The sequence below is a fragment of the Leptodactylus fuscus genome, chromosome 7, assembly GCF_031893055.1.
Source record: "Leptodactylus fuscus isolate aLepFus1 chromosome 7, aLepFus1.hap2, whole genome shotgun sequence".
In the NCBI taxonomy this organism is placed as follows: domain Eukaryota; kingdom Metazoa; phylum Chordata; class Amphibia; order Anura; family Leptodactylidae; genus Leptodactylus; species Leptodactylus fuscus.
In genome coordinates, this window is record NC_134271.1 from 91,734,523 (window position 1) to 91,979,785 (window position 245,263).

General features: G+C 42.2%; 1 protein-coding gene across 5 annotated transcripts; it reads left to right on the plus strand.

The window, feature by feature from the left end:
• Positions 1-97,337: 97,337 nt before the first annotated feature.
• Positions 97,338-238,383, plus strand: BEGAIN (brain enriched guanylate kinase associated). Of its 5 annotated transcripts, none has more exons than XM_075282497.1 (8): positions 97,338-97,835; positions 105,880-105,908; positions 154,584-154,673; positions 177,122-177,283; positions 183,440-183,506; positions 231,901-232,008; positions 233,185-233,268; positions 236,006-238,383. In XM_075282497.1, exons 1-8 carry the CDS (start codon positions 97,338-97,340, stop codon positions 237,383-237,385), a joined length of 2,418 nt encoding a protein of 805 aa, XP_075138598.1. In that variant the 3' UTR covers positions 237,386-238,383. The 5 variants fall into 5 exon arrangements, with proteins under 5 accessions (XP_075138598.1, XP_075138599.1, XP_075138600.1 ...); XM_075282498.1 differs by having other exon boundaries at positions 97,510-97,835; positions 177,125-177,283; XM_075282499.1 differs by lacking the exon at positions 154,584-154,673 and having other exon boundaries at positions 97,510-97,835.
• The last annotated feature ends 6,880 nt before the right edge of the window (positions 238,384-245,263 follow it).

Consider the following 245,263-nt stretch of genomic DNA (forward strand, 5'->3'; position numbering starts at 1 on the left):
CAATCTGCACTTACACTTATTTTAATAGAAACACTTATTGTAGACCCACAGTGGTCTCTGGGCCGCAGCACCTGCACAGATTGGCTGTATGCTGACGCCAACCCTTATCAATACAGTAATGATGCATCATTTCCATTTTCTATCTCATTATTGCTGCAAAAAAATTACAATTACAGCAGCAAAAATACCATAAAATAATAGAGATGAGCAAACAGTGAAATATTCGATATTCGTCGAATAGCCCCTCAATATTCGACTATTCGAACGACTATCGAACCCCATTACAGTCTATGGGGAAAAAAGCTTAGTTTCAGGGGAAGCCACTCTTCAACTCAGGAGAGTCACCAAGTCCACTAAGACACCTCAGTAAATGAGGACAACACCTCTGGAATGCAACTGGGACAGCAGGGGAAGCATGTCTGGGGGCATCTAACATGCCCAAGTCCCTGTATTACGCCAATAATAATGCGGGAGCTGACTTTTTCCCATAGGAATGCATTGACCAGCATTGATTGGCCGAATGCCATACAAAGTACAGCATTCGGCCAATCAACGCTGGTTCTGCCGGAGGCTCGTCTGTGAGGAGACAGAGTCTAAGATCGGTTCACGGCAGTCTCCATTGTGGTCCAATCTCAGGTATAGCAGAGTTGACACAGCTCTGCTACATCTCAGGTGTAGCAATGCTGTGCGCTCAATTCTGCTATACTTGAGATGCAGCAGAGCTGGCCGTGCACTGAACTCTGTTACACCTGAGATGCAGCAGAGCTGGCCATGCGCTGAGCTCTGCTACACCTGAGATGCAGCAGAGTTGGATGTGCGCTGAACTCTGCTACACCTGAGATGCAGCAGAGCTGGCCGTGCGCTGAACTCTGCTACAACTGAGATGCAGTAGAGCTGGCCGTGCGCTGAACTCTGCTACATCTGGGATGCAGCAGAGCTGTCTGTGCGCTGAACTCTGCTACACCTGAGATGTAGCAGTGCTGTGTCAACTCTGCTATACTTGAGATATAGCGGTGTAGCAGTCTCATGTGAACCGAATCTGAAAGCCACTCTTCGTATAAAGTGGCGGTCACCTGATTTAGCCAGCCAATTACTTTTTCCGATTTTTTTTTCGATGCCTACATTGTTGTAGTTCCTGTCTCACCTCCCCTGCACAGTTATTGGTGCAAAAAAAAGCGCCAGGGAATGTGGGAGGGGATACAAATTTTTAGTGCGTTTTCCGCGTAGTATTCGTTTGGAATCGAATATCTCAAGCAGCCTGATATCTGATCGAATACAATTCAATCGAACTCCGTTCACTCATTTAAATAACAATGCCTTACCCAAATAACAAAGACTCTGCTTGCAGAGTTGGAATTCTGCACTTCACTTACAGTGATGACCTTTTTTATGGAACCATCTTTGTTTAAACATTGTCACCCGCACTGTCTTGGAATTACAATCTTCTTAGACAAATCTTCTATTACTATTCTTAGAAATACTCTACAGCATTTATACATAGTAATCGGGTCATTCCTGAGAGTATGTGGCCTGTTTTACAGTTAACACTGTATCTAGATATGTGATTTAGCCGTTTCCTTTATTACATCACTCTATCAGCTTCCTTATATTCCTAGTTTCTCACAGATATAGAGATACATAGATAGTAGATAGATAGATAGATAGATAGATAGATAGATAGATAGATAGACAATGTTGAACTGTGGTTCCTTGGGGATGATCTAAATATATCTCTTTCTAAATATACCCCTGTCATCTTTTTAGAATGCAGCACAGTATGTAAACTACCGGAGAATGGTGGGCACTCCTGGTCTCATGAGGAGTCATACAGTGCTAGCCTATTTGACATCTCACAGGACGTATTACATCATTACAAGCCAATGTGCTGATAAAGTCAGGGTTAATACATCTTATTTTACTTTGCATGTGCTATATGCTCCCACAGCCGGCTTGTAATAATGCATCAGTTATTGTCTGTACTGGAAACATCTCTGTAAGTATTCTCATATACCTAAGATTGAAGAACAATCATCTAGTGAACCGTCTTTTCATAGACACAGACATACACATTTAGTCCAACAAAAAGATCTTGTGCATGACAAATGAAAATTTCAATCATGGCCAACTTCTTTTCTCACTGAGAACAAGTGTAACTAGTCAGTTAAAATTATAAATTTCACCCAACAAACATTTATTATCATTAAAAATCATTGATTTTTCATTTTAGTTGAAGTCACAAGGATGTTGCTGCTGGTTATCTCTATGCCCTACAATAAACACTATTCTTATGTAATATAAGACATCATACAAAACATGGTTTTGTCCCCACTACGTCCTCAGTTCCTATCAGGAGAGATCATGTTTCACATTCTGGGAAGCAGTCAGTGCAGTATACAATTAAGAAGGGAACAGCAGAGCAACATGTCAGCAACAGATGTGTGTTCTTGTAGTGTTGGTGATTGCAGATATCTGTATACAGAAACAATGTCTGGGCAAGATAATGAAAATGAAAAATAATTACTTCTCAGGTAGGGTGTCATATCTGGCAAGCATTAAGACGAGTAGTAACTTTTCTGTATTTTTTATGGTATAAACAGATTTCTGTTCTCTAACAGCAAGCAAAGATCTTGGGAAACACTCTTTAAATATGTGAAGATACTTTAGCTCATAAACTAAGGACTGTGAGATTTTAACCTCAAACTAAAATCCGGAAAATAACTCCCCCCTACTTTCCTACATCTTAAATTCCATGTAACTGTATGTTCACCATTGTAGCAACCATGTGTGTTCTTAGTATGTTCTTGAAGCCACACTACTCCACAACCTGCTGTTGTTTTTCCCACACTTGTACTTCATACATAGAAGCCTGGCCTTTATACTATCTTCTTGTTTTCTTGATATAATCGCCAATTTTATATGACACCTCTGTAATAAAAATGAGTCACGAGAAGTCACACTTTCCTGACACAATTAGCCATGAAGATTTGGTATTATTAAATCACTAAGCTGTCTACACACTCATTCAGCTTAATATTCATGCCTTAGAATGAAACTGGAGAGGAAATGAGAAGATAATTGTGTCCATTTTTTGTGAAGCAATTCAAAGGCAAAATAACTAAACAGCATTTCTATATATGTGATGTGTGTACCTGGGAAATTCAGGAGAGAAAGACATTTCAATTCTTTTCAATGTAGATAGACATAAATGATAGAGAGAGAGAGAGAGAGAGAGAGAGAGAGAGAGAGAGAGAGAGAGATAGATAGATAGATAGATAGATAGATAGATAGGATAGATAGATAATGTAGAAAAATAAATGGAAGACAAATAGATAAGACACAGATATATGTGAGACACATAGTCACAGATGGCGTATTGCACCAGATGCTCTTTGATACTGATCAGCCTGTCTGTGATGTATATTTAATCAATACTGTGACTCTCAACTACTGTAATTGATACTTCCAGGTCTTTCTATAATATAATATTGCAGAGAGCTCATATTTTCAGCACCGCTAAGTTAATATACTGGAGCTTGTTCTAATTTTCAGCACCATGGAGAGCAACATTTTCAAAGCGACTTCATTATGGGGTATAGAAACTAGAGATGAGCGAACACTAAAATGTTCGAGGTTCGAAATTCGATTCGAACAGCCGCTCAATGTTCGTGTGTTCGAACGGGTTTCGAACCCCATTATAGTCTATGGGGAACAGATACTCGTTAAGGGGGAAACCCAAATCCGTGTCTGGAGGGTCACCAAGTCCACTATGACACCCCAGGAAATGATGCCAACACCTCTGGAATGACACTGGGACAGCAGGGGAAGCATGTCTGGGGGCATCTAACACACCAAAGACCCTCTATTACCCCAACATCACAGCCTAACAACTACACACTTTACACACTCAATACCACCTCTCTGACAGTAGGAAAACACCTTGAAACATGTGTATTTGGCACTTGCAGTGAGGAGAGCTTGTCACCAGCAGTGAATTTGGCCCTTGTAGTAAGTTGAGGTTGGCACCAACATTTGTTTTGAAAATCAGGGTGGATTGAGCCTCTAACCAGCAGAGTTTGGGCAAATTCATGGTGGAGGGAGCCTCTAAAAACCCCAGTTTGGACCAATTCATGGTGGAGGGAGACTCTAAAAACCCCAGTTTGGACCAATTCATGGTGGAGGGAGACTCTAAAAACCCCAGTTTGGACCAATTCATGGTGGAGGGAGCCTCTAAAAACCCCAGTTTGGACCAATTCATGGTGGAGGGAGCCTCTAACCAGCCCAGTTTGGACCAATTAATGGTGGAGGGAGCCTCTAAACAGCCAAGTTTTGGGAAATTCATGGTGGAGGGAGCCTCTAACCAGCCCAGTTTGGACCAATTCATGGTGGAGGGAGCCTCTAAACAGCCCAGTTTGGGCAAATTCATGGTGGAGGGAGCCTCTAACCAGCCCAGTTTGGACCAATTAATGGTGGAGGGAGCCTCTAACCAGCCCAGTTTGGACCAATTAATGGTGGAGGGAGCCTCTAACCACCCCAGTTTGGGCAAATTCATGGTGGAGGGAGCCTCTAACCAGCCCAGTTTGGACCAATTAATGGTGGAGGGAGCCTCTAAACAGCCCAGTTTGGGCAAATTCATGGTGGAGGGAGCCTCTAAACAGCCAAGTTTGGACCAATTAATGGTGGAGGGAGCCTCTAAACAGCCCAGTTTGGGCAAATTCATGGTGGAGGGAGCCTCTAAAAAACCCAGTTTGGACCAATTCATGGTGGAGGGAGCCTCTAATTAGCCCAGTTTGGACCAATTAATTGTGGAGGGAGCCTCTAACCAGCCCAGTTTGGACCAATTAATGGTGGAGGGAGCCTCTAAAAAACCCAGTTTGGACCAATTCATGGTGGAGGGAGCCTCTAATTAGCCCAGTTTGGACCAATTAATTGTGGAGGGAGCCTCTAACCAGCCCAGTTTGGACCAATTAATGGTGGAGGGAGCCTCTAACCACCCCAGTTTGGACCAATTCATGGTGGAGGGAGCCTCTAACCACCCCAGTTTGGACCAATTCATGGTGGAGGGAGCCTCTAAACAGCCCAGTTTGGGCAAATTCATGGTGGAGGGAGCCTCTAACCAGCCCAGTTTGGACCAATTAATGGTGGAGGGAGCCTCTAAACAGCCCAGTTTGGGCAAATTCATGGTGGAGGGAGCCTCTAACCAGCCCAGTTTGGACCAATTAATGGTGGAGGGAGCCTCTAAACAGCCAAGTTTTGGGAAATTCATGGTGGAGGGAGCCTCTAACCAGCCCAGTTTGGACCAATTAATGGTGGAGGGAGCCTCTAACCACCCCAGTTTGGGCAAATTCATGGTGGAGGGAGCCTCTAACCAGCCCAGTTTGGACCAATTAATGGTGGAGGGAGCCTCTAAACAGCCCAGTTTGGGCAAATTCATGGTGGAGGGAGCCTCTAAACAGCCAAGTTTTGGGAAATTCATGGTGGAGGGAGCCTCTAACCAGCCCAGTTTGGACCAATTCATGGTGGAGGGAGCCTCTAAACAGCCCAGTTTGGGCAAATTCATGGTGGAGGGAGCCTCTAAAAAACCCAGTTTGGACCAATTCATGGTGGAGGGAGCCTCTAAACAGCCCAGTTTGGGCAAATTCATGGTGGAGGGAGCCTCTAACCAGCAGAGTTGGGGGAAATCAGGGTGGAGGGAGCCTAGTATTAGCAGAATTGTGCAACGCTTATGGTGGATGAGTATGAGGATGCGGAGGAATTGGAGAGGTTGAGTACAGACATGGAGTTTCATGTTGGGGTGCTTTACACAGGTGGGCACAAAAATGACGGCTCTACCCAGTGGTGGTTCATTTTTATCAAAGTGAGCCGGTCGGCACTCTCAGCTGACAGACGGGTGCGCTTGTCAGTGATGATGCCACCGGCTGCACTGAACACCCTCTCAGATAGGACGCTGGCGGCAGGACAGGACAGCACCTCCAAGGCATATAGGGCAAGTTCAAGCCACAGGTCCAACTTCGACACCCAATACGTGTAGGGCGCAGAGGGGTCGGAGAGGACAGGGCTGTGGTCGGAAAGGTATTCCCGCAACATGCGCCTATACTTCTCACGCCTGGTGACACTAGGACCCTCCGTGGCGGCACTTTGGCGAGGGGGTGCCATCAAGGTGTCCCAGACCTTAGACAGTGTGCCCCTCGTTTGTGTGGACCGGTGAGAACTTGGTTGCCTACTGGAGGAACTGCCCTCCCTGCCGCCAACGTCACATGCTGGAAACATCTCCATCATATTCTGCACCAATTGCCTGTGGCAAGCATTGATGCGATTGGCCCTCCCCTCTACCGGAATAAAAGACGAGATGTTGTTTTTATACCGGGGGTCAAGGATAGCAAAGATCCAGTACTGGTTGTCCTCCATGATTTTGACAATACGCTTGTCGGTTGTAAAGCACCCCAACATGAACTCAGCCATGTCTGCCACAGTGTTAGTTGGCATGACTCCTCTGGCCCCACCGGAAAGTTCAATCTCCATTTCCTCCTCATCCTCCATGTCTACCCATCCGCGCTGCAACAATGGGACGATTCGAAGTTGCCCGGAAGCCTCCTGTATCACCATCACATCATCGGACAACTCTTCTTCCTCCTCCTCCTCCTCCTCCTCCTCCATTAAACGCAGTGAAGCGGACAGATGTGTGGACCTACTCTCCAGCTGTGACGGATCGGATGCTATCCCTAACTCCTCTGTGTGATCTGAGTTATCCCTGATGTCAATCAGGGATTCTCTCAGAACACACAAGAGCGGGATTGTAAGGCTCACCATCGCATCCTCAGAGCTCACCCTCCTTGTGGACTCCTCAAAGACCCGTAGGATGTCACAAAGGTCTCTCATCCATGGCCACTCATGGATGTGAAACTGAGGCAGCTGACTTTGTGGCACCCTAGGGTTTTGTAGCTGGTATTCCATCAAAGGTCTCTGCTGCTCAACCACTCTATTCAACATCTGAAACGTTGAGTTCCAGCGTGTGGGGACGTCGCACAAAAGCCGGTGTTGTGGCACATGCAGGCGTTGCTGGAGAGATTTTAAGCTAGCAGCGGCTACTGTCGACTTGCGAAAGTGGGCGCACATGCGCCGCACTTTCACCAGTAGCTCTGGAACATTGGGGTAGCTCTTTAGGAAACGTTGCACCACTAGGTTGAAGACGTGGGCCAGGCATGGAACATGTTGGAGTCCGGCAAGCTCCAGAGCTGCTACCAGGTTCCGGCCGTTATCACAAACGACCATGCCTGGGCCCAGGTGCAGCGGCTCAAACCATATTGCCGTCTCATCGAGGAGGGCATCCCTCACCTCGGAGGCAGTGTGCTGTCTGTCCCCCAAGCTGATCAGCTTCAGCACAGCCTGCTGACGTCTACCAACGCCAGTGCTGCAACGTTTCCAACTCGTAGCTGGGGTCAATCTAACAGCGGAGGAGGAGGCGGTGGCGGAGGAGGAGGCGGTGGCGGAGGAGGAGGCGGTAGAGGAGGAGGAGGAGGAGGGGGGTGTTCTTCTCGTGTCCCTGCCAGGAATGTTAGGCGGGGAGACGAGGTACACCGGGCCAGTTTGGGAAGCAGTCCCAGCCTCAACTACATTCACCCAGTGTGCCGTCAGTGAAATGTAGCGTCCCTGTCCGCATGCACTTGTCCACGCGTCGGTGGTCAAGTGGACCTTTGTGCAAAGCGCGGAACTAAGGGCCCGCCTGATGTTGAGTGACACGTGCTGGTGCAAGGCGGGGACGGCACACCGGGAGAAGTAGTGACGGCTAGGGACGGCATAGCGAGGTGCCGCAGTTGCCATCAGGTCCAGGAAGGCGGGAGTTTCAACAAGCCGGAACGCCAACATCTCCTGGGCCAGCAGTTTAGCGATGTTGGCGTTCAAGGCTTGCGCGTGTGGGTGGTTAGCAGTGTATTTCTGCCGCCGCTCCAATGTCTGAGAGATGGTGGGTTGTTGTAAAGAAACGCCTGATGGTGCCTTTGATGGTGCAGGAGAAGGAGATAAGACAGGACCAGGGGAGGATGAGGTAGAAGTCAACAAAGTGGCGGAGGCAGATGAAGTGGTGTCCTGGCTCGTCCTCTGGAGTGCATCGCCAGCACAGTCAGCAGTGGCAGTGGCAGAGGCAGAGGCAGAGGCAGTGGCAGTGGCGTGAACGGCAGTCGGCCTTTGTCCTGCCGTTGCTGCCTGCCACTGATTCCAGTGCTTGGATTCCAAATGACGGCGCATTGAAGTGGTGGACAGGTTGCTCTTCTCAGAGCCCCTAATCAATTTCGAGAGGCAAATTGTGCAGACAACACTATATCTGTCCTCGGCGCATTCCTTGAAAAAACTCCACACCTTCGAGAAACGTGCCCTCGAGGTGGGAGTTTTTCGGGGCTGGGTACGAACTGGAACATCTTGGGAGATTCCGGGTGTGGCCTGGCTTCGCCTAAGCTGCTGACCTCTGCCTCTGCCTCTAGCTACCCTTTTTGGTGCTGCACCTGCCTCAACATCCACACTACTTTCCCCGCTTGACATCCCCCCTGTCCAGGTCGGGTCAGTGTCCTCATCATCCACCACTTCCTCTTCCAACTCCTGTCTCATCTCCTCCTCCCGCACAATGCGCCGGTCAACTGGATGCCCTGACGGCAACTGCGTCACATCATCGTCGATGAGGGTGGGTTGCTGGTCATCCACCACCAAATCGAACGGAGATGGAGGAGACTCTAGTGTTTGAGCATCTGGATACAGATGCTCCTCTGTTAGGTTCGTGGAATCGTGACGTGGAGAGGCAGGTTGAGGGACAATGAAAGGAGCGGAGAACAGCTCTGGGGAGCAGGGACAGTTTGGGTTATTGTTCTGTAAAGCTTCGGAATTTTGGGAGGAAGGAAGACAAGACTGTTGGGTAATAGGAGGAGAGGAGGCAGAGTCTGACTGGCTGCTGGACAATGTGCTGTAAGCGTTCTCTGACAGCCATTGCAAGACCTGTTCCTGGTTCTCGGGCCTACTAAGGTTTGTACCCTGCAGTTTAGTTAATGTGGCAAGCAACCCTGGCACTGTGGAGTGGCGCAATGCTTGCTGCCCCACAGGAGTAGGCACGGGACGCCCTGTGGCTTCACTGCTACCTTGCTCCCCAGAACCATTCCCCCGACCTCGCCCACGGCCTCGTCCACGTCCCTTTCCGGGAGCCTTGCGCATTTTGAATTCCTAGTTAGAAATTGGCACTGTATACCAGTAGTAAAAATTGTGGGTGCACGTAACCCCAATATATTCTTTGAATTCCCAGTCAGACACTGGCACTATATGGCAGTAGCAAGAAATGAGGGTATTTGTATTCCCAATATACTCTTTGAATTCCCAGTCAGACAATGGCACTGTATACCAGTAGTAAAAATTGTGGGTGCACGTAACCCCAATATATTCTTTGAATTCCCAGTCAGAAACTGGCACTATATGGCAGTAGCAAGAAATGAGGGTATTTGTATTCCCAATATACTCTTTGAATTCCCAGTCAGACAATGGCACTGTATACCAGTAGTAAAAATTGTGGGTGCACGTAACCCCAATATATTCTTTGAATTCCCAGTCAGACACTGGCACTATATGGCAGTAGCAAGAAATGAGGGTATTTGTATTCCCAATATACTCTTTGAATTCCCAGTCAGACAATGGCACTGTATACCAGTAGTAAAAATTGTGGGTGCACGTAACCCCAATATATTCTTTGAATTACCAGTCAGAAACTGGCACTATATGGCAGTAGCAAGAAATGAGGGTATTTATAACCCCAATATATTCTTTGAATTCCCAGTCAGACAATGGCACTGTATACCAGTAGTAAAAATTGTGGGTGCACGTAACCCCAATATATTCTTTGAATTCCCAGTCAGAAACTGGCACTATATGGCAGTAGCAAGAAATGAGGGTATTTATAACCCCAATATATTCTTTGAATTCCCAGTCAGACAATGGCACTGTATACCAGTAGTAAAAATTGTGGGTGCACGTAACCCCAATATATTCTTTGAATTCCCAGTCAGAAACTGGCACTATATGGCAGTAGCAAGAAATGAGGGTATTTGTATTCCCAATATACTCTTTGAATTCCCAGTCAGACAATGGCACTGTATACCAGTAGTAAAAATTGTGGGTGCACGTAACCCCAATATATTCTTTGAATTCCCAGTCAGAAACTGGCACTATATGGCAGTAGCAAGAAATGAGGGTATTTGTATTCCCAATATACTCTTTGAATTCCCAGTCAGACAATGGCACTGTATACCAGTAGTAAAAATTGTGGGTGCACGTAACCCCAATATATTCTTTGAATTCCCAGTCAGACACTGGCACTATATGGCAGTAGCAAGAAATGAGGGTATTTGTATTCCCAATATACTCTTTGAATTCCCAGTCAGACAATGGCACTGTATACCAGTAGTAAAAATTGTGGGTGCACGTAACCCCAATATATTCTTTGAATTACCAGTCAGAAACTGGCACTATATGGCAGTAGCAAGAAATGAGGGTATTTATAACCCCAATATATTCTTTGAATTCCCAGTCAGACAATGGCACTGTATACCAGTAGTAAAAATTGTGGGTGCACGTAACCCCAATATATTCTTTGAATTCCCAGTCAGAAACTGGCACTATATGGCAGTAGCAAGAAATGAGGGTATTTATAACCCCAATATATTCTTTGAATTCCCAGTCAGACAATGGCACTGTATACCAGTAGTAAAAATTGTGGGTGCACGTAACCCCAATATATTCTTTGAATTCCCAGTCAGAAACTGGCACTATATGGCAGTAGCAAGAAATGAGGGTATTTGTATTCCCAATATACTCTTTGAATTCCCAGTCAGACAATGGCACTGTATACCAGTAGTAAAAATTGTGGGTGCACGTAACCCCAATATATTCTTTGAATTCCCAGTCAGAAACTGGCACTATATGGCAGTAGCAAGAAATGAGGGTATTTGTATTCCCAATATACTCTTTGAATTCCCAGTCAGACAATGGCACTGTATACCAGTAGTAAAAATTGTGGGTGCACGTAACCCCAATATATTCTTTGAATTCCCAGTCAGAAACTGGCACTATATGGCAGTAGCAAGAAATGAGGGTATTTATAACCCCAATATATTCTTTGAATTCCCAGTCAGACAATGGCACTGTATACCAGTAGTAAAAATTGTGGGTGCACGTAACCCCAATATATTCTTTGAATTCCCAGTCAGAAACTGGCACTATATGGCAGTAGCAAGAAATGAGGGTATTTGTATTCCCAATATACTCTTTGAATTCCCAGTCAGACAATGGCACTGTATACCAGTAGTAAAAATTGTGGGTGCACGTAACCCCAATATATTCTTTGAATTCCCAGTCAGAAACTGGCACTATATGGCAGTAGCAAGAAATGAGGGTATTTGTATTCCCAATATACTCTTTGAATTCCCAGTCAGACAATGGCACTGTATACCAGTAGTAAAAATTGTGGGTGCACGTAACCCCAATATATTCTTTGAATTCCCAGTCAGACACTGGCACTATATGGCAGTAGCAAGAAATGAGGGTATTTGTATTCCCAATATACTCTTTGAATTCCCAGTCAGACAATGGCACTGTATACCAGTAGTAAAAATTGTGGGTGCACGTAACCCCAATATATTCTTTGAATTACCAGTCAGAAACTGGCACTATATGGCAGTAGCAAGAAATGAGGGTATTTATAACCCCAATATATTCTTTGAATTCCCAGTCAGACAATGGCACTGTATACCAGTAGTAAAAATTGTGGGTGCACGTAACCCCAATATATTCTTTGAATTCCCAGTCAGAAACTGGCACTATATGGCAGTAGCAAGAAATGAGGGTATTTATAACCCCAATATATTCTTTGAATTCCCAGTCAGACAATGGCACTGTATACCAGTAGTAAAAATTGTGGGTGCACGTAACCCCAATATATTCTTTGAATTCCCAGTCAGAAACTGGCACTATATGGCAGTAGCAAGAAATGAGGGTATTTGTATTCCCAATATACTCTTTGAATTCCCAGTCAGACAATGGCACTGTATACCAGTAGTAAAAATTGTGGGTGCACGTAACCCCAATATATTCTTTGAATTCCCAGTCAGAAACTGGCACTATATGGCAGTAGCAAGAAATGAGGGTATTTGTATTCCCAATATACTCTTTGAATTCCCAGTCAGACAATGGCACTGTATACCAGTAGTAAAAATTGTGGGTGCACGTAACCCCAATATATTCTTTGAATTCCCAGTCAGAAACTGGCACTATATGGCAGTAGCAAGAAATGAGGGTATTTATAACCCCAATATATTCTTTGAATTCCCAGTCAGACAATGGCACTGTATACCAGTAGTAAAAATTGTGGGTGCACGTAACCCCAATATATTCTTTGAATTCCCAGTCAGAAACTGGCACTATATGGCAGTAGCAAGAAATGAGGGTATTTGTATTCCCAATATACTCTTTGAATTCCCAGTCAGACAATGGCACTGTATACCAGTAGTAAAAATTGTGGGTGCACGTAACCCCAATATATTCTTTGAATTCCCAGTCAGACACTGGCACTATATGGCAGTAGCAAGAAATGAGGGTATTTGTATTCCCAATATATTCTTTGAATTCCCAGTCAGACAATGGCACTGTATACCAGTAGTAAAAATTGTGGGTGCACGTAACCCCAATATATTCTTTGAATTACCAGTCAGAAACTGGCACTATATGGCAGTAGCAAGAAATGAGGGTATTTGTATTCCCAATATATTCTTTGAATTCCCAGTCAGACAATGGCACTGTATACCAGTAGTAAAAATTGTGGGTGTATATAGCCCCAATTCTATTGCTAGGGGACTTGCAGGGTATTTCTGGGGTGAAGGTGGGGGGGCACACCGTTGGAACGGGTATCGGGGTATATATCGGGTATACGGGAATACACTGACAGTGTATTCCATTCAGGATCCTGGGAAAGCTGGGTTGCGGCGATTGAGCCCGTCAGTGCCACGTTACACTGACAAGCTTCTCCCTGGAATTTAGCTCTTACAAGAGCTGTTGGTTGTCTTCTCCTTCCTATCCTAGCCTGTCCCTGCCTACCCAGAATCTAAGCCCTAGCTAGCTGGACGGAAACCTCCGTCCTCGGTGAATTGCAAGCTCAGAATGACGCGAAGCTGGGCGTCGCTGTTCTTTTAAATTAGAGGTCACATGTTTTCGGCAGCCAATGGGTTTTGCCTACTTTTTTCAACGTCACCGGTGTCGTAGTTCCTGTCCCACCTACCCAGCGCTGTTATTGGAGCAAAAAAGGCGCCAGGGAAGGTGGGAGGGGAATCGAGTAATGGCGCACTTTACCACGCGGTGTTCGATTCGATTCGAACATGCCGAACAGCCTAATATCCGATCGAACATGAGTTCGATAGAACACTGTTCGCTCATCTCTAATAGAAACCTCATAGAACATTGAACTTCGTGTATAATATCTCTTATAGATAAAATGAGAAATTTTTATTGTTAACAACTTGCCATTAGTATTTTTAAGGTGATATTACATAGTTTACCACTCATATGAATGAGTATCCTGTAACCGCTGCAGAGCATTGAGGGTCTCACTTGTTACAGTTTCCTCACCTATTAGACATGTCAGAAATAGGAAGGGCTTCTATTAATTTTAGACTGATCTTGGCCCAATGAACTTTCTATTAACATACCTGTTCCTCATAGCCTTTCCTCAGCCCTAATACTTTTATCTTGTAATACAAGGTTGAATGTTAAAATTTGTTAATCCCAATGGATAAGGGTTACGATACTGTGCAAGCGGCCATTTTCTTGTGGCCTGTGGGCATGCACAGTCTGCTCTGCCCAAGGCCTGAGGCCTTAGAAGTTACATGCCACCGCCAGAAGAAGAGGCTGAAGATGATGCTGCTGAAGAAGAGGAGGCAGTGCTGGAGAGAGTTCTCTCGCAGCATAGGGGATGCCCCCAGTGCTGTCTGAGCGCTGAGGCCCGCCCCCAGTGCTGCGAGAGAGCTAATTTACACACTGAGAAAAAACGGGATTGTAGGTGAACGGCGGCGCAGAGAAGATGACGAAAGGTAGGAGAAGAATAGCTTTTCTTAAGGCTATTCCGACGTGGTAACTACAAAAAATTGTGTCTGACTAATAGGATCCCTTTAAACTGCAGCACAAATGCATAAAAATCCCAGAAGAAAGGGGGTGTAAGGAACTGCTCCCCCGACGCGCATTTTGCCACGCACTGGCTTTGTTGGTTCTAGTAGTATTGGTCGTGTTGTTGTGACCTTTTCACTGTATGTTTACCCTATAAGTACCATAAAATATGTTATGACTGATATTTGGTAAGAATAAAGTTTAATATTTTTATACTACTTTTGGTTACTACGTGTTTGTTTGGGTATTTAGTACATATATCTATGTGGTTTCTTGGTTCTAGCTTTCTTTAGGGGGAGCTTTTTTGGTTCTTCTTTTAACTATGGACAGAATAAAAAAAATCATTTGGAGCTTTTCATATCTGGCCTTCCTTTATTATAATATCTAATGAGTACTAAAATTATTTGCGCTCCGATCATTATTGTTGCAGGGATGAATTAATCCCGAGGATTCTGAGTGGAGTTGCCAGAGGAACGAGGAGAGAGAACATGTAGCCTCCATGGTGAATAAGTAATATGCTGCATATTTATTAATATACACATAGACAATACGAGAGAGACCGGCTGTTGCTGACCTCGGGAAAAAAAACAAAAGTAGTCATCTACAGTTATATAATGCTACCGTGTATCCAGATTTATGTAACTACGATCCTTGTGCACCCAGTAAATGCCTCCTATAACCACTAAACTATGAGATGGGGTTGTAGTGAGGCATTTTGTTACTTCAAGTTCTGTTTTTCTTTCCACCATTGTTCTCCTCTCCTATCCAAATCTGATTACCATAGCAACCCACACAGTCTGATGACATCACCACAGTTGCCTTGTCTTGACCATTGTTGGATTTATGCATATGTTGACATCCCAATATTGACATTGAGCCATCTTTTCATCTTCCTTCATACTTATGCTTGACCCAAACCACCTTCCTGATGCTGACCTTTCACTTTCCTAATCTACATCAAGTCCTTGCCTGACAGTTTCAACAGTGCATGCTTAGTCAGTCTTTGACTAATCTGAAACTTTGACCATGAAAGTCTACATTTGAATGTAAATGGTGAGATTGAGAGGGTAACTTAGGATCTGGATCATGATTATTTAGTGGCAATCTGATATAGTGGTACTAAGGGTTTCATCTTGGTTACAACTGTAAAATGTGCCTTGTCCGCTGATTATGTAGTACCAGATTGTGACTAGTTCAAAGTCAAACTCCAAGCAATGAACATGGGCAAACCCAAGAAGATTTTTTTTTGTCCTGTGTTCAGACTAAGTGAGCTCCCTGTGAATGGGTCTCAGTTGTGACCCTGGAAGCATCACGTCACAGAAGAGTGCCAAACGCCACAAAAAGGAAGTCACCGTGTGCTGGATGCTGCAAAGAAGCACAGAAGAAATAACAGAAGGTAAATATACTTTATCTTATCACCTCCCACGGGTCTCCAGCTATTATACTCTAGGGTCTAAAAAAAAAAACAGAGTATAATAATTTACTAGCGAAAGCCATTTTAATTCATCTGAGAAACCTAACAATTTGGAATATTTGGGTTGAATTTAGTTTATTGCAAACCGATTCGACCATTTCTACCAAGCATTAGTTTTGGTCACAATAAACCTATTGAATCAAGTATAAACTGATAGTAATCATCTGGTAGTATTAAAAGAACTGTATGGGATTCGCCAGAAGTAGTAGCCCGCCTGGAGCCAAGGGTAGCCTTCTACCACTCTCTACAAATTTACAATGCATTAATGCCTCTAGTTGGGCCACCATGCATGTGCCTAAAGATACTTAGTATTAACAGTGGCCTATGTTTTGTGTGTATGTTATACATTTGCAAAATATAACACTTCTATGCTAAAACCATGTTTAGAAACAAAATACAGTATATGGAGAAAAGTAATGGAATTCAGGTGTTTCATTCAGTTTCAATGCCACAGGTGTATAAAATCCAGCACCTCGCCATAAAATCTTTTCAAACATTTGCGAACGAATGGGTTGTTCTAAAGAGTTCTAAAGAATAGCAGCATGGTAATAGATGTAATAGGATTTCACCATTGTAACAAGTCAATTTGTGCCAATACCAATCGACTATGAGTTGTATTATCGAAAAGTGAAAGCATTAAGGAACAAAACAATAGAAGCTCCGGAACAAAGTTGCAGAGCATGAATTTATGTGTATGGTCTAGGCCCCTTAGTCCCAGTAACGGGAAATAATAAGGTTTCATCATACCAAGACATTAGGAATTAGGAACCGTCCCACACTCTCAGTATGCCCATAAGTGTTATACTGGGCTATGTACACCTCCCCCTACACCAACCCGTACAAGGACAGGGCAGCAGGACCCCTGCTTCTAGTGTTGTGGCCAAGGTATAAACTCACACACAAATGATATATGGCACAACAAAGTTAATGCCAGTTGCTCAGTAGTAAGGAACAGCCAAGATCCAAGTCAGCAGTCCAACCTAACAGGAATAAACCAACATGAGAGCAGTGGTCCCACAGTGCATATAGAGATTCTCACAGGGCACACATCAGGATAGCCTCCAAATTCAAAGGCTTTGTTCCTGGATTGCACTGCATGGATGGAGAGCCGGATCGGTAGGAAGAGAGGTTAAAACAGAAGATCCAAAGCTGTGGATAAGCCTTCCTTTTGTATAAGAGGTTTCCTGTCCAGCGTGACTACTAGACATCTGGTCATAGCCTGCAAACACATCAATGGATACAACTAGGTTTTGACTACTGAGAATGATTGTACCTCCCTTTCTCCAGAAAGTATCAAACTGAGAAAGAGTCAGCAGTTAAGTAAATACACAAAACAGGTCAATCCTGGGTAGGGACCTAAGGCCTTTTTGTGGAAGCAGTTTGGTGAAGGCTCTTTTCTGTTCCAGCAGAGCAAAAAGCAAGGGTCATAAAGATATGGTTGGGTGAGGAGTTTGGTATGGAAAAACTTGACTGGCCTGAACAGAGCTATGACCCCCACCTGAGTGAACACCTTTGGGATGGACAGAGTTCCCAAGCCAGGCCCTCTAATACAACATCTGACCTCACAAATACTCTTCTGCATTAATGGGCAAAAATTCCCACAGACACATGCCAAAATCTGCAAAGGGCAGAGCAACACCATATTAATAATGCCTATGGATTTAGAATGGAACGTCGTAAAAGTTCCTGTAGGTGTAATGTGTAGGCGTCCTAATACGTTTGGCCATATAGTGTATGTTTAATGCACTAAACCTATTTCTGATTTTTACTATCAATCCTACAGGTTGCTGTGGGTACTGTAGCATTTTTAAGGGAACAGACTGAGGTTTTTTTTACTCAAGTAGACAGTGTCAATTGTTTAAAATCTGATTTCTGAATTGTTTCCATAATGTTCTTCATAAATTTCTTTCATGACCAGCCGGTTGGTTGAAGGGTCTTGCAGCCTTCAGACATTTCAGCTCATCTACCTAATGGAGCCCCTGCAATAGACAGACCAAGTGATACTGATGTGCACTGCATTTCTTAAATGTGCCTGCTACATTATGCCTTTTATTGCATAATTCATCTTACCAGTCGATTTTATAATAAAGTGACAGGGAACGGCATGCCAGCTGGTGTGTTATGCTTAGTGAGATCTGAATCATATTCAAGATTAGAAAGATTATTGGCCTAGGTGGGTACAATAATAAATTCTTAATAAATTCTTTTTATCTATTTTTACATTCGGAAGTAGTTAAAAAAAAACTTGGACTACATTATTGGAACTAAGGGTAAGACTATTTGGCTCTTTGTGGGATAGTTAAACCAGGTCACTGCACCTTAGTGAATAGGAACTGATCTGCAGGTTTCTGGTCTGGCCAATACACAAAAGAACAGAGCTGTCTGCTTTCAGCTCCATTCTCTATGTATCAGCAGCGGAAAACAATGCATCCACCCCCACTGATGCCATATTGATCATCAATATTCTTACCTTGGAAAAACACCTACAGAAAATCTCTAATAAACCAATCATCAGTCAGTAAGATGATCTGAATATCTGGATTTTGATAATGTTGGAATTAGGTTGATACAGCTCTTTTCAGGGGCACCTTTTTTGTCCAGGGAACTCAAAATCCAAACTGAACTCAAAATCCAAACTAAACTCAAAATCTTTGTTAAAAAAAAAAAAAATGTACAAAGAGCAGTTCCCACTGTGGAGGATTTAGGGTAAGTTCACACGGCAGAAAAGGTTTCCGCCGTGTGGCTTTTTCACGCAGCCAGCCGCGACGGGATGCCGATACAATGCATTGACATTCAGTCGTGGCATAACGTTCCTGATTAGGCCCGGATTAATGGACCCAATCAGGAGGGAGTCTCGAGCCGTAGCCGCCTTGGCTGACTCAGCCGCGGAACCCAAGTGAAGATAGGGCGTGTTGCTTTTTTTTTTCCCCACTAGCTGAAAAAAAAAAAATCGCTAGCAGGGCAAAAACTGCTAGAGACTCCCATTGAAATGAATAGGAGGTGGTTTTGCAGGCGGATTTTGAGGCGCATTCTGCGTAAAAAGCCGTTTGCAAAAAAATTCCTTGTGAACATACCCTTAAAGTTACCTTTCATTAGAATAGGCACCATAATACCATATTCCCCTGCAATCTGCAGGAGAAATATGTTTTCAACTCTCAACTGTCTTGTTGGACATGCTGCCATGTGCCAACTGTCTGTTGTATGTTTTGTAACCTGGTTGAGACTACCAGAACAGTTGTAAGCCACGTGCCAAGATTTAATACCACTGCGATATCCTCGGTGATACTCTTGTATGACAGTATCTGGGACCAGCTAGCAGGGAGAGATCCTAGAGGTCAATAAGAGCTCCAAATTTGGGTTGCTAATGGAAAAAGGAGTATTACTAGTATTAGTATTAGGAATATATGAGATTTTTTAAATTAATATTTTATTCAAAATTTATCAGTGCAAAAAAAATTCACATATTACATTAAATTCATAACAATAAGTTAATAAGTTAAACATGATTTCCCTCCAATACCGTAATACCAATTTAAACATGTAAACTGTATTTCTTTTACAAACCTTGTGGTCTTGTGATTTCAAGATCTTTCAGCCTTCTTAGGGGATAGTACTAGCTATACTATATGATGACTTGCATGACTGGGTCTCTAAGACTAATGCTTTGATTATTATCTGTCCTTCATGAAAGCTTTCTTACAGGGATATATCCACTATCCAAGAGTGACCCAAAATAATTCATTTTTTATTTTAAAAAATTCCAATTTATCCAGCCATAAGACAACTCAGGATTGTACTTTCCTAAAGCCATTTGCAGAATTGTGCTTCCAAGCATAAAGCAGATTATAAAGGCTGAGGGTGAAACCTTCCGGGATATTTTGGGATAACTTGTGAAAGCTATTCTAGAACAGACGACTCATGTAATGGTTGACAAGCAGGGACCCAAGTGTCTGTTACAAAGAGATTCAAGGCTGTCACGTCCATTGAAGTTGATTCTCATACGTCTCGGTGGCTCTGGTGCTGATGGCTGACATGAGACAATAGTGACAAGTCTTTTTGTGCCTCCTCACAACAGAGCTGAGGTTTAGAAGATCCGTTTAATTCCGGAGGCTGACTCTCCTCGGAGAGCGTGCAATGTGGAACAGCTGTCAACTGAAAAGGCGCAGTGTTTGAAATCCCCACAGAGAAATCTGTGACAAACACAGAAAAACTGCAAACTGTGGCATACAAGATATTGCTTTTCACTTAACAAATGAGAATAAATTGATACCTGTCAGCCGTGCGAAGCTGTAATTTGTATGTTCTTTTTATGCTAAGCACATCATCTGGTGAAACTTTGAAGCATTTTTGAGGAACAAATGAACCTTTTCAAGAGTGGTTGATAATTATGCAGATATAGACTGTATAAAGCTTCTATGTTATACCCCCTCCCCGTGGAGCAGGAATAATGGGCAAAGAGCTTCCAATATTACCCAGACCAAGCAGCTACTAAGGAGCACAGTGGGGGTCACCTTCATATAAGAAAATTACATCATATACCTGCAAATCAGCAAAGTATTAGCAAAGTTACTCAACATTTATGCAGATTTTAATGAAGGAATGATACTCTGTCCCGGTGGTACAGGAATAATAGGCGAAGAGGGTCCAATATTACGCAGACCAAACAGCTACTAAGGAGCACAGTGGGGGTCACCTTTATGTGAGAAAATGACTTCATATAACTGCAAATCAGCAAAGTATTAGCAAGGTTACGCAACATTTTATGTAGATTTTAATGAAGGAATTATGTAAATTAGTTGCAGAACTAGACCATAGAGGAGACCATGCTGCTGCAACTGGCTTGGAGTCTTAAAGGAGTCTTTGATTATTTTGTAATTAACTGCCAAGCCCTAGCGTGCACATAGACTACTATTTTGCAGTCTATAGCAAATTTGCCATGTAACTATTGAAGACTGCTGCAGGCAGAAGGATCCCTACTGCCATAGTAATGGGACAGCTTACCCATGTCGAGGGGGTGGGGCACCCTATTACCGAACGTGATAGGGAAAGTGAAATTAACCACTCAGATGCCGCAGTCGCAGTTGACCATAGCATCTAAGTGGTTAAATGCCCGTGATCACAGTCATCTCTGATCACAGACAATGCTGCTGAGTCCCTGCTGTATGAAACAGCAAAGACCCAGCAGCTAGTACGGCCGCCATACTTAGTCACGTGCACCAGGACATCCATGTACGTTATCACATAGTAATCACTAAACAGGCCTACTCAGTCTTCTTGTTCAAGTCCCTGGACAGTGAAAGATCTGTATCATCCAGCCTGATGTCAGTGAGCGCTGCTGAAATCTCGTGTATGCGCAGTACGCTTCTGTAATCGAGGACTTGTCCAAACGTACTGTGCATGTGCAGTGTTCAAGCTCCGCCATACACCCCAAAAGAGAACAAAGGAGGCTTCAATGTGAGGGTGGAATTTGTAGGCGGTGTATGCGCAGTGCATTCGGAAATGCTCTGGACTACAGAAGTGTACGGGATTTCACTGGTGCTCACATTAGGCTGAATTATGCAGATCTTCTACTGTCCAAGAGGGCTGAACAAGAAGACTGGATGTGCGTATCTAACGGTGCTCGGGGATTGAAGACAACTCCCCCTGAGCGCTGTAAACCTCATTTATATTTTAGTTTAAATGATTTTTTTTGTACACACATGCATCCCAGGGGCTCTTCAACATTTCAAAGGTACGAATGTTGGACAATGGAAAGTGGCTCAGATTCTAGCAAATCCCATCCACACAGTACAGAAAAATATGCGCAGCAGAAATGTTGTTGCAGTCTTGGAAATCACAGTATGTCAAATATACCTAGGAAAACACTGGAAGTTTCCCTATAGGTATAATGGAAGCAGAAAGTCTTTCTTTGAAAAGCACTGAAAGAAAAACTATGATGCGTTGCCACTGTGTTTTTTCCTGCAGCGCTTTTTTTCTGCGGGCCGCTACACGGGGCCTTAGCCTTTAAGTTATAAAATGTAAGCTCTCTTTATAATAGGCAGAAATCTTTATTGTGTAAGAAGGTTTTGATACAGGGATAATAGAAATTTGAGTTTTTTATTCAAGTTTAATCAAATAATCCAAAATGTTTTTGATAAATTTTCCGTTTAAAAAAATTGTGTTTTACTAACAGATTACAATTCAATCCTTCTTCTTTATCATCACAGTCTATTGATACTGTCTCTCAGTGTCCTCTGCCTCTGAGTAAATTGTTATCTGAATTCCAGCAGTAAGACAACTTTAAAGGAAAAACTTACAAAGCTGACACACAGTAGGAGATCTTCTCCACATGGAGTGTGAACAGTTATCAGTGCTGTGAAAGCTGAGGTTGACTCACTTGTTTAGATTCATCCTCAGGGTCTGCATTTACTTGTTTTCTTTGTTTGCTAAAATGCAATTTCCTAACACATGAAATTGGCTCCAGAACCTCAGTTACACTGTAAAGGGGGATAGTCACTTTTCAGAATCCCTTCATCATTGGTAATTCTGCTGCTGGGACCTTCAACAATTTATTGTAATGTGCCAGGGAGTATATAAATGGTGTTTTTCAGGTCCAAAATGCCTCCCCTAACAAAAATAGTGATGTGTAGTGGTCTTTAATAGGAATAGAAACGTGCTTTGTGGCCACAGATCAGTGTAGCAATGAACAGATAATCTTCTTATGGATATACAAATCAGCCTGTAGTGTTTTGGGGACTGGTCCAATTTCTCAGATTTGCCTACAGACAGATATGATGTAGGCAGAGGCTGAAAATATAATTCACTACTGGAGGAGTGATATAGGACAAATCTGGTGCCGTCCCGAAGTACAGCACTATTATTGATTTGAGAGGCATTTAGCCCTAACTCCTTCCCGCTGTGGGCATATTTCGATTTTTGTTTTTGACTCCCTCCTCCCACCTTCCAAACCTCACAACACTTCTATTTTTCTGCTCTCAAAGCCATATGAGGTCTTAATGTTTGGATTTGAAGAAAAAGTGCAATTGTGCAACTTTTTTATGGGCTTCGTTTTTACGGCCTTATCTGTGCAACCAAAATGACATGTTCTCTGTATTCTATATTTCAGTACGATCCCAAGGATACCAAATTTTTATGGTTTTACTACATTTTAACCCCTTAACAAAAATCCAAAACTGTGCCAATTTTTTTCCCTAAAACTTCTGTGTATGGGGATGTATAGGGTGTCAACTTTTGCAGGACCAGGTGTAATTTTTTTAGTTATACCATGTTGGGGAATTGCTATTGCTTTGATTGCTTTTTATTCAAATTTTTATCAGAAGCAAAACAGTGAAAAAACGGCGGTTTGGCACTTTAGATTTTTTTCCCCCGCTATGGTGTTTACCGTATGGGAAAAAATATTTGTATAGACTTGTAGACCGAGCATTTTAGGACACAGGATACCTAATATGCATGTGTTTCACAGTATTTCCCAAGTGGCTGCTATCTTTAAACACCTGGCATATATTGGGAAAGAGTTAATACTCCTTCAGTGCCTCAGGAGCAGTAAAGAAATAAACTGTGAATTCAATGGGCTGTCCACATGCTTGGAGAAGCTGAGTGCTCCAGACGCAGATTAGAGATGGGCCAACCAAGCTGGGTTCAACCCAAATATACCAAATTTTTCCGTTTTTATGAAACTGACCAAATGGAGATTTGTCTCAGCTGAACTAAAATGGACACCAAATTATTTTCTGGCATCTTTTCTGACCCAGAGTATAATAGGTTGAGATTCAAGGGGTTTTAAAAAAAAAAAGGAAAAACATTCTGTGGAGAAGGTAGCTCAGTAGAAGCAGTGGTGCTGACCCAACCAGTCAGAGACAGGGACACAAGTCTTGCAGCAAAAACTGGTTTATTTAAAAAAAACAGCAAAATAAATAAACCTTTAGTCAGGCACAGGATAAGCAAAATAACATACAGCCTTAACTTCGGGCAAAAGGCAAAACTAAACACTGCTCGTCTGAGCTCTAACTAAACAGTAACAAAACTAGCTATATGTGTAGGTTAATACCAACCACATGAATAAAACAAAATAGCACAGTGTCGTCTCACCAGACTCTCAGTGTTTTAAGACAGACCCAGGCATTTCCTCTCCTCTCAGGATCTGCCCTGAGGCGCAGGCTCTGTAGCCTTTTATGGCCCAGTAATGAGCCCAGGACCCACACCTGGGCTGCAGCTTATTCAAGACCCATCCTGGACCACACATATGTCAGGAATTTAGGGGAGATATAGCGTGACTCCAGCACTCTGCCCGTCACCTTCTCACAATTCATAGTCACATTTTCCTACCTCTTTTGGTTCTACCTTGTGGCATCTGGCACTTTCCTAGTGATGTAATGCATTGGGTGTCACCAATGAGGCGGTCACATGGGAACGCTGAGCGCCATGATGCTTGTGAGGTTTAGGGGACTCCTATATTATACTCCTAATATTTTTAATTATAATTGTAATATGTTATAATAAAAGCTAAGTTATTTATCTTTATGTACTTTTGCTGCTGTCCTTTCTCTTCTGTTTTGAGTATATAAGTTCCTAGGAGCACTGACAGTGCTGTACCCTATGTTTTAAGCCAATAATGTATGGTCCATACTGAACTTGTTTGACCTTAAAAAAATCTTGGACCCTATCCACCGTAAACTGAGAAAAACCATCCATTTCTAACAGAGATAATCTTTGTAGCTACTTACAGACGGCACTACTGTATGACTGTCACTGTACCTACTGAGCAAGGAATTCCCCTTTAACTGAGAACGCCATACTAGGGTGCACAAAAATGAGCTTTCAGACAACTAAACAACCTGTTTGTTATATTGACATTTACTAATATATATCTTCTTAACTTTACATAGTTTCTGGTAGGGATAGATATGGCATGCCAAGCATGTAGTATTAGCACCCATGTGTCTTTATAACATAGAATAGCTACAAAGTACACACATTATAACTACTTAGGGGCATTATTGGAAAGTTCATTCCCATTTTGAGTACAAAAACTAATGTAGCTAAATCTACCACTGTAATGCTATTCATATCGATTGACTTGACTGTCCATAAACAATGCTAGCAAGATCGTACTCCAATAAAGCAGAGAACTGGCAGCTTGGGACATCGCAGCAAAACCCATCACTTTTCTGCAACATGTGGCCTTAGCCAAAGCCATTGCTTTTGAATATAAAGCAGTGAATGTGATGTCACCTGTGTGTTTCTAAATCAATTCTTTAACAAATTGCAGTCAAGTTTAAAGGGATTGTGCAGGACTCGGAAAAAAAAAGTCTGCATTCTTCTTTTCAGGAAGTGACATAATGTCCGTTGGTGACCTGGCAATACCATATCTCCATTGCATGGAAATGCAAAAGACTGAACTGGAGTATGGCCATGTGACCAACGGACATGATGTCACTTCCTGAGAAGAAGAAATCAGACATGTTTTTGAAGTCCTGCACAAACCCTTAAAGAGCTGTCCTTAGTACTTACCCTTTGGGCATGCAGTCAGAAACTGCATGTGAACCACAACTATATGACTGCAAAAAAACCTGGATGGAGTTGATCATCATATGTAGTTTTTGAACACATAATCTGTGTTGGGGATGGCAGATCATGTGACGTTGCCTGATAGACATATTGTAGCTGTACACAGAACTAGGGAAGAGTTTAACCATTACATTTCTGCAAAAGTGAGGTGTGGTTCTTTGAAGTCACGCCAATATCACATAGTGAGAGGGCACATCTATGCGGCAACAGAAATGCAGAGGAGCGTGAAACAGGGCAATAAGTGCAAACTGTGATCAAGTATAGGTCATAAACAATCTCACATAGACTGCAGTAGCCATCTCTCTATAGCAAACAAAGACTATGGACATTAAATGTAGTGTGCTGCTACTGGATAGAGGCATCGAAGGGCCCAATCTAGTAGTAAGTGTGCTACCACTGCTCTAGACAATGGCAGCCAGTTGGTCGATTTTTAAAACCATGGGGTTTAAAGGTTCAGTGGCTTAGTTTTTATAGAATGTTTATGTAATTTCCTGTTATAGAACACTTCACCTAGTAACTAATTATACCCTCATACCATATAGAAATTTACATCACCAACAGAAAGCATGTTATTGTGATTTTACACAATGGCCGGACTTACTTTTTTGTTGGAGGCAGCTATTTGGAGGCCTGAAAAAGTGTAGCACTTATCATCTTGTTCAATTTCTATAGAAAAAAATTCAATCCGAGATTAAAGAGACGTCGATATAAATAACTCCTATACATCCACCTCCACACTGCTAATGAATGGAGGAATGTGGAAGAGAGCAGCACCAGTTCTGAGCCTCTGGCTTCCTAGCGCTCATAGTAATATATTCAAAAGAACATTTATCTCAGGATGCCAGGAAATCAATGCAAACAGCTCTCAATTAACCAATACACAGCAATACATTTTCTATAGACCGCTCTGCTTATTTGTAACTCTTTGGAGGCAATTTAGTTTGTAATGATATTCAGCTTGTTCTGTCAGGTATTATGTTTGCATGTAAATTTGATCTTTTATACTTCTATAAGGATAAAAATGGTATCTGTGAACTAGGCCAACAGGTAATGAACCTGTACGGGAATTGATAGTTGAGCAATTCTCCAGTGACTGCTGGTGAAATGAGGAAAGATGAGAATGACAGAGACCATGAGTTCTAAACTTGACCCAGCCCTTGTCCCTGCCTACTTGCCTCAACCACCCTAGGTGGTACCAGGGCAACTGGGCGACAGTCCCTTCTCTGAGTAAGACAAAACAACACAGATTAAGAGTCAGCAAGCCAAGGTCAAACCAGAGAGACAAAGCAGTACCAAATCGCAATCCAAAAGAGAAGTCTAAAGGGAAGCCAAAGGTTGAAAGTCAGTAATACAATACACTAACAAGAGAACAGCTTAGCAAGGACCAAGTCACAATAGCCAGCAAACCTGTGTTGGCTGATGACCTGGGTTAAAATACTGCTGACCTTTCCTAAACAATGGTCACTAATATCCTGTGGGAGTCTGACACCCAGCACCCCCACTGGTCAGTTTTTTCCAGCAGCTGTTATATAGCATGAAAACAGTGGGAAATGGACAACTCTATTCTCTGTATAGTGTTGGAAATGAAACTACAGCTTTGCCACTATTCAAGTGAAGGGACGCTAATCTATAGTACCTGGTCTGTCGACTACACAGGGAACAAAGCTGTCTGCTTCCTTTTCCATTCTCTGAGCATCAGCTGCTGTGAAGAACTGATAGGTGGGGTGCCAGGTGTTTGACCCCAATTGATCTGATATTGATGACCTATCTTTAGGATAGATAATCAATATTTTTAGCCTGGAAAACCCCTCTAATCCACAAGATAACAGGACCTAGAGAGATATGTCTCTAGACACTATTAAATGAGCACTGAGCCACTGGACACTAGGAAATAGAGAGATATGCCACAACCAGGGGTGTAACTTTAGGGTTGCAGAGGGTGCAGTTGTATCAGGGCCCAGAAGCCTTAGGGGGCCCATAAGCACTGGCATCAGTATTGAGATTGCAGCTTCCATCTGGCCCATAAACCAAGGAGGCCCACAGATTACCCTAACCACACTAAAGTGGATTAAACTCCTTATCACCCGTAACTATCACTATCAAGAATTCACTGTAGGGATGAGATAGGGAGCCCCAGGCAAAAGACTGCAGCGGAACCCAAAAGACTTTAGTTATGCCAATAGTCACAACACAAGTATATGGTGCACAGAGTCACATGACAACAGGGACTACGGAGATGTACCCTAGATACTAGTAAATGGGCACGGAGTTCCAGGACATCATGGAATAGGGAGATAAACTGCTAGACACCAATAAATGGGCGCTTACCCAAATAAACACTAAGGGCCAGAGTAATAAATCACTAAATACCAGTGAAAGCAAGACTAAGCTACAGGACACCAGAGAAAAACATAAGCCACTTGATACTGGAAGATGAGGGCTGATCAACAATAGTATAGAATAGTATAATAAATCAGTAGACACTAGCAGACGAAACGCTGAACTATAAAACAGCAGGGATTAGGACAATAAGTCACTAGATGCTAGTATATGAGCACTAAACCACAGGACAGCAGGGACTAGAGTAATAAGCCAATAAACAGGACACCAGTGACTAGAGAGCTAAACTAGTAGACACTATCAATGAGTCACTAAGCCACAGGATAGCAGAGACTAGGGCTAAAAGTTGCTATATTTCGCTTCTACTCATAATAGAAAGTATGATGCTTTGCCAAATCTATTGTCCAATAGGTCCAAACAGTGCACAATGAACCCCGTTTAATTAATAGAGTCTTTCAGTGTTCCACTGTAGTTTCCATTATATTTATGGCAACAAGAATAGTGCTGTATGAAAGAACAACCAAATGGCAGTTCCATCACATCCAGGCATGCCCTTGCCTTATAATGAAATAATTGATTTTATTTGCGTCTGTCCCTTTTATAATATTTTCCATAAATTCCTGTGCTATCAATTTTACTGTGTAAAGCTTTCAGAGCTGCATTATCTCACATTTGTCCCAATCACAGATATGAATTTAGCTACAGAATGTGGAATATAATAGGACACAACCGGTTTCTATATTTTTCTTGTATATCCCCAAATACATGGATTGCTGTTTTATCATATCAGCCAGAAGATAAAGTCAACAATAGCATCCGCGTATTTCATTATCATTTTATTTCAAAAAACAGAAATTGTAGAGTCGTGCATTATTTAATCCTCTGCATAAATGTTTGCATTGTCCCTAGTTAGAGATAAGCTGCAGGAAGTTTAGACCGTGGCAACAAGCTCAGCTTGGCTCTGATCATCATTTTGGTAACTGTAAGTAAAACTCTGTAAAACTCCTTTAATCCAGAATTTTTACAACATTCTTTGTTGTTGGAGCTTTCAAAGGGTTGTATCATGACAGACACTGATGGAGCATTGCTACAATATGCTAAGTAATGCTGTGGCTTTCACCAAGTGCTATCACCAGAAGCCATATGGCTAGCCATTGTCTGTAACATGCCAAACATTCTGCTTACATAGAAAGCCAAGCTGAGCTAATATGAGAGAAAGTAATATTTAGCATTCCTAGATCTTCTGACACTTCATTCTAGTGAACAGCATGGATAATGATTGTGAAATTCCATCAATGCCTGGTATGAGACAACCCCCTTAAAGGGGTTCTTGAAATGTTCACATTGACAGTCCCTTCTTAGTATAGGCCATCAATGTTTGGATGGTGTGGGCTGACACTCAGGACCTCGCTAATCAGTACAATTTTGGGAGATCGTTTCAGTATCTGGTGTATCTGCTCATAGAGAAGAGTCATTGTGCCTATGGTAACACTGAAGAGGTTGCATGCATCATAGCCCTTCATTGGGCTGATGGGTCAAACAATTGTATAAAGAAATACTTCTAGTACTGCCTATATGTTTTACGTTGTACTTTGATGTAGAACTTTCCTGACATAACATGTAAGTTACATAGGCACAGATATTCGTACCTAGCTGGCTCTCGGTAAATGTCATAGACATGGTGGGGAAGTTATCTTGGTAGAAGCAGTGGTGCAGACCCAAACAGTCAAGACAGGGACACAAAATGTACAGCAAGCTGGTTTATTTAGAAAAATACAGCAACATAGATAAACCTTGACTTCAGGCACAAAATGAGCAAAAGAAAATACAGGCTTAACTTGAGAAAAAACAAAATAAAAACCTGCTCGTCTGAGCAACTAACTAAACGGAACTGATAACCTAACTATACGTGTGGCTTACTTCCAGGCACAGAACAAAACAAGCGCAATATTAGCTCTCCAGACTCAAAGATACAGGACAGAACCATATACCTCCTTTCACCTCATGGAACTGCACTGGAATGCAGGATCTGCAGCATTTTTCTGGCCCAGTAATGAGCCCAGGATCTACACCAGGGCTGAGGCCTACTCCAGATCTGCCCTGAACAGTCAGAAATCTGGGGCTGATATATCTAGACTCCAGCACTCTGCTTGTCACCTTCTCACAGCTCATATAGCACGGCTTCTTTGTCTCCACCTGTAAATAACAGGAAGTGCAGTATATGTGTATCAGTGTCTTCTACAGTTCCATACACTTGGCCTATGAGTCTATGGGTCAGTCCTGTGAACACTTGATACTTCATGATCCAATGAGCCTCTTTGAAGCGACATAATCTATTCTCTATTTTTGTAAAATATTCTGTTTCTTTGCGTTGAGAAAATCATTACATTATACAGCTATAATTGACATATTTCACCGCACCGACGTCCCGCTGAGGACATTCTGCTTTCATTTACAACCTTCTGCTTCTTTCATACCATTATTTTGATGAAATCTTTTTTTGCAAATTAGATTGCACATTATCACAATTAATTAATTACATTTCTGAGGAATGAGAAGGCTGCAGAGGGCAGATTAGTGATTGTGAGCTGAAGTGGCATACAAATAAACTCCTATTGATTCATTGCTCTCAACATCTCTACCTCCGCTTTATATTTTCCAATTAAAACAGTCTTATCCAAGCAGCGATCTAGAAAGTGATGTTGAGACTGCGCACTATATGGAGTCGCAACGACAGAGACAGTAGCTAACAAGGTTCTCTGATTAAATTAATTAATCCTGCAGTTTCTTCTCATCCTATTATACATATGACAGGTGAACATTGTGTTTTCTGTACAGTATCATGGACAGAAAAATTCACTGGACTCATATAGCCATCATGACTGCGAAAGCCGTACACCACACTTTTACATCCAACTTTATTTAATTACTGCCTTTTTGTAAATATGGTAATAAGGGCTCGTTCACATCTGCACTTGGGGTCTCCGCTTTCAGGTTTCAGTTTCCTGCTCGAAACTGGGCAGGAAACGGAAACCTGCAGGCATTTTTCAAACCCATTCAAATGAATGGGTTTGAAAAGTGTCCGGCCGTGAGTGCTGTTGAGCATTTTGGGATTTCCACGGCGAAACCGTTTTTTTTAACCGGACATAAAGTTGGACATGCAGGACTTTTTGTCCAGTTAAAAAAAAAAAAACGTTTCGCTGTGAAGAGCACAAAACGTTCACTAGCACTCACAGCCAGACACAATCTGACAGGTTTCTGTCTTCTGTCTGCAGTAGACGGAAACCTGAGAACGGAGACCGAGGCGCAGGTGTGAACCCAGCATTACAGGTATTGCTGCCTCCCTGTTTTTCCATATAATGATATGTTCCTCACAGTGGAATTTGCCACGCATTAAGGGTGGATTTCCCCCAAAATCTGGGGCAGATTCCGCCCGGATTCCAAATGCCATTGTTTTCAATGAGAGGCGGAGATTACAGCAGGGAGCCGAAAAAAGACGCATCCTGCTTCATCTTGCAAGCAGATTCCGTGGCTGATTCAGCCATGGAGTCCGCAAATCTAGACTCCTTGCTCATTAGGCCCATTCATCTTCACAGACGATGGATGGTTAACCCTTTCATTGTCAATAATCTAATTTTGTTAAATATTTTGCAGATTGATCTGTGAGTGTCCACAGGGTGTCTTAGTTGTTTTTACACGATAAGTCAATCATGACAGTTCAAAATATTTTGTTAAGGTTTTTTTTCTTTGTTAAATACATACAAATCTGTTTGATTAGGCCCCATTCACATGGGGCGCAAATGGCGGATTTTGGTCCTGATTCTGACGCGGGAAGCCACGACAGAATATGGCCAAAATCCGCCTGACACGATTTCCGACAGTCTCAGCACTCAATGAATGGGCCTAGTCCGGAGCGTGCCGCCACGAGGCAGACGCCGCAGCTGAATCAGCCGCTGAATCCGTCTGAAGAAAGAGCAGAGCATTAGTGGTCTACATAGACTGCTATTGTGAAGGGCCGGTTTATGATGTGGATTCCACGCCAAAATCCACCCCCTCTTGCCCCATGTGAATGGGGCTTAAGGGTTTTTTTTCTGTTACCCAATATAATACAAATTGCTGTTGTAACGGCAAAACACTGAGGCAGCCCATGCTATTCTGAAAAATCTCTGTGTGATAAGGTTATTTTTGTTAACCAACACATAAACTGCCATTGTAGTGGTAAAAAAAAAAACAAACAAGCTGACTGCATAGTGTTTTCTAACCTCACTGCCCAGGTCACTCTAGTGCTTTGCTAGTTTCTTGAAGAAAAAAAAATACAAAACAAAACACATTGTCAGAATTATAGCCAATCACAATTACAATTAAGCATTGTGCAGTAAAATAGATGGAAACAAACAGGGCAGGGAGCAGGCTAAAGGAAGGAGAGGGAGAAACACTTGAGCAAGTGTTAACAATAAGGATGTGAGTGGCAACAGCCGACACTGGTCTTGACAGCCCCACCAGTAGCCACAGTGTTGTTCGGGTTCTTTGTGCCTTTCTGCAATGTCAACTCTTTGTCTTCACTGACACAGATCCCATATTCTAGCAGTCATGTGGTATCTCTTGAAAAAGATATTCCTCATAGCCTAAGACCTCATCTTATTCTTATTCTTGATGAGTTGGATGAGAACAATGTCTTTTGAATGTAGAAGAAGTAGAAGTGGAAGACATGACTGTTGGTGGAGGTAGTAGTGGCAGGGGGTGTGCTACTGGTAGTTGTGCTGGTAGAGGCACTAGGGGAAAATTGTTTGGGATTTGTGAGGGCATAGAGGAAAACCATTGCTGTTATGAGAAGATTATGAAATTACTGAATTAAGTTATAATTCTATTACAGATAAGGCCTGACAACTGGGCCAGGGTGAAAGAGTGACATCAGGCAAAGAGGATGGTGGCACTACAAATTTAAGAATTCCATATGATGTGCAGCCAAAACATCAAAAAACCTGCCTGGTGTATTTCTAAGGAAAGCTCGAATCGTAGTGTCACTGGCAAACACATTTCCGTTGCTGCTGGTTTTGGCGGCAGGAGCTACATGTGGTCATCTCCCGTATGAGAATTTTTCTGTACAATACCAACTGAAGCATCCATGGCCAGGTGCAAGATCTAGAAGCAGATAATCAACCATAGGTATTCAGGCACACATGTAGGAACTAGGTTTCACCGTGCCCACATGACTTGGCATCATCAGCTCATTTGGCAAAATAGAACTGGCAGTGGCTCTGACAGGCAAAAAGCAAGACTGTCCCATTCTTTCTCTCTGTGATCTTTTTTGTAGGCAGACTACATACACACATACCACCTGGTAATTGGCATTATCATTAACATTTCTGTCTACTTCTCTTCTTCCTCCTCCATGCCAATGTCAGTAATCATACATAATGGAATGTGTGCCTATCCATTAAGCAGCAATCTGTGCCCAGTCATCTGGCTGGAAGGCGACTTTAACTCACGCCTGGCCAAGTTACTGGTGGTGCAGTTGCTGCCATGACACTTCGTGGATTCCGCCAACTGACGGAATGCACACATTTTTGATGGAGATTACCTAGTTGCCATTATTTCTCTAGGAAACATGTATGCCACTGTCAACAAGTGGAGCAGCAATTATGGGCAAAGACAATACATAGCTTTCATGGATCACTGGGTTAATGTTTTGAGTATCAGAGACCACAGTCTAGAAATGCAGCAAAACAGGTGCTTTTTTAGTACTTGCATTACCTCGTGGGTGCAGGCCCAGTTTTAACACCAAGCAGAGCCCATTCACCGCTTCCATTTTTTTCCACACTGGACTGTTTCCTGCCCCCAACTTCACCAGGGTAAGCCATTGCATACATTCCCTCTCCCTCATTTCATGCCTGTAAAATGAAATGCACATTGAGTGGCACATGCTGGAACGTCAGTTCGAGCAGCAGTATATGGTGAATGATTACTTGATACAGGAAACCACAGAAACAACAGAGTAGACAACTGTAAGTGGAAGAAGAACAGCAACTTCTAGCTCATGATCACTTTTGGAAGATAAGGCTAGCTTTTTTAGATGGCAGGCAAGTCACACTTTCTGTAATTCTGACATTCTGTAAAATTATATTTTGTTCCACATGTGCAGCCATAAGGCTGGGGCCCCACTGGCAGGTAACGCTGCGATTTTCCCGTGGCGGAAACGCCGCAGAAAAATTGCGGCGGTTTACAGTGCTTCCAAAGTGGATGGGATTCATGTGAATCCCATGCCCACTTTGCGGTAAAAACTGCAGCATGGACATGCTGCGATATCCAAAGACGGCTTGGTTTTGGAAATCGCAGCATGTCAATTATATCTACGGAAACACCAGCGTCTTTCCCGTAGATATAATGGTAACAGAAAGTCCGCGGAGGAAAACTCTGTGAACTTTCTGTTCAAAACACTGTGGGAAGAACCACAATGTGATCCCGCCTCGATTTTTCGGCCCATGGGGCTTTACCCTTAAGGGTTAATTTTTGGTGCCTTTTTCTACATTCACTTCTTTATTACTTATCAACTGGCAGGCACACTGATGGTGTGCCACAATATTTCCTTCAAATTCTGTAATTGGCCACACCTTGATGCCACATGTGCTTCCATACTGTCTTAAAGAGGACCTATCATCAGATTGGGCACAGGCAGTTTTATATACTGCTGGAAAGCTAACAGTGCGCTGAATTCAGCGCAGTGTCGGCTTTCCCGATCTGTGCCCAGGGTAAAGCGCTATCGGTCCCGGTACCGTAGGGCTTTACAGTCAGAAGGGCGTTTTTGACACTTCGCCAGGGACGCCCATCTGCCCAGCAGCGCCTATCACGCTGTACAGTGTAGCGGGGAGGAACGCCCCTGCCCTCTGCTCACACAGCTCGTTCTTAGACGAGTATTATCAGGAGCGGGAGGGGGGAGTTCCTCCCCGCTGCACAGTACAGCGCGATAGGCGCTGCTGGGCAGAAGGGCGTCCCTGGCTAAGTGTCAGAAACGCCCTTCTGACTGTAAAGCGCTACGGTACCGGGACCGATAGCGCTTTACCCAGGGCACAGATCGGGAAAGCTAACAGTGCACTGAATTCAGTGCACTGTTGGCTTTCCAGCAGTATATAAAACTGTCTGTGCCCAATCTGATGAAAGGTCCTCTTTAAGCGCCAGGATAATGCAGGTACTTTTCTGGCTTCCAACTGCTGTTCTCATGAACATTAGAATCCTTTTAATTTCAGAAGACACTTTGATGGCTTTTGTTGAAAAGTCACTTCTTCATCATCACATTTCAATCAGGCACACAGCCACAAATATTTCTTCAAAACAGCAAGCCTGTAGCAGGTAAAAGTAATCAAAATTGGCTCATTTTTATATAATACCATTGTTTTTTGCAATATAACCACCATTAGTGTATTTAAAAAAACATGAACTTTCAACAAAAAGGGTAACTATTAAATTTTTAGATCCTTTTAAATGTTAAAATGAGTATAGGCAAGCATCAGTGCAGTGTATGGTTAAAGGGGTTCTACCATCTCAGCCTTTCAGCCAGGCTGCCTGCACTGTCTGCTTCTCACTTCCTGTATTTCTCTCCCTCCCCTCCCTGCTGCTGAAAGGGACAAACAAAACTTCTCCAGGTCAGATAATCTGCATATTCTTGTACAGATCGAACTCAGTGTTATCTGTGTGTTTACGTATAAGGCCAAGTCTGTTATCTTTCTAAGTAAAGTGCATTTAGCTGAACGTATTGCCCTGCTGGCGCTGAGTAAGTGACATCCAGTGGCGTAACTACCGCCGTAGCAGCAGAGGCAGCTGCCACAGGGCCCGGGACATTAGGGGCCCGGTGACAGCCGCTACCGCTGCTATCATTATACTCGGGGGGGTCTTTTTGGACCCCCGAATATAATGATTAGCGGCCCGGGAGAAGTAAGAAACATAAAAATCACAGTTACTTACCTCTCCACGATCCGGGCAGGCTTCGGCCTAGTCGTATGACGTCTCATGACCCCGGCCTGCGTCCCAGGTCATGTGACGTCTGACGTCATTGAAGATGGACTACTTCGGAGGCCAACAGCGTAGGAGACGGGAGATAGGTGAGTAACAGGTTCTTTTTATGTTTTTCTCCTCCGGGGTCTGAAAAGGTGTCGGTCAGGGAGGAGGGGGGGGACCCATGGCCCCATGTCAAAAGTTTGCCACGGGGCCCCACCATACCTAGTTATGCCACTGGTGACGTCACTTGTCCTATCTTCCAGGTCCTTGGTTATAGCAACACAGTGTAAACAATGGGAGGAATAAATTCGCATTCCAGGCAAACAAAGCAGAATTTCTAAAGCAATCTATTTAGAAAAAGTCTTCAATTTACATCAGCTACCAGTATAGATAGGAGCCTTGAGATGGGACAACCCCAGTTTATTTTGACTTATTACCATCATTTTTCTATGGACATAATAGTCACATTCACTTTGAGATAACTTTAGCTAGGTTTTCCTTAGAGAGCAATGTATCAGTTCATCAGAACTTTTCTCAAGCAGTCAGAACCTTTCTGCTTAAGAAAGGTTCTGATGAACTGAAACAGTGCATATTTGGGCTAATAAAGTCCTCTTTTTTCACTAAATTGCTTTGTGCTGCCCAGGATTGTGCTTTGATATTTCAATTTTAGTGGGAGTTGCACCATTTTTCCTGTTGGTCTTTGTGCTGCTCTTCTTCCAATTTTTTTTTTTACTTAGAGAGCTAGAAATTGGATAGATGGGGTCCTAGGATCCCTGACAGTGTCATACACCATGTTTTAAGCTAATTTATGCTATGGTTCATACCTAAACAAGTCTTTGGATGTAACCTGAAATAAAATGAATCTTCAAAGGAATCTCTAATTAAGACATGTCCAGACAAGAGGAAAGGTAAGAAGGACACATATATACTGCCTTCTAGTATATCCATAAAAGATGTAGGTGAAAATACAATAATACTGTTATCCCTCTCTTCCTGTAAATGATGTAGGCACAGATAGTACTGCCTCCCCATCTTTCCGAGTAAATGATGTAGGCACAGATAGTACTGCCTGCTTGTCTTTCCGAGTAAATGATGTAGGCACAGAGAGTACTGCCTCCCCATCTTTCCGAATAAATGATGTAGGCACAGATAGTACTGCCTCTCTGCATTTCTGAGTAAATGATGTAGACACAGATAGTAATGCCTCCTCGTCTTTCCAGTTAAATAATGTAGGTACAAATAGTACTGAGCCACAATAAAATAAAATAAAAGACTTCTACCAGGTTTAAGTTCAGGTGTTAAACTTTAATTTAGAGTGTGGATATAGGACAGAATAAAAAGCTGTAAGCATGCAGTCTACGGCTGTTTCACTTCATCGTGCTTTCTCAAGGCTGGCTGGGATCAGATGTAGATCCATCTTAAACACCCACATGCCTATAACTAACGGCTAAAAACAGATGGTACTGACAGTCAGCCTGTAAGTGATGTAGCTGCAGATACTACTGCCTCCCCCGCTTTCCCTGTAAATGAGGTACAGTAGGCCCCAATAGTATACCCTCCCTCTTTATCCCTGTCAATGATATAAGTACAAATAGCACTGACAACCTCATTTTCCTTGTAAATGGTGTAGGCAGATACAGTATTGCCTTCAAGTCTCTTCCTGCACGTGATGTAGGCACAGGACATATTGCCTCCTCTCTCTCCGAGTGTTGGGAGTCAAAACAGAACCTCTTGTGTACTTATACGTACAACACTAAGAAAAAGTTTAATCTGTCTCCTGAAATAATTAAAATAATAAATTTTCTAATTTGCAGCACATGGGCACAGCCACACAGTGCGGAGATTGTGTTGCAGTTTAGTTAAGGATATGGCCGATAGCAGGTATTAAGCCTCATTCACACGTGAGCTTTGACTGGATTTGTAATGTCCATTAGAGATGAGCGAGTACTGTTCGGATCAGCCGATCCGAACAGCACGCTCCATAGAAATTAATGGATGCACCTGGTACTTCCGCTTTGACGGCGGCCGGCCGCTTAACCCCCCACGTGCCGGCTACGTCCATTCATTTCTATGCGAGCGTGCTGTTTGGATCGGCTGATCCGAACAGTACTCGCTCATCTCTAATGTCCATCTTAATTACAGATAGCATATGATCCTTGTTCATGTGCTTTCTGTGAGTAATTCATTTTTCACATATGTGAAAAACAGATCAATTTACACTTTTTATATATTTTAATATATCATACAATGTCTCTGGCTGAAAAACAGACAGCACATGCAATGGCATAACTACCGCGATAGCGGCTGCCATAGGGCCTGGGATTTAGGGGGCCCGGCAACAGCCACTACCTCTGCATTTTTTTTTTAAATCTGCTGTTACTGGCTTGAGTAACTCCAGCCAGTAATGGGCCCCATTTACTTACCTCTCCTGGTTCTGGGCAGGCTTTGGGCCTACTGGTGTGATAACACTGATGTCACATGACTGGGTCCTGCGTCCTTATGTGTCGGAACGCAGGCCCGGGTCATGTGACATCCCATACGTCATTGAAGATGGCTGACATCTGCCAGGAGTGCAGCGGAGCCTGGAATAGGTAAGTAACAGTGTTTTTATGTTTGTATCCCCACCTTGGGTCTGCGATTAATACACTCTGGTCTGAAAAGACCCCAGAGTGTAATCATTGTTCATGGGTGTCCGCAATGGGACATAGTGTGTGCAGGGGATCACTATGGGGCATCATAGTGTGTGTACAGGGGCTATTATGGGGCATAATACTGTGTGCAGGGGCCACTATGAGGTATAATACAGTGTGCAGGGGCCACTATGGAGAATAATAATGTGTGCAGGGGCCAATATGGGGTATAATAGTGCATTCGGGGGGATGTCAGTCGGTCGGGGTCTTTGGCATCGGTCTGGGGGGGCCCCATGTCAAAAGTTCACCATGGAGCCCCACCACTCCTAATTACACCACTGAGCACATGGATAGAATATGTGCATTGTCTGTGATATTCAGGCACCTATAGACTAGAAAGGTACTCCACAAACTGGACCAAAACAGTGTATACCTCTTATTTTTCCCCAGACTATTGGTCCATGGAAAAAGGACAGATGTATGGGCCCATTAATATCAATGTGTGTGCGTGAAGGCCACAATTTAAACAGACATCATACACCCTAAGGCTAGCCATACATATTATATTTCAGACGGTAATCTTGCAATCATCTGATGATGGGATACTGGTGGAAGTCTTCCAATGCTATGACATCACCTATTTTACTTGGGTAGTAAGAGCATTGATTTTAGAACTGAAGGCCCACCCCCAGTGCACCAAATGCCTCATTTGCCTAAGACTTTAAAGTTGTTTTACTCCAGATCCACAAAAGGGACATATATAATAAAGATTGATGCTTATCATTGCAATGTGCTATGTAATGCAAGTTGTATGCAGTATGTAGCAGTTTAATATGCTTGTGAGATGTGGTAGACCATATCTCCTGTATCCTTCTCTTTTTCTAGACTTAATAACCCCAAGTTTTTCATCTCTATATTCCAATCCTCCCATTCTTGTAATTGTCTTTGTTGCTCTTCTCTGCACTCTCTCTACTTCAGTTATGTTGAGCTTGCACATTAAGGCCCAAAATTGCATGCAATAGTTTATGTGTGGCCGTACCAGTGATTTGTATAGAGGCATAACTATGTTCTTGTCATGAGAATCTATATCTCTTTTTATGCATTCCATAATTTTATTTGCCTTGGCAGCAGCTACTTAGCACTGGTCACCAAAGGAAAGCTTACCGTCTTCCAAAATCCTCAAGTCTTTTTTGGTGACAGTCTTTTTAAGTGATAGTACATAATCATATCGGTCTTCCCCTCACTAAACTCTCCCCTCTACAATCTATTCTGAATGCAGCCGCCAGGCTCATCTATCAGGCTAGACACTACAGCGATGCTTTGGGGCTGTGCCAGTCATTACATTGGCTGCCTATTCATTATAGAATAAAATATAAAGTTATCACCCTCATCCACAAGGCTCTCCATAATGCCACACCTCCCTACATTTCCTCCCTCATCTCTGTCTACCGCCCAACCTGTGTTCTCCGTTCACTCAATGACCTAACACTTACATCCTCTATTATCAGAACCTCTCACGCTCGTATACAAGACTTCTCCCGAGCTGCACCACTTCTCTGGAATGCTCTACCCGGACAATCAGATTAACTTCCAATTTCTACAGTTTCAAGCGCAAACTAAAGACACATCTTTTCAGACAAGCCTATCACAATTTCTAACGTAAACCCTTAACCTTCCTCTGTCCCCGCTCTCACATTTTCCCCACATGATATTATGTCATCTCATGCTAACTTTATAGGTCCAAGCTCCATCCACATGTTAAAGGACACGACTGTTGACGGCTCATAAAGTCTTATGTTTATGTAATGACAGTAACCTCTATTACAAAAGTGTCTGACCTCTGCATAAGCAATACCGCCCCTGCTACCTCTTGTGTCACCCCCTCTACCTCATAGATTGTAAGCTCTTGCGAGCAGGGCCCTCAGTCCCATTGTGTGAAACGACTTTCTTTGTAATGTATCTTTCTGTCTGTATTTGAACCCTACAAATTGTACAGCGCTGCGGAATATGTTGGCGCTATATAAATAAAATCTTATTATTATTATTATTATTATCATATATTTTATTTCTTCAACCTTACATTTGTCTACATGACACTTCATTTGCCAAGTCTCCACCCTTGCTTGCAGCTTCACTAACTCCCCATGTTATATTTTACTATAAGCCTCAGTTCTGAATACTTTACAGAGATTACTATCATCTGCAAATATGGAGATCCTGCTCTGTAAACCGTCTACTAGGTCATTAATAAACATGTAAAAAAGTACCTAATACTGACTTCTGTGTCACCCCACTTGTGACTGTGACCCAGTCTGAGAATTTCCCATTAACATTCACCCTCTGTTTCCCCATCGCTGAGTCGCCAGTTGTGCACCTAAATAACAAATGTTTTCTTCCAGTCCCAATATTCTCACTTTGTATACCACCTTTTTGTTTGGTGCATCAAAAGCCCTTGAAAAGTCCATATTCTCCACATCCAACACATTACCCATGTTCAGTCTAGAACTTCATAGAAGCTGATCAGATTAATCTGACAAGACCGATTCCTCATAAACTCATGCTGATTGGGTGTTATAAGGTTATTTTTGTTCAGATAGTCCAAGGTAGCATCTCGTTGAAATCCTTCAAATATTTTAGGCCCCATTGGAGTTTGGAGTTAACAGCCTATAGTTTCTGGAATTACTTTTTGACCCTTTTTAGATATTGGCATAACATTTAATATGCACCAGTCTCGTAGAGAGTCCTGAAATATTAGATAAAGTGGTCTGTATATTGCTGTATTTAATTCCTTCAGAACCTGGGGGTGAATACCATCAGGACCCAGTGATTTGTCAATTTAGTGCTTTGAAGACGCTTCTGCACTTCTTTCTGGGTTAAGCAGGTGACATTTAATGTAGAATTTACCTTATGTATTTAATGTAGAATTTCTAGTCATAGCCTCATTTATTGCACTTTCCTGTACAAAAACAGTTTATAAAAAGGTGTTCAATAGATTAGCCTTTTTTCCTCATCCTCCTCCACCATTACTCACAGATTATTTTTGAGAGAGTCTCAGATGTACATTTCTTAATATTTATGTAATTGAAGAATCATTTTGTGTTATTTTTACTTTTCAATAGTTATGAACTTCTCTGTCTCAATCTTTGCAGCATTTATCTGTTTTTTCACACATCTTATTGTTCTCCTTATAATGATTTAATTTTTCTCACCTCTCACATTCTTATTTAACCACAATGGTTTGCTTTTGATCCTAACATGTGTATTCACATACAGTATATATCTTTTACAGTATATATTTAATAATATTTTTAAAATGTATCATTTATCCAGTGTACTGTCCTTGTTTTGGGCCCTAAGGTCATCCCATATCTGATGAAATTGCCCATATTCTGAAGTTTAGTGGTTTTGTGCTCCCTCTATTAAACATATTATTAAAGTATACTTGAAAATGTATTATGTTGTGGTCACTTCTATCCAGTTGAGTCACAAACGCTACTTATATTCTGTCATGTCTGTTGGTTAAAATTAGGTCTAGAAGTGCCTCCTCTCATGTCCTGAACTAGCGGGGAAGTATAATTATCTTTAATTACTTCCAAAGTCCTATTACCTTTGGTGAACCTGCAGTTTTCTGTTGCCCAATTTATAATTGAGTAGTTGAGGTCCATTATATTAATTATCTCAATATTTTTAGCTCACTCCTCTATCTGTACCATTTGTACCTATTCCTCTTCCTCCATTATACTTGGAGACTTAGAGCAGACCCCTATTCGTATTTTATTTACCCTCCCCTTATTTCCACCTATAGGTACTCTAAATGTTCATGTTTGTCAGAGATGTTGTCTCACAGTATACACTTTAGGCAGGATTTTATATATAAGCAATCAGCTCCCTCTCGATTATCTGGCCTCTTCTGAATTGACTGCACCTCTGCATGTTTAGAGCCCAGTCATAGCCGTCTTCCAGCTTATTCCCACCATGTCATATCCTTCATCATTGCTTTCAATTCTTCAATCTTGTTGTTGAGGCTCCTGGCATTAATATACTTGGACTAGTTATTTTATATTATCCCTATTCTGCATTCCACCCCCACTTTCCTTGGTTATCCCCGTCACTATCTACATTATCTTTCCTTTCTATATGATTTATGCCCTCCCTCCAGTCCCTAGTTTGAACACTCCTCCAACTTTCTAGCCATCTTCTCCCCCAGCAGCACAGCTGCATCCTCCCCATTGAGGAGCAGGTCATCTCTATTGAAGAGCCTGTGACCAACACTGTAGTCATCCCAGTTCTCCAAGAAAACAAACCCCTACATCTTACACCAACTCTTGAACCACTTGTTTCCCTCCCTAATCTCACGTTTCCTCTCCTGTGTGGTCCATGGTAAAAGTTAAAAGTAGTATTTCAGAAAATATTACCTTTGAGGTCCTTGTCTTATGTTTTTTGCCCGAATCCCAAAAATTATTTTTTAGGACCTTTCATCTACTTTTAACTTTGTCATTAGTGTCAATGTTTACCATGACCACTAGGTCTTCACCAGACCCTCCCAGTAATCTGTTTTTCCTATCTGTAATATACCAATCCAAAACACCCAAAAGACAACAAACGGTTTGATATTCCCAGTCTTTGTGACAGACCCTAATAATTGAGTCTCCCACTACCAATTGCCTTCTTACTGGAGCACACATTACCCTGAATGCTAGAAGAAGCGCCCTGCTGTAGTTGTGTTACCCCTGTATGCAAGGAATAGGATGCTGCACACACCATTCAAACCACATTTTATAATATTGTATTTTACCAGTGAGCACAAGTTATGTGATAATATACAGTATTTTCCATGGACATAAAGAAACTGTATATTGTATATGTCATTGAGCACCAGTGACATCCCACTGTATGCATTTTGAAGCAATAGGGTCAGTCCTTGGAAGTAAGCAGAGATTTCGAACCTCCCAGGGTTCATACTGGCTTGGAATGTGTCGATTTGCCCATTTCTAGAAATAACATAATAACAACCAAGAATCAAACATTATGTATGCCACTGACCACTCCTAGGATCCAAGGAGTGGAATACAAAACTATATGGTGCTCTGGGCCTACAACAGACCTTCACTGTTACTTCTGTGACTGTGTTATTCCATTAACTAGACGGTCTAAAGATATGCAAGGATCAATGGTTGTCCAACTGTGCATACCCTTTCCTTGACGGTATGTGACATTTTTGGAAAGAAAGCATTCTCCTGAAGGGTATGTGTACTTTTGCAATCATGTTTTTATTGTTTCAATGTATCTAAGATTAAAAAAAAAAAAATTAAGGCAAATTGCAAATACTCTCAATTAAAAATACCCTAACATTCAGTTAATATGCAGGTCGATGTCTCTCCATGGTTACAGACTGAACCTGTGGGTATGTTACTGCACTGCCTCTACTGTCTATAGTCAATGGAAGAGAAGGCACGGAAAATAGAGTTACCCATGACTCCATACTGTTTATGTTCTGAAAATAAGTGCAAATTTTAGAAATCAGTATCTCAAATGACATTCCTTACATCAGTTGTAAAAGACCATCCGCTAAGATATTCTCTCTTTCAAGCAAGCTAAATAAAGTATATTTGCAGATGGAGAAAGTATCACAAGGTAAAAATAGATTAATTTAATAACACTTGAGAAAAAAACAAATCAGAAGACGCCACTTCATCCACTGACAGGAATAATTTATCACTTACTATATAAAGTGTCTCTGGCAATTCAGGCCCACAGAAGTACTAACAAGTCTACCTCCAAGGAAGCCATCAAGTGCCTGCCCTTTGCATGTAACCACAGGGTGATCGACACCCATCCCAAATATGTCTGAAGGTTCTTATTTCCTCCTTTGTAAGTCCCTTCTTGCTGCCTCAGATCTAAGATGGTCTCCTTACATGTTTTAATATATCTAGTTGTTGATCCTAGCTTTCATACTAAGACTTTATGAAGACTTTTCTGCACAGTTCCTAAGGTCATGGTTTGGTTTATAGCTGTTCCCTGACAGTATGTGGCACTTATAATACATAAGATGTAATAACATTTCTATTGTCCCAGCACATCTAGACTAAAAATAAGGCAAATTTCCATCTCAATAAAAGTATTCTACCATTTCAAGTCTACAGTTTATATGTAGGGCAATGTGCCTCCATGGTTACAGAATGTAAACCTGTAGGTATGTTACTCCATTGTCTTCACTGGCTACAGCCAATGGAAGAAGAGAGAGGAGGTATGGTGTCAACCATTACTGCAGGATGAGACGACTATGCAGGTTTTTGTTGTTGTTGGTAACCACGTCACATAAGCCTGCTACATAGCTCCCAACCGTCCCGCATTTAGCCGGAAAGTCCCAATTTTAAGCTCCAGTCCCGCGGCCCCGCATAGCTCTCTGCATGTCCCGCTATGTTCCTGAAGTGTTTTACTTAATCTTTCCCCTGATCACCCTCCACTCTTATAACAGATAAAAGGCTATGGTAATCGGGGGAAAGCTTCACTACTGTACAAGGACCCTGTGTAACATCACACAGTAACGTGACTAGGAGGGCGTGTCAGTGTCTCATGCAGTCAAGAGATGGAGAGATGTGTGATCTAAGGTACTGAGAGGGAAGGGGGATGTGAGATGCAGGGTGGTGTGTGTGTGTGTGTGTGTGTGTGTGTGTGTGTGTGTGTGTGTGTTGTACTGAGTGGAAGGGGAACATTATACTGTGAACAGAGTTGGAGGGGAACACAAAACTGGGGCAGATGGAGGGGGACATGAAACTGGGGACAGACGAAGGGGTCAATTAAACTGGGGGGACATTAAGGGGGACATTAAATTGGGAACAACTTGAGGGGGGCAATAACCATAGGAGTAGCTCAAGCGGGACCGGTCTGCCTCTAGTTGCCTCCAATTTAATGTCACCCTCCAGCTAACCCTACGGTTTAATGTCTGCTTCTAGCTGCCCAAGTGTAATGTCCCCCTCTAGTTGCCCCCAATTTAATGTCCCACTTTAGCTGCCATTAATTTATTGTCCCCCTCCAATTACCTCCACTGTTTAATGTCCTTTCTAGTTTCCCCTAGTTTAAACTGGGGCATGAGGAAAGTGATTAAAAGGGGCTCTATCTCTGGGAAAAGTCATTTTTAACTAATCACATCCTTGCATAGAAATGCTATTCCACACCTACCTTTAGTATGTAGATTGCCTCAGTGGTTTCTGAATAAGTCTATTTTTATTCATATGCTAATGAGCTTCCAGCCAGCGCAGCAAGTTCCCAGCAGCACTCATCCCTGCCATTATCTCCTATGTGTATGTGCAAACAGGAAGCTGAGTCATCAGCAGCAGCCTCCCATAGGAAACAATAGCAAAGAGGTGCACGATGTATCATGCGCCAGTCTAATTAGCATATGAATAAAAACTTACTTATTCAGAAACCACTGAGACAATCTACAGTGTTGGCTAAAAGTATTGGCACCCCTGCACTTCTGTCAGATAATACTCATTTTCTTCCAGAAAATGATTGCAATCACAAATTCTTTGGTATTATTATCTTCATTTAATTTGTCTTCAATGGAAAACCACAAAAAGAATTGTCAAAAAGCCAAATTGGATATAATTCCACTGCAAAAATAAAAAAGGGGGTGAAAAATCATGTGATGCTTCTCTAATGTGTGTAATTAACAGCACTTGTTACTTACCTGAGGCACCTAACAGGTGGTAGCAATAACTAAATCACACTTGCAGCCAGTTGAAATGGATTAACGTAGACTCAACTTCTGTCCTGTGTCCTTGTGTGTACCACATTGAGCATGGAGAAAAGAAAGAAGACCAAAGAACTGTCTGAGGATTTGAGAAGCAAAATTGTGAGGAAGCATGAGCAAGCTCAAGGCTACAAGTCCATCTCCAAAGACCTGAATGTTCCTGTGTCTACCATGCGTAGTGTCATCAAGAAGTTTAAAGCCCATGGCACTGTGGCTAACCTCCCTAGATTTGGACGGAAAAGAAAAATTGACGAGAGATTTCAATCGAAGATTGTGTGGATGGTGGATAAAGAACCTCAACTAACATCCAAACAAGTTCAAGTTGCCCTGCAGTCCGAGGGTACAACAGTGTCAGCCCGTACTATCCGTCGGCGTCTGAATGAAAAGGGACTGTATGGTAGGATACCCAGGAAGACCTCACTTCTTACCCAGAGACATAAAAAAGCCAGGCTGAAGTTTGCCAAAACTTACCTGAGAAAGCCAAAAACGTTTTGGAAGAATGTTCTCTGGTCAGATGAGACAAAAGTAGAGCTTTTTGGGAAAAGGCATCAACATAGAGTTTACAGGAAAAAAAAGAGGCCTTCAAAGAAAATAACACGGTCCCTACAGTCAAACGTGGCAGAGGTTCCCTGATGTTTTGGAGTTGCTTTGCTGCCTCTGGCACTGGACTGCTTGACCGTGTGCACGGCATTATGAAGTCTGAAGACTACCAACACATTTTGCAGCATAATGTAGGGCCCAGTGTGAGAAAGCTGATAGGTTTCGGACGGTAGGAGAAAACCTGAGACTGCGGGGTAAGTTATGTTCTATGAATATCCTTCTCTCCTCCTCCCCTTCCCCGTGGTTTTTTGTTACCTGTTTTCCAAGAATGTGGTCTCGTCCGTCTCCCCTGTGTTTTGTGTTGTTTGGTGTCTTCCCCTCCCTTCTTAGTCCTGTGTAGTCACGCCCCTCTTCCTCTTTGTCCAGCAACCACCAGCGTACCAGACCGGTTTTCCCTCCCTCCCTCCCCTTTTATTGGTCTTCTTTTATATGATATTATATATAAAAAAAAAATAAATAAAAAATGGCGGTTTTGTTGTTTTCACGGTTCTGTGTACATATATATATATATATATATGGATGTGATATGGACAGCCCCTAGCGGTTTTGTTGTTGTCACGGTTATGTATACATATATAAAAAAAAAAAAAAAAAAAAAGAGGAGTTATAAACGGTTTGATCCCTGAGCGAGAGTGGTGTTGTTTAAAAAAAAAAAAAATCAAAGAGGAAATGGTGTTCCTAGTGTGTTTGACAGACACCGCACCTTGTTTTGTCCGGAAGTTGCTGATAAGAAGTGGCGCGTCGCTGCCTCTTCCGTTTCGTGTTTTTTAATTTTGAGATGGAGGCCGTTTGCGTGATGGTAATGTTTTTTCTTTTCTTTCAGTTAACCCTCGTCTCTACTTTGCCAGTTACAGCTGGAGGGCGGTTATGCACAAGAAGTAGGGGAGGCGGGGAGATCCCGCCCCTCCGCGGAAGGGGGACGGGCTCCCCTCTCCTCAACTGCATATGTTTACAGTTGATGTTTACAGTTTGTGGTTGCCATGGCAACCCTTTGTTTTTACTATAAATGTTTTATAAATAAATAGCTGTGGCCGACCTACACCCACGCAAAAAGTTATAAGGTAGTCTGTGTCTTCATTTGCGGGTTATCAGGGGGAAGGAGAGGTAATCTATGTTCCCAGGTTTCCATATCCCTGCAGTCTGGGTCTCCCTCAGAGGTCATGGGTCTTCCAGCAGGACAATGACCAAAAACACACTTCAGGTCAGCACTAGAAAATGGTTTGAGAGAAAGCACTGGAGACTTGTAAAGTGGCCAGCAATGAGTCCAGACCTGAATCCCATGGAACACCTGTGGAGAGATCTCAAAATGGCAGTTTGGAGAAGGCCCCCTTCACATCTCAGGGACCTGGAGCAGTTTGCCAAAGAAGAATGGTCTAAAATTCCAGCAGAGCATTGTAAGAAACTCATTGATGGTTACCGGAAGCGGTTGTTCCCAGTTATGTTGTCTAAAGGTTGTGCTACCAAGTATTAGGCTGAGGGTGCCAATACTTTTGTCCGGCCCATTTTTGGAGTTTTGTGTAAAATAATCAATGATTTGACTTTTTTTCATTCTCTTTTGTGTTTTTTCATTGCAAGCAAAATAAATGAAGATATTAATACCAAAGAGTTTGTGCTTGCAATCATTTTCTGGAAGAAACTGAGTATTATCTGACAGAATTGCAGGGGTGCCAATACTTTTGTCCAACACTGTACATACTAAAGGTAGGTGTGGAATAGCATTTCTAAAGGCTATGCAAGGATGTGATTAGTTAAAAATGACTTTTCCCAATGATAGAGCCCCTTTAATTCTGTGAGGCAGTTGGTGGGGACATATAACGTACAGGTGACTGTAGGAGGATTATACTGTGTGGGGGCACATGAAAAAATAAATGAGAATGGTCGGAGTCAACATAAAAGTGGGCGGAGCTAAATTTGCAGCACATTCTGTCCCTCTTTCTGTTCTTCAAAAGTTGGGAGGTATGCTGCTAAGGGGCAACACGGTGGCTCAGTGCTTCGCACTGTAGCCTTTCAGCACTGTCCTGGCTTCGAATCCATCCAAGAACAACATCTGCAAGGAAGTTGAATGTTCTCTCTGTGTTTGCATGGATTTCCTCCCATATTCCATAAGACATACTGATAGACAAAAAAAACATAATCCTGCTAAGAAACTGTATGCATTAAACAGTATTTTAATAAGGATTATTTGCAAACGTACATGTTTTCATATAACTAATTTTTAATGATAGCTTTCCAAATACTGCAGACCTATGTAGTCCTTTCCATGTGTTCCTTTTTATTCTTATTATCGCCAATAGGAGTCATGGAATGTTGTAACATGTGACCGCAGGCTCAGACTACATTGTTTAGTTGTAATCTGTTTCCATGAAGACAGGTAGGTCTGCATAGGAGCAGTATACAACAAATAGCAGGGTAGTAATAATGAAAATATATGCTAAATCAATGATGTGATGTCTGTAACTATTAAAACATTTGTTGGATTTTACTCCAGTATAGTTTGGACTACAGTTTTGCCTCTATGTACACAAATCTATATCATTCAGGTATCTGAAAAAGCTAAAGCTAATATTTGATGCAGAGGATTTGACTGGAATTGACAAGGTCAGTTATCATTGTAAAATGGGCCATGGCAAATAAGTAAAAATAAGTCACCCATCTTTCCCAGATACTGTGCAGATATGCAATATGAATTATTACAGTACATTTTTGCAGTAGAGAATTTTTATACTTCAATATTGACTGCAGCTTAATCTAGAGAACTACTTGTGTCACGGTCCAGCAGCTCAGCATTTTGTATTGTAATAGGTCTCAGCATGGGGTCAAATGTTTCACAAGTTGTTTTTCGATCACATGAAAGACGAAATGGAAGGTGTCCATTCAAACAAGATGACAACACTGCTGTGAGTCCTATCTAGTGACAGTCCGCACAGTATGAGCAGGGTTGGGTGCATGCGTGATAGTTTTTATGAGTTGACCCTTGAGGTGCCCCTTCATTTCCAATGGGTAGCAAACCTTCTACACCATTGATATTATGTGCTGTCAAAATATAATTTCAGGTGTAATTAGGTGTAATTCTGTTTTAGTCAGACTCATACAGTGCATTTTAACCTATAGGCTAAGGCCCCACATAGCGAGACACAGCGGAAAGGCGCTGTGGCAAAAACCACAGCGGAAGTGCATCATGTATTTTCCTGCAGCAATTTTCACAGAAAGTCCTTTCTGCCTCATTTATACATGCTGTGATTTCCAAAATTGCAATGGTTTTGCAAATCCCATTCCCAATTTGCGGAAATATGCGCGCAATGTCTGGCGCTCTTTTGTGATGTCATCAGACCAGACTCAGAACTGAGGTCTGGGACTAGGCCTAAGCAGTGACCTGGACACGCCTAGCTTCATGACGTCATAACTAGAGATGAGCGAGTACTGTTCAGATCAGCCGATCCGAACAGCACGCTCCATAGAAATGAATGGATCCACCTGGTACTTCCGCTTTGACGACGGCCGGCCGCTTAACCCCCCGCGTGCCGGCTACGTCCATTCATTTCTATGCGAGCGTGCTGTTCGGATCGGCTGATCCGAACAGTACTCGCTCATCTCTAGTCATAACGTTCGGCATGCCGATATGACCGCTGGTGGCCTAATCTCAAGCCTCAATCTAAAGTGTATAGGGTAGATTTATCAAGCCCTATTCCAGAAAAGTGGCATATACAAGTCACAAACATAAACAAGTCATAAACAAGACCGTGTACGGCTAAGGCCAACGTTACAGAGACACAGCTTTTTTTGTTGCAGATTTTTCTGCAGTTTCTTGAGCCAATGCCAAGAATGGCTACAAAACAAATGGGAAATATATAGAAAGTTCTTATACGTCTCCTTTTTGCTCAATCCACTCCTGGCTTTGGCTCAAAAACCCACAGCAAAATCTGCAACAAAGAAAGCTGAGTTTCTGTAAGGCTGAATTCACACAGGGTTTTTTGGACCAGATTTTGATGCCAGAAGCCACCTCAGAATCCAGACCAAAAAACGCCTCCCGCAGCTAGCCGTGACTGTCGCGGCAGTCCGACAGTTGCGACATTCCACTCCAGATTAGCCCCAAATTAATAAGCCTAGTCGAGAGGGAGTGTTTGCACCGCGGACGCTGTGGTGGATTCCAACGCTGAATCCATGGCAAGTAGGGGCAGGTCGCTTCTTTTTTCCGCAAGCGCCACAAAATCACTAGCAGAAAAAAGAAGTGAATGGCTTCCATTGAAGTCAATGGGAGGCGTTTTTTTGAGCCGGATTCTGAGGCGGATTCTGTGTCAAGATCAGATGCAAAAACCCCATGTTTATTCAGCCTAACGTGGGGCTTCAGCCTATTTGAGATTGTTAAAATGCTTTTTGCACAATTTTTTGCAACACAGGGAATATTAAGGCAGTGGGGTAGAAACGATGGTCTTTATAACTCCTTATGTGTACATGCAATATCATGCACCAGCAAGTTTGCAATCAAAGAAAAACTTGATAAACAGTAAACACTTTGGAAACTTGCATTTATTTGTTTTTGCCACTAGCATATTAAACACAATACATCCAGTGAGATGCATATCGCCATGGAGTCTAATATGCATACATAATGTGCCATACAGAGATACCATGGTGGCATACAAAGTGTCTGCAGTTATGGGGGTGGCAACTCTAATAAGCCTAATGGGATGCATGTTGCATACATGTATGTGACCGAACTCTTTCCAATGCAAATTACAATTTATTTGTGCTCCTCAGAGGAGAGATAAATTCAATATCATTAGTTCAGGATGTTGCTGGAGACACGATGCAAGCAATTATGAGAAGTGATATGTGTAGTCAATGGATCAATATGATCACTGCAGTACTTAGCATTGACATCAAACAACTGCCCTCCAAAGTGAACTCAGGTAGTCTTTAACAAAGAGGCTGTGATCATCCTCCTGCTCTTCTGAAGACATAGTGAATGCACTTAACTCTTTATTGTCTGATATTTGATTTCTTTTATGCAAGGTACAAGCACAAATGCATATGTATCAAATTCTCAATGACAACCCCAACCCATAAAATAATTAGTACTATTACATTTGTTTTTCAGAATCAAGGGATAAAGGGCTAAAAACTGTCCATGTGTAACTGAAGTTTTAGCGGACCCAGATGACGGAGAGCTTAGTATGAAGTCTCTCTCCGAGTCCCCAAGTTTAAACTGGGGTAAACTAGAGGAGGGCATTAAATTGGTGCAGCTGGAGGGTGACATTAAATCATGGAGGTAGTTGGATGGGGATATTAAACTGTAGACTGCTAGAGGGGGCTATTAAACTGGAGGCAACTACAGAGGAATATTGAACTTTGGAGGCATCTGGAGGGTGACATTAAACTGGGGGGCAACTAAAGGCAGACATGTCTGCCTCCAGCTATCCCCATGGCTTAATGTCTTCCTCCAGTTGCCCCCAGTTTATTGTCTCCATCCAGCTGTCCCCAGTTTAATGTCATGCTCTATCTGCCCACCCCAGTTTAATGTTTCTCTTCATCTGTACCAGTTTAATGCCCCCTCCAGCTGCCCCAGTTTAATGTTCCACCTTCATCTGCCCCCAGTTTAATGCATCCTCCATCTTCCCCAGTTTAAGGTTCCATCTTCATCTATCCCAAGTTTAATGTCTCCCTCCATAATGTCACACTTTATCTGCCCCCTCAGTTGAATGCCCCCCTTCATCTGTCCCAGTTTAATTCCCCCTTTATTTACCCCCATTTTAATGTCCCCTTCATCTGCCCCAGTTTAATATCCCCCTTCATCTGCCCCAGTTTAAAGTCCCCTCTCATCTGCCCACAGTTTAACATCCCCTCCATTTGCTCCCAGTTTAATGTCCCCCTTTTCATCTTCCCCAAGTTTAATGTCCCCCTCCCTCTGTCCCTAGTTTAATGTCCCCTCTGCATCTGCCTCAAGTTTAATGCCCCCCTTCACCTGCCACCAGTTTTATATCACCACTTCATCTACCATCAGTTTAATGTTCCCTCTCCATTTGCCGCCAAAGTTTAAAATAATAAAAACACTGACACTCACCTCTCCTTGCTCCCCTGCTGTTCTGTAGAAGTCAAGTTGGAGAACACAGGGATGTGTTTCACACTGAGCGATGAAAGAGCAGCTGTCCTCAGATGGCTCCTACTTCATTATTGTATTTAACTCATCTGCTTCCTCTGGTTGTGGATGAATTGTTATCAGGACATTTCTTCTAAAGACCGGAAAAGCGGGACAGGACCTGGAATCCAGGACTGCCCAGCGGAATCCAGGATGGTTGAGAGGTATGCCTATATACAAACAAACACATGATATATATAAGTATACACCATATATACAGGATATGCTACAAACACAACATATATAAGATTAGGCTTATAGATCACTTGGACTCTCTGTACATTGGAACAGTCAAATGGAATGCAAACTGGGAGAAAATCTGGTACTTCACAGCTACCAAAGTAGACCAACAGATCACATAACCAAAAGGGGAATGATGGGCCTCCATTATATTGTTCATTACTTTGCTGGGAAAAAAGTGTGCAGCATGCAGCACCTTTTCATCCTGATTCTGTGATGTTCTATACTGCTGTCAATCATTGATATTGGTACTGAACACCTTTACATCCTACTTGACAACAGCACTATCTTCTAACAAGCAAAGGTGAAGGACAGATATAAGTCCCTTGTCAGATCCCTACATTAGTCTTACAGTATTGTATACACACATGTATACGCTATACACTATATATGCTACACACATACCATCTATATGCTGCATTAAGTACAGGTTAAACTATGGGTCTATTCCCATGGCCATTGTGACAATTGGGGGTAATTTAGCCTCAAAGGTAAGTGGTGTTCCTGGATTTACAGAGGTGTTGGTGGCGCTGGATGCCAAATAAACAGCAGATCAGGTGGTACAATCCAAAATAAGTGGCTTTATTCAGCTTACAACAGGAACAAAACAACAAACAGCCTAGCCCACATACAGGGCACTACCTCACTTCTTGAACCCTGTCTATTCTACCAAGGGCAAGATACTTTGCTGAGGTTTCATCTCACCAGTCTGGTTCAAAGTTCTTTCTGGAATCCAGTCCTCTTGGGACAGACCTCCTGTCTGTCTGTAACTGGTCCACCTTCCACCTGTTCCTACAGGTCACAATCAGTACCCCCTCTCTGGAGTTGGGCTGCTTCTGGAATCCAGTCCTCTTGGGACAGACCTCCTGTCCTTCTCCAACTGGTCCACAGTGCACCTGCTCCCTGCAGGCCACTAACAGCACTCTCTTGCTGTGTGCACTCCCACTGGAGTTGAGCCACTTTCTCAGCCATGGGTGTGGTCAGAGTCCTTTTTAACCCTGTTTTGGGCCGCTCTATAGTGTCCTCTAGGTTCACACCCTCACACCATTTAAAATATGTCCATATTTTAAAAAAATACACCTTGCATTTTATTTAATCCTTTTAAGTCTATGGAGAGTGAATAAAATACTATTGTATGAGTATTGCATCTGTATTTGATCATTTGTTCATTGCTTAAGGTGACATTCACACAACAGCACACAATTAAATGGTACAGACACCACATTGATGTCAGGAATAGGACTAGTCGTGTATATGGGGCCATAGAAGAACAGGGCTAGCACACTGGCAATGCACACGGTCCTGTGCCTAAGACCTTATAGAACATGATTCATATAAATACTAATACAAATACTGATGGAATACTGATGCATTATATGAACTAAGTTTTAATGTTTGCTTTTGGGAAACGACTTCTGCAGGGGGCGAGGGGAAGAAGAGATCACGGTCATGTTCCCACTTCTTATATAAGCCTCTCTGCCCTATGGTAGGGGTTAATTTAAGTCAGTGACACGATCCCTGTAAGCTTGAATCCTGGCGTGCCTCTAAAAACATATTCTTCTTCACGGATTACTGCATGAGATTCCCCGCTGATTATTCCTGTGCCGCTGCATCTGTCTTGTTTCCTTCTTGTTTCTGTCTAACAAACTGAATGTGCCCAGGAACCATTATTAAACAGTTGTTCTGCGCAGTTTATGGGCTTGCCGTTAAAATCGTTCTGTTATTTCACATACAACAAAAATAGCAGGAGTTTTATTTTTCATTGTTTCTTATCTCTGTAATGCTTAGGGCCATGAGGAGGGGGCTCCACCAAGATGAGGAGTAAGGGGTATAGTATAGTATAGTATAGTATAGTATAGTATAGTATAGTATAGTATAGTATAGTATAGTATAGTAGGCATGGCCCTGTCATGTTAGATGCCAGGGTTGGGTACCAGCAAACTACACTTCTTTTTACAGGGCTAAGGCAGTAAACTGAATCTATGCCCCAGAATGAAGGAAAGCTTAATTACCATCTAGCCATCAAATGTTGTAGAATTAATCTAAAAATGTCATATAATGAACAAATAATACCACTGTGCAAGGACAAAATAAAAGCTCATAGATAGTATAATACCTTTGGACCATAACCATATATTCCGTCCATAGTGATGTCATCAATGAAATCACAATGATCCTCCACAGTCACCTGGAGAGCACATCATTGTCATTGCTGTGCATGAAGGAACACACAAGCAGGGACACAGCCAATGGGTCTGACTTAAGTGCAGTACCAAGGAAGAGGAAGAGGATGCAAGTAGCATCTGTTGATTGATAAATGCTGGATCAAGAGATCACAGCAGGGGTAGTAATATATATTTGACCCATACTGTTTTTTGTGTGTGTGTAAAGAGTTAATACTAGTTCTGAAACACACTCTTCTACTGCGCAGACTGTGAAATTCAGAATATATTTCACATGTCGATCTCATATCATACAATACAAAACTGCTTTATTGTTTGTTAACAGAGGACAGCTCTACTACAGAACACATACAGTAAGTGGCAGAACCGTTAAGTATTATTATTTTTTTGAAAGCTACTGCCCCTTGTGGCAGCAATTGAATTAACACCCTTATTATAGCAGTTCAGTGTCTCCACCTATAGGCTAAATCAGCTTGTACATGGACTGTGCTTTATTAGCTCACTATTTTACTGTATATAGAATGACGCCTCATACTTAATGTGTTCCTCAACCCAAGGCAGCACAATGTCAGGAGGACGGAGAAAAGCTTACAGACATCAGTAATGATCAGGGACACTTTAAATACAGTAGGTAGTTCTATAAAGTGGCTGATGGTAGGGCAGATCTCATGCTCCACTAGCTCATCTGCAAATCCTATTAATATTATAAATGTGAAAGTTTGTGAGTTTGTGAGTTTGGATGTTTGCATGTTCGGATGTTTGTTCCTCAATCACGGAAAAACCTCTCGACCGATTTGGCTGAAAGTTTCCACAAACATAGTTAATACACCCGATTAAACAATAGGCTACTTTTCGTCACAATAGCGCACATACGTTTGTGCTAGGACCCCCACAAAACCCAAACTCACACCACCATCTCTGCAATCTCAAACACTTTGGACCATAGCAAGCCACAAAATTCATATTGCCCTCTGCAGCCTCGCCCCTAACCCCACACAATCACATATACATATACTTTACCACTTTGCCCCTCACCTTAGCGATACTCCAGGAGGTTCTCTTTAACGCTCCGGAGCAGCCATGGTTGCCGACCCCCACCGCTCTGCCAATCCGCGACACCGCCCACCCATGTCAATACCCCTAGGCGGTCTAATAAATGCAAAAAAAAAAGTTTAAAAAAAGTAAAAAAAATATAAAAAATAAATAAAAAGGATTAAAAATTCAAATTACCCCCCTTTCCCTAGAACACATATAAAAGTAGTTAAAAACTGTGAAACACATACATCTTAGGTATCCCCGCGTCCGAAATCATCCGCTCTACAAAGCTATACAAATATTTTTTTTCTGTTCGGTAAACGCCGTAGCGGGAAAAATGGTCAAAAGTGCCAAACCGCCATTTTTTCACTGTTTTAATTCTGATAAAAATTTGAATAAAAAGTGATCAAAGCAATAACATTTCCCAAAAATGGTAGAACTACAAAGTACACCCGGTCCCGCAAAAAAAGACGCCCTATACATCCCCGTACACGCACGTATAAAAAAGTTACGACTGTCGGAATATGGCAACTTTTCAAAAAATAATTTTTTAACACAGTTTTGGATTTTTTTTAAGGGGTCAAAATGGAAATAAAACCTTATAAATTTGGTATCCCCGGAATCATAACAAAACACAGAATACAGGGGACATGTCATTTTGGTTGCACAGTGAACGCCGTAAAACCAAAGCCCGTAAGAAAGTCGCAGAAATGCATTTTTTCTTGAAATCCACCCCATTCTGAATTTTTTCCCTGCTTCCCAGTACATTATATACAATAAATAATGGCGGCATCATGAAGAAAAATTTGTCCCGCAAAGATCAAGACCTCATATGGCTCTGGGAGCGGAAAAATAAAAAAGTTATGGGGTTTAGAAGGAGGGGAGTCAAAAAACGAAAATCAAAAAATACCATCGGCGGGAAAGGGTTAACTTCAAATACTTCTGTCCCAAAGTCACTATGTACAGTTTCTCACAACACCGTATAGCAGCTCAAATACAAATTAACTTCAACACAAACGTCTCACATTTCTCTGAATTACAGCAAAAACAAGATACAAAGTTACATTTCATATCCCATACCTTATACACACTATGAAAACCTTACCCATGCCTGTATATACCCACTGCTACAATCACCGCAGATGAAGTCGCGGGTACCAGCTAGTTTCTAATAAAGGGTACTTGTCACTTTAAAACATCTTTCTGGCTCTGCTGTAAACGAGACAGGAGCTAATGACATACTTTACCCAAATCTACTCGAATCTACCCAAATTTCAATTTGGTGAATATATTCTGCCATCGCTAACCACCTCTCAGTTGCAGATCCTCACTCTTGTTCTGTAATATTTAGTAATCCACCACATTTTTAACCCATGCATGGACAGAGTGGAAATGTTTTAGCAACGTTCAATTGGAAAGCTCAGTAGCAAATAAGATCCTCGTCTAATATTCAGTTAAACAAGAGTGATAAACATGGAAGCAACATTCATGCCATGGGAACGTGCCAAGCTTCTGTGTGCTCTGATCCTGTAACTCTGCCACAGAACAGTCGCTGTTATCTCTCCCATACTGCTGCTTCCAAGCTCCGGCTGACAAGTCGCTATGCCAACTGTTGTGTTATTATCCCCCATGTATAAAGGAATACATAACGCATCTCTGAATAAGAAGATTACAGCAAGACTTTAAACACCAGTTGCAGATTACTGGAGCATATCTGAACATACTGATACAGGGAATACGCCATATTCTCCACTTCAGATAACTTTAACCTATTGATTCTATGCACCGCCCTGCAACTTTTACTAAATATGATTTCTTTTTAAGCAGTTTTAGCTTGCAAATATATTTGGCATATAGGGAGTAGTCTTGCACTGTGCAGGTTCATGTTGCCCATAGGGAATGGAGTTGCAATGAACCTGTGCTGGTGAGCCTTTATGAACCCTTAAATACTTAAGACCCTAGCATTTGACAGGACCTCCTATCAGATTCAACTGTGTACTTAAAGAGAGCCTATTATAGGTGGGCAGGGGCAGGGATCAAGAAGTAAATAGCGGCCCTTATGTGCTAAAGTAATCCATCAGGTAGAGGCCAACAATCAATAAAGGGGCAGGGTGCTGTGTATGGGGCTATTAAAGGAGGCATTTACTGTATGGAGGTCAGAAAAAAGTTTGCTTTAGGGCCCAGTGTTTGCCAGTTATGGCCCTGGGTCTCATGGTATTCCTGAATGCAAGCAGCTTCAAAGTATGGGAGAAACACAAGGGACACATGTCTGTTCCCTCATATCTATGTATCGCAATCCAATTACCCTTTCAGGATCATTGACTTTGGATTCTACCCTCAGGATTCAAGGTATATACGGTAACATAATGTAATGGTCCTGGAAGTCATTGTTCTTATGAGTAGTGTATACACTGCTTGGCTATTAAATGGTTGCTAATCAGAAAAATGGGGATCCTAAATTGGGCATTCAGCATTTATATCTATTGCACCAGAAGTGAACACGTATGCAGCTATCTTTTATAGTTTAAAGCTGACTATACACATAACCTTTGTCTGCAGATAATCTGATGTCTGTGGAGCTTATGCACATAACAGCATATACTACTAAAATAAATTTAATTTGTCAATGACCTGCACACTTATCTTATGTGTAAGGCTATCTTAAACAGATGTTCCAAGTCATACTCACTTCTCTCGTGTACACACAAAAATGTATACTCACCCACCAGGGGTCCAGGGAAGATTTTCAATTTCAGTACCTGGTCTGCCTGACCTTTGGGCCACACATGAGCAATGTAACCAGTCAGCTGTTGACCAATGATGCTTAGTTGAAATGGAGCATCAACATTCATTCACTGTTTGGCTGAAGTGTTCAGGCATAAGGCAAAAGATCATCGAAAGACTGGGACTAAAAAGAGACTGCCCTTTGAATCTCTGGCCAAATGAAGAGTAGAGTAGAGTATGTGTATCTTGGAACACCCCTCTAAGTTAGTAACTGACTCAGCTCTCTCTAGAAGTGCAAATTGATGCCCTTGGGCCCCAATTCAAAATATATAATGGGGTCCCCTCTTACTATGTGCTATCTATAATACCGGTGACTTGTTATGTTGTAGAGAGACCTTGTGCTCCCTGAAGCTCCAGGCCCGATAGTGTTTGCCACCTCTTCATCCCCTATAGCTATGTTCTCTCTATAACTTCAAAGCAAAGACTTCAGTGGAGAGGGCCGTGTGCACGCATGATTCTATATGTATCTGGGAAAGTGGGTCAGACGGGATCTGGGCTCAAAAGATGTGATGCGACATTAACTAAATTCGTATTCTCAAGTGCTCAACCTAACAAATTTGGCTCTACATGCAGGTCTTTAAGGTCCAGTTTACCATAAAAATTCCACCTTGCAAAGCTAAGTGTCGACCTTAATAGCTTCAACCTTAGTTCAAAATCTACAGTATTTGACCTTTCCACCAAGTAGATCACATTTAGAAACCCAAACACATGGCTAAATTATAAGAGGTAATGGGTAGAGATGAGCGAACAGTAAAATGTCCGAGGTTCGTTTCGAGTAGCCCCTTAATATTCGACTACTCGAATCGAATATCGAACCCTATCGAATCCTATTATAGTCTATGGGGGGAAAATACTCGTTTCAGGGGTAGGCAATGTTCGATCAAATTATACTTACCAAGTCAACGAGTGAGGGTCGGGCTGGATCCTCTGAGAAGTCTTCTCCTTGCAGCGTCCCCGCGGCGTCTTCCGGCTCTTCATTCACTCTGCCAGGCATCGGGCCTGGGCAGAGCTGACTGCGCATGCCCGCACTACAAGCGGACATGCGCAGTCGGCTCTGCCCAGGCCCGATGCCTGGCAGAGTGAATGAAGAGCTGGAAGACGCCGCGGGGAAGCTGCACGGAGAAGACTTCTAAAGGTAGGAGAAGAACCAGTATTGATTGGCCGACTGTATAGTATTCGGCCAATCAATACTGGTTCTGCATTGAACTTTTCCATTCGAACAGCGAGTGGTACTCGATTGAGTACGAGTATTTCGAATACCATAGTATTCGATCGAATACCTACTCGATCGAGTACTACTTGCTCATCTCTAGTAATGGGTCATGTCACTCAAAAAGGAAATAAGAACATACATAGAAGTGTTCCTGAATGCAGAATGGATGATTTGAGAGAAACTATAGAGGAGCATAGAATTTGTTCTCCAAGTGGACTCAAACAAAGCCAAATACATAATTTAGGACAGAGCTTGTGTGAGTTGAGATACGGCATCTATGGACATGTTAATCATATCTCAAATGTCTCTGCAGAGAAAATGTTCTTCTCCGTCCCTGGAGAACATTTTTCTTCCTGTTCTGAGAGTGATAGACACAGGGAAAGGTCACTTTGTACGCCAGGGGCTTCTCTTAGCCGTATCGGACTGAATTAGACACACACATAGTGTTTACAGTGTGGGATACATGACATGCGTTTTAATGATGGATTACATCAGGAAGACTAGAGTCGCACAATAAAAGGACACACTGAAAATACAATTTACGCTATAGTAACCCCAAGACTTAAGACAATATTCTAGCGCTAAGAGTAAAACCTACATCTTATCTTCCAAATGCCATCATCTAGTATACCTTTATAATAAGCCGACACTATTTTATCGAGTTAAATGATATGTACAGTAAAAGAGAAAAATGAGTATATGGGATAGAAGGTAGGAAGATGGAAATTCACTACAGTAAAGGAATTCAGGTTGGTGGTGTCTTTATTGTCCTTAAAACGTTGACCTTAGACACCGCAGAAAGATCTGTTGACTTATGGATAACAATTCAATGAGATGATATTCTTATTAGAGATGAGCGAACACTAAAATGTTCGAGGTTCGAAATTTGATTCGAACAGCCGCTCAATGTTCGTGTGTTCGAATGGGTTTCGAACCCCATTATAGTCTATGGGGAACAGATACTCGTTAAGGGGGAAACCCAAATCCGTGTCTGGAGGGTCACCAAGTCCACTATGACACCCCAGGAAATGATGCCAACACCTCTGGAATGACACTGGGACAGCAGGGGAAGCATGTCTGGGGGCATCTAACACACCAAAGACCCTCTATTACCCCAACATCACAGCCTAACTACTACACACTTTACACACTCAATACCACCTCTCTGACAGTAGGAAAACACCTTGAAACATGTGTATTTGGCACTTGCAGTGAGGAGAGCTTGTCACCAGCAGTGAATTTGGCCCTTGTAGTAAGTTGAGGTTGGCACCAACATTTGTTTTGAAAATCAGGGTGGATTGAACCTCTAACCAGCAGAGTTTGGGCAAATTCATGGTGGAGGGAGCCTCTAAACACCCCAGTTTGGGCAAATTCATGGTGGAGGGAGCCTCTAAAAACCCCAGTTTGGACCAATTCATGGTGGAGGGAGCCTCTAACCAGCCCAGTTTGGGCAAATTCATGGTGGAAGGAGCCTCTAAAAAACCCAGTTTGGACCAATTCATGGTGGAGGGAGCCTCTAACCAGCCCAGTTTGGGCAAATTCATGGTCGAGGGAGCCTCTAACCAGCCCAGTTTGGACCAATTAATGGTGGAGGGAGCCTCTAAACAGCCCAGTTTGGACCAATTAATGGTGGAGGGAGCCTCTAACCAGCCCAGTTTGGACCAATTCATGGTGGAGGGAGCCTCTAACCAGCCCAGTTTGGGCAAATTCATGGTGGAGGGAGCCTCTAACCAGCCCAGTTTGGGCAAATTCATGGTGGAGGAAGCATCTAAAAAACCCAGTTTGGACCAATTCATGGTGGAGGGAGCCTCTAACCAGCCCAGTTTGGACCAATTAATGGTGGAGGGAGCCTCTAAACAGCCCAGTTTGGACCAATTAATGGTGGAGGGAGCCTCTAAACAGCCCAGTTTGGACCAATTCATGGTGGAGGGAGCCTCTAAACAGCCCAGTTTGGGCAAATTCATGGTGGAGGGAGCCTCTAAAAACCCCCAGTTTGGACCAATTCATGGTGGAGGGAGCCTCTAAAAACCCCAGTTTGGACCAATTCATGGTGGAGGGAGCCTCTAAACAGCCCAGTTTGGGCAAATTCATGGTGGAGGGAGCCTCTAACCAGCCCAGTTTGGACCAATTAATGGTGGAGGGAGCCTCTAACCAGCCCAGTTTGGACCAATTCATGGTGGAGGGAGCCTCTAACCAGCCCAGTTTGGGCAAATTCATGGTGGAGGGAGCCTCTAAACAGCCCAGTTTGGACCAATTCATGGTGGAGGGAGCCTCTAAAAAACCCAGTTTGGACCAATTCATGGTGGAGGGAGCCTCTAAACAGCCCAGTTTGGGCAAATTCATGGTGGAGGGAGCCTCTAACCAGCCCAGTTTGGACCAATTAATGGTGGAGGGAGCCTCTAAACAGCCAAGTTTTGGGAAATTCATGGTGGAGGGAGCCCCTAAAAACCCCAGTTTGGACCAATTCATGGTGGAGGGAGCCTCTAAACAGCCCAGTTTGGGCAAATTCATGGTGGAGGGAGCCTCTAAAAAACCCAGTTTGGACCAATTCATGGTGGAGGGAGCCTCTAAAAAACCCAGTTTGGACCAATTCATGGTGGAGGGAGCCTCTAAAAAACCCAGTTTGGACCAATTCATGGTGGAGGGAGCCTCTAAACAGCCCAGTTTGGGCAAATTCATGGTGGAGGGAGCCTCTAACCAGCCCAGTTTGGACCAATTAATGGTGGAGGGAGCCTCTAAACAGCCCAGTTTGGACCAATTAAAAGTGGAGGGAGCCTCTAACCAGCCCAGTTTGGACCAATTCATGGTGGAGGGAGCCTCTAACCAGCCCAGTTTGGGCAAATTCATGGTGGAGGGAGCCTCTAAAAAACCCAGTTTGGACCAATTCATGGTGGAGGGAGCCTCTAAACAGCCCAGTTTGGGCAAATTCATGGTGGAGGGAGCCTCTAACCAGCCCAGTTTGGACCAATTAATGGTGGAGGGAGCCTCTAAACAGCCCAGTTTGGACCAATTAATGGTGGAGGGAGCCTCTAACCAGCCCAGTTTGGACCAATTCATGGTGGAGGGAGCCTGTAACCAGCCCAGTTTGGGCAAATTCATGGTGGAGGGAGCCTCTAAACAGCCCAGTTTGGGCAAATTCATGGTGGAGGGAGCCTCTAAACAGCCCAGTTTGGGCAAATTCATGGTGGAGGGAGCCTCTAAACAGCCCAGTTTGGACCAATTCATGGTGGAGGGAGCCTCTAAAAAACCCAGTTTGGACCAATTCATGGTGGAGGGAGCCTCTAAACAGCCCAGTTTGGGCAAATTCATGGTGGAGGGAGCCTCTAAACAGCCCAGTTTGGGCAAATTCATGGTGGAGGGAGCCTCTAAAAAACCCAGTTTGGACCAATTCATGGTGGAGGGAGCCTCTAAAAAACCCAGTTTGGACCAATTCATGGTGGAGGGAGCCTCTAAACAGCCCAGTTTGGGCAAATTCATGGTGGAGGGAGCCTCTAACCAGCCCAGTTTGGACCAATTAATGGTGGAGGGAGCCTCTAAACAGCCAAGTTTTGGGAAATTCATGGTGGAGGGAGCCCCTAAAAACCCCAGTTTGGACCAATTCATGGTGGAGGGAGCCTCTAAACAGCCCAGTTTGGGCAAATTCATGGTGGAGGGAGCCTCTAAACAGCCCAGTTTGGGCAAATTCATGGTGGAGGGAGCCTCTAAAAAACCCAGTTTGGGCAAATTCATGGTGGAGGGAGCCTCTAAAAAACCCAGTTTGGACCAATTCATGGTGGAGGGAGCCTCTAAACAGCCCAGTTTGGGCAAATTCATGGTGGAGGGAGCCTCTAACCAGCCCAGTTTGGACCAATTAATGGTGGAGGGAGCCTCTAAACAGCCCAGTTTGGACCAATTAATGGTGGAGGGAGCCTCTAACCAGCCCAGTTTGGACCAATTCATGGTGGAGGGAGCCTGTAACCAGCCCAGTTTGGGCAAATTCATGGTGGAGGGAGCCTCTAAACAGCCCAGTTTGGGCAAATTCATGGTGGAGGGAGCCTCTAACCAGCCCAGTTTGGGCAAATTCATGGTGGAGGGAGCCTCTAAACAGCCCAGTTTGGACCAATTCATGGTGGAGGGAGCCTCTAAAAAACCCAGTTTGGACCAATTCATGGTGGAGGGAGCCTCTAAAAAACCCAGTTTGGACCAATTCATGGTGGAGGGAGCCTCTAAACAGCCCAGTTTGGGCAAATTCATGGTGGAGGGAGCCTCTAACCAGCCCAGTTTGGACCAATTAATGGTGGAGGGAGCCTCTAAACAGCCAAGTTTTGGGAAATTCATGGTGGAGGGAGCCCCTAAAAACCCCAGTTTGGACCAATTCATGGTGGAGGGAGCCTCTAAACAGCCAAGTTTGGACCAATTCATGGTGGAGGGAGCCTCTAAAAAACCCAGTTTGGACCAATTCATGGTGGAGGGAGCCTCTAAACAGCCCAGTTTGGGCAAATTCATGGTGGAGGGAGCCTCTAACCAGCCCAGTTTGGACCAATTAATGGTGGAGGGAGCCTCTAAACAGCCCAGTTTGGACCAATTAATGGTGGAGGGAGCCTCTAACCAGCCCAGTTTGGACCAATTCATGGTGGAGGGAGCCTCTAACCAGCCCAGTTTGGGCAAATTCATGGTGGAGGGAGCCTCTAAAAAACCCAGCTTGGACCAATTCATGGTGGAGGGAGCCTCTAACCAGCCCAGTTTGGGCAAATTCATGGTGGAGGGAGCCTCTAAACAGCCCAGTTTGGGCAAATTCATGGTGGAGGGAGCCTCTAAACAGCCCAGTTTGGACCAATTCATGGTGGAGGGAGCCTCTAAAAAACCCAGTTTGGACCAATTCATGGTGGAGGGAGCCTCTAAACAGCCCAGTTTGGACCAATTAATGGTGGAGGGAGCCTCTAACCAGCCCAGTTTGGACCAATTCATGGTGGAGGGAGCCTCTAACCAGCCCAGTTTGGGCAAATTCATGGTGGAGGGAGCCTCTAAAAAACCCAGCTTGGACCAATTCATGGTGGAGGGAGCCTCTAACCAGCCCAGTTTGGGCAAATTCATGGTGGAGGGAGCCTCTAAACAGCCCAGTTTGGGCAAATTCATGGTGGAGGGAGCCTCTAAACAGCCCAGTTTGGACCAATTCATGGTGGAGGGAGCCTCTAAAAAACCCAGTTTGGACCAATTCATGGTGGAGGGAGCCTCTAAACAGCCCAGTTTGGGCAAATTCATGGTGGAGGGAGCCTCTAACCAGCCCAGTTTGGACCAATTAATGGTGGAGGGAGCCTCTAAACAGCCCAGTTTGGACCAATTAATGGTGGAGGGAGCCTCTAAACAGCCAAGTTTGGACCAATTCATGGTGGAGGGAGCCTCTAAAAAACCCAGTTTGGACCAATTCATGGTGGAGGGAGCCTCTAAACAGCCCAGTTTGGGCAAATTCATGGTGGAGGGAGCCTCTAAACAGCCCAGTTTGGACCAATTCACGGTGGAGGGAGCCTCTAAACAGCCAAGTTTTGGGAAATTCATGGTGGAGGGAGCCCCTAAAAACCCCAGTTTGGACCAATTCATGGTGGAGGGAGCCTCTAAACAGCCCAGTTTGGGCAAATTCATGGTGGAGAGAGCCTCTAACCAGCCCAGTTTGGGCAAATTCATAGTGGAGGGAGCCTCTAACCAGCCCAGTTTGGACCAATTAATGGTGGAGGGAGCCTCTAAACAGCCCAGTTTGGACCAATTAATGGTGGAGGGAGCCTCTAACCAGCCCAGTTTGGACCAATTCATGGTGGAGGGAGACTCTAACCAGCCCAGTTTGGGCAAATTCATGGTGGAGGGAGCCTCTAAACAGCCCAGTTTGGGCAAATTCATGGTGGAGGGAGCCTCTAAACAGCCCAGTTTGGGCAAATTCATGGTGGAGGGAGCCTCTAAACAGCCCAGTTTGGACCAATTCATGGTGGAGGGAGCCTCTAAAAAACCCAGTTTGGACCAATTCATGGTGGAGGGAGCCTCTAAACAGCCCAGTTTGGGCAAATTCATGGTGGAGGGAGCCTCTAACCAGCCCAGTTTGGACCAATTAATGGTGGAGGGAGCCTCTAAACAGCCAAGTTTTGGGAAATTCATGGTGGAGGGAGCCCCTAAAAACCCCAGTTTGGACCAATTCATCGTGGAGGGAGCCTCTAAACAGCCCAGTTTGGGCAAATTCATGGTGGAGGGAGCCTCTAAAAAACCCAGTTTGGACCAATTCATGGTGGAGGGAGCCTCTAACCAGCCCAGTTTGGACCAATTCATGGTGGAGGGAGCCTCTAAACAGCCAAGTTTGGACCAATTCATGGTGGAGGGAGCCTCTAAAAAACCCAGTTTGGACCAATTCATGGTGGAGGGAGCCTCTAAACAGCCCAGTTTGGGTAAATTCATGGTGGAGGGAGCCTCTAACCAGCCCAGTTTGGACCAATTAATGGTGGAGGGAGCCTTTAACCAGCCCAGTTTGGACTAATTCATGGTGGAGGGAGCCTCTAACCAGCCCAGTTTGGGCAAATTCATGGTGGAGGGAGCCTCTAAAAAACCCAGCTTGGACCAATTCATGGTGGAGGGAGCCTCTAACCAGCCCAGTTTGGGCAAATTCATGGTGGAGGGAGCCTCTAAACAGCCCAGTTTGGGCAAATTCATGGTGGAGGGAGCCTCTAAACAGCCCAGTTTGGACCAATTCATGGTGGAGGGAGCCTCTAAAAAACCCAGTTTGGACCAATTCATGGTGGAGGAAGCCTCTAAACAGCCCAGTTTGGGCAAATTCATGGTGGAGGGAGCCTCTAACCAGCCCAGTTTGGACCAATTAATGGTGGAGGGAGCCTCTAAACAGCCCAGTTTGGACCAATTAATGGTGGAGGGAGCCTCTAACCAGCCCAGTTTGGACCAATTCATGGTGGAGGGAGCCTCTAACCAGCCCAGTTTGGGCAAATTCATGGTGGAGGGAGCCTCTAAAAAACCCAGCTTGGACCAATTCATGGTGGAGGGAGCCTCTAACCAGCCCAGTTTGGGCAAATTCATGGTGGAGGGAGCCTCTAACCAGCCCAGTTTGGACCAATTAATGGTGGAGGGAGCCTCTAAACAGCCCAGTTTGGACCAATTAATGGTGGAGGGAGCCTCTAACCAGCCCAGTTTGGACCAATTCATGGTGGAGGGAGCCTCTAACCAGCCCAGTTTGGGCAAATTCATGGTGGAGGGAGCCTCTAAACAGCCCAGTTTGGACCAATTCATGGTGGAGGGAGCCTCTAAAAAACCCAGTTTGGACCAATTCATGGTGGAGGGAGCCTCTAAACAGCCCAGTTTGGGCAAATTCATGGTGGAGGGAGCCTCTAACCAGCCCAGTTTGGACCAATTAATGGTGGAGGGAGCCTCTAAACAGCCCAGTTTGGACCAATTAATGGTGGAGGGAGCCTCTAACCAGCCCAGTTTGGACCAATTCATGGTGGAGGGAGCCTCTAACCAGCCCAGTTTGGGCAAATTCATGGTGGAGGGAGCCTCTAAAAAACCCAGCTTGGACCAATTCATGGTGGAGGGAGCCTCTAACCAGCCCAGTTTGGGCAAATTCATGGTGGAGGGAGCCTCTAAACAGCCCAGTTTGGGCAAATTCATGGTGGAGGGAGCCTCTAAACAGCCCAGTTTGGACCAATTCATGGTGGAGGGAGCCTCTAAAAAACCCAGTTTGGACCAATTCATGGTGGAGGGAGCCTCTAACCAGCCCAGTTTGGGCAAATTCATGGTGGAGGGAGCCTCTAAAAAACCCAGCTTGGACCAATTCATGGTGGAGGGAGCCTCTAACCAGCCCAGTTTGGGCAAATTCATGGTGGAGGGAGCCTCTAAACAGCCCAGTTTGGGCAAACTCATGGTGGAGGGAGCCTCTAACCAGCCCAGTTTGGACCAATTAATGGTGGAGGGAGCCGCTAAACAGCCCAGTTTGGACCAATTCATGGTGGAGGGAGCCTCTAACCAGCAGAGTTGGTGGAAATCAGGGTGGAGGGAGCCTCTAACCAGCAGAGTTGGGGGAAATCAGGGTGGAGGGAGCCTAGTATTAGCAGAATTGTGCAACGCTTATGGTGGATGAGTATGAGGATGCGGAGGAATTGGAGAGGTTGAGTACAGACATGGAGTTTCATGTTGGGGTGCTTTACACAGGTGGGCACAAAAATGACGGCTCTACCCAGTGGTGGTTCATTTTTATCAAAGTGAGCCGGTCGGCACTCTCAGCTGACAGACGGGTGCGCTTGTCAGTGATGATGCCACTGGCTGCACTGAACACCCTCTCAGATAGGACGCTGGCGGCAGGACAGGACAGCACCTCCAAGGCATATAGGGCAAGTTCAAGCCACAGGTCCAACTTCGACACCCAATACGTGTAGGGCGCAGAGGGGTCGGAGAGGACAGGGCTGTGGTCGGAAAGGTATTCCCGCAACATGCGCCTATACTTCTCACGCCTGGTGACACTAGGACCCTCCGTGGCGGCACTTTGGCGAGGGGGTGCCATCAAGGTGTCCCAGACCTTAGACAGTGTGCCCCTCGTTTGTGTGGACCGGTGAGAACTTGGTTGCCTACTGGAGGAACTGCCCTCCCTGCCGCCAACGTCACATGCTGGAAACATCTCCATCATATTCTGCACCAATTGCCTGTGGCAAGCATTGATGCGATTGGCCCTCCCCTCTACCGGAATAAAAGACGAGATGTTGTTTTTATACCGGGGGTCAAGGATAGCAAAGATCCAGTACTGGTTGTCCTCCATGATTTTGACAATACGCTTGTCGGTTGTAAAGCACCCCAACATGAACTCAGCCATGTCTGCCACAGTGTTAGTTGGCATGACTCCTCTGGCCCCACCGGAAAGTTCAATCTCCATTTCCTCCTCATCCTCCATGTCTACCCATCCGCGCTGCAACAATGGGACGATTCGAAGTTGCCCGGAAGCCTCCTGTATCACCATCACATCATCGGACAACTCTTCTTCCTCCTCCTCCTCCTCCTCCTCCTCCTCCTCCTCCTCCTCCATTAAACGCAGTGAAGCGGACAGATGTGTGGACCTACTCTCCAGCTGTGACGGATCGGATGCTATCCCTAACTCCTCTGTGTGATCTGAGTTATCCCTGATGTCAATCAGGGATTCTCTCAGAACACACAAGAGCGGGATTGTAAGGCTCACCATCGCATCCTCAGAGCTCACCCTCCTTGTGGACTCCTCAAAGACCCGTAGGATGTCACAAAGGTCTCTCATCCATGGCCACTCATGGATGTGAAACTGAGGCAGCTGACTTTGTGGCACCCTAGGGTTTTGTAGCTGGTATTCCATCAAAGGTCTCTGCTGCTCAACCACTCTATTCAACATCTGAAACGTTGAGTTCCAGCGTGTGGGGACGTCGCACAAAAGCCGGTGTTGTGGCACATGCAGGGGTTGCTGGAGAGATTTTAAGCTAGCAGCGGCTACTGTCGACTTGCGAAAGTGGGCGCACATGCGCCGCACTTTCACCAGTAGCTCTGGAACATTGGGGTAGCTCTTTAGGAAACGTTGCACCACTAGGTTGAAGACGTGGGCCAGGCATGGAACATGTTGGAGTCCGGCAAGCTCCAGAGCTGCTACCAGGTTCCGGCCGTTATCACAAACGACCATGCCTGGGCCCAGGTGCAGCGGCTCAAACCATATTGCCGTCTCATCGAGGAGGGCATCCCTCACCTCGGAGGCAGTGTGCTGTCTGTCCCCCAAGCTGATCAGCTTCAGCACAGCCTGCTGACGTCTACCAACGCCAGTGCTGCAACGTTTCCAACTCGTAGCTGGGGTCAATCTAACAGCGGAGGAGGAGGCGGTGGCGGAGGAGGAGGCAGTGGCGGAGGAGGAGGCGGTAGAGGAGGAGGAGGAGGGGGGTGTTCTTCTCGTGTCCCTGCCAGGAATGTTAGGCAGGGAGACGAGGTACACCGGGCCAGTTTGGGAAGCAGTCCCAGCCTCAACTACATTCACCCAGTGTGCCGTCAGTGAAATGTAGCGTCCCTGTCCGCATGCACTTGTCCACGCGTCGGTGGTCAAGTGGACCTTTGTGCAAAGCGCGGAACTAAGGGCCCGCCTGATGTTGAGTGACACGTGCTGGTGCAAGGCGGGGACGGCACACCGGGAGAAGTAGTGACGGCTAGGGACGGCATAGCGAGGTGCCGCAGTTGCCATCAGGTCCAGGAAGGCGGGAGTTTCAACAAGCCGGAACGCCAACATCTCCTGGGCCAGCAGTTTAGCGATGTTGGCGTTCAAGGCTTGCGCGTGTGGGTGGTTAGCAGTGTATTTCTGCCGCCGCTCCAATGTCTGAGAGATGGTGGGTTGTTGTAAAGAAGCGCCTGATGGTGCCTTTGATGGTGCAGGAGAAGGAGATAAGACAGGAACAGGGGAGGATGAGGGAGAAGTCAACAAAGTGGCGGAGGCAGATGAAGTGGTGTCCTGGCTCGTCCTCTGGAGTGCATCGCCAGCACAGTCAGCAGTGGCAGTGGCAGAGGCAGAGGCAGTGGCAGTGGCGTGAACGGCAGGCGGCCTTTGTCCTGCCGTTGCTGCCTGCCACTGATTCCAGTGCTTGGATTCCAAATGACGGCGCATTGAAGTGGTGGACAGGTTGCTCTTCTCAGAGCCCCTAATCAATTTCGAGAGGCAAATTGTGCAGACAACACTATATCTGTCCTCGGCGCATTCCTTGAAAAAACTCCACACCTTCGAGAAACGTGCCCTCAAGGTGGGAGTTTTTCGGGGCTGGGTACGAACTGGAACATCTTGGGAGATTCCGGGTGTGGCCTGGCTTCGCCTAAGCTGCTGACCTCTGCCTCTGCCTCTAGCTACCCTTTTTGGTGCTGCACCTGCCTCAACATCCACACTACTTTCCCCGCTTGACATCCCCCCTGTCCAGGTCGGGTCAGTGTCCTCAATATCCACCACTTCCTCTTCCAACTCCTGTCTCATCTCCTCCTCCCGCACAATGCGCCGGTCAACTGGATGCCCTGACTGCAACTGCGTCACATCATCGTCGATGAGGGTGGGTTGCTGGTCATCCACCACCAAATCGAACGGAGATGGAGGAGACTCTAGTGTTTGAGCATCTGGACACAGATGCTCCTCTGTTAGGTTCGTGGAATCGTGACGTGGAGAGGCAGGTTGACGGACAATGAAAGGAGCGGAGAACAGCTCTGGGGAGCAGGGACAGTTTGGGTTATTGTTCTGTAAAGCTTCGGAATTTTGGGAGGAAGGAAGACAAGACTGTTGGGTAATAGGAGGAGAGGAGGCAGAGTCTGACTGGCTGCTGGACAATGTGCTGTAAGCGTTCTCTGACAGCCATTGCAAGACCTGTTCCTGGTTCTCGGGCCTACTAAGGTTTGTACCCTGCAGTTTAGTTAATGTGGCAAGCAACCCTGGCACTGTGGAGTGGCGCAATGCTTGCTGCCCCACAGGAGTAGGCACGGGACGCCCTGTGGCTTCACTGCTACCTTGCTCCCCAGAACCATTCCCCCGACCTCGCCCACGGCCTCGTCCACGTCCCTTTCCAGGAGCCTTGCGCATTTTGAATTCCTAGTTAGAAATTGGCACTGTATACCAGTAGTAAAAATTGTGGGTGCACGTAACCCCAATATATTCTTTGAATTACCAGTCAGAAACTGGCACTATATGGCAGTAGCAAGAAATGAGGGTATTTGTATTCCCAATATATTCTTTGAATTCCCAGTCAGACAATGGCACTGTATACCAGTAGTAAAAATTGTGGGTGCACGTAACCCCAATATATTCTTTGAATTACCAGTCAGAAACTGGCACTATATGGCAGTAGCAAGAAATGAGGGTATTTGTATTCCCAATATATTCTTTGAATTCCCAGTCAGACAATGGCACTGTATACCAGTAGTAAAAATTGTGGGTGCACGTAACCCCAATATATTCTTTGAATTACCAGTCAGAAACTGGCACTATATGGCAGTAGCAAGAAATGAGGGTATTTGTATTCCCAATATATTCTTTGAATTCCCAGTCAGACAATGGCACTGTATACCAGTAGTAAAAATTGTGGGTGCACGTAACCCCAATATATTCTTTGAATTACCAGTCAGAAACTGGCACTATATGGCAGTAGCAAGAAATGAGGGTATTTGTATTCCCAATATATTCTTTGAATTCCCAGTCAGACAATGGCACTGTATACCAGTAGTAAAAATTGTGGGTGCACGTAACCCCAATATATTCTTTGAATTACCAGTCAGAAACTGGCACTATATGGCAGTAGCAAGAAATGAGGGTATTTGTATTCCCAATATATTCTTTGAATTCCCAGTCAGACAATGGCACTGTATACCAGTAGTAAAAATTGTGGGTGCACGTAACCCCAATATATTCTTTGAATTACCAGTCAGAAACTGGCACTATATGGCAGTAGCAAGAAATGAGAGTATTTGTATTCCCAATATATTCTTTGAATTCCCAGTCAGACAATGGCACTGTATACCAGTAGTAAAAATTGTGGGTGCACGTAACCCCAATATATTCTTTGAATTACCAGTCAGAAACTGGCACTATATGGCAGTAGCAAGAAATGAGGGTATTTGTATTCCCAATATATTCTTTGAATTCCCAGTCAGACAATGGCACTGTATACCAGTAGTAAAAATTGTGGGTGCACGTAACCCCAATATATTCTTTGAATTACCAGTCAGAAACTGGCACTATATGGCAGTAGCAAGAAATGAGGGTATTTGTATTCCCAATATATTCTTTGAATTCCCAGTCAGACAATGGCACTGTATACCAGTAGTAAAAATTGTGGGTGCACGTAACCCCAATATATTCTTTGAATTACCAGTCAGAAACTGGCACTATATGGCAGTAGCAAGAAATGAGGGTATTTGTATTCCCAATATATTCTTTGAATTCCCAGTCAGACAATGGCACTGTATACCAGTAGTAAAAATTGTGGGTGCACGTAACCCCAATATATTCTTTGAATTACCAGTCAGAAACTGGCACTATATGGCAGTAGCAAGAAATGAGGGTATTTGTATTCCCAATATATTCTTTGAATTCCCAGTCAGACAATGGCACTGTATACCAGTAGTAAAAATTGTGGGTGCACGTAACCCCAATATATTCTTTGAATTACCAGTCAGAAACTGGCACTATATGGCAGTAGCAAGAAATGAGGGTATTTGTATTCCCAATATATTCTTTGAATTCCCAGTCAGACAATGGCACTGTATACCAGTAGTAAAAACTGTGGGTGCACGTAACCCCAATATATTCTTTGAATTACCAGTCAGAAACTGGCACTATATGGCAGTAGCAAGAAATGAGGGTATTTGTATTCCCAATATATTCTTTGAATTCCCAGTCAGACAATGGCACTGTATACCAGTAATAAAAACTGTGGGTGCACGTAACCCCAATATATTCTTTGAATTACCAGTCAGAAACTGGCACTATATGGCAGTAGCAAGAAATGAGGGTATTTGTATTCCCAATATATTCTTTGAATTCCCAGTCAGACAATGGCACTGTATACCAGTAGTAAAAATTGTGGGTGCACGTAACCCCAATATATTCTTTGAATTACCAGTCAGAAACTGGCACTATATGGCAGTAGCAAGAAATGAGGGTATTTGTATTCCCAATATATTCTTTGAATTCCCAGTCAGACAATGGCACTGTATACCAGTAGTAAAAATTGTGGGTGCACGTAACCCCAATATATTCTTTGAATTACCAGTCAGAAACTGGCACTATATGGCAGTAGCAAGAAATGAGGGTATTTGTATTCCCAATATATTCTTTGAATTCCCAGTCAGACAATGGCACTGTATACCAGTAGTAAAAATTGTGGGTGCACGTAACCCCAATATATTCTTTGAATTACCAGTCAGAAACTGGCACTATATGGCAGTAGCAAGAAATGAGGGTATTTGTATTCCCAATATATTCTTTGAATTCCCAGTCAGACAATGGCACTGTATACCAGTAGTAAAAATTGTGGGTGCACGTAACCCCAATATATTCTTTGAATTACCAGTCAGAAACTGGCACTATATGGCAGTAGCAAGAAATGAGGGTATTTGTATTCCCAATATATTCTTTGAATTCCCAGTCAGACAATGGCACTGTATACCAGTAGTAAAAATTGTGGGTGCACGTAACCCCAATATATTCTTTGAATTACCAGTCAGAAACTGGCACTATATGGCAGTAGCAAGAAATGAGGGTATTTGTATTCCCAATATATTCTTTGAATTCCCAGTCAGACAATGGCACTGTATACCAGTAGTAAAAATTGTGGGTGCACGTAACCCCAATATATTCTTTGAATTACCAGTCAGAAACTGGCACTATATGGCAGTAGCAAGAAATGAGGGTATTTGTATTCCCAATATATTCTTTGAATTCCCAGTCAGACAATGGCACTGTATACCAGTAGTAAAAATTGTGGGTGCACGTAACCCCAATATATTCTTTGAATTACCAGTCAGAAACTGGCACTATATGGCAGTAGCAAGAAATGAGGGTATTTGTATTCCCAATATATTCTTTGAATTCCCAGTCAGACAATGGCACTGTATACCAGTAGTAAAAATTGTGGGTGCACGTAACCCCAATATATTCTTTGAATTACCAGTCAGAAACTGGCACTATATGGCAGTAGCAAGAAATGAGGGTATTTGTATTCCCAATATATTCTTTGAATTCCCAGTCAGACAATGGCACTGTATACCAGTAGTAAAAATTGTGGGTGCACGTAACCCCAATATATTCTTTGAATTACCAGTCAGAAACTGGCACTATATGGCAGTAGCAAGAAATGAGGGTATTTGTATTCCCAATATATTCTTTGAATTCCCAGTCAGACAATGGCACTGTATACCAGTAGTAAAAATTGTGGGTGCACGTAACCCCAATATATTCTTTGAATTACCAGTCAGAAACTGGCACTATATGGCAGTAGCAAGAAATGAGGGTATTTGTATTCCCAATATATTCTTTGAATTCCCAGTCAGACAATGGCACTGTATACCAGTAGTAAAAATTGTGGGTGCACGTAACCCCAATATATTCTTTGAATTACCAGTCAGAAACTGGCACTATATGGCAGTAGCAAGAAATGAGGGTATTTGTATTCCCAATATATTCTTTGAATTCCCAGTCAGACAATGGCACTGTATACCAGTAGTAAAAATTGTGGGTGCACGTAACCCCAATATATTCTTTGAATTACCAGTCAGAAACTGGCACTATATGGCAGTAGCAAGAAATGAGGGTATTTGTATTCCCAATATATTCTTTGAATTCCCAGTCAGACAATGGCACTGTATACCAGTAGTAAAAATTGTGGGTGCACGTAACCCCAATATTTTCTTTGAATTACCAGTCAGAAACTGGCACTATATGGCAGTAGCAAGAAATGAGGGTATTTGTATTCCCAATATATTCTTTGAATTCCCAGTCAGACAATGGCACTGTATACCAGTAGTAAAAATTGTGGGTGCACGTAACCCCAATATATTCTTTGAATTACCAGTCAGAAACTGGCACTATATGGCAGTAGCAAGAAATGAGGGTATTTGTATTCCCAATATATTCTTTGAATTCCCAGTCAGACAATGGCACTGTATACCAGTAGTAAAAATTGTGGGTGCACGTAACCCCAATATATTCTTTGAATTACCAGTCAGAAACTGGCACTATATGGCAGTAGCAAGAAATGAGGGTATTTGTATTCCCAATATATTCTTTGAATTCCCAGTCAGACAATGGCACTGTATATCAGTAGTAAAAATTGTGGGTGCACGTAACCCCAATATATTCTTTGAATTACCAGTCAGAAACTGGCACTATATGGCAGTAGCAAGAAATGAGGGTATTTATAACCCCAATATATTCTTTGAATTCCCAGTCAGACAATGGCACTGTATACCAGTAGTAAAAATTGTGGGTGCACGTAACCCCAATATATTCTTTGAATTACCAGTCAGAAACTGGCACTATATGGCAGTAGCAAGAAATGAGGGTATTTGTATTCCCAATATATTCTTTGAATTCCCAGTCAGACAATGGCACTGTATACCAGTAGTAAAAATTGTGGGTGCACGTAACCCCAATATATTCTTTGAATTACCAGTCAGAAACTGGCACTATATGGCAGTAGTAAGAAATGAGGGTATTTGTATTCCCAATATATTCTTTGAATTCCCAGTCAGACAATGGCACTGTATACCAGTAGTAAAAATTGTGGGTGCACGTAACCCCAATATATTCTTTGAATTACCAGTCAGAAACTGGCACTATATGGCAGTAGCAAGAAATGAGGGTATTTGTATTCCCAATATATTCTTTGAATTCCCAGTCAGACAATGGCACTGTATACCAGTAGTAAAAATTGTGGGTGCACGTAACCCCAATATATTCTTTGAATTACCAGTCAGAAACTGGCACTGTATGGCAGTAGCAAGAAATGAGGGTATTTATAACCCCAATATATTCTTTGAATTCCCAGTCAGACAATGGCACTGTATACCAGTAGTAAAAATTGTGGGTGCACGTAACCCCAATATATTCTTTGAATTACCAGTCAGAAACTGGCACTATATGGCAGTAGCAAGAAATGAGGGTATTTGTATTCCCAATATATTCTTTGAATTCCCAGTCAGACAATGGCACTGTATACCAGTAGTAAAAATTGTGGGTGCACGTAACCCCAATATATTCTTTGAATTACCAGTCAGAAACTGGCACTATATGGCAGTAGCAAGAAATGAGGGTATTTGTATTCCCAATATATTCTTTGAATTCCCAGTCAGACAATGGCACTGTATACCAGTAGTAAAAATTGTGGGTGCACGTAACCCCAATATATTCTTTGAATTACCAGTCAGAAACTGGCACTATATGGCAGTAGCAAGAAATGAGGGTATTTATAACCCCAATATATTCTTTGAATTCCCAGTCAGACAATGGCACTGTATACCAGTAGTAAAAATTGTGGGTGTATATAGCCCCAATTCTATTGCTAGGGGACTTGCAGGGTATTTCTGGGGTGAAGGTGGGGGGGCACACCGTTGGAACGGGTATCGGGGGTATATATCGGGTATACGGGAATACACTGACAGTGTATTCCATTCAGGATCCTGGGAAAGCTGGGTTGCGGCGATTGAGCCCGTCAGTGCCACGTTACACTGACAAGCTTCTCCCTGGAATTTAGCTCTTACAAGAGCTGTTGTGGTTGTCTTCTCCTTCCAATCCTAGCCTGTCCCTGCCTACCCAGAATCTAAGCCCTAGCTAGCTGGACGGAAACCTCCGTCCTCGGTGAATTGCAAGCTCAGAATGACGCGAACCTGGGCGGCGCTGTTCTTTTAAATTAGAGGTCACATGTTTTCGGCAGCCAATGGGTTTTGCCTACTTTTCTCAACGTCACCGGTGTCGTAGTTCCTGTCCCACCTACCCTGCGCTGTTATTGGAGCAAAAAAGGCGCCAGGGAAGGTGGGAGGGGAATCGAGTAATGGCGCACTTTACCACGCGGTGTTCGATTCGATTCGAACATGCCGAACAGCCTAATATCCGATCGAACATGAGTTCGATAGAACACTGTTCGCTCATCTCTAATTCTTATACTTAATTGGCATATATGTTCCCCTAAAAAATGTTCATAAAAAGTTGTCAAGAAGATGAAATGCCTACTGGTCTTCATGATCATTATTGAACATTATTGGCCAACGAGACCAAGAACCGTCTATAGTTACCGGTGAATGTCAGAACAAAAATGATCCTACTCAGGTGTAAACAGTAATAAAGCCGTACCAAGTAGTTTATGTAAAACCCTTTAACTATTAGCTACAGCGACTGTCTGTGTGTCACTCTGTTTCCCACTCACTCTGCTCCAACTCATTCTTCCTTGTCCATATACGGTAGTTTATGAGCCAGATGTAATCTAATCTCTCCGTGAGTTGGCAGTCTGTCTCATCTAACAAGGTGGATTTAGCAGAGATTTCAAAGTGAGCAAACAATTTAGGCAGACAGAGATGAGGAAAAAAGCATGAAAAATGGTGATAGAGGCATTTTTCTCTGATAAGATATATTGCAATGTATCAAAGATTCACTTGCACTTTTTGTAATTAGATCAGCCCTGACTAGGATTATTAGCCAAAGAATGGTTAATCTGGGGCTCTATTAGAAGATGGTACAGTAACTAGAAGAGGCGTGTTACTTAAGATGATGCACCAAGCAGTACTCTCCACTCTCTCTGAGGCTTCTCAAGTCAGCAGGCTGGCAGTCATATGGAATTTTGCATTAGGGCCTATTCACACGGAGTAAACAGGCGCGCAATGCGCCGCGTTTACGGGACATTTGCACCGCGATTTTGATGGTGCATGTTTGCGGTCACGTTAGCGCCGTGTAAATGTGCGTTAACGCGACCGCAAACATGCACCTTCAAAATCGCTAACATTGCGTGCCGCTTTTACTTCGTGTGAATAGGCCCTTACATTGGTCTCAGCACTCTCAACAACAGGGATGTGGTCTCTCTCTCTCTCTCTCTCTCTCTCTGACCAGTCACAGTAGTCATATAGTTGAGTAGGGTATCTACCAGTTTCCATTGTTTTAGAAGTGCAGTTGGGCAGGCTCAGAGTTAGTGGGAAAAATTTGTATTTTTCTGGCATGGAAGGAATGAAAATGTTGCATATTGTTTTGTACAAGTCAAGTTTTCTTTTTTTACACCACACTTACCACTTTCATTAAGGGGTCGATTTCAGTGCATTGGGATCATCTGATTTATAAGGAGGTTACGTCACGTCGTACATAAAGTGTACTATCCGCCAGTTCGGATATGAAGACTGGTGTTAAAAAGGTCAATCTTCATAAATCTCTCCCATGGTGTCTTAGGTGCAGATTACATTACCCTCTTGTTTTCAGGTAGTGTGACTATTCTGGTAGTACTCTTATATACATAGTTTACCAATTGACCAGCGCTGCTCATTCCCTACTACTGTTTAACTGCTGCCACAAAGTGTGCATTGGCACCCTAATATATAGAGCAGGTACATTGTACTTTATATTATACTAGCTGGTACCCGCGACTTCGTCTGCGGTGATTGTAGAAGTGGGTATATAGAGGCGCGGGTAAGGTTTTCGTACTGTGTATAAGTTATGGGATATGAAATGTAAGTTTGTATCTTGTTTTTTGTAATTCAGAGAATATGTGAGACTTTTGTGTTGAAGTTACTTTGTATTAGAGCTGCTATATGTTCGGTGCTGTGAGAAACTTTACATAGTGACTTTGGGACAGAGGTATTTGAAGTTAACCCTTTCCCGCCGATGGCATTTTTTGATTTTCGTTTTTGACTCCCCTCCTTCTAAACCCCATAACTTTTTTATTTCTCCGCTCCCAGAGCCATATGAGGTCTTAATTTTTGCGGGACAAATTTTTCTTCATGATGCCACCATTATTTATTCTATATAATGTACTGGGAAGCAGGGAAAAAATTCAAAATGGGGTGGATTTCAAGAAAAAATGCATTTCTGCGACTTTCTTACGGGCTTTGGTTTTACGGCGTTCACTGTGCAACCAAAATGACATGTCCCCTGTATTCTGTGTTTCGTTACGATTCCGGGGATGCCAAATTTATATGGTTTTATTTACATTTTGACCCCTTAAAAACAAATCCAAAACTGTTAAAAAAAATTTCTTTTGAAAAGTCGCCATATTCCGACAGCCGTAACTTTTTTATACGTGCGTGTACGGGGATGTATAGGGCGTCTTTTTTTGCGGGACCGGGTGTACTTTGTAGTTCTACCATCTTCAGGAAATGTTATTGCTTTGATCACTTTTTATTCAAATTTTTATCAGAATCAAAACAGTGAAAAAACGGCGGTTTGGCACTTTTGACCATTTTTCCCGCTACGGCGTTTACCGAACAGGAAAAATATTTGTCTAGCTTTGTAGAGCGGGCGATTTTGGACGCGGGGATACCTAACATGTATGTGTTTCACAGTTTTTAACTACTTTTATATGTGTTCTAGGGAAAGGGGGGAGATTTGAATTTTTAATACTTTTTTTTTTTGTTTTTAATATTTTTTTTACTTTTTTTAAACTTTTTTTTTTTGCATTTATTAGACCGCCTAGGGGTATTGACATGGGTGGGCGGTGTCGCGGATTGTCAGAGCGGTGGGGGTCAGCAAACATGGCTGCTCCGGAGCGTTAAAGAGAGCCTCCTGGAGTATCGTTAAGGTGAGGGGCAAAGTGGTAAAGTATATGTATATGTGATTGTGTGGGGTTAGGGGCTAGGCTGTAGAGGGCAATATGAATTTTGTGGCTTGCTATGGTCCAAAGTGTATGAGATTGCAGAGATGGTGATGTGAGTTTGGGGTTTGTGGGGGTCCTGGGAAAAACGTATGTGCGCTATTGTGACGAAAAGTAGCCTATTGCGCAATGGGGTGTATTAACTATGTTTGTGGAAAATTTCAGCCAAATCGGTCGAGCGGGTTTTGCGTGATTGACTAACAAACATCCGAACACACAAACCCACAAACATCCAAACTCACAAACTTTCACATTTATAATATTAATAGGATGTGCACTCGCCATTATATTGGCTATCTGTATGTCCTACCACCTATCTGCAATAGGATATACACACATATTGGGAGTTTTGCTAGTAATATATACAGAATGTTTCAATGTACATCAGTTACATTGCATATACAGTACACAATAGTAACATTACATGGACAACATGGCAACATAATAAAGTATCCGACCCAAGTGTAACCCTTGGCAACAGTTGAATAGGATATTAGAGATGAAAGGAAATTTTGAGAAAATGCTCACAAAATAAAAGACAAGAAGCCTCATTTACTGATAATATCACCCAGGCTATAGTAGCGAAGCAGCAAGAATGTTGGGTATTACATTCATCTTTTAGAAACACTGGGACGTCAAGAGCAAGGCAAGGCTTGTTTTATCAGCAGTATGAAAGGAGAATGTCGCATTGCTAATGTAATTACATTCAGTACAAGCTGGCTACATAAATAGGGAGATAACATGGCGGGAACAATACGGGTGTTATAGCCGAAATAGAGGAGGTTACATCTTAGAGAGCAAAGGGGCAAAGAAAGGTTGAGAACAAGCTAGTAACAATAAATTTTGGAGAAGTACATGCAGAGGATCGCCTATCTCCAGACATTGCTTTCTAGGTTTACAATACTTTATGTATGACGTGAGCCCCAGGTTATTGCTGTAAACTCACTGGATGATACAGATAAGACGTTGCATTAAATGTAACGTAAAACAGTTGAACTTGGGAAGAAAGAGAAGGGACCGTACATTTCTATGAAGCCTCGGTGGCTTTGTGATTTTTACTAATTAGTTCTCATTTTTATTCATTTATCATTTTATATTATACACATTTTCCCTGTTCTGATCTTTTCAGGATTTTTTCTTTGTTCTGGACTTGAAACAAACTTTAACCTGGAAGCAATTCTATGGTCTATGGTCAGTGAATGATATATTGTCTAAAATTTGAGGCTCAAGCATTTAGGCCAGTTAGACTACAATGTGTTTGTTGCGATTTATTAGATACTAATGTTGTGATCAGATTTTTGGCATAATGTGGCGGTTGAGTTTGGTTTGGACTTTAAGTAGAAATCAGCCTAGTGTTAAACCACAACCCCCCCCCGAGAAAAGACATTTCTTGTCAGCTCACCACACTTGTAAAATCCCCTCTCCGTTCAGTGCATGGCAGCGTGAAGCAACCGACTTATCCAATACATGAAAGAAAATCCAGCAGTCCATATAGACTGATAAAAACTTTTTTTTTAAGCGTCAATAGATAAAATCCTCTGTATCAGCTTACTTGTTCTTAATCTTAGCATGTTGAGAATAGAAAGCCAACCTGTAAAATGCCTCCAACTTCACAATAAGCCAATGAAAAAGGTAAAAAACAAACAAACAGTGGCAAATGTTACAAATATCACTGTAATAGAAATGAATAACACATCTAAATGAATGTATCAATGTGTGCACAGCATTCAAATCTCCATACTAGTACATAAAATCATGTCTATCATTAATTCCAGTGGGATACTAAGTATTATATGTAAATATCCATAGGGATTCATAGATTAGGTGGAATTCATCTGTCCATGTTCAATTCAAGAGACATAATCCATATGATGGCTTCATTTCTCAAACTGACTGTGGCTGGACTGAAGAGAAGTCACAGCATCATCGACCCATGGCCTCACTGGAACTCACCGCATCATAGACACATGACCTCACTGAAACGCACCGCATCAGATACACATTGCCTTGCTGGAACTCACAGCATCATAGACACATAGCCTTTCTGGAACTCACAGCATATTTAGACCAATGACCTCACTGGAACTCACAGCATCATAGACACATAGCCTCGCTGGAACTCACAGCATCATAGACCCATGACCTCGCTGGAACTCACAGCATCATAGACGCATGACCTCGCTGGAACTCACAGCATCATAAACTGATGGCCTCACTGGAACTCACAGCATCATAGACCCATGGCCTCGCTGGAACTCACAGCATCATAGACCCATGGCCTTGCTGGAACTCACAGCATCATAGACCTATGGCCTCGCTGTAACTCACTGTAAGGATCGGGTCTCACAGGTTTCCATCACGGCGCACAGCGCCACCTACGGTTCAATCTGACTCTCGCCTTCGGCCTCATGCAGTGAGGCGACTGGAGTATAAGTCCAGTTTTTCCCTACTGAGCATGCTCAGACATTTTGGAGCCGCTCACAGACTAAGTGCCATTTCTCCCCTACTGAGCGTGCACAGACATTTTGGAGCCGCTCACAGACTAAGTCCCATTTTGGCCATACTGGGCATGACCGGTGATGTCATGGCCACCGCCCCTGCTAGGCGTGGACTTCCCTTTATATAGTGTGAGCCAATGCCCGCCGGGTGCTCACACTTTGACTGTAATTTGTTTAATGACAGTAGTTTCAGGGCTAGGTTCCAGTAATTAGGCAGGCTGCTAGTCTAGGCCTCTGTGTGGGGATACCTCAGCCTCAATCTGGCACTGTTAGTAAAGACCAGTAAATCTCCTGAACTGGCAGCTCTACACTAGGGCTTGGAGCAGTGGATGCTGTTTCAGCCTGTAGGCGCTGCCAGCCTTTTTGGTCTTAGGGTAGCCTATTTAAAACTATCTACTTTTGTTGTAGCTCCTGGTTTGTAAAGGAGTCTTTTGTGTTGCTGACGAAAGGTGACTGTTAACCCTTGGCAGCCTGAACCGCACTAACATTTCTACCAGTGAAGTTAACTGGTAGTCTGCATTCAGACATACAGCTGCCCATCTGGGCTTGTGGACCTCGCTGCAGAGTTCTGCAGTTTAGCAGTTCTGTTTGTGTTAATTATTATTTATATATATATATATATACAGAACCGTAACACTCACATCATCATATGTTAGTATGATACTGTAAGATGAGTTTAACTGAGTTGCAGTCTGTAGTGTTGTAGTGAGGATGCAGGTCTTCTGGAATAAGTCCACTATGAGATGGTTACTCTTGTAGATCAGAACACTTTATTCCATGCTCCATCATGGCTCCCTGTCTAACAACTCCTCCCCCTAAGCTCAGCTCCTCCTCCATTACTACCTCACTGTTGCTAGGCAGACAAAGCAGAATAAGTAATCAGAACAGAACATACAGAACATACTTATAACAACATCACACAGTCCATCTGGAAAATTCAGTTATCACACCAAGACCATGTTTAGTGGACTGAATATAGCCATCTGAAACCCATTCCTAAAGTGAAGGTATATTTTATTTACTTATTAGTATTTATGTACATTTTTTATTTCATTTTGGGTACATGATTATGGGGATGGCCATCTTGCCTGATGTTAAACCACCCTTTGAGTATCCCTGAAATTGTTTCTTAAAGTATGATGTATGATTAAAAGTATGATGTCATTGACATGACTTCACTGGATCCATGTTGAGTAAAGCCACACGCCAGGTCAGATTTGTCAAAGATTATTCTTAGGCTGGTAGCTAGCCGCCGGCCATGATTGATACGTGTGCTGTCCGCGCAATGGCTGTGCTTTCACGGCCCCATTCATTCAATGAATAGGAGCCATGCAAGCACGACCACAAAACTGGACAGGAGTAGGACTTGTCCTGTGGTCCGGTCTGTAATTCACAGCCACAAAATGAATGGGTCAGTGTGCTATCTGGGAAAAACCTGGATAGCAAACTGACCCATGCCACGGTTGTCTGCAAGGGGCCTTAATCTGAGCAACTCATCGTTAGAATTAAAGGAGTATTCCCACAACGACAATCACATTTCATATAAAAGTACTTTTCAAAAAATCACTGTCACCAATTAAAAGCAATTAGCAAAAGGGTATTTGTCACTAGAAAAAGCCTATTGATATCCCTGATACGTGACATCAATCACAGGTCGGGTGAGACCTGAACAGAATGCTAAGAGACAACCAAACGCCACAAAGATGCCCAGGAGAGATGAGGTAAGATGAGTATACATTTTTGCTATTTTTCCACACCTCCCACTTATTATAGTCTGGCGTCTGAGAACCCAGAGTATAATAGTTGTACTTATGGTTCTATCCAAACAGCAAGTTTGGCCTGAAACAAACCAGAGGAACAAATTTCATAAATATTAGTCAAAATGAATCTTGTGAGATTTGCCCATCTCTAGTTGTAAGAATTCTGCGTTTTATAGTACCTGCAAAGTGTATGGGATTCTAGCTAACCCCGTCCACACATTGCAGAAAGTATGCATTTTCAAAAATCGGAGCAAGTCAATTATACCTGCGGAAACGCTGGCGCTTTCCATATAGGTATAATAAGAGCAAAAAATCCACAGAGGAAAACTTTACAAAATTTAAATAAAAAGACGCTGCAGAAAAGAACTACAATGTGTTTCCAAACGTGTTTTTTTCGGAGTTTTTTTTTTTCCTGCTGCGCTTTGCTACAAGGGGCCTTAGCCTAAGTGCCAGTTTCCCTATAGAATACAGTTTTCTTCAGGAAGCTTTATCTCATCCAGTAAGTGAACCTTCCTAAAATGTGCCAAGAAGTAATTCATACATATGAGCAGTTTCAGCTTTATTTCTACTTTCCAATGAATTATTTGCGTTCCTTTATTTGGACCTGATGTTGCATTCTCACTACAGAATCTCAAGGCAGCAATTTAATCAAACTCTCATTTACAAGAAAGCCATCATTTACTTTCAGAAAAACCTATTCAGACACGTCTGTATTCAGTATCGCTGTATAGGAAATCACAAGATATTCTAAAAAAGAGAAAAAAAAATAACATATTTGCCACAACCTGAAATGACTCATTTAAATCTGCCCTTTCAAGAAAGAACTTGAAAACAATTTGTGGGAAGACAATTTCCCCGTATGCGGATAGGTAAATAAAATAATTACTTTCCCGATTATTTGAATCGTCTGTGATTTAGAAAACAAGGCGCTCGGATTTCCGCTTTAAATCGTAAATTGTAGGTTGACTATAGATGGTACAAGCACTAAATCACCTACAGATCTCTTTCTTAAAGTGTAATCAGACCATGGAAGAGAACGCGCGGCGCGGTGTTTGCATAATTACTCACATGCTATCAAGGGGTGGAATGCTGTAAGCGTTGATTATAGGTTTAGGTCCAAGGGTTATAATACCATCCCATAAAAGTAAGTTTTAGGAGCAAGCTGCTGACTTGGCCACAATGCAGGGTGTTCATTAACATCGCAGTGATGGACAGACTGGTTACTACATGGCTGTCGATGAAATGTGCCCTATAATGACAGCAGTTGTTTTGGCAGCACAAAGTGGTTGTGAAAAGTATACTTAAGCCAATACTGACATCAGGTTGCTATCCGATCCTAGCATGCATGCTGTTGATATAAACTACAGATGCATATAACATGCCAACAGTAACAAATTTCTATATAGTGTCTCAAACTCCCATCAATAGAGTCAGTCACACACTTTACGTAAACATACACACAACAAGCAAGCATTAAAAGAGTTGTATAGGAATTGGACAAAGCCCAAAGGGGCCCAGGAAAGGTGTAATATAAAAAAAAATCCATGTGTCCCCCATGGACATTGGAATGAAGCCTGGGAATTTAACATGCCTATACAGAGACTGCCTCACTGTGACCTCTACCTTTTCCCACTGAATGCTGACAGCTGCAGACAGCTATGCCATAGTGCTGGCAATGGCAGCGACATTTACTGGCAAAGCCCTTTTCTGCCAATATAGCTGAAAATGAGCATTAAAATAACATCTAGCTATGGTACTAGGAGCAGTGTGGCCATTCATGCACTGTCTACCTCCTAACTGTCTGGTGGAATCCACAGCAAGTCCAAATTCAAGGTATATACACATTAGAGTCACATTATTATGACCACCTACTAGTTTTGAAGTCAGAAACACTTGGTGGATATATAAGGTGTGTGATAGTCTGTCTGAACACGCATCACTCATTGTAGTCAAGCGTAATTTATCAGAGTTGTAGAAAGTGGGTGGTTATTGGCTTTTGGGCCACAGATGGCAGTATTACTCAAAGAGTGCAGTTTGTGAACTGTTCGGGTGCTGCTACAGCGGAAGTATGTGAGTAGACAAATGGGAATAGCCAGCATGGAAACTGTGGAGTGCCATGTGTCATTAATGTGAGAGGTGAACATTGGCTACGAACGTGCACAAGGGCTGTCCAACATGCTGGATGGTGGTCACTGAACCTATGCTATTAAAGATGCAACAGAGAAAAAGGTTTTAATTTGCACAGCAGCATCAGAATTGGACCATCATTTATTGCAATGGGTTGTCTTCTCCCATGAGTCATGTTTTCTCCTTCATTGAATTCATTACGATGCTGTGTCAGGAGACAAACATCAGGGAACGAACACCATGTAACCATTGCTGGGAGAACATAAGCTGATGGCCCTGGCATTCTTTTGGCCCACTCATTCATGTGAACGGCACTCTGATCTGATTTGGGTATCACATACACCCATACATTCTGTTTGTCTTCCCTGGGTAGATGAAATCTTCCAGCAAGGCAAAGTGACATATCACACAATTAGAAATACCTGACAGCAGTTGGAAGAGAGTGACCAAGACTTTCAAGTATTTCCGTGGCCACCACTTTCCCAGACTTGAACTCAATTGAGCATCTGTAGAACCACCTCAATCATCGCATTCGCTCTATGGATCCTCCACCATGCACCCACCAGCAAATATGGGATGCACTGCAGTCAGCATGGCTCAACATGTCTGAGACAACTAACCAGCAGTGTACTGAGTGCCCTGCAGCCCACCTACCTGCTGTCTATGCTGCAAATGATGGTTACTGGATATTAGCTGGTGGTCCTAATGATGTGACTCGACTCTGTAGTAGATTCTAGTAAATGCTGCTTAAAGAGGACTTTTCACCATTTTGCCCACAGGCAGTTCTATATACTGCCGGAAAGCTGACAGTGCGCTGAGTTCAGCACACTGTCGGCTTTCCCGATGTGGGCCCGGTGTGAAGAGCTTACGGTCCAGTACCGTAGCTCTTCTATGGTCAGAAGGGCGTTTCTGCCACTCAGTCAGAGACGTCCTTCTTCACAGCACAGCCAATCGCGCTGTGCTGTGTGAGCAGAGAGGAACTCCCCCCTCCCTCCCTGATAATGCTCGTCTATGGACGAGTACTGCGAGCAGAGGGAGGGGGCGTTCCTCCCAGCTCTCACAGCACAGTGCGATTGGCTGTGCTGTGAAGAAGGACGTCTCTGACTGAGTGGCAGAAACTCCCTTCTGACCATAGAAGAGCTACGGTATCGGACCGTAAGCTCTTCACACCGGGCCCACATCGGGAAAGCCGACAGTGCGCTGAACTCAGCGCACTGTCAGCTTTCCGGCAGTATATAGAACTGCCTGTGGGCAAAATGGTGAATGGTCCTCTTTAAATACAATGTACTAATACCTCTCTAGTATTTTGTTGGTTGTTGGGGAGTCCAACGCTAGTCCGTTCCTATATCTCCAACCACTTAGGTACACTACAGAACTGCATGGCCTCCTTCTCCAAGGAAAACCCATTCTTTTGGACTATTAACCAAATGAAGATCACTCATAAGATAGATGTTCATATGCATTTGACATACAATAGTAGAGGCTCAAGTGTGTTTTACAGGTGTGATACCAAAGCTATGCTGTATTCCATGAGCCACTGAGTGAGAGATACTGCAGCTGTATCCCTTCCTCTCACTTCTGCCCTTTATTTCATTTACCTATTTACAGTAGATGGATTTTTAGAGATCATAGTGATATGAACAGTATCAATCTCCTATGCAGACCTGAACACAATAAGCTGTAACTCTCTGCAGTGGGAAATTGTTTTCATGTACATGCCACAAGTCAGGAATTCATTCCTCATGGGGAATATGGGAAAGTACTGTATATGTAGAGCTCAAGACTGGATCTTACCAAATGCTGCAAATGAAATAAAGCTTTAATATAACTGAGATCACAGCTGGTACATTGCATTGTCTCTTCACACAATACGTTTGCTTGATGTTGGATTTTTTTCTCTCCCTATTTTCACCAGGCTGTACGGTTTCAGATTTGATACTAAAATAATCCTGTTTCTATTGGTGTCATTAGGGCATAGAAAAGACTGCATTTGGAATACTTAAGCTGTTACGGTAGGCACAGCAGGCAGTAATCAGCAGCTTCGAAAGCGTTTCTTTATTGTGCCGACCGCTCAAAAGACCCTTCAGAATTTCTGTTGAGTAAAATCAAACCCATCACCGTATTAAATAGATTAATTTTAGATGTTTCATAATCGTGCCACATACAAATAAAAATAGTCGCGTCCCCTCAGGTTTTGATTTCTATGGCACACCATTAGCACTAATTATAGATAGGCTTTTATGATGGTGGCGTTATTTGAAAGCACGTTGACTATAGCGTGAATGAGATGTCACATTTATGATAAAGCAGCAGCAATTAAAATGTTGCACGGCAAATGCAAATTACAAGCATTGATACAGGTGAAGGGTCATTACTGAGGATATGGGAATTCACTGAGTGGATTATTTAATTATAATGTGCTGTATTCACATACGGTTATACTATAGGTGCAAAAGTAGGGCAATATTTTTATCCTTACAAGTTCCGTGCTTATTAATTACTTAAAAGGAGTCTGTCAGCAGGAAAATTATCAGACTAATGACAGTACCTTGTGGGGCAGGTTCTACACTTTCCAAAGATATCTTTCTTATTCTGCATTGTAGCTCCATTTTCCTGAAAATCAGCATTTTATTGTCATGCAAATGAAAAGAGTTTCAGGAGCATTTCTTCTCTGGCTGGCTCCACTTTCCACTGTAGATAACCACCCCTAACTGCAGGAAAAGTGGGAGATGTCACTCAAGAAATTTGGGGGTGGACCTGGGTGGCATTTAGAGGGTAGTTATCTATGGTGTGGGGCAAAACCCAGCAGGAGAAGACATGCCCCTAAGACCTTTTCAGCTAATTTGCATAACAAATACTGCTTTTCATGAAAATAGAGCTACAATGGAGAATAAGAAAGGCATCTTTGGAAAGTGTGGAAACAGCTGACAGACTCCCTTTAATATATATTTATGTCTGTCAGAGCTACAATTTTTGCATGGACCTAAATTTTATAGATTACAGGATATCTACGGTGGGGAAGGTAGCTCAGTAGAAGCAGTGGTGCGGACCCAAACAGTCAAGACAGGGGCACAAAATGTACAGCAAACTGGTTTATTTAGAAAAAAAACTGGAAAATAAATAAACCTTGACTTCAGGCACAAAATAAAATACAACCTTAACTTCAGCAAAAAAGAAAATAAATACCTGCTTGGCTGAGCGCTAACTAAACAGTAGGTTAACCTAACTATACATATGGCTTACTAGTAACCACACAAACAAAACAGGAGCAATATTGTCTCACCGGACGCAGAGTTACAGGACAGAAACATACACATCCTTTCACCTCATGAAACTGCCGGCTCCACAGCCTTTTATGGGTCAGTAATGAGCCCAGGATCTACACCTGGGTTGAGGCCTACTCCAGATCCACCCTGGACCACACATATATCAGAAATCTGGGGCTGATATACCTGGAGTCCAGCACTTCGCCTATCACCTTCTCACACTACTTATAGCCACCACTAGGCGGAGCTTAAGAATTTATTGCATAAGATAAGATAATCCTTTAATAGTCCCACCGTGGGGAAATTTCAGTGTGTTACAGTAGCATAATACAGATACAAGATAATAAACAGTAATATATTACAGAAGGATGCTTGAGAAAGGGACCAGAAAGGGCTCCGAAACACATTGTGTGAAAAGACTTGTAATAAAGGAAATTTTTCAAGACTTTGGTGGATAAGCGCGGATCTTTATTCCCTTCCTACACTCCTGTGAAGAGTTGTATGGTTTAGTCCTGTCTATTGTGATATTACAGAAGGAGACACACATAGGCTGAGAAAAATACTAGGAATCAATAGCAGCTAAGGAAAAAAAGTAAGAAAGATGACTTCAGGATCATTTAGCTCTCTCTCTCTTTGCTTGATCTGATGTAGATCATGTAGCCTGACCGCGGTTGGGAGGAAGGACCTCCGATAGCGCTCCTTCTCACAACTGGAGTGAATTAAAATCAACTATTAAACAATGTTTTGCCTCAGATTTGTAGTTTTGTCTCAGAAAGAAGGAGTCTCAACAGCTATGAAGATCAATTAAAAAATGAATTTTCACAGAACATCAAATCAAAGAATAAAATTATGATAAAAGGTGAAAATTAAAATGAGCTTTTATCTTGGAGCTAAAATTGAGGAGTTGCTTTATATTGGAGGATTATATAAGGAGTAATTACCAATTAGATGTGCATTACCTATTCTATACCGTGCAGTGTTACCATGATCCTCATCAGGTTCGGACTGGCCACCAAGGTACCATTGAATACCCTAATGGGCTCCATCCCATTTAGGAGCCAACTGGACCCAGACAGCATTGTAAATAGGCAGTGGAGATCCAGTATAGGCCCTTATTAACATACATATCCTCGCTCCTGCTCAGTGCAGTCTTCCTCTTCAGCCTCCAGTGGGTCCCCATGCACTGCATATTACATCATCACAACAAGATGTGTGGTGTTGTTCTGCCACTCAGGGTTTTGAAAAATACAACAGAATCACAGAACCAGAAAGAAGCGGCACTCCAACCTGGCTCTGCTACTGGAGGCCACAGGCCTCCTGCTCTACCACTCCCGATGCGTAGGTCACAAGCCACAGTAAGCCTGTGGCCTACAAGCTGCATGGGATGAGGGCTAAGTATAGGTCTGCTCTGTGGACCCTTTCACTCCAACCTGCTCCAGGTGCACATGACATCATAACAGTGTGTCCAAAGCAAGAAGGAGCAGGACTGGGGAGGAGACAGGTAAGTAGTAATGTAATACTGCAATTTTTTTGGGGGGGGTATTGCAGTGAAGAGGCCTATACAGCGCCCCCTTCACTGGTCTTCCCCTACAGAGGACACTTTACTGTTCCCTCCATATAGTGGCCACTTCACTAGTTCCCCCCCCCATACTGATGGGGCTATAATTTTGTGTGTAACAGCTAGTATCCTGAGGGGAGGGGGGCATTAAAGTGTGTGGGGCATTAAGGGGGAATACCATAGGGGCATGCCATGAGAAAGGGATCTTTCCCGAAACACGTCGCTTAAACATGATCCTACTGACTCCAGGGGTTACTATGTATCTGTTTAAACTTTTTTTCAATAAAAGTTATTTTTTATATAACTACCACGCAATATTGGATAAGTGTTTCCGAGTTTGAAGCTGGATTTTACAGATTTTTGTATCTACATCTCTATTGCACAAATTGGGAGCCTGCAAAATAGAAATGTATTAAAAGCTACAGCACAGTGCTGCACGTTCCCTGCAGACAGAAGACAGGTAAAGTATAATACGGGGGTGGGCTGAGTGAGTTGAGAAGGGCTAGCAGTGGGAGGAATAGTTAGGGAGACAGGGAGGGGGTGTTAGATAAGGAGGGGGGGTGAGTCAATATTATATCTGTGGAGGTCCAACACCCAGACAGTCTATCACTTCCCCCAAGAATATTCAACTGCTACCACTGCATTACAGAACACATTACAGTCATATACAACTTACCTTTGTTATGTATGTCACTTTCTGTAGATTTGGAGAAATTGGTGCTCAATACACAGTGTACCAAAACTATTACTATAACCACATAAGCCTGTGTAATTCTGGAACACTGGCAGTGATATATGACAGTATGCCATCATGGAGTTAACACAGCTTAAATATTATTTCCCAAGTAGCAAGAATGGTAATGTTAGGTAATCATCATTAGGATTATACGCAGAGTACAATTAAGGAAGATTCCCTACTGAGTGATGTGAGTCACCATGGCCGGCAGCAGAACACAAGAGCCTCAGCTTTATCTTAGAGCTGATAGCAGTGACATCTGTTGTTCAGAGAATGAAAAAAATGAAATATATTTGCCAACAGTTCCAGTTACTATCATGCTGCATGGCACTAAAGCTTCCAGATCACCAGTGTGTTGCATTTTCCTGAAGATAAAAGAGCAATGTTTGATCGACCCATAGACCCCATTGCCTTTGTTCATAACTGGGCTGCAAGAGTGAAATAACACTCCTTTAAGTTAGGCCTCCCACACATGACCAAGTGTTCCATTCCCATACCTCCCAACTTTTAAAGGACAGAAAGAGGGACAAAATGTGGATGAGCCACAGCAAATTTAGCCCCACCCACTTCTAAATTGACTCCGTCCATTCCCATCCATTTCTCATTGGGTACACCCTGCACTCCACATCCCCCCACAGTACACCCTGCACCCCACATCTTCCCCTCACACACAGTCCACCCTGCATCTCTCCCACACACACAGTCATCCTTGCACCCCACATTCCCCCTACAGCAACTGCCATGCCTGTACCCTGGTAGTTATGCTACTGAAGTGCGCACTACTAGTATAACTAGTCCTGTGCTCAATTGGAAAATTTGCACCATGGTCCCCCAACTATCAAATGCCATTCATAGCACTCCAGTCCTCATGTTTGTTTAGCGGCTTTCCTAGACAGCCAAGATATATTTGAATGTAACCTCTGCACCCTTCTTTAACCCTCTGTCACCATTGCTAGACCTATAAACTATGTAACAACAATAAGCAGACAGACATTTGCAGTGCGGTATACCTGATGCAATACATCAGTGTCTACATTGAACCATGGCGTCATTTCACCTGCTTGTTTACAGTGTTATATTATTTGGAAAGCAATTTTCCCTCATGTAACCTAGTAGATAATTTGAGTTCGCAGAGGGAGTCTTCTGTTCAGAATCCTTGACTTTTGGCTTGTGTGGGCTAGCAGTTAATAAGAGTAATTCTTATTCTGGAGGACCTGTCCTGTCCAGTATTATACAGACAATCCACTAATTTGAATCGGCACTTAATGCAATGCTTAAATTCCCCTGTGGGGGTGCTGCAGTGAAATTGCACACTTTCTCAACAGATTATAGCAGATTGCAGGTGGTCCCAGGAGGGAGACATTTAGTGATCAACATATTGCCAGGTGACCCTTCTAACAAGTATGGATTGTCCAAAGCAGTGAACATTTGTAAAAGATGAGAATATATTCCCTCTCAATCTGTCTGTTTATCAGTGCCCGCTTCTTTCCTTGTACCAGCTTTGATAAATTTACCTTTGTTAGGCAATCAGTAGACAAGAATAGGAAATTAACATTCACAGATGGGGACTTATCAGGGGCATAACGATCGCGGTGGCAGGAGGTGCATCTGCGACTGGCCCGGGATGGTTGAGGGGGCCCACAGACAGCTGGAGATAGCATTTCACCAGGTCCCTTTCTGATAGATGCCTACCTAGGGGAGGTGACTAAAAATTAGAAATACTTACTCACCTCTCCAGGGCTTCTGACAGTCCAAAGCATGCTCTACAAGACTCTTTCTCCTTGTGACTGAGGTGACATGTTATGCACTCCATGTGACTGCTGAGGCCCAGTAGTGATATCTGGAAACAATCAACTTAGTCACAGGCAGAAGAGGACTGAAGAAGATCATAATGAGAATGAGACAGAGTGAGGGTGCCCAGGAAATTGAGCAATGTAAGTATAACTATTTATTTGTTACTGTATTTCATGGGGTTCGGTTAAAGTGACTCTAGGGGGGCACTTAAGAGAATTTTATAGAGTATGGGGGATGCTGTATAGCATATTATACTGTGTGAGGGGCCAATGTGAAGCATATTGTATTATATGGGAGCCATTGTGGAGCACATAATACTGTGTGGGATCACTGTGGAGCATATTTTACTTTGTGGGAGCCACTGTGGTGCATATTATACTATGTGGGGACCACTGTGGAGCACTATTCACATCACACATCAACTGTTTTATAGCAGCCGTGCACTATTAGTACAGGCTGTAATAACATTGCATAGTGTTTATAAAACAGATACTGTAGCAATGTAAACAGTGAAGGAGTCAAAGCACTTGAAAAAGCCTCACAATACCTTCAAACAGTTGATCATCAGGGACTTTTGGTGTAGGACCCCCACTCTTACATCTCTTAGACTGTTAGGACCCTGCAGATCAACTGTTTCCCACAGCATGCAGTATTGTTTATATGTCGGGGGCTGCGCTGCTCACTCACTATTCTGTATAACTGCAGTTGTGCGTACTACAGCTGTATCCCTTTCAAGTATCTAAGATACTGCTTCAACACGTGTAACTGTCACTATCAAGAATATGCTGTAGGGAGAGAGTAAGGGGCTCCGAAAAATCTTGCCCGAGGCCTACAAGAGTTTAGTTATGCCACTTGGACTAATGTAGCCAGTAGAGGCCCCTAAAAAATCAAAATAGATTATAACTGGATAACTTTGCACTATGTAAAGTTTTTGAATTGGTCATTGTGGATAAGAACATATGTGGACATCTGGTTAAATTTTATTTATTATTTTGATTCTGGACAGAAATCCATATGACATAGTACATTTTCTAAAGGGCTTATTGTATATCTGGGAGTTTCTATGTACCACACAGGAGTTAAAGGAGACGTTAACCTCTAAAACTGATTGGCATGATGTCTTTATGACAAATTGGTTTTAGTGGAAGACATGGCATCCTATTTAGAGACATGAGAATTAATAGGATGTGTCAATCAAGCTAAAGAATGAATCCAGGCCTCTCTTTAGATCAAGCTGCCCTAGGCATTTGGGAATGATTAAACCCCATTACACAATTGTTCAATCAATATTTTTAACCTTTACTGGCCCCACTCGATAAGTCTATGGGGATAAGCATCAAGAAAGAAATAAATGATCTGTTAACCTATACACAATAAACCTTATTTCACATATTCTGTATATCCATTTTTGTTCCCAGTTTTACTGAATTCAATGTATTTCTTTAATGTCCAAATAACATACTAGGCCTACATTTTAATGTTACTGGAGTTTTTTTAGATTGTAAGACTGAGAGGTAAATGACAGGCAGACAAAGCCACAAAACCAATTTCTGTAAGACTATCACCTCAAAGTAAACTTTGGGAAGTGGCAGACAACAATCTCAGCTTCCAAGCTTGGATTAATCCGATTGACCAGTTTTTTTATGGTGACATGGTTTAAAGAGATTGTCCTCTTCAGATAATCCTGTTGTTGTTAGGAAGAAAAGTGCTGTGCCACAATGATTACAAGTAATCTGACAGCCGATTCCCTGTTAGGAATCCAAATAGGTGTGATCCTACTTGCAGTTAGTACACTTTCAAAGCTGGACAACTCACTGGTGTTGCTATGCTTATAAGTGAAGCTTTGTCTGGGCCTGCTGTCAGTCAGAGCTCTGAGGCATTTAACCAGAGTGCTGCCTTATTCTCAATCCTGAGTAGAGGCAGAATATTTAACCTCTGCTTGAGGCTACTCAGGTGCTTGCTATTGATTATAGTGAGGTTTGTGATTTCTGAAATTCTGACATTTCTGACAACCCAATAGCCAGTGCTTAATTTCCCTTCAGCACTACTACAAGTAAAATGAAGAAGCTCTCATGGAAATCCATGTAATGCATAGATCTATTGAATCCTCCACAGCAAGAGATTCTCTTTGTAGTGTATCTCCATTCTAAATTGGGTGCCTTCTATATTAACTCTGGATTGTATAATGGGGAATTATTTTTTTTTTTTAAGCTATATCAAACCCCTTCTAAGCAGATTTACAGACCCCACAAGTGTAAGACCACATTGTTTTGGCTTGATTTTCCTTGTTCTCATCTGTATGTTACTCTTTTGAGCTGATGCCAGACCCAATTGATTGCCTCCAGTACAGACAGCTAATTGCATTAAGTCATGAAGACTAATTAAAACATGACCTTCTCTGATATCTGATTTTAAAAAGCCAAGTGACAATGTTCCACAATGAGCCAAAGAATTGATTCCTGTCTAGGATGCGTATCTGCCTACAGTTCAATCGTGTTGTACTGTCTGACATTGTGCATCTATACACTGGTACATTAGATCTGAAGACCTCTACCATTGCGTGTCATTCCAATTGCAGTGTAGCAAGGCTAGCCACATAATATTATTGTTTGTGTAAGTGCTACACAGTTGATCCCATGGAAATTAATGATTGAAACACTCCATTTCGGAAAGGAGACTGGATACCAATCGTGGAATTTAAAAACCATCATATGTTCTAGAAGCAGCCAACTTTTCAAACCTTCTCAGAATTTCAAGATTTAAGTGAAAACTCTCTAAGATTAAGAATTGTCTCAACCAGCTCAAACACTGGCCATGAAACTTGTCACCAGGATGTAGATCAAGGATCTCATTTTCTGTATTTAACAAAACTCGGTTGTGAAATCTGGAAATGACCAAGGCTTAATCTTAACCTGGACATTTATTTTCTCAATTTAATCTGGACATAACATGGGTATTAAATATTTCAACTCGACATTTATTTTTTCAATTTAATCTGGTTGTTAAAAAGGTCTTATTTGCTTAAAGAATTACAATTTACGAAGATTCTCAATAAGCCTCAACATTAATCACAACTAGCAATAAGATCAATGTCAAATTTGTAATTAATACCTTAACTCTACTCAAGCAAAACCAAAAAAATGTTTCTGAAAAGGGGGAAACTTAGGTTCCGGTTGAGCTCTTCTTCTTCAGACGTGAGTCAACAAGGAGATGAGAATTGCTCTAAACTTCGATTTTCAAAATTTCTTGATGAGGTTACGGCCAGCGTTCTCAATCCAATCAGTCAGAACAAGACTGAGTGGAAGTCTGGTGGAAAGACTGGTGGAAAAACTACAGAAACTCTTAAGTATAGTGCAAAAAGCCTTGACGATGTACATGACACAAAAAATATTACAACATGGAAAGAGGACACTACTTGCAGAGGCTACCGTGAGACAGATACAGGATTTAGAAGAATGAACTACAACCACCAAGAGTTGTCCATGTCCCAGACCAAAAACAGTTTTAATAATGAACCTACATTTTTTCATGGTAGTGTAAGTTCAAAGATTGGAAGTCTCTGCAGGTTGGATGGAGCATATGATAATGGTGACCTCCCTGCATATAGTCATACCTTTATTACTGAAGGACCAGAAATGGTGAGTTCATTTCTAATTGTTTTTTAATTACTATAGTGAATGTGTGAAAAGACTGAATCTATTATTAATGTAAGATTGTCCTATTTATTACTACTGTTATAAGATCAGTTTTGTATCTATGGCATATGTTACCGCATCATACCTAAAGAGGTCTCTAACTGAATGGAAGAAATATCTATTTTTTTTAATCTTATTTGGTTGTCCCAAAATTAGTTCTCACACTGCACAATACATTTTGAATTTTCAGTTGCTAATTGTTCTCTGCAAAAAAAATTAACATTAATTTAGCTTATTTTGGACTAAATATTTTTGTTAGTGCACCAAACTGGTCATGTGTGTGTATACATGATGAATACCGTGGCCATTATGATTTGTATCCTGCGATTTCTTGCATGTTTTCCCCCAGCATCCCCTATCTCTAATTCTCAGTTGACCCTGAAGTAGTGGTTGCAGATTAGCTGCTATGTTGCCTTAGCAGCAGATGTAGAAAACAGGAGATTCTGCTGCCTAACTCTCATTTAGAAGCAACAGCACCATGTAGAATATTATTCTGCAGTAGTAAACCGGATTAATTTACATAAAGCACTTAGCCAAGTGCAAAATTTGTTGAACAGTTAGTGACCATTTTAGATGATCACAGGGTATCCTGCTGCAGGTAATCCCATCATCAGCTGTAATCCGCAAAGGAATATGGCACTACGGGGCTGTTGTTGTTGGACCATAGCTACAATTTTCTTCATACAGGACAAAACTTTAACCCGCTGCAGAAGGTACCAGAGAAGGTATAGTAGTTTATTGGTAAAACGTACCTGCGGCATATGTTTTAGTAGCATCCCAAGCTACACCACCATTTGTAACCATTTCATGTGGTGGCTAATACATGAATTAACTCAGAATTTTATTAGAATGCATTTGTAAGTTGCTTTTTTTTTTCTTTTACCATTTTACCATCTTTTTTGCTATTTGTTAGCTTACACTAGGTTCACACTAGCATTCGGCATTCCATTATTCAGGTTATCTTGTGAAGCAGAAGTATGGAAATCTAGTCCATTTAAAAGTGGTTACCCATGGACCCCATACACAATAATGGGGTCCGCCGGGTTTCAGCCTAAAAAATGCGAAGAGAAACGTCCGGCTTACAGGACTTTGTTCTTGAGTGAAGGAAAACCCCAATGGAGACTGAACGCTAGTGTAAACATAGCCTTACATAGGGGGTTTGCATTGCTTGCAGTGAATTACTATTGTAGTAATATTGCTAATGGCAGACCTGGGAGCCTTCTACCACAGAATCCTCTGATCTTGCAGGGAACAAGCAAATTTGAGCATTAGATCAAAAGTAAAAATGACCACTCAGATGCCAGTGTAGTATCTGACCACTGCATCAGAGAGGTTAAATGCCTGTGATCAGAGATGTCTCTGATTGTGGGAATTGCTGATGGATTATTGCTGTGTAAAACAGCAAATACTCAGCAGTTATAGGGCTTGCTGCTTTCTGCCGGGAATCCATTTTTATTTTTCCAGCATAGACAAGTGCAGCATTCTGAACTTTTCTTTTAAGCAATAAAAACAATGACTTGATAGAACTGATGCAAACTGATGATATACTAATATCAAAAATACCCCTTAAAATAAATGGGTACTTTAAAACATCTGTCAACTGCTGTTTTTCTGCTCTAATTCAGAGCAGAAAATTGGAAGGCTTTCCCAAAAATGTGAGCAGAACCTTCAAGGAATATACCAGATAACATTCCAACATTTTTTTGCCATCTCTCACAAGTAACATAGCTGAGGAAATGACTTACGATACTCCAAATTTTACTAACATTTTGGTGCAAAAAAATTGCCAACTAAGAGGGGCTATAAATTTAGACAAATTTTTAGAAGTGCACCAAATGTATCAGACAGCATACATCACTGTGCTAAATTTGACACATTTAGCTCTATTTTAAGCTGCCTAAGCTTAAAGGGGTTGACTAGGTTTAAGGTTTTTATGTTTTATCCTAAGGATCAGTCATAGATTCCTGATCTGTTTGGGGCCAACAGCTGCCCCGCACTGATCAGCTGTACAGGGCTGCTTCCGGTATCCATGCTATACACAATACAAGGCCCAGTACAGTTGATTGGTGGAGGGGCCAGCTGTTGGCCCCTTACTATTCAGGTATTTGTAGCCTATGTTAAGGATAGGCCATAAAAACCTTAACTCTGGACAACCATTTTAAAGCAGTGTTTCTAAATCTACCCCATTGTAATATTCCTAACGTGGAACCTGAGAGTGTGGGCCATGACTATTCTGTTTGGTGTTATCATGTACCTCCCCTTCAGGCTATGCACTGGATAGAACTAGGTTCTGCCTTCAGTATTCCTTTAGGCATGAAACACAAAGTAACTTGGCAGAAACCTAAAACAACAAGGAAGGTTTGTGTAGAATTATTAATCCTAAAGTTCCCTCCTGGCCACTGTATTGATAGCGTTTCTCCAGAATGTCTGAAGACAGATTTCCCCAATTATTTGCATATAAGCTGTTTTTAATTTTCCTCCTGTTTTTGGGCCCAAGTCGGGTTGGGGCTCATTAATAATGGTTTTGTTTAAACTAGATGTATGATGTACAATACACAGCTGAGTATCAGGCAAACGCTGCCACCTCCGTCTAATTTGCTGCTCTCTGTAGTTTTCCCGCATGCCCAGGAGGCAGCTTTATTTTCTAACAATGGCACACAATTATTACCACATGCCAGGATTTATAGAACATTGCAGGCATAGGAGGCTTATATTAATTTCCTGCTCTATGGTTATAAATCTGATGTATAAAATGTACTTAAAGGGGCGTATGAAAGTAGAAAAACATGGCAGATTTCTTGTAGGAATAGCACCTCTCCTGTCCTTGAGCTGTGTGTCATATATTAAATACATATCAATTCATATCAACACAACTGAACAGAAATACCAGACATGGCACATCTCTAAGATTGGCGCCGTCCAGAACAGATAGTAGAGAGGAAACTGTTACTATGTCAAAAGCTAAAAGTACTTGATCATATGGAAATATATGGTTTTGTGTACTGTTTTTGTTTAGTTTTTTCAAGATAATACTATTTGAGATGAAATTACATCTTATGGTCCTCTTACTTACAAATATACTTACTTTATAAATATCAGTTACCAGAATACTGTACAATATTTGATATAAATTTGTTTCCTATGCAGGAAGGCAGAAAGAAAACGGGGCCGATTTCTCATGCCATCTCATGTCAGTCTATTTTCTGGCATGCAAGGTATGAAAAATTGGCTATTTGCATAAAAATTACAAATTTTACCATTTTTCACCCTGCTCACCATTTTACACCACTTTTCAAAAATGTGGGCAGTGTGGATGGGAACTATAGATTAACTACAACTCAGAAAATTGGCTTGTGTTATAAAAAAAATCTATACCAGTCAGAAGTATGGTGGAAGTGCAGGACCACTTCTGATGTCTAAGAACTGAATGGATAAAGGATGGGTAACCTTATAAACAAAAAAAGCTAAAACATTACTTTTAGGGCTCGTTCACATCTGCGTTCTCCTCTCCGTACTGCAGGTTTCTGTTTCCTACATAAAACAGAGCAGGAGACGGAAACCTACAGGAGTCTCTCACCCATTCATTTGAATGGGTGAGAAAGCTGTCCGGCCGTGAGCGGCTGTGAGTGTTTTATGCTCTCCGCCGCTGAACCGGGTTTTATAATCCAGACACAGAGTCGGAAATGCAGTACTCTGTGTCCGGATTTAAAAAACCGGTTTCGCGGCGGAGAGCATAAAACGCTCACCACTGCTCACGGCCGAACCCAGTCTGTGGTTTCCGTCTTCTTGCATGTAGAAGACGGAAACCACAGAACGGAGACCAGAACGCAGGTGTGAACCTAGCGTCATTAAGACTAAATAAAACCCAAACCGTCAACCCCTACTGAATAAAAGGGACTCACTTAAGGGCTCGTTCACATCTGCGTTGCCCTCTCCGTACTTCAGGTTTCCGTTTCCTGCCTAAAACAGAGGCAGGAGACGGAAACCTGCAGGAGTCTCTCTCACCCATTCATTTGAATGGTTGAGAGAGTTGTCCGGCCGTGAGCGGCGGTGAGCGTTTTGCGCTCTCCGCCGCGAAACCGGGTTTTATAATCCGGACACAGAGTCGGACATGCAGTACTCTGTGTCCGGATAAAAAAATCCGGTTTCGCGGCGGAGAGCCTAAAACGCTCAACGCCGCTCACGGCAGGACCCGGTCTATGGTTTCCGTCTTCTGGCATGCAGAAGATGGAAACCATAGAACGGAGACCCTGAACGCAGGTGTGAACCTAGCGTAAACAGTTCTTGTTCTATTGCTATAAAGTCCCAAAGACAGATTAATCAAATCCTGCATTGATGGGGCAATAGGTTTCAAATGCGGGGATGAGACTAAAAAGACCCCCTGCCCTTACACCAATACCATCAAATAACTAAATGGGTAATAGACAACTGTGAGCACCCCCAAAACTTTGTTGTGGGGAGTTGTGGGGGTGCTCACAGTTGTATATCACCCATTTAATTATTAGGTTCGGGTTTTATTTAGTCATAATAAAAGTTATGTTTTAGCTTTTTTTTTTTTTTTTTGTAAGGGTACACTGTTTGTTCACTGCTTCCGATGTCTGTAATATACAAAACTTTGGGCTGGAAACAGATAGCTCTGGTCTCAGTATGGTGGCTGGGAGCGTGCACTGCAGCTCAACTACCATTGACGTCAAGTGGGGGGGCTGAACTGCAGCTGATTGGTCCGGGGACTGGCTGTCAACCCCTTACCGATCACATAGGCCAAAAAAAAATAAATCTTGGACAGCTCCTTTAACTTTTGTCGATTTTATTTGGTCCTATGATGTAGAAAAGGAGAAAAATTCAGAAATGAATAAATTAGGTAATACTAATACGGTTAGTTATATAAATACTGGGAGAATAGGTACATAATGTATGGGGAAAAAAAACTAAATTCAGGGAGAAGAGGGATAGGGCTTGTCATAGGGCCTCCGTATGTCACACTGTCTAAAGCTTTATGCAAACCTATGTGACTCTATGATTGCAGACCCTGTGTAGATGGTACCCTCACAAAAAGTAGGAAGGAAGGAACAACAGGAAATATCACATGCAGGATCAGACTACACAGGGTTTGTTACTATGGAGAGTCATAGCTTTTCAAAGGAGCTCTATACACAAAATGTATTATTTTACATGTAGTGGAGCAGTACAAAATAGTTGCTATGTATATTCAGTTAATCACTCACTCAATCACTCACTCACTTTTGATGCTCACAAATCTTCTTTAGAATGTTAATTACACTAGTAAGTCAATTGAGTCATTTAGAGCTTGGAAGATATAGATATATATGGATAGATATAGTACATGGCATTGCTGCATGAAATTCAATTTCTTGTAGTGCTTCAGGTTGTATGTGCTAAGATTTGTCAAGTCCTAGCGCACAACTAGTGCAAATGTCACAATTGGAAGTTTTCCCATCTTGTAGTTATAGTTAAACAATCATTTGCCAACAGATTCAATTTACTTTGATGACCAAGATGTCAAAATAAAGGTCATGAATTGCCTGGTTGCCTAAAGGTACATCGTCAATGTATGTGCGAGCTGGTGAAGGCTGCCATCGCTCTACAGATACATGACTCTCATAACAAACTCATTACCAAATACGGCACTTCAAGCCTGGAATCTGTATGTGAGCAGCGATGTGTAGCTTAAAAATAGTGCATTTTATGTATGTGTCTCCATGGTTATTGTCTAGTCTTTTACAAATTCATCAAAACACCAACACTGCTTTCTCATGAGAACATCTATTACAACTGGAGCATGTCTTTACATAAGCTAATCATTGATTAGATAGCGCAAGATTGTGTAGCCATAGTCATAGGAACAGAAGAACAGTACAATGCAGTGTTCATGGCAAGTGCAATGATTTACTAAAACCAAAACATCAGGAGCTCCAACAGGTTCTATTTATTGCAGTACCATGGAGAGTAGACAAACTCCTATATTATAGCACACAAAAGCTGACAGATCCTCCATAATACATCACAAAGAAGACTATATACTACACCACACTAGAGAATTGACAGATCCTCTATATTACACCACACCGTAGGCCTGACAGATCTTCTATACTACACTACACAAGAGAGCGCATAGATCCTCTATACTCCACCACAGAGTAGAGCTGACAGATCCTTTATACTACTCTACAATGGAGAACTGACAGATCTTCTATACTACACCGCACAGGAGCATTGATAGATACTCTATTCTAAACCATACAGGAGAGATGACAGATCCTCTCTACTACACCACACAGTAGAGATGATGGATCTTCTACATTACACCACACTGGAGAACTGACAGATCCTCTATACTACACCACATAGGAGCGTTAACAGATCCTCTATACTACACCACACAGTAGAGCTAACAGATCCTCTATACTACTCCACACCAGAGAACTGACAGATCCTCTCTACTACACCCCGCAGGAGCATTAACAGATCCTCTATACTACACCACACAGTAGAGATGATGGATCTTCTACACTACTCCACACAGTAGAGCTGACAGATCCTCTATACTACACCACACAGTAGAGCTGACAAATGCTTTATACTACTCCACACTGGAGAACTGACAGATCCTCTATACTACACCACACAGTAGAGCTGACAGATCCTCTATACTACACCCCACATGAGCATTAACAGATCCTCTATACTACACCCCACAGTAGAGCTGACAGAACCTCTCTACTACACCCCACAATAGAGATGATGGATCTTCTACACTACACCACACAGTAGAGCTGACAGATCCTTTATACTACTCCACACCGGAGAACTGATAGATCCTTTATACTACACCCCACAGGAGCATTAACAGATCCTCTATACTACGCCACACAGTAGAGATGACAGATCCTCTATACTACACCACACAGTAGAGCTGACAGATCCTTTATACTACTCCACAGCGGAGAACTGACAGATCCTCTATACTACTCCACAGCGGAGAACTGACAGATCCTCTATACTACACCACACAGTAGAGCTGACAGATCCTCTATACTACACCCCACAGTAGAGATGACAGATCCTTTATACTACTCCACACCGGAGAACTGACAGATCCTCTATACTACACCACACCGGAGTGTTAACAGATCCTCTATACTACTTCAGGCAGGTTCTCCTTAGGGATAGGTCTGGTTAAAGCCATATTTCAAACCATATTCAAGTTTCAATGTAAACCATTCCATTTATTGTTTTCGTCTTCTTCTCTTTCTTTTTCAAAACAATCTCAATAATAGGGTAAGCATTCCAATTTGCCACAGCTATTGGTATCATGTACAGCAGCCTGTATTCTGTGAATATCATGTTTCCTGCGGATAACACCATGTCCTGACAGCTTTTGCAATCTGCAGTGCCAAAAGCAAGGAAACGACAATAAATTTGCTTTCCTCATCAGTGCCTTCTGTAATTGACATATCTGACATTAGATTAAACAATTACTCATATTACAACTCCCTAGCCTAATATGCACACTCTGATATGAGAAGATGTACAAAGCAGGAATATTACCCTGCACCCAGTGTTATATCTCCTTCATAGACAATACGCTTCAACTTTTTTTTTCCCTGAGCAATCCAGCAAGCAGCAAACCTGTTACTTGCTTTCTCTCCTTCTCCCTCTCTCTCTCCCTCTCGCTCTGTGTGTGTTTTTTTTTTTTATTCAGTCTTTGCTCTACTACTGAGTCATTGTGCTGCTTTTGGCTCGTGGGTCTTACATGGTTTTTCTGCACAGTGCGGATTTTGCTCCCGAGTTAATCGTTCAATGTTATTTTCTGCTAATGCAGATGTGATTCCCTTCACTGTCGCTCTGTATACTCTTGCTTAAAGAGAGAAGGGAAAAACATCAATAAGGCTTGGGCTATGCAGAAATCTGAAGACTGAAGGCTCTGACTATCATTCATATGAGACTCCTGTTTCATTTCTTCTAGGCCTCTGCTGCAGAGATGGAGAAAATCAGGTAAGTGACCCTTTATTTTTCTATTAAGTCATGCGGTTTCCTTGCAGCTGTAATTTCTAAGAATTATCATTTGCAATGAGGAGGATTTATGAATTGCATTGACTAATGCAGTAAGACATGGACTTCCAATACAGTGGGCTATGTAATATCTGATCTATGCATTATGTAAAATGAATGCATATCTGCAGAAGCTCCTCTCCTTTCCATGGGGTCTGTGATAGAACAATTTCTTCGGTTAGGATAAGGCTTCCAGACCCCACAGAGCAGCTAGCCTGTGGTCTGCTTCTGTCTATGCTATTCGCTTGCTGGCATGTGTTGCGTGTTTTATGTATATTCCTGTAAAGCAACAATGTAAATGTATGTGTACAGCCGTCTTATTGTATTGTAGCAGTTGCCTTGTGTATTGACTCAAAATGTGATGCTCTACAGGCACAAAAGGTTCGCAGAGCATGGCTGTATAATAGTCATTGCCCTGCGTTCTACTGACCGGTACCTCTGAGGCTAAGCACCCGATCTGCAGACCCTTGGCTGTGTATAAACAATAAATTGCCTTCCGTTGTCTCATTTGATGGTGGCAATGCCACATTCTGAATGGTTTATGGCTTTATCACATAAGTTCTTTTAACAAAGGCAGACCTGGGAAGTTTTAGGTTTTGTAGCTAAGTGGTGGATTCATATGCAGAGTGGTGTCCTGATGGGCAAAGGGGTGGTAAGGGATAGGTTTTATCTATGGGATGATGAATGTCTTGAGAACAGAGTTGATAAGAGGTATGTTCATCAGGGGTAGAAAGTGTGCTAGGTGTTGAGTTGATAGGTGGTGGAGTCATGGGGTAAGATGTTTGTGTTGACAAGTGGTGGGTTTATATGTGGAATGATACAATAAGTGTGCTTATCTGTGAGATGTGATGGGATCATAAATGGGGGTGGTCAGTGTGCTGGTGGGTTTATGTGCAAAATCACAGGGTCAGTAAGTGGTTAGTTAATATATGGGGTGTTATGGTCAGTGTGTTGAGCACAAGGGTTGGTTAGTGATAGAATCAGATGTTAGATGATTACTCTGTTAGTTGGCATTGGGTTGATAGGCTAGGTTATAAGAAATGTTTAGTCTGGATATAGAATTAATAGTGGTGGTTTTATAATTTTGATGGATGGTAAGTAGTGAATATGTCAGATGGTCAGCATGTTGTAATGGTTAGTATTCTGGTTGCAGAGTGGATAGGGGATGGTTACTTACTGTATGGGGAATGGTTACTATTGTGACACAAGGATAAAAGTGGTGGCCTCATGTGTGGGTTGGTCAGTGTGTTGATGGGGACAGGGTTCATAGGTGGTGGATTTACAGTGTGGGATGGTCAGTGTGTCGTTGGGCACAGGGTTCATAGGTGGTGGATTTACAGTATGTGGAATGGTTAGTGTGTTTTTGGAGATAGGATTGATAAGAGGTGGGTTCATTTGTGGAAATGTCAGTGTACTGTTAGGTAGAAGGCTGGCAGGTGGTAGGTCAGATCTGATCTATGTCATAACTGCAGCATTTACAAAGTAATCAAACCATGCATACGTTCTTTAAGGCAGAAGGATGAGGCTCAGGCTCAAATAGACAAAGGAAAAGGAGGCCCATCAATATTTAACCGTTAAACTGAATTGTGGTCCCAGATCACTTTATGTAACTTTTTGTAGGGGGAAATACAGTATAATTTCTGCTTTTTGGCACATGTAGAATGTTATATTATGAATTGCTAGCACCACTGAACAATTAAAGCAGTGATCTCATCTGGTTGATATTGGTAAGCAAGGCATACTAGTTTTTGTAGTCACAGGTTGATAACACCATTGTTCTAGAGCTTTTGCACAGGTGCACATTTTCTGATATTATAAGTATCTACAATCTTAGATTTTTGCTATGTTTCTGCATTTGATGACTATTTGATAACCATCTTTTACAGGATTAAAGTTGAGGCTACATGTTGTGGAAAAATAGTTTTTTTGTTTTTTTTTATTTCGAATTTTACTGGCTCAAAAAGGTTGCAAAATATGCAACCAAAATTGCAACTTTTCAGTGCTACTCCCCTCCACAGAGGCATAACTTCATGTATCTGGGCTCTAATGCAAATGGGACCTGCTATCTATAATATTGGTGTAGAGACGCCCTTGGGCCCCCTTTAATTCAATTTGTTTTCTCTAGTAAACCCTTCAAAAGGTGAACTCCACCGTTAGGCCCCACATTGTGGAAAAGCTGCTATTTTTGTTGCATATTTTGCTGTGGATTTTTGACTCAAAGCCTGGAGTGAATTTTGAAGGAGGGATAAGTATAAAAGCTTCCTATATATTTCCTATTCCTATTGAAACCATTCTTGGCTTTTGCTCAAAAAACACTAGCAAAATCTGCAACCTAAAAAGCAGCTTTTACATGTGCCATGTGAGGCCTCAGCCTTTAGGGTGAGTTTACAAAGGGGTTTTTTTTTCTCAAAAATGCATAAGTTTTTAAATGCGTTTATGTCGGAAAAATCTTTGAATAATCCCATACTTAAGCAAGAATGTACTGTATAACATTCAGTGGCTAATATCCTCATGAGGTGATAACTAACTTTATAAATTATTGGTTTCATTTGCAGTATATGGAGAAAAGTATTGGGGCACCTTATTAATCATTAAAGTGCTTCATTCAGTCTCATTGTGACGGGTGTAGCAAATTCAGCCACTTGTCATGCAATTGCCGTTACAAACATTTGTCAAAGAATGGGTCACGCTAAATGTTTGTTCACGGTAGCGTTTGGGGGACTTCTGCTTCAAATAGGTGGAGACAAAAGTCCTGCAGAAACCCAGCGGACCACATTATATTCTATAGTAACCACTTTTTAAGAAGATAGGGTTTGTTTTTTTGGGTTCCCAAGTGGACCAGAACAATGGAAACCCTAACGCTAGTGTGAACCTAGCGTGAAGAGTTCACTGAATTCCAGCATGGTACTGTAATAGTCACTGTTGTAACAAGTTTGTGAAATTTCTTCCCTCCTAGATATTCCACAATTAGTGGTATTATTGAAAATGGAGGTCTTTAAGAACTACAGTAACATAAGGGCCACATAATGGAGGTCACCAAGTGCTGAGGTACATAGTGCATAAAAGTCACCAGCACTCCGCTGGCTCATTGGGTGAGATTTTTGAAGCCTGACATCATCACCCGCTGTCTATGTATCTCCTGCACTGGTGGAGCTTGTGCCTAATTTATAGGGCTATCCACTGCTCATAAATCAGATGCAACCTCCACTGGACCATGCGCCTGCACTGACATCTATTCAGCTAGTAGCTAGCATAGATTTCATTTATCGTTTACACCACTCTTGTAGAGACAGAATATGCCATCATGGCCACAAACATATGAAGCAATGAAGAAACAATCACCTTTTTTATCGATATGCAAATCAACCTGCAAGTGCACCAGGGGCGGGCCCAACTTGCCAAATTTATATAGACACTCATGATGCAGGGAGTGGCTAAAATGTCATTTACGGCTAATGGGACACCATTGGGAGGTGATTCTAAAGGAGAGCCGGAGTAGAATCAGTTTGTGGCCACAAAGATATCTTTCTGCTCCTATTAACTGCCCCTATATGGCACTGTCACTAGTTTTGGAGGCATTTTGAATTTTACAAACTCCCTTTAAAATACATTGTTAACCATTATTCAGATTTTTCTAAATCGGTCCAAAATTATGTGTTGATTCAGTTCTTCATTTCTCTTTATAGGGGTTAAAACACAACTTTTTGATACAGGTCTCCAAATCCCATGCAAAGACATAGCTAATAGATAAAATGTCTGCCTGCATCCACCACTAGAGGGAGCTTTGGAGTTCCTGTATACTCTTAATTATAAGGAGATATGTAGTCAACTCCTAAGCTCCCTCTACTGGTGGCTGTGGGTAGACAGAATTGTATCATTTAGTTATACCTACACATGGGATTTGAAACTCTTTTCCGAAAAATGGATCTCTAACCTCTGTAAAGATAAAATGAAACTATTCTGCACAGTATGTTGAACATGGTAAAAATGTCATGATGATAAATGGTGGATCATATCTAGCCATATTATCTGTGGTTTACAAATATCTCCAATCTATGTGATACTATATAGAAAATCTGCAGCCTCACTGTGTTAGGGGATGCCTTCCGTTTGAATGAAACTGCAATAATGGCGTCATCTATTATTTATGCAGCCTGATTCACATGCCCCTGGCTGCATCTGTTTTCCTGCATTAAGTGAACACTTTAACACCCCATTGGACTCGCCTGTCAGACCTGTGCACGGTAAATCAGGCCTGATGCCTCCAAAACAAGACAATTATTTTGTGTGGGAGAAATACCTCCAAGATACAATAAGGAAAAGACAGAGAGAATGTAATTCAGGCGACAGGTCAGGAAAAAAGATGTTTCTAATGAACAATCTGGGTGCAGGAGAAGCTTCCTTCCTGAGTAATGAGCTGCACGTAAGCCAGTGAGCACCATTGCTATGGAAATAGCTGTCACTAAGCAGTCAGGAGCATTTGTTTATGTCGGGAAGATGCAGCGCTGCAGATCATATCTACAATGTATGATTGTAAAATATCCTTACTGGTCAACTGAGCTAACACTTAAAAGGCTGCGTCCACTGTATCCATCTAGTGTCAAGCATTGGTATATGGGTGGATAGGAAGATAAAATAAGAGAAAGATGAATATGTAGGTAGCCTAGATATAGAAAAAGAAGATGGGAGAAGGATATATAGGTGATGGATAGGTAAACAGATGAATAGATGCTGTAGCTAGCTAAATAGGAAATGATTATATAGGTACACTAGCTGGATAGGAGTAGGTACAGTACATGGATGGATAGATAGAGAGATGGATGGAACTGGGTAGATAATGGATGGATGGATGCATGGATAGATAGATAGATAGATAGATAGATAGATAGATAGATAGATAGATAGATAGATAGATGGGAGCTGGATAGATGTATTAGTATGTAAACAGCAAATAGATGGAAGGACAGGTAGATTGGAAGTGGAAAGATAGTTAGATAGGTAAGGTAGGTAGGTAGATAGGTAGATAGATAAATAAATAATTGGATAGATAGATGGGTGGTTACGGAGATAGGTAGTTGTTGACTGACTGGATGGTGCTTCATTCTTGATAGTCAAGTGATATACATCCCAATGTAGGGGTATTTATCACCATACGTTTAGAAGGATCTCATACACGACATACAGTATAAAGGTATTGTATATCAGGCAGACTCTCATATTCCCACTTGTTTACATGTATCTACAGGTGGTCACTGAGACAAGATCCCAGTGGTTGCTAGGCAATATAAAGTGACCTACCCTTCAGAATGCATTGCCATTTCATTTATATGTTTACATGCAGTATAGCTAGGCCTCAGTGGTCCCATTGAGATACATGTCACTTCTCATAAGTAGTTTCTTTCTGATTTGTGTCATACAGGAATGAATTGGTCTGGAAACAGGCAGCTAAATGAAGCATTCACAATGTGAGATTTGCAATGTCATCATCAGCAGTCTGCTGGGCACAGCCATGGAGGATGACTAAGACTCTGGTGCATCCCAGGCTGTGATGTCCTTGCAGCCGCTCCTGTCACACTGTAATAGATCACTGGAGAGGGATTTAGTAACAAAACTGCATTGATTCAGTCCAGATTTTACTTCATTTCAAATGGGTATAAATATACAATACTAGCCAATAGTCCAGATTTTCTTGACCTGCCTTCAAAATGGGACATAGTTTATGCAAATGTACATTATGTCTATGTATTGGACAATTTGGGGATGAGGTCTGAAAGTGTCGCAATTTGGGGTTTAGATGTTGGTAAGCATGCACTTATGGGTGTCCCTCCTGAGGTTCTGCCAGGTTTGTGCGGCCATCAGGTTTATCACGCTTTACAACCTGGCTATTACACCAGTGGGAGCAAAATCCGTCCTAGGCATTGAGATCTAGGGGTGGCTGGGGGACAGCCTGAGCAAATGTCTGATACACAAACTTGGGTCTTCCCTTGATTAGTTGGACCATTGGTTCCTGACCCGGCAGTAACCTATGGCTCAGAAGGCTGGGTAAGAGGCCAGGGTGCCTTGTCCTTTATTTGGACTTTTACAGTTATTCATTGTGTGATTATACTTTTAGGGTTAATCTGTTTCTAGAATTATGTCTACACCACATTGCCTTACCTTAATACCTTTAAGTACAGTCATCACCTGATGGGGAACAGTGACAGCTCATTGATTTACACATACCAATACATTATGTGTACATATAGAGTCCGGGTCATAGTCAGGAAGACTGCTGCATATGGGAGTCCAATCTGTAAAGGGTCACTGCAGAGGTGGGATAGCGGAGCACGACTACTGTGCAGGAATAGTGTACTAGTCTAGACAGAACTTTATATTACATGCTATAGCACTTTGCTTTGGAGAATACATTGAAACCTGTAGGAAATATAGTGATATTGTAATAGCACCCCAATATTTACTATACCAATGCAAATGTGCCCGTGCAGGCGACCTAATGATTTGCTTCAGCTTTGTGTATAAAATTCAGCATAAAGGAGGGTCCCTCACCCACAATGAACAGCTGATTTTTACAGGGAAAGAAAGCCAGATATTTGGTATTACGATGAATAAAACTGGACAGTAAAAGTATACTAAAGTTAAATTGAAAAAGTTGAGTCTGCTAAGGTGGAAGCTGTTCAGAGATCGTGACACTATTTTGACTCAGGGAGGGGGGTTCTTAAATGTCTGTTGGGTCCATAAAGGGATGACTTAAAGCTGTCAAAATGGGACTGCTGACAGAGAGCATCTCTTCTTTATAGTTATGTCTGTTCTGCTCTACTTTATAGCTTATAGAGAACGCCACAGAGTGGGAGAGATCATCTCTATGTCATCCACGTTCCCTGATAGGTCACATAAATAGGAATTGTCCTTATCAGATGAATGCTGTTAAAAGGGTTATTCACGTTTAATAAAAATAAAATTGTCTGCAAAATCAAACAGTAAATACTTCCTTTTCCCCCCATAAATCCAGCAATGAGGCATCTGCTGTTTTTCCAATTTTTGTTTATAAGTGGTTAGCACGCGACCGCTGCATCAGTGGCCAGATCAGTCATGTGCCATACTACTGGAATCATGGCTCCCATCCCATGATTGATGTGTCAGTGGTCAGATCAGTCACCTGCTGTACTACTGGCATCATGGCTCGCATCCCATGATTGATGCCTCAGTGGCCAGATTAGTCACGTGCTGTATTACTGGCATCATGGCTCCCATCCCATGATCGATGCATCAGTGGCCAGATCAGTCACGTGCTGTCCTACTGGCATCATGGCTCCCATCCCATGATTGATGCATCAGTGGCCAGATCAGTCTAATGCCATAGTACCTCATGGCTCCAAACACTGATGGTTAATGCCAGTGTAACACTATGTGACTTCTATCACTGATCAGGAGGACAGTGGGTGGATTTCTAGGGAATAGAAGAGAGCCCTGTTTATTTTTTTCATTTATACAGGCAGCAGTTGCGCCAACACACTGGAGATACCAGTAAGTCAATATTACAATCTGTGCAGGTAGGTAGGGTGAGTGTCCTGTTATAGATTTTTGATCATGAGCTTCATGTTACACGTCTAAGTATAATTATGAGCATGATTGCTTGGGCATTGGGAAGGGGGGTAGGGTGGATTCACACATTGAAAACTGCTATGATATAGGGAGATCACTAAACTATGGGGGATGTCAATGTGCTATTTGTACGGCTGGTAATATTTTCCGGTCTGTTTCAGACTAATAAAAGCCTGGAACATTGAAAATTTTAGTCCTTGTAAGCGAGATCTGCCATCCCAAAGCTAAATGAGCTACTTGCTTTCTCAAGAGCAAGTAAATTGTTTTGCTGGTTTCCTTACCATTGGGATGTTAGCAAATGACAGGCGTTTGTATTGCACTTTTCTCACACAAGGGACTCAAAGCGCAGGGAGCATTGTGGAGTAAGGGAAGTTAGTGGCTGCTATACAGGCACTCATCCCAAATACCCGCAAGGGTCAGTTGTTTTACTGAAAGCCAATTTACCTAACAGTATATTTTTAGCATAGGGGAAGAAACTGGAATACCCAGAGAAAAACCGTGCAAACATGATATTGCCCTTTGTCAGATTCTGATCCAGGACCCCAGTGCTGCAAGGTAACAGTGCTAACCAACGGAAGGAAAATTGGGGGAACTAGTGTTGTCCATAACTGTGGTATGTAGGGACTTCATTGCAAGATCACACTGACTGTTGCTGATATACATCCCTACATTGTGATATAAATACATTTTTAGGGCTGCACATTTTTTCTCCTAGACTGGGATGCTCCAGGCACCACCATACTCAGCAGTTGGCAATGTTGCAGATTTTCTGTAGGCGAATCACAAGAGGAAATCTAATTTGGATATGTGCATCACATTAAATAATAATCGTGACACAGGGGCAGCAACACAGCTTTGATATCACATATTTAAAGGCTAAATCTCTCTTTTATAGGTCATTTATCTTACGGTTCATCTGTCGCACCAGGGGAAATATGGTTATGCTCTAAAAATGTAATTTGAACGGACGGACAGACAGACAGACAGACAGACAGACAGACAGACAGACAGACAGACAGATAGATAGATAGATAGATAGATAGATAGACAGAAAGTGAAAGAAGAGAATACTCCATAACTAGAGATGAGCGAACAGTGAAATATTTGAGATTCGATATTCGTTTTGAGTACAGCCTCAATATTCGACTACTTGATCGAATATCGAATATCATTATAGTCTATGGGAAAAAATACTTGTTTCAGGGGAAACCACTATTCCACTAAAGGAGAGTCACCAAGTTCACGAGTAGCAGGAGGAGAGTGTTTAGGAGGGGCGCTGTGCAGTTAAAGTGCACAGACCCCATTATACTCTATGGGGTCCGTGCACTTTAACTGCACAATGCTTGGAGTTGCGCTGATAAAAAGTAAGCTCCCTCGTAACCGCAAGCTGCCAGATCTCCCGACTAGCAAAGACAAGTCTGCGGCAAATCAACGTTGGTTCTGCAGCAGGCTCGTCCTTGCTAATCGGGAGAGCTGGCAGCTTGCTGTTACGAGGGAGCTTACTTTTTCTCATAGGAATGAATTGACCAGCGTTGATTGGCCAGTGTACAGCATTCGGCCAATCAACACTGGTTCTGCCAGAGTCTCATCTGTGAGGAGGCGGAGTCTAAAATCGGACCACAATGGAGACTGCTGTGGTCCGATCTTAGACTCCGCCTCCTCACAGACGAGCCTCCGGCAGAACCAGTGTTGATTGGCCGAAAGCTGTACACTGGCCAATCAATGCTGATCAATTCATTACTATGAGAAAAAGTCAGCTCCCTCGTAACAGCAAGCTGCCAGCTCTACTGACTAGCAAGGATGAGCCTGCTGCAGAACCAGCGTTGATTTTCCAAATGCTTTACACCGTATAGCATTCGACCAATCAACGCTGGTTCTGAATTGAATATTTACTGCAAATAGCTAGTAGTATTCGATCAAGTACGAATATTTTGAATACCGTAGTATTCGATCCAATACCTACTCGATCAAATACTACTCGCTCATTTCTATCCATACCCATAGCTATAGGGATTTAAGCGATCACAATTGCAATGGAATCAATATGCCAGAGGGCCCACAGGCCCATCTCACAACACTTTGATCTTTGATGTCTAGCGGCTAGAGATGAGCAAATACCGTTCGATCGCGTAGGTATTCGATCGAATATTACGGTATTCGACATATTTGATTTCGATCGAATACCACGCAGTAAACGCAGTAAAAATTCATATCCCCTCCCACCTTCCCTAGCGCTTTTTTTGCACCAATAACTGTGCAGGGAAGGTTGGACAGGAAGCAGGAAAACGTAGGCATCGAAAAAAAAATAGGAAAAAGTCATTGGCTGGCTAAATCAGGTGACCTCAGATTTATAAGAATAGTGGCAGCCATATTCGTGTCAGATGTGGTTTGGTGAGATAGGGAGAGACATACTACTGAGGGTCAGATAACAATTTTAGTTTCTGCTAGTCAGAAAAGCTGAAAACAAAAATCTCTTTTCAGAGCTACACTGCAGGAAGAGTGTATATACTCAACCGTATATACACTCAACCTGCCAAAACTTCACAAAAGCCCTTTTTATGGCTCAAATTCATCACAAGTGGTATACATTCTATCTGTCCCATAGGGGTGAGAAGAAAGCTCATTACTATCATCACCTGAAAATACGTCAGGGTATCACAAAGGGACGGGGACGAGGACAGGGATGTGGAAATCCTGCTGGGGATCCAGGCCACAGTCAAGCTACTGCGGATCCAATGGCTACTGGAGAGGGACAGCCACCAGTGGCCCTCGTCATTAGCACAAAGGGATGAGGACGAGGACGTTGAAATCCAGCTGGGGATCCAGGCCGCAGTTGAGCTACTGTGGATCCAATTAGCTACTGGACAGGGGCAGCCAGCAGTGTCATAACATCCAGCAGGGTGCAGGGTACCCCGTTGATGAGGCCCGAGCACCAAGACCCGATGTTACAGTGGATAGCAGATATTGCTTCCAGTGGCATTTGCACCAGCCAGTCAGCCACTACCTCCAGGCGAGTAGTAACACAACAGTCTACCTCTCCTGGCGATGTACAAGCTACAAGGCTCAACTCACCTCAAGGGCCTAAAACTCTGCTACTACAAGGCTCAACTCACTTTAAGGGCCTAAAACTCTGCTGGTACAAGGCTCAACTCACCCAAAGGGCCAAAAACTAAAACTCTGCTGGTTAAAGGCTTAACTCACCCAAAGGGCCAAAAACTAAAACTCTGCTGGTTAAAGGCTCAACTCACCCAAAGGGCCAAAAACTAAAACTCTGATGGTTAAAGGGTCAACTCACCTCAAGGGCCAAAAACACTGCTGGCTAAAGGCTCAACTCACCCAAAGGGCCAAAAACTAAAACTCTGCTGGTGCAAAGCTCAACTCACCTCAAGGGCCAAAAACACTGCTGGTGCAAGGCTCAATTCATCCAAAGGGCCAATAACCAATACTGGGTCTTGGGCATGTTAGATGCCCCCAGGCATGCTTTCCCCTGCTGTCCCGGTTGCATTCCAGAGGTGTTGGCATCATTTCCGGGTGTGTCATTGTGGACTTGGTGACTCTCTTTAGTCGAATTGTGGTTTCCCCTGAAATGAGCATTTTTTCCCCTAGACTATAATGAGCAGGGGCGCAACTATCGTGGTAGCAGGGGTAGCAGCTGCCACAGGGCCCGGGCCATTAGGGTGCCTGGCGACAGCCACTACTCCTACGCGTTTTTTCCTTAATAGGCCGTTACCGACTGGAGATACTTCAGCCGGTAACAGGCCCCAGGGCCTGCGTTGGGTGGGAGGCAAACTGGGCAATTTCCAAGGGTCCCTACACCCTCAGGGGCCCCATACTTTCCCTACCATAAGGAGAAGATCGGCAGCAGAGAAATCATCTGCAGATGCAGGGGCTGCCGATCGCTTCTTGTGAAGTTTCCTGCACACAGCAGCTTCCTGTGCCGCCCCTTCCCCTCCTCAGCATCGGAGTGTGAGAGGAGAAGTCGATGTAGCTACTCTCTTCACTGCCAGACAGCTTCACAGAAGTTTCCTCCATGTCCTGGGCAGCCAGCCATTCAGCCACATGTAAGTATATTTTTGGGTAAAATATGTATAAATGTATATATGTGTTTACATTATGTGTCTTACATACTGTTTGAGTCCTGTATGTGTGTAGATAGGTGTGTATATGTTGTATATGACTGTATGTGTGTGAATAGATGTGTATATGTGTAAGTATATACAGCATATCAATGTCTATCTATCTATCTATGTCTACCATTATACATACTAGAATTGTATTTTATAATGTGATGCTTATGCCCAGTTCACATCTGCGCTCAGGTTTCCGTTCGTGGAGTCTGCTTGGGGACCCCCCAAACGGAAACCTATACGCATTAAAAAGAGGTTACCTTCAGGGTCTCCAATTATTATACTCTGAGGTCTGAAAAGACCCCAGAGTATAATAATTGTTCATGGGTGTTCATTATCGCACATAATACTATGTGCAGGGGCCACTATGGGGCATAAAAGAGCACGCAGGAATGCAGCGCGCGGGGGGGGGCAGTCAGTCAAGGTCTTTGGTGTCGGTCAGGAAGGGGGGGGCCCCATGTCAAAAGTTCGCCACGGGCCCCCACCATTCCTAGTTATGCCCACTGATAATGAGATTCGATATTTGGTCGAATACTCGAAACGAATATTGAATATTTCACTACTCGCTCATCTCTACTAGCAGCCTATGTATTGTAAATGCTTTTGCCTGCACTTTGTACTGAGATTGAGATTTATCATGCACAGAATGACTGACATCCCCATACTCTTTCATAAAATTATTAATCTTTTAATGCCTTTAAATTTAGCAGTAGGTCACTATATAGCCAATGAAGTTAGTTTGTGTAAAAAAAATCTATAACTATACATACACATGAGCCACTGTACCTAAATCTGTCATTATAAAGATACAGTATACTAACACACACATACACCTGAGCTGTATATATATGACCTGCTATTGTAGATGTATACTCCATACATAGAGCTGAGCCATAGTGTTTATGCCTGCTATTATAGAGGGGTACCACCATACACAAAGCTGAGCCTCTGTTTCTAAACATGCCATTATAAAGGTTTACTACCATCGTAACTAAGCCTATCACTGCAGTACATAGAGCTGAAATGCTTTATCTAGGCAGCTATTATAGAAGTATACTACCATAACACATACAGAGCTCAGCTATTGGATTTGGATTTGCCATCAATGGTGTAAGTTGAGGGGGTGCAGACTTGTAAAACTTGTCAAATACACATGCGGTCGCCAATTTATTTATTTTTTTGGGGAAAAGAGAGGGTAATAATTATGCCTTGGGACTTGTGTCCTAAGTCTTTTAAGACTCTAGCAGATAACTTGGCGTCAATTGGTCACTTAAAGAGGACCTGGCACAAAGTTAAATGTTAAATGCCATTTTGTACTTGGTGACCTGGTCCTAATCTAAACTTTTGAGTTTTTAGTTATGTTTCATTCAGGGTCTGTTGAAAGCTGGATACTGTAATGTTGGTTACTACAAACAGAGCCAGCTGGATAAAATGTGGACTTTGATATACATTTTTTTTCTTTAAGGGAAGTCATTACTTCCTTCATTGTGCACACTGTACATTCTTACAGCTTGTATATTATCTCCTGATTTCAAACAGTTTGACAACAATGAAAGCTAGATTGTATTACCATAAGTAGTGGTTAATAGTTCAGTAGCTTTGTCTTAGTCATTACTGGCCTCAGCTCAGCCTCAGATAATAAATTGTTACCCAGCATCCACTCATAGCAAGGTCTTTTGTAGTTTTGTATGAGCTCAGTATTCACATGACCATTTAGAGGCCACTGCTTTGTTTCGAGAAACCTGTCTCTTGTTTTAGTTTTACAATATACATATGCTTGAAATGTATAATTTTCTACCGGGACAATTGAGATTTCATCAGGAAATATAGCTAGCCTCCTACATCCACACAACTCTACAAGGATGTGTAATTTTGCCTAGGACCTGGACCCTCAAAAGTGTGCCTCAAAGGTCTAAGAACCCAAGTTTTAGTGTGCCGCAAAACCCAAAGTGTCAATGTAACTTTTATAAAACTTTAAGTTTTAGTTTACTGATGTTATCAGATTTTTACACCAGGTATACAAAGGTTGTGCTAGACCCAAAATGTCACCCCAAGTGACAGTGTGTCATTATTTTGTAACCCTAACTATTGCAGTATCATTGTTCTCTCACCCAAAGTGTTAGCATTAATGATTTAGCACCCCATTTGCCATAGTTTTGTCATCCCAAATGTTAGCGTGTCATTTGTTCTGTTACCCTAAGGGCAGTGGGCCATGTTTCTGTCACCCTAAGTGTTGATATGACATCGATCTGTCACCCCAACTTTTGTAGTGACATATTTTTTTGCACCCCTACTATTGTAATATTATTGTTTTTCATCTCAAGTTTCAGTGTGTCATTGTTCTGCCAATCCAAATATCATAGTGTCTTTGTTCTGTCATCCCACGTGTGAGTGTTCTATTTCTTGAATAGATGTAAATTTTTATAAGTCCAAATATTAAATAAAGTTTATAGGGCCATGTGGGGTTTCCCAGTCCATGCAGCAACTTGACCACCCCTAGTTAGGAAAAATATCATGAAACCCCAATCCTTTAACTCCTGAACGTACTGATGGCCTCATAAACAAGTCACAAAACCTTAAGAATTACCTGGCAGTCTGCTAGCTGTCCTCACTCCCACTCTGAGGCATTGGCTTTCCTCAATGCTCCAGATGAAGAACTCTCTGGAGTACTGAAAGACCTGCCTATCGGTAAGGCATTGACGGAATCACTTACCTATATCATAAAACCTTCAAGGACGAACTACCCATATGTGCAAGTTATTTAGTCTCTTTTTAAGAGGGCCATCCAATCCTGTCAATTCTCTACTCCCACATAACCCTCATGCCTAAGCCAAATAAAGAGTCCCAGGAATTCTTAAATTATAGGCCCATCACCCTCTTAAACTGTGACCTAAAACTGTTTATGGAGATTCTGATTAATTGACTGAAGGCTTGGCAACCATATCTTGTCCATGCATATCAGGTGGGTTTTATCCCATGTTGTTAGGGGGTGGGGATACAACACCAGAATGACGTTGGATGTGATTGAGGTTGCCAACTGTTACTCGGTCCCCATTCTCCTGCTTAGCTTGGATGTGGTGAAGGCCTTTGATCACATAGGTTGGTCTTTTATGATGGCTTTATGGAGCTTTTGGGTTTTTGAGAGCCGTCCTTATAACAATTTGAGTGCAGTACTCTAACCCTGAGAAAGTGGTAAAGCTTCCACATTCATCCTTTAGTTTCTTCCCCATCATAGAAGGGACACAACAGGATTATCCACTCTCTCCTCTAATCTTTGTGCTGTTCATAGAACCATTAGCAGCTAAGACACAATAGAACCCCGATATTTCAGGTATAAAAGTTTGTAGCAGTGAGTTTAAAATTTCCCTTTTCAATGACAATGTTCTTCTTACTCTTACAAACCCCATTACCACCCTGCCTAACCTTCTTCACAACCTTATAATTATGGTTGACTATCAGGCTACAAGAATAACTCCTCTAAAATTGAGGACCTACTGCTCAATATTTCTCATGACTCTGTTCAGCTGTTGCACAGTAACTATGATTTTCAAAGGACGCTCGCTCCACTACTTGCGGATTCACCTCACTCCCACATACAACTCCCTTGTAAGAAAATAGCTAGAAGAGCAATTCCTCAGTAGCTGCTGGTGAATCCTGGGAGGAAGGGAATGACAAGACAGTGAGTCCTAAGCTGAACTCGTCCCCTGTCCTTGCCTACTTGCCTCACTGCCTTAGGCGACAAAGGGCAACTGGGCGGCAGTCCCTTCTTATGGTATAGGTGATAACATGGAAGGAAGACAAGACAATTAACAACAAACAAGAGTTCATCTAAACAATGGTTCAGAACCAGTCGAGCAGCGCAATACAGAATCAAAATCCAAGAGAATAGTCATAAGAAGAGCCAAAGGTCAGAAATTCAAATACAAACCGTAATAGTATAGAACTAGCAGGCACAGAAAGGCCACTATCAAGCACTAAGGTGAGGGTGGGAAAACAATATATAAGAAGAAAGAACCTGCCCTAGATGTGAATGGAAGGGTGTGGTGAAAAATCAATTACAGAGGTAAGGGAATAGAGCAGTGTTCAGACAATACAACAAGAACCTAAAGCAAGGAATCATAACTGAACATGCCTCCTGCACCGCAGCATGCGAGCGGATGGTGGCGCAGTGGCAAATATGTTACATCCCTATACTCTGCTAATTACCACAAATTATCTTGTGAGTTAAGGGCCCTCGGACACATTTCAATGGTAAAAATGATCCTGCTCCCGAAAATGTTAGATTACTTTGACTGTTACATGGTCAGAAATCTTCAGTCTGCAAAAGGCTATATTTCATTTGATATGGAATGTGAAGCGTTGGTGATGCTAAAGGGGAAAGCGATCAGGGGACTGGTAGTTCCACATATTCTCCACTACTATTGGGCAAACCACTTATGCTGTATCCGCTTTTGTGTAGCATCAAAAACCTACACAAAGTAGTTAGAAATGTAAAAGTTATGACTTTTCCCTGTGCATCCAACTGCTTTTCTTTGGTTCCCCTGCCTCCCTGCCCCCTCTGAGTACCGATTGTGATCAATTCGATTCATTAAGGCTATCTGGACTACTTGCAGCAAAATATTCCCTCTCACCTCTCCAAATTACTCCACAATTTTTTTCCTCTACAACCTACTGTCGACCACTATGGTCCACATCTGGTCTAGGGTGGGTTTGCTTAAATTAGCAGATTTAGTGGACTCTTTGACTCTTGACCTAAGGCCTTTTGACTATTTCACTACCTCCACTTGCCTCCCAGTAACTAAATGGCTTCACCAGCAGCTTGCTCACCTAGTCCTTACCCTATTTTGACCCATTAAAGTTTCCCATCCGACTACCTTTGAAAAGGCGTGCCTAGTTGGAACCTCTTCAAACTTCTCTCCTTCCTAGAGGGACAAGAGCATCCTATCCAGAGATATATGACTAAATGGGAGGAAACAGCTGGCCAGGCAATTTCTACAGGTCAAAGGAAGATTACATATTCATGTGCCTCTAAGTTTGTCAATGTGTGTGACCATTTTAAACTGTTAATGCACTGGTACCACATACCTACCCTCCTTCACTTTCTGAATCCAGTGATTCCTTCTGACTGCTGGTGCTGTGAAGCTGCTATGGATACATAGTTCCATATTTTCTGGGACTGCCCACAAGTATGAGAATTCTGACTGGAGGTAAAGGAGATGACTGATAACCTCTACATACATGAGTTCTCACTAGACCCCATCATCTATTTACTTAATTTATCCCCTAGCCATCTAATAAAGAAGTCGTCTAGATTATTCCTTTACCTGTGTACCAGTACTAAGACTCTAATAACTATGCACTGGAAGTAAGTTAATACCTCTCAGGTGTTGCTTTATTAGTTCGCATGAAAGATATCCTTAGCCTGGAGTACTTGACTGCTACGTTAAACTCTAAGTTTAACCATCGACTGCGCTGACACTTGCTTTTACGCATTTTTACAATTAAAATTATCCAAAAATAATGCACTTTTTGGGGGAAAGGTGCTTGCCCATGGATGTTTAGAAACACATAGCGGTTACATTGAAAATGTAATGGTTATTTAAAAAAATTAGCCTGTTTTGAAGACTTGTAAGTGTTACATGCTTGTCTATTATTTGAGAGACAAATTTTCTGGCTATGAGCCATTTGATAAATGGTGAAGAATTGACTTTTGTTATAAAATAAAATCCCTTTATGAGAGCAAATGTGAAATCAAAATAGTTTTTTTATGGCTATTTTATACCATAACTGGGGCACCAACAGTGTGGTATAGTGGAATGTGATGGGCCGGGTCGCAGGACTCATCTGGCTGAGTGGTGAAACTGATGGTAGCAGGCAGCATCAGCAATAAAAGTAAATGTAACATGATGATAAAGGGAGACAGTGGTGCCACTATTAGAAGGCACCAAAAATAAAACTTCAATGGCAAACTGGGATAGCTTCTTCACCTGCTCTAACCTATTGGCCCAGCATTCCATGAGGTCAGAGTTATATACTGGAATATAGGTGCACTCTAGGCACTTCTGTACAGTAACTGCTGGTGCAGCTGTTTTTCCTATTGTGGTTACTGTCGTGGTTCCTGTTGGCTCTGCAAGTTGAACAATTTGTGATATTTTTCATATTCCAGATACTGTATTGAGCCTGGCTTCTGATACTGCTGCTTTTATTTACTGACACTTGGACCTGTGGCACTGGCAGAGGAGGTGAGTGAAGCCAGTTGCAGAGGTCTCCCTAAACGCTGCAGTAAGCTGGGCATACAGCCTATCTGGATAATATTATAATTTTTCCTCCCTTTGGCAAGCAGAGAAGAATTTCCCCAGTTTGATTTTATAGCGAGGGTCTAAGAGCATCACCATGCAATACTCACCCCTCTGCTTGATGCTAATAATAGACTTGTCGCTGTGTAAGCAGTGGAGCATGCAGCCTGCCATGCTTGCCATCATGTGTGCAGATCCAGGGGCCTTTTTTGGCTTATGTTCTTGGCCAGTGTGATTGTCATCGTCATCATCATCATCTTGGAAGAAATAAGGGTCAGCCTTCTCCCCTGACTGTGCCTGTGACATATCAAGGGCCCCACCTGCACCCAAGGGAGAGTTTTCCTCCTCCTCTTCCAGTCTAGGAGTCCCAGTTCCTCCACCAAAATGACCCTGAAAATGATCTTCATCCTCCTCTATCAACCCAAGGTGATGACATTGACTAAGAGGTGGAAACTGTTCCTCCTCTTCTGTCCTTCATTGCATGTGTGCATTCTCTATATGATATACAATAGAGGAATCACATCGCTGATGTTGTCCCTGCTGACAAATTTGATGAAGAAGTCAACACACTTCCCTCATGAGCCTTCAATGACATATTTCGAAATAACACATTGTCCCTGTGGTCCCTGTGGTTTGCTGTATGCAGCATTGCTTCACTGCCTTCTGCTGCTCACATAGACGCCCCAGCATGTTTAAGCTGGCGTTCCACTGCGTTGGAATGTCGCAGATAAGGCAGTGCAAAGTGAGACTGTTTTGTTGTTGCAAATCGAGCAGGGTCTTTTTTGTGACAAAAGAATGTTTAAAATGTGCACAGTTTTCTAGCCAAGATGACTACATCTTTAACTTTAAATTATCAATATATAGGTTAATTAAGCAGCGAACCACCAGATTAAGGACATCTGAAATACCAGGACAATGTGGTACTCATCCTAACTACAGCACAGCCACCCAGTGGCATTCTTGTGTCAGGGTCTGGGGTTGCTAGGTGGGGTGGCATAGACACACAAGTCCAGTTTCTTTAGTCCAAAACAAAGGCAGAGTTTTATTTTCACTCAAAAAGGTAGTGCAGCAACAAAAGGAAACAATACAAAAATAAATCCCTGCCCGGCTAGGCTCTAACTAAACATAGAATAGGTTACCTCACCTAGAATAACAGAAATCAAACAGCCAGTAGAATCATTCAGGACACAGCTCCAAAAATATGACCTCTCTGTCAGCTCTCCAGCCAAGCTCTGCCAAAGTGTTGCTGCTGGAGCTGGCTTCTTAAGCCTCCTTGACAAGGAGACTCTCTGCAGCTGAGTCGCTGCCGGAACATCCCCAAAGTGTGGACTAGAGGGGGGTGGAATGACAGGTCCCACTACCAATCCTACCTGTCATTCCTAAAAATCCACCCCAGTACTGAGCATTTACCAAAATGCTCAGCAGACGAAAGTTGTCTGCTGAGAACAAACATTCCTGGAGTTTTCTCATCTCACCCACCTGAGTAGTCTGGGTGAGCTGTACACCCCCTCCGTTACCTGACCAGCCATCGGCTTACACTTGTTGCAGGGTATAGCAAAACAGCTTCTCCAATCTCCATGTCGTTCCTGCATGTCCACAGATAAGGTTTTGCTTGCATATTTTTTATTTAGAGCCATCATATTCTGCAGCACTTTATAGATATCATTACATGTCGGGCTCACAATCTACATTCCTGATCAGTATGTCTTTAGAGTGTGGGAGGAAAGCCATGCAAACATGGGGAGAACATACAAACTAGTTGCAAATGTTGTCTTTGGTCAGATTTAAACCAAGGACTCCAGTGATGGAAGGCTGCAGTGCTAACCACAGTGCTGCCCATTTTTGCACATTGCCATGGATTCATCATTGGGCAATGTAAAAACAAAACATGATATGAAGTGTGACATGTAGTTGTTGCCATTAACGCCTGGGGTTTGTTTCTCATGATGTCTCCCACAGAACACTATTATACTCTGGGACTTCTGGGGTAAAAATAACAGAGGTACTGTATATTCACCTTGCCTCATCTCTCCTGAGCCTCAGCAGTCATGTGGGGAGCGCTGACATCAAGACACTATGACCCAGTGATCATCCCACATGAGGAGGATGCCAAGGGGATCGCCAGACACCCAGGAGAGTTGCAGCAAGGTGAGTACAATAATACCACTGTCAGGACAGGTAGAAACAAAAATACATAAATATAAATAAATAAATGTATATATATATTAGACAGAATGAGGGAGATCTTAGTGTAGCACTATGTAACACTATGTATGTGCTGCTGTATATAGCTCATCCCCATTAATGTTTCAGGCAAGGTAAAGCTTGCTTCTTATTGTTCGCTTGTAATTATCGATACCTAGTGTGAACTGCAGAACAGAGTGACTCATTGATGGAGAGCGGAGGCTTCCCTGCTGCAGAGACATCTAATAGCTCTCTGCAGTCACTGCTTAAAATCCAGAGTCAGCCGTGACTATCTGAGCTGCTCCACCTCAGGAATCTGGTCATTTACTGAGTCATTAGGGTATAGCTATTGGTAAAGTACATACAGTGACAATCTTCTAGAGCAGCAGTCTCCAACTTGTGGCTCTCTTGCTGTATTAAGGCAACAACTCTCAGTCATACGCTGTTGATCCATAAGTTTAAGACCACTGGCCATTATGCAAAATTGTAACCCCCAAATACAATTTCTGTACGCAAATACCCTATTTCTGTACGCATGGGATTTTGGGATTTTGGGATGTTGATCAGTAATCTCTAAAGTGCTAAACTCAAATTTCCCATAATAAAGTACATTGCTCTCATTCATCAAAGGAGGACAGCAAAGGACTAAAAAAAGGCTGGAATGGAGATGAAGCACTTTGCATCTACATTTACTCCAGTTTAAAAAATATGACAGAAACATTCTTCCGCCATGTTTGCTTACTTTTCTGCTGGAAGAAAAAGTTGTGCATGCTGGAATTTTTGTTCCATCTGAAATGTAAACTAACTTAAATGAAGAAAGTTTCCATCTTGTTTTTTTTTTTTTTTTTTTTTTTTACATTGGAGTGAATGGGGGGGGCAGCTCCATTTGTATCAGTCATTCCAGCCCCATTTAAGTCTGTTGCTGTTATACACTGTCTACCAATAAGTATCTGGACACCGATACAAATGAAGATATCTGAGGTCGTGATGTACGTCACGCCTTCCACTGTTAAATAGGAAGCAGCATTGGTATCAGTCGCATGCAAGATGCCATGAAGTGCAGAGTTGTCCAATTTCGAGAAAGGGGTAATTGTGGGGTACCACAAAAATGGTCGATCCTTAAGGGACATAGCAAGTGAACTGAATTACCCAAAATCAACAGTGGCCTATGTGATTACAAAGTGGAAGGTGAATGGTGATTGTCGAAATTGCCCTGAGTCGGCAGACCCCTGAAACTGGGAGATAGACACTGACGGGCACTGGCCAGAGAAACCGCACCCATCCGATGGCTCACATACACCAGGAGTTTCAATAGGTCTCCGGGAGTATTGTGTCGATCAATACCATCCGTAAGGAAGCATCTGCTGGGTTCTACCAACTATTGAATAGGAATAAATGTTGTTTTTCTGTTCTACCACAGGTGTCCAAATACTTATTGGTAGACAGTGTATAAAATGTAGCAGCCTAAACCAATAGTTGTATCTTGTATCAATTGGTGCAGTTTAAGATTGTCAAATATAACAGCTAACCATGGAAGACAAGCTGGAACATACATGAGGATACAGTATATGTTCTCATATGTTCTAAAACTATGGAGCAGATTTACTAATACGGTCTATGATTTAGCAGCAGGCTGCCATGGTAACGTCATATTGCTAACAGGGACCTATCAATGGATTGAACATAGCGACTACCTGCAGAAGTCACATGTTGTTAATGTAATGTCACCTCGTGATCATCAAATACTGAAGGGGAGACACCAGTGGTCACCTTTAAAAATGAATTCAAATGAATGGGTTTTAAAGCTGACTGCCGAGAAGCCGTCCCCTCTCCAGTTTCTTGGGGCTGAAGACAGAAACCCAGCGGAATGGCACTGGGCGGACACTGGGCATTAGTGTGAATGCCCCCTTACAGTAGATTAGAAATTGATACACTTATTGTTATTTTTTACACCTCTCCCTCCCCTCCACCTATTATACTATTGGTTCAGGCTAGTGCTTTTTATAATCTGTATAAAGCCATGGAAGTATTAGTGCTAGAGATGAGCGAACTGATTTGAACCAAACCAGATGTGATCCGAATTTCACAAAATTTTCATCTTTGTCCAAACATGAAACTTTGGGGTTCTTCACCCACAAATCAGATCCCAGAGTATACTGGTGGAAAGGAGGGAGAGGTGTAAAAAATAACAAAGTTATACTCGCCTTCCCTGATCTCTTCTGGGCTTCCTCGCAGCATCCGGTGCTCTCTCTTGGTCCTCTTGCAGTCTCTTGGGTGACTTCATGCACCAAGGTCACTACTGAAGCCAGAAGAGGACTAAGAGAGAGCACATGACACCAAAAGCAGGCCCAGAAGAAGTGAGGGAAGGTGATTATAACTGCTTGCCTCCTCTTGGCTTGCACCCATTGAAGAGACCCCAGAGTTTAATAATTCCACTTCATGAATATTAGTAGATAGCTACAAGATACAACTATTGCATGACTATTATTCTGACTGCTCCTCTGCTGCAGCCTGAATCAATGATGAGACAGAAGGGCTGTCACAGACTACACCAGGCACTATAGCTAGCTATAGTTATAGCTATAATGGAATCTAGAAAAAACGGCCAAGGAACAACATTCGTTGTAGGATAGGTGATAACTTACTGACTGGTGGGACTGTTTTCCCCATATAAATGAAGCAGGAGATCATGTAAATGCATTGCTTCTTAATTCATCTCTATTGGGACTGGCAAAGATAGCATTTGTGGTTTTGCTCATACAAGGACAACATAACTGTTCTCAGGATTGGTGGGTCTTCTGACTGCTGGTACCCCAATCTATCAGGAATGTATCACCTAACCTGTGGACAGGTGATAAATTGCTACCTTAGTCCAAAATGTTTAAAAATATTGGGGCAGATTTATTATGTTGTGTACAGCAGTCTACGGCATACAAGCAGTCTACAGCTGTCTACAGTTGTACAGCAGTCTACAGCGTACAAGGCATAAAAAGTTGCAACTTTTTGTGTAAATCGTGAACTTTTAAATTGTGTGTTACCTTCCCAAAAATGGGGCATGATGAGGGTGTGCATAGGACGGAGCCATCGGCCCCAGCAACTTTATTATTATTGATGACAGAAATCTGGTAAAGGGCGCGCCTCATTTAAGAGGAGTCGTGCGCCTTGTCATATATGAGGTGCACCCTCCGTTGGCTCTAGGGCTATGATGACAGGCATAAGTAGTGCCAGTCTTCATAAATCTGCCCCATTATTTTTGATCTTCTGACTGGAGGGTCTTTATAAAGACCAACCATTATGCTTTACAATTTTCTACTACAGTTAGGACTAAAGAGTTTTTTTAATCTGTTCTATATTTCAGACTCCATAACTGCAAGATTACTCTACACAAAATTTGTGTTCCGTCTGTTACCATGGAGACTCATTGGGGCAGATTTGCTCTTAGTGCCTTTGTTTTAGACAGTGCAATCTCAGGTTAGACAGTCTTAAACTGCTCCAAAATGTATTTTATATATATTGTTAGAGGGTCTAGTCTAATATTTCACCACTTCTCAGTTGGCTTAGTAATTTTGGCACGTTTTTTTGGCACACAGCATCACCCCACACTTTTTAAGTTAAGCCATGACCCCTTTTTAGGTTCTGGTGAATCCCATCTGCACATTGCAGGAAAAACACGTCAGTGCAAATACTGTGATTTCCAAAACTGTCACAGTTTAGGAAATGCATCATGTCGATTATACCTACGCAAATGCTTTTCCATCGCAAATTTTTCCCACAGCGTTTTTTGTCAAAAGTGTTCATGTCTGTTAATAGTTTGCATATGGATTCCTTGCAGAATTGCTGCTGCTATAGGAACTTAATGCAGATCACATTTAACGTGTATTAAGACACGCTACATTTAGCAGTGACAGTTATTACAGATTTCCTCCCTATCACATCAGCGCTGAGAAGTGTAGAGAGGAATACTCACACTCACTAATGGTGGAGACATAAATTATATCGCCATGTCAGCTGCACAAACAGCATGGTATTGTAAAGATAATTACTATCATGCTCCGATTATATTAGAAGATCTGGAGGTCAGACAGGTTCAGCTGACGCATTCAGTTCTCACATCCCCAGCACTGGATTAACTCATTAGCGTAAGAGCTAGAAATGTTTTTTATGGGTTTTTTTAAATATATTTTTGAAGAGACTATGGCTTGGCTATCAACTGACCGGCTAAGTGAAAACCTCTGCCAGCCCATTGTAGCAGTCAGTGGCCACCCCTAAACTAGGAACACAAACAACATAAAGCAATGGCCTCCAGCTATGATGAAATGGTAGACAGATTATGTCTACCTTGGCAACCAATTTTGGATACATTTGAATTTTTACAATATATATAGGAAGAAACCATTTTTCCATATAATATTATAATCTTTATCATTTATTAAGTTTCCCAGTTTCCAAAAAAATACACTGAGTGGCCAAAAGTCATGGGAAGGTACCGGATGCGCCGTTAATAGTGGGTCACCCCTTCGCGAACCCTGATAACTGCAGCAAAACAACGAGGCATGGACTCCACAAAGTGTTGGAAGAGATCTGGAGGGATATTAATCCACGCAGTCTGCACTGCAGCCCACAATTGGTCCTGTATAGTTGGTGCTGGATCCATGGAGCAGACACTGGTATCCACAGCATCCCATAAATACCCTATGAGGTTGAGGTCAAGTGAGCAGGCAGGCCAGTCGAGGGTTGTGAGGTCACTGGTGTGTTCATTAAGCCAGTCCCGTGCCACCAACGAGTGATGACATGTTGTATTGTCCTGTTGGTAAACAGCATCCCCATCAGGGAACTCCAACACCAGAAAGGGGTGCAGATGGTCTTCCATAAGTTGCACGTATCAAGCACCGGTCAGTTATCCAATTGTGACCATGTGAACACGGCCCAGACCATGATGGAGCCACCTCCCACTTGGACACTGTTGGTATGCAGGATCCATGGGACATACGCCACACTTTCACCCAGAACCCATCGACGCTGTACAACTGGAACCATGATTCATCAGATTATGCCACATGCCACCACTGTTCCATGGTCCAATGACGATGGTTGCAGGTCCATGCCAGTCTTTGAGCTCTGTGTTGCGGCATCAGCAAAGGGACAGGGGTCGGGCGTCAATTGTTGAAGCCTATGCGATGCAGTTCTCGGCATACAGCTCTGGTGCAAATGGGGTTCTGGTGCCCCACACTCAAATCCGCGGCGATTTGACCCACAGTAGACCGTCAAGAGCCCTGTATGAGTCTGCGGAGGTGATGTGACAACTGTTCATCTAACACTTGTGGTCAACCGATGCGCCAGTTTACGTGGCTGCCAATGTTGTCTCTGCAATATTGCAAGCCCACTCAAGACACTGTTGACCTTGGAAACCCAAATTCACGGGTAATCTCCAAAATGCTATGCCCCATGCATCTTGCACTGATTATCATCCCACGTTCAAAGTCACTTAACTCACGACATGCTGACATGTTCACAAGACACCTGTCTGCATCAGACTGCTCAGACATCCTGGCGACACTAGCACCATAGGCTGCATAGCTTCACACTATTTGAGCATCATATCCAACACAACCAGCACTGAAACATTCCTTCCCATTACTTTTGGCCAGTGACTGTATTAGCCATTCATGTTGATAGCAGTTTATGGTAGATGTTCTGCTTAGATGCAGAACCACATAGATCCATAAAGCAAGACAGCATAAAGCCACAATTGTGTTCTTTACCACCTGCTACCACAGGGGAATCCCTGACAGTTCAGACATGGATGGCATATCCACAGTCAGATGGTTGTGGGTTCCATCTTTAGGAGAACTGGATTCCCTGACTCCTTTTCGAAAATGCAAGGTGGCTGCTCATAGAAAGAAAATAAAATTAAAAAGTACAGTTTCCATACAGATGTGCACATTTTACCATCCTGCAGTAGATCCCCCAATTTCTAGGTCCCAAAGCCTAAACACAATCTAGTGTTTCATGAACTCACTGTTATTTGGTACCGGGGCAATCCCCACATAGAGCAAGGCCACTCAGAGAATTTTTAGACTGACTCATGTTTAACATTTGCAGACTACACATTGGCAGTGCTTATTGCTCTGGCAGACACTCCGAGAAGCCAGGGAGGTTTCAAATTCCCTTGCCTGCCATGCTCTATTTTTGCATCACTCCTATAGCAACTACTAAGAAAATATCCCTTTCTATTGCTGCACTAGAGTAGGGGCTAAATTTTCTTCTGTGGTCTTTCTGCCCCTATTATGCCTATAGAGAAAACGCCAGTATTTCTGCACGTATAATTGACGTGCTGAGATTTTCAAAAACGCACAGTGTTTTTTGCCACTGCGTTTCCAATGAAAACGATGTGTTTTCCCAACATTGGGCTTTAGCATGTATGTTTTCATTGGTGGAATTTTCCATGCCATTCCTTGAGGAATGTATTTGGCGCTAGGCACAGAGTAGTTTGGCATAGTAGACTTATTTTCTTTCCTCCGGGCTCATGCACAGTGCCATGTTATGGTTTTGTACATTTCCTACTTGTAAAGTGCCATAGGAATCTATGAGGCCCAACTGTTCCCCCATATGTCTCTGAATTTTATCTTCTTACAGAATTCACTAGATAAAGAAGTGCCATGTTTGATTTGATGCTGTATTATGGAGGTTTTCTCTCCTATCTTCAAGAAGAATATATCTAAAAAATATAGCTACATATGGCGTACACACAGAGGATTATTCATCATTCGCTCTATGCTAGTTATATGGCTTAGAGGGTTGATATTGTTGAGGCGCATGTTTTCAGTAAGGCCCATAAAGTGTCATACATACAGTCTTGGGGCTCCTTCACACGGAGTTTACTCTCCGTGTATTCTGTACATCTTACGTGTGTAAAAATACACGTCAAAAATGTAGTTAGCCATTGAGTTCAATGGCATGTTCATATAATGCGCGCACAAAGACGTGCGTTATACGAAAAAGGCATTGAACTCAATGGCTAACTACATTTTACACGTGTATTTTTACACATGTAAAATGAACAAAATGAGCGGAGCGTATACAGAATACACGGAACGTAAACTCCGTGTGAAGGGGCCCTTGCTGTGTATAAATCTTAGATTGATCTACTTTTTCAGGGATCGTTCGCTTTTATTGCATTTAGACTTGATCCGTAACACTGGCCTCTTACATAAAAGGACATTCATAATTTAACTTGTCTAGAAATTCTCTTGACTGAATACTTTGTTGAACATTTCCCCCAATTAGAAAAGCTGTAGTAACCTTTGATGCGGAACAAAAATCAAGACTACATAGAATTCTAATTTACTTGGCAATCATGGCTGGAGCCTATTTTTTGTGAAAAGATAAGAAATGCAAAGACATCATTCGCTGCTTAATACAGGATAGACCCCATCCCATTTTCTTGAAATGGCTGGTACATAAGTAAGCCACAGTAGATGCCTTGGCCTACTAGGCTTGGATGTTGTTCAGTACCTTCATCTTTTAGTAAAACCAAATAGTTACAAGAGTACTGCTTGCTCTGGAGGACTCAGCATGTGTATATATACATTACCCGAAAGTCACTTGTTTCAGTAGACAGTATATAATGCTTCTTTTAGTCTAAAAATTTAAGACCAGGTAAGATAAGATAGTCCTTTAATAGTCCCACCATAGAGAAATTCAGTGTGATACAGCATCATGGATAGTACAGTAGTATATTGCAAGAGAGAAACACATACAAGCTCATAGCATACAGAGATATACTAGGAGTCATAGCAACTAAAAAAGAAAGAAAAAAAACTTCAAGATGATTTAGTTCTCTATATGAAGTGATGTTGATAATACAGCTCGACCGTGATTGGAGGACACGAGGAGGGGTGCACTGCATGTAGACATAACAGGCAGAATCAGCTTTTTGCAGAGATGGGGGACATATGCAGCTATCACGATAACATGTGTTAGGTCCTTTGGTAGATATTAGGATCTCATGCTCACAGCTGATAGTTCGGTATCTTGCATCAGCGCTATTGTTCCTTAACCACAAAAATGCTGCCAAAAACAAAAAGTGCACCATCATCGCAAGCCCTCCTCCTTTCTTCTTACCTCTTTCACGTGTTCAATCCGCCCAAAGTAGTTTGAAGCCATCCGGTGAGACAGGGTGCTGATTATTCCTCCAAACTATCTGCTGTCTTGCCATGCTTCCTTAACTCATGGGGGATATGCCACACAAAGCCACACAATTCCTCAGGAAAAAAAAAATTCCCGTCAGCCGACCGCAGGTATCTTCCAACCATAAACAATAGACACCAAAACATTTACTTCAAAGAAGGAGTCTGCTATTTCATGCAAGTATCTCCTCCATGCTTTGTCTGCCTCTTGTTGTCCATGCTTCCCTTAGCTTCCATTTGCTACTTGCTCTCCCAACAGATTACTTTCCTTGGGGGTGCCAGAGGTAGGACAACCTGAGATCAACTTATTGTCAGTAGACTCTTCTAATGAAAAAGGGATTGTCCAAAGCAAAAGACTCCTTTTATAGTGGGTCTTGATCAGCAATACAAGATGGACCTATCTGGCCCAGAGTTATTATGTGCTTTGAATGTTATATTGTGTCCAAAGCACAGAATGATTGAAATAATGACGGAATAAATATTCCACATTAGATATAAGAATACTACTGAGAAAAGCAATATAAAAATAAAGAATGTACTTCTAATCAAATATATAAAGATTACAAGAACTGACACATACAAATAAAAAATCCTAAAAATCATCAGAGATCCTTGAAACCATTTTGTACCTTCACCATCGGGATATTCTTCAGCCCAACCATTCCATCCTCCAGGGCGCCGCTCCCCTAATTACAAATACAGCTCCAGAGATCACTCAGCGCTGACTAAATTAATTTGATTCTGGTTGGACGGGCACTTAATTTCATCTTGCCCCAGAGGCTTAACATTGCCGCACAATCCAAGGCCTCTAAGGCAGCTATAAAGCACCCAGCAATGTGCAATACATCAGCCTGAGAACCTAACGTGTCACTTCGTATATTAACACCAAGAAATCAAATCACAAAATATCAATTTATTATATATTAAACCCTGAAGATTTGGGTTTGCGTGGGAAAAAAATATATAAATATAATAATTAAAAAAACAAACTAGATCCTTAAGTCTCTTCATCAGCAATTATCTATGCAGTCTACAGGTGCGAGTGGAAGGTAGGCAAGGGGTTAAACAGACTACTTCTATGTCGGCTATTTTATCTTGTCCAGGTACAAAATCGTGATTTAAGAAATTGACCCATATTTCATTTTCTGCCTTCATACTCAGGGCTCAGGGCGTGATAGAAGATTATTTATTAGAAACGGCGCCACTCTTGTCTGTTATATGTGCTGTGTCTAGTATTGCATCTCCACTCCCCTTCAGAAAATGGGGTTTAGCTGTGGAAAAATATTATGAATGCAATAACTCCTTTAACCTGGTAGTAACCCTTCCCTGTCCTTTGACCGCAGGCTGTACAGCTCCCCTGGTTCACATTAGCGTATGTATTCCGTCCGCTTAGAGTCTGCATGAGGACCCGCTCCGAACGGAATACCAACGCAACTGCAACTGCTGTGCAGTTAAAGCACACGGACCCCATAGACTATAATGGGGTCCGTGTGCCTGCCGTGCACTGCCCGCACAAATCATTCATGCGGGCAGTGCGCAGCAAACACACGGACCTCATTATAGTCTATGGGGCCGTATGCTTTTACAGCACAGCACTTGCAATTGCAATTGTATTCCATCTGGGGGGGGGTCCTCATGCAGACTATAACCGGACGGAATGCATACGCTAATGTGAACTAACCCTAACTCTGTTGCAACATCCTTTTGGTGTTGAGGCAAAACTCTCCTTCTGCTGAAATATAGGCACAGGAAGAGAGACCCTGTGGACAGTATTGAAGCTGTTTATTACCACTTCTATATTCTTCTCTGTCTTTGCCTCTATTGGACCTGGTGGTCAAGCAATCGCCTGGGGACTCTCACAATATCAAAGCTGCTGGTGAGTAACAGAAAAGACAGAAGCAAAATATGAAATTAGGTAAATTAAAACTTAACTTTTATTTTAGCTATGGTAATAAGTATATAAAATTAATATAAATGAGTTACTGGGACCCCTGTCCCTAGAGGAAGCTGGTTGTAGTGCCAGTGAAATACATGTAGGGTCAGTTGCTATTTGCTCCAGGAATAGTTTAGCCACCTTGACACAGTAGCCCAAATCACTTGTGCCTAGTGTTGAGCAGGTATATCATATGCTCTATACTCTGCACTTGTACTGCAGACTGAAGTCACTCTGTGTTTATAACAGAGTTCAACTAGTTACTTCTGCAGACAATTATGACCATCAGCTGCTAGCATAGGGTAATATGCAGAAAGCAGCGATATATATCACTTATTTCTGCCAACAAACATAGCAGCCGCAGTCCCTTGGCACCATAGTGGATCATGATAGTGATAACTGTTAGCTTCTCTACAATTCCATACTGATATTTGCAGACAGCGGTGATTTAATTACTTACCTTTGCAGACATATGTAGCACGCACTGGCCCCTGGATTTTTAGGAGATCGGGTTAGTGCCCATCGCCAATATTCTGATAGACTTCAACTGTGTTTGGATACTTGTAATACATTGTAATATCGCAAGAGGTTAGCGGGTATTGAATAGACATTGTCACGGCTCCGAGTTGCTCAGCTGCTTTCAGATCTTTTTGATTTTTCTAACACAGAGTGATATTATTACAATTGGCGGCTATTGAGGCTTCAGTGCTGCATTTCTACAGGGTCCCCAACTATGCAATTTAGGGGACTGTATCGCAGTACATTATATATTACTCAACAATAGATCCACTGGTTGGGCAATTTTCAACTATATATATTTAACATTTGGGCATTATTGGGCGAAAATATATTTTATGGTCAGGCTGGCATAGAATTCTATTTTCTGTTTCACCTTTTGTATAGCTACCCCTGGATGCCAAATAGGTTTTTATCTATTATTTTGTTTAGATTACTTTATATGCTTATTACCATAGCTAAAATAAAAGTTACGCTTTAATTTCCCTTATTTCATATTGTGTACAACACAGTAGCTGTAAAATTTGAAGAGATATATTATTATAGGTATAGTAGAATGGTCATACACTTGTTCTTCGATAGTAAGAGTACATTCACACAGAGGAAAATGACGCGGACTCTGTCGCAGTGCCGAATCGGCGTCAGAATCCACACGGGAAAAAAAAAGCCTCCCCATAGAGTTCTATGGGGAGCCTTTTTTTCCGCACGTATTCTGATGCCAGTTCCACACTGATTCCGCGTGGATTCTTGCCAGAATCTGCGCCATTTTCTTCCCTTGCACCCTAACAGACCCAGATTAGTTCTGCCTGAACTGCTAATATCCCTATGGAGGCCGTTTTCACCTGTAACTAGGGTTGCTATGGAAAAATAAAAATTACAGTGTAAATTTCCCACAAGAGTCTTTCATGACCTCGTTGGGGACTTGTAATATAACAAAAGCACATGCATATTAAACGAGTATTAATAAAATTCAGATACATTTTTTTAAATCCCTGTCAATGGAAATCATCACCACCAACTGCTCTTTCATCTAAAACTATTCTTATAATATATCAAAAATTGTACAGTAGGGAATCCATTTTAGTACACTGTCAATTTGCAAATTTTTTAAAAAAATACTATCGGTTTAAAAAAATATATATACAGCTTTCCCTCAATAAAAATTTAAAATAAAATATCTCTGAAAGGGTGTTAAAAGACAGCCCTAGAAGTTGTAAAAAATGAAAAAGTTAAAAAAAAAAGGTTGCTAAAACTACACTAGAATGTGTTTGGTCAAACTCGGACTGACCCAGAGGTGAATCCCTCCAGGAAAGCCCTGGGCCAGGTGAGCCATCAGATAACCCTGACATAGCACAGTACAGTCATTGTACTTTATAGAGATACTAGACATAGATATACAGATATAAAGTACAGCTATGTCCCAGTATAATATGCTGGGTAGAATATTTAAGAAACTATCCAGTTTATATTTTGATACTGTAGACACATTGGGTAGCTTAGATGACATCTAGGTGCAGAGTCAGGCTTACCAATAGCCTTCCTCCCTTGGCCTCATCTTCTCAATCACACTGCAGGGGCCCCAATCATCTTGCAGCTGCCTGAGGCCTGCTAATGTTTGTTAGTTTAGTTAAGATAAGTTCACACAGAGTTTTTTGGTCAGGGTTTTGAGGCCATATCCGCCTCAAAACCCTGACCAAAAAGATGGCTCTCATTGAAATCAATGGGAGCAACTCAGGTCTTTTTTCCGGGAGCCGTTTCTTCCGGCTCCCAGAAAAAAAGAAGCGAGATGTTCATTCTTCAGGCCAAGTCGCCTCGCAATTCGGCCTGAAGAAACTCCCTCCTCTGGACTAGGCCCCTTCATTGGGCCTAATCCAGAGCAGAGTGCGTGGCTGGATGCCAGTGCAGTGCACTGGCTTTCAGTCGCGGCTACCCGGTTTTTGGATCAAAACCTGAGGCGGCCTCTGCATACTTTTCCTTCATTCTATTTGTAACGTAAACCTAAAACCTATAACATCTCATAATAGCCAATGGTCCCATTTGTGTAAGGGACCATCCTAATAATTGTACTGTAAGAAGTAAGGAGCTTATGGTTACTTCAAATGACATTCTAGGATGGAGCTTAAATTGTAGTGCAATTTCAGATTCAAATGTTCTGAGGCTTTAAAACTTTTATGTATGAATATGGCTGAGGCCACACATCTCAAGTCCACTGGACGCCTCTGGGATGTCCACTGCCAACATCCAGCCGTAGACCGACCCGAGTTAAGATCAACCATGATTCCCATGCAGCTAGGCATTGCAAAGGTTGAAGACTGCGGCTCAACATTCTGTAATAGTTGATATTCTGTGTGTTGCAAACACACAGCACAAGACAATTTTGGCAAAAAATAAAATTCGACTTCTTCACATTTAAGGCCTGCTCACTTCACTCTCAAAGCGGAGAGTGGCAGGGGCGGAGTCATCGACCCTTTCAAATTTATCATAATTCATGCTAGTTTTAAGGTGTAAATGAAGTCAGAATTCTATGACAGCAAATAGCAATCATAGATTTCTTTGTAGGAGCACAAACGCCAGAAGAAGCACCTAATTCATGACAAGTAAGGATGGGCAAACCTCTCAAGATTTGCTTCATTCAGTGTTCGGAAGAAGCGATCCTCCAGTTTGGTTTGAACTTGTTTGGATAGAACCGGATGTAAAATCATCATACTCTGAGGTCTCAGAGTATAATAGGTGTAGGCCCAAGGGAGGTGTAAAAAATGTATTTTATCAACCTGTGTCTTCCTCCTCCGGGCACGTTACATCACAGAAGAGAGCCAGAGGCGGCATCTGGGACTTCTCTGTGACGTCATGCACCCAGATCTGTGATTGGGCCTAAGCAGTGACTTGGACTCACTGTGACAGACGTCACAGAATAGCACCAGAGTGCCTAGAGGAGGAGGACACCAAGCGCTGGACTCTACAAGGAGGCCTGAAAGGTATGAAGGAAGGTGAGTATAAATGTTTCTTATTTTTTACACCTACCTGAAGAGACCCCAGAGTATAATAATTTACCACAAATCATGTTGTGTCGGCCATTTTAGTTCATCCAAGACAAATTCCAAATTGTTGAGTTTTGTTAAGTTGAGAAATTCTGGGCCATATGGTTTATATGCCATTGCTCCATGCGAAGCCAGACCTGTATTTGTGGTCCTTAGCCTCTCACTGCCCCTTTTTCCAACCACCTCTTGTATCTGTACCTTATTAACTGAAGATGGGATATTAGATTCCGCTATTCCATGTTGGTTCCCAAACAAGAACTGTAGGGTATCTTTAAATTTATTGTAACGTCCTGGAGAGAACATGATGCATGTGAAACTCCTGGAGATGATGGCCCTGTTTGACTTTTTGTCTTATGACACACAGATTATCTGATCTAACAAGCATGCAATTAGTTCTGTATCTTCAGAGTGCCTGGAGGAGCAATGTGCTAGACCAAACAAACCAAGATTATAATCTGATGGCTGCTTGTAATTAATAATGCAAACACTGGGCAGCTGGAGGCAGTGGAATTCTGGGTAATGAAGCGGAGAATCTAAAGAACCAAAGCATAATACAGATAAAAGTTCTAATACTGAGCTGGTTCAGATTTACTAATGCTTTTACTAATGTTTATAGAGAGAGTTAACTTTAGATCAGACAGTCTTAAAATGTGCCAATTGTGTTATAGTGGTTGATGATGGAAGATAAATCTGGCAAATTTTTAGACTTTAAAGGGAAACTGTCAAATCAAAAACTCTGTCCAATCTGAATCAGTTTATTATCGATCACAAGGAGCTGAGAAGATTTATGTATAGGTTTGTTGGAAAAGATTCAATATTATATGTCATTTATTCATTGGATTGTTTGTTTTTTCTACATTGAAAAAATCAAGGAGACTGTTCTATCAGTGATTGAAAGCCTCCCTTCTAAGACTGTGCATACAGAGATAGCTGTCGATCATTGTTGGGGCCACTTCTTCAGTTCTCAATATAAAAGCATAGATTTATTTTCTGAGAGAATCTTTCTCATAAAATGATGTCATATACCTGCTCAGCCCCTCCTGCTCTATAATCTGCTGTCTAAAGATTGAACAGTAGAGATGAGTGAACAGTAAAATATTCGAGGTTCGATATTCGTTTTGAGTAGCCCCTCAATATTCGACTACTCTAATCGAATATCGAACCCTATTATAGTCTATGGGGGGAAAATGCTCGTTTCAGGGGTGGGCAACGTTCGATCAAATTATACTTACCAAGTACACAAGTGAGGGTCGGGCTGGATCCTCCGAGAAGTCTTCTCCGTGCAGCTTCCCCCGCGGCATCTTCCGGCTCTGAATTCACTTTGCCAGACATCGGGCCTGGGCAGAGTCGACTGCGCATGTCCGTACTACAAGCGGGCATGCGCAGTCGGCTCTGCCCAGGCCCGATGCCTGGCAGAGTGAATTCAGAGCCGGAAGATGCCGCGGGGACGCTGCAAGGAGAAGACTTCTAAAGGTAGGAGAAGAACCAGCGTTGATTGGCTGACTGTATAGCATTCAGCCAATCAATGCTGGTTCTGCATCGAACTTTTACATTCGAATAGCGAGTGGTACTCGATCGAGTATGTAGAATACCGTAGTATTCGATCGAATACCTACTCGATCGAATACTACTCACTCATCTCTAGTGAACAGCATTTTCCACATGACAGGTTCCCTTTAAACCACTTACTTGTTTGCTTGGCTTACCCCAAAAACTGTCCACTTATGTTGAAATGTGGCAAGTTTCTGTCCAACATAAACTTAAAGACCGGTTCTGAACAGAGTCATAGATTTTAACTTTCTAAATGTGTCCAACAGACAGACAACAGCTGGCAATCTTACATTGTAGGATGAAAAGGTGAAATATTAAGTTGGAAAAAAAAGCATTCTTTTTGGAGCGTCCAAAATAACAAGCGCCAAAATTGTGCCCAGCATAGTAAATACGGGCCATTGTCTGTAGATTGTTGGCATTGGTTGTTCTTCGATAATCTTTAGAGAACTAGAACCTAGTGGTAAGTGATTGACCACAAATAGGGTTGTCTTCTGCTGGACCTACTGTTTGTGGTCCATAATTGTGATGGAAGCTGGGCCCAACAAAGGACCCTCTGCTACGTCACAAAGTGTGAATGAGACCTAAGATGTTTTGATAGGTACATCTCTAGTCAAGTGTAAAGCTTACAAAAGATTTTGAGCCCTACTAAAACTACTGACAGCATGCAGAAAGCATTGAAAATGGTGAGAAATTGAAAAAAAAGTTATGATGTAAGCACAAAATGCTTGGCAATGGGTCTATACTAGTGTTGAGTGAGTAGTATTCGATCGAATACCTCGCCGGCATAGGAATGCATGTAATCGGCTGAACACCAAGGGGTTAAACACATTGAATATTTGAAGCGTTTAACCCATTGGTGTTCGGCGGATTACACGCATTCCTATGCCAGCGAGGTATTTGATCGAATACTACTCGCTCAACACTAGTCTATACTATATTACACTATAAAAGGAATTCTCATTGTTCCTTCAGAGGTGTAGAGTATAATGTATATCTGTGTAAAGTTTCATCTCCAGGGAGAACAGCTTAGATCAATAAAGCAAAATCTTGCAGGATATCCTGTAATGATTAAAAGTCGCAATAACCGCCCAGGTTTACATACCTCTTATTAAATCAATGTGGTTGTTGCTGCACACTGTCAGGTTGCCATCATTAAGATGATGCATTGCTTAGTAACACATAGGCTTCCTGGCTTAGTATTCGCCACCACCGCTCCGGGACCGCAAGATGTATGATCTAGATTGAATCATAAATAGTTAATGAAGAAATCATTGAAACACCTGCTACAAAGCACAAACTGAACCAGCGAAGGGAGCTCAGTAGTGGAGTTATCCAAACCATTCATAGATATTAACTTATTCCGTATAAACCCAGGGTCACCGAAATCTTAATATTTCATGATGCTGGCCCTTTAATTTCTTGGTTGAGGAAATTCTTATTATTTCAGACTTATTAGATTTACAGGTTTTGCATCAGGGCCCAGAATCCCTTTTCCGCCTATGAAAACACCAAACCTGCCTAGAAACACCCTTTTACTGTATTTGCAATTCTGCATGGCCTACGCCTCTTTGTGATTGCATAGGACAGTGATGGCGAACCTATGTCACGCATGTCAAAGGTGACACGCCAAGACGTTTTAGGTGACACACATTGTCCAAAACAAGTGGCAGCTGCAGGGGCGTACTTTCTATGAGGTGACCTGAGGCGATAGCCTCAGGTGGCACCTCCAGGAATAAAGTGGGGGGGCCTTCCGTGGTCAACTCTAGGCGGCACTACACTTACGTCACGATGCTGAAGAATGCCAGGACACTATGTACAGCTTCTCAGCATTTTCAGCATCGGCAACAGTACACCCTGAAGTTGTCAGCAAATGGCAGCCAGGACTGGAGCTTGGACAGGTGAGTAAATATTATCGGCCACTACTGTGTGAGGGGTGGGAGACAAGGGGGTCATATACTGCAGGTGGACATTAAAAGAGGAATCATATAGCTTTCATTTTGTTTTCGGTTTCTGAATAATGATAGCTGCACTGCGATTGGTTGCTACAGGCAACTAAGACAGCTTTACTCTTAGACCGTTTTCATAAATCTGCCCCATTGATTTCACTGTGTCTATTCACATAACTTTTTTTTTTTTTGACAGTCCATTTTAATGGACCATCAAAAAACAGAATATATCCTATTTTTGCCTGTTTTCACAGATCCAATAATAGACTCAGGTCTATCAGGAATCATTCAATACAGATGCCCCATGGATACAAAATGGCCTTGAAAAATGGATCGTCTGTCCATTTTTCTTCACAGCCGTACAACTATAGTCCTAAACATCTAAGCTTCGATTCCTACCAACGTTCAAACTCCATTCAGGGTTTCCATCTCTGAATCTGCAAGCAGGACTTTTCTCTCTGCGTTTTTTGGTCTGAAACTGGGCGAGAAACCCAGTGGACCCCGTTATAGTCTATGGGATCTGCGGGTTTCCACAGGTAACTGCTTTTTAAGAGGATTAACTTTCCGTTTTTCGGGTTCCAAAGCGGACCCAAAGAACGTATGATGGACCTAGCATAACATCTACAATAATGCGTTACTGCAAACCGTACTCTGCACAGATAGAGAGCCAGCAGGGTTTTCTGAGAGATGTGAGCACCTGCAGATGTGAGATGTGAGCAAAATGCAGATTTGGATGTGACTGGTGAATATGACACAATCGTATCTTAAATGTTGGAGATTAGATGATTTAAACAATGTTGTATGTAGTTCATCCTAAATATAGAAATAATCTAACAGTTTACAGTGAAAACATTCAGATGTGCTCAGATTCCCCAGACTGGAACTTTTTTAAGAAGTTGTCCTGAGCAGATAATCCAGTTACTTTTAGTACATGTAGTAGACACACTAGGTCAATAGTAATTGGCTTCTTAGTCACTGTCTCTCCAGATCTGCAGAATTCTTCATGCAGGTTTGGCTGTGCTTGGAGAAGAAAATGTGATATAACAGAATCAATATTTACAAAGTATTCATGTTCACAATGTGTCAATATAAGGGGACATTTAAGGGGAGATTTAATCTGCTCACATCTTGTGGTTTAAGAAAGTTCTGCTCCATTAAGCAGAGTAAACTGGGATAATTACGACCTGTATTTCATGGATAAAAGAAAATCTTTGGTGTCAGTATCTGCAGAGATGTCACATGACCCCGGCACGTCAGCCATTGTCTTACAAGAATATCTGCTGCTATGGCAACTGTATATGATTCCTCTGCCTTTGTTTAAATTAGGGTTACCCTTGTGACTGTGTCTATATTATCTCGCATTCACATGGACATTCACTGTGTGTATTATAAATCTGCTATGAAATGCATCAGCTCATGGGTCATATTAGATTAAAATACAAAACTGCTTACGGTAATTTTTTTTCATAACCTAAAGCCCAGATATACACTGAAGACATGGACTGAAGTGTGTAGACAAACAGCAGTGTTTCTGCTAGCCCAAGCCCAACACGATGACCATCCGTCTGGGGTACAGTCTGGAGATACAGAGCATTATAGATCACTAGTGGTGGGGCATAAAGATACAATTGAATGGGGTCATTTCTGGTATCAATAGAATTGGGACACACATCGCAACTCCTAGTAACACCATTGCTCTTTGTATTGCTTTCACCAAGCACTTCTTGAGTATAGAGTTTTTCTAACATAATTTGCTGGGACTAAATGTAGTATGATTTGGATCTTAAATGTTATCACGGGATGCCTAATGGAAAATATGATTTTAGGAACTGGCAAGACTGGCCTTTCCCTTCTATGCAGTCAATTACCTGCCAAATATCCTATAATGGGACTGGTTTGTGGGAGACTCTGAATGTTCATGTGGAAGGGGAGAGATACAGAGACACTTAGATGTGTGGATCATATAACTGAAAGCATGTTACTGATGCCATGTGTTAGCAATGTCACTGCCTAGTAACATGTCTTTACCAACCAGTCTGTTAGGTGAGAGAGACTTTGTCTATCTTTTACCAACATAACAGCAATAGCTAGGCTTTTCCTTCATCAGTTTGCTTCTCATTATCCAAATATCATAGCCAAGGCTTGGCAGCTAACTTACACCCTTCCTGGCACCCAATATCCAGGATACATACCTCCCAGTCAAATACGATGCGTCTGATTTTATAACACATATTATATGTATATTACCTTTGGGTGACAAGCTTTAAGAAATTGTATATAATGTCCTCCTGGCCTCGTGTTGTATGATTGTACAATGGACCAGGCTGTGCTATGAAATGTATTACATTGCTACCCTTAATAATACTCCATATGTTCCTCCTTAAGTTAGTATCCTTATTCCCCAAGACTCTCATCTCTTGGATTTTAGCTGTGTAAGCAGTCCATTGGCACCTGTGCCTTGCAGAAGTCGGGATCCTGCCAGGAACATCACCTGACAGCGCTGTACTTCAGCCAGAAGCAATTCACAGCCTGACGCATTCATCAGTGTGTCTGTCACTAACAAGAACTGCTCCATGTGACTTGAGCCTATGGGGGATAATGAGGCTTCATGCAGAAAAGCAGAGACTTGGATGTGCTGGATTGTATTCTTTGATTTTGATTACAGATTTGGAACATTAAGTCTATTTGTCTACATAATTTGTGCACATTTCCCCATTTCTGTTTATTTTTAACTTCTCTATATAGTCTCGATGCCGAGAAGCCATTTCTAGATAAAGGATATGTCCCTCCAGTGCTTTCCAAATGATGTTCATATATTAATCCATAGACTATAACCATACAGTATGTATCCATTTGTATTCTTTGGGAAAAATGAACAGAAGGAGTCATTTCAGGAGTCGTTGTGCTTCGATGCTTTAGTTAAAGGTTAACTGAGGTAAAATATATTGTCGAGATATTCATTAGAGTGATAGGAGATGGTGAGTTGGATCTTCTTTCTCTAAGTGCACACAATAGGATTGATTTACTGTGGTTGGAACTCAACCTTGTAAGATGTGCCAGATTCTGGAGCAAATTGGCACATCGGGGCTCATATAACTTTAGACCAAATAGGACTTGCTGACTTGCTTAAAAATGGCACAACTTTACTGGAAAGGAGGTGAAGTTTTGATGAAAAAGGGAGTGTGACTTAAATGCACCAAATGAATCCCAATCGTTGTAAAGTTTAAGTTCAAAGTAAGCCAACTAATAGGTGTTATAAATATACATGAGATTTATCACCCGACTTTCCCCATTTGTAGACCACTTAAGTGTACACTGCCTACAATTAGTAATTTCAACATGATTCCAACATGGAAAATGTCAGAGTAAGCAGAGAAAAACTCAAATCTGCCTCCCATTGATTTCAGTGGGAGGCAGTGATAGACACTTCTTTTTACAGTGCTGTGAATAAAGAATTGTCCTGCCCTATTTTGGGGCTAATCAGCATACCCACCCATGGCACTAACTGCAGTAGAAGCCCTAAGTTTGCAGGTTTGATTCTTCTAATGTGTATTTTTTAAATACATAAATATAACCCTTACTTATCCTTTTAAGAGTTATCCAGAGTCATAAGAATGATAGAACATAAACATCATGCACCAATGGTACATAAACATATAAGAAAACCAAAAGGAGTTGTCTGTTTTGCAAAATACAGGTTTAGGGGTCTGCCACTGAAGACCCTTATCTATTTGTTGGAAAGTAGAATAGATACAAACTGTATCTCTCACTTTGAAGGTCCTGGCACATTCATGAGTTAAACAAAGTTTGCAATACTTAATTTTCCCTGTGGTAGCGCTATAGGGAAATGAAACCTGTTCTGCCAGGTTGACCTCATTACAGCGGATTGTTGGGGTCCCAGCAGATGATACCTGGGATGATGCATGAATAGGTGCCAGGTTCATTTTCATATGTCTTAAAATACTTCACAAGTTTCTCTGCCATGCGTGGCCTTACCATATGCCCTAATAACTGAGTTCTCCAAGACTTAATATTTATGTAGTGGTGCCAGGTTTCAGATCCCCTGTGATCCTTAGTATATTGGATTGGTGAGTATCTGACAACCAGCACCACCACCAATCAGCTGTTATCAATACAGTGTATGGAACTGGAAGCAAACCACTCCATACATTCTATACTGGCCATTCCACACTACTAAAGCTCAACTGTGGTATAAACTGAGCTCCAACAGCACTGCATGAATATTCACAGTGCACAAAGCCATCTTCTTTGGGATCTATACACTGTGCTGAAAACAGATGATTCATGGTAGTGGTGTTGGGTGTCAGACCCCCACCAATTCATTATACTAAGGATAGGAGGGGGTCTGACACCCAGCAGCACTGCATCAATTATTGGAGAATCCCTTTAATAAGATATTTAATAAGGCCACTCGCTGTAGCGCAACTTGTGAGGTGTTTTAAGGATACATTAACATTAGACACAAGAGATGTAAATGAACCTTGCACCCTCTCGTGTATCATAATGTTTACTGGTTCTTCGCTCTTCTCTGCCAGTTAATGAGCTAACACCAACAGCCATGCTTGACTTCAAATGTGTGAATTCTGTTTGGACGCAAGGCTGTAATATAATTCAGCTTGTAGACGCAGATTAATAGTGTGAAGCTATTAAAGCATATTCTAACATGACGAAAATAAAGGTTTGGTTTAATCAGACCTAAAAAGGTCCAAAATTCTATGCTAATTTATTTTCCCATTTTTTATGCGTATCACTATCTATCTCTATCTTTCTATCTGTCCATATCTACTGTATAAGCAAATATATATATATATATATATATATATATATATATATATACATATATATATATAGAGAGAGAGAGAGAGAGAGAGAGAGGATTATATAGTTTAAATAATTATTAATATACTTATATACTTATACTGAGGAAACGTCTGTTTCCTAGTTCAAGTGGTTAACTGAGAATAATTCCTCAGACACAGTTCTTCCCTTGTCCATGTTTATTGCATCTCAACTCTATTCACTTAAAGAGGACCTTTCATGGTTTGGGGCACAGGCAGTTCTATATACTGCTGGAAAGCCAACAGTGCGCTGAATTCAGCTTTGTGCCCCGGGTAAAGAGCTATTGTTGCCGGTACCGTAGCTCGTTACAGTCAGGTACGTCCTTCTTCACAGCAGTGCCTATCGCTCTGTGCTGTGTGAGTGGGGAGGAACGCCCCCCTCCCTTCCTGATAATACTTGTCTATGGACTATCACTGTGAGCAGAGGAAGGGGGCGTTCCTCCCCGCTCACACAGTGCAGCGCTATTGGCGCTGCTTGTACAGAAGGACGTTCCTGACAGTGTCAGAAACACCCTTCTGACTGTAAAGAGCTACGGTACCGGGACCACTAGCTCTTCACCCAGTGCACAGATTGTGAAAGCCGCTGAATTCAGTGCACTGTTGGCTTTCCAGCAGTATATAGAACTGCCTGTGCCCCAAACCATGAAAGGTCCTCTTTAAAAGGGGACAGACCTGCTATACCCAGAACAGACTATGAACAACTATGGCACTTTCTTTTCAAAAACAAGCATTTTTTTTTTTTTTTTCTAATCCTAGGCATTTACTCTTTGCTTGTTTTTATATGAAATTTTCTGGAAGGACAGGCATAGTTAGTGAAGGGTGGGATGGGGAGGATGGCGGCCGAAGAACACCCACTCTGTGGGGCCCACCCCGTGTTGAAATACATGCCAAAACAGTAAGCAGTTAGCTTCCTGCTCTGCCACTTTGTAATTTGTAAGCCATAAACCACAAGGCGCGTAACCACAAGCTAGATGCCTGCTTTCCAGTGCAATCGGGTGCAATAACGCCAAAGCATTACATCTCCTGCACTTGGATGCAGATGTCTTGACTGTGGTCAGAAAGCCTTGTAATCTGCAGTACTGAAGTGGCTTACAGTTTACATGTGAGAGGCAGTAAGAAGACATGGCAGCTCAATATATCAAGGGACCAGAGGCAGGCAAATATAACTTTTATTTTTTTGTTGCACACTCAGGAGGGGGGGGGGGCTAGGGAATGTTGCATTTTATATTATAAGTGGCATTTTAGAAGTGGAATATTGTATTTGCAATTTCATATTAAATCACAAGTGACATACTATAAGTGGCATTTCATATTATAGGTGGCATTTTACATTATAAATGGCATTTCATATTATAAGTGACATTTTATATTATAAGTGGTATTTTATATTTTATGTGCCATTTTATAAGTGGCATTTTATATTATAAGTGTTATTTTAGATAAGTGGCATGTTATAAGTGCCATTTTATATTATATCACAAGTGGTATTTTATATTATAGTCAGTATTTTATATTATGAATGTCATAGTATAAGTGCCATTTTATTTTATAAGTGGTATTTTATATTATAAGTGGCATATTATAGGCACCATTCTATATTATAAAAAAAAAATTCAGAATTGTGTGGAATTGGAGCAAAATTACATTTGTCCGACTTTCTTACGGGCTTCATTTTTACGGCGTTCACTCTGCAGCTAAAATAGCATGATCCCTGTATTCTATGTTTTGAAATGATTCCATGGATACCAAATTTATACGCTTTTTCTTTACATTTTAACCCCTTAACAAAGATCTAAATCTTTGCCAATATTTTTTTTTTCTTAAAATTGCCGTATTTTGACACCCATAGCCAGGTGTACTTTTTAGTTATACCATTTTGGGGGTATGTCTATTGCTTTGATCACTTTGAAAATTTTTATTAGCGGTAAAACAGTGAAAAAACAGTGGCTCGGCTATATATATAGTATGTATACTGTATATATATATACTAGTGCATCAAGTTTTTTTTTTTTTTTTCAGTAATTCAATCAAAAATGTGAAACACATTATATTGAGTCATTACAAACAGAGGGAACTTTTTCAAGTGTTTATTTTTGTTAATGTTCAGAATTATGGCGTACAGCCAAGGAAAACCCAAAAGTCATTATCTCAGAAAATTAGAATATTATATAAGACCAACTGTAAAAAAAATTATTTAACACAGAAATGTTGGCTAAATGAAAAGTCTGTTCAGTAAATGCCCTCAATATTTGGTCGGACTCCTTTTGCATGAATGACGGCATCAATGCGGCAATCTGGCATGGGGGCGATCAGTCTGTGGCACTGCAGAGGTGTTATGGAAGCCCAGGTTGTATGATAGCAGCCTTCAGCTCATCTGCATTGTTGGGTCTGGTGTCTCATCTTCCTCTTCACATTACTCCATAGATTCTCTATGGGATTGAGGTCAGGCAATTTTACTGGCCAATCAAGCATAGTGATACTATGGTTATTAAACCAGGTCTTGGTACTTTTTGCAGTGTGGACAGGTGCCAAGTCCTGTTGGGAAATGAAAATTCCATCTCCAAAAAGCATATCAACAGAGGGAAGCATGAAGTTCTTTAGAATTTCCTGGTAGACGGCTGTGTTGACTTTGGTCTTGGTAAAACACAGTGGACCTACACCAGCAGATGACATGGCACCCCAAACCATCACTGATTGGGGAAACTTCACAGTAGACCTCAAGCAGCTTGGATTGTGTACCGCGGCCTCTCCACTCTTCCTCCAGAGTCTGGGACGGCCCTTCCAGATGAAATGCTAAATTTACTTTCATAATTTTTTTACATCATTTAGAAGAAGTATCACACGTATTTAAAAATTTTCTGGTTTCTTCATTCTGTGACATCCCCCAGAGTCGAGTACTTATGTTTACCTATTCAATTTCATTTACTGCTGTGTAAATGTGTGGAATACTGGGGCTGGAGATGCTCTTTACAGTCATTATGCCTCATTATATCAGCATGTGCCTATGTTGTGTCTATGGAGTAGCTTCTATGTATGTGGCTTTGTTTGTGACATTTGCTTTGTATATAAATGTTTTCAAATCAAGGCAAGTGACAATGTAACACTTACAAAATTTTCTCTCTTGCAGTCATAGGCATCCATGGGTCAGATTTTTCCTCTGAAAATCTGTTGCTGCTTATGATAATACAAGCTTACACAATTTGTTCAGGTGTGATGATTTTTATTAATTCTTAGGTATGATCAGAAAACCAGTCTTGGAAAATACAGCTCTTGCTTGAAAATGTTGCATTCAATAACATTGTAAGGTTCATAACAGTGTAGCAGTGTATCAGTCTTGACCACAATGATGCACAGATATATTGACCATAATTGAGCTAATTTGTCACTTTAAAGGGGTTGTCCAGGCAAAAATGGACAACCCTTTTAATGTTTCAATAAGATGGTGGCAGTGAACAAAAAAAAAAAAGCCTACTCACCTGTAACCGCTGCTCCAGTGTCCTCCTGGGCCTGCCGGTTCTCCTGCTCTCCCAGGTTTCTTGAAGAGTTGTGCTGAAACAGCTGATTGGCCTCAGCGATCATGTGACACCATAGGTCCTCTTCCTGAGGCCTGCTGATGCCACTGATTGGCCTCAGTGGTCACGTGGACTGCTGAGACCATTCAGCGGCTCTAGTACAACTCCAGAAGTGACCCGGGAGTGCAGGAGTACTGGGAGGTCCTGGAGGACACCGGAGCAACAGGGACAGGTGAGTATGCATTCTTCTATTTTTTTTCACTGCCCCCAGCTTATTTAAATGTTAAAACTGTTGCCCATTTTTGCCTGGACAACCCCTTTAACTTCCTGGATGACATCCTTGCTTACATCTCTCCCTTACAGTCATGTCCGTGAGTGTACTTCAACACTCCCACCTTTGGTACTGTGCAGGGATACGCCTTACTGAAGCTCTGCCTACATAGAGCCTTTACCATAGACTATAAAGTTACTAGACATTGTTACTTTTATTAAATTGAAATTAGGGAATGTAGGTAAGTGGAGTTCTATGGTGACAATAAAGTCAGGAAATAGCTAGCTTCTCCTCCAGCTTAGACTTACAAGAATAGAAGTTGACATAGCTGACAGATCATACAATTTGACTAAACATAATGTGACCCCCAATTAATAGGAATATTGATCTCTATACAAAAAAAAAATCATCACATCTAAACATAGCCATAAAATTCAATTTATCATTCACTCCATGGTCTGATGGTCCAGTATATGGCAATAATGGAAACAGAGGAGCTAAGTGTGGTTTTATCTGTAGAGAGTGCAGATAGCATCTAAACCCGTGCCACAGTTCCTGAGGGTGGCATCTTTGCCACAAAAGAAGTTATTAGTAACCCAGTAGGTGAGAGTTATAAATGTATGCCTTTTATGCAGGACAGGCCCTTTGGGAGATGGATAATTGGAATTAGTTCTCCAAAATATCAATAGTGCCATGCCTTGGTCGAGTGGATGGTAGATCATTTCAGTATCACTATGGAGCTCCCCTTGTATAAGCGGTTCAACTAGTGTAAAATTATATTGTCAAAGATTATGAATACCTTAATTTTTATGCATTATACCTATTCCATCATCACATATTTTATTTTAAATTGATTTTTGTACTAGTATTTTCTTTTCATTGTGCACATGAATGCTACTGTAGAGTGCTGGCCTCCATTGGCATTTTATAACATGACTAACATTAATGATTTTGTTTCTGGGACCATTATTTGTACTGCACAAAGTGGAAATCATTAGTCTGGATTCACACAGGCAGTCATTGATGCTATTTTAGGAACCAAACATAGGTGTTGTTCCTAAAAAAGGAAAGTATAAATTCTTCCCAATGGTATAACTTGATGCTTTTGGCTATTGCTTTGTTCCTTTTTAATTTATACTTTTACTTTTTTTACATCCACATCTGACTTAATAAATTTCACCAAAAACAGCATCAAAAATGCTTGTATAAATTCAGCCTTAGAATCCCTTTTTCTACAAAAACCATATAGGGATAGCCTTTAGAAAGGCTGTTGTTCTCCTGCCTTTCTTTTTCTGATCCACCCCACTGTTCCTGAGAATTTAATTTTTTATTCCTCATGCAAATGAGTCTTCAGAAAGCATAGGAAGTGTCCCCTGTGCTCACCGAAGATGTTCCAGTGACGCCTCTGTCTTCTTCTGCTGACACCTCTCCGCCGCCTCATCAGCTGCGTTTTCAGCTGGCATAGCCGATAGTGCATGTCCATTTGGCCATTTTTCTGTGGCCTCTTACACGAGCGTTCATTCAGGCACAGGAAAATGGCCAAGCTGACATGCGCAGTCAGCTCTGACGGATGATGACGTGGCAGAAGAAGACAGAGGTGTCACTGGAGAGTCTTCGGTGAGCACAGGGGACACTCCCTGTGCTTTCTGAGCAAAGGGGGAATGCCCCCTGTGCTTTCTGAAGACTCATTTGCATAAGGAATAAAAAAGAAAATTCTCAGTAACAGTGGCGAAGATAAGAAAAAGAAAGGTAGGAGAAGAATAGCCTTTCTAAAGGCTATTCTGACGTGATCTTTGTAGAAAAAGGGATTCCAATGATAGAATCCCTTTAAAGAGGTGATATGCAATTCAACTGAGTTGAGGTTCACTACAAGCCTAGCATCAGGATTCTACAAAGACTGGGAGACAACCCCAATGTAGGCTGTAACAGTGGTGATATTGGTAGTTGTCCAGATATGGACTGAACCACATATGTGTGAAATTCTAAGTAGAGTCTCTTTTCGTAGATTTAAGACCCGCTCAGCACTAGGAAAAGTTTGAATTTATTGCCTTGAACATAGTATCATTTTTTTCATAGTATCAATTATTTATGAAATAGATAAGCCTTATCACAAGAATAGACTATAAGAATAAATATACTTGAAGCTGGTATATATCATCTCAGTGATATCACTAAAACCTAGTCAATTCACACTATAACTTTTTGACATGACCCATGAAATGCCGGCCTCTGCTGTTTGGGTTATGATGAAAATCAAATAGTCTTTACATTGTTATATTATAATCCTGATTGATAATTGTTTGATCAGTATGTCAATTAAGGGGCATAGGTTTATGGAGAGTGGGTTTATTTTTGAAAATCATTAGGTATTGGCCACATTTTAAGGATTGGAACCTCACACTAGTTACTATTGCACTGATCACCTTCAGTATCATGATTATTGGTACAAGCAATAAAAACTCTTGCCTCCATCAAGTGTAGATAATGGACCCAACTGATGCATCAAGTTGTAATGTCATTTTCACAGTAGAGCCTGGTGATGGTTTGTTTCTGTATGAGCCATATCTAGCTATGGTTTATCCTTTATGCTGCAGGGTACGAAACTCCTGGGTACCCACCTGTCTGTGGCAACCTAAAATTCTACAAGACAGTCACGCAAAATCTTCTCCTAACCTCTGGGACAGGTAACTACATGTAATGTTATGTTGGTGAGCTCTTGTGAGTCTTAGGAAAGATGTTTAGATTGTTTTATCTACTGTTTTATCTTGATACTATTTTTATTTACTGTCTCTTCTTGATACCATTTCACATTTTTGTGAAAGTTGACTACTATAACTACCATTATATGTTCTTTGACGGTTGTCGCTCAGTTATCCTGAAGAACTGAATGACAAATCTGCTTAGCTATGTAGCATTATGGTAGTAATCAGTCTACAGCCTATGGTTCTCCAACTATTGCAAAACTACAACTTCTAGTATTCTTTGACATCCTATGGCTGTCCGGGCATGATGAGAATTGAAGTTTTGCAACAGTTGGAGAGCTACAGGTTGGATATTATTGATTTAGGGGATTTATCATTGTATCATTAGACAAATTTGCCATTCAGGACCTTTAAAGGGGTATTCCCATGTACTTAAATATTTTTAAATGTGTAGATAATTAAAAATTAAACATTTTTGCAAATATAAGTAATTAAAAATTTTGCAGAGTTTTAAAGATTTTTTTAAATATTTTGTACTCTTGATCGGTTGCCAATGGATACGACCTTGAATGCAGGATCTTTCTAAGGCCAGATAATCCGCCATGATTTCATTATTGTGGCCGGGATATCTTCTGATACATGTAGTGTCCCTGCCTGGTATCCCAGCTACAATAAGAAAATCATGGCTGAGTTTTTGACAAGTCCCAGACCATAGAAAGTTTCTGCATTTGTGGTCGTATCCATTGGCAACTGATCACCAAAACAGACTGTCACTACCAAGATGATTAGAGGAAATCTTTAAAACGCTGCAGTATTTTTTATTACTTATATTTGCAAAACTGTTTAACTTTTAATTATCTACAAATATAGATATGATTAAGGTCATGGGAATACCCCTTTAAGGGGTTGTTCAGGATAACTAGAAATCCTTACATTAATCTAAATACCCTCCCCCCTACTACTTTGTAAATAACAAAATTAATCAAAAAATCCATGGTTATCCATGACACATGACCGCCCCAGGGACATTTGCTGATTATCCTGTGACGATTCATTTCCCCATTTCCAGAAACGGATTGTCACTACTACTGCCCCCCCATCCACCGTTATTATACTTACCTTCCAAGCTTCTTCCTGTGAAATGGCTCCTCCTTATTTATTGGTTCTGCAGGGCGCTCAATCTTCTCCAAGCGCTGCTCTGAGCACTGCTGCTGATAATCCACCTCTATTGTGCAGCTTTCACATACGCAGTAGAGGTGGATCATCGCTGTAGAGAACTGAGAAGTGATGGAGAAGAGCACACACCTACAGAGTCAGTATAGAACAGTGTTTCTCAACCTTTCTAATGCCGTGACCCCGCAATACAGTTCCTCATGTTGCAGTGACCATATTCAGTTTGGAACACGCGTCCATAACGGCGTGCGCTCCAGCTGAATAGCGCTGCTGCAGACAGTAGCGCGGCTTCTCAGTGGCTGAAGCCATCAGAAATATGTATTTTCTGATGGCTTTAGGCATACCTTGCAACTTTTGAAGATTAGAAAGAGGGAGAAAATATGTGGCGCACGCAGCGAATTTAGCTCAGCCCACTTTTATGGTGACTCCGCCCATTCTCATTCATTTTTCATGTGCTCCCACACAGTATAATCCTCCTACAGTCACCCGTACATTCTATGTGCCCCCGCCATCTCTCCCCCAGTTTCATATAACCCCTTCATCTGCCCCCAGTTTCATGTCCCCCCTCCATCTCTGCCCCCAGTTTCATGTCCCTCATCTCTGCCCCCAGTTTCATGTCCCCCATCTCTTCCCCAGTTTAATGTCCCCCATCTCTGCCTCCAGTGTCAAGCCGTACCCCCCTTCATCTGCCCACAGTTTCATGTCCCCCCATCTCTTCCCCCCAGTTTCATGTTCCCCCATCTCTGCCCAGAGCTTCATGTTCCTCCATCTCTGCGCCCAGTGTCATGCCGTCCCCCCTTCATCTGCCCACAGTTTCATGTCCCTCCATCTCTGCCCCCAGTGTCATGCTGTCCCCCCCTTCATCTGCCCATAGTTTCATATCCCTCCATCTCTGCCCCAGTGTCATGCCGTCCCCCCCTTCATCTGCACATAGTTTCATGTCCCTCCATCTCTGCCCCCAGTGTCATGCCGTCCCCCCCTTCATCTGCCCACAGTTTCATGTCCCTCCATCTCTGCCCCCAGCGTCATGCCGTCCCCCCTTCATTATGTTCCACCTTAATGTTTAAAACAAAAAAAAAACACTTACACTCACCTTCCAACGCTCCCTCGCTGCCCGCTCAGTCTCGCTCACTCATATAGTTGTAGCCACGATGTGACATCATCACATCGCGGCTACACATACAGAAGTCGCAGCACAGCGTTAAAGCAGGAGCTGGCTGTGTCAGCTCCTGCTTTAATCGCCTGTGTTTTCACCTCATCGGCGTCCTCCAGGCGCCGATCAGTTGAAACCGGGACATACCTCCCACTGACCGGGATGGTTGGGAGGTATGTGGCGACCCCTGTGTTTTGGTCGTTCGAACCCCGCCGGGGTCGCGACCCACAGGTTGAGAACCGCTGGTATAGAAAGACGAAGGAGGAAGAAGGAAGAGGCGTGGAAAGTAAGTATACTGTATAATGTGGTTGGGGTTTGTCCTGAGTAGGTAGGGAAAGGTCAGATAGGTAGAGAGACAGGGAGGGGGTTAAGGGAGGTGGAGAGAGAGAGAAGGGAGAGAGGGAGGATGAAGGAGTAAAGTGAGAGAGGTTAGTGTGGACGTTACATAGCAGGAAGCTGAAGCAATTTAACAAATGCAGAAGATACCAGGAGCTCCTAGAGATACCCAGAAATCACTCAAAACATTGCTAAAGGTATATTGGTGCATTTATTAACCCATTATTAGCTCTATACCCCATTTAAGAAGAAATGGTACTAACCTCTATGGGAGCCGTAATAGGGTCATCATTAGGATGAGCGTAGTCAACCAGGATTCTTATATACAGTAACTTACTGTAATTTTTACCATCAAAGAGAATGACCCTGGATTTTTTTTTTAAGTTATAATTCTCTTGAGGGGGTAATCAAAAATAATAAAAACATTACATTCAGTAATAATGACTTTATCCAAAACCTATATATTGTTCCATTTCCAAGATCTTTTACCAATGATCCATGAGAACAAAGTATTGGTAGGGTAGGTTAAGTATTATTTTGTTACACCCATTCAAGTTTAACTTGGACTGTAGCTGAAGTTAGGTGTTTCTAAATAACATTTTAGAGGCTTTTAATGCCCAAATGTATCACGATATATGTTGATTTGCTGAATAATCTTCTCTCTTTGTCTATTTTTTTTTTTTGTATTTTTTCTGATAGGCGTACTGTTCAGCCTCCTGTAAACTCTTTCTCTTGTACACAACAAGATTTAATTGGTCCCGTTGGTGAATGGGTCACTACTGGTTTGGGGATAACTGTTTTATGATGTGTCTCTCGATTCTCTGTGTAACTGGATCAGTCAGTGTTTGCTGTCACAATTAAATTGATTGCAATAGGGATTTTTCAGTAAAAGATATACAACATGAAATACTGGGTATTGTTTGAGGAAAATAAGAGTGTTGTATATCATTTTGAAGGTCTTGTCAAAAACCCTTTTCCTTCTCAAAAATCCAGTGGATGTCCTCTGAGGCTTTATTCATTCATTAGAAGCTGGCTGCTATGCTTTGCTTTTCCTGTAGAGGCACTGTATAGTTGAAAGGAGGTCAAAGCTCTTCTAGGATATCTATGGTCCTCCTAGGCATTGCAAATCCAGGCAGGGATTAAATTTCTTAAAGTATCACTTGCCTCATAAAGTACTGTTTCAAAAATGTTTTGGTCGAGTATCAAAGTAAGAGAACTAAGAAGAACTAAGCATAGAAGAACTAAGCTTAGAAGAAGAGCTAAGCTTAGAAGAACATAGCTTAGAAGAACTAAGCATAAGTGCTGTTGACTTTTGCTGTGAGAATCCATTAAAAAAATGTACACCCCAGTGAATCTACCATTGGGCTTCGTTAACCCATTAACTGGAATCTTGAAGGTTGTCCATTACATCAAACCAAAAAAATGCACCATGTATTTCTACTTCCTACGACTGAATCTATATTTTTGAGTGTCAACAACATAGTCCAAATTATCTATGAGGCTCCTTTAAGGCTGATCCAGATACTGGTAGATCTGATCTTTTTAAAGTGGTATTCCGATGATCATAACCACTTTTATATTTGCAGACGACTAAAAGCATTTAAATTTGTAATAATTTCCTTGGAAAAAATGTTTAAATTTTAATTTCTTGCACATTTAAATATTGTTATGTTCATGGGAACACATTTATGTCTGGAATCCATGAATTGTGATCAACAATGTTCTTATTTCAGTGTACCAGTATAGGAGAATTACTAAATGACCGCCATAACCCCATTAAGTACTAAGGGTAGAAACCTAATCTTTGCTCTGGCATTCAGAATCACTGCATTCACTGTTATGAGATGATAGAAAAGTGTCAATCATTTAGAGCTTTGCACAATGGTGTTCATTCTCATATTGTAAAACTCCCACTTTAGCGCCACTTAGTGATTAGATATTTCTATATTACTATGTAATGATATAATAGTTGCCATCAGAACCCAATGATCAATGTTGGTCATTTTAACCGTTCAATTCAAAGTTGGATTTCAGAGTCATTTGGCCTGCTGCTTTTAACAACTGCTCAAAAACCAAAGTCATATACTTCACTAAGCAGAACATGCCTAGCAACCAGTATGTCTCAGATTATTCAAGGATTACTGAAGTGAGGGCATGAAGGGATTGTCCAGAAATTGTACAACTCATGGAGTGGCTGGGGGAGATGGAAAATTGAAAAGGAAAGCGTACTCACCTTGTCCGCCTCCTAAGTGACCACTAGTAAGGAGCCAGTGACGTATGTGAGTGACATCACTGGTCTGTCTCCATTGAGTTCTCAGCAATCATATAAGACATATGACTTCCCAAGGCAATGACATCCCAGCCTGGGCATGAAGTGACATCTGGAATGAGTGTCCATTTCATATGTTACACCTTCCCCATGTTGCTCAATTTCTTGGATAACCCCTTTAAACGAGACTCATCGGTCTCTTACCTCCATAATAGTCCTATGCCTATAACAACGTATTGAAGTGGAGAATCTCTTTAAGAGATAGAAAGCTCAGAGAATAAAAAAAAAAAAGAAAATTAGTAAAGACATTTCTGTGCTTTGATGTGAATAGAAAATATGTGAAATGACAGAGTGAAAAGAACTGTCTTGAAAATGAAGTATTTAAATTACAGTTAAGTTGCTGAAATGTGAGGCTGACAGAAGGCGGCGGATCTGAAGGATTATTGAGTAACATAAGAAATGAATAGAGCAATTGTGGTGAAGTATTAGAATAACTTGGTGTGGGTAGATACCATGGCCAACAGAGCTTGTGGTGTGCCCATGGCAATCTGGTAAAATATGGTCTACTAGGTCTGCCAAGTCCAGAATGTAATAAGATAAGATAAGATATTCCTTTAATAGTCCCACAATGGGGAAATTTCAGTGATACAGTTTCATAGATGGTACAGTAGTATATAACAAGAGAGAAAAAAACACATACAAGCTCATGGCAGATAGAGAAATCCTAGGAATTATAGCAACTAAAAAAGAAAGCAACACAGACACACTGCATGATCATTTAGTTCTCTGTATGAAGTGATGTTAATAATACAGCCAAATGTGGTTGGAGGACACGAGGAGGGGTCACAGCATGTAGATATAACAGCCAGAAATGTTTTTGCAAAGGTGGGGGACATATGCAGCTATCATGATAACATGTGGCAGTTCCTTTGGTAGGTGGTGAGATCTCATGCTCACAGCTGATAGTTAGGTATCTTCCATCAGCACTATTGTCCATTAACCACAAAAAAATGCCCCAAATGTCCTTCATCACAAGCCCTCCTCCTCCTTCCTTTTTACCACTGTGTTCTACTGCCCAGAGAAGTCCGAAGCCATCCAGGTATACATGGTGCTGCTCTCTTGCCAAGCTTCCATAACTCCTGGGGTAGGTGGGCGATGGTAGGTTCCCAGGCTGTAACAGAGTCTCACGTGTCCACAGTAATAGAAAGAAATACCAGTCCGCTGTAGCATCTTCACACATCAGCAATAGACGCCAAAAATCATCTCCTTGAAAAGAAGAAGTCCACACATCCATGCAGGTTTCTCCTCCATGCCGCATGGTGAGATATGCTGTCCATGCTTAGTTCCTGGGGGGATGGTAGCAGGCACATGTGCACAGGACAGAGTCATTGTCCATGCTTTAACAATAGATACAAAAGGAACAAAATACTCCACAGGGTCTTCCATTCGATTTATAGTTGCTAATTCATAGTGCTAGTTTGCTTAGTTACCGGTTTCTTGAAGATACAGAGAAAAAGTGTGAAAAAGGAAAGATAGAGATTGCTCCCAGCTTGGAGCACTGTATCAGGCAGCCAAGCCACTCAAGGGGGCGGCGCCTATTAGACAGGGGGTTAGACAGGGGGTTTATGATGACTGAAGGGCCCACATCTAGAGCCAGGCCTACTTTTCAGTAGATAAAGTCCTTAAATATATTTCCCAAATCAAAGAACCACTACTTCAACAAGGCTCACTCTAAGGATAGATAAAGCAATCCATTATTACGTGTCCAGGCTATGTTCTAAATACGGTGCTTTCTTTGCCCACCCTTGTGTTGGGCATCTCTGAGGAGGCTGGACCAGGTTAGGGCTAGTTCACATGAGGCAAAATGGTCAGGATTTTGACGCGTAATCCGCGTCAAAATCCTTCTCAAAAAACCGCCTCCCATTGAAATCAATGGGAGCCGATCATCTCCTTTTTCCGCGAACGGTTTGTTCCCAGTTGCGGAAAAAAGAAGCGAGCTGCCTTTTCTTCATGCGGATTCCACAGCTGATTCACCCGCGGACTTCCGCACCGCCCTCCAGACTAGTTCCATTCATTTGGGCCTAATCTGGAGTGGAATGCCACGACGGGATGCCAGTGCACTGCACCAGAAGCTGTCGCAGCAGCCGCAACGGAATGTTTACACGCGGAACTCCATGTGAACGAGCCCTTAGCCTTCTGCCTGTGATGTGCTGGTTTCTGCTTAACCATTGGTTAGGCTTATAATTTTTTTTTCACATGTTTGCATGTAACTTAACTTTTTCTACTTTAGGGCGGGGGCCCACGTGGCATAAACGCCACAGAGAAAAAACATGGCATTTTACGGTCATTACAAGGTGGATGGGATTCTAGCGAAAAGCAATGCAGGAAAAACCGTGATGCGTTGCTGCTGCAGTTTTTCCCACAGCACTTTTTTGCTCGGCCTACTGTGTGGTGCCTTAGCCTTGGGCTCATTTCTGTAGGAAGAAAAATTCCAATGTCCACCTCTTAACATTGTGAACACGTGGGCTCTCAATCTAATGTCTAGATGTAGTTTTAAAAAAATACATTTTAGCATGTGAGGCTGCCACTTGGCGCTACAGTACCTGCTGCAATATTGCTGAGTTCATTGTATAATATGCATGCCGTAGGCTCCTGAACTCCACCCTTTTGACTGATTTATTTTTCAATGCTAGAGTATATTTATTCACTAGATTTGGTCAAAACTAGAGCCCCAACAATCATACAAATATACTAAGAAAGTAGTCAGCTCAGAATGATGGAATGTCAGGAAAACTGAACGCCAAGTTCCCCCACATTTGGAGCCAGAGCTAGTATGGGTGGAATCAGAGTTAATTTCACTAGAAAGGTACGCACTCCAACTCTGTTTTTAAAAAATATGAATATCTAGTATTAATATATTGACATTAAGTAAATGCATTTACGTTCATATGAAATTTGGAAGGTTTAGAAATGTAATCATATGAATATATGTTAAGTTTTAGCAATCTAAGGCCTGATGTAGAGGGTTCGTTTCTTCCAAAGCTATTTTTCCTGCTAATCTGAGGGTCTTGTTTGGACTCTTTGGTTTGGGGACGATGATCCTGTTTTCATGGTGTGTGTTCCTTTCTAGATTTATCATCACAGTCCCACAAGTGGGTTTTCCTGTATTAGAGGAGCTCTGACTCCTATCTAAGCCTGGTCCACAAAGCATTCCCAATGTCAAGTAATAGTCTGAAATTTCTTTCTCAAACCTGCGGTGTTTGTGCAATATAGGTTCAACACTGGACTCATCCTTGCCATAATATTCATTTATAAAAAGCAGGAGATGTTGATTCAGCCATGATTCTCCTTGACTAGCATTAGCACAGCCTTGTGTAATAAATGCCTCCCCACGTCTAGGACATATTTACTTCTTTTGACCTTTGTCTAAGTCAACTAGAACAATCCTATTCAATTTCCCACCATTATGGCCAGATTGTTGGGAAAGTATCTCTGCTTCTAAGGATTTTTCATTTCCAGTACACAACTTGCTTTGTTATAGATGGGAATTTATCACAAAATGGCTCTGAGCTCAGCATTGGGACATTCTTTGATTAGTTCAACAAAAAAGCTTTCAACAATAGACCAAGCAATTAACTTCTTCCTGACACTTGATGTAATAGTGTCAGGGAAGGAGTATGAAGAGGGCTTGGAAGTTAAGTTCTCTCCAAACATGGTCAATGCCGGCTGTACAGCAGGAAACCACCACTAACAACCAAAGTCAGGGCAGCACCAATCATGTTTGCTAACCTCATAGATGCAATGGGCAGGATGTGACTGCAGCATCCTGAACCGCCATACTGGACCTATTGATGTCCCCAGAATGTTTTAAAAGATAAAGATATTAGGTATCCCCACATTCAAACATGGCCAGACTATCAAAATATAAAAGTATTTATCCCATATGACGAAAGATGTGATAGAAAAAATTCAAAATATGCAAAATGATAAATTTTTGGTTAATCCCCCCACAAAAAGAAAATTATTAAAAAACGATCAAGTCAGACATATCGCATAATATTACTAAAGAAAAAAGTCCTTTTCTTGTTATGTAAATTAGCTTTCATGGAGCACAGGGGGTGTTCCCCCTGTGCTCCAAGGACACCCACGTCGCCATCCTCTTCCTGCATCGCCACCCTCTTCTTCCTTGTTCTTAACACCTTCTCATCCTCTTCTTCGACCCATGTTATCATCCTCTCCCTGCATTGCCACCCTTTTCTTCATTGTTGTTGACGCCTTCTCGCATACGCGAGATTTGGTTTGAGCCAACAGGAGGAAGAAGAAAAGAAGAGGGAGAGGATAATGACGTGGGTATGCTCAGAACACAGGGGAATGCACCTGTGCTCTGTGAAGTCTAATTTACATAATAAGAAAAAGGCTTTTCTGCAAAATGCCAGCAAAATTTTGGAAACAAAAGGTATGCCTAAAACAGTCTTACAATAGGCTTAGCTAAAAAATGAAAATATGAATGATAGACTCCCTTTAAAAGGGTTGTCCAGGTATTTGGAAAAATAACGTAGTTGCAAATGTTCCAAAATAACAAAAATACAATATTCACTTCTTGAATCCCTAGCTGATCAACTAACATTACATGATTTTTTTAAACTTTCCATACTGTTGTATTTCAAAAACTACTCACGAAAAATAAAATAATAATTCTGAAAACTTCCCTCTTCTAGATGATTTTGTGATCCCCATAGGATCTCTAGAGCAAAGCAATAAATTGTAAATGTCTTTCATATTTCCCTTAACCCAGCTTATTAAAATACAAAATCGCTTTTTTTATTTGAAAAGAAAAAGAAAAAAAAAATCACCTTGACAATGTTATACAATTAGCGGAGTGACCTCTGTGTACAATAGAAATAACTTCCTTTCTTTACAAATGAAAGTCTTCTCGGTCTCCCAGGTACCGAGATTCAAGGCGAGATTCAACAATGAAAATCAATGAGCTCTTAAAAACATCTCCGGGATACGGCTTTGTAAAGACACGGGCCAATGAGAATATTATTAAGAAAATATCCGGGGACACACACTATCCCTTTAAGCAAGAAATCAATGTGTAAGAGAAAGGTTGTTTTTGTGCAACTTGAGTTGAAACTTTGATCAGGTCATCCCTATTAATAAAGCAAGTGGTCTTGGACTTGGATGAGTCACATAGGAGTTAGTGGTGAGAGAGCAACAATAGCCATGTTGATTTTCATTTCTCACACTCTTTCTTCCGTCCCCTCTCTTTCCTCCTCTCTTTCTTTCTCTCTAGCATTCCTTAGCATCACATCTAAGTCATTAATATGGCTACCAGATATATATACACTACTAATTTCTTGTTGTCTTTCTACTCTGGTTGCAAGACCACCCACAGCCCATAGACAAGAGTGGCAGCAGCCATGTTCTTTTTATATATTTATACTTCATTTCATTATACGCCCATTTAGGTCTGAAAAGTTAATCTGGTTTACAGCTGCTGACAAATGGGCCGGCATCCATTACTATTCCATCATTCTCTTTAAAGTTTCCTCTTTCAGGGCAACTAGTAAGACTCAATAGCGGTTCATAGTTTTATATTACAGATCTTAACACTGCTACATGATAAATGACTCCACTTTCAGGGCCGTATAAATTCTGCATTTCAGCATGCCCGTAATTTGTAGCGCTTTCTTATACTAATGGCTGTCTGTTTGGATTTCGTGCCTATTGAGACAAGCCTGAAATGAGTGTTACATTGCCGATTATCCATGAAAGGAGGTTTCATCTATGGGAAATGAAAGAGGTTTATTGACTTCCCAGAACACACTGTATCTTCGTTTCTCTACATGAGCTATTTAGTTTTGTGAAATCCCCTGAAATGGTTATTTGCATGACTGTAATATCCTGAAGCAGTGATTTGTTACAGGTGATTTTTACTTAGGGATGGCTTTGGATTGGTAGGGCAAATGCGGAGGGAGAAAATAGGTGTACATGGTAGATTACCTGGGGATGGAGGCTGTCACTGGTTTACAACTTTTGCATAACTCCCAGCATAACCTGACAGCCGAATGCTCATTGCAATCATTGTAACATGGAACTAATGCACGCCTACTTTTAATTCAGGTTTAAGACATCTTGAGTCATCTTTGTGAAATTAATCCAGAAAAGCGGTAGACTCCACCAGAAAATTAAGAGTTGTCCCTCCAGACATATGGATGTTATGGATCAGGGTCATTCCCCTGTATTAGGGAAGATGAAGAACTAATGCTGCTCAGGAGCAGTAATCGTCATGGTACAACCCCTTTAACCCTATAGATCTTGTTGTGTCCTCAGTGTTCTATCAGTACAGAATGACTTATCAATTAAATCAAATGAACTACATACTATAACACAGAATAGATTTATAGAGAACACCATAGGAGCAGAGGTGAAAAACAATGGATTATGTAGAAGTGCTTACACCTAATGCTAAAATCTTGCTGCACTTGTCGCTCCTTATTATGAACCCATACACACATCTCTATGGAGAAGGATCTCTATTATCTTCCACTGGTCATAATGTGATGTAAATTCAGCAAGACTGGAAATGTATTCACTACATTGTTCTCTTGTATATCTATTACTTCGGTCATTATTTATGAGCAATGGCTTTAGACAAATAATCTTTCAGGGGCTAAGTTTTCTTAGCAGGAGCCAAAGTGAGTTATCACTAGCCCTTAGGGCTAGTTCACACGTGAGTATAAGGGGAGGTTTTTGACAGCGGATTTCGCGTCAAAAACCTCCCCTTATAATGGTGGTCTATGGAGACCGCCGGGCTTCTGTTCTCCGCTAGCGGCGAGCTGCTGCTAGCGGAGAAAAGAAAGGACATGTCCTTTCTTCAGGCGGAAGCCGCGCAGGCTCAGCCGCGCGGCTTCCGCCCCCGGCAGCTCCCTCCTATGTCGGCTCATTCATTTGAGCCGACAGCAGAGGGTTAAGCCGCGACAGCGATGGTCGCGGCGGGCGGGTTTTGACAAGAGAGAGACGCGGCTCGCCGCGTCTCTCTCTGTGTCAAAACCCGCGCGGGCAGTTCACGTGTGAACTAGCCCTTAAAGTGAGTGTGTAGGGCTCAAGGTCCTCTCTAACTACTCCAAATAGTTGTTGCACAAGGCTAAGTTTACTTTTCCACCCTAATCCAGTCCCAACGTGTGCACCATATAGTGATAACCTTTCCTATGGTGTCTCTCTAAGCCTTCTGTTACAGAAAAGTCAAGTTTTAAGCTTTTAAAACCTGTAAATTTATACAAATTCACCTTAACCATTCATGGGGGAGAGTGGAAGCTTCATCTAGTCATTCAGTCATTGTATTAAACCACACCCTGTGAAGATAGCAGTTATGTAGATTATCAGACTGACGTCTGACAGTGTCTAGATGACTAGATGAAGCTGCACCCCAGTCCCCCATGGCTAGTTAAGGCAAATGTTCACATGCCAATTCATCTACTACTCATTAAGATTTCTGTTGCTGAAAAGTCAGGTTTAAAATCTTATAACTTGACTTTTTTGAAGCAGAAATCTTAGTGAGGAGCACCATAGGGAAGGTCATTACTTGATGATACACACCCTGGGATCAGTATAGACTGGAAAAATACCTGACAGGGTCCATTTTAGTAGTACACATGACAAGAACAGAGCACTACATGCAGTGTGAGAGTGACATTCTCATTGCACACACAGTGACTGCCTAGTGCTCACAGAAGTTTGCGCTCAACACTCATAATGACTAGTTCTTGGACTCACAACAGATTTGCACCAGCCTTTGGAAATCCTAGCCTCTGGAATTACACCGTGTGGCCTTAAAGCCATTTGAGTACCAATAGAGGTCCTGCTGGACATCCTCCCTTTTATAAAAGATCCTTTTCTACCCAATGTGACTATAAGGCATTAAGCCAAAGTGACTCAGAGAGACATAGCCTACAACCAGGCCTGAAACCAGGCTTTACACCTTACTCTTTCCAGAAAACAATAGACTCAATGAATAATGCTAGGTTCACACTAGCATTCTGGTTCCCATCCTTCAGGTCCACGTGGGGACCCAAAAGACACAAACCCTGCCACTGGGTTCCAATTTTAAGCGGATTGTGGGACAGAGTCTTGCACAGAGACTCGAAAGCTAGTGTGAACCTAGCGTAAACTGCAAAGACACAATTACAGTGGCAGTGTAACATCATACTCTGCATATTCAGCAAAATACACATCGTAAAATGCACAATACTCAAGTAAATTGGCAACACACTTGCACAAACTAACTTTGGGCAAGGTCCTCAACTATTCACAAACCTAAGGCCATTTTCTGAAAGGTGGTTGACCCCTATCTAGCCATATATTTCCAGTCACAGACTTTTAATCCTAATAAATGATTTTGGGTAAGTGGTCAGTAGGATCTCCACAGGATCAAAGGCCTTTTTCTGACACTGTGGTCAGCAAGAACTTTGAAGCAGTGAACATCTACTAGTGCACTACAGGGGATGAAGTAATGGGGTTTTATGAGCAGACTTATGACTGACAACACGCCACTGCTGAATTTGCTCTTTGGCTCAAGAAGTAGTTGTCACTGGGCAGCTCATTGAGGAAGATTGTCTGCTCCTAAGGATAAGTTGATGTCATTGGTAATACCGTCATTAGTTGAATTAATCCAGCACCAAGGAACTGTCTGCAGTATTATATTAGTATTATTATATAACACTGTTTTATAAGAACTGGACTGGATTATTATGCTGGTAAGATATTGTATAAGTACTCTTTGGCAGTGGTACTATATGGAAACACTGTATACTGGAGGGAAGGCAGGAATTTTATATCTACAATAATAGAAGGTTTGCCGAAGGTTTACAATTTTTGTACGAGAACCCAGAGGCTTACCACACAGCAGCACAATTCATTAGCTTTTCTGACTTTGATAAATAGGTTACAATATAATCTAAACTCAGCATTTCACAGTCTGACATGCTGACTTGTCGTCCATCCTCAGTGATGTATGAGGGTCGTTTACAGCTAATTCGGTGGTGGAAAGGGAATTACTAACCTGTATGTCAGAACTGAAACCTAAAGTAGCATACCAGATCGTCTTATTAGGGCACATGGTGATGCAATATGAAAATTATCCACCCAATTGATGTATATGCATAAATACAATAAAAGTCAGGGCCATGATGCTTAGCAAAGGAAGACCAAAGTCTGCAATTTCTATTTAATACAACGGCACCACTTTTAGGGAAAAGTATTCCATCTAGCACCCTTTGCACATTGGTTACACAGAGGCAATAATGAAGTGATGCAACCCCCAAATTGCTGCCTGGTGGGTGTCTGGGTTCTCAAGACATATCCTCCGAATAGGCTTTCACTATCTAAGGATCTAAAATACCTGTTTGGGTGAAGCTTACCAAATGGTAGCTCCTTTTCAGTGCTTCACCATTATGATTCAGCAATGATCAGTGACTCCATCTTGGTTGCATCATTTGCTGGAGCCTGAGGTAGGAAGGTCATGACCTATGAGTAAAACTCAGGACAGGTCCTATTTTAATGAATGGGGCCATGGACGCACGGGCGAAACACGGATGACAGATAACAGCCCGGCAACACACACACGGTCATGTGTATGTCACCTTATTGTAGAATTGTAGAATCGAAATTATAAACTACAAGCATCTAAACCAGAAGCTAGAAGAATTTAAATGAGGGAATCACTGCAAGTAGACAGGGAAGGAACCTCAAAAAGGGGAAGAAGCCCAATGGTCTACTTTAAGTTTTAAATATAGCCTTGTTTTAAGTGGAGAAAACAATGGGGCGTTCAATATACCATTCCCTATAAATCACCTCCAATGTTATCTATAGAACATCTAGTGGGCCCATATAGTATCTGATCAGGAAAGAGTGCGATATGCAAAACAAGCAACTTCTTTTGAAGGATTGGCCAACACAGATCACCTTTGTGGGACCTTTGTTCTAAGGGTGCTGTTGCTTGGTGTTCCAACCACAGCATAGCAGTAATCAGTGCTGGGGCCACCAATGCTTTCACTTATAAGTAAGTATAACATAGTAACATAGATTAATTCGTCAGGTGGCTCCTCATTGCCAGTCAGCAGATAAATACTGTGTTGTGCCTGCAATGCAATGCGATGACGTTTTTTATGTTCTCACTGTTAAGAGTTTGGGATGCAGTTTAAAGGGTAGTGCCCCCTTACACTGAATAACCAGTTTATATAATTGAATATCACTGAATAATTTTAGTCCACTCTCCTATACAAATCTATAGTGATTTGTGCAATATTTAAACTGGAAAGGGGCAAATATTTTTTTGCAGAATCATAATTGTTCTACTTAACAATAAATTTACTCGACATAAACTAGAAAACGTAGAACAGATCTTAGATAACAGGTTGCCCAGTGGTCTTACAATAAATTGATTCAGAAGCTTTACGATGGATTTTAATGGTCTCTCCAGAGATGAAGGATACTGTAACTATGAAAGACATTTCTATTTTGGGAATGTATTGTAGTCACAGTTCAGGAAAAGGTCTGCTCAACACTCACCTTTTAAGAAGTTAATAACTAAATACTGCAACCGAATAAAGGGTATAAGAATCTGCTGTTCCTTCCCCAGGGCATCTCCTATGACTACCCCAGATTAAACAAGGATCTAAAGTCAATACAACAGTCTTTGTTTTGGCTAGAGCCGACATTTTTAAAGGAGTCCGAGATTAGCAAAAATTTGGGCAAAGGAAACAGTCAATACTGACTGCAGCATTTCTGGTTTTTGGTAGTGAGAGGGGGCTTCCTCTGCCAGCCTATCAGTGTCCCACAACGTGATCACTGAGGTGTTGATGGGTTACCACGACAGCTCAGCTCAGGCCTAACAGAGACTTCTAGGTCTTCCACTGAAAAAAAGTCTATTAGGTTATGATGATATGACCTAGCAGAATGCCAATTTTACACAGACAATAAGTATCCTTGCAGGACAAGAAAAAATGAAATTAAGATTAGAGATGAGCGAACACTATTCGAAACAGCCATTTCGAATAGCACGCTCCCATAGAAATGAATGGAAGCGGCCGACACGCAGACTTTGCCGCTTAACCCCCCATGTGCCGCCTATGTCCATTCATTTCTATAGGAGTGTGCTATTCGAAATGGCTGTTTCGAATAGTGTTCGCTCATCTCTAATTAAGATCAATAAAATAACTCTCTCCCTCGAAAAAAAAGTTAAGAATGACATTTTTTGTATGTATTTTTTAGTGTGCATTCACACTGAGTTTTGTGGCACTGGTATTGCCACAATAACTCGAGTAAAGAATCAGCGCTGAAAAAAAGACTCCCATTGACTTCAATGGGTTCCATTTTACGTGCGTAAATACCTTGTAGCTTACTTTTCAGCTTCTGAGTCATCTCACTAATATTAGAAGTTAGAGTCCAATCATAATTGAAAGAGTCAATAGAGTCATCTTATTATCATTAGAGGGGACAACTATTACAGTGCAAGATCAACAGTGTCATCGTATTGTTATTAGAGTTATTAGAAGGCCAGATACGCAGAGTCATTTCATTATCATAACAGGGCTGCCTAAGTCTTTTCAATATCAATAAAGGGAAGTTTCAGCAGAGTCATCTCATTACGATTAGAGGGCTGGGTCAGCAAGTCATTTTTATTATCATTAGAAAGCAGCATCAGTAGAGTCATCTCATTGTTATAAGAAGTCAGGTTCAGCTAAATCATCTTATTAGGACAAGGTCAACAGAGTCATCTCATTAATATTAGAGGGCTAGGTAAGCAGAGTTATTTCATTATCATTAGAGGGCTAGGTCTGCAGAGTCATCTCATCATTTTGTTGCATCTCAATTTTCAGTCATTTTATAATTCAAGGGCGGGGTCATTGGAGTCAATCTATTATCCTTGGAGAATAAGGTAAACAGTCATTTCATTATCATTAAGGCAGGGGAAACAAAGTCACCTTATTATTAGAGGAGAGGGTACGCAGTGTTATCAAATTCTTATTACAGGATGGTGTCAACAGATTCTTGTTATCCTTAGATGCTCTCATTTTTTAGTATTTAAGGACTCAGTAAGAAGGGTCATCTTTTTACCAGTAAAAGGCTAAGTCAGAAGAGTCATCTCATTATCATTAGTATAAGGATCAGCAGAATCATACTATTATAAAATAAGATAAGATAATCCTTTTATAGTCCCACTGTGGGGAAATTTCAGTATGTTACAGCAGCATAGTAATACAGATACAGGATAATACACATTAATATATTAAGGAAGTAGACACACATAAGCTGAGAAGAGAAGATATACTAGGAGTCCATAGCAGCTAAGGAACAGAGGAAGAAAGAAGGAAGACTTCATAATCATAATCATTAGTTTTCTGTATGGAGTGATCTTCGTTTGGACTGATGTAGATTATACAGCCTGATCGCGGTTGGAAGGAAAGACTTGCGATCAGCCTGTCAAGTCAATTTTGTCCCTGGTTGATATACTGCTACCCTAGTAGGCCACACCGAAAAAGATGGCTGAAGCAACCACAAAGTTAAAAAAGGCCCTAAGAAGTGGCCCCTGGACTCCGAAGACCCTCAGCCTCCTGAGCAGGTAGATCCTGCTGTGGCCCTTTCTGTGCAGCGCCTCCAGGTGATCAGCCCAGTCTAGTTTATTATTGAGGAGCACGCCCAGATACTTATAGGTCCTGACTATCTCAATGCATGTCCCTTGGATCTCCACCGGGGTCGGAGCACTTCTACGTTTCCTCAGGTCCACCACCATCTCCTTGGTCTTCCCAGGATTAATCCTGAGGTGGTTCTGCTGGCACCATTCAACAAAATCCCGGTTTAAGTCTCTGTATTCCCTATCGTCGCCATCAGTGATGAGGTCTACTATAGCAGAGTCATCAGAGTACTTCTGTAAGTAACAGCTGGATGAGTTGTGCCTAAAGTCAGCAGTGTACAGTGTGAAAAGAAATGGGGCAAGAACAGTATCTTGTGGTGCCCCCGTACTACAGATCACAGTGTCAGACACACCGTCCTATGCTCTCACATACTGAGGGCGGTTTGTCAGGTAGTCTAGGATCCAGTTGGACAGGTGATGGTCCACACCACCAAGGTTCAGCTTCTCCCTCAATAGCCCTGGCTGAATGGTGTTGAACACACTGGAGAAATCAAAGAACATTATTCTCACAGTGTTTCCGGGTTTCTCCAGGTGAGAGAGAGCTCTATGAAGAAGGTGGATCATGGCTTCATCTACCCCAATGCCCGGTCGATATTATCAATGAAGGGCTGGGATCTTCATATCATAGCTAAAGGTTGGGTCATCATTATCATTGGAGGATGTGGGCAGTAGAGTCATCTCATTATGATTAGCATGTGGTTCAACAAAGTCAAGTCGTTAGAGGGCTGGGTCAGCATTTTTTTAAAGATTGGATCAGTTTTATTGGTAGCGCTTGTGGACAGTAGCTTTATTGTACTAACAGAGCCTAAATAGCAACAATATACTTACAGATGAGGGTATGAATGTCCATAGATGGTGACTTGACCCTGTAGATCAGTACAGGACAGGAGGCTTGACAGGCAATTAGGCCCAAGCTGGTGACTACTCTTTTAGATGCCTTTGATCATAATTTTCTCCTTTCCAAAAAATCCCAAGGTGGTCCTCATACAGTGATTAGAGATGAGCGAGTAGTACTCAATCGAGTAGGTATTCGATCAAATACTACGATATTCGAAATACTCGTACTCGATCGAGTACCACTCGCTGTTCGAATGTAAAAGTTCGATGCAGAACCAGCATTGATTGGCCGAATGCTATACAGTCAGCCAATCAATGCTGGTTCTTCTCCTACCTTTAGAAGTCTTCTCCGTGCAGCTTCCCCGCGGCGTCTTCCGGCTCTTCCGCTCTTCATTAATTCTGCCAGGCATCGGGCCTGGGCAGAGCCGACTGCGCATGTCCACTTGTAGTGCGGGCATTCGCAGTCGGCTCTGCCAAGGCCCGATGCCTGACAGAGTTAATGAAGACTCGGAAGACGCCGCGGGGACGCTGCAAGGAGAAGACTGCACGGAGGATCCAGCCCGACCTCACTCGTGGACTTGGTAAGTATAATTTGATCGAACGTTGCCTACCCCTGAAATGAGCATTTTCCCCCCATAGACTATAATAGGGTTCGATATTCGATTCTAGTAGTCGAATATTGAGGGGCTACTCGAAACGAATATCGAACCTCGGACATTATACTGTTCGCTCATCTCTAACAGTGATGAGGGTGTTTCACTGTTTTTGATGATGGCAGTAGTCTTTTTCCTGGAGCACACCTTAGTGCCTAACTCCTGCCTGATGGAGATTGAGGTACCCTTGTTGTTAGATGTAAATAAGACAGCAAGCAGTCTGTCTCTTTTTACTTTAATCCCTGGGGTTTGTGTTTTTAAAAAAATATGGGCCAAATAACAGGATGCATCAATTCAAAACACTTTGTAATATATATCCTGTTTAAATTCGGTGCTGTTTATCTGCTTTATTTTTAGGTCAGGTGACCACAACTGTGACGTTTCATTTACAAGCTCACTACCCCTCTCAGTGAGCAGTTCAGCCAGCAATGAAATATCTCAGTACATGACCTCCTTGCTGCTTGAGGCCACTCATACTGACCTCCAATGTGGGAGTGATTAATTACCTGGTCAAATATGTGGAGGAAAGCAATGCTGCACAACCTGAAGAAGAAATGTGACACAAAACAGACCCTATAACATGGATTGAATTTGCACATAGGCAATATGTATGTCCTGTGATTTATTTAGCATAAAGGTGAATCATGTGAAATGTAGTCTTTCCACAGATTCACTGCATACAAATAATAAACCAGCAAGTAAAGTAAAGCCAAGCAAAAGCTAAGGACCTATGTTGCAGAAACACAGCTTTTTTTTGTTGCAGATTTTGCTGGGGTTTTTTTGTTTGTTTTTTTAAATAAAAGACAATAATGGATACAAAAGGAAAGGGAAATATATAGGAAATGCTTATATGTCTACCTTCTCATTTCACTCCTGGCTTTGGCTCAAAAAACACATCAACAAATCTGCGTTTTCATAACATGAGGCCTGAGTTAAAGGGTGCACAAGGGAACAGTGAGAATATAACACTGGTAGATACAACTTCCATGCATAATAAGGCACAGACTCGTATCAATAAGCTTAATGGTGTAGGACTAGCTGCGTGAGAAAGTCACATGGTGGAAAAGGTTTCTGCCATATGAACATACCCTAAGGGTTTGTCTCCACATGTTGCACTTTGGCCCATTGGTGCGAACTGTCATTAGAATTCTTTTGCAATAGGCTGGTTAGAACTCTAGCTCTATAATTCCGCTCTAAACTCCAACTCTAAGGGTGCATTCACACTGAGTAAACGCTAGCTTATTTTGTAGAGTAAAATTACACTTGTAAATTTTGCTATCCCATTGACTTCAATTATATTTTTTTACAAGTGTAAAAATACGCCAGTAAAAAATACGCCAGTAAAATATCATTGAAGTCAATGGGATAGCAAAATTTACAAGTGTAATTTTACTCTACAAAATAAGCTAGCGTTTACTCAGTGTGAATGCACCCTAAGCCTCACCCACCTTCTAGAAAATACTGTGCAATGCCACTTCAATACACAGATTACACAGCTGAGTTCCTGAAGTGGCTGCTGAGATCAGATCTAGTTTAACCCTTAGATGCTGTGATAAATAACAACCATGGCAAAAGGAGTGGGTAGGCCATTGGCACCATGCAGCACAAATATTGGATATTCATCTTTTGTCACAGCAGCCAGGAGCCTATCAATGGGCCGATGGTCTGCCATCGGTGTCTTCTCATTAAAGAGGACCTTTCACCATATCCGGGCACATGCAGTTTTATATACTGCCGGAAAGTACTGAAGTTCAGCGCACTGTCGGCTTTCCCGATCTGTGCCCGGTGTAAAGAGCTTACGGTGCCGGTACCGTAGTGCTCTATGGTCAGAAGGGCGTTTCTGACCATTAGCCAGAGACGTCCTTCTGCCTCGCGGCGCCTATCGCGCTGTGCTGTGGAGCGGGGAGGAACGCCCCCTCCCGCTCCTGATAACACTGGTCTATGGACGAGCGCTGTGAGCAGAGGGAGGGGGCGTTCCTCCCGGCTCCACAGCACAGCGCGATAGGCGCCGCGAGGCAGAAGGACGTCTCTGGCTAATGGTCAGAAACGCCCTTCTGACCATAGAGCACTACGGTACCGGCACCGTAAGCTCTTTACACCGGGCACAGATCGGGAAAACCGACAGTGAGCTGAATTCAGCACACTGTCAGCTTTCCGGCAGTATATAACACTGCATGTGCCCAGATATGGTGAAAGGTCCTCTTTAAGCTATGTCATAGATGTGATCTAATAGGTTGCCTATGCAACCTATTAAGTAAGTGCTCCAAAGCTTTATACAACTGATCAAAGGATCACTGCTTCAATTCACCTAGTCAAGTTGAGCAATAAAAAAAAGTAAATTTATTTTTAATAATGTTTCAGTAAAAAAAAAAAAAAAAACATTTTCTCAAGAAAGCAAAAAATATTTTTCATCCAAAAAATATTTAATAATATACAATGTAAATGTTGGAAATCTGGAAAAGCACCAGATTAATGACAGTGACTGGTCATGTGATGAACACACAGCTTGTTACCAGGCAGTTATCTGATTAATGGGCTGTGACTATGAGCTGTGCACCTGTGTGTCCATCACATGACCATGGACTGTACATCACATGACCATGGAATGTATATCACATGACCATGGTCTTATTTTTAACCACTGGGAATAAGCAGAATTAATAATAGCAAGCAGAGATCTAGAAAACTGCAAAGAACTTACACAGAAAGAATATTGTAAAATTGTATAACTGTGTATCACACAACAAATAACAATAATATTCAATTAATAATATATACCCCTGAATAAAAATTACGATTCATCCTGCAAAAGCAAGGCATTATATGGCTGCATCAATGAAAAATGGAAAAAGTTATGACCCTTAAAAGGGGTTTTTTTTCCGTGCAAAGTAATAAAAGTTAAAGAATACTATACACCTGCTATATCCCACATTCATACCATACTGTAGAATAAAGGTAACATATTATATTTACTCCAAAAATACCTAAAAAATAAAATGTTATGGGCCTTGGAATGCCAAGATGTAGCAAATACTTGGTTATTAAGTGGCAAACAGGTCTAGTAAGGGGTTAAGGTATATAAGTTAGTGCTGATATTGCATTCTTTCTATCTTATACTGTACAATAAATGTAAAATGAAGGAATCTGGCACTTCCATCTCAGGAGCATTAATACTTGATGATAATTTGCATACTTGGTAACGTGTAATATTTTAGCTTAGCCTGTGGAGGCGCAGGGAGGCAAGGCAGCCTTCTCCTTGCATTGTATGTTGGAATCGCTGCTTACACTTAGTGGATTATTTTTTCTTTCTAGCAGCTTGCAAGACCAGAAGGAAGAGCTGCAGAAACGCCTGTCGTACACAACTCACAAGCTAGAGATGCTGGAGAACGAATTTGATTCCACCAGGCAGTACCTGGAGACGGAGCTGAGAAGAGCTCAAGAAGAACTGGAGAAAGTGACAGAGAAGCTGAGGCGGTCAGTCTGTTCTTTGATCGTAATCTCTAACGCTATATATTTTGATATGTGGTAGCTAATCCTTACTCCAATCCCAACCTAAAAAAGATCAGGGGCAGTTAACCCATAATATCTCCTTCTCCACATGGAATCCTCACAAGGGGTCTGGGAAGCTCAGAGATGTTTGCTGGGCTCTGGCACTGTAGATCTGCTTTAACTGTTTCTCTGCTGTCTGGACCATGAGAGTACACTGGGGTCACTTGGAGTCCCCCCCCCCCCCCCACAATAGCTTATCTGGGAGTCAAGCGGTTAAGGATAGAGTGCTGTTAGTTGGGCAATAAAAGGTTAAAGAAAAGTGATTTATTAATAATGTCAGTGAGGCCCTTGAGTGTCAAGTGTCATTCTAAAACACAATAGATTAGTTTTCTCAAAGACATAAGAATATGCAGGTAAGATGAAAATCTTATTTGATCTTGCTGAAGTCGCATAAAATGTTATTTTGATAACCCCCAATGACCCCCAAAAAATCTCTATGGTCACCACATCATGTCCTGGCCAGGGGACATCCTTGGTGAGATTTTATTGATACTTTCCTCAGGATTTTCTCTTATTAACTGTGACAGTAATGAGTTTGTTTGCCCAGGGCTGGGCTTCATATTAGATACAAGAGGCCTGTGCCTTGGGCAGCTATAGAGGTGAGGGCAGTTGCCCTTTAGGGTAAAGGATGAATGGGCATGAACGAGGTGGTTAGTGAAGAAGTCTCCATTCAGTACTTAGACACATGGAATATACACTCACCGGCCACTTTATTAGGTACACCTGTCCAACTGCTCGTTAACACTTAATTTCTAATCAGCCAATCACATGGCGGCAACTCAGTGGATTTAGGCATGTAGACATGGTCAAGACAATCTCCTGCAGTTCAAACCGAGCATCAGTATGGGGAAGAAAGGTGATTTGAGTGCCTTTGAATGTGGCATGGTTGTTGGTGCCAGAAGGGCTGGTCTGAGTATTTCAGAAACTGCTGATCTACTGGGATTTTCACGCACAACCATCTCTAGGGTTTACAGAGAATGGTCCGAAAAAGAAAAAACATCCAGTGAGCGGCAGTTCTGTGGGCGGAAATGCGTTGTTGATGCCAGAGGTCAGAGGAGAATGGCCAGACTGGTTCGAGCTGATAGAAAGGCAACAGTGACTCAAATAGCCACCCGTTACAACCAAGGTAGCCAGAAGAGCATCTCTGAACGCACAGTACGTCGAACTTTGAGGCAGATGGGCTACAGCAGCAGAAGACCACACCGGGTGCCACTCCTTTCAGCTAAGAACAGGAAACTGAGGCTACAATTTGCACAAGCTCATCGAAATTGGACAATTGAAGATTGGAAAAACGTTGCCTGGTCTGATGAGTCTCGATTTCTGCTGCGACATTCGGATGGTAGGGTCAGAATTTGGCGTCAACAACATGAAAGCATGGATCCATCCTGCCTTGTATCAACGGTTCAGGCTGGTGGTGGTGGTGTCATGGTGTGGGGAATATTTTCTTGGCACTCTTTGGGCCCCTTGGTACCAATTGAGCATCGTTGCAACGCCAAAGCCTACCTGAGTATTGTTGCTGACCATGTCCATCCCTTTATGACCACAATGTACCCAACATCTGATGGCTACTTTCAGCAGGATAATGCGCCATGTCATAAAGCTGGAATCATCTCAGACTGGTTTCTTGAACATGACAATGAGTTCACTGTACTCCAATGGCCTCCACAGTCACCAGATCTCAATCCAATAGAGCATCTTTGGGATGTGGTGGAACGGGAGATTCGCATCATGGATGTGCAGCCGACAAATCTGCGGCAACTGTGTGATGCCATCATGTCAATATGGACCAAAATCTCTGAGGAATGCTTCCAGCACCTTGTTGAATCTATGCCACGAAGAATTGAGGCAGTTCTGAAGGCAAACGGGGGTCCAACCCGTTACTAGCATGGTGTACCTAATAAAGTGGCCGGTGAGTGTATATTTCTACTTTTAGTAAAGCTTAGATAAAATCTAAAAATAATAAACTTTTAACTTTACTTAACTCTTTAGGCCTTACAGTTACAAGCACATAGATAGTGAAAAGACTGTGGTTAAAAACGGACAAAACAATGTGTTTTAGCCGCCATTTTGAATCTGTGTCACTGTCATCTTTTGAAGTCCATTTGTCATCTTTTTTAATTGTGTGTTAAAAAAACTTCATTGGTCTTTTTTTTACCCAAACCACTGATCCATTTTTAATACATATCTATTAACAACTCACCCATATTACGTGGATTTCTCTTTTTATGGATGAAGTTTAGACTTCTTCCAATGAGAGTGATTCTGTCCAGGATAACCTGATACTATGCTATGCCAAGTGCACAGTCTAAGGGGTGTAGTAATAGGATTCAAAGTGCAGCAAAGAGAGAACCTCCCAAATTACACTATATAGAGGGGGGTTATGTTAATTCCGAGCGGAAAAAGGAACCTATTGAAGTCAATGGGAGGCTCTTTTTCCGCGTGGATTCTGACACAGATTCCGTGTCAGAATCCACGCACGAAAACTCCATGTGCATGCAGCCTAAGGATGTGGTAATATTTGTTGCTTTTCCACCTTTTAATTTCAAAAGCCATATCTTTTGCATGTTTCAGTCAACAAAATAAAGTTTGAACAACAAGCTTTATTTTCACATGCCACCATTTTGGGGCACATGTTTTGTTATAGTAATGTCTGAAAGGTGTGAAAAAAATCAGCAATTTCCAAAAATGTATTATGTGACAAAAAACTGACTTTCTGTTTTCAACAGGTCATTACAATTACAGCTATAGCAAATTTATATAATTTTTTTTATGTTTTCACTAACTAAGGCAAAGGACCCAACTAGCGAGCCACAGCCAAAAAACACTGTGGGAAAAACCACATTAGGTTTTATTAGGGTCCATTCCCATTTTTTGGTGAGGATTTTGGTACTGAATCCGTGTCAGAATCCATGTGCAAAAAACGCCTCCCCTATGGGTTCTGCTAGCAGAAAAAAAGCTTCCTTCAGGTGGATTCCGCCTGCAGAAACCAACGCAGTCAATGGGAGGCAGAAAATCCACGTGGAATTGGCAAATTTCCTAATTTCTGAAGCAGATTTTTTCCTCGCCAAATTCCTCGCCAAAAAACTCTGTGTGAATGGACCCCTATGGGTCCATTCACACGAAGGAAAATGGTGCTTTGTTTGGTGCTGAATGTTCAGCACTGAAAAAAAAAGCCTCCCATTGATTTCAATGGGTTCTGCTAGCTTTTTTTTTTCTCAGCGCTGAAAATTCAGTGCCAAATAAAGCACCATTTTCCTCCATGTGAATGGATCCTTAAAGGGGTTTTCCAGGATTAGAAAACAGGGCAGCTTTCTACTTCTTAGGAAGTTACATTGGTCACCTGTAGCATTGCCATGTAACCAACAGACGTGATGTCACTTCCCGAGAAGAAGAAAGCAACTATGTTTCCTTATCTTGGCTATTCCCTTTATGCCGAGGCCCCAGAAATGCAGCCAGTTGGCACCTTTTAACCCATTACACATAACAAATATAAATAAACCCCAGATTCTTCTCTGCTTGGTGTAGGCTGGATATGGCTTTATAAAACAGTAATCCATTTACATTTTTTTAGCACCAGCTGTGACTAGCATGAGGAGAACAACCACAGGAGAACCATTATAAAAGACACATACTGATAATAGAGATGGTTAGTTTAATTCTGAGTTCAGGTATCTCGAGTCCCTGCTTCGTTTTGTGTCAAACAACTTGGTATAGAACCGAAAGTGAAATTACATGCCCAGTGTCACTGCTGAGGCCTGTTTTTTATTTTTTCACCTCCGCTGGGCCTCCATCTGTGGCACATGCTGCGGCACTAGCCTGTGCCACCAGTCTCTTCACTTATATTATTAATTATTGCCTATTAATGACTAATGTTGTTTTGCATAGTTATTGACAAAATCTGTAACTGGTAGCATGGGCTGATCTGTAACTGGTGTCTTCAACCTTGCAACAATATAAGGAATATATAAGGTCCAGTCACATTAATGTGACCACCTGTCAAAATCCAGAATAACTACCTTTTGCAGAGCGGACCGTTGCGAGACGTGCAGGAAGAGAGAGGATGTTGTGATGATGTTCTCTGGGATATTGAGCCATGTCAACTCCAGTGCTGTGTCCAGCTGTGCTAGCTTACATGGTTGAGCATCCATTGCGCAAACAACCCAATCAAGGTTGTCCCACAGATTCTTGATTGGGTTCAAGTCCAAGGAATTTGCTGGCCAAGGGAGTACAGTAAACTCATCCTGGTGCTCCTCGAACCACGCACGTACATTGCTAACTTTATGACTAGTCGCATTTTCCTGCTGGTAGATGCCATCATCCTGAGGAAAAGCAATTTGCATGTAGGGGTGAACATGGTCCACAAGGATAGATGCATACTTGTGTCGATCCATTGTACCTTCCACAATGATGAGTGCACCCAGATGGCTATTAACACGTGCCTTCTGCGATTGGTTATTTAATGTTGACGTCAAAAGTAGGCAGTGGTCACATTAATATGACTGGACTGTGTATAAGGGAAATGTATAAATAGCAATTACCTAATATTTGGTTTTAATGCTTGCACTTTCCATATATAGAATACTAGAAGGCAAGGGTCTGCGCTCACTGGTAGGTCTTGAATAACAGCAGGAAAAGTAGATGTAGTGGTAGAAGGTAGGTTCTTTTTATTGTAAAAACAATTAAAGGCATGACGCGTTTCGGACTACCACGGGTCCTTTCTCAAGTGCAGGTTTAGATTCAATCATTAGCTTTCTCATGAATTCGAGGATTCTTACGGTTTCTTCTGACCATGGCTGTCCGCTATTTATGAAGGAGTCGTAGTCAGCCTGGAGTTGGTGTTTTGGCAGTGGGTATAGTCCTCACTTCAGCGGGCCCTGCACTTGTGGAGTTGTACCAGGGTGTGTCTGTCCGGACCTAAGGTCCGTAAGGACACGTTTCAGACCACCACAGGTCCTTTCTCAAGTGCAGGTTTAGATTCAATCATTAGCTTTCTCATGAATTCGAGGATTCCGAAACGCGTCGTGCCTTTAATTGTTTTTACAACCTACCTTCTACCACTACATTTACTTTTCCTGCTATTATTCAAGACCTACCAATGAGCGCAGACCCTTGCCTTCTAGTATTCTATCTTCCTGTTCCGGTTCTCCTGTGATTTTGCTGGTTCTGCTGACACTCCCACCTGGATTTTCACTTCATATGTGATTATAGAGGCACAAATTCTTCAGGTGAGAGGCCAACTGGTATATTTATCTCAATTTATAATTTTTACAAAACTAGTAACAATACTACACTCAGAGCGCTTGGTGTCTCTCTTTTTGTTTTTTACTCCATATATATGTAATAAGGGAAGAAGAAATGCAGCAAAAATGCAATGAAAAACGCTGCGGGGAAAAAAACTGACTCGTTTCCTCTAGGTTTTTTAGCAGTTCGCAGGGGACTTGGTCTATTATATTGAACTTGCCCATTTTTAGTGTTACGGACTGCCATATATATATATATATATATATATATATATATATATATATTTCGCCATATCCCCTCTACAAGACAATTTTTGTAACTTGCTTGTTCTGTTTTATAGCACAATCTTTACCACAGCCCCCCCCCCCCAACAAATCTGTCACCAAGCTGCATTTGAGACGAGGCCTTAATGACTCCCGTCTGCCAGATTTTTTTGCAGAGTTATCAGCCTGACAAAAACAGCTCTGATTCATTGTTTCTGCAATATTAAGAATAATTAGCGGACACAGTAAGTCATTAAAGAGGCGGCGGGAGGTAGCACTGCCATCACTCTGCCGCAATTCACAAATGCGTGATAAATATTCATAACCTGCAGACAGTGGTTCTTAAAGGGGCAGTGGAGTTGCAGAAAATCAAGCTTATTCTCTGTATAGTAAATGGTTCAGTTTTCCAATATACTTTCTGCAAGAATTCATCACAGTTTTCTCTGAACTCTGCTTGCTGTTCTCTATGCACCACTATGTGAAGCAGGTTTTATATATAAACTTAGAGGTAGACTGGCATGTTGAGGAAATACAGACCTGCCATATACTGATATCATTGTGTTTGCAACATTTTCAGAATCCAGACCAATTACTTGTCATTACAAAGAATAAACCAAGAGCTGGAGGAGAAGCTGCACAGAATGGTAAGTGCCAAATATTGTCATCTATTGAGAACTACTGCAAGGACATGGACGGTCTGTCCAAAATGGGACGTCTGCACCATCATTGGTGCACTATTTTTATGGTGTTGCTATCCACCACGCTGTATATATATTGTATATGTTCTATAGTGCTATGCATTCCAATTATTGCTATTAATGAGAAATACAAAAAACTGTTGACATTTTCTTTGCATTAAGAGTAGAGATGAGCGAGTAGTGAAACATTCAATATTCATTATTCGTTTCGAGTAGCCCCTCGATATTCGACCGAATATCGAATCCCATTATAGTCTATGGGGATAAAAAGTCTCCGCAGCGGGCAAATCGCGGCGTTTACGTCCCGTGGGGCCCCGACCTTAAACAGCAGAGTTTTAGTTTTTGGCCCTTTGGGTGAATTGAGCCTTTAAACAGTAGAGTTTTAGTTTTTGGCCCTTGGGGTGAGTAGAGCCTTGCACCAGCAGTGTTTTACTTTTTGGCCCTTGGGGTGAGTAGAGCCTTTAACCAGCAGTGTTTTAGGCCCTTTGGGTGAATTGAGCCTTTAACTAGCAGTATTTTATTTTTTGGCCCTTGGGGTGAGTAGAGCCTTGCACCAGCAGTGTTTTACTTTTTGGCCCTTGGGTTGAGTAGAGCCTTTAACTAGCAGTGTTTTACTTTTTGGTCCTTGGGGTGAGTAGAGCTTTAACCAGCGGTGTTTTAGGCCCTTTGGGTGAATTGAGCCTTTAACCAGCAGAGTTTTAGTTTTTGGCCCTCGGGGTGACCCCTAAAATTAGATTTCAGGCCCTTGCGGGGAGCCCTAAAACATTAATTTTCAGGCCCTTGGGGGGAGGCGGGAGCCCTAAAAAAAAAATTTTCAGGCCCTTGTGGGAGCCCTAAAACATTAATGGGGTTTTTTAACTATATATTTGTGGTGAAGTTGGTGGTGTTGGAGGAGGAGGAGGAAAAGGAGGAGGACGAGGAACCTGTATGCTGGCACGTCAGTACTGTGGATGGGACATGCTGGTTGCGGGTCCACAATATCTGCTATCCACCCTAGTATAGGTTCCTGGTGCTCGGGCCTCATCAGCACTACACCCTGCACCCCGCTTGATGTTGTGGCACAGCTGGCTGCACCTCTCCAGTATATAATTGGAGTGGAGCTGCTGCGGGCTGGATCCCCAGCTGGATTTCCACGTCCTCGCCCCCTTGTGCTACTGACGAGGGGCACTGCTGGCAGCCCCTCTCCAGTGCCTGGACTGTGGCCTGGATACCCAGCTGGATTATTTATTGCTGTAAATTTGAGGATTTACATACGTAATACACAAAACAAGTAGAATACTAGCACAGTGACCAACTGGCACAATAGGATAGAGGACCCTGTCCACAAAGGCTTACAATCTATGAGGGAAGGTGAACAGAGACTGTAGGTGAGGGTAGAAGCTGTTCAGATGTTGGTGTGGTGACAGTGGGGTTAGTGATGGCTGTAGGCCTTCCTGAAGAGATGAGTCTTCAGGGTCCTCTTGAAGGTAGTGATTGTGGGAATGGGAAAAGCCTTGGAGGCGGTTGTGTGAAGAGCGGATAATAGCAGAGCAAAGTAGAAGGTGCTGAGAGGATAAAGATTATGTGTGGGCAGGTAGTGGAGATTAGCGCTAACATGTATATAAGGGACAGGTCGTGAGTGGTCTTGTATGTCAGTGTTAGCTTTTTATACTCTATTCATTGGGTGATGGATAGCCAGTGAAGGGAATGGCAGAGGGGAACGCCTGATATAAAACTAGGCAGAGATAAATTAAAGTGTAACTCCCATTTCATCGACTTTTCTTTTTGTTATTGTGTCAGAGGGAGGGGGTGGTGAAAATTTTTGTAATATACCTTATTAATCTATCAAACTTCCTTCTAATAGAAAATAGGCTGTAAATTTCCTATATGCGATGATATAAATAAGCAATGCAGGAGACTCTGTCTGTACACATGTATTCAATGTAGTAGATAGAGATGAAGCATTTTCCAAAGGGGAGTAGTCCCTTCAAATGGCTGTATCTTCAATTTTATACCAACCTAGAAAAATTGTTTTGGTATCATACTGTAGGAATGGTGATTCTTAACTTCCATTTGATGCCAAGATTTAAGATAAGATAATCCTTTAATAGTCCCACATTGGGGAAATTTCAGAAATTTAAGAACTAGCTATAGCACAATCTGAAACATCATTAGTTAAAAGCACAGCCATGAATGTGATTTTATATGCAGCTAGAGCAAACTGCTTCATATTAAGTCGAAATTTTCGACTCAGTTTTTAACTACTGATATCTCAGGTTATGTTATAGCTAGTTCTAAAATCTCAGCTTTCTTATGATACTGGAACCATTTTTCTAGGTGGTTTTGCATATTTGCAATATAGCTATGTAAAGACTTTCCCTAACAACAGCTCAGTTAGAAGGTTGTTACGGAGAATATTACAGTAAGTTTTATAATAAAAAAGAATTTAGATAGGGTAATAGTATATCACAAAAATGGTCACCAAACACCCCCTGACACCCCCTGGGGGGAGTTAGGTAGGGTTCACACTACCATTGGTGTCCACTCAGAAGGTGTCCATTTAAAAAAAAAACAAAAAAACATGACACCTATCATAACGGACACAAATGGACAGTAACTGATGGCTATCAATTACTGTCCATTATATGTCTGTTGCCCATAGACTTCAACATTAAAAACAAACCAGACGCTTGCTGTCCATTTTTTCAAACGCACAGAAAAGTCCTGCATGTAGGATTTTTTGTCTGCTTAAAAAAAACGGACATAGTTGTAAATGGACACTAAAGGACACAAGAAAAAATCCCATTGAAATGAATGGAATTTGCAAACAGACCAGCTAGTGTCCATTGCTAAAATCTTGTATGGAGAATAGCCACGGACACTGCTGAGCAGACACCAACGGTACTGTGAACGCACCCTGACACTTTAAGCACACAGCAGAGTTGAGGGTGGACTGAAGTGGAGCAAGAGCATTTGCTGGAGGGCCATGGATGAGGATGTTACAGTAGACTAAGCGGGAGATTATGTGGGCATGGATTAGCATTTTTATAGTTTTACGAGTGAGAAAAGAACGGATTTGTTTAATGTTCAATTTATTAAAGTAGGAAGCAGCAGGAGGTGTTTAAGCCTTGGATGATAAGGCAGAATCGAAACATACCTTAAGGCAACTGACTTGTGGGACTGGGGTAAGTGTGACACCATTAACACTGAAAGGTCTGGTAAGGGGGCTGAGGCAGGTGGGAGCAAATTGATGAACTCTGTTTTCTCCAGATTGAGATTGAGTAAGTGGAAGGAGAAGAATGAGGCATTAGTTTCTAGATAGTCTGGAACTCTGGATAGCGGAGCAGTAACGTCTGGGCTACAGATATATTTGGCATAACAGTGGTATTGAAAATCACTGGCCACTCTATGAGTTAGAAAAAAGAGAGACCTATGACTAAGAGACCAGAATGTAGGTCTCGAAACGCGTAGGATCTCTGATATTATCTACTGGATCCATGCTGTAAGATTTTTATCTTTATATGAAGTAAAAGTTATATTTTATCATTTTTTGAAGATTTGGGTGTGCTGGATGTTTTTTTTTTTGTTTGTTTTTTTTTAAAGTTTTTAGCATCACTCTATGAGTTGGCCAATTTTGAGAGTGTAGATGGAGAAAAGGCAGAGTATCTGGACAGAGCCTTGAGGGACATCTACAGAGAGAGGGTGCGGTAAGGAGGTGGTAAGTGAATGGGAGACACTTAATGTGCAATTGAGGTAGGAAGAGAACCAGGAGAGGGACAGGTCTGTGACACCAAGGGATAAGAGTGTTTGTAACTGGAGGAATTGGTTAACTGTGTTGAAGGCAGAAGAAAGGCCTAGAAAGAGGAATGTTGTTTGGCTTTGGCAGTTAGTAGGTCATTTGTTACTTTGGGTAAGGTGGTGATTGGCACTTCTAAGAGTATAAATACTACAATATTGTCCACTTTGTATTTACAAAAGTATAATTATTATAATAGTGTCCCCTAAGTACCATTGGCCCCACGGCCATTCTGTCATTTGTATATGTAGAATATATATTTTGTATTACTAACTACTAGAATACTATACCTATATACAAGAATATAATTAGTACAAGGCAGTCCCCTTTCTACACCAACATAACTACTATAATATTGTCCACTATGTATAAGAATATAACTATTACAATATTACTCCCGATAAGGCTTTCCATTAGCAAGGGTAAAGGCTCCATTTACTACCCTTTCTCTGTATTTAAAAGTGGCTCGTCACTGCCCCCATGACTACTAGCACCCTATGCCCCTGCCCCTATTGTGTACAACAATATAAGTACTGTAATGTTGCCTCTGACGTACAAGACTAGAACTACTAAGGGCAACATGGTGGTTAGCACTGCAGCCTTGCAGCGCTGGAGTACTGGGTTCCAATCCTGCTAAGGACAATATCTCCCTGTGTTTGTGTGGATTTCCTCCCGTAATCCAAAGACATACTGATAGTGAAAAAAAAAACACGTAAATTGTGAGCCCTATATGGGGCTCACAATCTACATAAAAATTTTTAAAAAAAGACTAGAACTACTATAATACTGACTTCTACTCTATGTTCTATATAAAAGCGATAATACTGCCCACACAGTACAGTGATGTACTACTGTACTAAAATATTGCTGCCTACAAGGGAAATCAGTAAGTGACGACAATGGAGCAGTATGATGCAGTGCACTGATGCAGGTAGAAATAAGGGGTATTATGGGGGTCTACACAAGATTGTTCACCATCATTTCATATCTCTCTATACAGCATCAGCTTTCAACTCTTTGCACACTAGAGAGAAATCCAACTCCTCGCTGTACATTATTAGTTCAAAGACAAACAATCCCCTCACATTTCTTCCTCTTTGAGTAAAGCTGGGAATTTGGCTTTGGGTAATGAAAGTATCAAAGTGTAGAAGTGAAATATGAGATCTTCCCAGGCTGAAGATCTGGACAAAAATCCTGTTAGCATGCTGCATTTTCAGAAAGAGTCAAGGATCATGAAAGCTCTGAGGGATCAATCTATATCTGCCTTCAACAGTCCACACGTCAAGATTTCGTTCATCCTCGCTTCACAGAAATTATACCTTCCTGCAACTTCTTTCTTCCTACATAAAATGAAAAGTCAGAAATCCCTGACTTGTGATGGTGGCTCAATATTGTATGTTGTTTAGTTTTATCAGAATATAGGAGTCTTCAAACAATTTATTAAATCTAGTATTTGGTGTGGGAATGTTACAATCATAGACGCCGTATTGTGTCTTATATCCTGAAGTGCTGACATATTGTAGCAATTCAATACCACTCAAGCTGTAGTGGAATCCCACTAGGACTCGGCAGGAAGCTTCTGCCTGCTTTAATGTCTTTAGTAGGAGAGTACTTCTTACAAGATGTACAAAATACCTGTTCACGAAGTGTTAATCACTAAAATATAATTGTAGACAACTTAACAGAACATGAAACCATTCTGAATGATCTAGTGGGTTTACTGTAACTCCCACTGACACCAGGTACTAGACACGCAGCCTCCTGGGAGTCTAACCAATAATCTTACTATTAATATATAAGACTATACATTATACTTGGTACTATAGGATTCTTCTCTATGCAATGGTATAAAGAAAAAAATAGCACTCAATTTGCATTTCAAGTAAGTTTGTTAGGAAATCCAGAGCAACAGCATGACATGTTGGTCACCAATAGATTGTGGAATTTCATCATGAGATGAGTGTATATAGATGAAACAGTCCCATACTGCTAGTGTGTAAGCACATGCTGCATTGTCAGTAGAGATGAGCGAATAGTATTCAATCGAATACCTCTCCGCCATAGGTATTCATGTAAGCGGCCGAACACCAAGGGGTTAAGCACATCGAATATTCGATGCGTTTAACCCCTTGGTGTTCTGCTGCTTACACAAATACCTATGGCGGAGGGGACATCTCTAATTGTCAGCACTAAATCTTCCCCTTCTTTTTTCTAAGTCCATTGACATAACTGTCATTGACTTCATAAATGTCCCCCTGCCCATGCACTTGCTCTAGAAATTCCATGGCAACACATTGTACATCAAAGCACTGGACCGTGCATATTGCAGGCGTTGGATTTCCAGAACAAAGTACATGGGTGCAATGTACACAATATATGGATAAGGAAAAAATGTTTTTGTACCGTGGTAGCCAGTGGATATGAAATATATAAAAAAAAAACTTGAGTCTTCAGTAGAGATGAGCGAACACTAAAATGTCCGAGGTTCGAAATCCGATTTGAATAGCCGCACACTGTTCGACTGTTTGAACGGATTTCAAACCCCATTATAGTCTATGGGGGAAAATGCTCGTTTCATGGGTACGCAAAATTCGATAAAATCATACTTACCAAGTCCACGAGTGACGGTCGGGCTGGATTCTGCTTGAAGTCTTCTTGTGGCGCAGCGTCCCCGCGTCTTCTTCCGGCTGGAATTCACTCTGCCTAGGCATCGGGGCCTAGGCAGAGTGAATTCCAGCCGGAAGACACCGCGGGGACGCTGCACGGAGAAGACTTCTAGAGGTAAGAGAAAAACCAGCGTTGATTGGCAGAATGTATAGCATTCTGCCAATCAACGCTGGTTCTGCATCGAACCTTAAACTTTGAACAGCTAGTAGTGTTCGATCGAGTACGAGTATTTTGAATACCGTAGTATTTGATCGAACACCTACTCGATCGAACACTACTCGCTCATCTCTAGTCTTCAGTGGTTGATACCTTTTTTAATGGCTAACTAATAATGGTGACAGATCATGATCATTAGTTAACCATTAAAAAAGGTATCAACTACTGAAGACTCTCAAGTTTTTTTATTATACAATATATGGAGATATATTAGACTTCGGAGTAATGAATGATATAAAACAGACCAGAGATACATACATGCATATTATATAGAAAGAAGATATGGGTTTATCATACATGTTTTTTAGTTTTAGCCCATTATCTTAGTTTTCTGCGCCTTTTTTCTTCTGAGTTTAGTACATTTCTGTGGACACATATTAACCAGCAGCAATGATTACCGGTGACGGATAAAATGTGTTGAAACCGGTGACAGCACTTGAATGCGCAGTGTGAATTTGTGTTTGTTCTGTTTGTGAACAATTCTATACATGCAGTTCTAACTGGGGCGGCTTTGTGCGACAGTTTACATATCTACATTAGAAATTGACATTTCTACAGTCAGAATGAAAGGAGAAAGTATATATTCTGGTTGACAATGACCTGCTGGTTGGCTGTCTGGGGATTTTCTGATGCCTTCTATGTGTGGTACTATATAAATTGCTTGGCTAGATGAGTGCCAGTAACACTTTATATAATTGAGCTTCAATACACATCACCATCTCTGCTGTACAGGCTGCTGACAACGTGACAGCAAATGTAACAGAAGGTAAAAGTAATAGGGTTTTTTGGCCAGGCAATGGAGTTGGCATATGGTCAAATATAAGTGGTGGCATGATATGTTCTCAGATGATTGGTGATGGCGTATGCTGATAATAATATACTGTATAGTAGCATACCAGTACATAGGCAGAGGCAGGGGTATTGCCTTCTCTTTCCTATACACATTCCTAAATGAATCCCTTGCAGAGCTTTTAATCGCCATATTGAGCAGTAAACTTCAGTGAAGTAAAATTATATTTGCAGCTTATTTTGGCATCAGCTACTCTGCATAATAGCCTGGTAAGCTGGTTAATGTGTGCCAGGCAATATTATCTAGACTTACTGCAGAGTCAGTAATTTCTTCTCTCATTGTACATCATCTCCCCTGTGGTGCCAACTCTTGAGATTGTCCTGTCTTTCCATCCATGCCCAAGAGAAGATATGATGCCAATGCAGTCTCCTGGCTTATTGTATTATTCATAACTCCATACCCTGGAGTATCTTGTTTTAGCATATGTACTGTTATCATATCTCTGGTGATTTTCAATAGTTGTAACACAGCCCCCAAATATTTTCCTCATGTACTCTGGGGATGTTGATTTATGACCATGCCCATGAACTACATGGGTATACAGAATTACAATTGAATACATTATATATAGTACCTGCTTACTGACTACTGAATTAACATGGCTACAATAATGAGATATAACCATGTGCTCTATCTGCTTACTGACTACAGAATTAACATGGCTACAATAATGAGATATAACCATGTGCTCTTGGGTCTCATTCAGACAGGTATATTGTATGTGCATTTAATTATTCAGATTCTGGATGTAATATTCCCTGCAGTTGTACCGGACTAGACTTGAAGCACCATAAATAAGACAGATAGTGTGAGGCTGAATGCAGCTCTGGGCCTGACTGAAATATTAAACAGGCAGGAATGGGAGAGAGGGAATGAAGCTATGAATGGATAGAAACTCACAAATGTAGCTTTGGGTGTGACTGGAGTATAAACCAAAACAAAGGGTGTCAAAGTGAACACAATTGTGGGTGTGGTTGAAGTATACATCAGCCACACCCACAATTGTGTTCACTTTGACACCATTTGTTTTGGTTTATACTCCAGTCACATCCAAAGCTACATTTATGAGTGTGAATTGAGTGTAAGGCAAAAAAGTGAGTGAACATAATTTTACGTGTGACTGGAATTTGACAGGGCGGAGATTGATAGCAGCTCTGGCTGTGACTGCAGTATAAAACAGGACTGAGTCAGAGACAATGCATTTTTAATAGATTTTCAAATCAAGTTTTTCTTGTGCATAAATGTATCTGAAACTCAGACAAATGGATCCACAAAGGAAAATCTGAAAGCATGTATTATCTCACAAAAACAAAAAAGTGGACTGCAGTATGGATTTGCCTTTGCTGCTGTCCATGGTGCTGATTTCTAAGCTAACAGCTGGAGAGACCATTGAAGTCTATAGAACTATCAAAGGATAGATGGAGAACTGATACTGGGTGTGAATAGAGTATAAAACAGGCAGGAGAGTAAATGAAGCTGTGGGTGTGACTATAATATAAAGCAATCTAAAGAGGGAATGCAACTCTGGATATTACTGTTGTATTTGGCAGGATAGTGAGTGTTATAACCGGCAACGGCACAGCACAATGATCTATAAATGGACATTGCTACACATAAGGTGGACGTGGACATACCATTGGTACAGCATAGCATTGGTTAATAGGGTTTACTACCATCCTAAAACCGATTAGTACCAGTGTCTACAATATCTATAATATATAAGGCTGCATACATTCTCACAATTATTCACAGAGAAAATTGCACACCAGTAAAGGCTTTATTTGTAAGTCATAATGGAGGTCACTGTTACTAAAATATTGGCCATGGACAGTAAGGGGTCACATATTTTTTGCACAGATGTCTGTAGTCTCTACATCTATCCCATCTGTTGATGTGACTATATGACTGAGCTGCTGGGTTCCTTAGACATCACTAACCTCCAGATACGATTTTGCTAGAGACAGCTGCCTGCATTGAATGACCAGGTCATCCTGACACTAACTGTTTCCTGGCAATGCAGAAAGGAAAGTGACAATTTTCTTCTTGAAGGAACAGGACTTATTTATTAAGACACCAATACTTGGACATTCATTTGCAGTAATATAGATAATGCTGCAATTTCTCCTTCAGAGGCTGGTGTGACTAAGCCTTTCTACTCCATTGACAAGTCCACCTAAGTGTTCCTCAGGCTCTTTTTTTCTCCTGTGCATAGAAGATGTTAGTGTAGAAGAGAACAGCTGCCGCTATGTTATTCTGTCTGAATGCAGATGGATTTCATGAAAGAGAACGAATGCAATCAAGTCAAATATTTGTTAAAAGTTCTACAAAGGACACTCCCTGTATCATAGTCTTCTGTAAGGAGCCCAAGAAGAGATTTATGCAAACTAGGCTTCATAATAAGGTTGGTGAACCAAGACATGAATATGCAAGAAGCCCATAGAAGACAACCTCCCCATAGAACCTAATTGGAGGATACGTCTCTGCGTAGAAGGTTGGTGCAGCTGTGCCGAGAGAAACCTTGTCACAACAAAGGCAGAGCAAATCACCACCGTGCTTTTCAGTATGGAAATATGATAATTTGATGGAATGTTGTGTTCCTCACAGAAGTCGGCTGGGTAAGAAAAAAACTAATCTCTAATACTACAGAGACGGAAGAAATATTAACTATCACATAACCAAGATACAGATGCCATTTTAATAGATTATGGAGCAGTGTTCAAACTTTCTCTAAGTGGCTCCTCCCACACATTATTTAATTTCCCCTTAACCAGCCCCAGATAAGGCCCCTGTCCTCTCAACAGACACACAAAAAATTAAAAATATTAATCTAACCCTATTCTCACAAACCTGCAGGCTCCAGATGTAATGATGTCTGCGGCTCGGCGCTCTATACACTTTTCTGTCGCAAATAACATCAGCCAAAGGCTGAATAATGGAGAATGGAACTGACAGCTCCATTCTCCACTATTGTACTCAGCTTCTGTCTGTGTCAAGAGATAGCTGAAATCAATACCTGCAAGGACAGCACCCGAACTGGAGGACTGTCCCACTCAATCCATGGTCCATTTTAGGTTGACCTCATACCCATTTTTAATGGTTGGTGAGAACCTGTACTGTTATGCTATCAAATTAGAAAATAGTAGTATACCATACTGTACTTAAATTAAGAAGATGGAACTGAGTATAGTGACCTCAAGCAGATGCAGAGAAGGGCACTACATTTTTATCATTACTATGGAATATCTCATCCTCTATGTATAACACTGGCGACTTGGTCATCATCCAGTGCCAAAAAAGGGAACGTTGGTTAAGAAGAACAAAATTATTCTTCTGTATCTTCTGTACGGGGCCACACGGTGGCTCAGTGGTTAGCACTGCAGCCTTGCACACTGGAGTCCTGGTGTTCAAATCCTGCCAAGGGCAAAAAACCCATCTGCAAGGAGATTGTATTTTCTCCCCGTGTTTGCATGGATTTCCATCCAATACTCCAAAGACATGCTGATAGGGAATAATGTACATTGTGAGCTCTATGTGGGACTCACAATCTACATTAAAAAAAAAATATATATATTATTCTGTCTTCCTGGTTATTCAACTTGATGTATCACAATGGTGAAAAACTATTTCTAGTTTGATGCACCGGAAGGCGGAAAAGGAGCATGACATCATGGGAAAGGGGCATGGCCTAAGATGTGATACTGTGTGACAGAAATGCACCATAATAGGCACTAGAACTCATTAAGCCAACTAAAAAGTGTAAAAATATTTCAGATTTATCACACAATTTTCATTTTGGACATCTACCTAGGACAGGGTGTGAGTAAGTGGAGCATGGCACAGAAATTATCTCACAAGTGTCTTTTAAATCTGTGTCATGGTCCATCCCCTTCGGCCTAGCACTAGGCATAACATTGTGGGGCAGATATACAAACCCTGTGTAAAATGTACATTTAGATCAGACAATGTACAAGTATGTCACCTATATCAAATTAGTTGATAGTGTAGAGGGCATGACATCCCCTTTTTGCACACCCTAAGAGTGTAAGAAATATAGACTATAGGAAGAGCTCATTGATCTCACTGATAACTGTGCTTTGCTTCATTTCCCTTGTGGGGCTGCTGCAAGGAAATTGAACACTTACTGTTGGATTCCTCCATAGTTTACAGCTGATTTCTGGAAGATTCCTTGTAATAAAAGAACATCTTGTTCTACATCTTAAGCTATCTTCACACAGTGCAGAACATTGCACTGCAAATTCAGCTGTGCATTTTCACTGCAAATGTACAGCAAAAGCCATATGTATAACATGCAGATTCTGCCACAAATTGGCTATGAATCTGTGTCCACATTAAAAGGAGGGAAATCTGCAGTGAAAATGTCCATCATTAACTCCCATGCTGGATGCAAAACATAACATTTTAAAATCTACATGTCAATTTATGCACTAAAAATATTCAGCTATCATTCAATATATTACCTTGTAAGATGTGGATTTATATGGAATTCCCCAGTATGTTCCTCCAGTCTTCAAGTTCCATAAAAGTCAGAGTCGGTAAAGGACAGACACTCATAGAATTGTCATTAAAGCGTGGACCTACATGATGGAAGGAAATTAACCCTGCTGTATGATAGCTATGACTATGATAGAAAACCACAAACTGCGTCATTAATATTTAATATAAACCATTAAGGTTGGAGAGACTGGAGATAGATTAGATAGATAGATAGATAGATAGATAGATAGATAGATAGATAGATAGATAGATAGATCTGCAGATTTAAAAATAGTGTAGAAGACAAAGGAGGCATAGAGGCCAAAGAGTCTGAAACTTATAGAGTGTAGGGTGTCTTTTTGATTTAAGTTGAGCTCAGTTGCAGGCAGTGACCATAACCCCTTCCTAACAGAGCTACAGTATACAACATTTATTAGATTTAGCTGCACTGTCACTTTAACCCTATAGAGACACAGCTCAAAAGTGACTTGAGGACCAGGCCTCTTTTTTCAAAACTGACATGTGTCACTTTAAATGGCAATAACTTTGAGACGCTTTAACTTACACAAGTGATTCTGAAATTGTTTTTTCGTAACACATTGTACTTCATGTCAGTAGTAAATTTTAGTCGATATGTTTTGTCTTTAATTATGAAAAAATAGGAAATTTGGTGAAAATTTTGAAAAAAATGCAGTTTTCAAACTTTGAAATTGCAAGCCTTTCAAATAGAAATCCATACTACCCCAATTTTTTCATAAATATAATTAACCATATCTCTGATTTATGTAGCAATTAAATTTTAATCACCCTTTCATTTTTTTCAGATATTATAAGGCTTACAAGTCAAGCAGTAATTTTCCAAATTTTCAAGAAAATTTCCAAAACACATTTTTCAAGGGACCAGTTCAGTTCTGAAGGGTACTTGAAAGGCCTCTCTAATAAAACCCCCCAAAAGTCACCCCATTCTAAAAACTGCACTCCTGAAAGAATCCAAAACAGCAGTTAGAAAGTTTCTTAACCCTTTCAGAATTTCACAGCAATTACAACAAAATGGAGGTCAAATTTACATTTTTCAATTTCTGTCACTAATATATTTATTTAGCCCTAGAATTTACACATTTACTAAGGGTTAAAGGAGAAACTGCACCCCACATTTTGTTACACAATTTCTCCCGAACATGATAATACCTCATATGTGCTGGTACCCTAATGTACGGGCACACGGTTGCTCTCAGAGTGGATGGAGCGCTAATTGGATTTTGTAGGCCAGATTTTGCTAGAATACTTTTCAGGCACCATGTCCCGTTTGCAGAGCCCCCAATGTGCCAAAACAGTGGAAACCCCCAAAATGTGACCCCATTTTGGAAACTAGACCCCTCAAGGAATTTATCAAGGGGTATAGTGAGCCCTTGGACCCTACAGGTGTTTCACAGATTTTTTTACCATTGAGATGTGAAAATGAAAAATTACTTTTTTTATAATAAAATGTCACTGTAGCCCCAAATTTTTCATCTTCACAAGGGGTTAAAGGAAAAACTGCACCCCACATTTTGTTACACAATTTCTCCTGAATATGATAATACCCCATATGTGCTGGTACCCTAATGTACGGGCACATGGTCGCTCTCAGAGCGGATGGAGCGCTAATTGGATTTTGTAGGCCAGATTTTGCTATAATACTTTTCAGGCACCATGTCCCGTTTGCAAAGCCCCCAAGGTGCCAAAACAGTGGAAACCCCCAAAATGTCACCCCATTTTGGAAACTAGACCCCTCAAGGAATTTATCAAGGGGTATAGTGAGCACTTGGACCCTACAGGTGTTTCATAGATTTTTTTACCATTGAGATGTGAAAATGAAAAATTACTTTTTTTTATAATAAAATGTCACTGTAGCCCCAAATTTTTCATCTTCACAAGGGGTTAAAGGAAAAATTGCACCCCACATTTTGTTACAAAATTTCTCCCGAACACGACAATACCCAATATGTGCTGGTACCCTAATGTACGGGCACACGGTCGCTCTCAGAGCGGACGGAGCGCTAATTGGATTTTGTAGGCCAGATTTTGCTATAATACTTTTCAGGCACCATGTCCCGTTTGCAGAGCCCCCAAGGTGCCAAAACAGTGGAAACCCCCAAAATGTCACCCCATTTTGGAAACTAGACCCCTCAAAGAATTTACCAAGGGGTATAGTGAGCCCTTTGACCCTACAGGAGTGTAACAGAATTGGCCCAATAAAAGAAAAAGTGACATTTTTTGTTATAAAATGTTGCTTTAACCCCAAATTTTGCATTTCCACAAGGGGATAAAAGAGAAAATGTACTCCAAAAATTGTTACGCATTTTGTCCCAACTACAGAAATGCCCCATATGTGAATGTAAAGTGATGTATGGGCACACTGTAAAGTCCAGAGCTGAAGGATCGCTATTGGGATTTTGGAGGGAAAATTTAGCTGAAATCTGTTTCAGGCACCATGTTGCATTTGGAGAGCCCCTGAAGTGCTAGAACAGTGGAAACCCCCTCAAAATGACCCCATTTTGAAAACTAGACCCCTCAAGGAATTTATCAAGGGGTTTAGTGAGCACTTGGACCCTACAGGTGTTTCACAGATTTTTTTACCATTGAGATGTGAAAATGAAAAATTACTTTTTTCCAATAAATCGTCCATTTAGCGCCATATTTTAAATTTTTACAAGTAGTTAGAGAATTAAAAGCCCCCCAGAATTTGTTACACAATTTCTTCTGAACACGGCAATACCCCATATGCGGCCATAATCTGCTGTATGGGTACATGGCGGGGCTCAGAATGGAAAGAGCGCTATTTGGCTTTTGAGGGCAGTTTTCTGGTGCCATGTCGCATTTGCTGAGCCCCTAAAGTACCAATACAATGGAAACCCCTCAAAAGTGACCCCATTTTAGAAACTGCACCCGTCAACGAATGAATCAAGGGGTATTATCATTTTGAGCCTAAAAATGCTTCCCAAAAATTAATGTACAAAATGAAAATTTTAATTTTTCAAGAAATATGCCATTTTGGTGTCCACTACATTGCACCCACTTTGTGTTATCAGAGACCTGCACTCCTAAAACTATTAAGTGGGCCATCCTGAGGGGCAAAAAATGATATATGTGGGTGTAAACTGCTGCTTGGGCACACAGCAGGGCTCAGAAGGGAAGGAGCACTACGCTTTTTGGGGTACAGATTTAGAGGGACTTTCTGGGCGCCATGTTTTTGCAGAGCCCTGGAGGTGCCAGTGAACTGGAATTCCCCAAGAAGTGACCCCATTTTGTAAGAGCAATTTTAGGGTCTCTGCAAAAGTGTCATGGCATCCAAAAAAAACAAACCGTCTAAGTCTGTGCTCCAAAAACCAAATAACCCTTCTTTCCTTCTGTATCCGGCTGTGCCCCAATATCTGTTTATACCCACATATCACATTACATATGTTATCCCGGGTACACCAGTGTCATATATGTGCCCTAATATCAGTTTATACCACATATGACATTACGTACATTATCCCGGTTACACCAGTGTCATACATGTGTCATACATGTGGCATAAACTGCAGTTTGGGCACACAGCAGGGCGCAGAAGGGAAGGAGCACGATGAGGCTTTTGGAGTACAGATTCAGATGTTTGGTATCTGAACGCCATGTCATGTTTGTAGAGCCTGTAAGGTACCGGAAAAGTGGATTCCCCAAAGGAGTGACCCCAGTTTGAAAATTGCACCCCTCAAAAAATTTATCAGGGGGTGTAGTGAGTATTAGTATCCCGGATGTGACTGCACAGCGGATGGCGAAGAGGGAATATATAAGCGGTGCGGAGGACATTGGGAACACCACATTCCCTACTATGTCCCAGTAGCTCCTATAATTGGGGGAGTCACTCTGGGGGTCACTTTGGGGGTCACTTCTGGTGTCTTTTCGCTCATAAGCTATAAACATGGGGTGTCCCCTGATATCCGCTCGCACAGCTTATATATTCCCTTCCTGACGCAGCCAGTCGTGTTCTAATAATTTGGCGATTTTTGCAGGCTTTTGTTCTTGCATTACTAGATGCTATATTTTCTTTATTTTTCTGGTGACGTGGACATATAAGGGCTTGTTGTTTGCGGGATGCGATGTATTTTGTAATGACACCATTTTTGGGTGCCTACAACTTACTGAATACATTTTATTAACTCTTTTTTTGCTGGATTAAAAAAAAAAAAATCAATTCCGGTATTGCGTTTTACCTTTTAAATTTTTCGCCATGCAGCGTACAGTATAAGTAACATATTATCTTTATTCTGTGGGTCGGTACGGTTACGGCGATACCTCATTTATATTATTTTTTTATGCAATACTAATTCTGCAGGATAAAAACACATTTGGGGACATAAATCAATGTTTTTTGCATCGCCATCTTCTGAGAGGCGTAACATTTTTATTTTTTGGTTGACAGTGTTGTTTGAGGGCTTATTTTTTGCGGGACAACCTGCGCTTTTTATTGGTACTGTTGTGAGGTGCATTTGACTTTTTGATCACTTTTTATAGCACATTCTGTAAGGTGAGATAGCAAAAAAATCACTACTTCCAGCGGGTTTTTTCCGTTTTTTTTCCCCGTCATTTACCGTGTACATTAAATATTGTTTCAGTTTTATTGTACAGATTGTTACGGACGCGGTGATACCAAATATGTATTGTTTTTATTAATTTTTAGGGGTTTTTTTTATATAATTCGTTTTCTATAGAAAATAAGGGTTTTTGGTAGAGATGAGCGAACAGTGTTCTATCGAACTCATGTTCGATCGGATATTAGGCTGTTCGGCATGTTCGAATCGAATCGAACACCGCGTGGTAAAGTGCGCCATTACTCGATTCCCCTCCCACCTTCCCTGGCGCCTTTTTTGCTCCAATAACAGCGCAGGGTAGGTGGGACAGGAACTACGACACCGGTGACGTTGAAAAAAGTAGGCAAAACCCATTGGCTGCCGAAAACATGTGACCTCTAATTTAAAAGAACAGCGCCGCCCAGCTTCGCGTCATTCTGAGCTTGCAATTCACCGGGGACGGAGGTTTCCGTCCAGCTAGCTAGGGCTTAGATTCTGGGTAGGCAGGGACAGGCTAGGATAGGAAGGAGAAGACAACCAACAGCTCTTGTAAGAGCTAAATTCCAGGGAGAAGCTTGTCAGTGTAACGTGGCACTGACGGGCTCAATCGCCGCAACCCAGCTTTCCCAGGATCCTGAATGGAATACACTGTCAGTGTATTCCCGTATACCCGATATATACCCCGATACCCGTTCCAACGGTGTGCCCCCCCACCTTCACCCCAGAAATACCCTGCAAGTCCCCTAGCAATAGAATTGGGGCTATATACACCCACAATTTTTACTACTGGTATACAGTGCCATTGTCTGACTGGGAATTCAAAGAATATATTGGGAATACAAATACCCTCATTTCTTGCTACTGCCATATAGTGCCAGTTTCTGACTGGTAATTCAAAGAATATATTGGGGTTACGTGCACCCACAATTTTTACTACTGGTATACAGTGCCATTGTCTGACTGGGAATTCAAAGAATATATTGGGAATACAAATACCCTCATTTCTTGCTACTGCCATATAGTGCCAGTGTCTGACTGGGAATTCAAAGAATATATTGGGGTTACGTGCACCCACAATTTTTACTACTGGTATACAGTGCCATTGTCTGACTGGGAATTCAAAGAGTATATTGGGAATACAAATACCCTCATTTCTTGCTACTGCCATATAGTGCCAGTTTCTGACTGGGAATTCAAAGAATATATTGGGGTTACGTGCACCCCCAATTTTTACTACTGGTATACAGTGCCATTGTCTGACTGGGAATTCAAAGAATATATTGGGGTTATAAATACCCTCATTTCTTGCTACTGCCATATAGTGCCAGTTTCTGACTGGTAATTCAAAGAATATATTGGGGTTACGTGCACCCACAATTTTTACTACTGGTATACAGTGCCATTGTCTGACTGGGAATTCAAAGAGTATATTGGGAATACAAATACCCTCATTTCTTGCTACTGCCATATAGTGCCAGTTTCTGACTGGGAATTCAAAGAATATATTGGGGTTACGTGCACCCACAATTTTTACTACTGGTATACAGTGCCATTGTCTGACTGGGAATTCAAAGAATATATTGGGAATACAAATACCCTCATTTCTTGCTACTGCCATATAGTGCCAGTGTCTGACTGGTAATTCAAAGAATATATTGGGGTTACGTGCACCCACAATTTTTACTACTGGTATACAGTGCCATTGTCTGACTGGGAATTCAAAGAGTATATTGGGAATACAAATACCCTCATTTCTTGCTACTGCCATATAGTGCCAGTTTCTGACTGGTAATTCAAAGAATATATTGGGGTTACGTGCACCCACAATTTTTACTACTGGTATACAGTGCCATTGTCTGACTGGGAATTCAAAGAGTATATTGGGAATACAAATACCCTCATTTCTTGCTACTGCCATATAGTACCAGTTTCTGACTGGGAATTCAAAGAATATATTGGGGTTACGTGCACCCCCAATTTTTACTACTGGTATACAGTGCCATTGTCTGACTGGGAATTCAAAGAATATATTGGGGTTATAAATACCCTCATTTCTTGCTACTGCCATATAGTGCCAGTTTCTGACTGGTAATTCAAAGAATATATTGGGGTTACGTGCACCCACAATTTTTACTACTGGTATACAGTGCCATTGTCTGACTGGGAATTCAAAGAGTATATTGGGAATACAAATACCCTCATTTCTTGCTACTGCCATATAGTGCCAGTTTCTGACTGGGAATTCAAAGAATATATTGGGGTTACGTGCACCCACAATTTTTACTACTGGTATACAGTGCCATTGTCTGACTGGGAATTCAAAGAGTATATTGGGAATACAAATACCCTCATTTCTTGCTACTGCCATATAGTGCCAGTTTCTGACTGGGAATTCAAAGAATATATTGGGGTTACGTGCACCCACAATTTTTACTACTGGTATACAGTGCCATTGTCTGACTGGGAATTCAAAGAATATATTGGGGTTATAAATACCCTCATTTCTTGCTACTGCCATATAGTGCCAGTTTCTGACTGGTAATTCAAAGAATATATTGGGGTTACGTGCACCCACAATTTTTACTACTGGTATACAGTGCCATTGTCTGACTGGGAATTCAAAGAGTATATTGGGAATACAAATACCCTCATTTCTTGCTACTGCCATATAGTGCCAGTTTCTGACTGGTAATTCAAAGAATATATTGGGGTTACGTGCACCCACAATTTTTACTACTGGTATACAGTGCCATTGTCTGACTGGGAATTCAAAGAGTATATTGGGAATACAAATACCCTCATTTCTTGCTACTGCCATATAGTGCCAGTTTCTGACTGGGAATTCAAAGAATATATTGGGGTTACGTGCACCCCCAATTTTTACTACTGGTATACAGTGCCATTGTCTGACTGGGAATTCAAAGAATATATTGGGGTTATAAATACCCTCATTTCTTGCTACTGCCATATAGTGCCAGTTTCTGACTGGTAATTCAAAGAATATATTGGGGTTACGTGCACCCACAATTTTTACTACTGGTATACAGTGCCATTGTCTGACTGGGAATTCAAAGAGTATATTGGGAATACAAATACCCTCATTTCTTGCTACTGCCATATAGTGCCAGTTTCTGACTGGGAATTCAAAGAATATATTGGGGTTACGTGCACCCACAATTTTTACTACTGGTATACAGTGCCATTGTCTGACTGGGAATTCAAAGAATATATTGGGGTTATAAATACCCTCATTTCTTGCTACTGCCATATAGTGCCAGTTTCTGACTGGTAATTCAAAGAATATATTGGGGTTACGTGCACCCACAATTTTTACTACTGGTATACAGTGCCATTGTCTGACTGGGAATTCAAAGAGTATATTGGGAATACAAATACCCTCATTTCTTGCTACTGCCATATAGTGCCAGTTTCTGACTGGGAATTCAAAGAATATATTGGGGTTACGTGCACCCACAATTTTTACTACTGGTATACAGTGCCATTGTCTGACTGGGAATTCAAAGAATATATTGGGAATACAAATACCCTCATTTCTTGCTACTGCCATATAGTGCCAGTGTCTGACTGGTAATTCAAAGAATATATTGGGGTTACGTGCACCCACAATTTTTACTACTGGTATACAGTGCCATTGTCTGACTGGGAATTCAAAGAGTATATTGGGAATACAAATACCCTCATTTCTTGCTACTGCCATATAGTGCCAGTTTCTGACTGGGAATTCAAAGAATATATTGGGGTTACGTGCACCCACAATTTTTACTACTGGTATACAGTGCCAATTTCTAACTAGGAATTCAAAATGCGCAAGGCTCCCGGAAAGGGACGTGGACGAGGCCGTGGGCGAGGTCGGGGGAATGGTTCTGGGGAGCAAGGTAGCAGTGAAGCCACAGGGCGTCCCGTGCCTACTCCTGTGGGGCAGCAAGCATTGCGCCACTCCACAGTGCCAGGGTTGCTTGCCACATTAACTAAACTGCAGGGTACAAACCTTAGTAGGCCCGAGAACCAGGAACAGGTCTTGCAATGGCTGTCAGAGAACGCTTACAGCACATTGTCCAGCAGCCAGTCAGACTCTGCCTCCTCTCCTCCTATTACCCAACAGTCTTGTCTTCCTTCCTCCCAAAATTCCGAAGCTTTACAGAACAATAACCCAAACTGTCCCTGCTCCCCAGAGCTGTTCTCCGCTCCTTTCATTGTCCCTCAACCTGCCTCTCCACGTCACGATTCCACGAACCTAACAGAGGAGCATCTGTGTCCAGATGCTCAAACACTAGAGTCTCCTCCATCTCCGTTCGATTTGGTGGTGGATGACCAGCAACCCACCCTCATCGACGATGATGTGATGCAGTTGCCGTCAGGGCATCCAGTTGACCGGCGCATTGTGCGGGAGGAGGAGATGAGACAGGAGTTGGAAGAGGAAGTGGTGGATGATGAGGACACTGACCCGACCTGGACAGGGGGGATGTCAAGCGGGGAAAGTAGTGTGGATGTTGAGGCAGGTGCAGCACCAAAAAGGGTAGCTAGAGGCAGAGGCAGAGGTCAGCAGCTTAGGCGAAGCCAGGCCACACCCGGAATCTCCCAAGATGTTCCAGTTCGTACCCAGCCCCGAAAAACTCCCACCTCGAGGGCACGTTTCTCGAAGGTGTGGAGTTTTTTCAAGGAATGCGCCGAGGACAGATATAGTGTTGTCTGCACAATTTGCCTCTCGAAATTGATTAGGGGCTCTGAGAAGAGCAACCTGTCCACCACTTCAATGCGCCGTCATTTGGAATCCAAGCACTGGAATCAGTGGCAGGCAGCAACGGCAGGACAAAGGCCGCCTGCCGTTCACGCCACTGCCACTGCCTCTGCCTCTGCCTCTGCCACTGCCACTGCTGACTGTGCTGGCGATGCACTCCAGAGGACGAGCCAGGACACCACTTCATCTGCCTCCGCCACTTTGTTGACTTCTACCTCATCCTCCCCTGGTCCTGTCTTATCTCCTTCTCCTGCACCATCAAAGGCACCATCAGGCGTTTCTTTACAACAACCCACCATCTCTCAGACATTGGAGCGGCGGCAGAAATACACTGCTAACCACCCACACGCGCAAGCCTTGAACGCCAACATCGCTAAACTGCTGGCCCAGGAGATGTTGGCGTTCCGGCTTGTTGAAACTCCCGCCTTCCTGGACCTGATGGCAACTGCGGCACCTCGCTATGCCGTCCCTAGCCGTCACTACTTCTCCCGGTGTGCCGTCCCCGCCTTGCACCAGCACGTGTCACTCAACATCAGGCGGGCCCTTAGTTCCGCGCTTTGCACAAAGGTCCACTTGACCACCGACGCGTGGACAAGTGCATGCGGACAGGGACGCTACATTTCACTGACGGCACACTGGGTGAATGTAGTTGAGGCTGGGACTGCTTCCCAAACTGGCCCGGTGTACCTCGTCTCCCCGCCTAACATTCCTGGCAGGGACACGAGAAGAACACCCCCCTCCTCCTCCTCCTCCTCTACCGCCTCCTCCTCCGCCACCGCCTCCTCCTCCGCCACCGCCTCCTCCTCCGCTGTTAGATTGACCCCAGCTACGAGTTGGAAACGTTGCAGCACTGGCGTTGGTAGACGTCAGCAGGCTGTGCTGAAGCTGATCAGCTTGGGGGACAGACAGCACACTGCCTCCGAGGTGAGGGATGCCCTCCTCGATGAGACGGCAATATGGTTTGAGCCGCTGCACCTGGGCCCAGGCATGGTCGTTTGTGATAACGGCCGGAACCTGGTAGCAGCTCTGGAGCTTGCCGGACTCCAACATGTTCCATGCCTGGCCCACGTCTTCAACCTAGTGGTGCAACGTTTCCTAAAGAGCTACCCCAATGTTCCAGAGCTACTGGTGAAAGTGCGGCGCATGTGCGCCCACTTTCGCAAGTCGACAGTAGCCGCTGCTAGCTTAAAATCTCTCCAGCAACGCCTGCATGTGCCACAACACCGGCTTTTGTGCGACGTCCCCACACGCTGGAACTCAACGTTTCAGATGTTGAATAGAGTGGTTGAGCAGCAGAGACCTTTGATGGAATACCAGCTACAAAACCCTAGGGTGCCACAAAGTCAGCTGCCTCAGTTTCACATCCATGAGTGGCCATGGATGAGAGACCTTTGTGACATCCTACGGGTCTTTGAGGAGTCCACAAGGAGGGTGAGCTCTGAGGATGCGATGGTGAGCCTTACAATCCCGCTCTTGTGTGTTCTGAGAGAATCCCTGATTGACATCAGGGATAACTCAGATCACACAGAGGAGTTAGGGATAGCATCCGATCCGTCACAGCTGGAGAGTAGGTCCACACATCTGTCCGCTTCACTGCGTTTAATGGAGGAGGAGGAGGAGGAAGAAGAGTTGTCCGATGATGTGATGGTGATACAGGAGGCTTCCGGGCAACTTCGAATCGTCCCATTGTTGCAGCGCGGATGGGTAGACATGGAGGATGAGGAGGAAATGGAGATTGAACTTTCCGGTGGGGCCAGAGGAGTCATGCCAACTAACACTGTGGCAGACATGGCTGAGTTCATGTTGGGGTGCTTTACAACCGACAAGCGTATTGTCAAAATCATGGAGGACAACCAGTACTGGATCTTTGCTATCCTTGACCCCCGGTATAAAAACAACATCTCGTCTTTTATTCCGGTAGAGGGGAGGGCCAATCGCATCAATGCTTGCCACAGGCAATTGGTGCAGAATATGATGGAGATGTTTCCAGCATGTGACGTTGGCGGCAGGGAGGGCAGTTCCTCCAGTAGGCAACCAAGTTCTCACCGGTCCACACAAACGAGGGGCACACTGTCTAAGGTCTGGGACACCTTGATGGCACCCCCTCGCCAAAGTGCCGCCACGGAGGGTCCTAGTGTCACCAGGCGTGAGAAGTATAGGCGCATGTTGCGGGAATACCTTTCCGACCACAGCCCTGTCCTCTCCGACCCCTCTGCGCCCTACACGTATTGGGTGTCGAAGTTGGACCTGTGGCTTGAACTTGCCCTATATGCCTTGGAGGTGCTGTCCTGTCCTGCCGCCAGCGTCCTATCTGAGAGGGTGTTCAGTGCAGCCGGTGGCATCATCACTGACAAGCGCACCCGTCTGTCAGCTGAGAGTGCCGACCGGCTCACTTTGATAAAAATGAACCACCACTGGATAGAGCCTTCATTTTTGTGCCCACCTGTGTAAAGCACCCCAACATGAAACTCCATGTCTGTACTCAACCTCTCCAATTCCTCCGCATCCTCATACTCATCCACCATAAGCGTTGCACAATTCTGCTAATACTAGGCTCCCTCCAACATGATTTCCCCCAACTCTGCTGGTTAGAGGCTCCCTCCACCCTGATTTCCACCAACTCTGCTGGTTAGAGGCTCCCTCCACCCTGCTTTCCCACAACTCTGCTGGTTAGAGGCTCCTTCCACCATGAATTTGCCCAAACTGGGCTGTTTAGAGGCTCCCTCCACCATGAATTGGTCCAAACTGGGTTTTTTAGAGGCTCCCTCCACCATGAATTGGTCCAAACTGGGCTGGTTAGAGGCTCCCTCCACCATGAATTGGTCCAAACTGGGCTGGTTAGAGGCTCCCTCCACCATGAATTTGCCCAAACTGGGCTGTTTAGAGGCTCCCTCCACCATGAATTTGCCCAAACTGGGCTGGTTAGAGGCTCCCTCCACCATGAATTGGTCCAAACTGGGCTGGTTAGAGGCTCCCTCCACCATGAATTTGCCCAAACTGGGCTGTTTAGAGGCTCCCTCCACCATGAATTTGCCCAAACTGGGCTGGTTAGAGGCTCCCTCCACCATGAATTGGTCCAAACGGGTTTTTAGAGGCTCCCTTCACCATGAATTGGTCCAAACTTGGCTGTTTAGAGGCTCCCTCCACCATGAATTGGTCCAAACTGGGGTGGTTAGAGGCTCCCTCCACCATGAATTTGCCCAAACTGGGCTGTTTAGAGGCTCCCTCCACCATGAATTTGCCCAAACTGGGCTGGTTAGAGGCTCCCTCCACCATGAATTGGTCCAAACTGGGCTGGTTAGAGGCTCCCTCCACCATGAATTTGCCCAAACTGGGCTGTTTAGAGGCTCCCTCCACCATGAATTTGCCCAAACTGGGCTGGTTAGAGGCTCCCTCCACCATGAATTGGTCCAAACGGGTTTTTAGAGGCTCCCTTCACCATGAATTGGTCCAAACTTGGCTGTTTAGAGGCTCCCTCCACCATGAATTGGTCCAAACTGGGGTGGTTAGAGGCTCCCTCCACCATGAATTTGCCCAAACTGGGCTGTTTAGAGGCTCCCTCCACCATGAATTGGTCCAAACTGGGTTTTTTAGAGGCTCCCTCCACCATGAATTGGCCCAAACTGGGCTGGTTAGAGGCTCCCTCCACCATGAATTGGTCCAAACTGGGCTGGTTAGAGGCTCCCTCCACCATGAATTGGTCCAAACTGGGCTGGTTAGAGGCTCCCTCCACCATGAATTGGTCCAAACTGGGCTGGTTAGAGGCTCCCTCCACCATGAATTTCCCAAAACTTGGCTGTTTAGAGGCTCCCTCCACCATTAATTGGTCCAAACTGGGCTGGTTAGAGGCTCCCTCCACCATGAATTTGCCCAAACTGGGCTGTTTAGAGGCTCCCTCCACCATGAATTTGCCCAAACTGGGCTGGTTAGAGGCTCCCTCCACCATGAATTGGTCCAAACTGGGGTTTTTAGAGGCTCCCTCCACCATGAATTGGTCCAAACTTGGCTGTTTAGAGGCTCCCTCCACCATGAATTGGTCCAAACTGGGGTGGTTAGAGGCTCCCTCCACCATTAATTGGTCCAAACTGGGCTGGTTAGAGGCTCCCTCCACAATTAATTGGTCCAAACTGGGCTAATTAGAGGCTCCCTCCACCATGAATTGGTCCAAACTGGGTTTTTTAGAGGCTCCCTCCACCATGAATTTGCCCAAACTGGGCTGTTTAGAGGCTCCCTCCACCATGAATTGGTCCAAACTGGGCTGGTTAGAGGCTCCCTCCACCATGAATTTCCCAAAACTTGGCTGTTTAGAGGCTCCCTCCACCATTAATTGGTCCAAACTGGGCTGGTTAGAGGCTCCCTCCACCATTAATTGGTCCAAACTGGGCTGGTTAGAGGCTCCCTCCACCATGAATTTCCCAAAACTTGGCTGTTTAGAGGCTCCCTCCACCATTAATTGGTCCAAACTGGGCTGGTTAGAGGCTCCCTCCACCATGAATTTGCCCAAACTGGGCTGTTTAGAGGCTCCCTCCACCATGAATTGGTCCAAACTGGGCTGGTTAGAGGCTCCCTCCACCATGAATTGGTCCAAACTGGGCTGGTTAGAGGCTCCCTCCACCATGAATTTCCCAAAACTTGGCTGTTTAGAGGCTCCCTCCACCATTAATTGGTCCAAACTGGGCTGGTTAGAGGCTCCCTCCACCATGAATTTGCCCAAACTGGGCTGTTTAGAGGCTCCCTCCACCATGAATTTGCCCAAACTGGGCTGGTTAGAGGCTCCCTCCACCATGAATTGGTCCAAACTGGGGTTTTTAGAGGCTCCCTCCACCATGAATTGGTCCAAACTTGGCTGTTTAGAGGCTCCCTCCACCATGAATTGGTCCAAACTGGGGTGGTTAGAGGCTCCCTCCACCATTAATTGGTCCAAACTGGGCTGGTTAGAGGCTCCCTCCACCATGAATTTCCCAAAACTTGGCTGTTTAGAGGCTCCCTCCACCATTAATTGGTCCAAACTGGGCTGGTTAGAGGCTCCCTCCACCATGAATTTGCCCAAACTGGGCTGTTTAGAGGCTCCCTCCACCATGAATTTGCCCAAACTGGGCTGGTTAGAGGCTCCCTCCACCATGAATTGGTCCAAACTGGGCTGGTTAGAGGCTCCCTCCACCATGAATTTGCCCAAACTGGGCTGTTTAGAGGCTCCCTCCACCATGAATTTGCCCAAACTGGGCTGGTTAGAGGCTCCCTCCACCATGAATTGGTCCAAACGGGTTTTTAGAGGCTCCCTTCACCATGAATTGGTCCAAACTTGGCTGTTTAGAGGCTCCCTCCACCATGAATTGGTCCAAACTGGGGTGGTTAGAGGCTCCCTCCACCATGAATTTGCCCAAACTGGGCTGTTTAGAGGCTCCCTCCACCATGAATTGGTCCAAACTGGGTTTTTTAGAGGCTCCCTCCACCATGAATTGGTCCAAACTGGGCTGGTTAGAGGCTCCCTCCACCATGAATTGGTCCAAACTGGGGTGGTTAGAGGCTCCCTCCACCATTAATTGGTCCAAACTGGGCTGGTTAGAGGCTCCCTCCACCATTAATTGGTCCAAACTGGGCTGGTTAGAGGCTCCCTCCACCATGAATTTGCCCAAACTGGGCTGGTTAGAGGCTCCCTCCACCATGAATTGGTCCAAACTGGGGTTTTTAGAGGCTCCCTCCACCATGAATTGGTCCAAACGGGTTTTTAGAGGCTCCCTTCACCATGAATTGGTCCAAACTTGGCTGTTTAGAGGCTCCCTCCACCATGAATTGGTCCAAACTGGGGTGGTTAGAGGCTCCCTCCACCATTAATTGGTCCAAACTGGGCTGGTTAGAGGCTCCCTCCACAATTAATTGGTCCAAACTGGGCTAATTAGAGGCTCCCTCCACCATGAATTGGTCCAAACTGGGTTTTTTAGAGGCTCCCTCCACCATGAATTTGCCCAAACTGGGCTGTTTAGAGGCTCCCTCCACCATGAATTGGTCCAAACTGGGCTGGTTAGAGGCTCCCTCCACCATGAATTGGTCCAAACTGGGGTTTTTAGAGGCTCCCTCCACCATGAATTGGTCCAAACGGGTTTTTAGAGGCTCCCTTCACCATGAATTGGTCCAAACTTGGCTGTTTAGAGGCTCCCTCCACCATGAATTGGTCCAAACTGGGGTGGTTAGAGGCTCCCTCCACCATGAATTTGCCCAAACTGGGCTGTTTAGAGGCTCCCTCCACCATGAATTGGTCCAAACTGGGTTTTTTAGAGGCTCCCTCCACCATGAATTGGTCCAAACTGAGCTGGTTAGAGGCTCCCTCCACCATGAATTGGTCCAAACTGGGGTGGTTAGAGGCTCCCTCCACCATTAATTGGTCCAAACTGGGCTGGTTAGAGGCTCCCTCCACCATTAATTGGTCCAAACTGGGGTTTTTAGAGGCTCCCTCCACCATGAATTGGTCCAAACTGGGGTTTTTAGAGTCTCCCTCCACCATGAATTGGTCCAAACTGGGGTTTTTAGAGGCTCCCTCCACCATGAATTTGCCCAAACTCTGCTGGTTAGAGGCTCAATCCACCCTGATTTTCAAAACAAATGTTGGTGCCAACCTCAACTTACTACAAGGGCCAAATTCACTGCTGGTGACAAGCTCTCCTCACTGCAAGTGCCAAATACACATGTTTCAAGGTGTTTTCCTACTGTCAGAGAGGTGGTATTGAGTGTGTAAAGTGTGTAGTTGTTAGGCTGTGATGTTGGGGTAATAGAGGGTCTTTGGTGTGTTAGATGCCCCCAGACATGCTTCCCCTGCTGTCCCAGTGTCATTCCAGAGGTGTTGGCATCATTTCCTGGGGTGTCATAGTGGACTTGGTGACCCTCCAGACACGGATTTGGGTTTCCCCCTTAACGAGTATCTGTTCCCCATAGACTATAATGGGGTTCGAAACCCGTTCGAACACACGAACATTGAGCGGCTGTTCGATTCGAATTTCGAACCTCGAACATTTTAGTGTTCGCTCATCTCTAGTTTTTGGGGCTTTATAACTTTATTAATTGTTTGCAAACACTTTATTTTTTTTTTCCACTTTTTTTTTTAACTTTTTCATGTGTCCCTATGGGACACTTAGATCAGTGATGATTGCATCACTGATTCTCTAGTATAGAGTGAGACACAGGCTGCAGTGACAGCCTGCACGTTATCACTCTATAAACAGGAAGTGAGTCGTACGGACGGGACAGCACAGCTCCAGGAGATCCCGGCCAGGATAAAAAGGTAAGTGGGACTCAGGGCTGGCTGGGGTCACAAAACAGACCCCTGGCCACATAGTGGGGGTACCAGCACCCCCCGATCTCGCAGCAGGGGGTGCCGGGGACCCCCACAAGATCGGGCAACCTGTTGTTTGCCGTGATCATGTTTGATCACGGCAATCAACGGGTTAAAACCCAAAATCGGCACTCATGTCCGATGGAGGGTGATGGAGCAGGGTGTTAGTTGTCAGATACAACTAACACCCGCTCCAAGAACGCCCGCACTGCGCTGCGGGGATTGTTTACATCCATGAGGTACTATTACCTCATTGGTCCTTAAGCACCAGACATCCATGAGGTAATAGAGGCCAAAGAGTCTGAAACTTATAGAGTGTAGGGTGTCTTTTTGATTTAAGTTGAGCTCAGTTGCAGGCAGTGACCATAACCCCTTCCTAACAGAGCTACAGTATACAACATTTATTAGATTTAGCTGCACTGTCACTTTAAGAATTATCCACTGAATTATTTATAGCCAAATGTTTGGAGTGAAGTAAACCTGAAAACTATTCATAACACAAACACAAGTACAAGTGAATATAGGAAGCATTGTAATAATACATCTTATTAGGGAAAAATGCTTCTTTCCCCACTTATCAGGCTGTTTTAATGAGGAATGAGCAGAAGCTAAGGTAAAGACACACTGAAAGAAACATCTTAAGTGTTTTAGTCACATGAATGCAGTTCAGTATCTCTCTACATACGTCCTACCCGATTATGGGAATGTTTTTTGAGTAAGAGAAAGAAAACAAACGATTCTCTTACTCACCGGAGGAGATTCATCAAGATTGGCATATCATACTCCAGTCTTGATGAAATGGGTGCCAGTGTAAAGAGACAGATCTCATGCACTTCTTAAGCCAGAAACCCAAATCTTCTTAAATCTAGTGTAAATTATAGTAAATCTGTAGGGTGACGAGAGGCAATGCTCCCCTGCTCGTAAGTACTACCCCAACATCCTCACCTTTCATAAAAATACAGGATACAAATGAGACACAAAGTAAAAACTGCTATAACAATGGCTGCGGAACAAAATTAGCAAATTTTATAATACTTTTATCCCAGAAACTGGTGTAAAATAAATGATGGATACCCCCACTGTGTGCAGTGGATGACAGCTAGTCTGCATCCAATAACTCAGGGAGAACTGCAAACTGCAGACAGAGCCTGTAGAGGAAGACTGCTAAATAATGCAAAGTGGTGAGAAATACTGTTATTCCTCATGAGCACACATGGAAGCTTATCCGGAAAAGTCGAAAAAAATTGCAGCTACAGCTTGTCTATAGCATCTACAGTTATGTTCCTGAACATGCCCGAATGGCTGTTATTCTTGTCCAATTTGCCTATGCATTGGAGAAATTCCAGTAATGTCCGGATTATTTCAATAAACTCTAACAATTTCTCTGCCAGAAGAAAACCCTGAGGTTGAGAGTTGGTTCCTGTAAGTTCCCATAATTTTACCCCACAACCACTGCCCATCTGGGCCTGAGGACTATAACTTATGTATTTGTTTTCGGCATGTAGCTCTGCAGTTATTCAATGAATTCAATGAAAGACCTTTCTCTCTTTCTTTTTTTCTTCTGAAACCCAGGAAATCTCAATTACTCTCGTGTGTGGGTGTTTTCATGCCAGCGCAGCATCTGATACTGTGAAATCTAAAACTGCCACAACGGATTTTTTTTTTTATTGCAAGTGTGGCTTAGGTTTCAGAAAATGTTTTTATTCCCAGTGCAGAAGGCGACTGAGGTGGGGTCTCATCTGTATGATTTTAATGTGGCCTGAAGCACTATTCCGCTTGGATTGTCAGCCAGATGATAAATTGTTGTAAATAGAGCAAATATAATAAATGTTCCATTCCAAGCGTCTGTCACCCCGCTTCATCTCTGTTCTTTCTCTTACACATATGAAGCCAACAGCCAGAGCTGCCTGAAATATAATGTAGTAGACAGTATCAATAGGAAGACTGTGAGCGCATCTCCATCTTTTAACATCATGTTTTCAGATCCCATATTCTGTGCTAATTTATTTCTTAATATAGCCTTATACAGAGCTTCAAATTCCCGTATAGACCTATACTTAGTGCGTCTGTAATTTCAGTTGACTTTACAGAATTATTGGTCATGTGTGTAGATGAGGAATAACACAATTTCTGACAATTATATGACTTGTATTCTATGTTTTTAGCAGTTTTTGTCCTCTGATGGCTCCATCTCTAATTCGCAGTTATCCCTGAGCTTGTGGGTAGAGATTAGCCTCTATCATAAATGAGGAATAACACAGTTTCTGACAATTATATGACTTGTATTCTACGTTTTTAGCAGTTTTTGAACTCTGCTGGCTCCATCTCTAATTTGCAGTTATCCCTGAGCTTGTGGGTAGAGACTAGTCTCTATCATAAATTAGGTATAACACAGTTTCTGACAATTATATGACTTGTATTCTATGTTTTTAGCAGTTTTTGTCCTCTGCTGGCTCCATCTCTAATTCACAGTTATCCCTGAGCTTGTGGGTAGAGACTAGTCTCTATCATATCTTCCATAGAGACAGCATGAAAACAGGGGAGTCAACTCCCTAACTCTTTAATTGTAATGCAGCATCAGATACATTATACAAGAGTAGTAAATAGTATTGACGTGAGTAAATCTCAGCATAGAAAACATACTATTAGCTGCAGCTGCATGTTTGAGAGTTAGGCTGCATTCACACGGAGTAAACGCTGGCGTTTTTTGTGTGTTTTTTGCACATAGCGCCGCGTTTACGCCGCGTAGCGTCGCGTTAATGCCGCGGTAACGCCGCGCTATTTAGCGGTGGCGTTGCCCGGCGTTAACGCGGCGTATACGCGGCGTTAACGCGGCGCTACGCGGCGTAAACGCGGCGCTATGTGCAAAAAACACACAAAAAACGCCAGCGTTTACTCCGTGTGAATGCAGCCTTATAGTGAGTGAGCAGTTTAGGATGATGGGGTAAGGAATATATAAGTCTAATAAGTGAAGATAGAGGTATTTAATCAAATATTTTACAAAGTTTCTAGTATTCGCTTGAACCTTTGATTTATGCAGTTAGGCTACATGCACATCTTCTTTTTTAAGTCCATTGTTCTGGACCCTGATAAATAGTTAAGACAGATGCAGACTGAGCATATTCTGTCTGCATCTGTCATCATTCGCTGTAATGTAAAAAACAAGACAGAAGCTTTCTTCCATCTTGATTGTTTAGTGTTCAAGCGGAAGATAAAGTCCTGTGCGCACAACTTTATCTCTCACCTTGTTTTTTACATTATTGTGAAATATGAAGCAAACAGAATGTGCTTCAGTCGTATCCCTCATCATGTTAGTTTTTCCTATGATGGTTCAGAACATCGGACTCAAAAGAAGTCAAAGTGAACTTAGCCTAAGCTGAAGCAACAGGAGTCACTTAGACCACTTGGGTTTGTATCTAAAGATAAAAATATATATACTGTCCCCTTTTCAGGTCCCACATGGTATAAACCCTACTTACCCTCAATACTGTATATTGCCTCCTCTGGTGCCCAAAGACCCACGCAGGCGCACAGGAAAGGTGCGAAACACTTATTTTTACTCACCTGCTTCTGGACCTTAAGGGTTAGTACACACAGAGTTTTTGGGCAATGATTTTGATGCTGAATCCGCCTCAAAATCAGCCTCCAAAAAAAGCCTCCCAATAGAACTCTATATTTCTTTGTCCTAATTGTGATATGTCAGATGGAACAAGGGCCGTATGTGTGCTCTACTAGCAAATGGCTTAATAAGTCTCCACACACCTATATGGTGATCTCTCCCTAAGGAGTGACAATATCCCCTTAACCTGGTCTAGAAGCCTCTCACCTCTGCCAAATCAGTCTTCTCTACGCCAGGCTGAAGAGATTCAAACAGATGGAAACAGTTGTCCTCGGCTGAGAGACTGACTTGGTAAAATTCCACATCATTGCAGCAAAGGCCTCTGGAAAGGTTGGGCATGATGTTAAAGGGAGCGCCCCCTAGTGGGCTGCATGACTGAAGCACTGTTTCCCTATATTAACATCATGGGACACAGATTTGCATATTCTTCCCATTATCAATGATAGAGGTATCAAAGGCGTAAGACAGCCCACCCCATAGACAAATATTTCCCAGTCAGAACATCAATACACTTATCAGATGTTCTAAGGTGGATTGTCTCTTTAAATTTGGCTAACTTCATTATAAGAATAAACCAAAGTACATAAAGCAGGAACTTATCTCTCACTAGATAAAACCATACAGGATTAATTTTGTATTCTACGGGATTATTACATTTATAGCAACGAAATAAATTACCACCAGTGAGAGAGATTTCATGCTTGGTCAGGAAATGTTCTTGTCAAACACTTTATTACAGTTATGTTTCCCTCAATCTCTTTTTAGTGGAAATAAAATGAATTTGAGATGAAGTATAGCACCTGTTGATAGGGTAAGAAGTAACCCGACAATCCTGGCAGGAGCTTAATGCGGTTATCCTGAGTGCTGGGCTGGACTATATAGACAACACACAATGGCCAAGGTCTATGCATAGAGTTAACTTTAGAAAATGGTCAGGAATGGCTAAGGGCATATGCAAGTTTCTCCTTGTGTCCTTTTGATACAAGTTTTTATAGTCGTCCTCCCCTGTAACCCTTCCAAGCACAAATGTCTGACCCAGGTCTCCTTATACGATGCATTCTCACTTTGGATATTTACTGTATATCAACAGAATAAATGTCTGATTGACACATTCATTCACATTCATTCATTCTGTCTGTACATGTATCTAATCTGTGAAAATTATATGTCATATCCAGTGGCGTAACTAGGAATGGCGGGGCCCCGTGGCGAACTTTTGATATGGGGCCCCCCCCTGACCGACACCTACAACCTCGACCAACCCCCTCCTACGCATTCCTGTGCATTCTATTATGCCCCATAGTGGCTCCTTCTCGCAGTATTATCCCCCATAGTGGCCCCTGCACACAGTATTATGTCCCATAGTGGCCCCTGCACACAGTATTATCCCCCATAGTGACCCCTGCACACAATATTATCCCCCATAGTGGCCCCTGCACACAGTATTATGTCCCATAGTGGCCCCTGCACACAGTATTATCCCCCATAGTGACCCCTGCACACAATATTATCCCCCATAGTGGCACCTGCACACAGTATTATGTCTCATAGTGGCCCCTGCACACAGTATTATCCCCCATAGTGACCCCTGCACACAATATTATCCCCCATAGTGGCCCCTGCACACAGTATTATGTATCATAGTGGCCCCTGCACACAGTATTATCCCCCATAGTGGCCCCTGCAAACAATATTATCCCCAATAGTGGCCCCTGCACACAGTATTATCCCCAATAGTGGCCCCTGCACACAGTATTATCCCCCATAGGGGCCCCTACACACAGTATTATCCCCAATAGTGGCCCCTGCACACAGTATTATGTCCCATAGTGGCCCCTGCACACAGTATTATCCCCCATAGGGGCCCCTGCAGACAGTATTATGTCCCACTGTGGACATCCATAAACAATTATTATACTCTGGGGTCTTTTCAGACCCCAGAGTATAATAATCGGAGACCTGGGGGAATAAAAACATAAAAAACTACTGTTACTTACCTGTCCCTCAGCTCCTACGCTGTCAGCCTCAGCTGCCGTCCTTGTTCAATAACGTCGGATGTCACATGACCCGGGATGCAAGCCGGGTTCATCTGACGTCAGAGACGTCAAAAAGGACGTCAGGAAGGAGGCCTGGCAGGATCGTGGAGAGGTAAGTAACAGTGTTTTTTATGTTTCTTACCTCTCCCGTTCTGCCAATCATTATACTTGAGGGTCTGAAAAGACCCCCCGAGTATAATGATAGCAGCGGTAGCAGCCGCAAACGCTGCGTATACGCTCATAGTAAAAAAAAACGCGACGTAAACGCTGCCCTCGCATTTCTACGGCAGTAAAAATAAGCACACATTGAGCCCGGCGTTACTCCGTGTGAAGGCTCCCTTACATAGCTACTCTAAATTTTCACCCACCTCCATCCCCTTCACGCTCCTTCAGTATTTGGAGTAACTGCTGGTGTTCTTCCCCTGACCTATTACCTTACCAATGCAGAAAAGAGTATTGCTCATTGTACACCAGAACCTACACCATTATCAGCCTCCTAGACACAGACAAATATTGCTAGCACAAGTGACATTTTGTATCCCAACTCCAGTGGTCCCTTAGGTAATGTAGATACCTACTACCTATTCCAGACATGGTGCAGATCACGTATCACCCATTCTCTGCCCCTGATGTGAAGATATGAGAGGGAAAAGGGAATTGCCCCTTTCTCTTACAAGGGACTGGAAAGAAAGTTGGTGAAAGCATGAAATCCCTCCCACCTTGTTTCCATCTTGATGAGGAGTTCCCCCTACCTGCATTGCATTTTTACTTGGGAAAGGAATTTAACAACCTCTCAATGAACATTTTTCGGATAACACAGCCACAGGATACTCCTCCCCTTGGATATTTCCTTCACGACACATAATTATTTCTAGACTTCTAAATCATTCATGGTCACAGTGAATTATTTAGCTCAGATGACGTCCGGTTTGAACCTGCAATCCATCATGTCCTATAAAAACAGAGAGGTTCATTTTATTTGATATTTAATGTCTCCAAAAGTAATAATCTTATGCATAATATATAATATCATTCTAGCTGCATAGTTAGAAGCGCCCCAGTGTCTCTCACACCAGGAAATGTCAAACTCAGTCATGGGATAGGGGGATAAAAGTTATGTGATTTCCTTAAATAAACCTCCACTTAATTATGGTAATTAACTGCTACTAATTATACTGGCTAGTAACCCCCTCCTATTCCAGTTGAACATGTCTTCTGCACAGAGGAGAACACATCGCATTCAGTCTTTTGAGATTAGAATATTTTGATGTATTTATATCACAAATTACTGTTTTCTTGGATTTTATGTATTTCACAAGATACTTGGTCGTAAAATCTAAATTAGTGATAATGCAGCACAGAGTGTTTCAGGAACGAATGGAAGACAGTGATCCGTCTACTCATGTGATAATATAGAAAAGGGCCATGTCAGGATGTGAATACATTGCTGGAGATTAGACTGATAGATCAAGGATACTCAACTGGAGAACTGCAGTCCGAACCCAGACCGTAGCCATCTATTGTCTGGACCCCTGCCCCACGTCTCTTTCCTTATGACAACAGCCAGGAATAGCATTCATCTCCCACCTGCAGTCTCCAAACCCTGATCACTTTAGACTAGTAGCAGCAAGAAGCATACTGTGAGAAGGCAAAATAATTGGATATTATACTATTGGGGGGGGGGCCTTCCACAGTATAATGCTCCTTTATGTCTATGTCCCCATCCACAGTACAATGTTCCTTAATGCCCCCATACACAGTATAATTCTCCTTAGCTCACCCACCATTAGTACAATGCCACATTAGTGCCCCCTGCACACAGTATAATAGAAATATTTCACATTAGAAAATATTTCTTCATAATTTTTATTGCTTAAACCTAGGTTGCGTCTTTTAGTCTGACCTTCTTGTCCAGAAAAATATGGTAAATACATGACATTTTCAACTCGGACCTTTACTTAATGGCGGAACCTGGTTGAGTACCCCTGTGATAGATAACGGAAAGTGGAAAGAATTTAGCGAAAGGATAGCAGTGATTTTATATGTGGATTTGAAAGCTTGTGACAGGGCAGTTTAGCAGAGTTTTCTAGGTATCAGCATATATATGCCTATTACTAACAAATGTGGTGGTGGTATAAAGAATAACAATGTAACATATAACTTTTATTGATAAATAAATAAAAACCCTATTCCCATAAGCCAATACATCACAACTATATAAGTTTAAAAGTGGGTATCAGCTCAAAATATACTCGATGAAGCTGAGGTATAAACTGCAGCAAAATAAGGGAAATGGAAAGGGGGAAACACAGCCCACTTACTTGACCTTTAGTTGCTTGGAAGATCTTTCCACGGTGATGCAGTTTCAACATTAAAGATCGGAGGAAGCCCGGATACGACCCATCGGCTTGGGACACAAATACAGGAAATCCGTGAAGAAAATCCAGCTCCACTCCAAAGTCTTTTAAATAAAACTTAACATTTATTGTACACTGTATAAAATCCAATCAAGTTGATGAAACATGAACACCATTACGGTGTTTCCATATCCATTGTTTCGAAAGACGAAACTGACGCGTTTCGAGGTATAAACTGGCCCAATATACAGCTCTGGCAAAAATTAAGAGACCACTGCAAAATTTTCAGTTTCCCAGATTTTTCTCTTCATTGGTATATTTTTGAGTAAAATGTACATTGTTCTTTTATTATATAAACTACTGACATGTCTGAGAAATTCAAAGCAAAAAATGCTGTATTTATTTGCAGCAAATGAGAAATCGTCAGAATAATTTTTAAAAAAGCAACGCTATCAGACCTCAAGTAATGCAAAGAAAACAAGTTCATATTCATTTAGAAGTAACAATACTAATGTTTTAACTCAGGAAGAGTTCAGAAATCAGTATTTGGTGGAATAACCATGATTTTTAATCTCAGCATTCATGCGTCTTGGCTTTCCACCAGTCTTTTACACTGTTTTTGGGTGACCTTATGCCACTCCTGGCACAAAAATGTAAGCAGTTCTTCTTTGTTTGATGGATTGTGACTATCCATCTTCCTCTTGATTACATTCCAGAGGTTTTCAATGGGGTTCAGGTATGGAGATTGGGCTGGCCATGACAGGGTCTTGATGTGGTATTCCTTCATCCATACATTGATTGACCTAACTGTGTGGCATGGTGCATTGTCCTGCTGGAAAAAAAAAAAAAAAAAAAAAAAACAGTCCTCAGAGTTGGGGAACATTGCCTGAGCAGAAGGAAGCCTTTCATCAATGAGAAGCAAAGGAAAGGCAGGCTGAAGTTTACCATATGGATTGGACCATAGAGGACTGGAGTAAAGTAATCTTCTCTCAAGAGTCTAATTTTCAGCTTTGCCCAACACCAGGTCGTCTAATGGTTAGACGGAGACCTGGACAGGCGTACAAGCCACAGTGTCTTGCACCCACTATGAAATTTGGTGGAGGATCTGTGATGATATGGGGATGCTTCAGCAAGGCTGGAATTTGGCAGGTTAATCTTTGTGAAGGACGTATGAATCAAGCTGCATACAAGCAGGGGTGAACCTACCCCTCTCACCACCCGAAGCGAATGACAGAAAACTGAACCCCCTCAGGGAGGAGGGGGCGGGGCGGAGCAGGCGGGGCTTAGCGCCGTTCGCAGGCAGAGAGCAGGCACGGAGAAGACCCGCTCTCTGTATGAGCGCGAGGGGAGGCTGCCGGAGCAGCGCTGCTTCAGCGGCCTCCCCAATCCACCGCTCCGTGCTAAGCCAGTCCAGGACAGCTTGTCCTGGACTGGCTTAGTTAAGAAAAAATGCTGCCCTCCCTGGGGCCCTGACATAGCGCCGCCTGAAGCGCTCGCTTCAGGTCGCCTCATGGGAGGTGCGGCGCTGCATACAAGGTTATCATGGAAAACACTTGCTTCCTTCTGCTCAGGCAATGTTCCCCATCTCCTTTAATAGATGTGCACATTATTTGATGTTCATAGCTCTGTTCATTCTACGCTACTTGATCCATTAATATCATAGCAGAATTAAAGAGATAATAAATCTAGCACTCACATAGGCAGAGCTGTATAAAAGATACACTGAGCCCTCTATGGATATAGTAATGGCACGCACTCTATTAATTTTGCATCATTTTCTTTGGACTTTGTTACCACCTGTATTTGCTCTCATTTCCAGCATTCCACAGCTTGCAGCAAAATATACAGTAGATCCCATCATGTTGTAAATCCAACTCCCTGGAGATTCCTCTGTGTGAGTCCCGCCATCAGAGAATTACACCTTTTTCCAAGCCTGTTGTTCATTAAATTTAATGCAGATTTACAGGTAGAGTCTCTGACAACTGTATCCATGTGATGCACATTTATAGCTAATGAGGGATTATAACTGCGCCGTGCGGAGAGCTGATGAGAGGAAGTCAATTTCCACCACATAAAATATAAGAGGCTGTTACTGCTCGGAGCATAAATGTGAATTAATAAATGGGATTCCAAGAAAGAAGATCATTTTAGCTGCAGAGATTGCAGGAGACTCTGGTAGCATTAGATTTTACTGAAGGAATACACAACAAATGTTCAAAGTTCTAGACTACGTATTGAGGGACTTTTTATTGTAATATAGTAGCATCTTCCTCGTGCCCCACTAGTTTGTAGTCCCTGTTTCCCTATAAAAGTTCAAATGCCTCCTAAATCCTCAAAAAAGGAAAATCTATCTAGTATCTGGAAGACATTAGGGAGGTGGATGCAGCTTTAGGCTACCAGTGTTAGTAGCACCTGATTTTAAGGGAGTTCATAGTCCATAATGATGCTGCAGATGTGGACCTAGGGTCATATCTCATGAGGTCAATGAGTAAGAACATCTTGTAATGTACTTGAGACGAAAGCTTAACCCTTGAGGAAAGACCTACTAAATCATCAGCGTGACCCACATGACTGCTGAGGCCCAATCACAAGCCTCAGTGGCCCATGATGTCATTCTGGAGGCCAGAAGAGGACAGGGATCCATGCTGGAGGCCAGGAGAACTGAGTAACACTGTTACTGTTATGTTCACTCGCTTTCATCGGGCCTTAACTTCAGCTTATTATACTCTGGGGTCTGAAGACACTCCAGAGTAAAATAATCGTTCATGTGTGGTGAACCCCAACAATTTTAGGTTCAGCTGAACCCAAAATTCTGGAAAAATTATACTGCCTGAAGGTCCAGACTCACTACTGTGCCCTCCGTCATTGGCGTTCTGTCACCTCCCTGACAATAGACTAACCACTCCCATTGGTGGGGCATGATTATTAACCACTGATACTACATTTGACCTTGCTGCCAAAACCAGCATTATGATACGGCTATGATCAGTGACTACATCTTAGATACATCACCAGTTGGATCTTGAGGTAGTTTCTCCATCCTCAATGTTTTACAATGCAGAGTTTCTTGACTGGCTGCTGTGTATAAGCACACATTCAGCAGGAGGTCAACTACAAGCAACAAAACCACCAGTGGCAAAAAGATCAGGGAACTGCCACACTTACATTGAGAGGTTGGGTCTTAATAAGCATGGGGGTATGATTTGCCCTCTATTCTCCTTTTGCATAAACCACAGGTTCCACCTCATATAATTTGCAAATGTGCACTATAGTCGAGAATCTTGATGTTACAGTTCTGAATATATGGAAGATTTCCAGAAAATTCTCTTTACTAGATGTTATCACATTACACTCTTCACATCCTAAATAAACACAGCGGCTTATGCCGTAGAACGCATATCATTTGCAGGTAATTATTTTCCCATGAGAGAATTAGCTGCAACTTCTGTATTAAGTGCAAATTAGATTTTCCCTATTGAACAAATAATGTAGGAAATTCATCCTTTTATTTAACTTTAAATAATTAGGTTAACGACTGTTTAAGATGATTGGAGATTCAGATCAATTGCAGCGTAGTATTCAATATGCACATCCAGTCAAAAAATAAGGGGATCTGCAACTTTGAAGCTAAACTCTTAGTCATACAGTATCTACAATTTCATACCTAAATTATATGGAATATAAAATATGAAGGGTATACACTACACTTTCACATCTGTGGAGACTACCAAACCAGACCCAAATATATGAAGGCAGTACTCCACAAACTGATCTCTTATACAGTATATGCTCCCTGAATTCCCTGGCCACATCCTATGATGTTCCAAAAATACTTAAACAATCAATACCAATTTAGAGCAGGGCTATGGTAGCAAGCATAGGATGACTCTACCATAGGATGAACTATATACAGTACACAAGAAACCATGGCAGTTTGTTTATAGCCTTCTGACATTTGTCAGAAGCACAATGGACCTTTTCAATAATTTCAAAGGGATCAATGTAAATATGGATTTTCTCCATAATAGCATCAATAAATCAAACCCAGAGATGGATATGGTACATCCAGCCCTGCTTGGCCTCATCAATCAGTCCTCCCGCCCAAGATGAGATTTACATAAATTGGGGGAAAGTAACATCCTCATTGTAGTACCCCTGAGTTGGTGGAATATGATTGCCCCCAAAAAAATTTACAAATTATCCTTGAGGACAAACTCCAATGTTTAACCCAAAACCTATGAAACCAATATTAAGGCATTATGTATTATTGGTACTTTTAGCTATTAGATTCCATCTAATCTTAGCAGACTCTGAGTCCTCTGTGTTTGTCATGGCAAATTGCTGCAGTTGTAAGAGACAAAGAAGGTCCAATGCGCTAACAGAGTGTTTCATATAAAGTGGCCAATCAGTGTAACCACTAGAACACCACTGGACTACACTCGCTGTATGTGTAGAGCTGACGTGAGACATGTGGATCTCCCTATCAGGTGCTCAGGGTTCCATCTTATCCCCTACAGGTGTAAGAACAGAGTTTGTCAGATGCAGACTATTCTTCTGCTGATCTGCATGTTTAACATGATATTCCATTTGGATCAGAATTTCCTGCTTTCATTGATATTTTTCATTAAGACTTCAAGGAATTGACATAAGTTGTACAAGATGAGAGCAGAATGTAAACTCACCGTAAGACGGCAATTGTCAAACAATGTGATGAGGTGTTTTGTGCCCCCTGTGTGTTTAAGCCTCTGCATACTGGTGTTTCTCTAATCCTTGTGCCTGCAGGCAGCAGAAGTTCCTCTTTTTTGTCATATTAACACTTATCGTTCATTTCTAAACTTTATTTTGTCTATGGCACTTCAACCATAAAAACAGGTCAGGTAAGTAGGAGCGGCCCACTGTAGGAGGGGGTCATGCAATGAACCTTGCTTGCAGTAACACTATCACCTGCTCACTTGCATATTCTTTGGTATACTGATACCCGCAGTGAACATTCGCATCTGTGTTTGGGTGCAGTTTCACAGGTCTAGAAGTACACCTGATCCCATGGTGCAGTCATTTGTCCATTGTCAGCTCAGTAGATGGTGTCCTTGCATAAGATGGCTGTGCTATTTGTTTGACACTTAATAAAAATTTACTGCTACATGATTCGGCTTAGCAAAAAAGAAGTGTAAATAAAATCATGTAAGCCCAAATAGTGTTACCTTCTCCATTTCAGCACCTAATCAGAATGGACAGCTCCCATGTTACCCTTCTCATCATTATGCTTTGTATCATCCGTCTAATTAGCCCAATTAGAAAAAATTATGTTTAGCACTAAATATATACAATTTAGTAATAAAATTCACTTATATTTATACTATTGACCAAGACTTAAAGGTTTTCTTCAGAAATAGACCAACAAAATAAAAGTCATAGTACTGGTCCTTACACCTACATTTATCCTCTTAGTATGATGCAGGAGCTTGTGTGACCACTAGGGGTATGATTTGGAAAATAAAAAGATCTGCCACTGCTCTTCCGTATATACTCCATTCATATTTAGAGCTGTGGTTGCTCATAGATGCCAGACTGTGGGTTATCTGTAGCTTGTATCTGACAGCTGGATGTTATTTGTATTGTCTGAGCTGTCTGATATCAGGAAACCATTAGATGTCTTCTTCTTTCACACCCCAAAGCCAATTCCAGATTATTATTATGTGCCATATACCGTATGTAGCTGGCTTTGTATTAGAGGTACCTTTCACATTATTTTGTTGCCTTTGAATCTGCTTATTGTATAATTGGTGTTTTACTATTGTCGAGGAATAACCTAGCGTGCTAATCTATGGCTCCCATTATACACAGGGCACAGAGCTGCCGCTCTGAATCTTGCTGTTTAGTTATACATCTTTAATGACGAGTTATAAGTAAGATACGATGGAGAGTGATGGGCTAAACATGACCTGAGAGTGGATAAAGACCATTATTATTCTGCTCAACTAGATCTCTGATGACTGTAACAGCCATGGTGATATATGATATACTGAGCACTGGGGCTGTAGCAGCAGATGAAAATATTCTCTCTCAGGCAACCTGATTTACTATAGATTAATTATTGTACGTCCACATTACTTCACATAGCAGCAAAGCCTTTATAGAAGACTATAGGCTGGGGTTTACGACACGAACTGGCCTGAAGATCCTCTATGCTCAGAAACCAGTAAGCTCGATCAGTGTGGACAGCAACTACATTGTCCTGTCATCACTATGCTTACCATAAATTCAGCCTAAATGGGACTTTAATACTGACCTATTCTAAGGTCAAATTGGTAAGGGTCTGGCAATTAATACTCCATTAAAAGGGCCAAGGCACTCTAGGAGCAAGCCTAGCTCTGCTGTGTTTGGTAGTGTCTGAGCTGCAGTACCATTCATGGCCACAGCTCAATGTACAGCGCTGTGTCTGCTCCTGAATCATGGTGGGGCCTTAAATCAGCTGATCAGCGCCTGAAAGACACTGATCTAATATTGATAAACCAAAATATCAATTTTTAGGGACAAATGATGCCAGAATGGATGGATTTTGTTTAGTTATTTAAGTAGAGATTAATTATACATTTTTACATAGCTTCCACTGGGGCACTTTATGTATGGGCAGTATCTGGCTGGGGTGCTATGTATAGGAACCGTCTATAGCTTGGGTCTGTTAGAACTGTATATGGGGAAAGTATTTCATGAAGGTGAGGCTGGTATTTTGCTTTGCATGCTGCATATAGGATCTCAATGGACTCTGTTCTCAAACATTGGAAAGATATTAGGGATTGCTATTGAGCCAATGTTTTGATACCCTTAGCCCTCGCTTTTGAGGCCAGCACACACATTTTCTGACAACTAGATCGGTCCACAGATCTCTTCTATCCTTATAACAGAACCACGCACTTCACTTAGGTAATGGAAATAAAGACAAAATGTTATTAGACCGGCGGCTGCAAAAGGGTCTTGGCCATAAGTTTGGAAGTTTCCATATTTTGTAGTAGATGAAAAGATTGAGGATTTGTATGCTTTATTGTTTGTTCCTGAACCCCTGACTAATGATTAATCGTTATAATCCATCTCCTGTGTTGTTGCTAAGCAACCCGGAGACTCAGATGATATATATTTAACTCTGTGTAGCTATAGCGTATTCCTCACCGTTATATTATTCCGTGAGGTTATTAATGTGTCAAGAAGCTTTTTTCCTTCATAGACAAATATTCTCCAAATTCCTGCAAGAATACAATAAATATATTTCATTCGCTCCTTAAGGACTGATTCATATGGTAGGTTCATGGTTTTCATTGAGACTCCATGACATTTGCCTAGTTGGAAACGTAATGAATAAGTGTACAGGTTTTCCATTGGGTGGTTCAAAGAAATTGTTCCCAAGGCTGCTGTTCATACCCACTGAAAGATGAAGTTCTGCAGTATAGGCACAAGCACTATTCATTCTGAAAGAGTACCGATTTTGGTAAAATAGTGATGCATTTCTTAACTTTATGCTACCATAAGGATTGGTGGCCTGGTCCAGATCAATTCATTGTATTGGCATCAAATATAAGATTTGTTTGCTATGGGATCTGGCAGTAACTAATAAAGGTGGCCCAAAGGTCATATAACGAGACTACTTTTCAGAATAGCAGATCCCTTCAGCAATGTGCCATCTCTACGCCAAATATGTTGCAGAGCTGTTACATACTGGATAGATGGGCCTTATTTTTTATTCCCCTCCATGATTTCTCTGTGATCCTTGGGCCACCTTCTAGTCTGCTAAAAATACAATTCCCCTGTAGAGTAGGGGTCCATGATAGGTAATCCCTACCCAATACTAAAGGTAAAGAAAAATATCAAAGTCTGGCCATTGTTATCCAAGAGTGTTATGGCTTTGTCTCTATAGTACAGACTCCAATACATTAGCATGCTGTTTGTTTATAGGATTCGCTGGTTGTATAATACGTGGTATGGAGTCTGGAAAATATAGTAGTGTATCAGCAGATAGGTGTTTTACGTCTAGTTTCCCTTATAATCTCTGATTGGACCTTTATTCTTTCTTTGATGCTGATCTTAAAGAAATTAAAAATATTGAATATTTCATCTCATTCTCAGAAAAACAATAATTAAAACTACTTATGATCCATTGACAAACCTGTGGCAAGAGACATTAATCTTGGGTAGTGCCATCTCCTCCTCCTCTAAGCTTATTGTCTATAGGCTTGGAAGAGATATCCTTTAAATTATGATCTCTCAGGAGTAGAGATGAGCAAAGCTTGGAAGATCAGTTTCAGCTTTGGTTCGAAAGATTTGTTTGGGGTCCAATAAATTCAGTATGAACCAGAGCTTAAATTGGGATAAAACATAGTGTATGACACTGTCAAGGCTCCTAGGACTAGACCTAGCCCATTTCTAGCTCTCTAAGGTAAATACAGTTGGCGTTTTCAACGTCACATAGGTGTGTCTCCTCTGTATTTTCACAGATCAATTCATGTCATAACGGCCATTTTAGTTCACCTGAGACGAAGTGCTCAAAATTTAAGGAAAAAATATATATTGTGTCAAGCTTAGACTAGGTCCGTAAGGGGTTATACACACATCAATTGGAATCCCTATTTTATGCAATAGATATAACGCAATCTATATTTGTACTTACAATGATTTACTTTACAAATATTTTCTTTATTTTTAAGTACTAGATTTTTTCACATTCACAGTGCTTGTTCTGGTTGCTACTTTAAAAGCACATTTGCTGTTGCAAAAAAAAAAAAATCCCTCGTACGGCAGCTATAGATACATTTAGATTTTGTCTCATATCCTCTCTATGCTACTTTCTGTAAAGATATATTTTTTCTTTCCATGTTGGCTCTAAACAAGTTCTTCTGAACCTTTTCAAGCCAAGCTCCCCCAGTGACAGGAGGCTCCAACCAAGTACCCAAAAAGAAGCGATCCGTTAACAATAAGGCTCTGTTCACGCTGCTGACAGCAGCTCTGTTTGGATGGATGCCATTGTAAGTTAATAGAGTATGCCAGGGTTTCATTGGTATCTGTTGTGAGATAGACGAAACACTGGTTATGGCTTCTGTATAGAAAGAGGAAGAAGGTACGACACGTGTAAATGATTTTCCTTTTGCCCCACCCAGATATGAATTATACCACACCCACATATGACCCCCTTTTAGCAGACCCCCTCAAATAGAAACAGACTGCACGCCACACCTTATAAATATAAAGCCTGGCTAGTTGCCCTTATATATAAACCATTAGGGTACATTTACACAGAAAAATTCGGACCGGAATCTCTTTTCCATTGTTTTCAAGGGGAGGTAGAGGCACAGCAGGACGCTGAAAAAAAATAAGCATCCAGCTCGATCTTGCTGTAGAGTCCACGACTGATTCAGCCTCAGATTCTGCGCCTTGAGACTCCCTGCTAATTAGATTCATCTGGGCTTAATCAGCAGCCGAAAGCTGTGGCGGCTGCCCTAACGCGGCTAGGCCGCGGCCAAATACAGTGGTGGAAATTGAAGAAGAATTCCTCTGCATTTTCAGCCGTTTCAGCGTAGCCTTAGATATATGTACATGAACGCACACACTGCAGACCAGATCAGAACTTCCTTAACAATGATTGTGGGAGAATTGGAGGCATTTCTTAGATAGCTGACAGGAGGAGCAGGGAGAATGTGCACAGTAGTTGACATGCTGACTGCTCAAGGCTTCAATACACCCTGAGGTTGCCGGCCATACCCCTTGTGATACACGAACTACACCTTAAGAACCACGGCTCTAAACTCATGCCCCCTCCTTAATGATGTCATAAATTGAGGCCCCACTTTACGGAAATGCAGATTATTTTTTTGTTGCTGATTTTGATGCAGTTTTATTGAGCTAAAGCCAGGAGTGGATTGCGCAGAAGGTAGAAGTATAAGAGCTTCCTATATATTTCCCATTCCTTTTATAGTCATTCTTGGAGAGAGACACTGCACCTTCGTCCTTTGTCTTCTATATAATGTTTTATGCCAGTTTTTTGGGTTGAGTGAGGATAGGATGCAGGCAGGAAAAGGGGGACTATACAGATAGCTAGAAGGTGCGGAAGATTCCATTTTCCCCTAGTTTCAGATATAGACTCATACTACAGAGTGATGTATAAACGATATTAGAAAGACAGATATGCATTAAACATGATACTTGTCCCTCGATGGGTCCAATCTTAAGCCTATAGAACGTTTATTCTGCAGAAGACACACAAATGTCACTGAGCCTTGTGCCCTGAGTCAGAATTTGAGGTTGCGTAAACCCTCTGTGGATTTGATTATTTTTGTATAAGGACGAGGGAGATATCGATCAGTTCTGAGTGTGATCTCCCCCTCTGTACTGTGGTGCGGATAAACTACAAGCTGATGCAGGTAGGATTTTTACTGACCACATTTTACAAGAATCAGGTTTCGCCAAGAGACCAGGTGCTAGAACAACCTTCCTATTTACTTTCCTTTCTGTGTCTATCACAAATGACCTATTGTCAGCCACTATAACACCAAACAATTTTCTCTGCGTGCTGAAATCAAGGACATGCCAGTTTCCACAGCTCTGCAAACAAATGACAACACAAGTTGAGTTAAGTCCAAAACCACAAAAATGGGAACAGAACAATTGCTAATAAAATTCAATTTATTTCTCTGTCTATGTCTTTCTATCGGCATTTTTCATGAAAAAAATAAAAGGAGCCCACAGAATTGTGTTTAAGTCAATACATTTAGGCACTGCAGCTAGTATAACAGGGTGGCACACTGGCTGTGGCAGACTCTTTGCAGGCAGAATTTGACATGTTTGCACTTTGGATCTATTACATTTATTTTTATATGACTGTTGAGTTTGTTTTGGTCAAAATGTTGCAATTTTATCCTTAAAGGGCTTGTCTAGGGTCTTGATTGGTGATTGCTGGGGGGCCAACAGCTGTCCTCCGCATGGATCAGCTGCTAGGGGTTGCTTCTGGAAGTTGCTTATAATATACAGCACAAGGAGGCGGAATCGGAGAGCTCCACACTCTGTATTGTGGCCAGGTGGTGTTACTACAGCTCAGCTCCCATCCTATACCTGGATGTTCTAAACTGACTATATAGATATGCATGCTGTGTCCTCTTACAGATGTTATGGCCCCATCAATCGCACAATGATGACCTAACCTTAAATATACCATCAATGTTATTTCATGTAAAATGTTTATTATAGGGCTATACTATAGTCATTTTGGTCCATCAGCATAGATGATTGACACTTGTCATACTCATAGTGAACACTTCATATTTTTTTCATATTCAGCTAGTTTCAATGATTTATAATTGAACTATCAGATATGAAACAAACACCTGAACATGAAAGGACCCTGGTCCTGATTATGGGGCATGCCCATAGTTGAGGTATGGACCCATGGACCGGGTATGAACTGAGCAAGTTGCAGTTACTTTAGACTCCTTACTCTGCACATTGTTTAGTATTGCGCAGTTGCTTTATACTTTGTTATCATTAGTGTTGTGTTCAAGAGTTTGTATATAATTCTTGTATATAAAAAAAAAAAACCTTGTGTTGTGGATTTGTATTATTTTAAAATGATTTCTTGTTGAAAAAAACTCAATATTGTGTATTTTCAGGGACAACATTACGAAGAGGAAAAGAGAGCACTGGGTCACGAGGTGATAGCGCTAAATAACCATTTGCTGGAGGCCAAGGTGACAATTGATAAACTATCAGAAGACAATGTAAGTACTTGGCTAGTGCATGGCGACTGCTGAGCAATACTTATTCTTTAATAAGTGATAAGTGGGGATTTTTTATATCGATATTAAAGGGGTTATTCAGAATTAGAAAACATGGCTGCTTTTATAACCCATTCCCTCCAGAAGCTTTTTTTGATTTTCATTTTTGACGCTCCGCCTTCCAAACGCCATAACTTTCTCATTTTTCCATTCACAGAGCCATATGAGGGCTTAATGTTGTGGTACATTCTATGTTTCAGTACGATTCCATGGATACCACGTTTATATAGCTTGTTTTAACTCGGTTTACACTACGTGGGGCCCCCTACCTAACTGGTGCCCATATTTGATTAAAATCAGTTTACTGGCATCACTGATATAGTTCCATAACGGGTGCCAAGACCTACATCTAAAGACCCAAATTCATGCCAAGAGTAATAATTGTCACATAGTGCCAATTTGAACATATGACACTATGTCTGATTCACAGTCTTATATGGGCACACTACCCAGACTCATCATGGGACCTGCCAATCATAGCATATCCTTATGGATCCACGAATCTCATCCACCCATTAAGTTCCATGGTCCACCATGATGTTTAGTAATATAATTAATTGGAGTTACCCTGATTATATAAATTCTGAGTACAGATAACATTAGGCCAAATCTCAAATCCAGTGTCTGACCCTTATACTCAAGTATTTACTACAATACACAATCATATCTGATAAAACCTTGCTAGCACTTGTAGCAGCCTGAGATAAAATTGATTTATCGGCTGTGAAAATAGCGTCTGTACGATAAGTCATTAAAGTGAAAACTGTTATTTACCATACATATCATTAGCGTATCAGTTAATGAGTGATGGATTAACTTCACTGCTAATTAACTTTCACTGATGACAATAATTATTGTTTCCTTTTTGAATGGGATAATCTACTTTTTTTATTTATTTATACTGAATTCTCTCAGTTTGATGTATTTGATGTTTTTATTTAAGTAGATGTCATTTGTGAAGGAGATAAGCTTGTCTGTAAGCTGTGCCTAGCACTGTATTCACTCAAAAGGAGCTGGGCTGCAGCTCCAGACGCAACCCATAGACTAGTGTAGTGCTAGGACTGTCACCTTGCTACTATGTTCTTATTTACAGTAACTTTGTTCTGTCTTTATTTGTAGGAATTATACAGGAAAGACTGTAACCTGGCCTCTCAGCTCTTGCAGTGCAGCAAAAGCTATTACAGAGCACACAAATTATCAGAGGTGATACTCATGTGACTGTCCTTATAAATATACATTTATTGTGACCATGCAGTAGTTATGATATAGGTTCACAAACATTGCTGTACAGCTTTGACTCTTGAGATCAGTAATGGGTCCAACTCTATTATTTCATCCCATTAAAATAAATCTGAAGCAACACTTGGATTTCTGTGATATGTAATAATATAATTAGAAAAAAAAGGTATTCCCCTTTAAAGGTGCCTACAAGCACCAAAATAGCTTTTAATCTACTCTGCGTATATGCTGTTGTAGGGATGCTTAGTGACATACTGAACATGCCTTTTTTATGTCAAAGTGCAAGCTTGCTGGCAAGACAATAATCTTTAAAGCATATGCAAATGAGTTGTTTGGTGCACTCAGGGCGTGGCCATGCCTGCCAGAACATATGTTTCTACTGGTAATTGTTACCCAGTACTCTCTTCTAACATAAAGATTGACAGGTCCAATGTGGAGTAACCATATCTCCTCCAGGTACGATCATGCACTGGGTGCGCCAAACATCAAAATTACATCATAAGTTGATTTTCACAGTAGAAAATTTGCAGGAAAAAAAAATGGACGTTTACTATGAAAATTTGGTTCACCTTGGCACATGTAACAAAGTGGTTTAAAAGCTATTTTCGTAGTGTCAAACTCACTTTAAAAAGGACCTCTCGGGCACATGTGGTTTTATACACCTCTAGAGGGGACAACAGTGCACTGAATTCAGTCCGCTTTCCCGTTATGTGCCCTAGGGCTGAAGCCATCAGTGCAGTTACCGTTAACTCCTCACTGTCAGAAGGGCGTCCTGACAGTCTAGCTGGGAACTCCCCTCCTGACAGTATTCGTCCATGGCCCATAGCCCGTTCCTTATGACTCATCCATAGATTACTGTCAGGAAGGGGGGGGGGCGTTCCTCACAGCTCAGAGTCATGGCTGGGCGGTAAGCAACACCCCCTCTGACACTAAAGCGCTATGGACAGTACTGTCAGGAGAGGCTTTCCTCACAGCCCAGCTGGACTGTCAGAAATTCCCTTGAGTACATAACGGGAAAATGCACTGTCGGCTTTCTAGCAGTATATAAAACCACATGTGCCCTAGGACATGAAATTTCCTCCTTAAATCTATATCACAAGAGTACCAGTAATGTGATACTCTCTGCACCCATATCTGGAAAGTCTGTCCGCTTTCTGTTAGTTCCATCCCTTTGCTAAGCAAGGCACTAAAAATGTTAGACAGCATCTAAAACCATTAATAAATGTGGCGTAAAGCACGTATCCCACTTTTTGGTGCAAATTGTGCCAAAATTCTGGCACATTTTCAACAGTAAATCTGCCCCAGTCAAACAATTTTACAGAAAATGTTCCTTTTAAATATCCACACCAAGTAACAGACGTATTCCGTTTCCGTATATATAACTATTAACTATTGTAATGAATTCTGAAAAAGGCCCAGTTGAGAACTGATGCTACAATTAGTAATGACTTGAAATAGAATGAGTCAGAAAATTAACATTTCTTAGTGACTGGCAATTCTGGATGGCGGATACGTGGGTTGACACTTCACAGTCCACACACTGTGAGACATTGCATCAGATAGGAAATTATTATTATATGGGTGATTAAAAATAAACCTTATTAAGGGTAGACATGTTTGCTAAATGTTATATCCGTATGATGGGGAAGCCACCTGGAATGTCCTTCTATTAGGACACACTCGATGCAACCAAGTATAACATAGTCACCAATTTATTATTCCCAGCTTATAACTACTCCAGGCAATATTCACTAGTCACTTGGGTGACTGCATTGAGAAAACGGTTGTCTAGCTGGGACAGCCCCAATAAAAACACTATTGAGCCATACGTAATTCTGCAGAGCATTCATTTTGTATCTGCGCCTTTGTTACTTTGCCTTTTAGGCTTGGTTCAGATCTGCATTGGTGTCTCCTAATCAGTTTCTGTAATCCATCGAAAGATCATAAAAACTGATTAGAATGAGTTGTTTATTTCAATGGGTAATTAAAACCATCCGCTGGTGTATTTGGAGTATTTCCACTGTGTATCTGCTCTTTTGGACAGAGACATAAATTGTACTTGCAGCGCTTTTGCTCCATTCAAAAAATTAAGATACACAATGGACAGTAACAAATCTATTGTCTTTTTACATTGAGGTCTATGGAAGGTGAGCACAATCAGATAACCAATGGATAGTAATCAGTTTGTGTCCATTTTCCTCTCTTCAGTCTTCTCTGCGCATGCTCAGAATGAAGATAAGGGTGGAAAAGAAGGATCTGCTAAAAATTGACACAAATGGACAGTTTTTTGATGGATACCCATAGATAGATCAGACAAAAAAGGTTATGGTATGCGCTGTGTAACCATTTGTGTCCATTATTTTGACAAATCCGTTGCATTTTTAGATGGATTTGCAACAGGCAGATACCAGGCGCAGATGTGAACATAGCGTTACTTGAATTGAAGTGAGCTGCAATAGCAGACACAGCCCGTGAACAGACAGATAAAATTAGACCCTTCTTTCTAATCCTGGATGTGTCTTTTAGACACATATATAACAATCAGGAGAATACCAATCTATGTGGCCAATGGAAGGACTTAGATAAGAATAAATGTTAATGCAAAACTTTTTGAATGATCAAATACTAAGATTAGTTAGTTATTTATCAAGTTGCTAAGTGTAAGAGTCAATTTCTTATATATCTTCTCTTTAATCTGCAGCTCCCAGCCGACTTTCAGGAAAGAGTAAGTGAACACTTGGAAAAACATGGGTGTAAACTAACTGTGCCCCTGTCTAACACCTCATATGCTGACAGCATTCCTACTTGTGTCATTGCTAAGGTGCTGGAAAAACCCGATCCCAATAGCCTTTCTTCACATCTGTCAAGTGCTTCAATGAGAGACCTTAGCTATGAGCATGAACGTGTTCAAGAGCCTGAGGAAAAACTACGGCAGAGACAGCAGTTCAAGTCTGAAATCTACTGCAGTGATACTGCTCTCTATTGTCCAGAAGAACGGAGAAGAGATAGGAGGCAGAGCTTTGATGTACAAGTCAAAGATGAAGTCTTCTTAAGATCTCAGAACTCTACAGACAGCACCGTAGAAGATGGATTCCATTCAAGCTTCTCTCATGAAGCCTTCAATGAATATGTAGCATCATTACCCACATCCAGCTCATACTCGAGCTTCAGTGCTACTTCTGAAGAGAAGGAAAACAACCAGGCCAACACTTTAACTGCTTCCCAGCAGGCCATCTACATGGGTAACAGGGATGACCTGTTTGAAAGGAAGTCTACCACAGGTTATGAGCATACTGCTAGCCCAAGATTTGTAAAATCCAAGTCTGTCCAACACATGGAGCACAGCCCAGAAAATGCGGCATCTCCTAACTTTACCAGATCCTCTTCCTATGTGGAAGAACCATTCCATTTCTCCAGAATCCGTACACAACAGGCATTAGCTGCTCACAAGTCGCACAGTGAGTGTAGAAGCTCCCATTTATCCGAAGATGATTTGCCAACTAGGTGGAGACAGCTAAGCGTGGAGGACATTGGAGCTTACTCTTTCAGCAATGATGGCAGAATATCACAGTGCAGTTTTACAGAACAGTATTTTGCCCCGAGCCCAGTTAAACAGTTGGAAAGTAGGATGAGCCCATTATACGCCAGTTATAAACAGGACAGCTTTTCAGAAGGGGAAGAAGTTTGTCAAAGCAGAATGGGAGACTCATGCTTTCTCCGAACAGACTCTGGCTTGAAAATTGACATCAGCGCCAGCTGCAAACAAGAAATGCTGTCTACCTTTAAGGCAAAAGAAGCAAGAGACCAAATAAGTGAGAGAATGTCCATACAGTTAGGTAATAAGAGCGTAGACAGTAACGCAGCAGTCAAGAGGGAATACGTTGATGTTAGTCCAAATAGCTCTGCGGAGTCTCTCAGTCAAAGCCCTATGGAGGCTTCGGACATACACCAGTCTTCCATTGACCAAGGACATGCAAGCTTTCATGGCAAGCCCCAGCAATTCCAAAGAACTGGAAGCATTGGGTTAACAAGAAAAGATAGTCTTACAAAAGCACAATTATATGGGACACTGTTGAATTAGTGATCTTCCAAACTGCAATAAGTAAAGATTACCAAGAGCAAACAACGGATTCTGGAAATGTTTCATTAAGCCAGTATTAACAATTCTCTCGTAAGTGTTTGTATATCTTGCACTTCTGTGGAAAGCTTCCAATATACAACAAAGTATCGCAATGACCATGTACATATGAGAATTACCTCACTACATATGTGCATAAGGCCATTCTAAAAACTTATAAAGAAGGGGGGTATAGTCCATCAGAATTATCTAAGCAAGATAGGGATAAAACCAAAGTTAAAAAATAAGGAAAAATAAAAAAGCTGAAGCTATTGCAGTAGCCATTAAATAGAATAAGACACAGGAAAAGTCGCAGTTCTATAGCAGGAAAACCAGATTTATCAGGGTTCCAGTTTTACATTACAGAAGTTGTATGATATTGTATGACAGACTAAGCAGCTCATCCCTAGAATCAAGATTCCGGCCTAAGCCTGCCCAGCCTTAGCTTACCGAAATCCAGAGTGACTGTCCGGCTTGAAACGCAATCCCTATGCTGATAATATCTCATTTTATTTAATATCAAGTTACCGCTGCTTTGAACCAAAGCAAATCTAAGCTATAGTCAATCATTACTCAAAACCAATCTCAGCCCGGGCCAGTTTGTTTTCTTTTAGAAGGCACCAAATGCAGATGATATAGTATGGTCCAGAAAATTGGTTTGGAAGAAGTTGACACAAACTGCCACGATTGACAAGTAGGCAGACAGGTTTATAAAGTCTCACTCCTTAGTTTGACTTTTTTTTCTTCTTTTTTAAGAGTGCACCAATGAGTCTTAGTTTACTGGATTGTAGTTGGTGGTAATTTCCATAGGCGGAGACATGGATGGGTTTCATTTAGCATTGCTGAACCATGGACAGACCGTTTCCTTCTTTCTGGGGCTCACTGATGCTTCTGCATTTTTATCATTGTATTCAACATATTTTTCTAAAATTAAGGGTAAAACATTTACCTAGTGGCCTGTATTTAGGGGATCTCACATTTTTGTTCAAAGTTTCCCATGTGGGTGAGCTTCAGAAATGGTTCTGTACCTAGCTATAGGCTTTGTTTGCCGCACAATGGTCCCACCCATACTTTTGTCCCATCAGCTCAGATTCAACAGATAGGTAGTGATAGGAAACAGGGAGAAAGCAGAGAAAAAACAAAAACATTTTTTCATTAGTGGCCATTTGTGTTTAGAACGATCAAGACTTTGCTTTGCAATGGAAAGAAATTAAAGATTTTGGTGACCTTCTAAAATGTCACTGTACCTAGATAGAGGTCCGTCGAGTTGCCAGATCCCATGGCTCCACCAGTGCTTTTATCCCATTTATCCAGATTTGGAATTGGATAGATGACACAAACATGTAATCCCTTATTATCCTTTGAAAACCAGGGTCAGGCCATGACATATGTGCCATATAAATCTACTAATGTAAGAACACGAGTAGAACTCCAATTCATTCTTAGAACTATCAATGATGTTGTTGGTCCTGAGATCTTTGCATCAGTCTAGCAGGGAACCTCAGTGTCCTATATTGTTCAAGACCAACATCCGGCCAGTATAGCGGTTTACAGAGATTTTGCTGTCACTGCAGAAGAACAGAGAGCTGTGAACCTATCTGCTCCTCATGTACTACCTCAGAAGTAATTGAGGGGCTCTTTGTTAATACGTTTTCTATAAGCTTGCATTTATATTGGTAATAACGCATGAACTGTCCTTAATAGTGTTGTATTTTGCATTACTCGATGAAAGCAACAAGTTGAAATATTTCACTTTTTTCTAACAAGGATGAGTTTGTAATTGATCAACTTACTCATGTTTGGGAGGACGATGACTTGAGAAATTGTGGTTTTAAAAAGCTGGAATCTCCTATTCCAGTACAGAGTAAGCTGCAAGGATTCAATGCACATTGATGGGGTTTTTTTTCTCCCTAACTTGACACTTTTCTCAGGAATACGTTCCCTTTAAGACATCTGTATGACCGGGCTAGACATGAGCTTATATTTATTGATTTTTTTTTTCTCTGCCTCTTCCAAAAGGCATGCACATGGAACTGGTGATGGTTGTACATTCTTCATAGAGCGGAAGGCTAAGCACATAAAATGGTCTCTACATGGATGAGATATATGCAGTTTGCATTATCATAATTACTACTTGTCATTAACAATCCTTGCCTTGTACACTGGTACATATACCAGGTGGGTTTAACACTAACATCACTGATTCTAGATTTTCGCTACCACTTTTTTCTTCACCCCTCCCAGATGGTCCTTAAATTGTCTATTCTTCTAGTCTTCTAACTGTGAATTTCCCCCTTTTTTGGGAAAAAAAAAAGCTGAAGAATGCATTTTGAAATATTTTGTAATTTTCAATGATGAAAGCTCTTAAATAAAAAAAAAAAATCTGAATTGTTGTCTGAGTTATTTACACTACTACAATGTACATGAGCCATCTGTAAGAAAATAACTTCATGACCTTTAGGACTAATTCATATGGGTGGATTACAGCTTCATATGATATTATATGAAAACTTTTTCTATCAGATTCCTTGGGGGTGATTGATTTTGCCTTTCACAATGGTTTTCTGGCATACAAGTCATGAAAAATTCACAAATTTCCATGCACATTGGGAGATGGTGAAGGATGCGGTGTGGATGGGGCTATTGACCATGCCAGATTTATGATCATTTACTAGTTTACTGGCATAAATTATCCCTGAAATCTATGCCAGTTACTTTGGTGCAGGCTCCCGGTCCAAAAAAGGGTTAATGAAATGTACTGGTGCAGGGCATATGAAAACTGCCAAATACAGGATGTAAAAAACTGAAATTTGGTCCTTAGAAGGCCTAGAAGGTCCTTAGAAGACATGAAAAATGATACCATGTCATTATCATAATTTATTTACCAAAATTTAGGCCAAAACACAGGAGCAGTGTGTGAAAAATGAAGCATTCCCTCAGGCCGATGCTTCCCAGTAAGTGAAACACTGATTCATTTCAGCAATTGATCAGTGTCCAGTAAATATAGATGAAATGTTCACTGGCGGCCAAGTAGTGAATAATCAATGTCAGACGAGACCTCGTGCCAAATGCAGGACCTGGGCACCTTGCAGATTTTGCGTAGACCATGAATTGCTCTGTATAAGAAGAATTCTAGATTCATCTGAGGCCGTGAAGCCAACAGATCAAGGTCATGCAAGAGACCAATGACCCTAAGCACACCAGCACATATAAAACACAGCCAGTCAGATTGATTAAGACAAGAATATTGTATGTCAGCCTTGATAAAAGCCCCGACTGGTGTTGGGAATAAGTTATTTATGAAGAGGTTCTGGCTTCTTCATAAACCATGTGCAATCATGAACAAAAACGGACACGTTATAATAAATATAAGAGACATTCACACCTTGCCCCACTCCGACAACATGTGCACAATATCACAAGCAAGACTCAGAACAGGGATTATGGTGCATGTTCGGCGCACAAAATGGCCTTACTCCAGAAGTTCAGCGTGATATCATCCATTGGGGGAGATTTAGCAATCTGTGTATGCCAGTTTTCTAGAGTCAAAGGATTGATACATCCCCTCCAATTGCTTCAATAGAAAGAAAGGAATTAAGGTGTTGCAATGGCCCAGTGAAAGTCCAGACCTCTCCCAATTAAAGGGGCACTATCACTAGGAAAAGTCATTTTTAACTAATCACATCCTTGCATGGCTTTTAGAAAGTCTATTCCACACTTACCTTTAGTATGTAGATTGCCTCAGTGGTTTCTGAATAAGTCAGTTTTTATTCATATGCTAATTAGACTGTTGCACAATACATCGTGCACTCCTCTTCTGTTGTTTCCTATGGGAGACTGCTGCTGCTGATGATGACTCAGCTTCCTGTTTGCCTCACACACAGGAGATAATAGCAGGGATGAGTGCTGCTGGGAACTTCCTGCGCTGGCTGGAAGCTCACTAGCATATGAATAAAAAAAGGAGTTATTCAGAAACCACTGAGGCAATCTATATACTAAAGGTAGGTGTGGAACAGCATTTCTAAAGGCTATGCAAGCATGTGATTAGTTAAAAATGACTTTTCCCAATGATAGAGCCCCTTTAAACCCCTAAAAGTGGTTGCGCCCTTACATTTATCCACTATCGGTGGGAGTCCGACCTGGGTTCAACAGTGATCATCAGACTGGTGGAACTTAAAGTTTCCCTGCATCCTTCTTGTGAATGAAGCATCAATGCCTTGTGTGACCAGTTTTCTATTCACTGCTATAGGGCTGCCAGGATTGCAATGCTGTAAAGAAGAGAAGGTCAAAATTCGTGCAGGAAGGTGTGAGAGGATGAAAAATCATACAGAAAGCCATTTCTTAGAGTTATTGCTGCTAAAGGTGGATCTACTCTATTAGCTATTGATTCATGGAGTGTACTTTGATTTTCACACATGGCTTTTTCATTTTGACATCTTGAAAAATAACAATGATAAAATTGTGGAACCTGTTGCGTGTTGTTCTTTATCGGAGGTTATTTTTATCTTAAAGAGGTTGTTCAGCATTTTTTTTTTTTTTATTAGGCTGAAGGAGGTAAAAAAAGAAGAAAAAAAAACAAAAAAAAAACACCTGTTCTCTGCGCTCCAGTACATCCCAGCACAGTTCCAACCTCCTGCTTGGCTGTCTTCTTTTGCCAGAAGTTCTCGCTGGATGTGACATCCAGGTCCCCAATCAGCGGCCTCAGGAAAGAATCCGGGAATGTCACAAGTAGTGACGTCCTACTGTATATTCTTCGCTGAGGCTGCTGTTTGTCCTCAATGGTGACGTGCAGTGGGGACTTCCACCGGTAAAAAACAATGGAGATACAAGACTAGACTGCGCTGGAAGACACTCGGGACATGGGTTTTTGTTTGCTTGTTTGTTTATTACCTCCCCCAGCCTAATTACAAAAAATATATATATTCTAGACTACCTCTTTAAGACCTTCTAACAACCAAATATTTATTATGACCTGATATTTAAATCCATAAAATTCAAAGAGGGTGTGCTAAGTTTTACTCAAGACTGCCTATCTCTATCTATCTATCTATCTATCTATCTATCTATCTATCTATCTATCTATCTATCTATCTATCTATCTATCTAGGCCTGGCACGTAGAGAAATTCCAGTGCTCAACAACTTCATCTACAGCAATATAGTGAATACGAGTGGAGAGGAATACATCTGCAGTCATTTTCTGACACTGCATGCTGTGAGAGGGGAGGGAGAGCACAACTAGAAAGATATCTACACCAAGTAAAAGTGATTGAAAAATAGATATGTGTTGTAAAATGTCTGTGTTGGAAAACATTAGCGCTTCACTTCAAAATGTGAATGAGAATGCTGCAATACCCAGCACTGCCACTATGAAAAATGTATTGTCTTGTAACGTGAAGAAGAGGCTGCAGCACTCACACAAGCACTTCAACTTAGAATGCGTAATTGAGTCCAGTGGGCGGTGCTATTAGTGATTGACAGCTGTCTTTGTACGCACAATTATTGTTTGGGGTGCCCACTGGATTGCATTTTTATGGTGCCAGGTTCCCTTTAATATTGAAGAACTTTCCCAAGAAAAGCCTTCATTTTAAGATGAATAACCCCTTAAAAATGGAACATATATGGGTAAATGACATCTTCCTTAGCCCTCGTTCACACCTGTGTTGGTATTCTGTTCAGGGGAGTCCGCATGTGGACCCTCCCAAACGGAATACCAAATGCAATTAAAGACGCTATGCAGTAAAAGCACACGGATCCCCATAGACTATAATGGGGTCCGTGTGATTGCCACCAGATATCTGCACAGAACATGCGGACAGGAAAGTAGTTCACAATCTGCTTTCCTGTCCGCATGATTCGTGTAGGACATCACTACTTCGTGATACTGCACAGCGCTTGCAATTGTATTTGGTATTCTGTTCGAGAGGGGGGTCCTCCCTATGTGGACTCCCCCGGACGGAATACCAATGCAGATGGATGTGAACGAGGGGTTACCTACTGTTTCACTTTCCCTGTTCAGAAACCTTGCCAAAGAACATCATCTACTGTAAAGTTGTAGAATTGAATAGGGAGGGGTGAGAGGGGCATCTGTAGCATTTCTCCCTCAGTATTTCAGGAAATAGGTATTGGAAGAGATCTGAATCAGAGAACACAGCACGGCTCTTACAGTACTATAGAAAAAGACGGCTAATCACAGGTAAGACCTCCACAATTGTAGAGATTACAACTGTAGGTAAGTTTGTAGGGTTTCAGGTTAAGGGATTTTAAGTCAATACAAGCTCATCAGAAAGATGACCAATGCACAGAAAAAAGAGCAGCTTACTTCTGGTGCCTGATGTGAAGAGCAGATCTGCTTAAGTGGGTTCCTTCATCAATATCTTTATAGGTCATTAATATCTTCAGTCCAGAAAACCCGTTTAGCGACTATTCTAACAGGCACAAGCTCTGCATTATGTCTAAACTGTCATCTACAAGGGGCAGTTTCAACACATTGATGGGCGCAGTGCCAAGTGTGCCCTCTATCACTTAAAGGAAGTCTACCAGCTACAGAGATTAGCTGTTATGTATGTCACTTTTGTAAATTTGCAGAAAAAAAAATTGAAGTCTTATGCAAATGAAGCAGTTAGTACATTGGGGTGGACTTTCAGCCCTAGGGGCACTGCTATTGATAGTCAGGTAGTATGGGTGAGGTCATACCAGTGAGAGGATCAACTCACAGCAGGAGGAGGCACACAGGGGAGGTGGTAGGAGACTGTGGGACATAAAGCAGTGCTCCAGGGAGGTCAAGCCGTACCCTCAATTCACCAACTGCCTCATTTGCATAAGACTTCACAGTTGTTTCTCACCAAATATACAAAAATGATATACATAACCGAGGTATGCTGTTTATCAGTGTAATGGGCTTTGTTAAATGGTGACGTTTGAATATGGGGGGGGGGAAGGGTTGGTAGACATACTACCCACAAAAACGATGAGTGTGATGATGCAGGCAATGCAACAAAATGTTTTTATGTTAAGCCATGACTAACCCTCACACGTCCCCCATAACACCGTCCATTCCTATCAAGTCCCTTCGAGCCACAAGACCGCAATAGGGGGCTTCAATGTACTACACGGAATGATGATGCCTCCATAGTTCCCACCCCACATTATAATCTCCCCCCAAATGGCTCTACATAGTATAATACTGTACCTCCAGCACAGTATAATGTCAATTTAGTAATCCCACATAATCCCAGTAATCCCACAGTATCTTTTAGATGGCTCCACATAGTGTAATGTCCCCTAAGTGGATCCACTAAGTCTAATGTCCCTTCAGTGGTCCCACTTTGTATAATGTGTGAAGTCATTTACAGTACATTAGACTATGCATAGTGGCCTTTACATGGCATAATATTTCTTTAGTGGCCCCCACATCATAGAGTGGGGTACCCCCACATTATATAATGTTGCCCCACAAGGTGTTTGGTGTGGTCTCAGGCTCGACTAGATAAATTTAAAATCAGGATCTGCTGCCCAGTACAGCATTCAAAAGGCGGACAGTCTTGCAGGATCCAGGATGGCCGAGGGGGCCGCCCACTACCATAAGGCCCTGTGCAAGTGCATAATTTGCCCTATGGTTCATATGTTCCTGGTCATACACATGATCCCCTTTACTATGACATCTAGTCTAGTATATTCTTAGTTTGGCATGTACATATCTGATTTTCTATACATCTTAAAGCCATTCTCCAAAAACAAGACAAATTCTGTAAAGTATAATTGTGATTGAATGCAGTATCACAGTTAGGCTCAGTTCACATCTGCGTTCGGAGATTCCGTTCCCCTCTCTGCATTTTTCCCA

Bases quoted from the DNA above. Each gene is read 5' to 3' on its own strand.
- BEGAIN (XM_075282497.1), top strand. From the start codon at position 97,338: ATGTTTCTGAAAAGGGGGAAACTTAGGTTCCGGTTGAGCTCTTCTTCT. The intron at 97,836-105,879 runs GTGAGTTCATTT...CATTTCTTCTAG, and splicing joins TTACTGAAGGACCAGAAATG to GCCTCTGCTGCAGAGATGGA. The intron at 177,284-183,439 runs GTCAGTCTGTTC...CAACATTTTCAG, and splicing joins GTGACAGAGAAGCTGAGGCG to AATCCAGACCAATTACTTGT.